The 211179-nt window shown below is 31.8% G+C and overlaps 2 protein-coding genes across 8 annotated transcripts; one reads left to right on the top strand and one right to left on the bottom strand.

The window, feature by feature from the left end:
- Positions 1-12702: 12702 nt before the first annotated feature.
- On the bottom strand, positions 12703-44654 carry LOC127736949 (uncharacterized). The gene is made up of 22 exons (XM_052247512.1): positions 44603-44654; positions 43373-43560; positions 39984-40138; positions 37824-38014; positions 37221-37262; positions 36817-37010; positions 33508-33668; positions 31098-31276; positions 30317-30376; positions 29525-29709; positions 25825-25985; positions 23987-24156; positions 23094-23129; positions 22103-22216; positions 20693-20863; positions 19408-19581; positions 18826-18996; positions 16714-16884; positions 15986-16156; positions 15621-15817; positions 13390-13555; positions 12703-12878 (listed from the first exon to the last, which is right to left on the bottom strand). Exons 1-22 carry the CDS (start codon positions 44652-44654, stop codon positions 12799-12801), a joined length of 3189 nt encoding a protein of 1062 aa, XP_052103472.1. The 3' UTR covers positions 12703-12798.
- A 41160-nt stretch (positions 44655-85814) lies between these two features.
- On the top strand, positions 85815-209837 carry LOC127738170 (sodium channel protein para-like). Of its 7 annotated transcripts, none has more exons than XM_052249311.1 (31): positions 85815-86123; positions 114641-114715; positions 145901-146231; positions 147739-147857; positions 149389-149478; positions 155907-156035; positions 158583-158674; positions 162031-162249; positions 163260-163320; positions 164276-164420; positions 164911-165075; positions 165461-165499; positions 168769-168933; positions 171333-171788; positions 173311-173407; positions 174690-174740; positions 176952-177193; positions 178155-178328; positions 179481-179849; positions 180469-180584; positions 184194-184429; positions 185947-185993; positions 186323-186676; positions 187281-187454; positions 188056-188196; positions 190956-191231; positions 191990-192043; positions 193539-193679; positions 196792-196899; positions 204461-204731; positions 207716-209837. In XM_052249311.1, the coding sequence occupies exons 3-31, from the start codon at positions 145941-145943 to the stop codon at positions 208807-208809; spliced, it is 5916 nt and encodes a 1971-aa protein (XP_052105271.1). In that variant the 5' UTR covers positions 85815-86123; positions 114641-114715; positions 145901-145940; the 3' UTR covers positions 208810-209837. The 7 variants fall into 7 exon arrangements, with proteins under 7 accessions (XP_052105271.1, XP_052105273.1, XP_052105276.1 ...); XM_052249313.1 differs by lacking the exons at positions 85815-86123; positions 165461-165499 and adding exons at positions 107463-107675; positions 165848-165874; XM_052249316.1 differs by lacking the exon at positions 85815-86123 and adding an exon at positions 107463-107675 and having other exon boundaries at positions 171333-171491.
- Positions 209838-211179: the final 1342 nt, after the last annotated feature.

Raw genomic sequence — 211179 nt, 5'->3', positions numbered from 1 at the left:
TTACAGTTATGCATGTATAGATAACCTTATTGTGTGTAGAACTAAAACATTTCTGTTTTCCAGGTTAGCTTAGATCAATAGAGCATAGAGAATCCTTAAAGGTAGCTATAAATGTAAACGAAACAAATACAAAACTTGCATTTTCAATTATTTATTGATGTACTAAATGCATTTGAAAATTTTAATGGATACATTTTCACATGGATTTTAATGGACACATGTTCACATGGATTAGTAAAAAAACATTATCAATATACCTAAGAATCCGTCAGAGATCTCCAATTTAAACTCAATTTTACTTGTACACATGTATAGCTATTTTAAGGATTTGTCTATTTTTTTTATAAAATCAACTCAGATTCCGTACAACTGACATCATTATTTTTGACTCTTTGGTTGACAACATTTTTTAAATTAAAGGGGTTGTAGTGTTCGCGACAATCATAGCACAAATGCATATCCAAATGTCACAAGAGTATGGCCAAACATTGAGAGATCAACTAAAGTTCTTCAATAATAGACAAGTATCTATATATATATAATGCCAAGCTTTAAATCCTCCTCTGTCTACTAAAGTTAAAATAATTGTCACAGAGACTATTAGAGATCATCAATAAATAACATATTAAATGAGAGAAAAATATAACAAAAGACAAATACAGACAATATCCGGACTTGGAGCAATCACATTAGCATGTTGCAGGGTTAACATTTTTTTCATAACAATACCCTGCCCGCTGTATTAAAAACTGGTTTGTAAAACATTCAATAGAAACAAGAGCATGTTAACTCTATAATACCGGTATAACTTTGTATGATCCTGTCCCAAGTCAGGAACCAGTAAGTCAGTGGTTGTTGTTTTTTTGTTGTTTATCATATTTGATTATTCGTTTATTGTTTCGTTAATAAATCAGGGCGATAGTTTTCTCGTTTGAATTATTTTAAATTTGTCATTTCGGAGCCTTTTATTGATCGGTATGGTTTTTGCTCATTCTTGAAGGCCATACGGTGATCTATAGTTGTGAACTTCTACGTCATTTGGTCTTTGATGGAGAGTTGTCTCATTGGTAATCATACAACATCCTCTCATTTGTAGTTAATGGATAACAAAAAAAATCGATCAAAGCAATGTTGTATAAAAGAATATTGACGTAGTAGAAAAATGTTCTAACCTGCTGACATGAAATTATGCCATCATACACTTTGATATCGGTATCTCTACTTCGGAGTAGATTCCATACAACAATGTTAAAGGCAATATAGGAAGTCACGATCTAGTGAAAAGCCCAGAATACTTTTTAATAAAATTTCAATGCAGAAAAAAACACCCGGTAATAGAATTTTGTTTTTGTAATCTTGACTCAAATTGTTTGAGAATAAATGTTTATTCCCAAAATAATACCAAATGAAATGATTAAAATACAACTATGTAATTATAGTCTATTATTAAGTCTGAGTCTATTATGTGTGGTAGACGGGATATTTCAGAACATAAACCTCGGCATTCGCTTGATTTCTTTGGTGTTGTTTTTTTTTGCTTTAGACGAAGACTTCGTGTAGGGGTACTCAAGAAAAAAGTAAGACGCTATGACTGATTCTCCTTTAAAATTCCTCTATCAAGATTTAACGTTATTTATTAGTTACACTTTTTAAAAGATTGTTTAAAAAAGTACGACGATGTATGGTTCGTACGTCACACTCATAAAGATGTCATTCTTTAACTCTAACGTCCGGCTGTAAAGCCCTTGCCAAAGTGTACTGTCCCGTTGGGCTGTGCGGTCCGGTCGGATTTGGGACTATCAAAATCCGATGCCTCATGTGTACGTGTAAGGACCGTGTACAACTCTCTGTTAGGTTTATAGGTAGATTTTTGCAAGACAAAATTACTGGCCCCTATTAAACATTCCAAATGTCATCCCTGGTTCGCCTTCCTTGCAGAAAATAATAAAAACTAGATTTGTAATTGCAAGCAATAACGGATGGCACCCTCGTCCTCAAATTGCCACGGTAACGGCAGCCATTTTGAAAATTCCAAAGTCAAACAGCGCATCTACACATGCCAATGACCATTGTTGTAAAGTTTCATTAAGTTTAGAGATTTTTGCTGTTTCCATGGTAACGGTCACCATTTCCAAAATTCCAAAGACAGATGCCACATTGGTTTATGCCATGTTACATATCCATAAAGTTTTATCAAGTTTGAAGTACCGTATTTTCCCATAGGGTCAATGTTAAACTTTCGCCCTGTTTCCAATGACAATGGCGGCCATTTTGGAATTTCTAAATATTGTCTGCACATGTAGGCATACCAGGTAACATTTCCATAAAGTTTCATCCATGAAAACTGTAGCCATTTTAAAAATGCCATACCCCGATTGCAAATCTGCACAAGCTGGTTATTATTAACGTATAGTTCCATTAACATTGGTACATACAATTCCAAGATATAAGTTGGACAAAAAAAGTGGAAGAAAAATAAAAATAAAAAAAAATAATAGGAAAAAAAGAAACGTAGAATAACGATATGTCACCCCAACTCCGTTGAGAGTGCCATAACAACGCGTAATAAATTTCATGCGTTCGAAGGGCTTTTCTGGATTTACCTTCATCAGGAACGCTCAAAGCCGAATATTTGAAAGCCAAGGATGTATAAGAACCGAAACAGTTGAAGAGGTATATGACCGAAAAAAGGACCTAAAAATAGCCAAATCCACATAAGGTCAACTTTGCCTGAGGGAGTTGAAATCTTGGTTTCTTTATAATTTCAAAATTTATAAACGGACAATTTTAGAAAGTTTTGTTATAAATCATGTCAGTCCGAAGAACTGACTACTGAGCTTATGATACCCTCGGGGACTGATAGTTCACCAGCAGATGTATCGACCCAGTGCTGTAAAAAATGAAAACTACCAATTTTTTAATTTAATGTTTTTTTCTCGTACTAAATATGCATGAAACATTTTCAACTGGACGTTAGACACGCAAATATCCATCTATCAATATTGATGTAAGCAATGATATTGATTGAATAGATACTTAATGGCAAGAAGATTTGTACGTCATTCAACTGTAAAGTTCATATTAAACAATAAAGCCTTATTATGGCCTGAGAACACAGTTATTCCGTAGTACATTGCTTTTAGACAATAAATTCAATTTAAAAAAACGCACCTGCTCTATCCAAAAAGATTTTTACAGTGTAGTTTACTGCATTTGGTACAAATTATATCAAAATTATTGAAAATTTTACCAGCTCTAACTCAAAATATGGACAGTGTATGTTAAGGGAGTCTATAATTCAGTTTGACAGGTTCTGACATACTAATTTTTTCACCTTTTTCAACTGAACCAAATCACTACTTTACCTAAAAAGTCATCACCCAAATTTTAACATGTAATTTCATCCCCCTATAGCTACAAAATATTTCATGCTTGCAATTTAAAGAAATAGTTTTGGAAAGTGTGTGAAAAAGAATTTGCAAGTTATACACTGTCCACACTAGCGACTATATTTGTCTAGAGAATGCATATTTCTAAATCTAAATTGATATAATATTAATGAGCTTCATAATGAGATATCATTTTATATACCGGGTAGGTAATGATTCAAAGGCTGAAATTTGTGTCATGTGGGCATACTCCAGATTATAACCAGCTTATTTTAAAATTATATACTGTAAACAACTATATAACTCAAATTGAAATATCAAGTTAATGACAGACAACGAGCTAGAAGCTTTTTAAAGACACCTTTTCAAATATAATAAAACTACAATAAAGAAAAGGAAGGAACAAAACCTCAGCAAAATGTCCTTGGTTTAAGAAAGGAGTAGGGACATTAAGGTCCGGTTTTGGCCCAAGAAAATAAAATAATGTTTGACAACTATTTCAAATTGGCACATAATGTTTGGAACAATATTTCATAATGTGTACCGTTTTCATGAAAAAGATGAAAAATACAGAATTTATGCAGTTTTCCATCGTTATTTCCTTTAAGGAACATCATGCGCCGCCCAGAACAACAAAATAAGTTAAGAGAAGCTTTTTTTTATAACTATTGACATAATCTCACCAAATATAAAGTTGTTTCTTGAGTGCGGATATACTTTGCCGTTCATTTATATAGTGTAACCCACTTGGTGATTGGCGACATATTACTCTTCATTTTGTTTTTGGTGTTTCTGAGAAAGATAAATCCTGAATGGGAGATGCCTATTTATAAAGTGTCATTTGATTTTCTAGAACTGGGTCGATACCGCTGCTGGTGGTTTTTGCACTGATATGATTTATAATATAGCTTTCTCAAATTCTCCGTTGATAAATTAATAAACTAAGTCTCAACTGTCTCAGGAAAAGAAGTCCTCGGATATTTTTGTCTATCCTTATAAGGTCCCTTAAAGTCAGATAGCTCCTCATATTCAAGAATTAAAATTTTTGGTTTGGTCGTTCCTGATGAAGGTTAATCCAGAAAACCGCTTCGAACGCACTTTTTTCATTGACATAAAATCATTGACTTAAAAGAAATTATCAGTCAAAGGGAAATTACTGTATTTGTAACATGTTTACCAAAAGCATTACACAGAAGATACATATGGATTCTTTCATTTTTCCAAACAACCCATGGGTCTTGTATAGGTATAAAAGCCTTGGTAGAGTTTATTAAATAAATGCATGTATCATTTACGAACAAACCAAAAATTCATTTGCCAAGATTTCACCACATCATTATGGTTATTATAGTTATCTAAAGATAACACTTTGAATTGAAAACCTTGGTAAAGTTTCAGATTATTTAGCTAAAAATAATTGCTTAATTGACCTTGAAAAGTTTATTTTCTTCCAAAGTGACATTATGAATAACATGAACGTGTCAATGTTACTGCGCCAAATGCGCATTTTTACTTCAATGTATCTTCTGTAAACCTTTGACAGGGTGGATGATGGTCGTATCCATACTATATGTATAAGTATCCTACCAATTCATTAAATTATAAACATGCGTATATATACATGTACGCTAGGCTGTCTAATCGCCAAAAATAATTTATTGCAATAACGTAATAACATAAACAATAACGTTTTGGCTGTGTGTGATGTATTATAATTGATGCACAGCCATGTTCGATTGCAAGGTTTACCCAAGATTTATGATTGTTTCGAACTGAAATTACTTTTGAATCTTATCATTTCCCTCAAAAATTGATGCACCAAATGAGATAAATGACATTTAAATCACAAGTTCTTCCTTTATATTGTTTAAAGAGATTGTTTTCTCCGAAGAGTAACCAGTATACTAGTATACGGATTTACTGTTTTTTCTTTTTTTCTTTTTTTTTGGGGGGGGGGGGGGGGGGGTGAACAAAAAAGGAATTCTAGTTTTTCAATTCCTTACAGAAATTCCATGTTAGCACACAATGAGGCTTGTAACACGGAACAAAATTCCATACGTCGCCGAAAGTTGAAGACGGCTAAAAGCATCAGTTTTTTGTAAAAATATTTGCTAGATGAAAATTTTACGAGTATTGCATTAGAGAGGGGGAGTTACTGTATATAAAGTTGTTACTTTCAACTTTAGATTTAAGAGACGAATTTCAATCCAACTTTCCCCGTTAATGATAACAACAAATGAGATGATCAACGGATATTTATTTAATTACCATGAGTAACAAGACTGATGTTGCTATCGGAGCGGGCTACTTCCCCTCCGTAGCATGATACCATTGCTTCGCTTATGATAGCTAGCGATCGTTCACACATGGTTTTGCTCTGCGTTCGTACAACGTTCAGGCATATTCATCTGAATGATTAATGGTTTGGACAGTATTCTGGCAGAACCTATATGATTAATCTGTTATCATGCCTATTCTTAACTTTAACGTTACTTTGACGAATAAACACAGAATTCGATATTGGGCATCCGATACAGGATTTAATTTAGCGCTTCCGTCAGATATTCATAACTAGTACAATTTACAACCAACTAAAAATGAAATTTTGTCAATCTATTCTACCATCAGAAATGGACTAAAAAAATCATTTGAGATACTTTTAAAATAAGAAATTCCTTGATGTTGATTTCGAAATTGTCGGACAACAGAACAGACCAAACCATTTTTCAATACTTGTTGATTGCCATATATAACTGGAAAGTGTAAGTGTTTTCTGGATTTATTTTGAAATGTATACCACTGTGACAAGGATTTATACTTTGCTTTGTATATATATATCAGTCTTTAAAAAAGGGCCAACCAGCAACTTTAATATGTACCAGATCGTCTGGATTAGGCGATACTGCGCAGACAAGGACTTTTTAAAAATTTTATAGAAGTCTTAAGATTTGCGCAACGGTACTAATAAAAGATGTTAATATACGAAGAGGATGATATAAAATCGTGTTGACAAATATTTCGGCTGAACAAACAGCCTTCGTCAGTGTCAATATAGTCTATATAATATACATATAAACAAGTCTAAATTGAAAACAACGTTCAAACCTATGATTGCGTTGAATAAAAACCGCAATTTTTATACGTGTGCATGCAAAACAAATTTCTTGTTAGAGGGGTCTAAATACAGCACAAACAACATTTTCCAAAAGACCAAAAATGTGAAAAGTATATTTTAACAAAACGCATTTGACTAACAGGTCGAACAACAAATGTTCTTAAACCCTGCTGACTGCCATTGGCGATTGCCAAATAAACGGATCACCGATGTAAGAAATGGATCTTAATTATAAATTTAATACTAAACAGAAAACAATAAACTTGCGGAAAAGATGGTATACCGCAAACAAAAGGTGCAAAGGTTTTTGTACACCATATATATATATATATATATATACATACAGAATGAAAAAATAATTCCTTACCGCTAGCATCAAGGTCGGTGTCAAATTCTCTGCTTGTTGTTGATTTTTCATCATCGTCGCTTGCTTCGTCACTTTCGCTGCCATCGTCAGAAATATTACCACTTTCCTTCTGGTTTAAACCTGAGTCGACAAAACTTAATTCTTTCCTCTTAACAGTTTTCTTTTCGTCATGAATTGACTGCTGACGACTAAAGCCTCTTGATTTGTGTATCCTGTTTTCAGATTGTTCTCTGTGTTCAGCATGACAACACGAGTTTGAAGCGGTTGCAACACTGATCTCCGAAATGTTATCATAACTTTGTATAGTGCTTGAGAACGATTTACTGATACTTGTTAGTGTGTCCATATTTCATCTTTAATGCCACATCTTATAATAAAAGACACTAGATAAAGCTATTTTGCCAACAATATATTTGGATATAATACCTTGAAATGTTTTATATTTTGTGTCGATGAAATAACTTGTAAGTCATTAACGAAATTATATATTCTAATGAAATTGTTGCATTTTGTTATACTTTCAAATTTGGCAGTTTAATCATTTGATTTTCGATACAATCAAATGTCTTTATTATTTTTTTAACTGACAACAAATGGAAGTTGATTTTGATACCAATCAATTGAGTAGCCCGTAGATTATATTATATTATATACTTGCTAATTTGTAGGCAACTTCAGAGAACTTTAAATTAAGAATTTCGACATCTTAATTTCAAAATTAAATCATAAGATCAAAAACACAAAAACGTTCAAAATTTAATGAAATTATAACACAGACTTTTTAATTTATAGTGGAGGTCGAAAATCTATATAGTTTTAAGATTTTATTTTTCTCAATTAAACTCGCAAAAAAGCAGAAAACATCTCGGGCTTCATTAATTGTAAGTTTTAAGGTAAAGGTTGAAGTCATTCCTTACGAACGCCATCATGATTAGGTCGGCAGGTATGGAATATAAACACGTATCTATGTCACAAATGACCTCGGATAAGTTTCGTTTGTGGTAGCCACAATCCCGGTTTTTTTCCTCAATTGTGACATATTCGGATTTGTACTTATAACGAGGAACACAACTGGGGCCACATGTGCGGCAGGGTTTGCTCATCTTTCGAGAGCACATGAGATAATCACGGTTTTTATGGGTTCTTGCTGCACAATCTTTCGTTTTCTATGTCGTATTTTGCAGACAGTTGTTTTTCTTTTTGTCGTCTTCGAATTTCTCTTCGACTCATGAATTTGATTGTCAATATAGTATCTTCCGCCTTCCGCGGAACTCCAGGAAAATTTTTAAAAGGAGATAAAATACTAAAGGGGTCAATCAGAAATCACGAATCCAATCAAAACTAACAACATATTAACAAAACAGGCCAAATAGACGAACAACATAAATAAAACACTTTCACAGAAAAATAAAGATAAAACAATTTATTTTCTTTTGAATTTTATTTCTTAAAATAACCCCATCAGTTAACTGCATCCCTAAAATAAGTTACTGAAGAAAAACAAACCTAATATAAGATATATAGTCTTACCTTAGATCAAAACGCTGATGGAATTTAAGTGTGCTCTCGTGTAACCCTTATTTCATATTGATTATTTAATACCTGACTTTTATAAATTAATTACCACTTTTCTATTGTTTTGTCTCTACGAAAAAAGAAGAAATCAAACATTCGATATTCCATATAAATTATTTATTGAATCGCGTTCGTTTATGATTCTCATTTCTTTCGAGATTTGTAGCTTGAGGCTTGTTTTGAGATCAAATTCATGAATAATTTATGCCGTAAAATCATTTGTTTTATATTGCATGAAGATTGATTAATATTTGTTATAGCAATAAAGATAACACAAAAAAGGTGTTTTGCAGGAAAAACTGTTATGAAAAAGCTTATATAATCTGTAAGTTTTTCGGACTTTACTTCAGTTAGGATAGTGCCATTTACCTGAACAAACTTTTGAAATGAAATTTTGTCTTTCAATTATTTACACATTTAAGATCGAAATGGTCATTTTTTCACACACAAAAATCCTATGATAAAAACTACTCGCACATTTGTAAGTCTTGAACCGCCAATTCAGAATACGAATTCTAATTCAGAACGAGATGCATATTTATAACTAAATGACTTTAAATTTACATATGAAAATTGAGTAAATTGAATATAGATGTTAATGATCTATTTTCATGTATGAAGAATGACTAAATTTAACCATTACAGTAAAAGAAATGCATATCAAACAATAAAGATATATACACCTGCTTGATACGATAATGTAATAAATAAGTAAATCAGATGTACATTAGAACAGGAGATGTTATCGCCCTTTGGTTTTCGATGCCTTAGACATGTAGTTTTTTATCCCGTTAAATCGCTCATTTTTCAACTTATAATCCACATAGGAGAATAATAAATAGAAATAATAACATAGTTTGTATCAATAAATCTGTCTAAACGATAGGTTTAAAGCAATATAGAATAATTACATGTTTATGATTGCCAATACGATGACTATCCAGCAGAACCAAAATGAAGCGTATTTAATCAACCATTGGTCAGCCGAGTAAAGTTAAGAAATAAAGTATTAATTTTGAATTTATCGCCATTTTGTGGAACTTCGATATCTAAGGGTCCCCTTTCAGGTTTACGTGTCTGTATTATTGGTGTTAAAATCAGATTTCTGTAAATATCAAGTTTTGTAATACATTGATAATTGTTTAACTTAAGATAGATACCATTGTAAATTCTGCAATACAAATATATTCTGCTGTCGGTATCATCTGGTAATTTTAACAATCGTGCCATTCTTTCAAAGTTAGGATTCGATCAGCTGATTACTATGATTCTTACTCGGTGACGGAATAAAGACTTTTTTTTTAAATTGTCTCCTACTTATATTCTGGTTCGAAGTTATAAAACATATTCATCTAATTCACTGTCCATGAAAGTTCCATGCGGTTCTTTTTTTTTCTTATTCGACTTGTTGAATATGTATGTTATTTTTGTACAGATGTGAATGAAACCGATACAGAGGAAGTGACGTCACAAATATGAGAATAATGGTAGCAGACTTGCGTTTAAAGATTCGTTCGAAGAATGTACGAAAAAGTAATTGCTTCTGCTATTCATTAACCGGTAGTACTGTTTGGATAAGAAATACATTATGAATTCAATATCATTCTAATTTAGTGTCCGTCTCCTTTTAAGACTTTTATAATTGTAAGCTACATTGATGACACAATGCTTTATACATTTCATTCATTATTACGAAAAAGGGGCAGACGATACCAAAGGAGTATTCAAACTCATAAGTCAAATACAAATTGACATCGTAATGAAGACAAGACAAGCACAGCCTACAACACACAACATAGAAACCTAAAGACTGAGCACAAGAACCCAACCAAAACGTGGTGCTCCGAAAGAGTAAGTAGATCCTTCTCCCATTGTCACACCCGTAAGAGTATGTAATAATAAACGCAATAATGTTTTTGTACTCAAACAAAGTTTAGATGATAAATCCACAAAATGTTCATGCACATGTACCAAGTCTAGGATCCTCGTCAGTGGTATTCTTGTGGTGTATATCTTAATGTAATTGACATTTATAATATTTTGGTATTGATAGCAAAAGTTTGATTTTCTCTTTAACATTTATTCACAACTCATCAAGACTTGCAACAGTTTACAACTTGACATATTGTGTCGGCTCTTGTCTATCGAGGAAAATCGTTTCATAACCTTAAGAATATCCCGTTTTCGCATAAACTGGAGAATTATGCTGTGTTTGTCACTCATTAACTAGAAAATCAGTTCAAATAAAGTTTATACTCCTCCCGTGAGCGAGAATACAGTTTTGCTCCAACCAAACTGTTAACCATTTAATGTTTAAAAGTAAGTTTAGCGAAAGCTCCGTGTTGAAGGCAGTACTTTCACCTATAATTGTTAACTTTTTATACATTGTGACTTGGATAGAGAGTTGTCTCATTGGCACTCATACCATATCTTCTTATTAATATTAAAGTCGAAGATACTATATATATTATATTGATAATCCCTAAAATTTATTAAAATAAAAACCTATCGTGTGATATGGAGCATCTCCTTTTTATTGCTCATCAAAATGTTTTGTTACGTTTAACAAATTTTGGCCCCATCACTTTTCATGTCCCGCGTACGCTTATTCGTTTTGAGACGGATGTTTATGTGTCCTCATTCAGTGTAAACTTGAAGCAGGACCAATTTTCCATGAATTTATTTGACACTAGGCATTTTAATCTTTTTTTTAAATTTTACAATATCACATTTATGTTTATTTATTAATGTATGTTACTTTGAAGCTGGAACATCATTATGTCGTATTGTTAAAGATGTAACACAATTATAGATGATTTAAGATGGCTCAAAACTACTATTATGAACAGATTTTGACATATTGTGAGATTTTTTTTCACAAAAAACTAGTATGAGGTTTGTTTTTTTCTTGGACTCAAGTATAGGTTACTTCATATTTTAATCCGTAATCCTACACTTCATCGGCAAAGCAATTGAAAACTTAATACTTCGAAGGCGTAAATGCGTACATGTAGTTAAGACAATGCCAAAATGCCAAGAGGTAGTAGTAGTACATGCATTTATATATACATACATCTAAAATGATAACTGATCAACATATTTAAAAACAGAAATTGCTATTTCTTTCTGTTTAATTGGATGAAACGCATTAGGTTCCTTTATCAAAAATCGTCTACGATCCTCCCGCTGGGTATCGTTGCAATATAAGTGTTCTTTACACTCACTAGAACTTCATGCTGTTAAAGTCATCGATGATGTGGTCCGACTGTTGGCAGTCTATGAAATGTATGATTACAGATTAAGATAAAGGTTACATGTATGAGTAGACCCTTTTAACACATTGTATTATTGCATTTAATTTTGAAATAAAGATTTACACTGACAATGGTCGTGTGTTGTGCCGAAATATTTGATAACGCGATACTAGTATTTTATAGTGTTCGTTTATTATCTTTTGTCAGTATCGCTGAATCAATCTTTAGACTTTTATTATTGTGCCTGTTTGTGCAGTATCGTCAATTTTAAACGATCCGGTACTTATCAAATTTGATGTATTATCTGATGGGAAATGGTTTCAGTTTTTTGTCGTTTGAGTTTCCTTAAAAGTCACAAAGTGTACCTTGTTATATAAATTTTTATCAACATAATATTGAAACCCTTAAACTTGGAGTATTATGATAATCATACCGAAACAGTAAGATTTACACGCATTTGTTTTTAAACGACTGGCATATACTTTAAGTTTTGATTGCTTGTCACTTGTAATATTTTTTTGTTCACTTTGTAGAATTAAATGAACTGAAAATCAAAATAAGTATGTCATTAATATGGATACTTTCAGTTTTAATCGACATGCAGGTTTAGCTTCATCTTGTCAATATATATTTGGGACTGATTTTTCAATATCAATGTTTAACCTTTTTAATATCTCGTTTGAATTGTTTTACATTTGTCATTTAGGGGCCTTTTATAGCTGACTATGCGATATGCATTTAACTCATTGTTGAAGGCCGTACGGTGACCTATAGTTGTTATCTTCTATGTCATTTGGTCACTTGTGGAGAGTCTCATTGGAAATCATACCACATCTTTTATTTTTATATTTATCATATTTTATAAATGAAGTACCGATGAAGTAGATTCAAGATAATTGCCATACAAGATCGCTTTATTAGAAATGAATTAAGATAGTAAATGAATATCACAAAAAAAGGTATTCAACGATATATGTGTAAAACAGTATAAAATGTTAATAAAATAAATAATATAGTTAAATATAAATGTTTCAACATATCATTAGATAAGACATACAAATTCATGAGTTCACATAAAAGAAACGATCATCGTTTTCCTTAATATTTCCTGAGGATGAAAAACGCCATTGAAGTCACCAGGCAGAACAGCAGTATGACAGGGGAGGTCATCATTTGCGCTGAAAATTACAAACACAAGATTCATTTCCACGAATGCAGTTATATGAGCACATTTAAGATTATAACATTCAAACTTTTAAAAAAGTCATTCATCGTTAAATTCAGCTGAAAATATTTAATTACATTTGTATTGTAATGATCTACCTAATTGATAATTGCTTTCAGATAAAAAAAAAAAGATCTAAAATATGAGCTTTCCTTCTAATATTTGACAAGTAAAAATGTTTAGTAGTTCATATCCAGCAAATATTTTACATTTACTTTCTATAACTTGTTTATTGTAAAGAATGATTAGGGGAGGAATAGACTAAACTGGAGTTGAGGAAACGATTAAGAAATATGGAATTATTTTCTTATAGTGTAATTCTCATTCCTAATCAAGCATTAAGACGATTTTATAAATTTCAGGAAGCGCTTTATAAAATTCATTAAACCTTAATCGGAATATGTCTGTTCCTAAAGGATTACTCAAAGTTTGTAAATGATACATTGTGAAACAGTTGGACTTACAAGGTGCAGCACTAGGACATGCAGCTAGAATTAAAGGATCACATCCTGAGTAGCTAGTTGTTTCATCACTTCCATCATCACAGTCATTCTCACAATCGCATACAAAGGATGCATCAATACAAGATGTCCCGCCCTTTTCACAGGTAAACCATCCAGCTGGACAAAGCTAGAAAATAATTTTACACCAATTATTGTTCTAGTTTAGAATTTATGGACAAGATTCTTGTGGTCTGTGAAATGACATACATTTGTATTTCTGTGAGACTTATATAATCTTATCAATCTGGTGTTAAAGATTTACTTTTGTAAGTCAATTATCTGTTATATCTCTCATCATGTTGTCGGTTTACTGTTGTGTGGTTTTTATGGACTGAAATTTTTATGTTTCACACAGCTCATGGGAGAAACAACGAACTTGACACATTTCTCGGGAGCTTTAATCCATTTTCCGTTGAAAAGGTTAGATTAGAATCAAGCAAAGCAAAAATTGTAAGGCTTGAAAATCGCAAATACCTCCATGGACGATTCCAGTGATCTGCATCGTCACATAGGAAATCAAACCCTTGGATGACTGAGATATCCAGGTATTTCATTCTTTCATTTGTTAACTCTACATTTCTTTTTACGTTTAACTTTTCCCATTTGGAAATTATATTATTATAAGTAACGCAGATACTTAACAGGCATTTTTGAAGAAAAATTGAAACACAGAATCATTCACTCAGGGATGATTTCTAGCGGTCATACTCCTCAAACAAGAAATGAAAATGAAAACATTTTATAAAACGCAACAAATCATTTATGGGGAAATCGTTTTGATAGATATACAGATTCAGATGGAATTAAATGGTTGGAAACTTCACCTAAAATATCATGAAACATGAATGGGATCATTAATTTCACTTCAGATTCTAAGAATATCATTGACGACGAACCGTCATTCAATTACCCATATTTCAGTGAGCTCTAGCATTATATATATACCAGTGAACTTGAATTAAGAAATACTATCAGGTCTGCTTCTATCTGGATATTTTGTTCATAAGCTTTGGATTTTCAAATAGTTTGACCTCGAGCATAACTGAAAAGACATTTATTGTCGAAATGCGCAGAATAAAAAAATTGTACTGTGGATGTTATCATTCTTGATATTGACAGAGATTGACGTCTCTGACAAACGTGACGATTTCATAGCCATGCAACTATCTATTTTTGATAACCTTCTTTCTACCCGCCCAGTTGTAAGGTGTTTTCGTATCATCGGCTCAATTAATTCGACACGCGCGTTCCTGTTCACATTATTCAGACTTCATTTACTAATAAACCTTAAAGTTTTATGATCACCATCACGTATCCGTGTCTCAACTCGAAAAACGAGTAGTTTTTGCGATCTAGGGTCTCTAAATTCTATTCGGCATATGATTTGGAAATTTTTAAAAATTGTCCTATTCCCTATATTGTGACATATTGAATGAGTGTGGATTCGCATGGCGGGCTATGCATGCATAGAAGGAGACACTCACGCTGTCGACACACTCGGTCTCACTCCGTTTGGAGTTAATGCTATTTCTTCGGATGTGTTTTTTCTATCTTGATTGCATATGCTAAATGGTTTACTAGATTTGATCATTGGTTAATTACTGTTGCCATAATTCGTCCAGCTTGAGAATAAATTCTTTTTAAATGCCTATCGAGGTTCTTAGCGAATTACATTGTTTTAATAACCCCGATATTACACGAGAAAAACTGAAGATGAAAAGTTAATTTTGCATATTCATTCTGGATATTTAACAGGTCAAGAATATCTTAGCAAGAATGCTTAAAATCCAGCAATGTGAAGACACAAATAAATGTAGACAAAGAAGTGTGAAATCATTTTTCTGGGCCATCGTTGTAAAACAAATGATCATTTAGAAAAAAAAACATATGTGTATGACTCATAGTGTAAACATGGAAGTAAGAAAAGAAAAGAAATACCAAAATAAGATTTGAACGCAATCAAAACTGTACCCTCAAAATATATCTTTTTTTAATTTTTTTTTTATTTTATTGCCAAGTGAATGCATTTCATAATTCTTTTCAATTGTTTGCAAATATTTTTCCAACATTTGGACACATATTATTAATTGTGTTAAGATCCACGTAAATGTAATGATTTTTTTATACGACTGAGGAAATTATCGATTTATAATCTTTTGCGAACAGCCATCGGAAATCTACAATAGATTTACCTGTACGTAAACACCTGCAGCTGCTGTAGGACAGGCCGCCGAATTACAAGAACCATAGTCACTGGAGTCACCGGAACAGTCCAGACCACCGTTAGCCGGAGCTGGGTCAGAACAAGCTCGTGTCTTAGAATACTGTCCTCCACCACAAGTCACAGAACAACTGCCCCAGGCTCCCCATGCAGACCAGTTCCCATCAACTGAAAGATGAAATGTATTTACGGTCATTCATTCCATGTATGTGCATCTTCTGATAAAATTTTCTCTTTGTGTGAAAAAAAATCCAATAATTTCAAAAACTGTAAGATTGATAATGATCTAAAGAAATATATATTAAAAAATAAACTAAAACATTGTCACAAACTTACTTATGCAGGCTTGACTGTTACATTGCTGAGATGCGGATCCAACACCTGCGCAATCAGCACCGCCATACTGTGCTGCTGGATTTGTACACGTTCTCGTCCTGACTTGGCTGCCACCGCCACATGAAACTGTACATGATCCCCAGTTTGACCAACTTGTCCATGCACCGTCAACTGAAAACAAACGTAACCCCATCATAATATAATGTCTGTAAGCCATGATGTTTAATGATAATGTTATACATAACCAAGCATGGTCTTTAAAGAGCATTTGGACACATTAGAGTGTACAAAATTGCCTTGTCGTCTTTGACATCAATTCGAAACCCTTTTTTTATTTAGTTTTGACAATCTAGAATTGTACCAATTGCGTCCTCATAATCTCTTACTACATGTAGTTCAAGAATTGAATTGAAGAATTTGCATTCATGTACCACAGCTTGTTCAAATAACTCAATTAAACTAATTATATATAACCTTCAAATAATTAAACTGTGACTGTCTTATCATTCTTTCATAAAACCACAGGTTAACATTTGATTTTTTTACATTATATTTCAAAATATTTAGTAACATTATCAAAACTTCCAGCACGTTATCAATTTTATTCGCATTCTTTTGCTTAAGTTTCAGTCTTCATTATTTTATTTAACAACTGAAAAAAAATCATGATATGATTGTCATGCATACAATAAGTGTATCTGAACAGATTTTAACGATACTTTACTTACTTGGACACATTGGCAACGTGCAGGTACCGGTTGACCCGCTACTGCCTGAACAATCTGCACCATTATATTGAGGGGCTGGATTTGTGCAAGTCCTCGACCTTGTCCATGTACCAGTTTCACAGGTTACGGAACATGTTCCCCAACTTCCCCAGTTAGCCCATACACCGTCAACTATAAAAAGGAATATTTTATTTGCCATTGAGAATTTTTTATAATAAGAAACAGACATTTACATGTAGGACTCTGAACCACGATGGTACTCCGAACCACGATGGTCACGCTGAAGTGCGATGGTGGCATTGTGACGCTATCTTGTTGATAGCTACGCTGAAGTGCGTTGGTGGGAACGTTGAAGTGCGATGGACTACACAAACTATATTTTCAATGCTTTTCATGTCGATGAAGAAGTCAATTTGTTTGTTAGAAGCAGTTTTCGGGGTTTTAAGTTAATAAGGAGCTTATAAACTTTTAATACTATGGGAAACGGAGAGTGATTGGTGGAGATGGAAAGGTAAACCTTCTGTCGCGGATTTTTTTTCGAAATCTACAAAAGGTTCTATTTTTTATGTACGATAGAGCGAGGCATTCTCTTAATATACACGGATCAGCAGACAGACTCGTATTATAATATTACGGTAAACGAGAAACTCACGAGAGGAACAAAGTGAAGATAAATTATTAACGCAGCATTATGCCCACATGCAAACAAGTCAAAGATTAGTATGCGACTGTAACTAAGGATATACATAGACAACAACGAATGTAAATGTATCTAATAACCATTAAAAAATCTACTTCTCATAATAATTGAACATCTGTAGATTTTAAACTAGCCATTAAGCATAATATAGACCATCGCACTTCAGCGAACGGACCATCGCACTTCAGCGTCCCCATCGCACCTGCGAGTCCTATATTATCAGTTACATGGTGTGTTTGTGACCTAATACGATATACATGGGGTCAGTAAATTCCATATGGGGTGAGAGCGAAGCTCGAATCCCCATATGGAATTTACTAACCCCATATATATCGTATTAGGTCACTAGCACACCGTGTAACGAATTTATCTTACCGACTATCTTCCCATGTGGTATTAAGACTAGCGGCCTATCAAAGTGATTTAAAAGACTTCAATACTTAATTTTAACATGTTTAAGAACCAACTTCCATTTGTCTATACAAAAAAACAAATGCCAACAATAACAACGTGTTAGCTTTTAAATTTGTTTTATGAATGTAGTTCAATCGTTTATTACCAATTTCTTCGTCTGTTTAAAACCTTTCAGATGTCATTTTTGTTATAAAAGGGAAGTAACCCTTTACTAACCCCATATGGTTGCTAACCGTATATGGTAACTAACCTATATGAAATATATATGGTCACCACGTGTAGTCGATTAACCAATCATATCCCCATAAATCTATAGAAGGTAAGATAATTGAAATAACCAGGATTTAGTCCAAAAAAGACATTAAATTATGAAAATGTTGAACAAAATTTAAATTACATGAACGTTGTTTTGTTGTTTTTTTCGGCCTATTAATGATAAATTATGAACATATTATAGATGTGCTACCATTGAAATGAACGTGTAAATATAATAAAAGCTCGAGAGCAAGCACAAAAAAGAATATTCTCTAATGCCCGCAAATATAACGCACCAATCCGTAATACATAAGAAATAATCACCATGCAATGATTTAAGCGAATACAGATATCTACGTCAATGCAATGACGAACAAAGAAAAGTTAATACCGTTTTTACTTACTTTGTGAATCGTAAACGAAGAATATTCAAAAGGTAAAGGAAGTTAATAAATATGGACGTTGTAGTGGAATCTATGGGAAACTCCTTTTTCTATCTAGTGAATAATTGATTTGACTACTGACTAATTTTACAATGCAAATTTTAAAGAGTTGGTGATGGAAAACGGGTTATTTCTTGGTATATCACCGATCTTTGGAAAATTACTCTGAAATGTTCTCCAATATAAAGTAGATTGAGTGCACTGTACCTTTTCTCAAATATAAGGGTCTATCGTTTTTCCTTAATATATATTTAAGTGACCCGTAAAGCACTCGCTGATTTTACATTATTTAACACTTACTTGGGCACATAGGCAGTGTACAGCTGGTTGTCTGTGAAGAAGCACCGGAACAGTCTTGCCCATTGTATTGTGCTGCTGGATTGTTACATGACCTTGATCTTGTCCATGTACCTGTTTCGCATGTAACGGAGCATGTTCCCCATGATGTCCATGATCCCCATGCACCATCAACTAAAAACATACGCATTTGTGTCTACATTCAATGAAATAACAGAACAATATATAAACTGAACAATTTTAAAAGAGAATAAAGTTTAAATAATTTTGTTTATATGTGTTTTAACTTAACATTTTCGCAATGTAAAATAGCAACACATTTCCTTATAAAGAGCTCCATGTTCTCTTGAACAAACTTGACAATCTGAACGAACAAGAACGTGAATTAATCAACGAACACAAAAAAAATGCACATGTATTAGTTCTTTCAAAGACGGTAGGTTGAAATAAAAGAAAAACGCCTTTACCTGAAACCGTACAATTTACAATTTTAAACAGTAAAATCAATTCTACTTGTCCTGTAAATATATAAAATTGAAAATAGGAAAATCAAGGGGAAACAGAAAAGCTTTCTTTTTTTCTTACTTGGACAGTTAGCTATTAAGGTGCAAGATTCGCTGTCCGAACTTGATCCTTGACAATCAAGACCGTTGTGTTGTGCTGCTGGGTTATTACAGGCTCTGGAACGAGTCCTTGACCCTGCTTCACATGTCGTCGAACAAGCACTCCACTGAGCCCATTGACCCCAATTACCATCGACTAAAAATGTGAAGAATGAAAGATAAGGAAATAGTAACTTTACACAATCGTCTTCTGGTTCTGTTCATGCTTTGATTTGCAAGGATTACAAATCAAAATAGTAATTTACCAATATCTTTTAACTTTCAGTTTGGAATTTTAAAATTAACTGTATGCTTCTTTATATGTTTTTTTTTACTAAAATATGACAGTGTTTGGCAAGAATTCTCTTCAATTATTAATTCCACTTAAAATCTTTGCGAAATTTACAAAATCATTCTTCAAATAATTATATTCCGTTTCAACAGTTATCATTTAAAGCCGTTTTAATTATACATAACATAAACTTGGATGTCGACCGATGTCATGTATTGGTCATTATATAACAACGTGAAATAATAATACATTCATACAATACTGATCTATATGAGAGGTTGATTTTAAATAAAATTCTGCGAACTTAAAAATACGTTGATATAAAATGAAAACTCAAATGAAACCGCTTGATATGTGATGTCTTAATTCGTAGTAAATAATGTGAACATGCATAATTATTTCACTTTTCAAAAGAATATTTGTCTTAATGTTTTCGAAATCTTCCATTCGTTTAATTCGAAGTTCCAACCAACAATTTCGTGTATATTTTACTTGAATTAAAGAAATAAAATCGGTTGTTCAAAATTATATGCACGTTTCAGGATTTTTCTTAAGTAAAATATTTGACAAGCCATTGAACAAAATGTAGCAATGTATATGTATAATACATAGGCATTTTCCAGTCTTCTTTTTGTCGTGTTTGAATTGTTTTACTTTTTTCATGTGGGGGGGGGGGGGGTCTTTTATAGCTCGCTATGAAGATTTGGTTTATCTCATTGTTTGTAGACCACATGGTGACTTATGTGGGTTACATTCACGTCATTTTGCCAATGAGATAACTATCCATCAAAGACCAAACGACAAGGGTGTAAAGAACTACAGGTAACTGTATGGCCTTTATTATGAGAAAAAAACCTATACAGTATAGTTAACTATAAAAGATACGGGATAACAAAAGGATAATCAATTCAATTGAAAAGAGAAAACCAACGGCCTGGTTAGAATCGCACCAAGATTGATAACCTTGTATACTTACTTGGACATGTTACTAAGTTGCAGCTACCCGTTTCTGTCGTTGAGCCAGAACACTGAGATCCTGCTCCTACTGGGGCTGGATTGGTACATGACCTTGTTCTTGTCATTGAACCAGCACCACATGTTGTTGAACAACTTCCCCATGATCCCCAGCTAGTTAATCCGCCATTTTCTGAAAAGAAAATACCGTTATTATGGATCGGAATCTTTGTTCACATAAAGAAAATCTCAAATACATTTCCTTAACCCTATTATACCATATTACGTGAACAGAAGGCGTCATTAATGGAACTACTGGGTCCCAAACGAAAATTGAAACAACGTCTTGAACATTTATTTTGTGATAACCGAGACATTCCTTCTTATACTTTTCATGGTGGTTAGATTTTGTCATTTAAGAAATTTTAAGGATCAATTTAAACATTAAAGGCAAAAAAGTAACTCTGAATTTTCGAAATTATACAAAACTTGCAAAACTTGCAAATATTTCGACAAATTACACACTATCGTTACCTCGTCAACGAAAATAAATTTTGAAGCAATGCAAGTTCTGTTAAAATACACTTTCTGATACAATAACTTAAGTTGTAGGTTAACCAGGATATATCTGTATTCAAAAACTGTTTTCAATTTAATGAATAAATCATTAAATTAAATTTTGCCATCAACTACTCTTTGTACACAATTTGAAGTATGAGTGACCTTAATGCACTTGGTATACTACTAGTATCTTAACTAATATTGTATTTGAAGAAACATTTATTAAATTCGTAAATAATATCTCACTGATACATGTTTATACATTTTTAAAGGTAATTGGGCTAAAATTGGGCTAACATGATATTACCATTCCCCAAAACTGAGAACATAGAGTAGTAAAAATATGTGTCCATAAGATAAGTACAATGCCCCGACCTCACTATTACATTTCCATGCTCTGTGTAAAAACCTTAAATTTGACATCAATTTTTAAAAGTTCACATCATGGTGAATATTTGTATTAACTACAACTTTAATGAAAATTTACCGTAACCAAAATTTTAACCAACATTACATTTGAAATCATAACCTGATCGGTAAACCATGACATCCGGGTAAAAACCTGATTTGGTATGATATATTAAAGTTCGCATCATAATGAATGCGTGTCCATAATTTTCAAGCTGATCTCCGCAACTTCATACCAAAATATTAAACTGATATGGGACCGACACATAGACAGCTTATCATAATGCCTGCTAATATAGTAGACAGGGAAAAATATCTACAATGATATTTTTTATAAAAAGGCCATATAAATAAATTATTACAATTGTGTACTATCTTAAACTGCACATTTAATCACGATGAGGTCCCAACATAAATCCAGTAAAAAGTTAATGACTTTATAAAATTGTGTGACTTTACATACTGTCAGAACAAGTGTCTCCAAACCAGTCTCCGGTACAGTCGCAACTAAATGTCAGACCTTCATCTGTACACACACCACCATTGGAACAGGGGTTTGGCAAACAATCTTGCATATCTACAACGTATGAAAAAGTGCAAGTACTGTACATGGGATTCTAGAGGTACGTTTCAGACAATAAAATTAAGAAAAGCTACCAATCTTCTCATTGTACAAATGTCACACTTAAACAAATTTATATTGATATTCTATTCATTTAATACCGAATCTACTGATCCCGTTATTGTATTGTTATAACATTGCGAATACTTTCATTTAAGTTTCTGAATATTAAAAAGTTGGAAATGACATCTCGGGATGTAGTCACCATTTTTCGTTTGACATAATACTAAGAACATGAATCCAAAATTTCAAAAATCTCCTAGATTTTTTATTATCGCAACATTGTGGCATATCAAAATTAAAAAAATAGAAGCCTGTTTTAACCCTTTTTTCTTAATAAAACAGCACATTAAATATCATGTTACTCATTTAACGAGCACAATCATTCAGCAACCTGAGTCTCTATAATCCAAATGACGAACATCTGCCATTTAAAAAATATATCTTAATTTTGCAATAGCAATTCATGGTGTAGGTTAACTTTATAAGAAATTAATATTTCATTATTTATTTTACTGTATTTTTAGACCTTTTTGTTTGCACATACATGTATATCTATGTTACCTGACACCAGTGGACTGCATGTACCTGTACAGTGTAAACCTATGTTTCTTTTTAATGTTTCGGTTACATGACAGGGTTTGTTCATTCCCCAAAAAGATGGCTACTTTTATAACAAAATACTAGGTTCTTATATTTATCATGGTGTTGTGCAAAATCCAGTAAGACACCATTAAGCACTTTCAGTTTAATGTTTAAGAATTATTATTTTGTACTAATTCACATAATATATTCCATGATATCGATTTAGAATGAGAAAAGTTCTACTTACCAACGCTTATGGCAAAAACTTCTGCCATATCCATATCTGAAATATTGTTATGTTTTACTCTGCGCGTGATAGCATAAACGATAAAATGAACATTTTTGTAAGTTACAATACAAAACGTGTTTCTATAAAAGTAAAAAGCCAAACAACAAAAATACCGAACTCCAAGGAAAACCCAAAACGGAAAGTCCCTTATCAAATGGCAAATGAATGTCGAATGCTCATACCGTTTTTAAGCATTGTGTTTTTAAAACTTAAAGGGATTTGTCTGAAATAATTAGTGAATGTGATTGCATATATACACCATACACCGATATATATAAGGCAAATGATATTCAAAACTCGTAAATCCATTTTGTATATACAAATATTTAAGAAGTCAATAGAAATAAGAAGATGTGGTATGAGTGTCAATGAGACAATACTCCATCCAAGTTATAATGTGTAAAAAGTTAATAACTATGGGTCAAAGTACGGCCTTCAACACGGAGCCTTGCCTCACATCGAACAGCAAGCTATAAAGGGCCCCAAAATGACTAGTGTAAAACAATTCAAACAGGAAAACCAACGGTCTAATCTATATAAAAAGCGAGAAAACGAGAAACACTTATAAACCACATCAACAAACGACAACCACTGAACAACATCCTGGCTTAGGAAAGGTGTAAACAAATGCAGCAAGTTTAAACGTTTTAAACACAGATACGTGTATTTTTGTTCTAATAAACGACAGTAATTACAAATAGTTCTCTTCACGTCCTTTGTATATCCTTTTTATGTATTGCAATACTACTTTTTTTTTACTTTCTTTAAAAAAAAATATGTAAACAACGATTAGCAAAATGCATGTATTTTTTTGTTTGTTTAACGTATCCGTATTTCCATATATCACATACCTTCTTCTTTTTCATATGATGAAGCATCACTGTATAAGAAGTAAGGTTTGGTGCCACTTAGTTTCTCCCAGCTACATGCATCGCCTTCCACAACTATAAACCATCCAGCATCGTTGCTACATCCACCATAGTTTCGTTGTAAGAAAAATCTTCTATTGATGCCAGAGTCCCTACACAATAAATCAAATATATTCATACATATACCCTATCAACATTTATAAACACTTTAAAAATGCATGAAAACTAAGCCATATACTTGTTGGATATGTTTTGTAAAAGAATTCCAAATTTTTATCACATTTCACAATTTAGAAGAACAAGGCATTGAGTCACTCACATGAATAAGAGGAATAAAGGGTGAAATCCCTCACTCTTTTAAGAGAAATAAACTTTGAAAAGAGACAATACAATGGTCAAAAAGAATAACGACTATAAGGCAAACAACAGCCTACAAAACACTACACAAAAGTCTGAGAAAAATAAACCCCACAAAAAACCTTATCTCATTAGATCCTGTTTCACTATTGGCACACATCGTGTTGCTAATGACAAGTATAAATATCACTCGGTCATATCACATCTGAGGAAAACAGGATTGTGGCTACGACAATTGGAGCATATCTGTTGTCATCGTAATAAGATATTCAAAATATGTCAACGGAATCATGTTGGCGGCCGTTAAACTTTCGACGGGATGACTTCAACTTTAATGTACTTTAACTTTAAGAAGGGATACCGTAGTAAAGGAACAACCATATGTGGAGCAGGATCTGCATACCCTCCCGGAGCACCTTAGATCACCTCCGGTGTTTGGTGGGATTCGTGTTGCTCAGTATTTATTTGTCTATATTGTGGTTTGTGTACTGTTGTTTGTATTTTGATCGTTTTCGTTTTTTTCCATTGCCTTGTCAGTTTTTGATTTATGAATTTGAATATTCCTTTGGTATCTTTCGCCCCTTTTTTAAGGGACCAACCTCAACAATTTTATCCAGCCCTTGCTACACTTAGCAGGAGTATTACAATTAGAAAGCACTACAATGAAACACAAATACAAATGCATTAGTATTATGACACGACTGGTTGACATTCAATTTCATATTTATTTCAGTACGGTATCAACTTTTAAAGTTTTCATCTTTATTTGTTGTGTAATACTTTACCGTTTTCTTTTAAGTTAAATTATGTTGTTGGAAATATTAAAAAGGGTGCAGATAAGAAGGGGACAATGAAAAGCTATAAGTTTAAGAAAGATAAATGACACAATAACCAAAAGGAAAAGGAAAACAGACAGACAGACAGACAGACAGACAACAATCAATAAATAATTCAAAGAAAAAAGATGGGTAAATGTCAGTGAGATGACATCAAACGCAAACACAAAAACAGGCAATTCAAAGATATTCAGACAGTAGGGTTCAAATTACTAAGGTAAGTAATAACGCACGAGTGTCATTGCAATACGGTTAGCTCTTTACCGCCCCGAGTCTTAAAAAGCTGTGAATGTATCCCAAAACTATGTCAATTGTGGAGATACTATAGGGACGCTTAAAATACTAAGCGTTAACTGTTGATATAGAAATAAAGCATTCTTACACCCTTAATATAGGCTGCTCTACTTTTTAATCGAGTCTATACAGCGAAACGCCATGAAACGGGTAAAACAACTGTACCTTGTGCAATACCAACATATAAATCTGTGTGTAAGTTTTTACATTGTTGTAACACCAATTAACTAAGAACATATTGTTCATCGGAAAACTGTCTGAAGAATACACTTTGTCATTAATTATAATTGGTTCCATGTCATGACGATAAAATGCTAATAAATGTAAATATACCCGTCAATACTAGCGAAGTTAGTTGTAGAATCTGGACTGAGGTCAGTGAAAGAACTGTATAGTATTCTACTTTTGTCAAACCAGCTGTTCTTATCAGCTCCATTGGCATCAAAAACTACGTAAGCCACTTCATTACCACCTTTAAACATGGACATCCTAACCTATAATGTTTTAATATAATATTTGTAGAAGACATACACGAAATCGCTGACGTGTGAAGAAGATTTCGTGTTTGTTTTCAATATTCGCATACTCTACTGATTTACATGTAAGGCTTCAAAATGTAGAAAGTGATCTATTTTTAAGACCATTTTGCAGATGTCACCGCTGTTGGACGTCTCGTCCCCGATTGTATCACAAGCCCAGTAGTCAGCATATTTGTATTGACATGAAATATCTTTGACAGATTCACTTTCTGTACTGTTTATAAAATGTTAAATTTTTCGAAGCACTAAGGTTTTTTTTTTACCCCAGGCGTAATTAACCTAAGCCGTATTTGGATTAAGCCGGATATTTTTTTTGTTTTCAACACTCTTCAAACATCGCATTTGATTTGGCGTTTAAACTGTTTTGATTCGAGCGCCACTGAGGAGTCTCGTGTGCCGACGAAACGCGTGTCTGATGTGCCGAATTATGTGCCTGGTTTTTTTATGAGTTTGTTGTCACTTTTAATTGTTTTATTTCGTCTGTCATGAACACCATTTTATAAGTCTTATATATTTTCTTTTTCACTTTAGAACGTTGTTGTGTTTTTTGTTTTTGTTTTAGTTTTAGTTATTTTATTTTTCTTGTTATTTTGTCCAATCTTGTTTTATTTAGGTTCGTTGTGGTATGTTGTTGTTTCTACATTTGTTTTATTATAAGTCATATATTTCGTACAGTGACTGTGATAGTATGACTGAAAGAGTATTCAGAAATCATTTTCTCTTCCAAACGATACCCAAGATAATTCTAACTTAATAATGAAAAAGTTAGAATAACAAAATGCACTCTCAATGCTAGCTCAGGAAACAGATTCCTACTTATTAATTCAATTTACAAGTTAGAGAAACTAATATATATTCAGTTGATAGTAAGCATACATTGTTTTCAATTATTAAATTATGTACTGTTCTGACCTTTGATGTTAACTTACCTGTACTAATACACGAAAAAATTAAGGGCATATACTTTAATATAAGGCAAGCGTTACCTGATTAGCCCCCATGTGTACTTATTAGTTTTAACAAATGGATTTTGCATGTTTGTTTGCCTTGTCAGTTGCAATGAGGACTTGATTCGTCGGGTAATATCTCCCGATTCAATCCAGTTTTTACGGTTCAATAAATTATTTCGATATAGAGCAGTATGTCTGCACAGAACGAATCATTATATAACTATGTTTTTGGATGTTTCTCGCATCAACACACGAGATCATGTGACAGGAAATTATTTTGGCCAAGAGGATCGGCGAAGAGATATTAATTGTTGAAATGCGCATCTAGTGTAGTAAAGTCGGTACCGTGACTGTATATAGACCCAAATCGACCCTTCTACCATTCCAGCGCTTTTGGTAGCTCAATAAAATTAAATCCAATTTTTTTAATATTCATGTTTTGAAGAATCGGAATTTCTTTATATTTAAACATGGCTCATTTAGAAATGTACTTTTTATAAAGAAAATTGCAAAAAATTACTTTTAATCCATATTTTTGGTCTTAGCAAAATCATGATATGAAGTCAAATTTGTAAGGAGTGTAAATTTTTATTATTATACAAATGTATATGTAATTGATTTTAAACTTATAAGTATATGTTTCATTTAACAAATCAGATTAAAGCGATAAATTTTAAAACATTGAATGGCACAAAATGTATTGATAGTCAGGTGATACAGTCCTAAAATTATAAGAATGTGGAAAAACACATTTTTAGGTCACCGGAGCCCGAAGGGCCCCATGTGAGCTTATGCCATCACTTGGCGTCCGTCGTCGTCTCGTCGTCATCATTTAGAGCAAATCTGACATGGGGTAAAAATGTTCAATAGGTCAAGATCTATCAGCCCTGAAATTTTCAGACGAACCGAACAACCCATTGTTGGGTTGCTGCCACTAAATTGGTTATTTTAAGGAAATTTTGCAGTTTTTGGTTATTATCTTGAATATTATAGAATATAAAGATAAACTGTAAACAGCAAAAATGTTCAGTGAAGTAAGATCTACAAAACAGTTGATATGACCAAAATTGTCAATTGAATCCTTAAGGAGTTATTGCCCTTTAAGGACAAATTTTACACAATTTGTTTATGTTTTCTAACATAGAAATCTTCTCAAATGAATCTAGTATAAATTTTGTATTTTATTTCCTTGTACGTCAAGAAACATAACCACTTTGGCTAAATGGAACATATGGGTATAATGCATTTATTTGCTTTTGAAGAAAATATGACAGATACAAAGAACATTTAAATGGTATTTTTAAGCCACTCATTAATATATATTGAAATGCAAAAATAATCATTGATGAAAGATTTAAGCAAAAAATAACAGGTGAGCGATTCAGGCTCTTGAGAGCCTCTTGTTTAAGTTGTGGGGCAAAAGAAATGTTTTAAACACCCTCCACTCTCTGACATAGTCTTTACTTCATTAAAAAAAACGTAATTTCATGAAAATTGTTCACATTTAAAAAAAAACCTTAAATCCAAAAAAAAAAACCCAGACAGGTCAGCCAAAATCGTCTATAAATCTTGATTGCCTAAGAGTGTAGTAGGCTTACGTTCAGTAGAAATACGTGACTTTTAACTTAACATTTCTCAATAGAATTTTCATCATTACCAAATAACTCCCTCAAAGAATCACAATCAACCAGCAAAAGTTCTGACCTAGTAACAAAAATATAATACAAAATTCCTTAAAAGGTAGTTATGATGCACCATCTTTTTTTATCATTTATTTCTCATCAATTGTACTCGTACCAAAATATTTGAATTCCAAATTATTAAAATCACATTAATTAACCCAAAATATGACCAGAAGATACCAAAGACAGGGAAAATGATACTTCGGCTTTATTATAAATGTGTAAAATAAGTTAATCGGGAAAAAATACCAGTGGTGCTCGACTCAAAATACCAGTGGTGCTCGACTCAAAATAGTTGGAGGGTAAATTAAATACGAAGTTGAAGAGTATTAAAATAACCGAAAATTCCGAAAAGTTGTTCCATTTACGGCTAAGGCAATTTATGACTAGGTGGAGAAAAATCTCTTAGTGTTTCCAATAGTTCAACATTTAATAAACAGAAAATTTACAGAAAATGAACATATCTAAGATATTTCATAAAAAATCTCAATTTGACTAATATCCATTGAAAATGAGAGTTACTTTTCAGTGATAGTATGAGCGATGAACAATATACATGTACAATAAGACCTTTGCGAAATAAAATAAAGTATGCTGCAGTTAATTATGTAAATGATCAATTGGATCCGACATATTTTAGTACATATTCAATGATTGAACTAGCCTGCACACTAAAACATAAACAACATCTACATACATTCTACAGAAAGTTTCTCAAAATATCAACGAAAAAACCTTTGCAACCTTATGAATGAAAAATTCAAAGGGGCAGTAAAATTGATTATTTTAAAAATTACGCCTCTTTTTCAATTATATTATATTAACAAATGTGTGATTATTGACGTCACAACAATGAACTCACCGCTGATATATAGTTGTTACCCCAGTTGTCAATGATAGAGTGTTTCAGTGTTTTCGTTCCAGCATTGAAGGACAAAGCACTAGAATCACCTTCATTCATCGTGTATGTGCCAGTCCATAAATCGTGCACACCACTAGCACCTCCTAAAGATTGGCCGTGAGCAACTTTCATCACCATTTTCCATCCTAGAACGTATTAAGCAGGCAGTTTTATGTGCCAGTATCTGGCATTGAAGGCTTAAACATTGATCCCTAGATGTTAAGGATTTGATAAAATGAATCTGTTGGTTCATTGTTGCTTGAATGAGACATAGTTTAATCCTTTTCTGGCTTTTTATTTTCTTGAACGGCGATATTCAACCAACTTTTTTGGCTACTTTCCTGTATAGTAGCAAGCACTGTGCAGTTTTTTAATGTACTGTAATAAGACATAATCTAGCCAGGCGAGGCCGAGGATGGTTTACGAACGTTAAACTTACTAAGTATTTAACCCCACCAGTTTTTGTCTTTGTTTGACTGTGTTTGTACGTCTATTTTCTCAGTACGAATAATCACTGTTACCCTTTTTTGTGTACGATGTATAATTAAATGAAACCTATTAAATTGTTCCATAACATATCTTGTATGAGCTATAATTATTAGATATTACAAATAACTGTTTACCTGTCAAGTCATACATTGTGAGATATCTTCTTATGGACATTGAAGTAGGAAATCCTGAATTGCTAAAGATATGTATTTGGAGATATAGCTACTTTTAACCTTTAAATTTTCAAACATTTTCACGATGTACCTTTTACAAATACAGCCAACACCTCGGCAGACGGAAACTGGTTTTGATTCCATGCATTATCTACAAAAATAATGTACATGTATGTCATGAAATAATATATAAATATTTACCTTATTGATATTTTCAATATAATTTTAGATGTAAATGCACAGGAACAGCAGCAGATTTAAACAGTTTTATGATGGCTCAATACTATAATTCGACAGATTAAGGCATTTCTAAAAAAAAGTGTAAAAGCAGAACATTCTTAACCAAAACAAAATTCTGTTGAAAGTAAAGCCATCTATTGTCTTTCAAAGATATATATATATATATTTCATTTTGGTTAGAGACGTCCTTTGATGTGAAAATTTACAAAAACATATTAAATTTGCAATTTTTCTTCAAATGCCTTGAACACCAACATTTGACGCTGAAATACAATTTAGTTTGATTGAAATATATAGAACTGTTAAACATTGTAAGGTATACGACAAAGCCTCTATAAAATTAGTAGGATTTGAACAACATTTATATTTTGACCCCGTAAGTGAAACAAATACAGGGAAAATTTGCCTCTTTTAAAGAAACTGCTATATTGTATCTTGTTGGCAGATCTTGGGCAAACACAATAATGTTAACATAATATTGAATACTTATAAATAGTATGAATTCAGTACTGAGAAATACTTTCACATACAATACGATAGAATTAAGGTTAAGGATAGTGACTACTTTCATTTAGTATAGTGAGTTACTTGTTTTAAACCAATACAATAGATAAAAGAATACATTTACTCACTGGCCTGGCATAGGGCCCACTGGCCAGTATTACTATACAAGAAGTATGGTCTGGTTCTCACGTTCTTGTCCCAACTACAATGTTGGGGCCCGTTTGGATCATCTAGAATTTCCATCCAGGCTTTGTCATTCGGACAACCTCCCCATTCCTTATGAAGAGCAAAACTTCGTGTACCATCGCTGTAACAAACAAAAATTTCCACATTAATGAAACGTTTAAAAATACATATTCAAAATATCAAAAACTTTCTAAAAGAGCTAACGGCGTTTAAAATTTGAGATTTTTAAAGTAAATTGTTCAAGCACAGTCAATTGACCAAATTCAACAACAAAAAAAGAAAAAAAAAACCCGATTTTTTGGAAAGCAAATGAGTAATAAATTAGCTCTTTTGAATTGAGACGATTTAGATTTTCAGCATTTTGTGTATGTGTCTTAAACCGGTGCAAGGTTAAGATTGTAGATTTGTAAATAATATGATACACCTTAAAACAAAAACAACAGTGGGTCCCATTTAAAGATAAAAAAGCATTTTTAACGCCAAGCCTAACCTCTTTTGTCTCTGCTTTTTGTTTTGTTTTGTTTGTTTTGGTTTCTGTCTCATTGTTTAATACACGTCATCCCTTTAATTTTTCAAAACTTTCGTTTAGTGATAGAATTATGAAAAAATGATGAAGAAGAAGAAACAGAAACAAAACGTCTACATCCTAGAGTTTAGGACATTAAATTTTGAAAAAGTTGATCCTATCAATTATTTCCAATGTAATTCCTTATTACTTTTTGCGTGTTTGATAGACTTTTTTTTTTTCTTCATTTTTGTATATGTGACTTAACTAATAAACATGATAAAGAATACCCTACAATACTGGATCCCACCACAGTATTGTATGACAGGATATCACTATAACAGGAATGCAGTATGTTACTGATGTCAAACCATAAATAAAGATTACCCTACAATACTGGATCCCACCATAGTATTGTATGACAGGATATCACTATAATACGAATGCAGTATGTTACTGAAGTCAAACCATGAATAAAGAATACCCTACAATACTGGATCCCACCCTGCATTGTATGACAGGATATCACTATAACTGGAATACAGTATGTTACTGATGTCAAACCATAAATAAAGAATACCCTACAATACTGGATCCAATCATAGAATTGTATGACAGGATATCTCTATAACAGGAAAACAGTATGTTACTGGTGTTAAACCATAAATAAAGAATACCCTACAATACTGGATCCCATCCTGTATTGTATGACAGGATATCACTATAACAGGAATACAGTATGTTACTGATGTCAAACCATAAATAAAGAATATCCTACAATACTGGATCCCACCCTGTATTGTATGACAGGATATCACAATAACAGGAATACAGTATGTTACTGATGTCAAACCATGAATAAAGAATACCCTATCATTCTGGAGCCCACAATAGTATTGTATGACAGGATGTCACTATAACACGAATACAGTATGTTACTGATGTCAAACCATGAATAAAGAATACCCTACAATACTGGATCCCACCATAGTATTGTATGACAGGATATCACTATAACACGTATACAGTATGCTACTGATGTCAAACCATAAACAAAGAATACACTACAGTATTGGATTCCAGCATAGCATTGTATGGCAGGATGTCACTATAACAGGAATACAGTATGTTACTGGTGTCAAACCATAAATAAAGAATACCCTACAATACTGGACCCCACCCTGTATTGTATGACAGGATATCACTATAACAGGAATACAGTATGTTACTGATGTCAAACAATACATAAAGAATACCCTAAAATACTGGATCCCATCATAGAATTGTATGACAGGATATCACTATAACACGAATACAGTATGTTACTGATGTCAAACCATAAATAAAGAATACTAAGTACTAGTATCCTACAATACTGGATTCCACCCTGTATTGTATGACAAGATATCACAATAACAGGAATGCAGTATGTTACTGATGTAAAACCATAAATAAAGAATATCCTACAATACTGGATTCCACCCTGTATTGTATGCCAGGATATCACTATAACAGGAATGTAGTATGTTACTGATGTCAAACCATAAATAAAGATTACCCTACAATACTGGACCCCACCCTGCATTGTATGACAAGATATCACAATAACAGGAATGCATTATGTTAATGATGTCAAACCATAAATAAAGAATATCCTACAATACTGGATTCCACCCTGTATTGTATGCCAGGATATCACTATAACAGGAATGCAGTATGTTACTGATATCAAACCATAAATAAAGAATACCCTACAATACTGGATCCCACCATAGTATTGTATGACAGGATATCTCTATAACAGGAATGCAGTATGTTACTGATGTCAAACCATAAATAAAGAATACCCTACAATACTGGATCCCACCATAGTACTGTATGACAGAATATCACTATAACACGAATACAGTATGTTACTGATGTCAAACCATCCGTTCTTGTCGGTATTTCTGGCGTCAAAAACTGTGTAAGCCACTTCTAAACCTGAGGTGTAGTAAGCATATTTTACCTGCAATGATATTTAAAAAAATCATTCTTTCATGTGCAAATTCTTACACGGAGTCTTGTATCTGAAATTTCTACCGTTCTGTTGATCTATACACAATTTTCGAAATGCATATAATTGTTATAGAAGAAACTATCAACAAGGAGAAATAGTTCATCTACCCATCTCATTTCGTTAAAAAAAAAATCACAATTGGTACACCCCCTCCCCCCTCCCCCCCCTAAAAAAACTGAAAAAACAAGTCCATATTTTGGTAAGGGAAACCTTTAAAATGATTCGGAAAATTAAAAAAAATAATGGTTTACAAAAAATGAAGAAAATTTTTTTTCATGAACTGAATAAATTCTTAACATTCTATTAAAGTTCTTAAAAAAATTTACAAAAAAAAAAAAAAAAAAAAAAAACAATTTCGAAAATATCATTCATCATTAAGGTCTTTAAAAAATCTTTAAAACTTACCTCTTTTCAAAATATCTAATAATGAACAGTATATTTCTATATTTATACATAATTTCTAATATTAGAATATGATGCTATATCTATTTTTAACTATGATTCAACTTAAAATTTCTATTAATTGTGCAATACGGCTCTAAATTTAGATTCTGATTAAATACTTGATAAAGCAGTTTTTGACACAGAATGAATGTGGTCTAAGTACTTAAATAATTTAAAATTGGACATTTGCCAATTATGGTCCAATATCCACATTCTAAATACATGGTTGGAATCAGCATATTAAAGAATCCCAAGAATCAATTTTTTGAAGAAATCAAACAAACTTTAATTTTGGACCCTTTGGACCTCAATGTGGACCAATTTGATAACAGGATCCAAAATCCAAAATCTATATACCCACTTAAATTCAGCATATCAAAGAACCTCATATATTCATTTTTGTTAAAATCAAACAAAGTTTAATATTGGACCCCAATTTGAACCAACTTGAAAACTGTGCCTAAAAAATAAAAAAAAAATAATGATATGCTTAGATTCAGCATATCAAAGAACCCCAAGAATTCAACTTTTGTTAAAATCAAAACTAAGTTTAATTTTGGATATTCGGGACACTAATGTGGACCTGTTTAAAAAACGGGCCCATAATAAAAAATCTAAAGCACATGAAAAAACACCAATAATTCAATTTTTGATGAAATCAAACAAAGTTTAGCATAATATTTTGGACCTTAATATGGATCAATTCATAAACAGGGCCCAAAATCCAAATTCTAAATACCCAGTTAGATTCGGCATATTAAAGAACTCCAAGAATTCAAGACTTTGAATTAAACTCCATTGAAATTGGTCAAGAAATAAGCAATTTATACAAAGTATTACAAAAGTATTGTTTTTGGCCCCTTTTAACTAAACTGTTAGGGCCATATCCCCCACAATCAATCCCAACCTTCCTTTTAAGGTATAACATCTTGTGGCACTATAAAATAGCAATCCATAGACTTATACTCAAGTTATTGTCCAGAAACCAGAAAATCCTAGTGTTTTCCCCTAATTCCTACACAGTTTGGGCAATGACCCTCAAAATCAATCCCAACCTTCCTTTTGAAGTATGGAACCTTGTGGTAAAATTTCATAGAGATTCATACACTTATACTCAAGTTATTATCTATGAACCAGAAAAAATAATTGTTTTTGTTGGCCCTCATTACTAAATAGCAATGACAATAACCCCCAAAATAAATCCCAACCTTCCTATAGTGGTATGGAACATTTTGCTAAAATTTCATAGAGATCCATACACTTTTACTCAAGTTAAAGTCTGCGAACCAGAAAAATAATTGTGTTGTCCCCTACTTGGCCCTTTAATTGCAAAACAGCTACAACAATAACCCCCAAAATTAATCCCAACCCTCCTATTGTGGTATGGAACCTTGTGCTAAAATTTCATACAAGTCCATACATTTATACTCAAGTTATTGTCTGCGAACCAATTTTTTTTCTATGAACCAGTAAAAATGCTTGTTTGTGGCCCCTAATTACAAAACGGCTATAACAATACCCCAAAAAATCAATCCCAACCTTCCTTTTGTGATATGGAACCTTGTGCTAAAATTTCATAGAGATCCATACAATTATACTCAAGTTATTGTCTGCAAACCAAAATGTCTTCGTACGCCGACAACGCCATAACATAATAGGAGCGCAAAAAATTTTGCGGTCGTATAAAAATCTAAAACACTGTTGGATTGGGAATATCAAATAGCACCTATAATTCAATTTTTGATGAACTCAAACAAAGTTCAATTTTGGACCCCAATTTGGACCAACTTGAATACTGTGCCCAAAATCAAAAATCTAAATACACGCTTAGATATAGCATATCAAAGAACCCCAACCATTCATATTTTTTTTAAATCAAACAAAGTTTTGGACCTTAATGTGGACCAATTTGAAAACAGGCCCCAAATTTAAAAATCTAAATACATGGTTAGATTCAGCATATCAAAGAACACCAATAATTCAATTTTTGAAGAAATCAAACAAATTTTGGACCCTTTGAACCTTAATATGGATCAATACAGAAACTGAAACGAAATCTAAATAATAAATACCCAATAAGATTCAGCATATTAACGAACCCCAAGAATTCAAGACTTTGAATTAAACCCAATTGAAATTGCTAAAGAAATAAGCAATGCATACAAAGTAATACAAAATAATTATTTTTGGCCCCTTTTAACTAAACTGTTACGGTCATAACCCCTAAAATCAATCCCAAACTTTATTTTATGGTATAACACCTTGTGGCACAATTAAAAATAGCAATAAATAGACTTATACTCAAGTTATTGTCCAGAAACCAGAAAATCCTAGTTTTTTTCCCCTAATTATCAAACGGTTTGGACCATGACCACCAAAACTCCTGTCCTGCCTTTTTTTCAAATTTCATCCTAGCCCCCTCCCCCATAAAAATCAAATGGTAGCTCCCTAAGCACGCTTCCAGTCTGTTTTTCGAGATAATTATTTATACTATTCTAAGTTAAGTATATAATCAATCAAAATAATACAATCAAAAGTTGTATAGTATCTTTTTCTATCATTGTTTAGTTGCTATCTTATTTCTGTATACCACGCTTCTAGTTTTATCAATACTATGACAAAATTTAAAATACAACGAAACAAAATAACATACACTTTCAATAAAGAATCCAGGATAGCTTTCCCAATTCTCTACAACCCGAGATTTGTACACCAATCCTGGAGCCCATGTGAGAGACTGCGCTGCAACATTGCCGTCATTTACTAAGTCTGAACCCGTCCACAGGTTTACAAGAGATCCTTGAGTTGGCAATACACCTTCTGCTCCTTTGAAAACCATATCCCATGCTAGAATACAAGTTCAGAAAATGTTAACAAATTACATTTATCTGTATTTTTATAAGTAAACTTTTCTAGAATATAATTATAATAAAATGGACTTTTAAAAAGTAAAAAACAAACCAAACAATTAAATCAAACATTAACAAAACACGATCTGATGAAGTTCAAAAGGTATTGGGTGTACATACAGTTCTTGATTTTGACCTTAATACTTACCAAGGACAGATACTACAAACGAGTCAGCTTTCTGTCGATTACCTTAAAATAAAAACGACAATAAAAATAAGTCAAAACAAACGCAACGTTTTCTAAGAAAAAATCAAAATATAAATTTTAGTAATAAGGTATAGCTTAATTATTTTTCTTATAAATGATCAAAAAGTTCCTGAAGCAATATGATGTTAATGGACAACTGTTATTTTAACTGACAGAAATCAATAAATTAAGTTTGCGTAATTCCTAGCGTTATGTTTTTCAAGCAGTCCTGACAGAGGGTATAAATCCTGCATCACATATTTGCTATTTTCGATCATAAATTGAAGCCTTTATTCATTCTACAGACTTGACAAAAATTAAACTATGTTAGTTCTCACAAATTACAAATTTGTAAAGGATAGGAATATAATGTGTGCATAACAAGCATTTCTAAACGTTGGTCTATAAGGAATAACATAAAAAATAAGGGATGATTTAAATTCGTCATTGCTTTTCAAATCATTTTCCTTTTTATATAGTCCTGTTTGTTAAAGGAAAAACAGGTTCGGTGTGGTCAATCTTGATTTTCTACCTTATGAGATACAAAGGTTTCCAATAGCATACCACTTTCCCAGTTGATATTTGTTGAATCTCCAGAGAAGTAACAATATGGCGTATCTGTAGTAACATCCCAACTTGAACAGCCCTGTGTAGCGTCATAATCTTTCAATATGAACCATCCTACATCGTCACTGCAGCCATTGTAATATTCATTGATGAATACCTGCCGCTTATAAGTATTACCTGAATTGGGTCTGAAACATGAAATGTAATTTACATATTAAAACTGTGAAACAAAAGAGAAATAACGTTGCTTTCCCAATACCTCAAAATGTGAAAAAAAAACATGTTTCTAAATTGAATATCAAAAAGTTACGTTTTACTCGTACACGAAAAGTGATGTAAATGACTATATAAATAAGAAGATGTGGTATGAATAAACTAGTTTAGTTTAAACACAGATTGAAATAGCTCGATACATTTTATAAATTTGAATCATGCATCAAGTAATGTTCTCATAACATTCAAGTTTTGTCAAAGAATACTTGATATCGATTGAAGTGGTACAAAATGTTTCCTATAATTAATCAAATCAAGGTATTGGTAGGCATCCCAACAGAAAATTGTATCCAAATTTTTTGACCGAATTTCGTGTGTTTGGTAACTTTTGAGGGATTTCCTATGCAGCTCGCAAAAAGAAGCACTGTTCAGGGTAAATGTTGTATCATATTCTAACAGTATTATATAAGTTTTGTAATATGTTGATGTGGGTTGAGGCGATGAAATTCTAAAATTGTTTGATTTTCCATAATCATCAGTTTTAGTCGTTTCAAGTGATATTCGTATTGGTAAAAACAAACTGTATGTGTTTTACATATATGGTTGTTGTTCTCTTTGTTACAGGTACCCAACAGAAATGAACCAACAATGAAAAATTAGAAATATATGTGGAGGAACAGAATGATAGATCTTAAATAGTCGTAATGTATTTTTTGATGCAGAATGCTATTTATTAACACTATTTTGCTATTCCTTTTATAAACTTTTAAAATTTAGTTGGAATACCTATTATAAGCACTTGAACTTTGAATAAGTTAAATTATCTGCAAATAATAACGTATATTCTTCAAAAAAGGAGCCATAAATTTGTAAGACGATTAAAAACTGTTACAAAACAAGGATTCTGAATTTTTTTTTATTGATTATCTTTCTGTCAACTCTTTTGGATAAACAAACGTTATGAAATCAAACTTTTGTATACTTTTGGCTGTGGTGTTTAAAACCGAGATTTTCAAAAATGGATGAAGAATCAGAAAAGAAAAGGTTTAGAGCAATAAAACAAGAAATAATGACTTAAGTTCTACTGTTGTGCGGTACACTACTGTCTAAGGCTAGGAGAAGGTTGACTGATCACAAACATTCTTAATCGAGTCACATTCAGCCAGGAGCCAGAAGTCCAGTTATGGTCCATGAAAATATTTACATGAAAATACAAAGTATTTGCTTTCAATTTATTATATTGCCATCTTAATATGGATTTTTTTTTTTTTGCGGAATTCGGCCATGAAATCGTGCCATGAAATCATGTCATCAATATTTAGTTTTGGAAACTTTACAGCACAAGAACATTGGCGGTTTTTCGTTGCGTGTATACTAGAGCATTTCAGTATTTCGAATGACTGGATCTAACCGATAACGTCGATAAAAGTAGACAAAAATCCCTTTCTTTTTTTTGAGCCTCCTTATGAGTAACACCTGTGGTTATTCTATATATATTTATGATATAAAATACTGCATTCCGTCATTGAAAATTTAAAAAGGATAGCATCCCTGAAAATCCCGAAAATTCAAAGATACCACGCGTTCCTCCTAAAGACATAATTCTGAATTACTATTCTCAGCGAAATTTGCGGGTGGTGAATTGATTCTTGACACTTTTTAATATTCCTAATAATTTTTAACGGCTTTTGAAGCTTACTTATTAAACATTATTTTTCAAATAGCGATTATTTTAATGAATTTAGTAATGCTGAGGCCCAAATTTTGACAACAAAAATATCTCCTACTTGTTATAACAAAAATATGTGTTGAATTCTCCGTGTGTTTTCAGTTGTTCTTAGCATTTAATACTATACTATAACTAACGTTTGCAAAGTCCAAAAGTTATCCTATAGCTGAAATTGTCTATCCGTTAAGAGTATATGTCAAAATGAAAGGACTTACTCGAATGCACAAAAGTTTTTTCCTTTTGATGTTATATCTGTCCAAGATGAATCTAGAATGTTTCCGCAATCCATCCAGTCGTTCTTTCCTTTTCCCATTGCATCAAATACGACGAAGCCCTGTTCTTGGTTGTTTTTATAAGCTGATAATCTAACCTAAACCATAAAACATGTTTATCTTTTGTAAATCTTTGATGCTTACTATGCCTAGTTACTGACAGAGATAATTACATGGTATCAAATTAGAGTGTAATATATACCAAGACAGTTTAGAAAAAAAAACATGAACTTTAAAAACTTGATTTTATCTTCAACATTTTTTTTTATTTGTTAATTTCAAAGTTTGCAAATTGCAGAAAATACCAAAGTTGACCTGTTGTTTTTTTTTTTTGTTTTTTTTTTAAATAAGTAGTAACAACGATTTGTTCCGAAAGACATGTTTGTTTGTTTGCATTATAATTTATACTTTCTAAAGTTTGATATATAATACGATTGATTGAATCTTGTTTACCTAACGTTTAAAGGCGAATATATCATTCATATTCGGTCCGAGAAAAAAATAATATGTTATAGAGTCTCCGAAGTGGTCGGACCAGGATAAAGGGTTGAAAATATAAAATGCCACTGAAAAACGAAGGTAGTTCGTATGGAGCAGAAATAGTGTCTTGGAACAGGGCATCCTTCAAAGAGGTGATCCAAAGTAAAAATAACAAAAATAACGAACTCCAAGGAAAATTCAAAACGGAAAGTCCCTTATCCAATAGAATCCTCTTACACGAGGTCCACAATCAAACAGAAAGTGTCTTTTTATTTAAAATCCCACACAGCCAAACAGAAGCCTTTCTTTAGCACAAGTTTTATCGCCGGATGAGAGACATATATAAATCACTGAAAATTTCGAAGTGAAAAAGGATTTCATCGGCTTATTTTAAACGTTTTAAACTGTTAAAAAGGGATGTGCAATCAAAGACTTAGTTATTTTTCAGTATGATTTAGGATTTGAACCAATTAACAAGGAAGGAACTTGGAAATATTCGAGTCGCGCATGCGCTAAGAATATTTCCATGTCCAGCTGACATGAAAATCAGTCACAAATCTTAAATGATACTGTAAATGATGTGTGTCATACATATATATATATATATTCATCGAAAGATCTGCCCACATTTTAAATAATCTCCAAATATGATGGTCAAGGAGTAAGCCAAACGGATTTGACAAGGTATTGATCGGATGATATGAATATTTTATTATAAAGAGTTTGAGCCTCACACTTTATATATAAATTTTCAAAATTATCTTTAATATCTTTAATATCTATGTTTAGCAATGATCATTGATTTTTTGGGGTCACGAACTTATGAGTAAAGTGTTGCTAAATTATTTAAGTCAAATTAAACTTGGTTTCAACAAGTTTTTGGATTTGCGTAAAACTAATTCAAGGGGAAAATATTCATACACCTTTTCATAGCATAACTGCTTAACAATTTCTAGAATCGCAATCTGAAATTCACTTTTTAAGAGGGGTTTCCAAAAATACATATAACATATGTTAATTTTGGGTATTTCAACGGGCGACTGGGGCACCAGCTGTTTCGAAACAATTACTTGAAATCCGTTCTACCAATACTTTTCAACTTTTTATAAGTTGTTAATGTTGAAGTCAAGTTAGTTTTTTTACATTTAACCGGGTATGCTGTAATTTTACATCTTCTTGTTTTTAAATGAATTGATAAACGACATAATTATGATAAATACCATTGCCAGTTTATGTGAATTGGTAAAGGATGAGAGAATATGGTTCCACACATTTATAAGATTAATATAAAAAAAATGATTTTCTTTGCAGGTGGTTGTTTTTTAAGACGGGGATGAATTTATTAAAATGAAAGATTTTGTTCATATGTCATATTCCTTTATTTTTCCCTCGTTGTCTTTTTTCATGGGAACTTTTTGGGGGAACTATGACGTCACTGAATGGAAGTTGCAGTATAGGCTGGCGGGCGCATTACTTGTGGGGATTTATTACATTAACGGTTGCGCGCATTATGTTATTACATTTGCGCTTTTTCATTTAACAGGTTAGTTTAAACAGTATTTATTAATGAAAAATTATAATAATGAAGTCGTACAAGATTACATAAAATTCAAATATGGGATTCGAAAACAAATTTGGAAAAACTTTTATGAATCCGTCCCCCGAAAGTAAATAAATCTAATCAACAAACAATATGACGTGCCAACAGTATATTCGGTTTAAGGTAACATATAATAAATCTAAATGAATACAAAAAAGAAAAAATAAACAAACAAATAAAAAACATTGAAGCAATTATTTTTTGTTTCTTTGATAGACAGTCACTGGAACCACCATACATGTCCGATTATAGTCGATTACGAACAATCCACTAGATTTGACAACAAAAAATATAACTAATAAAACTTTCAAAACGTTTTGTTTTATTTATATATTTAGAAACTTTATGAAATATTTGCCTATTGTCATCATCAGACTTTAAGCTGTCTCCATATAAGATAATTTTAAGGTTAATACAAAAGACTGTCCCGATACTATCCCTTCGAATTTCATTATATTTTGGACATTTGAGGAAGTAATGAGATGTAGTTTCTTCGTGACCATAGAAACACAGTTCGTTTTCGATCATTTTTTTTTAAATAGATGGTCCCTTAGAACACTACTCTGGAGTCTGAGTCTTGCAAAACATATCTGTTCTCTTCTACAGCCTAGGTGAAAATACAAGGGGATTTATTTATATTTTGAAAGAGATATGTCTTAAAACCAGATTCTGATTGATTTAAACGAATGTCGTCTGGGCTATTATTCCAAAGGTTTACAACGGCTGGTAGAAATGACATCTGGTAATAACTTGTTCTGCATAATATTGTTTGTAAATTTGAAGACCCCCTAGTCCTGTATCCATGTATACCTAGCCTATGATTTGGATCTGATACAGGAAGATAATCAGGACAATCTCTGATTATTCCGAGCAAAATATCATACAGAACGAAGTTATGTGCGCAATCACTGTTTCATTAACTGAGGTTAACCTGTACCTCGACCGATTTAATCTAAAAATGGCGTAACAATTCCATTAAAATGTTTGCGTGAAATAAACCATAATACTGTATTGCACGAGTGCAATATCAATAACGTAAGTAACATTGTATATGTAAACAATAAAATGGCTTATTCAATGAATATTGCGAACAACTATTCCTTTTAGAATTTAAACAGCAGTCGCAGGCTAGCGCAGTATAATTAATATATTAACCCTTCAACCGAATCGTATCACTCATTCTCTATACATTATAATAAAATAGTTCACATGGTATCTTAAACAGAAAAAAAATATACACATAAAAACTTACGGCCGATATACTTTGTAAGGCCCAATCATTCAAAATACTGGATTTGTAGATTTCACTAGAAGACGAGAAATCATTCATTGCATGAACATTGCCATCATTGTATGCTACAGACGATTTCCAGAAATCCATTATACTGTTGTATCCTGTTGGTCGCTTACCAGCTGGGATCTTAAAAACAACTTGCCATGCTGAAATTGTACAATAAATAGATTAGTTTATAAATGATTATACTAATATGTTTAATTGCTTGTTATTTTCCTGCTAACAGCAGGAAAAAATGAATAAAGTTAACATTCGATATTACGTTTCCTTTACATTTTTAGTTAAACACTGAAGAATAGATTGATCTCCATGGTGATATTTGTTTTGCAAATTGAAGATATTTCTTAGTTTTGCCTCTTTCATCTGGACAGCAATATTTGTTTGTCATTATAGTTCATAACTAACGTGTAGATAGATGTAAATTTATAATTTATAATCAGCTTTTCAACGTTTTAAATAAGTTTTGGATATTGAAATATGTTTACCTCGAGCATCACTGAAAAGACACTTATTGTTGAAATGAACATCTGGTGCAGTAAAATTGTTATTTTCCTGAAATTCTGTTTCATTAAGTATATGTGTAATCTTTACAGATTTACGTTTTTAATAAACTGGCTGAAACTATCCAGTTCTCAAGGGATTACAACATACCGTTGTTGCAAATATGACGCGTTTGCGTTTGTCATGTTTTAAAGTAATTTATCTTTTTATATTTTATTTTAGTCTATTTCTTATTCTTTTTTTTTATTTGATAGTTCTCAATTGCACTTTATAATTATCCTTTCTCCACAACTGATTACTACTGCCGAATAAACTCTCACTCTCTATGTTCGGAGAGTGATATAACATTGTATGTAAATGACTTCCAATTTCATTTGCACGTCCTTGTTATTTTCTTCCTCTTTAGCTCCACTGGCCGTAACGGCAAGTAAGCAATTGCCATCACTAAGCATCCGTTGTCGTAAAATTTGTCAAAAACATCTTCAATAAAACTAAACTCGAGGTGCACGATACTAAGGGTATCTAGTATAAAGTTTGTGTTTTAGGCAGTGAAAAACATGGCCGCCATAACTAAAAATAGAACATAACGGTAAATTGCACTAATTGTCTTATATCTGATAAAACCAATATATATATATAGAGATTTCCGATGGGGCAAAAATGTTCAGATCGTGAAAAACTACATACTTTCTATTTCCACCAAAATTATCAGAATAAGTGATGACTGCTTGTTTTTCATGTTTTCGCTTATTATCTCAAAAAACTAAATTAGATAGTTAGAAACTGATACAGGTAAAAGCGATCAGCAATACAAGATCTACACAAATACGACATGACCTAAACCATTGGATTACTCTTCAAGAAATTATTCCCCGTAAATTACGATTTTTGACTGATTTTAGGTGAACAGCGAAACAACATCAACAAGAAAAAAGAAAAATAACAAAAAATACCGAACTCCAAGGAAAATTCAAGACGGAGAGTCCTTTATCAAATGGCAAAATCAAAAGATCAAACACATCAAACGAATGGAAAACAACTGGCATATTCCTGACTTGGTACAGGAATATGTAGAAAATGGTGGATGAAACCTGCCAGTGGTTTTATTTTATTAATGAACTGCATTGTAGTCTAAAATGTTACTGAACGGCCATTGTTGAAGGTTCAAATAGATGCAGGTGAGCGTCATGTGCTCTTTAGAGTATTTATATTTTTGTTTTTTTTTATTTCGACCTCTAGAATCTATTGTACTCGATATTTGTTATTGCCATTTTGTTATTGTTTTTTTCTCCATAATTATTTTTACTGATAAAACAATACTCTTTGCTTTATCAAACAAAAACTGTAAATCTTAACAGAATAATATTGATAAATTGCGTTTTGAATTTTCTAGAAGTAATTCTTACACGAGAATTTCCATGTTTTCGATGACAAGTCCATATCCATGATCTGTGATTTCAATAAGCAGATAAATAGGGTTAAAGTAAATTCTTTTATCATAAAAAACACTGTTTTATTTGAATGAATACTATTACATTGTAATTTTACGTGTTTTACAAGAATACTTACGTCCTCTGTGTTGATTCAGTGATTGAGAAAAAACGGAGACGACTACTAACAATAAAACAAAACCACAAAGTGCTGTGGCCTGAAAAAATAAAACAAAAGTTGGTAGTTGTGGTTGATAATTCTGTCGTTATACTGAAATATGTTAGTACCTATTGAAAAGGTATTTTGCAAGATTTCACTTCAATCTATAACTACGATATAAGAATTAAGCTAACGTTTTTTTTTAACCAATTCTTAACTCTTTTTTTTTTACTTTTCGGGTCACAGTCGTCAAAAGTTCGACATATTTGTACATGTGTAGAACAATTTTTGTTTATTACGAGTATTATAATTTCATATGGCATATCATTTCCTGTTTCATAACAACCGATTATAAGTCCTTAGTTGTTAGAATCTAATTGTTATTGTTACATTCGTTGATCTAAAAAATGCTTTTGATTTCGTAGATCGTGATATATTGCTGTACAAACTGTTGTTGAACAATATTGGTGGGAAAATATACAACTCTTTTAAAAGTTTATATGTGCAAACAACTGCAAGTATTCAATTAAACAATAAAATGTCCGATTGGCTTTTACGTAACTCTGGTGTAAAGCAGGGTGATAATTTATCTCCGACATTATTTTCTATTTTTATTGATTATCTTGTAGATGAAATCAATGAACTTGGGCTTGGTATAGAAATTTGAGAATCAAAATTGTCTTTACTTTTATATGCGGACGATATTGTTTTGATGACCGAGAATGAATGTGATATGCAAACGGGAGGATTGTGCTTGATTTTCATATGATGAAGACATAATCTTTCAATCAGTTTAATTGAGGTCTGGAGCTGGCATGTCTGTTGAGATCTCACAAAACATGTTTAACCCCGCCGCATTTTTCGCCTGTCCCAAGTCAGGAGCCTCTGGCCTTTGTTAGTCTTGTATGTTTTTTAATTTTAGTTCATTTATATGGTTTGGAGTTTATTGTGACGTCCATTTTCATTGAACTAGTACACATTTTTGTTTAGGGGCCAGGTGAAGCCCGCCTCCGGGTGCAGGATTTTCTCGCTGTGTTGAAGACCCATTTGTGGCCTTCGGCTGTTTTCTGCTCTTTCGTCGGGTTGTTGTCTCTTTGACACATTCCCCATTTCCATTCTCAATTTTATTGATAAATTACATGATTGGTGCAAACAATGGAGAGTCTTAATAAATACAGACAAGTCAAAATGTGTATTTCAGAGCTTCTCGTAAAAACGGAGTGAATTTCAGTTCAGAATCGGAGGAAATATTTTGCAAATTACAGACAAATATTAATATCTTGGAGTTATTTTCAGTGAGAAAAAAGACTATACATCAAACGCTGAAAATATTTCTACCGCTGGTGGAAGAGCACTCGGAGCTATTATATCGAAGATACACAGTTTAAAAGAATTTGGCATAAAGACTTATGAAAAACTGTACAGTTCTTGTATTGTGTCTATACCCGACTACTGTTCTTCGGTGTGGGGTTATTAAGACTTTAACTGTGTCGACACTGTTCAAAACAAGGCCATTAGATACTTTTTAGGAGTTCACAAGTTTGCTCCAAAGCTAGCTATCAACGAAGATGTTGGATGGTTACCTTCAAAAGAACGTCTCTGGTGTAATATGGTAAGGTACTGGACCCGAATGATGGATATTGACAATACTAGACTTTGTAAAAAAGTGTTCCTATGAAACAACGAACTATGTACAAACAATTTGCCATCTAGTGTAAGAACAATAATGTCTTTAGTTAGAATGGATGATAACTTTCACCAAATGCTAAAATGTGATGTTAACATTGTCAGAAACAATCTATTGGATATATGTGCAACAAAACGGCACACAAATTTATCTAACTTTCCGAAACTGCGTACATATAGAACCTTTAAATCTACATATTCAACAGAATCGTATATTAAAGTCAATTTAAAACGTATTGAAAGATCGATCAGTACTGGCACAATTTAGATTTGGTTTTCTCCCACTAAGATTGGAAACAGGACGTTTTGTTGGTGAGTCAGAATACCAACGAATTTGCAGAATGTGTGAATTCGGACACGTTGAAAATGAACTACACTTTCTGGTTGAATGCCAATTTTACAGTGGTCTACGCAATCAATTATTCTCTGGACTTAGTGAAACCGTATTGAATTTGAATAACAGTGAAAAGTTAAATTTATTTTTGTCTGAATATCCTCGAAAAACAGCTCGATACTTAGAACAGTTATTAACAAAACACAGAGAACACTTATATTTAAACAATTAACATGTATATAAATTCCCTGATGTCAATCTGAATTAATACTAGTATCTATTTAAAGTGACTTATAGGTCCATTGGGCCGGGTGTAATTTAATTGAAATATTTCAATATTGTACATATTTTTGTCATACACAATGTCACTACAATGAACATATTTGTATTGTATTGTATTGTATTGTATTGTATTGTACAAATGAATTAGGCAATGTGGTAAGATCGTCTTTATTTTCCTAACTTTATTAATTTTGGAAACAGAATACTTTCATACAGAAAGAAGCTGTGATATTTCCATATTAGCAGCACCGTGTATTCGAAAATAAATAAGCTTTTGTAATTCTATCATATAACATTTTCAGATATTTACAATATAAACTGTCTATAAGAATAATAGAATTTAATTTTGTTTCATCGTTTCTGACAAACTTACTTCTTGCATCCCTTTTGATACATATAAACTGCGGATAGTCTTTCATAAAATCTTGTAATTGATAATAAGAAGAAAACACCAGCATTACCAAAAAAAAAAATATTTTGCTAATTTACTACACAAAGTTTTCTCCATAGATGTTTATGTGGGTGAAATAACTTAATTTCTAAAATATGTCAATTTAGATATGTATATGATTAAAGCGACATCACTACAGACATTTCTACACTATCGTTTATAGATTATATCATAATATTCATTTATCAGTAAAATAAGATTACTACGGAGTAGTTAATGTCCCTTGCCGACAATTACAATAAAGACATAAACTTACAGAATACCAGAAATAAATATTGCATGTGGCATTCGTTTAAATAAAGAAATTAAACCACGGACTTTACACGTAATTTGTTTGCAAACAGAAAGGTCTGACTATTTTGATATCGGAAATGAAATTCTTTTGTAATGAGATGAGAACTAGGCATGAGAACACTTTCAGACTAGACGGACGAACCAACATCTGTATTCCATATGCTTCGCTTGGCGTGTTCGGAAAAAACATTTTATGCAGTAACATGAGTATAAACAAAAACTTGACAAACAAAAATATACTTCTGATATTAAAAACGATGTGTACAAGCTTACAGTATCATTATTCTTTAGTTTATGATTATATTGACGATAACAAACTTGTCACATTAAATGATTATGTGCCACTGTTTTAAAATAGTTACCATACTATATATAAAAATATTAATTTTCGCGAACCATTTAGGTCACAGAAATTCCAAAATATGGCATCAGTAAGGAGAGTTGTACAAATAATGTCAATACACAGAACCCCGATCCAATTTATCTTTTGCTAAAAGTATTCATCATTTTCTGTTTTATATGTACTAACAACATTCCATTTTTCTATAATTTCGATTAAAATATTCTAAAACCTGCAGTTAAAATAGGTCACATGCCCCAAATAAACATTCCCCGATTGGTTGAATTACTGTGGCCTCGATGTAAAGCAACGCAAGCCTCGTTACACATACAAAAAATAAACGTGATGGTTAATCGGTCTGTTTTTAGTTGTTAACCCAACGCATGTTTATATTACATGTAGATGATTATTTTTTTTTATCTACGTTCTGTAATTTGAGCAAAGAATATATTTTTTAATTATGTATTTATCATTCAATTTGGAATACATAAAAACATAATATAATTTCCAATTGAAATGTCTCATTTTGATTTTTGTCAGTTGAATTCAGTAAACTAAAATTAAAAAAAACAGTGTACAGTATACATCAGTTGAAATAAGGACACTCAATCAAAAACAGTTTATAAAAATGAAAATAACACTAAATAATTTCATTTGTCCGAAGCGCTTTTCAGGATTTACCTTCACTAGAAACGCTCAAAACCAAATATTTAAAAGACAATAACGTATAAGAATTGAGACAGCTGAGAATCTATATGATAAAAAAGAACCCAGAAATAATAGCCAAATCTATCTAAGGTCAGCTTTGCCTGAGGGCGTTGAAACCTTAGTTTCTAAATAATTTCAGAATTTATAAACGGACAATTTGAGAGGGATTTGATATAAATCCTGTCAGTATCAAAGTAACAGAACTGATGATACCATCGGGGACCGATTGTCCACCAGCAGCGGTATCGGTCCAGTGCTATAAAAAATAACACTTTATAATTTCATGCATCTGAAGCGCCTTTCTGGATTTATCTTCATCAGGAACATTCAAAGCAAAAAAATTGAAACCCAATGATGTATAAAAACCGAGAAATTTGAAGAGCTTTGTGAACAAAAAGGACCTAAAAATAATAGCAAAATCCATCATAGGTCAACTTAAAGTAAAGTATATATTAGAAGTGTATAGCTAATCTTTGTCAAGGATTGCTATCCTACATTTTTTTTTAAATTCCTATTAATAAATTGAATTCAGATTGTGTTAACGAAAACATTATACATACCATTTTGCCAGCCTACTGTTCACTTCACGCCCGCTTTTTGTTTGACCTAATGATCGCAATTATAATTCTTGTGTATTATATTATAATTACTTCATTATTTAGATTCTTATTATTTTAATGCTATTAAATTTAAACATTGTACCATTTCGGTTATTAACTCAATGACAAGGTATAAATCTGTTAATCTACGATTATGTAAACTATTCGTTTGTAATCTTATAACTTAGCAGCATTGTAAAGTGTACATGTGGTTAAAATCAGAGCAAACCAGAGCTTCCAATGAGCGTGGAATGGAATATGGACCTTTTTTATGTACAGTACTATATAGGTGAATGTCAGCTATTTCATCGTATTATGCACCGCTGTATTTTTATAACTGAGCTTATGTCTTTTAAAAGATCTATGACTTTATAAATAATGATGACAACCTGCATGTATGATCAGCCAGAAATTAAAATTCTTTGTCGTAGGTGTTCTTATTTCCTTTACAGTTGAAAATATTTGCCTTGTAGAGTGGTGAGAAAAGGTATATATTTCATAGCAGGGTCATTTACTAAAAACGCTTCAATCTTTACTGAAATTTCAAGCTTCATGTTTGCAGCCTGCGGTACTTGTTTCAGAATATGTAACAAAATAAAAAATGTAGTGCTTACAGAGGGTTAAAACTGCAGGATATATATCAGTTTTTTGCATTTTTCCTTAAAACGAATCAAAAAGACAATGTAATTTAACTTTATACCCGTAATAAGGGTTCAATTTTAGTTCTAGTAAATGTAGTTCGACATCAAAGACTTGCATTCATGTATTTCATGTTTTCCAGAATTAATTGGAAACTGTAAATCTCTCTACTGTAGTTTTTTTTCAGAATACATATGGTCTAATATTTGTTCAATATTTCAAGATGTATGCTTATTATAAATATTCAAAGAAATTTCAAATTCACTAAAAGATAAATTAAAGCGACAGTAGTTTAATAATGTTCAAATCTCGTAAATAAGTTAAGAAGATACAAATATAGTCATAAAATTGAGAATGGAAATGGGGAATGTGTCAAAGAGACAACAACCCGACCACAGAACAGACAACAGCAGAAGGCCACCAACAGGTCTTCAATGCAGCGAGAAATCCCCGCACCCGGAGGCGTCCTTCAGCTGGCCCCTAAACAAATATATATACTAGTTCAGTGATAATGAACGCCATACTAAACTCCAAATTGTACACAAGAAACTAAAATTAAAAATAATACAAGACTAACAAAGGCTAGAGGCTCCTGACTTGGGACAGGCGCAAAAATGCGGCGGGGTTAAACATGTTTATGAGATCTCAACCCTCCCCCTATACCTCTAGCCAATGTAGAAAAGTAAACGCATAACAATACGCACATTAAAATTCAGTTCAAGAGAAGTCCGAGTCTGATGTCAGAAGATGTAACCAAAGAAAATAAACAAAATGACAATAATACATAAATAACAACAGACTACTAGCAGTTAACTGACATGCCAGCTCCAGACTTCAATTAAACTGATTGAAAGATTATGTCTTCATCATATGAATATCAGGCACAATCCTTCCCGTTAGGGGTTTAGTATCATACCATCATAACATATATGAGAAGAACATAACCCGTGTCATGCCAACAACTGGTTTTTAAATAAATGTGTTTAGTGCCGATGCAAAGACCCTATAAGTGAATCAATATTAACGCCAAAATATGCAATCTTTAATGACCTGACAACAGTATCGTAACTATATCCCTTCTTAATAAGTCTATTTAAAGGTTTTGTTAGTTTCAGAGGTGAATACTGACATTTTTGTGCTTTATAAAGAATATTTCCATAAAAAATTGGATGTGAAATACCTGAACGTATAAGAAGTCTGCATGTTGAGCTATATTTACGAATGATGTCCTTATACCGATGATAAAATTTAGTAAATGTTTTGACTAGTTTGTGATATCGAAAACCCTGGTGTAATAATTTTTCAGTAATACATAAATTTCTCTCGTTAAAATCTAAAACATTGTTACATACACGAGCGAATCGTACAAGTTGAGATATATAAACACCGTAAGATGGTGACAAGGGAACGTCACCATCTAAAAATGGATAATTAACGATAGGAAATGAAAAATCATCTCTTTTATCATATATTTTAGTATTAAGCTTTCCGTTAATGATATAGATATCAAGATCGAGGAAAGGGCAGTGGTCATTGTTAGTATTAGCTTTATTTAAAGTAAGTTCAACAGGATAAATTTCTTTAGTATACATACTGAAGTCGTCATTATTGAGAGCCAAAATATCATCCAAATATCTAAAAGTATTATTAAATTTGTGTATCAGATGTTGTTTCGATGGGTCTTTACTGATTTTTGTCATAAATTGTAACTCATAGCAATACAAAAAAAGGTCCGCAATAAGTGGTGCACAGTTAGTCCCCATTGGAATTCCGATAACCTGACGATATACGGAATCTCCAAAGCGAACAAAAATGTTATCTAGTAAAAATTCAAGGGCATATATAGTATCAAAGCATGTCCAATTGACATAGTTTTTTTGTTTATTGCTACTAAAAAATGACCTAAAAGAGTTTGAACATATATATTCACATTCTGACTTTTTAAATGCCCATTTAATTAGGTGTGTGAATTTTTTCTTAATGAGAATGTGAGGCAATGTGGTATATAGGGTAGAAAAATCAAAACTTTGAACAGATTCAAAATCACCAATATATGCATGCAATTTATCAAGTACTTCCAACGAGTTTTTGACACTCCAAAAGTAATTAATTCCACTATTTTCGAAGGCCTTATTTGAACAATTTATTATCAGGTTTTTGATTGTACCAAGTGTACTGGTAAGAAGAATAGACAATTTAGTAGTGGAACAATGGCTTGAAGACGAAATGAATCTATATTTGTAAGGTGTTTTGTGTAGCTTCGGAAGCCAATACATAGTTGGGACTTTCATTGTATTTGGTTCTGCTTGTAAAGCGGTAGCTAAAAGTTTATGTTTGTTACAGATGTCGTTTTCTGAAAATGGAGTCAGTTGGAATGTTGGTGAATTGGTGATTTCTTTTTTCAGAACCTCAATGTAAAATTTACGTCAAACAATAATAATATTATTAGCAGCTTTATCGGCCGGGACAAAAACAAATTCCTTGGCTAGTTCTTTTAGTTTATGTTTGATACGAGAAATAGGTTTATTGTGGTTATTGTTAAGAGTAAAATGTTCTTTAAAATGTTGAATACGTATATCAACTATGTTCATTACTGATTTAAAAAAAGAGTCCAAAGATTTTTTGTCAGCTTTTTCCCGTTTTATCCATTTCAAACAGTAAGTATGGAGTGAGTCGTGGATGATATTACGACACTCATTCCAATTAATAATTGACGGGGGACGATATTTAGGTCCTTTACTAAGGAATGATTTTAACTCTCGGTCTTGAACGATGTTAAGATCTCCTGTTATAACATGGGAAATGGGTCCATAAATGTATTCGGAATTACTGCAATTACATGAAGTAGGTGTATTTTCACTGATATTAACATCTTTACACAATTGGCTATAATTAAACACAAATTTCCGGGTAGATTTCTTGTAAATATAACAAATAAGAGGGAGCTCAGTATTATCAAAATATCCCGGAATTTGTTCTTTAACAGAATGGTCGTTAAAAATACCGGCAATATTTACAAAATCAAAACCTTTATTGACATACTTTATTTTAATAAACTGTTTTTTATGATCTTCAGGGCGATCAATTTTGGGAAACAGTTTAGAATAACAATATGCCATTATAATTTGAACGATTTCATACTTAGGACTGCTATATGAAATTGTGTTGCAATCCTCTAAAATTTTATTTAACTTATTAACCGGTAATGAACAGAGCTTTGTTAACAGATAATGTCTGCCGTTGTTTTTTGAAATAGAAATTAGGTCCGAAATATTGGTATGATTGGTCCGAAATTTTCTTTGATTGCGATTTTTTCTACGACCATGAGAACGGTTTTTACGAACAGTTTTAGAAACTATATCCAAAATGTTAACAGAATCGGTTCTTGATATATTACCAATTCCCATGATATTATCATTAAGACCGAGAGGGTAGACTGTCTGTAATTTTTTAATCCAATTTAATTCAATTATTTTCCGCGATCGTACAAACTTTGAATGAGATTCACCAGGCTGCTTATTTACTACTTCTAAAGGTTGAACTGCTAAATATTTAATAGGATGATTGTGCTTCTTAAGGTGTTGATAAACACACATTTTTTACCAATTAATTTGCTAAACAAAAATATTTACGCTTTCGTGTGTCAATTATGGCAGTTTAGCTCAGCTATACCGATAACATATCTTTCAGTACGTTGGCTTTATCGTTTATCATCTTAAGCATTGTCAAAAATCATCTTTGAACTTCATGATACCTAGCATTAAAGCTGGGATTGTAATTACTCCGCCAAAGATTATGGCAATCTAATAATTAATAACATATAGAAAGTAATGCGAACGTTAAAAAATACTAGGCTTATGATTTTGTATGCCAGACGAGCGTATTATCTACAAAAGAGTCACCAGTGACGCTCGAACCAAAAGAGTTAAAAGGCCAAATAAAATACGAAGCAGAAGAGCATTGAGGGTCAAAAATTTCGTAAGGTTTTGCCAAATGTAGCTACGGTAATCTATTCCTGGGGTAGAAAATCCTTAAAATTTATAACAATTCAAAGTTTTGTAAATAGTTAATTTATAAATATGACAATATCAATGATACGTCATGTCAACATAGAAGTGTTGACTACTGGGCTGGAGATACCCTCGGGGAGGGAACCTCTACCAGGAGTGGCATCGACCAAGTGGTTTTACAAAAGACTGAACAAAAATACAAGGCTAATCATTTTGTACGTCCACAAAAGACTCACCAGTGAAGCTCGAATCAAAAAGGTTAAAAGGCCGAATAAAGTACGAAGTTGAAGATCATTGAAGGCCGAAAATTTCGGAAGTTTTGCCAAAAACAGCTTAGGTAATATATTCCTGGGGTAGAAAATCCTTAATATTTATAACAATTCAAAGTTTTGTAAATAGTTAATTTATAAATATGACAATATCAATGATACGTCATGTCAACATAGAAGTGTTGACTACTGGGCTGGAGATACCCTCGGGGAGGGAACCTCTACCAGGAGTGGCATCGACCAAGTGGTTTTACAAAAGACTGAACAAAAATACAAGGCTAATCATTTTGTACGTCCACAAAAGACTCACCAGTGAAGCTCGAATCAAAAAGGTTAAAAGGCCGAATAAAGTACGAAGTTGAAGATCATTGAAGGCCGAAAATTTCGGAAGTTTTGCCAAAAACAGCTTAGGTAATATATTCCTGGGGTAGAAAATCCTTAATATTTATAACAATTCAAGGTTTTGTAAATAGTTAATTTATAAATATGACAATATCAATGATACGTCATGTCAACATAGAAGTGTTGACTACTGGGCTGGAGATACCCTCGGGGAGGGAACCTCTACCAGGACTGGCATCGACCAAGTGGTTTTACAAAAGACTGAACAAAAATACAAGGCTAATCATTTTGTACGTCCACAATAGACTCACCAGTGAAGCTCGAATCAAAAAGGTTAAAAGGCCGAATAAAGTACGAAGTTGAAGATCATTGAAGGCCGAAAATGTCGGAAGTTTTGCCAAAAACAGCTTAGGTAATATATTCCTGGGGTAGAAAATCCTTAGTATTTCGAACAATTCAAAGTTTTGTAAACAGTTAATTAATAGATATGACAATATTAATGTCAATACAGAAGTGCTGACTACTGGGCTGGTGATTCCCTCAGGGATCAAGCCTCCACCAGCAGTGTCATCGACCCAGTGGTTTAACAAAAGACTGAACAAAGATACCATGCTTATAACTTTGTACGTTTACAAAAGACTAGTTAGTGAAGCTCGAATAAAAAAAGTTAATAAAGTACGAAGTTGAAGAGCACTGAGGGCCAAAACTGTGACGGAGAATTTACATTTAAAAATGGTTTATATAGCAGATTACTAAGATTTGTCAATTGTTGCTTGCTTATATATCTATTGGCAACTATTTCATTATATGTTCGGGACGAGAACAAATTAAAAATCAATACAAAAGTCACAAAATAAAAAAAAGTTTAGTATGAGTTGCAGCTAGTAATTTGCAAAACAAAATATCGAAAAGTCATAATTTCATCCAAATAGAAAGGACCATCAAAAGCAAATGCTCTACCTAAAACATCCAAAAAGGTTTTCAAACTTCAAAAATAGTGAATTTCATTATCTGCATATGCTTTATTACAAAAATTAATAATATTAAGTTATATACCAAAAGTCCGGGAACTGGTTAAAAGAACAGAAAGATTAGTTGTTACAGTAGAACAATTACAAGAAGTTCAGATGAAATTATATTTACGGAGTTTTTAATGCAGTTTAGGATACTTGTCACTTAAATATGCATGCAATAGTCAAGTGCATGTTTGTCAATATGACATTTTGTGTAATTTTGCACAACAATGACCAAACTATTTAACACTATTTAAATATTTATAACATAAACAAACTTTAAAGGATGGAAAATTCTACTTCGACTTGGTGTTAGTAACTTTCTGATTTTGACCTAGTCAGTGAAATAGTTTTTGAGAAAAAATTGGATCTATCTATTCATTGATAGGTGATGGTGTGAGGTCGAGGCTATCGATAGATGAGACCAGAACAAACGTTGTAATTTAGCCACAAGTGAAATAATGTCATGTTTCATTATGAATTTGAAATGTAACTTTTCTTGTTTCCTGTTTGTGTTGTCTTTTGCCCGGAATAAAGAAATCCTTCTGTCCCATTGTCGGTCTCTCTTGTGAGGGTATACAAATTGGTATGCACTGTGTATTCATCTCTTAGACGGTCAGTTCATATCAGTCAATAGTTTTAGTACAATTTTAAAACATTTTTTTCCTAAACGGAGGTAGAGAATGTAGTAGAAGTTCCTTCATAATATAAGTTCCAAATGGATGAAATAATCTGTTATATTTTTATAAATATTACAGAATTTGTTCTATACAGAATAAAGGGTATAAAATATGTGTTCCAACAGGAACAGATATTATGGCATTGTTTATAAGAATTTATCCGACAGGAACTTTTGTAATACGGAACAAATATACGTTGAAAAATCTAGATATATATTAATTCATAAAAAGTGTTAAAGATAGAAAACTTTTTCAAACACATGTAATCCAAAATTTGAAAAAAATGTCGATATTTAATTATAAAATGTGTAAGTTCTGTTTAAAAAATATTTTTATGTTTTATTTGTGATTTATATATTTAAACATGATTAATTATTTTAAATACGTAATGCCCTCCAGCCCCTAAACCTATTTTGGTGTCAAAATTAACTCCAACAATAAAAATTGTGTCAACGATTTTTTTCTTTTCAGTACTTAGATTATTAAATACCAAAATACTTCATCAAAATCCCTTGCATTACTTCAAACAAATCCAATGTTGAATTATTACGTTAAGGAATTCCAATGTTGAATTATTACGTTTAGGAATTGCAATGTTAAAAAATATTCAAGTCAAGTATTATACGAAACGAAAATCATTTTAACCAGTCCCCAGAAATGACGACAACTCTTTATTTATATATAGTATATTTAAATATCTAACATTTTAAATAAAAAGATTGAGGACTACTGATTACGACGTCTCTATAGGCAAAGTCGACGACCTTTGTTAATCAGCTCAAAATATAAGGATAATGTGGGGTATTTTTTTTTTTTATTTGTTTTGTTATAATGATTGATGTTTTTCCTTGTGTAAATAATGTTATTTACAAATCATTCATTTAAAGAAGTTACCGTTAATTTATTATTCTATGATAACTTGTATTTAGGAAAAGAGAAAAATAAATGATACTTACTTTTGTTTAAGGGGGGGGGGGTTAAATAATAGCTCTATAGTTAATTAAGAACTCTCTACTTTTTTTTCATTTTTAACAATAGAATGGTTGTAGATGAATAACAGTATTAGACTACATTGGGTATACTACCTTCGGCCTTTGAATGATTTTCATGATAAATATATAGTTAAAGAAGATGCACAATCAAGACAATGCACAAAAAGGAAATGTGAAAAGGTTTGCTAAGAATATTGTGTATATATAGGAAGATGTGGTAGGTCAGTTTTTAATTGAAACAAGTGTACCGTGTTTTTATGTTAATGATATTATAAATAACTATATAATATTAAATAGAAACATAAAGCGATTATCATTTACGGAAAAGTAGGGATTAGTGCGTTTTAATCTCCAATAAACCAGTTCAAATGAAGCTTAAACGTTCTGCCCTCATTTAATTACTTTGTTTCTCACAAATATGATGCTTTTTCTAAAATCAACATTACTTGTATTATAAATGAGAAATTAATGTCTTACAGTTTTATACAGGTTGACTTTTCGTGTAATTTAAAGTACTAGAGGATATGACTGTTTTCTTCCTCTATTTAAAGTACCAGGTGATGTGACTGTTTTTTCCTCTATTTAAAGTACCAAGCGATGTGACTGTTTTCTTCCTCTATTTAAAGTACAAGAGGATATGACTGTTATGTGACTGTTTTCTCCTTCTATTTAAAGTACCAGGTGATGTGACTGTTTTCTTCCTCTATCTAAAGTACCAAGTGATGTGAATGTTTTCTTCCTCTATCTAAAGTACCAGGTGATGTGACTGTTTTCTTCCTCTATCTAAAGTACCAGGTGATATGATTGTTTTCTTCCTCTATTTAAAATACAAGGTGATTTGACTTTTTACTCCCTTCTATTTAAAGTACCAGGTGTTGTGACTGTTTTATCCCTCTATTAAAAATACCAGATGACGTGACTGTTTTCTCCTTCTATTTGAATTACCAGGTGATGTGACTGTTTTCTCTTTCTATTTCAAGTACCTGGTTCTGTGACTGTTTTCTCGTTCTATTTCAAATACCTGGTTCTGTGACTGTTTTCTCGTTCTATTTCAAGTACCCGGTTCTGTGACTGTTTTCTCCTTCTATGTATACTTACTTGCTGCTTCTCACTCAGTTGGATTATAGAATATATAGATTTACTGCACGAACTGTATTTATTAAGTATATGATCAAAATAGCATCGTAATTTGTTTTGGTAATTATAAAGTGAAAGACCAAGTGTCAGTCCTGTTTAAGACGATCAAAGTAAACTTTTACAATGAATAATTATATGATTAACTTAGCTTGACTTCATTAAACAAACAAACAGCCTGTTGTTCAGTGGTTGTCGTTTGTTGATGTGGTTTATAAGTGTTTCTCGTTTTTTTTTATATAGATTAGACCGTTGGTTTTCCTGTTTAAGTTGTTTTATACTAGTCATTCTGGGGTCCTTTATAGCTTAACTGTTCGGTGTGAGCCAAGGCTCCGTGTTGAAGGCCGTACTTTGACCTATTATTGTTTACCTTTTAAACATTGTGACTTGGATGGAGAGTTGACTCATTGGCACTTCAACCACATCTTCTTATTTATAGACAGTTTGTAAAGGAACTATACACATTTTCAGGTTACGAAAGTGGTACTTATTCACCAGGGGTGGTGTTCTCGAAAGTATCCTAAGATTCGTCCTTAGTCATAGATAAGACCAATTTAAGGATGGACTTAGGATCATCTTAGGACACTCTTAAGTTGTGTCTCGAAGCCATCTCAGACGCATCTTATTTTAGGACGTTCTAAACATATCCTATGTGCGAAATTTTAAATAGTTAAAGTAATTGTTTGATAAAACATACGGAAGCGTATTAGCGCCACACAACTTTTTTTTTAATATCTCTTCCTATGTTTGCGTTATAACGCAAACATTTGCGAAATAACGCAAACCTTTTGCGTTATAACGCAAACATTTGCGAAATAACGCAAACCTTTGCGTTATAACGCAAACCTTTGCGAAATAACGCAAACCTTTGCGTTATAACGCAAACCTTTGCGATATAACGCAAACCTTTGCGTTATAACGCAAACCTTTGCAAAATAACGCAACCATTTTTTTTTTTATCTTATTTCTTATTTAAGATTCAAAGGAAGCAGCAGTTATAAATGGAGGAGACTGCGTACATTGAAATGTATCCTCCTTTGTACTCATAACAAAGAAAAATGCTTGAATATTTAGAACATATCATTGACTAATAATGAGTAGGATAATAGATATAAAAATGGTATGAATGGCAATGAGACAACTCTCAATCCAAGTCACAATTTCTAAAATCAAACCATTTAATATAGGTCAAAGTACGGTCTTCAACACGGAGCCTTGGTTCACACTGAACAGCAAGCTATACAGGGCCACAAAAATTATATACATGATAATACATGTAAATATATATCAAAGAAAATTGAGTAAATTGAAGTTGTATCGAAGAATATAAAATATCCACCCTGCTAATATAGCTATAGCCAAATATAAATATACTTCCAAAGTAAGCTCTCGTTTGAGGATTGTGTAAGGTTGGTTAGATCCAAACAAGCTACCTTTTTGCAATAAAATGAAGATGTTTTATTATTAAAATTATGTTCTCTACATTCAAATTGCTACCCAAGTATCTTAAAGGGTTTACTCCTGGTTTGCCCACTTTTAATTGTATCAATTATCTATTAGTAAAGAAAACAAAAAAGACAAAAGGTTTAATAAGCATACAATTGTATAGTCTGTTCCAACTTAGGTATATAGTTTATCAGTGTTTCTTTCTATATTCAGGTATTTTTTTGCTAAAAAATAATAAATAAATCAAATATTTTTTCTCTCAATAATTTGATATCAATTCAATCTATTCCTTTAACATACATTTACGACTAAAGACGAAACAATGACATTCAGTTATTCAAGTGTCTTTTAACAATTCATTAGTTTCTGAATGATTTTCATGAAATAAATACTCCAATACAAGTTCTCTTTTATTGCAAACATAATTTATATAATAAACTTATATAAATTAAGTTTATTAATTCGTTGCACAAGGAAATAAATAAAGCACTACGGTAAAATAAGTAATATGGGGCACTGTATAAGAAATAGAACATTATATATATATATATTTCAAAAGTCACAAAACATTTTATTTACAAAGTCACAAATTGCAGTATTTCACTAAAATGTTCAATTGAAATGGAGACAAAGTGATGCTATGTGAGAGTAGTGTGTCACGCTGATGAGCCCATGTCAGGATCTGTCTTTCAATAGTTGGAGTCTGGTGACTATGTATCTTCGTCTTTTTGGTGGACAGGCTCATCCTGTTGCATACTGGATAATATAACATTCAGTTAATGTCTTATAAAGTTTGAAGCACGCCTCCACAAGTAGGGATGGACCAAGAGGTAACACTGTTGCTCGTCTTTTTAATCGAGTGATGTCTTCATTTTCTTTATAAAAAGACTGTTGTCCACATTTCTGTGCCTTTCGCCAAATACATTGGGTAAAGTGGAAGAAGCAGCCTTTCACGCTTACCCCTGGGAACACTGTCTGTGCTGCGTTGTTGGTTGCGGTCTCGTAATCAGCAAATACTGTTTCTGTGTGAAGTTGTTACTGAAGTTGTTGAGCGATGTATCGTTATTTAACTTTTTTCAGAATGTAACAACAATTAAAACTATTCGTTGATAAGTTGTAAAAATAATAAATGTTTTTGTACACATTTTTGTCTTTTTTTTTCTATTTGTCAAATTCAATACATTTTCCTACATAAATTATATCAAATAAAAAATATCTTTGCACATATTTCATTGATTTAATAGCAGAATGTAGTATCTTCATAAAAAAATTACAGGTTTGTCAAATTCAATACATATTCCTGCCAAAATCTATATCAAATATAAAATATTTTTGCAAATTTTCCTTGATTTAATAGCAGAATATTGTATCATTTTTAAAATTTTACAGGTAAAATATAGGTGAAAAATATGACTATAATTCAGAAATAAACTATAATTGTTAAAACAACAATCACCCCTATGTTTACATATGCATGTAATTGAAAGTGGGCAAACCAGGATGGCACCATCTTAAAGTTACTTCACTTGATTGAAATAAAAATTCCATGAATTTCTATCAAAGAATCTTGATCATATTCTGAGATTTCAAAAAAATCTTGCATCAAAATTTTAAAAAAATGTTTCTTTATTAATAATTCATTTTAAAGCAGAAAGATCATTTTGTCTATTTGACTTGAAAGTTTCACAAATGTATGACATTAGTTTTGCTCTTTTAATTAAAATATGCCTATACCATATCTACTTTCTTGTTAAATTATATACTTTTCTGATGCACAAATCATTCTTAATTTATGTATAATTGCACTTCAAGTATTCCATTATTCCTATGCAAATTTATTATAATGAGTTGGCCTTGTATTTATGGTTCTTTTCCTATCTACTAGTAAATCACAACCGAAATTAATGACAGACGGACATATATACAAAACTTAATGAATAATTGAAATCAAGATGTTTGCGTTATTTCGCAAAGGTTTGCGTTATAACGCAAAGGTTTGCGTAATAACGCAAAGGTTTGCGTTATATCGCAAATGTTTGCGTTATAACGCAAAAGGTTTGCGTTATTTCGCAAAGGTTTGCGTTATTTTGCAAAGGTTTGCGTTATTTCGGTTTGCGTTATATATATAACGCAAAGGTTATAACGCAAACAGGAAGAAATATTTAAAAAAAGTTGTGTGGCGCTAATACGCTTCCGTAATAACATTTATTAAAGACGAAACCAATTAATAAAATTGTTTACGAAATTTTAAAATTACATGTATTTAATTAAAAGCATGATTTCAAATGTAATTATAAAATAATATCAAAAAGGATTGTGATTTAAACTGGAAAACAATTTGTTTTGAAATGTAAATATTGAATTCGTAGTGTCATCGTATCGTAAAACACGAAGTTCAAAGTTTAAAATCATGCACAAATTCTTTAAACGAGTTAATAACCGATGGTGCGTTTTATTTCATGTTCATCTCCACGTAAAAAATTGAGAAAAAGCATGCACAAAGTTAGGATGAAGATATGATGATCTTAAGACACTTAATTAGTTGTCCTAAAGTTAGGACGAAAAATGTGATATATCCTAAGTTAAGAGAGCTTCGAGAAAACGACTTAGGACAAAGACTTGTCATAAGATGGTCTTAGGACAAGTCCTAATCCTAAGATAGCTTCGAGAACACCACCCCATGCAGTAGATCATATAATTGGTCCATATAACATGATGTTCAAACCTGTAAATGATATCAAACTGATATAGAAAATACAAACAAAATTTTCCGCAATAAGGCAGATCTAAAATTATTGTGCTTAATTTCCGACGAACGGTATGTGTAATTTGTGAAGTTAGCCCTCACTGTATAACTCTTTGTATTCCTATTAAGTCGTAGAAGTTAACATTAACATTAGACTTAAAAGATCTAAACCCATTGATGTGACTTTATGTAATTATCATCTTTAACGGCTGACAAAAATAGTTGATTTGCATAGTAGTCCATCTAGACGAGACCATATATGATGTATAACAACTATAGATAAAATCAACGAAGAAAGATATCAATCGACTTACAAATGCTATACTTTCTAAAATATGTCTAGTTTGCTTGACAAACTGAAGGCGGAATTATCCTGCTGAGGAAAGAACAAAAATTTGATATCGCTATGCAGATCTTCTATTATTGGGCTGAAATTGAGATGAGATTTATGTATCCTGTACTTTTTCCTCTAATTTAACACCATATAGCATAACACAACCGCCGTATCCCGTATTCTTAACTATAGCGGATAAAAATCAGCTTTCGTTTCATGTGAACAAGGACGACTAATCACAATACACAAAGTATTTTAAGTGTACAAAAATGATCATCTACTCATCTCATAAGTTTTAGTTTAAACATATTTTATTGTTCAAGTACAAATTGGATAAGACACAAGTCAAACAGACCTATGAAGTCTTCTCCATTTAACATTTATAGCAATATAATACAAAATATATGTATGAGCATGCACGTATAGAATGGTATGTCTATTGAATATATATATATATATATATATATATATATATATAAGTCTAGAGATTTGCACAACGATACTAATATAAGATGGTATTATACGAAGATGTTGTTAATAAATCGTGTTGACAAATATTTCGGCTTAACAAATAGCCTTCTTCGGTGTCAATTATTTTAACAATACTGATAATATGTATAAAAATAGCTCAATAATACAGGTAAGTTTTGGTCTATTGATTTAATCCAAAATCCTGAACATCATAATATAAAACAAAACTCAATACTCAAATATACGTGACTGTGTATATTTACAACCCAAAATGAGTGAAAAATAAAACTTAGTATTTTTTATTGATGCCGTTTGGATGATGTACATTTAGTTCCTTTATCCAAAAGCTTTCCCGAACCTGTCGCTGGGTATCACTCCAGTGAATGTTCTGTTCAATCACTAGGATCTTCATGCGGTTAAAGTCATCAAGTGTGTGACCAGACTGTCTGAAATGCTGAGAAACTGGGAGAAGTGGCTTCTTAGAGATATCACTCCTATGGCCATTGAGGCGTTTGTGGAAAGGCTGCTTTGACTCACCAACATATTGGAGGCCACAAACCGAACATTCTAGAATGTAAATAACATTCATACTTTTGCAGTTAACATTGCAAAATATCTTATAGTTATTTTCGGTTGCCTTACTGTGAAAAGTTGATGAGTGATGCATCTGTAGGCAGCATTTGCAGCGTTTTTCATCACACGAACGACATTCTCCAGAAGTACTTCTATTATCAGACACTTCAGCCCGCACCAGCAGGTTACGCAGACTATTGGGTTGCCTAAAAGCTATCATGGGAGGCTCGGGAAAAATCTTGGATAGTTTGGAATTCTTTTCAACTGTTTTCCAATGCTCACGAATGACACCGAAGCTGTTTTTGAGAGATGGGTGGTAAGTAAGAACACATGGAGTCCTTTTATCTGTGTCATTTGGAAGCCAGCGCAGACTTTCAAACATTTTATTTCGTATGTCTGAATATAATATACATTTAAAAAAGAAATGATAGGGATCTTCACGATTAACACCACAGCGGCAAGAAGGGTCAGAAATAATATTGACCCTATATAGATCATAGTTTAAGGATGATGCAACACATCGAAGTTGGGTTAGAATAATATTCAGTTTTCGAATTCCAAACTCATATTGCTTCGGTACAAATATGTTACTCTGAGGGTAAAGTTTTTTTAGTTCAGTTTTAAATTTATTTATTGATTCCGCATCACGAGTTGAATCATCAAGATTATTTCAAAGACGTATGGTTGATGGAATAAATGAATCACAGCGGCTAGAAGGGTCAGAAATAATATTGACCCTATATAGATCATAGTTTAAGGATGATGCAACACATCGAAGTTGGGTTAGAATAATATTCAGTTTTCGAATTCCAAACTCATATTGCTTCGGTACAAATATGTTACTCTGAGGGTAAAGTTTTTTTAGTTCAGTTTTAAATTTATTTATTGATTCCGCATCACGAGTTGAATCATCAAGATTATTTCAAAGACGTATGGTTGATGGAATAAATGAATCATTAGTCAATGCTAGTCTGCAGAATGGAATAATGATGTCATTTCCATTGCGTAGAGGATAGACCGTCATACTTTGGATTTTTGGGGGAATTAAATTTGTCAAATATTCTGGAACATTATTTTTACAGCGGATGACCGTGAGGTAACTCCGGTGTATTGCTATCGCCTAAATTTCCATTATGTAAATTAGTTTTGGGTTTTTAACCGATCTATAAACATGATAAATACGCCGACATCATCGAGTGCAAAATAACATTCCTTATCGCTAGCTATATATTCATTTCTTCAAATATTTTTTTTTAGAACATAATTTAATAATATTAAAATTTTTTTTGTATGTATGTAAGTAAAAATTATTAATATCTATGCAGACGTACAGAAAAATTGTGTTAACGCATTCGGAAGAATATCTCAAGAACGATTGCAATCTCCTATAAAGGAGGTGAAGATTATATACAGATACATGCAGGGTTATTGGTCCTTGCTCTCTCGTTTTGCGGGAAAATATGAATGCCTACTCAAATCCAATCTATAAGAAAAATCGAATTATTATAGAAGAGTGTCCACCATGCACTTGCACTGCACTATTAATAATTAGTAGAATAGAATGATATACAAATGGATGAAAATTATATATAAATGTAACTATAATATACAAATATTAATATTAATATAAACCAGAGTATATTGATTTGTATCACTACAATACATATATATATATATATATAATAGTTATTACGGTGATGTTGAATTCCCTTTCATTTATTTATCTTCCACACAAGAACTTGTCTCAGAAAAAAAATACATCTATACATTAACCTCACTTTCAGGTATAAAGATGTGATTTTTTTTCTGAGACAAGTGCTTGTGACATCCACAATAACTTGCGGTCATCCGATGTTCAGTACTTCAGTACTTTGATTTTGAATATTATAAAACATTTGAATTATTCTTCTCTCTCTTCTTTCAGCTAATGTTTCCCATCCAAGTTCTTCATAACTAACCCTTGAGCTTGTGAATATAGGTAACCCCGTAACTATTCTAGCAGCTTTGAGCTGTAATTGCGCCAGTTTATTGATATAACCTACCCAAATATTATCCCAAACTTCACTGGCATACTCAAATAAAGGTCTTATAAAAACCAAATAGAGTTTTTCTAAATTTTTTCTGCTTAGTTTATATTTCAACTTCCTTAGCATATTAATATGTTTAGATGTGCTTAAGATAATATTATCAACGTGGACATTCCATTTAGCATCATTGCTAAATGTAACCCCTAAATGTTTATGAATATTTGTAATAGGTATATTTTTATCATTGAATATGAAGTTCATTTCTGGGATTTCAACATTAGAAAATAACATAATTTCTGTTTTATCTGGATTAAAAGACATTAACCATTTTTTGGACCATTCGTTCAGCTTTTCCAGATCATGGTTTATCACAGTTTCTATCGTATCTCATAAGTATAACTGTAGGATGATTTTTTAGCAACGGGCACTATAAGTTTATATTTATATATGTCTGCCTATGACCATGTGTAGTGACAACTGAAAATGATTCCTTGTACATTGGATTTCCTAAGATTAAGATCCAGACGTCTGAAGTATTATATGAAATATATATAAGCCTAGAAAATCAAACTATCAATGTTAAAGAAGATCTGAATCTTAACTTAGTCCACAACTGGGGGCTGGAACCCTGTGAATAATATACTAACAATATATCATATCTTAAATCAACCTATGCTTTAAACATGTAGTGAACATTTTCAGTCTCTGGGTAATTTGTACCTTTTATGAGCATGCACCAGTAGGTAAGGGAACCAGTTCAATATGTGCCTTCTTCGTGGTCCGCGCTAATGCGGCGTTGCTTTCCATGCAGAACTTATGCCGTAGGGAATCTGTAGGATTTGATTTCATTGAAAAAAATAGATAAATCATATACTACCGGGTATTTGAAGGTACCCTTTGGTAGAAATGAAATGAGACAATAGTTTTCATTTTCTTTTTTTTTTACCTTTGACTTGATCTGATCTGATTTCCTGGAATACAATAATTTTTCTGTCGACATTCCACTTTCGAATAAATCAGACTTTATAACTTACTAATATAACTACAACAGCACCAGTTATATACAAATTGTGCTGAATGGTGCAAAAACTAATTTATTCTGATAACTTATGCTTCTTGTACATCACAATATTGTTTCGCAGAGGAAAACATAGAAAAAATTAGAGAATTCTCACAAAACAGTGAAAATGACATTTGCAGCTATTGAGACTTTTTTTTTAATCTTTTATGAACTATTTTACCAAATCATTTAAATAAATGGTTGTTTTTTAGACTGAGTGTATAAAGTGTTTCATACTGCTACCATCGGGGGATCCAGAAATACGCGTGTCAAAAAGGGGAGGCATCAACTTCCTTGAAATTTTGTTTTATTTAGGCCAAAATATAAAGTTAGGCTGGACTCCTGCAGAACCCGCAAAATTGACCTGAAAATTTGTAGATCCGCGGCGGATATAAAAAAATATAAACATTACGACTCATTATTTGAAGAAAAATAAAGGATTGCATGTTAATGCTATTTGTTGGGTTTTCTTTCACTGATCAATTGATGAGATATCATAATAATTTAATCAAATATATGGAAAGAAGAAAAAACTGCAATATTAAAATAATGGTATTTAATAGGTTACATACTTCAATAAAGACAAAGAGTTATAAAATAAAACATCAGTTTTGACATTAATTCAGCTCCAAAATCCGTTGTTCATTACTCATTTTACTCTGCAGTCATGGCCGAATTTAATCTGCAAATATAGGGATCATATTAGATGCACAATTACTTTCAAACTGATGATACCTACTTAGATTTGTGATTTTGTCTGATTATCTGTTTGTTTGGTTCGTATGTTGTTAGGGTGATGTCTCTGTAATATACACATCTTCTGTCTTTCATATGCCATAGTAAGGACATATGTATATGTAAATGTTCGGAAGAATATAAAACTGACTATAATTAACATATGTGCAGCCACGTGGCTTTTAGCGCATTAAGTTCAAAATATAAACATCAAATAAGGGCCAATGAGTATGAACAGTTTCATTATACGCATTAGGCATTAATGTCTTAAAAGGTAATTTAATCAGAAATCTGCACTGTCACTAGCATATACAATGCAAGTAAAATAAATGCATGTGTTGATATCTATAGCTAGAAAAAGGTGGGGAAAAATTCACCAAAATATATTTCATGTCAGGGTCATCTTCAAAATGCGTTCCAATCTATTCTGAAATTCCCAATAGGACACCTTCTTGTGTCGTTCTTTGAAGTTCAAACAACATTATGGGGTATTTTTTAACATCCAACAATGTCTATGTCTAAATAATATTTTGAATAAATGGATATATGCGCAAAATTATTATTAAATCTTGAAATGTGCATTATTCAGACTTATAAATATTCAAATTCAAGTAGTTTTTACAACTTTCATATTTTGACCTTACGAGTGAAAAGAATTCAGTAATATTCAAAGGGTCAAATATTGTTTTTCAATTTTGAAACGAAATATATTACAATATTAGAATAAAACTGTCCGAGTTGAGATACAAAAAAGGCTTCCACATAAGGGAGGAAAACCAGACGACAAACACTAACTCATCTGTACAATAATCGTTATATATGTTAAACATTAATCATATAAAACCATAAGGTATTGTTAGGTTAACAGACTGATGAATGATTAAGCAATTGTTGTTTTCTGAATGTCCAGTTGCAAGACTTTCGTTCATATAAGAGTAGCATATGCTTATTTCAATAGTCGCAATTTAAACACGGGATTATTAGGATTATTGTCTTGGAATATGTCACAGGTTGACCCATCAAAGAGTTGTTGCAAGTTTCATTTTAAATGCAGACAGCTAGGTTAACACTCTCATAACGGGACATTAACTCTAAAGATGACATATATGTATTTATAAATGTCCATCCCATCAAGAATTTTAAGTGTTACTTTTACTCCTCAGTTCTGTAAAGCTGTATGTTTGAAAGGTTTATATAGTGTTATTTTCATTCTTAAATTTGTTAATGCCAATTGTTCTGATATTTCTGTTCATCTAAAAATGAATACAGGGTTTAATATTTAAAATGATTAATTATTTATGTAGTGTTTTATTTCCTTGTTTCTATTTGAATTATATATAGTATTATTATTCATCAGGGCTTAAAACTTTCCATTACTGAATATCAGTTCCAGGATTAGGGAAAAGTCTTGGTGCAAAATTTGTTATCGTATCGGTTATGACAATCATATATATATCATAAAATTCTTTATTAAATGCCGTCATTATTCCCCTTTTAGTGGTGGTTTAGTTTGTCATTGATTCCGTCCTGTAACAATTAGTAAACTGAGTGTATATATGAATATTGTATGGGAGGTAACTCCAATGATTTTATTAGATAACAAAAATAGGTGTATTTGCTTTCACATTCGTAAACGCTGTATTAAAACAGAATTAAATATTGTCAGAAATCTCTACCTTTTTCAATTGATGTTTTTTTTTATTTCTCATTACAAAAAAAAAGGAAAATGATTTAAACGGTGTTTTAAACAACATATAGACGACATATGTTGTATCTAAGAAGATAGCTGAACACTAAGAAACAAGGAAATCTATAGATATAAGAAGATGTGGTATGAGTGCCAATGAGACAACTCTCCATCCAAGTCACCGTTGTGAATTTGTAAAAGTAAACCATTATAGGTCAAAGTACGGCCTTCAACACGGAGCCTTGGCTCACACAGAACAGCAAGCTATAAAGAGCCCAAAAAATGACTAGTGTAAAACCATTCAAACAGGAAAACCAACGGTCTTATCTATATAAAAAACGAGAAACGAGAAACACTTATGAACCACATCAACAAACGACAACCAACGAACATCAGGTTCCTGACTTAGGACAGGCGCAAACAAATGCAGCGGGTTTAAACGTTTTAATAGGCACCAACCTTCACCCTATCTGAAACAATAGTGAAGCATCACAACATAGAAAGACACACTATACAATATCAATTTAAATGGCTTAACTAATCAAAAGACATATTAACAAAAACAAACGAACATATACTGAACGAATAAATCTGATCTATGACACAATGTAAATACAAAATTAATAAAACAAGGGGGTTAGATGTAAAACAATATCAGAAAGACAACCATAACCTAGGACAAAATGCCGCCAAATAAAATAACGTACACAGGTAAATAAAATTAATTTTGTTGTAAGGCATACATGGAGTACGGAAATAGTTTTTACAAAATAAATAATTTTGTTGTTCCTAGTACAAGAGCAAAAGTGAAAATTTATCGTCATATCAAACACTTATCAAAGGTGGTAATATTAAAAATAGTGAGACTAGATATAACACTGATTAAGTAAACATTAATAACCGAAAGTACGATTTGAGAGTATTCGCAGTTATTGAAAGCTATGTTAATTTAATTACATTTTTAAATAAAATTATATGATTAACCCTAAAAGTAACTAAAAAAGAACAAAACGCAGAGAAATGGAAACATAGATACCAGCACAAAATAAAAAAAAACTCTGTACACCCTCTAAAACAATGACAATTGACACTCTAAAAGGGAATAAGTGCACGTGGCTTCTCTTCAAAAAGGTGAATCACACCTAACACAAAGTCGTTAAACCTCTGAAACAAAGAGACAATAACATTAACGGTACCAATTTTTCTGCACCAGATGCACATTTCGACAATAAATGTCTCTTCAGTTATGCTCGAGGCAATTGACACTTTCCATAATATAAATGTTATAAGGCTTAGAGTATATCATAATAATTGCACATTTTAAGGAATATTGCCTTGTAAGCACACTCACAACTACGTTTTTCGACTTCAACTAATGGTATCGTGTCAATCTCATTACAGGAAAAAAAATTCAGAAGTACAATTCATTTTTGTTTGTTTCATAGTTTTGTACTTTACTTTGCCTGAGGGTCTGTTGGAGCAACGCCTTTACCTGTCATTTTTGATTTGTGCCAAATCGAAATATTATGGCTGATTATAACAGCTTTATCGACTGTTTTTAGAGTGTTGAGGATTCTTTTGATATCACGAATAAGCTACGAGCTATTGGAGGTTAGTTTGTCTCTTTGACAATTGTGACTTCTCTACTTTGTACGTTAAATTACCACGTAGTCTTGTCACATTAATTTTGTTTTATTTCCTAAAATGATCTATCGATGATTTTGTTTTGATGCAATCGTTATGGTTTCTTTTGAAGTAGTAAAACTTGGCAAAAAATATACTGATTGAACATACAAAGAAAAGATCTTTTGGCTTGATTATATTTATGTTTGTCAATGGTGATTTCTCTGTTTCGTTCGATAAATTACCACCTCGTCTTGTCACATAAACTGTTCCTATTTTATAAAATGATTTTTCGATGGGTTTGTTGCAAGTGTAATGGTTTCTTTTGAAGAAATACAACTGAAATAAAAATATACTTATTGGACATACAAGGAAATGAATAAAGCTGTAACTTATTTTGCTTGATTATATATATGTTCAATTTGGTGATAAGGATGTGTCAAGTGGCTAACTCTGTCCCTCTAATCGTTCGTTACTCTGTTATGAATCACAGTTTTCAACTAAAGTTAATAAACCCCAAAGAAGAAAAAACACTTAAATATAGATATTTTCTACATTTCATGCTGACATTTATACGAAAATATTTTTTACTAGCAATCCAGTCTGATTATTTTTCATATATACAAATAAAATTTATCCAAATTTTATAGCTCAATTCAACTTTATTAGTTAGAGTGTTTATTAGTAGTATATTTTAGATTTTTATACAAGGATGTTATATGAACATGTTAGTTTTTTAGTTTTCTCATTTGATAGGTCAGCTGCTTGTTAAGATCATCAAACATAAAAGCCACTGAGAGGTACGGCTTCAGTGAAAACAATTTGTACAATACCACTAGGACAATCGTGACCATAAACATATGGAACAACGAATTAATTTATCATGTTGCTATTTGGGAGAATAGAACAATTAAGAAAGAATGATATCTTGCTTTAGATTAGAACTATTTAAAACTAAGCACACATTTATACACGACAGTTTCGAAAACAAAAAAAAAACTCCCAACGGATTTTTTAAGGAAAAGGGAAGATAGGAAAAAGGAAATACGAGAACCATTACGCTGTAGCCAATAGCAATGTTTATTCAAAATTAGAAATATTGTCACCTAGAATTCCTCAGTCCGATAGAAAGACCTATTCTAAAACTGGTGTCTTTTAGTTGCTATAACACACAGTAGCATCTGATCGGCTTGGAAACATGCATTATATCTCATCTCTGTGCAAGTAAAGAAACCTTGCGATTACTTCTGTAGGCAGTGTCTTACCTTGCCTAATGTGTCCTTTTTCAGTGGCCCTGTCGACTCACACTGTCACATAATACTATTGCTCCGGATTATGATTAAACTTTTTAAAAATCGAGAACTGTTGTCTGGTCTATCCTGTGTTGATCAAATTCATAGTTAAAACTTCACAAACGTTTTCAACTGTATGTTTTCTATGTTGAATTTCCAAAATATTTGTAAGACGTTTATTTACTGGAAGATTCACTTGACTTGTAGCAACGCTTATAATTCTGGAATTAAATCAAGATAAACTATCTCAATTAAACTCTATGTCGTCTTATTTTTATTTGGCAATTCCAGCAAAATATATCGTGTTCCAAAGTCAATTGACACATCACAATAAAATACATTTTTCAACTACCTTTTAAACATTACATTCTATCTGTAATTTCCAATAATTGGTAGTTCTGTACATTTATTTCTTTGCATTGATCAATATTTCTTTGAAGTACTCCATCTATGAAGATATTTATATTTTATACAATGCTGAAGCAGGTCGCTGTTTCATATATGTATTTACATAATTGATATGGTAAAATTGCTGTCTATTGTCAAGAACTCATTCAGTGATCACGGTGAATATTCTGTCCCAAAAGATACCTTATCATGCAGGTTCTACGATAAAAAAAGATATTAAGCTCGATTATACGGAACTATTGATCAGGTTTTAAATGTTTTGGTTCCAGCTCGACTGGAATGGAAGCGGTAGGGGAATTGGAAATACTGTTTACGTATGGAAAATTATATTTAATATGGTAGGTAACAATAATAAAGGAATGTATGAATTATTGATAAAAATCACTTAGTTCTGAAACGACAAGGTCTCAACTTAATACATAAAACATCAATAACGCGATAAGAACATAAATTTGCCTTAATGATAGAGATTTCCAATAAAATGACATACATACGTAACTCGACGTACGGACCTAATGGGACTGGTTATTGCCAACCATTGAATTTGATTAAATACGTCGCTCAAGTTTAAACAAAGTATTCCAAGACTTTTTAAAATCACACACTGGAATTTTCGTCCATATAAAATAATTTATCATGACGGAAAATGATAGAAATCTTGCATTTTTATTTATCACGTGGTTTTCCAGATTCCCGCCTTTATTTTCACTGACATAAGATCACGTATAAATACACGTATCACATACCTACCATACGTACGATTTGAATTATCTTTCATGGTTTTGATTATGACAATTATTTAAATACTTTGCAGATGAACGCCCCATTATACTTTTTTCTGTCTTTCTTTATATTATCTATATTTGTATTATATTTGTTGCGTGGAAAATATTTAGAAGGATTTAGAGTTTGTCATAATCTGTCTCTTTATAAAAGTTGAAAATTGAGATAACACTATCGCTTCCATTTTATTTCTAAACAAAAGTATTTTTCATTTATTATGAAATGTATTGATAAAAAAAATCCCTAAATATGTTATTTTTTAGAATTAAGGTGTGTTCGATTAGGGATTGTGCTGTATTAATTTGTTAAACGGGAATGCTATCGGAGTCCAAATACAAAAGACATTTCCAGGCAATTTTTTTTATATTCCTTGAAGTAAATTAACTTATAGTATTTTATACATTTTATTGATAAACAATTAAAAAGGGGTCACCGAATTCATTTTACTGAATAAATCATTAACGGAAATGTGTAAGGTAAGTAACATTGAACAACATAATAAAATAAGATTTCGTTGCCAGATGCGGATCCAGGTTTTTGAAAAGGGGTGGGTGATATAGACAACGTTAGAAGTGGAACAAACAATAGAAGTATTAATAGGATGTAGGGCCATATATATAAGTGTTCGTTGCATATGCATTTTACATATGCATATTTAGGACGAGAAGATGAATATGATCCAGACTTTGTATTATACCGCAGGAAGACATGTCATCCTACCCGAACAGATGATTTTGACCCCGGACCGACCAATTTTTGCTCTAACTCCTAAATATTGCGTGCTTGGTAGAGAGGCAGCCAATCTTCGATTTGAAACGGGCGAGGATCGAGCCCAAGACTTCCTGCACTCGAGCGGTGTTGTAGCTTTCATTGACGCAATGAGGCAACCGCCTCACCAAATGTTTTACCATTAAAAAAGAGAGATCAAGAGAAATATATATCATGTACGTCATAGTATAAAGTATACTGAGTGACGACGGTTCAAAACGTTGACTGCTTGACTCTTTACTCACTCATTCCTCATTATTAACGTCTTGAAAACTTTCTTTCATAAAATAACAAGGTAGATGCAAATATCTTTTTTAATTACCTCGCAAAAAACTGATTCAAACAAGAGGTCATAACTGTGAAACTGATATGATGCTTGATTTTTTTTTACAACGAACTTGTTACTTTTGGTGGACAAAGTTTTCAACAGACACTTGGCATACCTACATTTTATGTAGTACTCTTCTACCTTGGTAAATATAAGCAAGACTTCATAGTTCACCCAGGTATTATCATCTATACATTTTGACAAAAGTTTAACGTATAAAGTTGAAAGACATAGTGGATCTTAAACTTAATATCACCAAATCTATACAAAAGCATTTAGAGGAGGTCATACATATTATTTTGTCAATTATTTTTGTTTTGATCAGGACCTGTCTGTAACTGAATACTGAGAATTAAACCTTTAACCAGCAGTTTCATTGAAATATATTGATTTAATGCGCACTAGAAATATTATTTCATGATAAAATTTCCCAAATCTGGATTTTTTTTCATAGACAGGATCTATTTGCCACTGTGTGACCTATCAAGAGTATGATCACCTTCACCTATTTTGCGATTCATATTTTCAATTAACCGTCCACTCCCTATTTGCATTGACGTCTTTTAACCAAGGTGCCTAGATTCAAATCATTTGCCTCACAAGAAATAAAATTCAAGTTGCGCTACTGTCGATTGATTGATAGTTAGTTGCTTAACGTCCAGTGTCAAATATTTCATGCATAATTAACGTGTAGAGAGCGTGGCATTCTCTCTACAAGAGGCATCGGATTTAACGTCCCCACTCTGACCAGACGGGACTGCGTACTTGTACATCCCGCACCACCAAACGGACTCCCCACTTTGGCAATGATTTATCTGCCGATCGGAACAAGACCAATAGTGACCATATTTCTATTCCCCCGATCACCTTTGAGGGGTTACTGTCGAGGTCACACCAAAGAGACAGTTATGAATATGGAAGATACATATACATGTACGTGTATTGATCAAAACATTTGCAACAAGAATATGTGGCCTTCAGACACCGTGCCCCTTCTCATGATCATATTTCCATGTTCAGTGCACCACTTAATCCAGGTCAAACTCTAATTTGGTATATAATTTCAAACGTTTTATATTTTGAACAGAACGGAAGAACGGACGGATGCACAAACCAGTAAATATAATATCCCCTTGCTATCACTGACCTTTGACAAAAGTATCTTGAAATAAATTATAGAAGTACTCTACAAAAAAAAGAAGAAGCAAGTCGTGTACACCTTTTACATTCCGACGTGTTTGGAACTCTTGTTTTAAAAACTTTTAAATAAAAAATGAGAATATGATCTCGCTTCAGATTCCATTATTTTTATTTTTTCAAGCTTAATTTTGATTTAGTAACGTTAAGAATTCATCGTTTGAGAGATACATTTTTGTAAATATATGGGTCAAGTGAAATGACGAAGTAATGATCGGTGCATTTGATTACCGGTAACTGAATTAATTATTCCCTTTAAAGGTTGTTGTCAATAAAATCATCCCAAATTTCATAACAAAATATGTAAAGAATTAAAATAGTAGTTTGTGCTCATTTTTAAATAGCATCTTATCCAACAAAGTATGTGTATTCAACGAGTCAAAAATTCATGCAGTCTATGCTCCCCTCCGTCATCCTTCAATGCAATAGGCCGAGATACGGTCAGATAGATTGGTTATGTCGATTAATGTCATTTTATTGGAAATCTCTAGTAGGTGTTTAATTTTTGCATGCATATAACCATAAATGTGTGTGTGTGTGTGTGTTGAAGATCAACGTAACAATGTTAGTGTAGATCTAATTCTTTACATCCTCCCCAACCGGGGCTAGAACCTATACGTTTCCCTCTCACTTCTACAACATTCACCACCTAGCATTGTGCAGTTACCTTTTTTCCTATATATATATATATATATATATGTAAATAAACTCATCATAGGTACCAGGATTAAAATTTAGTACGCAAGACGAGCGTTTCGTCTTCGTCTACTAAAATACAACTAAGATAATCTATTCCTGTGGTAGAACATCCTCAGTATCTTTAGTAAGAGTCATGTCTATGTCCAGCCTCAAATCTATGTCCTTTTATCAAATCTATGTCCTACCCAATATTACGTCATAAGCGTCACACATATATGTCCCGTTTTTTCAAACCTTTGCTCTATTCACCAAGTCATGGAATGTCTTGTATTGCGTTACAAATGTCATAAATATTTGGTATGAACCTTTTGTTACCATTTCTATGTCCACTTCCAAATGAATGGTTCTCTTGGTCATATTTATGATAAACAACACAGATTGGGGGCTGTACACGCGTAAACTGTAAGTCTTTTACTTTGGCCAGACTGTAAAATTGAATGAAAGGGTCCGAATCCACAAGGAACATATAAAGCATCTGCAATACGTGCACATTCCATTGAGTGGATACATTGATACATGTAGCAATGGAAAAATTGATATATTTCCATTTTCAAGTGCAACAGGGGGTGCGAAATGTGCCCTAGACCACTCGGTCAACTATTTTATATAAAAATACAGCTTTCGGTAGTCGAGTAATGCATATCTTCGTAGGCGTTATCTATGTTTGCAAATCATTACGTGAAACATAGTGACAAATAGATGGTATACCTTGCAGTTTAGCGGATTTTTTTTTGTCTGTCGTAAATGATGATAACTTTTACTTACCATGGTCACATCGAAACTTAAATAATAATATACGTCTAAATAGAGGCAATCCCGTAACAGCGTGGACGACACCAAAACTTATGTTGTTAATAATAGCGAATCATTTACCTTTTAATAACTTGTTTGTCATCGGCTATCGATAACAATGACTTTACGCATACACAGTCTGTCAGAGGCTTTCCAGTGGGGATGTCAATAATCACTAAGTCTTGTTTCATATTTCGATACATAAAATAAAGCTGAACAACGGCAAGATAGATTGGATGTTGGTTGTTGTTATTTATAGAACCCCATATATAGTTACTAGTATTACAGACAACACGCATTACACATCCCAGTTTGCGTAATCCATTCATATACTAGTATATTTCCTCGTAAAATGATGGAAAACAGAACATATTTCAACAAATTGAGAAGTTTAACCAAAAAGGAAAATACAACTTGAACATTGTGCTCTAAATCTTAAATCGTATCTATAACAACACAATACCAAAAGATTTAAATATTATACTGACACCACCGCTGGGACGCTATTTTATTCAACTGTTCTTCCTAACTTCTTCAACTTTAACTCTCCTCCTCTCTCGTCTCGTCCTTTTAAAAAAAAAAAAAGTTCATCGGAAGATACCAAGATCTTGTTGATAAATATTCCGTATCAACTTCACAATTGATACATGATGGTCTTAATGTATAGATTCTAGGTACTGACGTTGTTTATCCTCTTAATAATTACGTTTTATAGTGTTCTTATATTTGTCTATGTAAATTATTAACTTTACTGTTTAGTCTATTTTTGGTAATATCCTTTTGGCGTCGCTCGGTACTTATACATCCCGCCATTGTGTTATTGTTATATGGTCATTTTTTGTATTCTTGTCTTTCATTTTTGGCTATGTGCTTTGTCTATATGCCATTTTGTTTTGTTTTTTTAACATATTTGTTTGTTTTATAGTGATTAAATATTATAACACAATGTTGACTGCTGTACCCATATTTTTGACATTTTTTCCTATTATATCTGTTTGTTTTGTTCACAAATTGTTGTCAATATAATGGAATTGTATGTGACTGTCATACAAGTGAGAGGTATAGCTAGCTATAAAACCAGGTTTAATCCACCATTTTTACATAAGGAAATGCCTGTACCAAGTCAGGAATATGACAGCTGTTTACAATTCGTTTGATGTGTTTGAGCTTTTGATTTTGACGTTCGATAAGGGACTTTCCGTTTTGAATTTTTTCATGAAGTTCGTTTTTTTGTTATTTTACTTTTTTCTATCTAGGGCTCCAGATAATTTAATTCTGAAGTAAATGAAACGGTTTTATGTAAGCAGCAATGTGTGTTTCTTTCTAAAGACATGAAAATAATCCAGAAAAGACTATCCGATACCGACACAATAGGAAAACAAAATTACAAAGCCAAAATAGAAGAAAAATTCACACGAGAACGTTTGAAACAACTGAGTTCGGTTTTGGTTGAAAAATGTTAAGAGAGAGAGAGTAAATTAAAACTGCCGAGAAAAAAAACCGAAACGCCCAGTTGTAGATAATTAAGTTGCTATTTGTAAGAAATAGCCCTACTGAAAAAGTGTACAAATAATACCAATATTAAAATAAGGAAACAATGAATGTAAGTATCTAGAAATATTTCGGATAAAAGATATCTTCCATCAGTGATTATGACGATGTAACATTAATCATATCGATCTATTCTGATTTAACTAAAACAATCTTTATAATCTTTACAAATAAAAACCGGAGAACGCTTGTATAATTCTAAAATTTCAAAAATGTATTTACAACAGAGAATGCGTAGATATGTATATAAAAACAAAAAAAGGAAAGTGCGATATGAACTGGTACAATTCCAAAATTTCACAGGTGATGAAAGTTAAGTTATTATAACAGAGCCTACGTAGAATACATTCCCAATGAATAGTACTCATCGATTTAAACTGGTTTAATATTGACAAAGATTAAGTAATAACAACAGAGGCTGCGTATTTATACATCCCAAATGAACACACTGTTCGATTTGAACTGTTATAATTTTTAAATTTCAAATTTTGGCGGAAGGTTTAGTAATTACACAGAGTGCTTATTTATACGTCAAATACTAGAATTTCAGAGTTGACGAAGGTAAAAGAATTATAACAGAGACTGCGAAGTTATACAACCCAAATGAAAGCTCTGTGCGATTAGAACTACACCTTTTCATTAATCCCATTTGGTGCCAACGTTTGTAATTTTCTTATCCAAAGTCTTTCCCAAGTGAGTCTCTCCTCCCTAGACCAAGAAGTGTTGTGGTCTATGATGGTCATAGTCAGTCGATTGAGATCTGCCTTAGTGTGGCCGGGTGATCTCAAATGTCGACTGAGAGGAAGGCCTGGCTTGTATTTATATTGGTGTTGTTTTGTACACTTTTTCCTGCGTATTTATGATTTATTTCTTGTGTACATAATCGTTTCAAGGCTCATAACGACCCAGCGCCCATTTAACTAATATCTATTATATAAAACGTCTAGATATTATTTATATATAAAAAATCAGTTCTAAGAAAATACAGTTTTTTATTCCAAAATTTAAAAAACAATGCAATACTCATTTATCATTTGACGTTTACAATTTAATGACCTTTTCATTTATTTAATACTAACCCATTATACACTGCCGCAACGTTGCCTTCATTCAAATAGTGTTCGATCATGTTTTTTCTCTAGTTAGGTCTTGATATAGGGTAATGATAATGTAATAACAGTGATGTCATATGTAGAGGTAAGAATTGGGGTTGTTTCGCTCGATTATCTATTAGCATACTCTCTTTTCCTCATTTATAACACATTCAACAAATGCGGCTTTTTCCATCAGAACTGCTTACCTCAGTTCTGGAGCACATGAGCTAGTGGGTTTCGTGTTGTTCAATCTTCAGTTTTCTTTGTAGTGTTTTGTGAACTGTTGAAACCACCAACACCCCCTAAAACTGTTTGTAGTCACATGACTGTTTTCAATATCAATTAAATGATTTAATCAAAGAAACATACAATAATCAAATTGTTGAATAAAAAAGAACATTTTGAAGACACAAATTTGATAACAAATCGTTTCACAAATAGCAACAGTATTTTATAAATAAATATAACTTTGGAATATAAGTATTATTTTGAACCAACTGTTTACGCTAGAGATAGCTGTGATACAAATATGTTAGTTTTTGTTTATTCGTCAGTCCAATTATCTCCACACAAATTACTGAATAAACTCATCATAGATACCAGGATTAAAACTGTGTACGCCAGACGCTCGTTTCGTCTACTAAAGACTCCTATCACGTGAGAAGTTGAAGAGCATGAAGATCTTAGACTAACTGACTGTAAAAAATAGTGTTAAAACTTTAGAAACAGTAACAAAAGTAGTTGTTCTTAATTTCCCGTCTGTGCCTTTTAATTAGTGTTTAAACGAGGAACAGGAAGATGCGAACAAAATAAACTGTAACGTATAGTCTTTCGAAGTTGTGTATAAATTCAACACAAACAGAAATGTCAATAAAATCTATAACTTTCTGTATACACCACTATTTGTATACTTAAATGGTTGATTGTATGATAAATAGAAGTGTACCGCCTTTGCCTAGATATAATTTCTCAATTGTAATTTGTATATACTTTCAAATTACCAATAATATTGAACATTATGAAATGTCTTCCAAGTAAAAACATACCATTTCTAATGTAAGTTCCAATTACAAAAGGTAGGGTTGCAATTATTATATATGGTGTTTGGACATCATTATTTTCATTTACAAAAGAGAGGCGAAAGATGCCGAACGGACAAATATCAAAATGTTTTATCTCATAGCGCCGCGCTAATTTAACTTTCAAGTCGAGTCTTCTCATTTTGTAGTTAAATTTTCTAAAAAACGTGATCTTACAAACCATATGAAAATTAACTGAACTTTTAGTGTGTTTTGGTTTTGTGTCGTTGGGTTGCTGTCACATAACAGTTTAATATTCAAAAAAGAAAGTGTTAACTGGTACCAGATTTTATTCTTGAATCAATAAGTTGACATGATGTACTTTTTTATATGGAAATTGGTCAAGAGGTCACAAGATCAATAGGTTAAATGCGACTCATTCTGTACACAAGCAGGGAACAGATTACTCTACAATCTAGTAGGTCGGTTTTTTGGTATTTGGTGGTAAACTCTGAAATGCTTATGATCATTTGTTTTGCCTCAAGTTATTTGTGGTTCCCATCTGAATATTTAGCAATACATAACATGTATTTTGATTTTTATTAAGTTTGTAAATTTGTATTGTTTACCGTAGTTTTTCCAAGGTGTCAATATTTGTTTTCAGTCGAAAGAAATATCAATGTATAATCAATCTCATCTATGATAGAGTTAGCAATCCCTTTAAAAATTTTGTATTAAAACATTAATTGGTAATTGCTTCATTCTAGCTGTTGAATTTAATCTGAATACAGTAGACATAAATCGTAATGTCAAAACTCAATAAACTCTGCGTATGGTGACATACTTTACAATTTCTGTTGTCTTTTCTGAATGTAATATAAACATGTTTATGTCCGTTTTGAAGTGTAAAGTCGCTTTTAGAATAACGACGTTTGTGTCATTTATCCGTTTATCTGTATAAATTATTTAGACTTGTTTGTTGTTAATTTGATTAGATAGTGTTTTCAGCCCGTAAATCAAACTGCTGAATGTTCCTAGCCATAAAAACCATAACCATTTACACACTTCTACAATTGTCTTGGTGACTTTTGAATTTGATATTTCAGTAAAATGGTGGCGTATATATCAAAATAAACCGAAATGACGTCACAAAACTACGGGTTATCATTCAAATTATTGCTATTGCATACATTATTTTAATATTATATTACGCATCAGCATTATTCGGAGTCAAATGACATTAAATTATACCTTCTTATATGTCAGTAAAGCGGCAGTTAAATATTCATATTTATAATTCCCTAATTATAAACTAACTATGGAGTCCCTATTTATAAACAATAACTATGGAGTCTATTTATAAACAGTACCTATGGAGTCCCTATTTATAAACAGTAACTATGGAGTCCCTATTTATAAACAGTAACCATGGAGTCCCTATTTATAAACAGTAACTATGGAGTCTCATTTTATAAACAGTAACTATGGAGTCTCTATTTATAAACAGTAACTATGGGGTCCCGTTTGTATTTGTCTAGACTAAGCTGAGTAAATAAGAAATATAAAAATATTAAGAAAAGGTTAAATACAGTCCAAAAAGTATATGTTTCAACTACAAACAGTTATTGATGGTCAAATAATGAGAACGGATATTTTATCAGGAGCAGGCAACTTGTGATATTGTCAGGTTCAGGCCAGCCGTTTATTTGCCGAGCATAGGCCAGGGGAGGATCCAGGATTTTAGGTTAGGGGGGCGCAATCTTAATTTTTTTTGGAGGTAAAATGATCGAAATATTCTTTATTAAGCTGAGGACAAACCATGCTTTGCAAATTTTAGTTTGTGAGCAACAGCCAACCTTGGTTTTTATAAGGCATAAGCCATCCAGTTATTTTCCAGGCACATGTCAATCGGGTGTTTTGTATTAATTAGCTAGTTATCTCTAACCATTATCAAAATAATCTTCATCAGGATCATTGATTTATCTTGCATGCCTTGAAGCTTTCTTATCTATCATAAATTGATATGCCTATGTATAAAAGAAGATGAGAGGTATATACTACTTAGACAGCAACCCAACGACACAAACAATCAAAGGGCATTTAGAAGGGAACACAACAGACAAGTGTCTATTATACAATAAGTCAAGCTCTTAATCTTGACATGTTTATCGGGTTGAAGTAGTTCACATGTAAATTTATTACAATATTTGTATATATTTCTACTTGTTTCTAATAAATGTATTCGCATGTGGAAATCATTATAGAAAATACTACACTGTTCCAGTTAAGGGGATTACAAATACACAGTGAGCCCACTCCATTCTTTATTGTACACGTCCCAAGCCATGATTATGTAGGCTAGTGGTTATTGTTGTTCTTTGCCATAATTGTCTTTTGTTTCATGTTTCATTTGTCGTCTGTTTGCGCTTTTGAATCGTTTCGCTATATATGGACTTTTTATTGCTTAATTACATACTTAATAGGGTATCTTTATCACTGTAGGTCGTACGGTTATGTTTATAGTTATTACAATAAACAGTCATTCTCTTTCAACGTTCTATATGTATGATGGAAAGTCGTTTCATTGGCAATTACAGCATTGTTTTATATTGTATTATGTATGTCCAATGTAGAGAATTTTGTAGCACAAACCATGGATGAAAAACTTTCTGATTAACCTTAGTTTTTAATTATACTTATAAAGGTCAGGATAGGGTTTACAGACTAGAAAAATAATTGTAAAAAATTGAAGAATAAAGGGTAAAACATAAAGAATAGAAGAAAAATAGTCAAAAAGTAAAGAGAAGAGAATTAAGGGGTGTTTAAATAAAAAGAAAAGAGAATAATGAGCAAAATCATAGATAAAGAATATAGAAAAAAAATGTCTAAAAAATTAAAAGAATAAAGAAATGAAGGACCCCCATTCAGACCCTCATTTATTGAATGTTGCATTGTTTATTATTAACTATAACAATTTTTAAAATATTATATTAAAGCTCTTTGTTGAAGATATTAACACTAGTTTGTTTTGGAAAAGCATCCAAAGATATTTAATAACAATATTGGATTAACAAAATTATCAATAAAGCTTAATATCATTATGGTCCTATGTTTCCATCGATTTGTTTTTAAAACGATTGCCTCCCCTTCTATCTATAAACTTGTTAATTATACATTATACAGACAAAAGAAAGAAAGAATGAAAACAAGCTTAGTAGGGTGTAAAATAATTCGACTTAAACTATAATAATATACCAGAATATATTTTATCGTTTCGGACAATGAATATCTCAGTTATAAATAATAAATACTAAAGTATAATAAAGGGCGTTCTACAAAATGTATTACGAATCCGTCATTCAATTAATACTGTTGCAAATACAAAATTAAAACCGATTTTCATCAGTCCGTATCTATGTCATGACATTGTTTAAATATTGATAATCTCTTAAAAAAATTTAGAACATCCAGATTGGATGATGATATTGCAATCTTTTATTTTTTAAGAAGCGCTAATAAACACGTGATCGTTTTGACGATGCTGCAAGTGTAGAAAAGACTTCGGTGACAAGGTACAATTTTTTTTAGTCATGATTAAATAATGAAATGTATGGAAAATATGCATACAACAAAAGTAATCATTATATGATCCTGATTTCAGAGAATGTAGGTATTATTTTTCCATACATTTTTCATTATATTTTTATTTTTAATTCTACATACAGAATGGAATGCATAGATATTCCTAATTTATTTAATGATAATGGCTGATGTTATTTATTTGATCGCCGGACCGGAGTCGTTGGCAATATTTATACAATTTGTTGCATTCTATCCACCTTACAACAACAGAGTAGAAATCGATCAATAGATAGCTCATTTAGTATGCTGAATAAACCTAATACAGTCCTAGAAAATTCTGAGTACAAGCATGCGTTCAAAGGAATCATACAACCTCTCGTGTGTCAACATTTTTAAAAGGTGTACACTATAGGTCCTATTTTTGACAGAATACGAAACTCATTTATAAATTCTTATTGTGTCCATATAAGCAATTATTAGGATGTAGTCGATTTGTTTAATTCCATATCGAAGCTGGTGAAAATCAATATGGCTGCCGAAGGCTTAAGATCGACGGAATAAATGATACTGTGTGTTAAATTGAATATTTTCTGTACAATTACGAATAAATGTTGGAAAACACATATTAAGGTAAGATTTTGTTTGTCTGTATGATTGTATAAAATTCTCAAGAGGAAAACGGCATTTAACAGAAAAAGTTTTAATTACCGTTCATGTTTTACATTAAAGTCCACATGTGTATTTACAGGAAAGGAAAAGGGTTCATCATGCCTCAAATATAATACATGGTAAATATGGACGTCGATGTTGATGTTCAGTTGTTCACGTCACCATTTTCATTAGAATATAGAAAACGCTTGGTCGTATTTAGATTACTTATCTCAACAATAGAACATCGTAGTATCTAATAATATCCAAGTTACGTTTGAAATGTACCAGTAAAGTGTTTCTTTTTACTTTTTAAATAATAAGTTTTAAAAAAAGCTTTATAAAATGATAAAAATAATCATTGTTCTTACTCAGAAGCAACCGTTCAAAAAATTACTTCTATGTTTTTTCCAGACGTTTTTGTGGTGCCTTGAAGACAATTTAAATTGTTAAATTTGAATTTAGGTTTATTCCATTCGAAAATCAACTGGTACGATTTAAAAAAAGAATGTATTCCGAGTATTTATTTAAGTTAATTATTACTTTGAAGTACAGAAGGAGTAAATGAATAACATTTTCACTCATTTAGATAATATGTGTTTCACGTTTTAAAATGTGTAAGTGAATTATAATAGTTGATCGTTTTGCGAATACACGTAGTTGCATATCCTGGAACCTTTTAATTTCATGAATGCTTTATATTTGCTTCCATTAATTATTGAATTTGTTCTTTTAATACCAAACACAATGATTCATATAGTTTCCCTTAATATCATTTGTGACACGAACGGCACTTAATACTAAATATTTAATTTGCTATTGGAAATTTATTTCATAGGCTTATTCTATCAGTAATTAATCTGTGACTTTACCCTTTCAATAATATATGTAGTCAGCAATCAATTGATATAACCTGTACTATTGACGGACCAATATTTCGTTATTTTTTCATGATCAGGAACATTCTGTCGCATTTATACAAACATCCAACCAAAATTCAGTTGGTATCAACCCACGTGGTACAGATCCCATGGGTTTCATATTTCTAATGTATATTATACAATACAGTAACAATAATTTACACATACATATATATTGGAGTCAAATTAGAGATATTCGATTTTTGTTGACGTAAAAATCGATGCATCTCATATGACATAATTCAATGTTCGTAGCTTGTACTTAATATGATTGCCTATTGGCAAAACCAACAATGATGCCAATTTTGAAATTACTATAATAATTCAAAACTTAGACATGTTCGCAGCTGCGGTGTAGGTGTAATTATTCTAGGAACTAACAAAAAATTCCGGATTTCAGTCACGTACTCATTATTAGATTTCATTTATCACTTTGTTGTACATCCCATCATTCAGGATCTTTAAGTTTTCATCTGTTTGAAAAGGAGATATTAACTTATTTTTCCTACAAATCCGAGAACTTTTTTTTTGATAAATCAATATGGACAAAATCTTGCTTAAATCCTTTTAGGTGTAATACCACCATTGATTTTCCCCTATTAGTCTTTGTTAAATTTGCACTTTTCAAAAAATTGTACAGAATTTATCTTTGTTTCAAATAAAGAAATACTTGGCATGAGTAAAGTTTGATCCTGTCCAGTACTATAGAAAAAATTTCACATAACATTTCATTGCATATAAGAAAATAACCATCACTGGAAGTTAACCAATCAAATTTTCCCCCTTTTTTAACCTGTATACAAGCTTTAGTAACCATGTAACCTCAAGTTTCCAAAATATTCTATAGAAACCCCAAATAAAAAAATAATGGTGCTTTGAAATACCCAAGATATATGTTTATGACCCAGAAATGTTTTACTGCAATGAAATGTAGGATCAATTACCTACAACTGTCAAATTCAAGGGAATATTTTTTTTCGACCTATTTTCGTATGCAACCGGATGTGACCGGATGTGACGTACTATGATTTGGTGGTATTACACCTTTATATATAAATCATCCCTCACGGCACTGCTGTTGGTAAAAGTAAACCTCTATAAGGACATGCGTCTGTTATCTGAGTGTAAGATATAAATCATTCCTTACTCGACGGCTGTTGGTAAAAGTAAAGCTATATAAATCATCCCTCATGGCACGGCTATTGGTAGAAGTAAAGCTCTATAAGAACAATCGTCTGTCTACTGTGTGTTAACTATAAATCATCCCTTACTGCACGACTGTTCGTAGAAATAAAGCTCTATAAGGTAAATCGTCTGTCAACTGTGTGCATGATCTAAATAATCCCCTACTGCACCACTGTTGATAGAAGTAAAGCTCTATAAGTCCAATCGTCTGTTTACTGAGTGTATGATATAAATCCTCCCCCGATGTACGACTGTTGATAGAAGTAAAGCTCTATAAGGCCAATCGTCTTTTTACTGAGTGCATGATATAAATCCTCCCCTGATGTACGACTGTTGATAGAAGTAAAGCTCTATAAGGCCAATCATCCCATGACTGAGTGTATGATATAAATCTTCCCCTGATGTACGACTGTTGATAGAAGTAAGCTATATAAGGACAACCATCTGTTTACTAATCATCCCCTTCTGCACGACTGTTGATAGAAGTAAAGCTCTATAAGGACTATCGTCTGTTTACTGAGTGTATGATATAAATCCTTCCCTACTGCACGACTGTTGATAGAAGTAAAGCTCTATAAGGACTATCGTCTGTTTACTGAGTGTATGATATAAATCCTTCCCTACTGCACGACTGTTGATAGAGGTAAAACTCTATAAGGCCAATCGTCTGTTTACTGAGTGTATGATATAAATCCTCCCCTACTGCACAACTGTTGATAGAAGTAAAGCTCTATAAGGCCAATCGTCTGTTTACTGAGTGTATGATATAAATCCTCCCCTGATGTACGACTGTTGATAGAAGTAAAGCTCTATAAGGCCAATCGTCTGTTTACTAAGTGTATGATATAAATCCCCCCTGATGTACGACTGTTGATAGAAGTAAAGCTCTATAAGGCCAATCGTCTGTTTACTGAGTGTATGATATAAATCCTCCCCTGATGTACGACTGTTGATAGAAGTAAGCTATATAAGGACAATCATCTGTTTACTAACCACCCCCTTCTGCACGACTGTTGATAGAAGTAAAGCTGTATAAGAACTATCGTCTGTTTACTGAGTGTATGATATAAATCCTCCCCATATGTACGACTGTTGATAGAAGTAAAGCTCTATAAGGAGAATCATCTGTTAACTAATCATCCCCTTCTGCACGACTGTTGATAGAAGTAAAGCTCTATAAGGCCAATCGTCTGTTTTCTGAGTGTATGATATAAATCCTCCCCTGATGTACGATTGTTGATAGAAGTAAGCTATATAAGGACAATCATCTGTTTACTAATCATCCCCTTCTGCACGACTGTTGATAGAAGTAAAGCTCTATGAGGACTATCGTCTGTTTACTGAGTGTATTATATAAATCATCCCCTACTGCACGACTGTTGATAGAAGTAAAGCTCTATAAGGACAATCATCTGTTTACTAATCATCCCCTTCTGCACGACTGTTGATAGAAGTAAAGCTCTATAAGGCCAATCGTCTGTTTACTGAGTGTATGATATAAATCATCCTCTGATGCACGACTGTTGATAGAAGTAAGCTATATAAGGACATTCATTTGTTTACTAATCATCCCCTTCTACACGACTGTTGATAGAAGTAAAGCTCTATAAGGACAATAATCTGTTTACAAATCATCCCCTTCTGCACGACTGTTGGTAGAAGTAAAGCTCTATAAAGAAAATCGTCTGTTTACTGAGTGTTTGATATAAGTCATCCCCTTCTGCACGACTGTTGGTAGAAGTAAAGCTCTATAAGGACAATCGTCTGTTTTCTGAGTTTATGATATAAATCATCCCCTAATGCACGACTGTTGGTAGAAGTAAAGCTCTATAAGGACTATCATCTGTCTATTAATCATCCCATGACTGCACCACTGTTGGTAGAAGTAAAGCTCTACAAGGACAATCGTATGTTTACGAAATGTATGATATAAATCATTCCTACTTGCACAACTGTTATCATGAGTTAAGCTCTATCAGGATAATCGTCTATCCACTTTCGAATTAGAGCTTGTCATATTGAATACATACTTGTTAAATGTTGCCCTTTGATATCGTTGTGAAGTAACTGGATATAATAATACTATTGAAACGTAAACGTTAGTAGCAACAACATACAATTTATTTTTAAGGTTCGACGGAGGAAATTCGAGAAGTTGCTATTTAATGTGATAATACTCCTTTTTTCGCCCATTTTTTCTCGTAAATTTTATACATTTATAGATCTAATTCAAAAAGTTTTAATTGATCGAAAGTATAAATGCTACAAATAACAATTTTTCTTTTTTTAGTTCAACGAGTTCTAAAACATCGGAATAAAATTGATTTGAAACAAAATACATCCACTACAATCCGGTATCAAACAAACTGGAGTTTTCAGTAATATCATAAATTCTACCAAAAATAGCACAATCCAAAATCCTTTTACTACAAATACAAAAATACCAACTTCTAGCAGATATTGCTATTCTGATTTGTACTAAATTGAAATTCGTCTAAGCATTATCAAAATTCAAATATCTACAGTAAACTACCGGTAGCCGAAATTTGAATTCTAATTTGTACTTGGAGGATATTGGAACCTACAGAGTTTCAATTCGTACTGTTACATATTAGCCATGACCAAGATAAAAAAAAGACGGCATGTGATAATCTTTAACGGTAATAAGCATTATGCTCAAATAAACGATTATGGCGACAGTAAAACTTTCCAAGTGATGACTTCACCTTTTCAAAAAGAAACCCTTTGTTCGGTGATTTCGTATTGGTAAGCAAAAATGTATCAGGGCACCTTACAGTTAAAGCTGTAGAAGTAAGGTCATTGTTAACAGCTTTAGTGCAAAAAATATATTATCAAGTGTTAAAAAAAGTAAATATGTAAAGCACACTAATATAATGTTAACATGACAGAAGATAAGCAATCTTTTTAAAGTTTTGTGCTATTATTGTTTTTCAGTCTAGTGTCAACGTATATATTAACCCGATAGGTATTTATGATATAAACCATTATTTGTCTAGTACGTTGTTTTATGTTTCTCATCCTAGATGATTTTAAAATATGGCCAAAAATTGTAAAACTATAACTGAGTTGTAACTCCATGGTATTCCATTTATCATCGTTTCCAATTGATTACGTGGGAGAAGCATAGTAAGCTGCACCCATGAAACTAACAGTAGTGTCTTGTCTACTGATGAAGACCATATATTGACCTCTACAGATGTCGTTTGGATTTTTGTGTCGTAGAATTGCTGTTTAAAGGACACATACCCCAAATTTTCCTATTCAAATGCATGGTGACTTTAAAAAATGTTTTACAGAATCTGGTGATTAATTGCTTAACGTCCAGTGGCAAATATTTCATGCATATTCAGGACAACAGAACCTGGTGAAGTTAAATAAAAAAAGGCTTTGTTCTAAATGTATTTACATGTGATTATCTTTCAAGACTGTTGCTTAATAAAAATCCAGTGTTAAATAACAAATTAACAAGTAATACAATAGGTAGGATTTGAGAGGTAGGTCGACCGGGATTAAGGCCGGGAAATTTGGACTGCCAATGAAAAATAGGTAATAATGGATAGGTCAGAAATCTTGTTTTGCAAAACAGGTCAAATTGGGCACACGGAGAGCTGCTGATTGTTTACGCCATATAATTCAAACGACCAGATTTATAACAAATAACTAACTGCATTAGATTTTTATCATTGTCGACGTCAGTCATTGATTTTACTGTCAAAAATTGAGCTTTCCAGCGAAGCTTTAGCGGATCTTAAAAACATACATTTTCTTCTATAAAATCTTAAATTGACGTCGCCACAAATAGTAAAATATACAGGCCTGTTATTGATATTAAAACCTTGACTGTTAAATGCGTTTTTGAATAAACCCAAATGTCATCTGCGATTGCACAGAGCTTTTAAACGGGTAAACGTGGATTTTCACCTATCAAAATTATGATTGTTGTTTCTAATGCATTATGATATATGACGCCTGATATCTGTCTACTCAATCTTATTTAAAGTTAACGGTCGGGATCATTAGCAACAAGCGCATTCGATGTTTTCGGGATATTTCAACTGTTTTATTTAAATTTGATCATTTTACGATAATTGCGTTAGAAAAGGAATAACAGAACTGTTACTGAAGAGTTCGGTCGCCAGTTCTTCAAATACAATATAAACTGTTATCCCCTAATTATATTGCCTTTGTTTGAAGGCTCTTTAAAATAATAACATTTTATTGGTAGCATCTTGAAATTTAGCATTCTGAAATAGTTTGCTTAATGTCAAATAGCAAATATTTATTGTAAATTCAATACGTTTTTTTTTTCATAGCAAAAAACTTCAAAAAAGAGCGTGTGCCTTTTAATATTGATAATAGAATTTATTTTACTGCATGATTTTAATGACTAGAGTTTATGAAAAGATCTGTAAAATGTTATAATGTCATGTTTAATAAGAGTTATGGATAAAAGCAAACATGCATACAATTATAAATGTTTGCAATATACCCAAACAGCATAACTTTAATGTTTCAATGTAATTACAAACATGTACTTATTAATGAAACAGAGAAAGGAATATGTTAATTAATCATAATGGTTTATTTATTTCATATTTTTATTTTAGTTTCATGTCACTGGTTTTGTATACATTGTAATTTTTAATATACCAATCTTTTCATATCAAAAACACTAAGTAAGTTCGTACTGTGGTGTAGAAAATAAAAGCAAATGAATTTTAATTCATTTTGTTCACTCATATGCAGGTATTAAAAAAATTGTCGTACAGTTATAGATATTGATTGCTAAAAAAAACTACCATAAAAAAGCTGATAAATATATCTCCATTCATTTTATGTGACTGTCATATAAGTGAGAGGTTTTATTAGCTAGCTATGAAACCAGGTTTAATCAACTATTTTCTACATAAGGAAATGCCCGTACCAAGTCAGGAATATAATAATTTTCTATTCGTTTGATGTGTTTAAGCCTTTGATTTTGCCATTTGTTGTGGGACTTTCCGTTTTGAATTTTCCTTAAAGTTCGAAAATTTTGTTATTTTACTTTTTTCTGTGAGTTGGACTATTATTATATATTGCCTTCACAGGTACTACTGAAGAGAATTATTTCAATTTGATCAGCAACTTAGTGATAATTTCTAACGTTTAAGCGCTTTTCGAATATGCCAGGCACCTTCTTTCTAATGTTTTCTTATAATCTGGGGTATGCAAGAAAAACACTTTTTTGTCAGGTTTATTTTGGTGTAAGTGTGAAAACAAGATTAAAATCTTAGATGGTTACATTTATTTATATTTCATTTAAGTGAAACGTAGGGACGGCAACTAAATCAAACGAAACCCAAATTTGCTTGTGTTTATTTTCTCTTAAGGTAAATTAATGTTAATTTAAACAGGTGTTACGATTATCTTAAATAAAATTATTTTGGTTAAATATTTTTCACGTGTGATTTTTTTCAAAATTGTTTTAAAATTTGGCACTTTATTTAAGCTAAAACCATTAATACGCATATGAAATTGGGAGATTTTTTTTATTTAAAGCGCCACAAAATTGTTGAGGGATATAACAAGAAATGTAGTTTTGTATAGCACTTTTTATGAGAGAAGATGTACAAATCATTGTTGTGTTGTTTCTTTGTTCATTTTTTTCATAAAACCACTAAAAGTTTTATATATATGTTATTTGTATACTAAAAGATTTTTTTTTAAACTAAAAAAGAACAAACTCAGGGATACATTATGCTGGAAAAGAATTGAAATTTTAACATTTGCATGAGACCTTCATAAGGCGAGAGATACGTTTATAGTCATTTAGCATATTTAACATTTCAGTTGATAGAAACGTAACTTTTCTGTTTATTCATGATTGACATTTTTAAAAAAAAATTTTTGGGGGGGGGGGGAGGGGGGGTTGCAAAAAAAAAGAGGGAGGATACCAAGGATACCAAGGGGACATTGAAAACTGACAACGCCATGACAAAAAATGGAACACAACGATAAGAATAACAAGTACACAAAACACTTCATTTAAAATAAAAGACTGAGCCACACGAATTCCACCAAAAACTGGGGATAATATCAGGTGTCTGGAAGGGTAGGCAGACCCTGATCTTCTAGTGGCAACGACATTTTTGCTCATGGGAAGTAAACATTTGGTTATAAGTCTCATTTGGTAATGTCCCAGTCAAAGAAAAGAGGACATGGATGACTTCAAATTTGCCACTTGGATCCCTTGGTTCAATAGCTTCCTTGTTAGCAGCAATCCTCTATCAAGGATACATGAACGTAAACACAAGCTCTGAGACATCGTTTCAACTGGGATATATATACTCCATATGCATTAGCTGCTTGAATGTTGCTACATAGAAATGGAAACTTCACAACTGGGAAGCTGAATTAATCCCATTGTCGTAATACTCGTTCTCAACCTACCCTCGTTGTCAACCTTTAGATGTAAGTCAAGATATGAGGCAGACTCAACTGTATATTTGATACGTATGTCAAGTTCGATGAGATAGATGCGTTCAACGTAGTCACCAAACTTTTCGTTCTTCCTTAGAAACTCCTAAGTATATATGAAGTATGTTTCATATGAATAAAGGAACAGGTCGGCAAAGAAAAAGAACAGTTCGTTGAACTTTCAATAATACTTTTAAATGAGAAATAAAGTTGTTAATATTCTCCTTGACAACATCTTTGTATGTTTAGGCAATACAGTTTATCCACAGGTTGTAGGTATTTCTATGGGTACCAATTGCACCTCTTTAATAGCAGACTTGTTCCTGTATTGCTATAAATCAGTTTATGGCCAAACTCAATTAAGATCCGTCTAAATATTCCATTTAACTGATAAATATAATAACGCTTAACGTTTCCTGATGATATCGTTGCTTTAAATAATCAAGAATTCTTTTATTACCCGGTATACGGCGGAAATTGGTATTTTTTCGTTGGAATTGTTTCACATTTTGTCATCTCGGGACTATACGATGTGGGTATTGCTCAATATTGAAAATAGTTAGGTGACCTATAATTGTTTAAATTTACGTTATTTGGATTATTGGTGGATAGTTGTCTAATTGGCAGCATACCACATCACATTATTTTGTAGTACCAGTTAAATGACTTAGGTGTTCAGCTTCATTGCATGAACTAAAACTGAATGTAGTGAAGTCATAAAATGAAATTTTTTTATGATGTTTTTTTGGGGGGAAATTGCAGTAAATCCCGGGTAAACTATTTCTTATGAAAGCTTCTAGAAGGTCGTTACTGGGATGTTTATATATGTTTTTATATACTCTTGTCGATTTTACCGTATACGGACCGACTTGATCATGTTGGTTCATAAGAAAAAAATATTGTCTTTCCAACGGCAATGTCAAATTTGAAACTGGTAGCTACGAGCCTTTATGACCTTTGTTATTGATAAGACGTTAAAATGATATTTAGTCATTTACTGTAAGCACTTGTAAAGCAAAAAAAGACATTTGTTCTTGTAACGACAGAGTTGTAAAACAATCAATGTTTACATCTTTATTATAAGTGATATGCAATCTCTGTCGTTGACACCAGCATGTTAATTCTGAAAAGTCAAACTTGTCCACATTTTTACTCTTTTTAGTACACATATGGTTGTTACGTGTATGTGTGTTTAAGTCGTCGTAATTTTTCTTATTGTTTTGGATTTTTGCAGATACTTGTTGGAGTTTTTATTATTTATGTTTTTGTTTTCTTCATTTTTTTTCTATAGTTGCATGACAATGTTGGTGGGTTATGTTGTCTGTTGTACTGTCCAGTATTTTCCATTGTTGCATGACAATGTTGGTGGGTTATGTTGTCTGTTGTACTGTCCAGTATTTTCCATTGTTGCATGACAATGTTGGTGGGTTATGTTGTCTGTTGTACTATCCAGTACTTTTCCATTGTTGCATGACCATGTTGGTGGGTTGTGTTGTCTGTTGTACTGTCCAGTATTTTTCCATTGTTGCATGACAATGTTGTTTGGTTATGTTGTCTGTTTTATTCTCCAGTATTTCCGATTCTTGTTATCCTGATTATGTATTGCTATAAAATTGATTTACCTGTATTGTAATCCATTCCAATCAACAATTATATTATTATTAATACGGGAGACTAAAAACAAATTTACAATACTTGTATAGCTTTGCCTTTGAAACAACAAAAACATTAAGGATTGCTCACATGTCTAAAACGTTGGCAAAGGACATGCAATGTCATTTGTGTTTACAGAGAAAAGTCAGAATCGATCATACCTATTGATGAGCATCATTTAGTCACGAATTTCAAATTGATTGTCGTGCAAAGTAGTGTATGCAGATATTAGCTCGTGTTGAATTCTTGGAAATGGAGAAATATATCTATAGAATTGTAAAATGTTTAACATGTAAACAGAAATTTATATTGAAAAAGTCATGTTTATTTTATATTGATTATATAAGTAGCAGGTACAACTATACACCATCTCGGTGAATGTAGAAAAATGTCGGTTGAATCGGATCCGGCCCTTTCACTAATTCACATGAATCTCATGGGTAATTGATTATAAGTAAAAACCATCTGACAAATTTATTTTAGTTAATCTTATTATTAAAATTCTTTCATCGCTTACTTCTTTTTAAACAGAGATTACGCATAGCCTAAGAAGTGAATACACGAACCACTGTTGTTTGTAGTTAGTAATTATCAGGATTGCTTAGCTATTATATTCATGGACACCATATTATGTCAAGACCAGACTCATAGTTATGTCAAGACATGATATATTTCATTTCAGTTTTGGAAAATTTTAATAAATACTCTTATTCATCTTCCCCCCACATTTTTACTCGGTTGGTCGTATTCTTTTATATATTTATCACATTATCTCACATCATGAATTTCAGTTGGATTAGTTTACGCATTTTTAAGCATTTCATGTTGTAAACATTCCATATAAAATGGGATTGATTGGAGTTTATTCGATAATTGTTTTCTGCTTCTCACAAAATAGTCGACATTAATCCTAGGCTATTTCATCTACTTCGATGGCTTATCTGCTGAAAGAATTCCATCGAAGCATTACGTATTGGCTCGTTTTTGTATATAATATGCAGGTAGGCGTGCAATCAATAGACAAAAACACAGGTTTATGAACACCCAAGGAAATTGTTTAGCTCGCTTTTTACAATGACTAATGCCTGGAAAAGTTTCACCTTTGACTTACAGTAATTTCTGTAACCAATAAAATTCTTATTGATCAGTCTGCGAAGAACATGACGCAATGGAAACAACAGGTTCGCCATAACTGTTGAAACTGATATTTAATTAAATAGTCAATGGAAATCAACACAGATACGCAACAGAAAACTATGTTGACAAAGATAAGGGAAAACCAATTGCTTATAGTTTTATACCCATGTCATCTATTTCCTGGTCCTAGGTAACTTAATCTTTCAATCTAGAAACAGCAATTAATCCTTTAAATCTAACTGGATCACGCGAACAAAGTAGTTGTAGTAAGTGGAGCGACCGGAACGACATAACATATCAAACTTAAAACACTTAGAAAAATAATAAATTTGTAAATAACATGGACGATATAGTCAATGATTACATGTCTTCAATTTTTTGTTTCTAATAGACGTCTTTTTTTTCGAATTCTGTGTCGTACGATCTTTTTCTTTAAATACCATACATGTATTTTTTTTAATTATATATCGCATTAATACATCCTATCCAGATATTAAAATAAACACAATTAAAATGACATTTTTGATAGAATTTATTAAGAAATAAGATTATGTTCATATATTTATTGCAATATCGGTCTGTTTGATTAGGATTGCGCTTACAGTCAGTGCCTCATTTAAAAATAACATCCAAAGAATTGAAAACGTCATCTCTTCGACAACAACTACTGTATAAGGAACATATTGATTACATATCGTTCAACAATACCGAGCATTTCACTTTACAATAACATTGACGTGACATTGGAGATTATTATCTCTTCTCATCTGACGTACAACTTTTGTCTGATTTATTACAGAAATGTCCACAAAAATCTTCGATCTTTGCAACAGTATCCATTATTGTCCAAAACTCAAAATACAATTGTGTGTGTTTAGGAACAATCAATAACGTACGTTGATATGTTTATCATTAATACATCAGAATACAGATATTAATTAATTAATCTATGTTCAGCGATGAACGTTTTAAACATATTTATTTGTTTTATAATAGTTAGAAAAATATCAAAGACAAATTGAAAATCAATACACCTGTATCAAATTAAACGGTAAATATAATAGAATACCTGGCCTGTTATTGTATTCTGTGTTCTGACCAGTTAAATTGGTCTTAATAGTCAACTAGGATTACTTCAACAAGTGTGTCATTAAAACTTCCAAATATAAAAAAAATGTTTATTATTAATTAAATGTCTCGTATTGTTTACCACAGACGTCGGCGATGTTTTGTTGGTTCGAGATGTTTTTGTCTAGTACAATACATTTATCACCACTTACAGTTTTTGGTTCCATTCCACTTCATTGTCCTTCATTATGTTATTAGTTTGATTCTTACTCTTGGCTTCTACATTGTTTTTTTGTTGTTCAGAATTTCACCTCAGCCCAGGCTTCCCTTCAACAAATATTCAATATTGTCAATTTATCACTAATACGTATTAAAGTATTATTTCATGATGGTTAAAGGCACGGTAGGTATAGTGTCCGGCGGAGATCGTGTTTTTTCGAGAGAATCGGTCCACTTTTTTCGAGTGTAGATCGGGTTTTTTCAAGTGATTTCAGGTCAATTAACTGCTATTTCGCAATTTTAATAGTTTTATTCATGACTGTCCATCTTATTTTGAATACTATACATGTTTTGAGCACAATTTCGTTGTATTTAACCTAAATTTCAGTGTTTTGCATTGTCCGTGTTTTTTTCGAGAGCAACAGTTGAAACGTCCGGGTTTTTAAACTAATGGTCCGGGTTTTTTAACTAATGGTCCGGGTTTTTGAAGAAAATGTGAATAAGAAATAAGGCATTATTGGCCTTAAAAACTGTTATTAAGTGAAGGACAATATTATATATTCCCAATACTTCACAAAAAAACATATTACAATGTTGATGAAATTTAACCTTTTTCAATTCAATGACAACTTTCTGTTCTGAAAACATTTTACCATAACCTAGCAGTATTACGATATATAAGAAATCAATGGGTGACGTCCGTTTTAAAACGGTAACCGAGTACAGGGACTCATATTTTTTTTTTAATTTCATTGCATGCTACCTTTATTTTTACAGTCGATAATATTTTATGATTCATTTTGATACACTGACGAAAAAACATAGGAGCAAGAAAACTAAGGAAAAAGAGTAAACAATCGGAAAAATTAAATATAAACTCAAATATTCTACTAAAAGAGGACCCCCTCCCAATTATTAATTAATTAATTACAATAACATTTGAATAAAACGACACTTTATAATGTTATGCTGTATGACCAAAAGAACCGAAAACAAATAGCCAAATCCATTTAAGGTCAACTTTGTCTGATGGAGTTGGAACCATATACTCTTTATGATTTTTAAATTTATAAACGGACAATTCTAAATGATTCACTGTTGGTTGCTTAACATCCAGTGGCAAATGTGTCGTGCATGTTCAGGACGAGAACAAATTAACAATAAATCCAATAAGTAGGTCCTGTAACAGAGGACGTTCGGGATAAAGGTCAGGAAATTTAGACTGCCTCTGAAAATGAGAGTATATTGGATATGGACAGAAATTTTGCATTTCAACAGGCCACCTACGGACCCTTCAAAGAGCTGTTACAAGGGTTCTCAACGTGCAATGAGCGTAGCGTCTCTCTATACGCCCCATTCTGACCGGATGTTGCTGCGTACTTGAACATCCAATACAGTCAAACGGACGTCCCACTTTGGCAAGGGTCGGTCGGAAGAGGACTTAAGTGACCATATTTCGATTCCCCTGTCCCACTTGGAGGTAAATAATTTGAGAAAGGTTTGTTATAAATCATGTCAATACCGAAGTACTGACTACTGAGCTGATGATAAACTCTGGAACTTGTCCAATGTATTCAGTAAACAACGATAAATGATCTGTAAGCTTCAATACGATCCTTTTGATATATTAATAAAAAAAAAGAATAAATGTGTATATAATATGCGTTCACCTCATAAATAAACATTGTCAATTCTTTAGCTAAGCTGGTGCTTTATTACTGAGAGACCAAGCATAGCATACGCTTGATCAGACTCCTCTTCACAGTAGGAGCAATTGAACATTGTTCTTGATTTCCATTTCTAGAACGATAAAACATCATTTCTTATGAAGCTAGAATTTTGCAATCTGATTGGTTAATTACCCGGTTGTAAATAACACCCCACCCTAGTTTTTTTTCAATTTTATTCCCAGGAATAAAAAAAGTAAACGAACGCTAAATAAGATATATATTCTTTATCTCGGTGCAGTCAGTGGTGTACGGAATTTTACACCGGTGTTGAAAATGCATACGACCTTCGGCCTCAGGATGTATATAATTTCAACACTTTTAAGGATACATTTTTTTGTAAAAAAACACATTTACCCGCTTTACACACTATGTATACGTACGTCTCAGTCCAACATGTCTGAGCTCACATAAAGATTGTTTACATCACTAAATATTTACTGTATGAAATCCATATCGTTACACTAACATGAAGATTTCTGAATGCAAATGAAGGATGACTTTTCATGAAATGTACGTGTTAATACAACATTATCAAACTGGTTTAATGCATTGTTTCGTGCTTTGAAAAGTACTTATTTGAACCTTTTCATTGTTTTTTTAAACGTAAATGCACTGACATATTACATTTTAAGCCATAGGAATTTAGTTTTTTTCACTCCATAAAACAAGGACACACTAAAAAAAACACGGACTGCTCTCGAAAAAACACGAACATATAAAAATTAATTTACTCTTCAAAATGTCCTTTTCAATGCAAAAAAAGAAATTTTGTAAAGGGTGTGTACATCTAAGTATACATAGATTCCGTGTGTATGTTCCGGACCATATGAGTATTTGGACCATACGCGTATGGTCATGACCATATGCCTATACTCCTATGGTCTGACCATACGCGTATGGTCGGACCATATGAGAATACTCTGGTTTGGTTATTAATGGGCCAAACCATATGAGTATTTAGACCATATAGGTATTTTTCGAATAAATTCTAGCTTTCGCAGGAACACACAGCTCATTCTCCAAACCAAAAACGACACACGATACTAATTGAATTTCTTTATCTTTTTCATATATTGTCTGAATTTAGGTGTATTTATTATTTTATCTTCGCTAGCATCAATTTACATCGCCCTTCTCCTGGCTGTCGACCTTTTCGTCCGTAAATGAAACCACGGGCGTTTGAGACATGTACCTATTTTGAGACATGTTCTTTTTCTTGGTGTTTAAATTGTTATTCCAGAAACAAAATTTCTTCTAATTTCTATATTTGTTTACCTAATTGATGTCTTCTTGTACCTTATTATATACGAACTTAATGTTATTGTAAGATCATATGAGTAGGAACACATCTTAAAAATAACTAAAAACAAGTTGAAATATTTAAGAAATTCTAATTTAACAAACATAATAATTCTTACTTGTAAGTAAAATTCGCATTGTTTCATGTAACATTACCATATGATTGAATATGTCAAATATTCATTTTAAGAAACTCTTACTTATGCGACACCTTTTTCGACACCCTTTTCAACGTTAATCATCAGTTAGTTACCGGACCATACGCATATGGTCGGACCACATGAGTATATACACATATGGTCATGACACCAAATACTCATATGGTCCGGAACATGTACATTTCCGTTGACATTTGCATCGACGTGTGTATAAAAATGGTTTGATCCATATTTTGGAATAAAGCATTGTAAGGCTATATTAAACGTTTTTAGAACAAAATAATTTAGGATTGATAATATCTTTTCATCAAAAATACTAATTTACCTTCTATGATCTTGTATATAAGGTTCTATTATCTTTTTTTTCACGTTTTACCAGAAAGGAAGTCTGTTTGTTTATATTTTTGATCATATTCAATCGAAAAAAGGTGGTCACACTCGAAAAAACCTGATGAAATCACTCGAAAAACCACGATCCCAGCCGGACACTATACCAACCGCGAAAGGGATATTAGCTGCAAAAGTTAGGCCAATCGAATTATTCAAACTGTCAAATCCAATTACAAAAGTACAAAATATAAAAATAAGAAGATGTCGATAGGTATAATTGCCAATGAGACAACTCTCCACCAGAGACCAAATTACATAGAAGTTTACAACTATAGGTCACCGTACGGCCTTCAACAATGAGCAAAACCCATAAAACTTATTAATAAGAACTACAGAAGTTCCATAGAAAACAATAAATGTCTGGAATCGTTATAAAGTATCAACATGTGTATTCCTGACTGGACGCCATCTGATCCACCAAAACAGTCGATGGGCATGGGACCCCATTACCGTTAAACATAAAATCCAAATAGATAGGTAGATACGTGCAACGATATAAGGGCGAATTTCTTAGTTCTATTTGATCTCATTTCATAGATATGAACGCCTCCGTTGAACAAAATGTTCTGACCATTTCAAACGTATTTGAATTTTTAGCAATAATTAATCCATAATGGTTGTGGGTGTGCAAATAAAATGTATAAATACGTTTATTGTTAGTATGTAATTATATGTCTGAATTACCAATTTTAACATCGTATTCCATAATTTATGTGGCAATTCTCTTTATAGTTCTTTTTTGGATTGTTCTAAACTTTTTATACTATATATATCATTTTGTTGACGTATTCATTCACCCTATCCACTGATCCGTCAGCATATTGATTTTTTATCTAGATTATTGATGCGTTTGGAAGGATATTATTTTTATGTTATTCATCAATGTCAATAAGTACTTATTTGTGATGACGAGAAATTCAGGGACGATACAAGTTGTTCCATTTTCATTATATTGTCAGACGAAACAACAATTTGGACATTAGTGAAATTACAGTATAATTTTGGTCATTTTTATGTCCAGAACACATTAATATCCATTAGGCCAAAAGTCAATCTAACTGACGTTACGAGATCTCTAAACTAATATTGATTGAAACTATAAAATACACTTTATAATGGTGTTTGCACATATATTTTTTTCCGAAGTACGTCTCTTTGCGATGAAAAGTAAGAAATCTATTAATCGTTTATTACAACAACCAATCAGTTGCCGTTCTTGTATTACATGTTAGTGTATTTTTATTTAATTCTGCTTTTGTGGACCAATAGTTCCAAAAGAATTTTGAATTCCTGTATATATACGTCTGATTAAGGGGAAGCGTGATCTGAAATAATTTCAAACCACTTATCAATTCGATGAAAATGTCTCATTTATTAGATTCTTTCGGCAGATATATAATGTTTTAATGTTTTGTGTGTTAACATGTTAATGCATTATTATAAGATCATCTATAAGTTTAATTGTAATTAAACAAAGGGTTGACTTTTCCATAGAAATACGGTCACTCCTTGATTGAGGGTTATGTGATCCGGGCTGACATCTCTCATATATGTTGATTTGTTGCTTAGTCTAATATTGTGTTCTCTGTACCATTCTACTGTAAATGGTTTGTTGAGAAATAAAGATATATATATTTACCCCCCCCCCCCCCCTAAGTAAAGCTATTGTGACGGTTTAGCTGTGAAGGATGTATAAATACTCAGCCACGTCCAATCTGAATGGACAGGTTGTCCAATGTACCATGATGGATGAGTGTGACGCTGTGTACGTTTGAGAAAACTTGCGAAAACTCTCTGAGGATTACTTAAGTAGCCTGTTGAAAATAAGCCAAAATGTCTGCCTTATCCAACATATTCTCATCTAACAAAGGCAGACCATATTTCCTGTATTTCATTTCGGTCAATCTATCTATCTGTTGTATTAATCGTAATACGATGGAGTTATAATTGTTAATGTGTTTGTGTTTGGAATATGCATGATATATTTGCAACTGGAAGTTTAGCATTCAAAAACCGATCAATCATATAGTTTTATATTCTGATATAAGCAAAAACAACCTTTGTATTTTTTTGTAAGCAAAAGAAAGTTGACGATTGCCACATGTGGAGCAGGATCTGCTTACCCTTCCGGAGCACCTGAGATCACCCCAATTTTTGGTGGGGTTCGTGCTGCTCAGTCATTGGTTTCCTATGGTGTGTTTTGTGTACTGTTGTTTGTTTGTCTTTTTCTTTTTTTTTTAACCATGGCGTTGTCAGTTTATTTTAGACTTGTGAGTTTGAATGTTCCTTAGGTATCCTTCGCTTCTCCCTTTTGCTCATGTAGAATTCAAATCACATGCTGTATATATGATAAGTGATATTTTCATTTTATCTAAAAGACAAATCCATCATTCTAATCTCTACGCCTAGTATACTTATTTACCATAAGATTGGATTATTCTTGAACGTAATACTTATGTAAGACTTGTATTGATTTCACTCACCAATCGGTTTACCACACGTCTATTTCAACCAGTCAATGATATATATTATCTCATTATAGTCTAATCAATATCACACGATTACAGAGAAACAAATAAAATATTTGCTTTTGTAGTAATTACCGAAAAATGTTTGGAAAAGTGAGTATGTTCCGGAACATATGAGTATTTGGAACATATGCGTATGGTAATGTCGAAATGCGTATTTACTCAAATGATCCGACCATACGCGAATGGTATGGCTTGAAAAATTTCCTTTAATACTGTAAATTTCATTAGAGTTCGAGTTGTCATCTTAAAGAGTATATAAAAAAAACTAAGTGATTTATTTATTTGGCCATTATTGTTACATGATTAGTTAAAAAAAGTTACGATAAATGATTCATAGAATTTTACTTGCAAGTTAAAATAATAGTAAACACATTAATACATTGTCATAATCAGTTTATCCTTACGAATGACACATATTTCGACTTGAGACGATAACTCCAAGGAATATCTAAATGAACTGCCAAACAAGAAGTCAAATGTTTTACTAACAGACGAAAAGTCGACGGGATAAAGACGCTTTTAATTTACACTAACGAAGGCAAGAACACTCAGATTCACTGAATGTTAAAGATAAAGGGTTTTAGTTAGTAACTCTTTTTGGTTTTGAGTTTGGAGAACGAGCTGTCAGGTGTTCCCAAGAAAGATACGAGAATCTCACACATTTATCCATGCTTAACATTTCCATAATATCTATATGGCCTAAACACTCATATGGTCCGACCATACGCCTATGATCGGACGAATATGGTCATGACCATACGCGTTTGGTCCAAAAACACTTATGTCTGGAACAAGTCTAGTATATACTTACGATGACATCACTAAATGTTCGTAGTAAAACTGCAAAATATTCCTTTTTTTAATAACTTTTGATAAATATTCTCTGAATCTGATTAATACTCCTCGTGTGTTCAGCTTTGATGAGCTCATATGAAATTCAACAATTTTTTTTACATGTTCCGATAATTAAGTCTCCCCTTCGACGAGGCAGACGTATTAGTGTTTGTCTTTCTGTGACGAAAGGGGGCGTATTGTTTTTTATCTCGCATTTGAAGGAGAAAAAAGTTTATAAGTGTTTCTTTGTAGTATTTTTTCCGTTCGACTTCTCTTCTTCTCATACAATCAGTCGGAGCTTTTTTAATCTTTTTACATTGGATTATTTTAAGATGTATTGCCATAAGATGGTGTGTCGCGTATCGGAATGACTATGACCGTTTCTCACTAGATAAGAACAATAATTTAATGGACATATTTTTATCCAGGTCATTAATATCTTCTTTCACATAGGCTTTTGATATGTTGCATCACTTCTGCACAGTATGTTGCGCTCTATTAAAGGTGACTTTGATCTTAAGATGAAATAATTGATTTTTTAGGGACGTGTTATTGTCAACTTTTAAACCATGTATATTTATGTGAGCCACGGTGTCTCCGGATTTCACGACCTCCCTCTAACAATAAACTAAATAATACCTAAAATACATCAAATCCCCACTTCTAAGCCATATATATTCGTAATTCCCATGATAACTTCTTTCTGATGCACTGTGTACTTTGTCACAATGATTATACACCGCCTCTTGTGTCATAAAATAGCGGCGAAAGATACCAAAGGGCCTGACATTCAACTTGTTGAATATATCGATAACCTACATGTAATTCCTACTTGCACCAGTTCCAGAATGTGTATAATGTGCCTTTCTTTTATTGGTTCGATTTTTATGAATGAAGGGTAGACGAATGTGTATGGTTTAGTCCACTAAAAGAGTTCATCCTAGTTTATGGACTGTAATTTTAAAGACGTGACCTTTCGTATTTAAATCTGGCCAGAGGAAACAACTCAATTCAGTAAGATATAGATTCGGGCAATACAAGACATATTATCGGTAATAACGATGGACAGTCTAAATGTTCTAAGAAAAAATGTATGGGTCAATCGTAAGGCACACAACCAGTGACACCCCGATATGGTTTTTTTTTATGGGGGGCGCTTTTCATTTGCCCCACGTATTGGGCTAAACCTTAGTGTCTTTTTTTTTTATAAAAGAAAATTAAAAATAAAAATATGTATATCATATATTTTTATTTCAGTCTCATTATTGTTATAAAAAAGAGAAAAAAAGTCTCCTATGTATTTATTAACCAATTCTTGATTGAATGCAAACCATTTTAGTATAAAGTTAAATTAATTATCCTAACGTTAACTTAACCCTTTATTTATAAAGTTATATAAGGTCGGATATCTGTTTTATCAATTGTCAATGAAATCAATCGTCTTTTTGTTAAATTTTGTTCATTCGTTAAAAGGATATTAAGTATATGCTTTGTTATAAAAGGCATTGGATATCAAAGTTTAGTGTACAATTTCATACTTTAACATATTCTTTTTCGTTCTATTTGTTCCAAAAAATGTATGGACAAAAGGGTTTTTTTTATGATAAAATGCTCTGAATCGTATCTGAGCCACGACCTATTCTCTTCTTGCACAATCATTTAACTTATCATTTATGAGTAATTAACCGTTATGTGTTGATTAACTACTCCAAATTATAAAACACCAAAGAATGTTTTATTTCATATGTACAATAATTACTTAAATGGCTTACCCTTTCACAAAATAGGTTCAAACAACAGATGACTGCATACTGATATTAGTATTGTTGGTGTACAATAAGTGAAAACTTGTGAAAATAACTTGGAATACTCATTCTTTTAAATTTCTTGCAACACGGAAAAAAATAAATGGTATAAAATTGCGTTTTGACAGGTATGTAAATACGTATGCATCAATACATAAATAGTGGTGCAAAGAACATTTTTGACAGAAGTTACAATCAATATTTCTTTGTTAGCTTTTGCATGTGAAATCAACACGCCTCATGTAATTATGACTGCCTTATAGATATCTATAGAGATTTTCGGTCAATTGACCAATAGAGAGAATCGATCAAATAGGATTCTTCCGGTTCCTGTCGTTCCGTGCAGAACCATTTTATTCTAAAAGACTATGTGGTTTTTTCCAATTTCTATTTGAAAATGTCTTGTTCAATTGTGAACAGGACAAAATTTATAAATTTCGATTTAAACAGCAGAAAACACAAAAATTAGGCATCGGATGGCAAATTAGAAAACACACCAATTGACACCGACACGAACGCCATGAGAACCAGTAAGTTATACTGCATGATGAATTTGGTTCATGTACAAACACTTTGCTAAAATATTTTTTTAACGCATTGTAATAAAAATGCTTATTTGTCCGACCAACGTATTAATATATGTCGAAAGTTTTTTGTTTTCTTTTTGTATCAGAGACACATTCTTTTTAAGTATTTTGGTCGACTTTTAAAAAAAAAATGGCAATTCTGGATGGTAATTAAGTAAAGGATATTGGAAACTTTACGAGATGATTTCAGCTTCCCAATTGTGAACTTTCCATTTCTATGTAGCAACATTCCAGTAGCGCCTGCATACGGAGTATGTATTTCCCAGTTGCAATTGATACGATATTCCAGATCTTGTTGTTTTTCCTATCTTGATTTTCTTGATAAAGGGTTGCTGTTCACAAGGAAGCTATTAAAGCAAGAGTTACAAGTAGGGAGGTTGAAATAGTCCCCTCCGTACGTAAGTTATACGGACGCCATCACGAGTTGCTTGATCGTTATGGAAAATATATATTTCACAGATTCCAACGGATATGTTCCAATTTTCGTAACTACAATCCCATCCCCTTTTCCCCGAATGTGACCTACCGAATTAGACTTATCACAGGGTGTGTACTAACGTGAGCAACACGACGGGTGCCACATGTTGAGCAGGAACTGCTTACCCTTCCGGAGCACAGGTTTTTTGTGGGGTTCGCGTTGCTCAGTCTTTGGTGTTCTATGTTGTGTTTTGCGTACTATTGTTTGTGTGTTGGTCTTTTTTTTTTAGCCTTGGCGTTGTCAATTTATTTTCGACTTATGAGTTTGAATGTCCCTTTGGTGTCTTTCGTTTCTCTTTTTGAAACAAATAATTCTTAAAATTAATCGAGAGCAATAGCGTCAGTATGTTAAAATCGGCAAACTATTATTCGTGAATTACTTCATTTTCAACACAGTCCCTATATATTTGTTTTACTTTTTCCAAAAACACAGACTCACGATAACTATATGAATTAACTTGTACATGTAAGCATACAGTCATTTAATCTGATTGAATAAAACGATCAATGTAATCTCATTTAAAACGACAATTGTTTTGTAATTCTATTTGCATATAATATACAATTTGTAAATGTAAAGTTTTGGAATAGTATATTTATATATCTATATAAAGAGCTACCTGTTGTATAATCTGACACAGAACCCATCCAGTGTACTTTAGGCAGACTCAATATCATGTTCTGCTGTTCCCTCGCACAATATCATTAAATATCGTTTAGGAGTATATCAGCAATCAATTATTGTAAAGTCGGAATTCGTTGTCAGTTTATTCTCAGGAGGGATCAATGACAATTTCGAGAGAGAAAAAACTAGGCAAAACGAAATCTGCCTTTGTCTGAAATATACCACCATACGTTACATACAATACTTTGATATATACCACCATACGTTACATACAATACTTTGATATATACCACCATACGTTACATACAATACTTTGATATATACCACCATACGTTACATACAATACTTTGATATATACCACCATACGTTACATACAATACTTTGATATATACCACCATACGTTACATACAATACTCTGATATATACCACCATACGTTACATACGATACTTTGATATATTATTAATCGAATATTTTTAAGGATGTGTGATTCGTTAAAACTTGATCACATTTACATTTGTATTTGCTCAGTTTGCACGCCAATACTGTGTGTTTAGCTTTTCGTAGGTCAAAAACAGCATATTGCACAGGGTATACAGCATGTTCCTAAAAATAGATTCTAGAAATCCCCAATTTTACATTGTTCATGCAATAGTTGTTGATTAATAATATAACAATTGTAGTCTTTGGTTGAGGTCAATACGATGTTATATCGACCCAGAGAAGCATATCGACCTCGGACTTCGTCCTCAGTCAATATGCTTCTCTTAGGTCGATATAACCTCGTATCGACCTCATACAAAGGCTATAATTGTATATTATACCACCATACGTTACATACAATACTTTGATATATACCACCATACGTTACATACAATACTTTGATATATACCACCATACGTTACATACAATACTTTGATATCGAAATACGATTTTTTAAGCAGTTTTATAATATTTTGTTATACCATTTCCATAATATTTAAGTTCGTGAAAATGACTTTATTTTATCTTTTTTGAGAAAATATAGTTATGTTTTGCTGTTCCTTTTACGGTGCAACTAAATACAATTAATTTTATTTTATCTTAAAAACTATGTCACAACATGCTTTTTGCAGAATACTTGAATGTTTGTTAGAACTGAACTAGAGTTAACAAAACATTGTGAATAAACAATTCAATCAATATGTATTGATTTTTTCCTTATTTTCCAAATCCGAGGGTGGATGACCTTTTCTTCATCTATATCCCAAGAGGAGTTCATCTTTTCAGAACCTTCGGTAGCAGTGGCAATCGATATTGACAGATAAAGTATTTTCACCACAGAAAAGGATTATTTGGCTGTTTGGAATCTATTTATTCTTCAGAGATTTCACGAACTATATGATATAGATACAAATTGAGGGAGATACGTTAATGAAACAGCAACATAATGACCCACAACGGCAAATCTAGCGGTCAACTATCGGTCTTCAAAAATTCACTAATGTTTATACAATTTAATAGTCCTGAGTCAATAAAAGATGAAAATAAATCTAACCGAAAATATCACAAAAATACCGTCACCATCCATCAAATTTCTCAAAAGATATAACTACAGACAATCTTCGAACGAAATCGCTGGCTTGTGGAGGACACGTAAACAAGTTTTGGCGTGGTTAGATTCGTTTTTTGAGACCCCAACTCTCCTGTTTTAATCTATAATATCATTAACAAAATATAGGCACAAAATATAAAAAAAGCAAAAAATAGTTAATACATTCAGAGATTGCTAGCAGCTAATTGAAGTTAGCTCAAAGTACCTAACCTCCACGTGAAATCATGCCGTCATACACTCTTATGTGGCGACAGTATTTCGGTCCAAGGTAATTTAAAAATTGCAGCAATTCAGTTTTACTGGCTAAAACAGTATTAGTAGGCGCAAGAGCTTCTATGATATAAATGATACTACCCTTACCATTTTATTACGTTAAGTTTTGAATAACATTAACTGGTAAGTTATCAAATTTTTATAATTGATAAATGACTTGTTTCTTCCTTTTACTGTACACATTGTATTATGTAAGATTGTGAATATTTTTAGCTTATTTTAACCAAGGTTTCTGTATAAATTTTTAAAGTGGGAAATAAAATACAAAATAAGGCTGCGTTCAAAGTGATTGTGTACCTGAATGTGCCAAATTATAAAGCCTGTCTGACCATCAATGATCTGTTGACAACTTATTTCCATGCAAAGTTCGCTTATGATGTCTCTTTTAAAAAAAAAGTTACGAAAGAACAGTTAATATAGTTTTTTGAAAGACCAAACGGTTACACGAATGCAGCACGATCTCAAATAACTGCACACTAGCTAATTATTATGTGGATGTAAAAACTAAGAGTAATAATGTCTTATTTATGTATAGCATTGTTTAACTGACAATTTGTTTATGAATTTAAAAAACAAGAAAGTCGAGTTCTTTTGAATTGAAATATTTACAAAATTTTATAGTTCAAGCATATCATAAAAGCACTTTAAAACGTTCGTTATAGACAATAATACAATCAAAGCTAATTAATTAATTTATCCCAGGAACGTGAAGCCCTAGTTTTATTCCAATCATTTTCTAGAAGTAAAATGTAGTTTATGTTGTTGAATGCATAATTATATTCAAAAAGTATAACTATATTAGTACGACGTTCCAAAGGTCTAAACGTATTTTAGTCAAATAGATGGACTTCTGGCTATCAAACTACATGTACAATCTAATAAATTTTGTGTGTTTCATCCCAGAAGTAGCAAATCAATAGACTTTTGTGTTTGATGTTATATATCATTTATGTTTCAATGTCAGTTCGCAGCTTTTGAAGCTGATTGCGTTGAATTATAACAACTAATGACCCGGATCCTTTGGCAGATAACAATTTATATTATTTATTAGTATAAGAAAACAATTTTGCTAATAGGTAATTATTGCTTTGTCTCGTTCCGAGATGTCATTATCAATATCTTTACACTTACAATCCTGTAAACCGACAAAGATATTCAGTTTTAATATGGAGGTAATAATGCTTCATTAACTGTTGGCTTAGATCATATCACATATTCTCGATTCTATAGTTACAGACAGCCATTGTAGATGGAATATTGATCGGAAAATACAATGCAATGTGTGTGTAAAACTTTTTTTAATCAGCATACAGTTATTAAGATTGATCAAATGTGCACCATAGAGGCTGCATGGACGGCAACAATGAGTATGTTAAATGCATGTTCGCAGAAATGAATAGGTCAGCATTGTTTTCTTTCTTTTTGATCATATGTCAAAAAGTGTTAAAATCAAGTATTTTGCTGTCATTGTTACTTTTCAATTAAGCCATTTAATGTTTTGTAGCGAAAACTTAAGATTAATGGGGGTACACAGTGTAATGTGAAAAGAGATGCATTCTGTTTGTTTTCTTCGTGTTGTATATGTGTGTGTTTTCTTTAAGTTTAGATTTTGTTCATTGACCATGTCATTGAGAAAATCAATTACATTAAAGTATGTAATCGCATTTTTCCTGCAATCGACCAACTATTGTACAAATAACAGATATTTTTTTGTTTTATTTGTACTTGTAAAATTGAAATCACCTGTTACTCCGCTTCCTTATTGAGCAAACGGTAATGTGAATATTTCTTTTTGTGTGACAGTTCATTTTCGGGTCCTCCTCGCTGTCCGCGTTTAATCTATGTCGATTTCTTTGAAAAATCAGAGACAACTATTTGGATTTATACAACTAAACAGTAAAGTGTCGGGTGCAAAATTACAGAATAAATATTAAAATATGTACATTGTCTAAAATATAAAACTTATTTGTACTCCCTACGAAACAGGAGAAAGGTCGGCGAGCCTCGTTTTTTGTCCTGTTTCTACAGCTCTTACAAATAAATTATATATTTATCGACAATGTACATATATCTTATATTTATATATTTGTGCGATTTAAACATCATTATCTACTCAGTTACTGATAATTCAGATAGCCAAGTGTGGTCTACAGCTTTGCAGATTTTGCGATTCAGTAGTATTCTGTGACATGAATGCGTACAAATAAAGGACTAGTTGTCAAGTATCTTTCAATACAAACTTCGGATACGTCATTCATCGCGATGCTATCAATAATATTAAATCATTAATGTTCGAATTAAAACCTTACATTAATATGTCAGGCCAACTTATTCGGAGCAAATCTAGCTTCAAAGAGTTATTTGTTTCGAGTTACCTGTATTGAATGGTAAACTATTGTCACCTGATAATACCGATTATACAAAAAAGATAATGAAATTATTTATATAGTCTTCTCATTAATTTTGCAAGATATGAATCAATACCACTACTAACTGATTATAGTCTCTTTCTACCTGGATTAATAGTATATTTTTTTCTCTCTCTTTCTACCTGGATTCATAGTATATTTTGCCGGAAAAATCTTGTACAGCTAAATAAATATTTGGAATTCAAAAAGGAAAAGCAAATATGTAAGTTAATCTTTGTGTTATTGAAGTATAACTTTTATATAAACGGCTGCAGACATAACTATGTTAGGAATTTTTCGTGTTACGAGTACATCGCATACTAGGCGTGGTCAGCGTTGTTGAGATGAAGAAGACGTTACAAATCCTTTCCATAGACAATTCCTTTTTATATGTAAAGTTATATTTGCCAAGGCAATATATCTCAATGGGTGATATGCCCAAATCCAGTTTAATAAGATAAAAGAAGAATATATTGGAGAAGCAGTTAAATGCAAACTTAATCTCTTTATTCTTATAGTGAATCCGCGACCCAAGTCACGATACAAATATTATATACATTTTTATGTTGTTTTTTTTTTTATTTCGGCGTTCAAAATTAAATTCATTTTTGATATAAGAATTGACATATATGAAGATTTCCGAATGACTTGCATTAGCCTCAAGGTTATGCAGACTGGTGTTTACTAACACCAATAAGAATCTATAAGTGAATGGGCATCATCACTTTATCTTTTAACTGAAAAGACCAAAGGTTTCGGTCGCTAAGTGGAAAAAAAGTTTGAATGCATCAAAAGTATGGATCCATCAAAACTAAACACACCAAATTATCCTAGTGCCTTAGAGAGTTGACTGTTATCTGGTTAAGGTACATTTTTTTTACCGTTAGAGGTGCACGAAATGACAGGACATTACATGAATAAACAAACCCCAGCAAGAAAAATAAAACATTAACTTTGGTGCTCCGCAGGATAAATGTTGTTGCTTCACTAATAATACCCGTCGTGTTAGTAATGTCAGAATCCGAGAATGAAATAAGTACATGTTCAATTTTCCGAATTAAAAATGAAATATATTCGTGAATTGCTGGTGGACATTATTTCAAATCTTTTCTCTTTTTTTCTTATTTTTAGATTATACCATGGGATTTATTATGTTATTGGAATACTTTTCATCGAAATGTTAGTACAGAGCAATAGAGAAAGAAGGTAAGCACGCTCAATGAAATTAAGTTATAGAATAAATAATTCATTCTTTATATTGCAACTACTTTTATGTCATGCTAAATAAAAGCATGTACACCGAATACAGAGTATATATATGTGATGTCTATTGGGACATGGCTTGTATTGATTGTTTTTCACCTACATTTTTTGTTTCAGACCAATACATAACCATCACGAATCAAGTTCAAACTGAAACGTGTGTTAAATAAAAGTAAAAATAACAATTAAAAATTTGATCATGGTGATTTTAATCAGTAGCTCCTCACAGACGCGTCCATATTTTTTTTATTGTACTCATAGTAAAAATCATGTTGCTGGTCTCATGCTCGCCTCGAGTTCCGAATTGGTATATCACGTTTCTGTGCCAATTAAGCGTCGAGAAGAAGAGCAAACAATGTGTGGCTCGAAGTCAGTATAATGTGTCCTAAAAGGGAGATATATCTCAATATGGACTATTACATTGGGGACTTGCATGATAACAAACCTGACTCAACGTGTCAGTCTAGTACAAAGCAAGGCTCATATTCATATCCTATTTACATGGCATTATCCTGAACAAATATGTAATAGTTATCACAGGACATTTAACAGCCATTCATCATTCAATCTCATGAAAGCAAACGGGTTTTTTTATTCCACATTTCAAGGTTTCTGAAAAATCAATAATCTACTTAAACGGGAAAAAAAACCATTTTTTTCTAAATTACTGAAAAAATTTGAAATAATTTTAAACGATGCTGTATGCAATGGAAAATTATCAACATTTGAGAGAGTCCGATATTAAAGAGTTAGGAACGTAATCATAATAAATATAATGTACAAAAGCTAAATCCTTTAAGGTACTAGCTTTTCTTGCAAAGAATTATTAAATGAACAAATAAAATGTTTTGGGTTTTTCCTACAATTAATTCATCTGAAATGATCAAATTAGCGCCCTGCTGATGCCTTGTACTTAAATGTACTTTAAGAATTTGTCTAGTATTTACAAATGTATAAAATATCACATTTTAAATAAAAAATGCAATAAAGAATGATGTTCATTGGTGTGTGGTGTTGGTCTTATCAAGCATGCATCAGTCTACATTTCCATTGTAAGCAGTGTCATGTTAGTATAAATCTTTCTCTCAACTATACATTACTAAAAGCATGCTTGACTTAAAGAAATAGATTCGTACCGTAAGCTTATCGTATTAATAGTTGTCCATATTTGTACTGTACTGTAGAAGTACAGTAGGGTTCAACTACTGCGTCTCGTGACCTTATATCGTTGTCACGTTCGTTGGTTATAAGATCATACTTTTTTTCGAAACAGCTGATTGCTTGTTTTATCAGGTTTCACATGTAGTACCTGCATGAGATGGTACAAAGCAGACGATAAAGTCTAAAGACAGACTTCAAATTACAAATATGTGAAAGAATCTTATATTTTTATAAAAATGTGCAATCATACAGAAATATATATCTTTTGAATCAGCGCAGAACCTGTAATTACATAAGCAGTACATTTTTTTCTCAAAACATACACAAAGAAATACAATACATAATAATACATTAAATTTTTAGAAAAGACAATAAACGTATTTAATTAATTTATAATGACAAATCATTTGAATAAGCGAATGGAAACTTAAGTTTTAAATATCCTCGTTTGTAGCAGAAACCGTTTTTATTATATATTAAATATAGGTGGTCAAAGTAATCTTCTACTGTAATGTTACTTTGGGTCGAAACACGTTGGAATTCGATCACTGAATATTGTTGGAAACTTCGCACGATGATATTTGCCCAAATATAATAAATATATTAACTTTTCAATAAATTTTTAAATTGAATTCCAACAACCTTTGCCTTTATTTCGGAAATGAATAACAACATCCCTTTATCCTTTTCAGTTTATTGACATATTTGACAAATTTTTAAATGCATTCTTTAAATAAAGTAGTATGTCATAACCTCTGCCATTGTGCAGTGTGTATACGTTTACATGTCATTTACTCAATGATTAGCATACGCATTGTATGTTTTATTGCACAGACTTGGAATAAGTACATCTTTTATCTTTTAAGACGTTTAGTGACAATATATATTCATGTAATCGTTGCATTATTTTTGGAAGAATATTGAGTCAGTCGTGAGAACTTGGTAAGTGTTTCCATCATGCAAACTTCCCATCATATTGCCACAGATCGAATTGACAAATGATGTCTTGTAGACGCAACGATATCTTATTTGCATTTCAAACAGACATATTCTAAATAATTGAGTGCTCCGAGAAACATGCCAGCAAACGCGACGCAAAAAGACGGGAAAACTGTCATTGGTATTTCCCGATCCATTTAAACATTATAAACAACATGTAATGCCACAATCGTTATAGAGATGTAATTAGTTTTTAACGTTCTGTGTCGGTCGCGGTTTGACCTGCTTGATAAACTGTTCCTTTAACTTGCTCTAAAATATAACAATAAACATATAGACCAACCTTACAATGAATGGTAGATCTGATTCTTTACTTCCTCCCTATAGGACTGGACTCTATACATCTTTTTTTATACTGCAACTAGATGTGTTTATTTCCTAAATATAGTAACAAAGCCATATTTTGTGCTATGTCAATTTTATCATTGATCACTTTTTCCACAATCAGGGGTTCATTTAGGGATGAAAATAAGTTTGAAATTTGTGTTGCTAACTAAACAGCTATTAATGTATTAATTTAAGTTGTAGTATAAAAACAGTATTAGGTCAATGTCAGAAAAAATATAAAGTTTTTTGTATTCGGTACAAAACTGGAGAAGGGCTCGGTAAAACCTCGCCCTTCCCCAGTTTTTCAGCCTCATACAAAAAAGTTTATATTTTTCGGACATTGACCTAATATTGTATATATATAAACATTACATATATATTTTTTGTAAATATACAATAATAAGCATTAATTTGCCTTCAGTATGTTTTCTGGGTAAGGTCATTCACATATCAGATCTTTAACTTAGGCGCATCTAAAATAAATTGGAATATAAAGGAATTTAAATAATTTTTGTGTCTCTTGTCAAACTATTGATAAGTTTGATTTTGACTAGCTTATGTTTGATCTCGACATAACTATAGTGTTGTGACTCGGGAAGTTTTTGCTTCAAGTTAACTGTTACACTAATGAATTACAAAATATACATAATGAGTTTTATTATTGAAATTCAAAAATGAATGCTAAAACGTACCACTGAGAATTGTTTTACCTATAGCAGAATTAACACCATTTAGTTTTTGATAAAAAATCATAAATGACGCATAAAAAATGATAACAGATTACCCCCCCCCCCCCCCCCACCCCCACCCCCCCCCCCCCCCCCCCCACCAAACTAAAAATGTAGACGTGAGTTCCCGACTTCTTCGAAGTAGATGTACACACAAAGACAAACATGACATCACATGATCCGGATCAACAATTTTTGAAATATATTTCCAATAGTGTTAAACCTGCTTTACAATTAAGGTGATAGTCTGCACTTAAACTAAAGTCGGAGACAATTACCAATGAATTTTAAATGATTTACTGACTCACGACAATGTTTCCAATTAATAATAAATATATTGTAGACATGATTTTGATTGACTCCAGATGGGGCTGTTAAAAATACATGAAAAGCAATGTTACGTTAGTGTTATCTAAGAAACTCAAATAATTAAGAAATTCTCCTTTTATTTGAAATAGTTTTTAAAATGCATTTCCAATTATATTTTTATTTAGCTTCTTTCAGAGGTTCATGTTGCTTAGTCTTTAGTTTTCTATATAGTTTATTGTGAAAAATGTGTGGAAAATTTCGTCGTTTTGCGACTGCGTTATCTGTTCCTTTTCGACTCGTAAGTTCTTGATGTATCGTTTGTATCTTCCACCTATTTTATAACATTATAATGTCAAATGTAAACTGATTATTTCTATTCTGTGAATGCTAGAATCCCGTAGCACAACAGTATAATATAGAGTTCCCCTTTACATACAAGTAGTTTCATGCCCTTCTTGAAGTAAGTATAGAGTGTTGACGCTAAGGCTACAGACGTACATCTATCGTCATTTAAAATGTAAGCCTGTTGGTCTCCTTTCAAAGATGAATGACAAGATTGCCAATAATAAAATTGTTCACTAAAGAATAAAATGACGAGAAACGTCATATACTTACACACGTACGGGTAGGATCGTCAACCATCAACAATTGACAAAGATCCATGTCGTCAGATTAGCTTCAAAGGGCTCCTCCTCAAAACTGAATGTAAAAAAATTCAACATCGACAAATAGTGTATAAATATGTAAAGCATTTCATTAGTTTCAGTAAAATATAGTGTTTTTAAACGAAGAAAAAATAGTAAAATAAATTAATCAATTGAATCACAAAAATCCTGGAAAATAATTACATTTTTTTTTAATGTAAATAGATATAAGAAGATGTGGTATGAGTGCCAATGAGACAACTCTCCATCCAAGTCACAATTTGTAAAAGTAAACCATTATAGGTCAAAGTACGGCCTTCAACACGGATCCTTGGCTCACACCGAACAGCAAGCTATAAAGGGCCCCAAAAATGACTAGTGTACAACCAATCAAACAGGAAAACCAATGGTCTAATCTTTATAAAAACGAGAAACGAGAAACACTCATGAACCACATCAACAAACGACAACCACTGAACATCAGGTTCCTGACTTAGGACAGGTACAAACAAATGCAGCGTTAGTACTAAGAAGACTTGCGGCTGATTGATGTCTAAACTGATGAACTTGGACGACCTGTGTGTTTTAATATAAAACAAACTATATGAACGTTGCGATAATGCATTAAGCTTTAACGAAGTCATACATTTAACAAAAACGTTTACAATGAATTTGCAGTAATGAAACAAATTAATAGGATCATAATTCACTCTATTTGATGTGTTTCAATAAATGTGTTGCATTCCATGTTCAGCTGGGTGGAAAACAAAAATATGGCATCCGTCTTAATTTTAAAAAACATGCACATCAGCTAGATACTACAGGTAAAGTCCTCCAAACACAATTTTTTTGTCAATTTTGTATAATGTAACAACTAATTCAGAATTAAATTAAAAGAAACAATTGATGTAAGGATAGTTTTTAGACAATTTTCTTGGTTTACAATCATTCTATATAGATACAATTACGTCGCCATTTTAACTATATTCATACCATATTTATGTACCATGTTTGTTCCATTTTCGGTTCAAGTTCAGCATGTCACATCTGTATGTTAATCTTATTTAAAAGTCTGTGGCATAACCCATTTAATGTTGCGAATTTTATAAAAATGTTTTAATTGTTACGCATTGGGGAGAGTACATATATCACGTATCTTGAAATTTTAAAACGCAACGTTGGATTGTGTAAGAAGAAAAAGTGTAATCATTCGGCTTTCTAAACTCCTTGATTCCCAGTTACATTCTGAAGACTTCTGTTAATAAAAATATACCTCAAAGTCCTAAAAAACATCAAACAACAAAACAACAAAACAACAAATCTTTGGTCAAAGATATGCTTCATTATGATTATAGAAAATAGCGAATAATAATTCACTTATATGTAAACAATTTATGTGAAAAAGTTGCCACTAAGATAAATTAGCAAACTCAGTAGAAACAGGTAGATTAAGTCTATGCATGATGAAGAATGTCACAGTTTTTCAATATTTAATGTTGTACGGTTGTTATCTGTATGTTTACAACTTTTGAAAATTTAAAAAAATGAGTAAATCAATTCGAATGGAATTTCGATCGATTGATGTCATCATTATATTCTGGTTTGTTGATCTATATTCTATAAATAACTTGATTTGTTTTGTTTAAATGTTAATATTTATTAATTTTTAGTTATATATTAATATGAAACATGAAAAATACTAGTCAGCGTTTGTTGGTTAATTATGACATATGTCTCGCATATTCTGGAAATTTTTGGTATTTTGTTATATTAAAGTTTCGACAACAAATGAGATTATTAAAGCTAGCCAAAATATGATTAATTGTCACTGATTTAGCTAACAGTATTAGTTCAAATTTTTATTTAGATACAAGAATTTGGTGTCCTAAGAATATATACCGGGGTCAATTTCAATTTTCGCATTTTCTTCAGCATAAAAAGGTTGTAAAATTGGATTGCCCAATTGGATACGGCGTGGCGGTGAGATCAATTGTATGGTGTGAAATTATACGAACATTTTTTAAATAATTGAATGATACACGCAATTTAAATTTATTCTTTTGTCTATTGTCCTTCGAACATCCTCTAAACCTTGCCAGGCTATTAGTTTTCAACTTTACATGAACAAATTTTGTTGAAATAAATACATTGTATTCTTGTTTGATATGTATTACCTATCATATACGACATTCTCCATTTGGTTTGGTCCGGATGTCCTTGGCATTCCTCTGCAAAATTTAAAATAACATGTAAACGGAAAATGTATAATAATTAAACTTGTTTTTTGCTCCTGAATTCCAAAATCAAAACAGTACAGTTAATCTATTAAATAACTCCTGCAGACTCTTACATTATTCTATTAGATATCATTATTTATATATCATTTTGATTTTTTGACGCTTACTTGCTTCAGGCATTCAGATGTCTTGCATTTAAGGAAGAACAACAAAAACTGCAGAGCAAATATCATTTTTATTATCTTTTTATGAAAGATATTTTCACTAAAGTCTTATGGACATCTGAGAAGGATGTTATTTCAGATATTTTAAAGTATTCAAAGAGCTAAAAAGTGGCATTATATTACTCGCTAATCATGACTCCTGCTGTGCCGATATATATAACACTTTCTTAAAAAGCATTTATTGGTGCTAAACAATATTTCTGTTTAAATGATATAAGCTAATTTGTTTAAAAAGTTTCGTTTTAAGATATTCGCTCTAATATTTCATATATAATTAGGTTTCATAAAACTTTCCGTTTCGAGTAAATCAGGGGGGGGGGGGGGGGGGTGGTGACGAACCAACACAATATTAGCTAAGTGACAATAGGTAGTTTTTCGGTGGCCAAGTGGTCTAAGTAGTTCATCTACTCTTACATGTATCACAAGCCTGTCAACACTGAGAGTTTAGTTCGAATTCCGCTCGTTGGAAATCGATCTAAATTGACTAAGATTTTCAGTTCTCTGTCGGAGGTATTTGGTTCTTTCCAAGTACTTCGGTTTCCCCCACCTACGACAACTGACCGCTTTGATATAGCCAAGATGCTACAAGTGGCATTAAACATCAACAATCAATCGATCTGTGTTTGAGTTTGCTTTCACTGTTGGCAAGCATTTGTTTGATGCGGTATGTTCTAGTTACCAAATGTCAAACGTTTGGTTATGTGTAAATACACGATAGGAGGGACTAAATTGCACTCTAAAGCATTGTTTAGTATTGATTTAATTGTATCTGGACTTTGTTGTCTCTTAAATCAAATATCTTTAAATTATCAGCTTCTTTATGAACTGCGTTTTATTGATTTGTTCTTGTGATTAACTTTATTCTTTCACTAATAGAGTTTAAAATGGATAGGGTTGGGAACTTGTAAACTAGATTAACCTCGTCACTTGTTCATGAGCCTGTTCGAAATCAGGAACTTCATCAGTGGTAATCTTTATACCATTTCGCCCTTAAGGTAATTTAGTGTAAACTGATGATCTTCGAAAGTATCCGTTGAATTTGTTCTCGTTTTTCTAAACTTTAAGATCTGATATCCAGATGTGTCTTGACTTATGCGTGTTTGTGTCTTTGGCCTTTTGCGTAAATGAGTCGTTTTAGTTGCTGCCTTTTTGGTGTTTATCCAACATTTCATTTTATTCATACAGAAAAAGTTTAGAAGTTACTCAGAACTATATACGAGTAGTTAAGACAAGGTTTTTTATGATTTACTGACAGAACATGTGAACAACTGTGTGCAGCTTTTGTACACATAATTTATGGCGGCTAATATGATTACTTGTACCAATATATCGCTTACAAGATTTGGCATGGCCAAAATACATACATTCTACTCACTGTACCTTTAAAGCATTAAGTAAATCTAACTTCCATTCACACCACTGTAAATTAAGTTGGAAAGATTTAATTACTTAAATAGTCCCATATCATTTATTACTATTGAAATGTTCTGCAATTATATTTCGTAACAGCTATACGTTTTTTACTAAATCTCAAACTAATTTATCGCAGATTCCAATAGGACACGAATGATATAACAACAATAACAAATTCGTTTAAATCTTTCCCAGCCTATAAAGGTATAATCGATTGTTAATTGTACAGATGTATCTTTTTTTTTTAAACCGAAGTAGTTTAAGTAACTGTGATAGTAACACAAAGACACATACATCAAAATACATCTAGAGGCCAACATACAACTATGTTTTGTGAACTTTTTTTAATAGACAGTTGGCATACCTCTGAGAAACAATGGTGCTCCTCTTTTTTTTCGGCCTCGTTATTCATTTGTATGACACTGCCTCCATACATGATCTGTCCACGAATCACTAAAACAAGCCAGTATTTTTCCATTAACTTCACGTCATCTAGATATCGATAGTGTGAGTCGCTTAAAAACTAATATTTATGACAAACGGTGGCTTCAATTTTTTTTTATTACCCTTCAATTTTAATGTGTTTATATATTTATGCAGCATTACATATGAAGTATATATCACCCATATCATTCAATTTTCTAGAGCTTGTGTTTTCTAACAGGATTTCCCCGTTAGTAAGAAACTGCTGAATCCAGGGTTCCTAATGGTAAATTTTACAATTGCCATCATTATTTTGTTGACCGCTATCGGGAATATTTGTGTTTCAGTTGAAGATAGATATCTTAAATTTGTCGTAGCCACCTTCCCATAGCTTTTGATCGAAAGCCACTTATTACCAAATTTGCACTTGCCATGAATTACTCTGTACACTATCGGAAGATCTAAGTTTGGGTCTCCTTGTGCTAAATTTAAAATTTTCTGTGTGTGCTTTTGGTTGTTCATTATCTCTTCGTCTTTTCGTGGAAAATGGAATGACCACAGTCCCATACATGTAACACCTACAATAGTTGTCAAATCAAAATGATTGTATAGTATTGTCAACTACACTTGACGAAAAAAAAATCCCAACAAGTATGAAAGCTTTCTGACGAAAGGTTCTCAAAGGAGTGACGTTCACAAGATATTATTGCGTTAAAATAGTCAAAAACGTATTTTAAGTCCATAACTCACACACAAATTGTCAACTCGATATAACGGTACAGTATAGCCATGAAGATATGATGACAAATGATCCTACCAAGTATGAAAGCTTTCTATCAAAAGGTGTCAGAGTATTGTTGTGATTCGGACGGATGGATGGACGAAGAGTATAACTATGTCCCCCGCGGCGAGCGGCACGGAGAACAAAATTATACTGTCGAACATGATATTACAATATATTCAGGGAACTTTTATTAAATTCATTTTTTTTCAGTAACCCTTGTTCCGTTTTGTAACCAAATTTATGATAAACTGGACATCTTAATTCTCTTGAAAGACTCAGTTGAACGGAGAATATTTCTCAGATAATTCGATATGCACATGTTTGCAGTAGAGTTTCGAGTTTTGAGAAAAAAAATAACAAAAGTTTTTTATTAGGGAACAAATACCAAGAAACAACGAATTGCGTAATTATGAATTGATCGCAACTTTCACTAAATTATAAAATAGATAAAGGGACTTAATATGGAAATTTAATTCCGCCTATATGAATTTGATATAAAAAAGGATAGTTTTCATCTAGTACTTTCGGTAATGTTTCCATCTGTCCTTTTGTTCTTTCTTTGTTGATCTCATGGTAACTACATGTTTGTCTTGGTTATCTTGTGAAGTTAGGTTGCTTTCTGATGGGAATTTACCACAAATCTACCTTTATTCATGTAGTTAGATTGCTCGCTAGTGGTAATATACCCCAAATCTACCTTTATTCATGATGTTACCAATATAGGTTGCTCACTAGTGGTAATATACCCCAAATATACCTTTATTCATGATGTTACAAGTAAAGGTTGCACCCTAGTGGTAATATACCCCAAATCTCTCCTTATTCATGATGTTACTAGTAGGTTGCTCCCTAGTGGTGATATACCCCAAATCATTCTTTATTCATGATGTTACAAGTATAGGTTGCTCCCTAGTGGTAATATACCCCAAATATACCTTTATTCATGATGTTACAAGTAAAGGTTGCTCCCTTGTGGTAATATACCCCAAATATACCTTTATTCATGATGTTACAAGTATAGGTTGCTCCCTATTGGTAATAAACCCCAAATATCTCCTTATTCATGATGTTACAAGTATAGGTTGCTCCCTAGTGGTAATATACCCCAAATCTCTCCTTATTCATGTTGTTACTAGTAGGTTGCTCCCTAGTGGTGATATACCCCAAATCTCTCCTTATTCATGTTGTTACTAGTATGTTGCTCCCTAGTGGTAATATACCCCAAATCTCTCCTTATTCATGTTGTTACTAGTAGGTTGCTCCCTAGTGGTAATATACCCCAAATCTCTCCTTATTCATGTTGTTACTAGTAGGTTGCTCCCTAGTGGTAATATACCCCAAATCTCTCCTTATTCATGTTGTTACTAGTAGGTTGCTCCCTAGTGGTAATATACCTCAAATCTCTCCTTATTCATTTTGTTACTAGTAGGTTGCTCCCTAGTGGTAATATACCCCAAATCTCTCCTTATTCATGTTGTTACTAGTAGGTTGCTCCCTAGTGGTAATATACCCCAAATCTCTCCTTATTCATTTTGTTACTAGTAGGTTGCTCCCTAGTGGTAATATACCCCAAATCTCTCCTTATTCATGTTGTTACTAGTAGGTTGCTCCCTAGTGGTAATATACCCCAAATCTCTCCTTATTCATGTTGTTACTAGTAGGTTGCTCCCTATTGGTAATATACCCCAAATCATTCTTTATTCGTGTAGTTATGGTGCCCCCAAATCTTTCTTTATTAATGTTGTTTGGTTGCTCCCTTATGGCAATGTATCCCAAATCCCCCTTTGTTCATTAATGATTGAAACAAAATGGACAGGAGAGAAAGAGGATTTAGAAGAAAACAATGCAAAGTCTGGTGGTATATTTGTTTTTCATCTGTTGGATGCATTACATTAATGAGATATGTTTTGGTTTAGCAGTATTATTTATTACTTCTCGCATTTGTACAAATAACAATAATATAATAAATACGGAGATTTGGTATGATTGCCAATGAAACTAGAAGTACAGCGAACAAAGCTAACAAAATGATACCTTGCCTCCAAATAAAACAATGGCAAAGTCAATGATATATGTAAAGAAATCCCCAAACAATTCAGAAAAACGAAATAAGACTGAGGTGCACAATAACAGTATATGTAAAAGAATCTATATATTCTAATAAGTCGTTTAGGAGGAGTTGTGGATACATAATGGGTACCCAAAGGATAAAGCAATATCAAAAAGTCCATGTAATGCCCAGAAAAATCTAAAAATTATCGGGATGAACAAATGGAATAACAAATGCAAAAAAAAAACAACTATAAAAGTGGGATTGAAGGACGAACCGACCTCTCCGCCCCTTTAAACTCCCTTTCGGAGGGTCGGTTAATTCAGTTATCTATCAAACATCACATTGGTGAGCAAAACCCATACTGCATAGTAAGCTACAAAATGTGAAACTATTTAAAATAGAAAACCAACGGCCTAATTTAAGCTAAAAACGTGAAAGGAAAAAGCATACTGACATATATACACTACAGTAACAAACGAATACCTCTCTACAGGCTCCTTAATTGGAAAAGCACAACATTAATTTGGCGGGGTTAATAGATATAAGAAGATGTGGTATGAGTGCCAATGAGACAACTCTCCATCCAAGTCAAAATTTATAAAAGTAAACCATTATAGGTCAAATTACGGTCCTCAACACGGAGCCTTGGCTCACACCGAACAGTAAGCTATAAAGGGCCCCAAAAATTACTAGTGTAAAACCATTCAAACAGGAAAACAAACGGTCTAATCTATATAGAAAAAACGAGAAACGAGAAACACTTATGAACCACATCAACAAACGACAACTACTGCACATCAGATTCCTGACATAGGACAGGTGCAAAAAAATGCAGCGGGTTTAAACGTTTTAATGGTACCAAACCTTCACCCTTATCTGAAACAATAGTGTAACATCACAACATAGAAAGACACACTTTAAGTTAAACATGTTTTTGAGCGCTCAATCTTTCTTTTTTTTATTAACTAAATATTTCTATTTATATACCTGTATTGCGAGTTGAACAATTCAGATTTTCCCTACATGTTTTTTATTCGTTTCAGTGTTTACTTACTAGCTGCAAAAATATGTGCTTTAGAAGATTTCTAGTTATCGATTAAAGTGCTGTAGTGTCTAACAACCACTCGTTTTGGTTTAATATCCCGACATGCATATAACGACAATTCCACGTGATGTCCTCGCTAAGTGGATACATATAGTTACGTATTACTAGATAAATTAATATTGGAACTCTAAATATAATAAGATGATAGTTTGTGTTTATCTTATTGGGCTTTCTGTCTATTATTTTCTAAAATCCATTTTAGTGGATTTTTCCTATTAAGTTTGGTAAGTCACAAGAGGCAACCTGCACATACTAATTAGAAACAGTGGTTGCACAAGAGAGCATCAGCAGACATACCAATCCAATATTATATTAATGATAATGGATTATCGAATACATTTGTGGAGTTCATCAGTGAGACGATTTAATGATTTTGTAAGCAAATTACCGTTCCAGTAATGACCAGTGTTGACATATTATGACACTTATTTGACTTCATGAAACAGTTGGTTCAAAAATTGATTTCGGATTAATTCGGGATTATGAAAGACACGATCTAATGAAATATGAAATAATTAAATTATTCCAAATTCTCAGATTCGGCCTTGCTCGGTTTTTGTTATTTTATACGAGTTGTCTGATGTTAAACACAGTGTAAGTACTTGCATGTTTTATAGCTTTTAAAGTTTCACACGTTTCCTTCAGCGTTATACAATCTTAATAACAAAAGTGATTAATCTTTAGATATGAACATGAAATATGTTTCATTGTTTTGCAGATATTAATGCAATTGTATATGTAAAAGTGGCAAAATTGTTGAATTATCAAACCAAGAGGTATTTCTCAAGAAAAGAGACAGGACGATAAAGTGATATGACGTATTTAATATTTTTGAAACTCATATATTTTATATAGTTTAGATACTGAAGCGTTTTAATATGCGGTGTATGCAATTGTATCCATTTTCTCAAGTCCGCTCTTAAAATATGAATGGAATTCAAGTATAACTTTCTAAAACTTACGACAAAAGAGGCAGTTGTTTGTTCCCTATTGTTAATTTCCTTTTTGAACGGTGATGTTCCGTTGACACCTTATTAAGGTGTGTTACATCATTTTCGCTATGCCCGTGTCTGTATATTGATTTTTTTAAATAGATTTCAACATAAATTATAAAGTTTGGGATTTCGTTACCACGGATTACTTAAAACCTTTACTACAATGTAAATTCTTCATAGATACAGAGATTTAATTTAGATGTTTTGTGTACCTGACATCTGATTACAAACGGGACATTACTTCCTAATCTTTATGGTGAAGTTGTTTATGAGAAATTCATATGAACCACTTTAATACATAATTAAACATCTTTTACTGTCCAGTTTTCGTCCCGCGTCCTTCAATGTTTATATATTGGCATTGCACAAGGTCAGGAGTCGGTTTCACAAAAAAACTTACGACTAATATTGATCGTAAGTGTACTGAATTGTTCATGACTTACGATCAATCTTAGTCGTAAGTTTTTTTGTGAAACCGACTCCAGGCTTTTTCAGACAGCCTACGACGTTTTGATACCAAATAATTTCTACGTGTACTGATTGATATTTTAGTCGAGGAAAACATGGTTTATTCATAAGTTGAAATAAGGCTTTAAACTATCTTTCAGCAACAGCGACTAATTTATGATCGGCACTTTGTGTCTTTTGTCATTCATTGGTTGTTTTTGCCTGGTGCCGATCTGATAAGGCAAGCCCTTTCCAAATGATTTTTTTTTAGTTAATTTTTATGGTGTACTGTTATAGAAGGTTAAAAAGGATTGAGCGCAAATAAAAACATGTCAAATCCCTGTACATGCTTTATGCTCCTCTCAAGCCGGGCATCTGTAAACAAGATGGTATCATTCGTTGCGTTATTCATGATTGTTTTTCGTTTAATATTTTAGCATACATCAGACCGTTGGTTAACTTTTTTGAAGTATATCACATTACGTCGGTCCTACTTAATGGTACTTTTGACATCAAATGTTTTTCATCAATTTTCTTAAACAAGTTTGTCATTTGTTTTGCATGTGCAGAAAATCATTAAGGATTGCCTTTAACAGAATAAAACAGTTTCCCATATAAGTTTTACGATTCCAATACCTAGCCTTTTCGAATTCATTGTTAAAGCATTGGGTTTGAGCTTTCCTGGTACAAGCAAGAACGGAAAAGCGGTTCGGACGATCCAGATTTATAAAGCGTTATTTTCATTATTCATTAGCTTTTTGATTGTATACATTTATAAAAGCCATAATAAAATGGTTAATCAATCAATTGATAAATTTTAAAACCGTACAATAAGTGATAATGCATTGAAAATGTCATTTCAATTATTATTTGTCAACCACCTTTCAAGTGATTTTCATCTTCTGTTTATATCTCGTATAGGAGCATATATGTTTTCAAAGATAGCTGAGTTCCAGTAAAGGAGTGCCATGTGTTCTCATTGATAAGAGTATGTATGACACACATGCAGATAAATCATCCTTAATTGAGTGATAATTGGATACTAATTGCGGGAAATGTGTTATTAATTTATCCTACACATTCGTTCATGGAATTTTCATAACTCAATCTATCTTCTGACAGGTTAATAATATATCATGTTTCTGTAGTAAATGGACAGCTACAAGTGTACTGTTAGTGTAATGATATTCAATTAACACATTAAATAACCTGATGGCTCACGATTGTGCGCATGATATTTTACGTTAAAGTAAACCAACTACTTCCATATCTAAAGTGTCTGGCTACGACCAACTATGATTGTTTGAAGATATTCAATAGGAACACAATTTCGTTTTTGCAGTAGAATCTATCTCGAAACTATTACATATATCCCCAGTACTTTCATTTCAGGTCCAACAAAACAATAAACTTGTAATGAGAAATAATAGATAAAAGATTATTTGTATCTTAATTTAGATCTCTTTGCTATAAATTATCACTAATTTATTGAAGTCCGACTCGGTCCTTCTTTGGTTTTATACTTGAGGATAGTTGAACACGATAAACTATGATTATTGTAACAGTTTCCGTTCTGAGAAGAATAGTCTTTCATAGTTATGTCTATATTTCACAGTTAATGGTTTTTGTCTAATGCTGTGACATCCGTGATCTATAAAGCCTACTTGCTTCAGAAGGAACCACTCGTTCATCAATGCAAATGTTTAATGGTCTTCATTTTAACTTAGTCGACTCTTAAGTGGTGATTGTCTCCAAGTTAAGCATATTAGATTTGTAGGTTTTTTACATGTATATATCAAGCAGCAGCCACAACTATAATGCTTTTTCATTTAATGAGGTAAACAAAATGACAAAGGCGCCGCAGGGAAATCGTATGAAATATCCTTGTTTATTATATCAATGACTGTGAAAATGTACTAGTGTCATTAGTGTCTTTTTTATTGTTTGTTTGTTTGTTTGGGTTTTTTTTATTTATTTATTGAAATATATTTATTCTACCTAAAACAAATACTATTTGTACTTCCAAAATAAAAAAAAAATATTCGTCTTTCGTTCACATTTTCAATTTTCCTCTACATTTCAAAAGTGCTCACTAAATCAGACAATCACTCCCTGATGCTCAAATTATGTTGAAAGATCAAGACTGCTTTTACCAACATTGAATACAAAATTAACCTTATTTTCATATCTACTAATACAGCTTGAGGATCATGACTTTATGTAATAATAATATTTGGTAACATGCTAGCCAACACGGTTTCTTTCCACAGGAAGACAAGTCTCCATGCTTGGACACCTTATATTGTTTCAAGTCTAAAATTCTTTGATTTAACCTGGCTTGGGATCAAACATTACGACCTTCCGTACGTGAGGCACGTGAGGCACGCATCCTACATATACGCCAATACCACGGAGAGGGGGATTCGATGATAAAAGAAATTTAAAGTCATTATCATTTGACATTTATTATAAAATAAAGAGAACCGGTGTTGTTTCCGTCTTGCATTAATATTAATTCCTTATTGATTATGTTGTTGAATCGAACAAATTATTTCATGTAGATTTTTTTTAATTGTCTTGCGATCTCAAATTTATAGGAACTTTTCACCACTAACCTTATAGTAAATGGATGTTACATTTATTAATTCCTTATTGATTATGTTGTTGAATCGAACAAATTATTTCATGTAGATTTTTTTAATTGTCTTGCGATCTCAAATTTATAGGAACTTTTCACCACTAACCTTATAGTAAATGGATGTTACATGTATCAATATTTTGAATGATAACTGTCATATATTTTACAATATAATAGTTCATAAACAGAAATAAGGTAATACTAAATATATCCTATTCTTTTGAATATTTCACATATCATGACAACTTTTAATACTGACAACATAAGACAATACAGATATTTTTTTATTGCAAATACAGCACAGGTTAAGAGATTCAACAACCGTTTCGACTCTAATGTTACTTTTGATTTGTATAGTCGCTGTGTTTAATACAGTGTAAAACCGGTTAATGTTACAAGGTTATTTCCTAACGATTTATATTAAGGAAATCTCGAAACCACCGAGAGATTTAATATTGTAGTGACCCTAGTGCCTGCTCAAAACAGATAGTCAGTATTCAATCCAAAATATATTGACAATGCAACATTAAAAAAATCTCGAAACCACCGAGAGATTTAATATTGTAGTGACCCTAGTGCCTGCTCAAAACAGATAGTCAGTATTCAATCCAAAATATATTGACAATGCAAAATTAAAAATAGTAATTAAATATATAGAACACATCTTAACAAACCGTAGAATGAGTTAAGATTCTTTTCAATATATGATTACAATGTAAAAATCGTCAAAAGTATAGTATAATAGGCAACACTTCTGTGTCGAGATGAATTGTCATTGATATGGTCATAATATAGATTAAACTGATTAAAAAACTTTGAATTTTTCGAAATACTAAGAATTTTCCACCCCAGGAATAAATATCCTTAGCCGTATTTGATAAAACCTATCGGAATTTCGGGTCCTCAATGCTCTTCAACTTCGTACTATATTTGGTCTTTTGAACTTTCTTTTATTCGAGCGTCACTGCTGAGTCTTTTGTAGACGAAACGAGCGTCTGACGTACAAAATTGTAATCCTAGTATCTATGATGAGTTTATAAATAACGTTTAGTATAATAGGTAAACAAGAATAACCCAAAGTTAATGATTATTATCGAAATCAATGTAATACACTCGTGCACGTCCAACTTACTGGTTATGTTAAAACATTAAAACAAAGAGAATTAGAAGCAATTCAAAGAAAAGACTCTACATGTTTGACTTATCTTACCTCATGATGCGATTTTAAACGAAGACACTTACTGCATCTATGGTGTTGACAACTTGTACTGTGCAAATAAAAAATAAAATATGGCGAATACACATTTTTGTAACTAGAAATTAATTCTTTCGCATTCACTTTGCTTTCCTACATTTTGACCTAACAGACTGACTAACAGACTCATTTCTGTAAAACATTTGATACCTGTTTGTATCATCATAATGAAAAAAAAAATCTGTATCGATGCATTTTGCTTTAGCTGCTATGTAGTCTTGGTTGCGATATAGGTTTTACAATATCTTCACACGGTACCAATGCCTACCAAGTACCTACTGTATGAATGAAGTATTTGTAATTGATGCCATATTCTTATAGCGAGTATAGTTATACTCTGTCGCTCCTTGATTATATAATTGATAGCAATGGTCTTCAGAACATTTGATCAGAAGAGCGTGAAAAAAATCGTTATATTTCAATAAATCTGTATGAATTACTCCCACATGAATTTTATGATATTGTTGAAGTTTTATTTACATCATTTACAAATCTATATCGAAACAAAATGATATGGGCGGTAAACTTCAATAAAATAGCAACCCAATCGGACACAAAATCGAAACCCTTCAAGCGGTTGACATAAGATCTTCAAAAATAGAAAAGTCTTTATCATATGACGTGCTCGTAATCGCCCGACTCTTGACAAAAATGAAGAAGAAGAAATAACAGACACTATAATATAAACGATATTATGACATTAACACCAATTTTCTTAGAGGAGAAACAGCTTTAAGATGGAACTAAAGGGTCAGCCGGATTTGCAAAGGGATGGTATTAAACTAGTTTCTATTTATTACCCAGTCCTCCTTTAATTTTGTTCATTGGAATTATAACAAACGCGACATTGTTGAACATTAAGTAAAAGTCAGTTAATAAACAATTGTAAAAACTTTGGGCTTGCTTTCAGTAACTGCGAGCATTCGTTGATACAATATCTTTAAGTATTGTTTTACATATAATTGTGTTTTGATGTCCATAATACCAGCATTTAGAGATAATATTGTATCAACGAATGCTCGCAGTTACTGAAAGCAAGCCCAAAGTTTTTACATTGATATATCAAAGTTTATGCCGTTCTGTCCTCTAATAAGCTTTTTATATATTTATAGAACAGCGTTATGAACAGTGCAGGAGAACAAAGTCATAATCTTGTGAAATGCCCAGAAAACACAAAGAAACAACTTAGTCTTTTATCAAACTATAAGCAAGAGAATTGATAGTAAAATGAAGCCATTATTAATCAATAAGTATATTGGTATGATTTGAAGGACACTAGTAATTCATTTACATTTCAGCTAAGTATCAACGATATAAGCTTTAAAAGTTGGACGTGAACTATCATTTTACTGAATTCCTGCAAGATAAATCGAATACCACAACAAGACTTTCTATTTCAAATAAAGTTTCTTAAAGTTTTGACCAATTCACGATATCCGTACATATGTCTGTTGTAAAGGTTTTTTTTTTTCAGTAATTAAAATATAACATTCAAAAAAATCTCCGACGTCACTGAAAAATAATCGCCTATCGAATCAACTGTGGAATATAAACTCTTTGTCTATCAAATAGTCTATAATTCTGTTAACTTTTATTCACTTCGATCCTATGTTGATGGTTTGTAAATGTTACACTCTGTACTTGATTCAAACTTTTTTGTAACTGAGAGTAAATTAGTCGACATATATTCTCTGACGTCTTTTTGGTGGTTGATTACTTAACACTTGCACTTTTTTGTGTAGTGGTTGCTTAAAGCCTTCCTTTGGGGGAGGGGGTATTTGTTTAAAAGCTTTAGCGTTTTATGGGAATTATTTATTTACTTAACACTTTTCACAAATTCGCCATTTCATCTTTTAGATTTCTTTCTATTTTACTTGTTCAAGATGGGGTTAAATAACAGAATATTCTCCGAAACAATGTCGTACATTTGCACAAACATAATTGATAACTTCGGTTATTGGAATTTCTACCCCGCAGGAATGAATAACCTTAGCTATATTTGGGAAAACTTTTCGGAAATTTGGGTTCTCAATGTTCTTCTATTTCGTAATTTAATTGGCTCTTTTAACATTTTTTATTCGAGCGTCACTGATGAGTATTTTATAAAAAGAGCGTCTGAAGTACAGAATGTTAAGCCTTCTTTTGTATCTATGATGAATGTATTAACTGGTATAGTCTGAAAATACTAGTAATTACATTGCAGTACATATCTTAGGCAGAAACGTTATCTTCTATTATTTAAAATGACTTTCCAATAACGTCCTAAAAAGCAAACTAATCATTATGATGAACGTTTGCAAATCTTTGTTCCTGAATATATTTTGCTCATTTTTGTTATATGTCATGCACATTAAATGTAATGTGTCATGCACATGTATTTCTTTATAATTGATTGAAATTTTCTATGGAAAATTGAACATGAAAACCATGAAACAATAAAAATAAGAATATGTTTTTGTGGGCTGAGTAATATAAGAAGAAACAGCTCTTAAAAATATTGTAATTGAAGGTTATTTTTATGAAAAATGAGTTTTGATTAAATATTTTTTAGATATTATCTCTGTTCTCTGAATACGATACCAGCCAATGGTTTAATACAATGACTTTGGCGAGTCCGACTTTTTCAATACAAAAATAAAAACAGACATAGTAAATTAGGCCGTTAGTTTTCTCGTTTGAATTGTTTTAAATTGTCTTTTCGGGGCCTTTTATAGCTGACTGTGCGGTATGGGCTTTGCTCATTGTTGAAGGCCGTACGGTGACCTTTAGTTGTTAATTTCTGTGTCAGGCATTTGGTCTCTTGTGGAGAGTTGTCTATTGGCAATCATACCACATCTTCTTTTATATATATAGTAAACATTTTCACGGGAAATACAATTTCAAAGTGAAGAACATAATACATATACTTTTTTATACATTATTTCAAACTAACTGAGAGCTTTATCGTCAAAAATTAAAATGCGCATTAATTTGTTATACCATTTTGACTGAAAGAAAAACTTGGAATCGTAACTTTATGATAATGATAGGAAAAATTACTCTGAATTTCGGGACACATATGAATTTGGTTTGTTAATATTACTGGATATATTATTCTCAAGGCTATAAAGCTATGTAACTATGCAATAGATCTGGTTCGGAGTTTTTACAGTCAAGCCAGTGTCGTTTGTCTCCAGGTATTTTTATGTGTTCTATCACTACCCTGTTATGTTTCGGAATAACGTTATATCGTTAGTTATATAACAGTATGGATCTAAATACATACGCACATCTAGAGATATCTATGTATTCACATTATTGTCAAATTTCTGTTTTATTGGCGTATATATTATACTTTTTATTCATTTGCCATAGGAAATATTTATTTCAGAAGTTCAATCTAATCTCTAGAAGAAATTTTACAAAATAAGATTTAGTCAAGTGAAGTTGGTTGGAAAGCCTACAACACGAACCGTGTTGCATTTATGAACAAGATTGTGTCCATAGTACACGGATGCCCCACTCGCACTATCATTTTCTATGTTCAGTGGACCGTGAAATTTGGGTGAAAACTCTAATTTGGCATTAAAATTAGAAAGATCATGTCATAGGGAACATGTGTACTAAGTTTCAAGTTGGTTGGACTTCAACTTCATCAACAACAAAAAAACGAAAAACATAATGCCCCTCTACTATCGTAGGTGGGGCATAAAAAGGTCATAATTAAATCATATCATCAACAATCTTAAAGTATAAGTCCAAAATGCTTTTCTGACTGAAATTAACTTTCATAGGAATCGTCGTCTGTGAAAAGGACTACGCTAGGAAAATATGCGAATGCAAGTCATTACAATCAGACACTCTGTCGAAATAGATAACGATTGTTCTGTCACATCAAAGAGGTTCTATCAGCAACAGCGCTTCCAACATTTGAAATATCCCAGATCTGGAGGGACTGCCAGCATGATCAATATGTTGCTTTTCTAGCAAATAGAGAATCTAACAATATTATTATGCAAAAATCATATGTTGAATGTATCATGAAAGAGCATTGTGTTAACCGTACACGTGTTAATGTAATTCAACAAATAATACTTTTTATAGGAGAAGGTACGTGTCGACCACATTTTTGTCCAACATTACCAAAAACAAATAAGATAAATATATTTAATTATTTTAATAACATCTATCACATGGCCAAAAGACATTACTCTGATAAATGGCATCAATATCATATGTGCGTTTATTTTGTAAAGTTTAAATATGTCACTATAAGTGCTGTGTTGATCGCATGAGTGATAAAGATATTTCGCACTGTGTACAAAATAATTCCATTTTCAGAGATAATAGAAAAAACAATGGATATGAGTTATCCATCCATGACACAAAATATGTACATGCACAGCAAAAAAACACAAAAAGCAAAGGAACAGCGCTTTTATTGCTGTTTTTCATCTCAAAGTCACAGTGAGTCACAACACGGAGTAAAATCTCTCACCTCACTGCAAGTTTAAGACGGCCCTTAGCACCGGCTTGAGCGGACTTCTTTGAAAAAATAATTTGGATAGACTTTGTAAGATGTAACACCACCAAATCGGGCCCGGCCAAAAAGAACATACTGGAAAGTAGTACTAGTACATATGTAAAACAAAATAGTTCCTACGCATAGGTGTAAATATAAAACTATGTAGAATATATTTTAGTAATTAAGGTATCAGATGAAAGGAGAAGGACTGGTGATCCTTGTAGAACACATATTGACTGATAATTTTGAATAATACAAACATGTATGAATGAATTCTAAAATTGAGGTCATATATTGCCTGTTTCTCAGTTATGAAGTACTATATTTGGGGACGCTTCATTAAATTGCAACTATACGTGAGCCCTTCGTCAGATTTTCTATACCTTCTAAGTTTGCAATATTATCAGATTGTTTTATTGATTTACTTAACATCAACTGTTTTCACTTATAATTTCTTACTATGTTTAGATTACATTTTAGTAACGCTTTCTATCCAAGTGTATATAACTTATCACCACGACCAAGATGCTAATAGATGATGTAAAAACTTCTTTTTTTACACAAAACAGCTATAGCTCAGCTACATAATTTATTTTATGACTGTTGGAATGTCGTGTTTGATCGACCGATGCTGTGTTTTATGTATTGAATATTGGTAAATTGTGTAACAAGTGACTGTGATGTATAGAGGAAGAATTTCCTACGGCTAAATCAATAAATGAGTCAGATAACATTGCTATTAGGGTATTCTCAATAGATTAGGGAGGCACCGGCATACACATGTATCTGTCGATGTATACAGCAATGGATCGATACGACGTGTATTTCTGTCTGTTGAGCAAGGACAATGTGATCTAGACTTTGCCATGTGTTTGCAAGCATGGGTTGTATTTTGGTCTCGCAATACTCGTACACTTACCAATATGCTATATTGTGTAAAATATCATAATTGGATTCTGTAGTTTCCTTTCCAGAATGAGAGTTTATTTTCTTGTTTTTTCAACGCCAAATGACTAATTGTTTTGTTGTCGTATTTCTTTCAATCTATTCATTCTCTGACACCAAGATCTACTGACCGATTTCAATAACGTAACGCTTTATCTGAAGACATCTCAAATATTAAAAAAATTGCATTGATTTTTTGCTAATAATCTTAAGAAATCTTTGTTAATATGTCATGATTGGAGAAATCTTTAAATGTAATCAAGTTGAATTATGGCGAAATTTAACCTTGATTAAATGGACACTACTAAAAGAGAAAGAGAAAGTAACAATGTTGAAATCATAAATCAAAGTCCAATAAATACAGAAAACACAATGACTTAAAAGAAAAAACGACGAAAACATAAACAATAATAACAAAACCCTACACAGAAAAATATAGATTGAGCAACAGCAACGCCACCACCAACTGGTGTGAACTCAGGTGCTCAAGAATGGTAAAGAATTCCTGTTGCACTAATAACACCCGTCGTGTTCGGTAAAGTCACAATCGAGAAAGGTAACGGGATTGGGACTACGACAAACGGAATATTTTCATGGTCCTGTAACACAGATATTTCATACCGGTCAACAAAATTAAGATGATGTGAAATTTTCGAAAGGATGACATAAACTTTACCATTTGGAAACTTTGGTGCAATAGCTTTCAAGTTAGCAGCAACCCCTACCAAGAAATCATGATAGGAATCGCAAACCCTGGAATATTGTATCAAATCAATATGTTGAATTTCTTGTTAGTTAATTTAAAATCAAAATAACTTTCTAAATTAAATGTTGAATTAAAATCATTAGAATATATTAGATTCATAAAACGTCATGAACTAAAGTTTTATAGTCAATTTTTCGAAAAATTTCATCGATTATTATATTAACAGAAAATCTAGAATATCTTTATTTCTATGCTATTATTAAATTATCAGGACTATATTGAACATTAAAGCCATGTTCATTATTCAGAATATTTGATTTCGCAAAAATCTGAGTTTCCACACTGGTCTCCATAACAGAAAATGGACCAAGTTAGCTCAATCTGTTAACAGTTCTTGCAGCTAATCTGTCGATGTGGATAGTATATTCCCATCAAAGATACCATGCTAATAATTGTGTACGCCAGATGCGCGTTTCGTCTACATCGATGACCTTCGAATCAAAACAGTTTGGAGACCACATCAAAAAAAGAAGTTGAAGACATGAAAAACCGAAAATTCCAAAAAAATATTATGCCAAATAAGGCTCAGGCAATATGTACCTGGAGATAGAAAAACTATAATGTCTGGAAGAATTTATTTTTTATAGATTATAAATTGCAGGAAAATGAACTAAAATGTGTTGACTACTAGACCGATGATACCCTCGGGAATTCACTATCCAAAACTCAATTTTTTGCGAAATTAAATATTCTGAATAATGAACATGGCTTTGATGTTCATTATAGTCATGATTTCACAAGCAGTGGCATCGACCATATGTATGAACATAAATAAAAATTCAAATGTGATCTCTACTAGGATTTTTGTCATGAAACTGCTTATTTGCACCAATAATCGTTCTAAATATTGACACTAGACACTTTAAACTTTGTCAATCGATACAATTATTTTTGGCATTGCACTAGTCATGTCTTCTTTGACTGTCCATGACGTTAAAATACTAAATCCCTGGGATGTGTTTTAGTTGATTTTAGTCTCTGATGCATGGTTTTTTATTATTAATTGTTTTGGCTTTTAACTAGCTGTCAGTAACTGCGAGTACTCTCAAATCGTACTTTCTTGTTTATTTGACCTGTTGATACTAATTGTATTGCTTTTTTGTTATTTAATGTTATTCAGGGTTATATCTGGTCTATATACCAGCTTTGATAAGTGTTTTGTATTACTATAAATTTTCACTTCGTACTATGAACATCAAAATTATTTATTTTGTAAAAATATTTCCTTTCTCTATTGGTACTGTACACGTATACCTAACAACAAAATTATTTCCATTTACCTGTGTTTAAAGTTATTGCAAATGGCTGATATTTTTGTTCGAGCATATTGTTTTTCTTTAATTGTTTAACATTTCTTACCGATATAACATGTTACTTTTATTATTCTTCCCTTAGTTTATTTATTTTGTATTTACATTGTATCATAGGTCAAATTTATTTGTTCAGTGTATGTTCAATGGTGTTAATATGTCCTTTGATTGAGTTAAGCTATTTCAGTTGATATTTTATAGTGTGTCTTTCTATGTTGTGATGTTACACTATTGTTTCAGAAAAAGGGTGAAGGTTTGGTACCATTAAAACGTTTAAACCCGCTGCATTTGTTTGCACCTGTCCTAAGTCAGGAATCTCATGTTCAGTAGTTGTCGTTTGTTGATGTGGTTCATAAGTGTTTCTCGTTTCTCGTTTTTTATATAGATTAGACCGTTGGTTTTTCCCGTTTGAATGGTTTTGCACTAGTAATTTTTGGGGCCCTTTATAGCTTACGGTTCGGTGTGAGCCAAGGCTCCGTGTTGAAGACCGTACTGTGACCTATAATGGTTTACTTTTATAAATTTTGACTTGGATGGAGAGTTGTCTCATTGGCACTCATACCACATCTTCTTATATCTAATTAAGACTTGTTGGCACTGCCTAAGATATGATTTAAGGAAAACATACACATTCACAGGTTTGGTACAGTTTCAACCTTTTAAACAGAATTGAAATTTGCAATCCTCTTTTAATTACATTTGTCTTTATTTGCCTATAAGTGAATGGTAGAGCGACTTCTTGTTCGTAAAAAAATATTAATTCTATTTTATTGGTTCACTATTCCAAGTATTGCTTAGCAACTGTATTTTGCTTTTATTTGTGTTCATGTTTTGTGGATTTAGGTGCAGTTACAGCAGCATCAGATAATGATGTCTGCAAACAGTTACAACAGCATCAGATTATGATGTCTGCAAACAGTTTTTCCCTGGCGGATTATCTGCTTAAAGTAATCAATTTACTCTAAACATTGTAAATGACCATTGAGAATTTCTCCATTACGTAATTTTATTGTGCAGAAAATCAATTTTATGGAGTTAATGGTTGAAATAATGATACTTTGATACACTTTAAATGTCTTTTTCCTGGTTCATTTATGTTCAGTTTCATTACATTTTATGTTATTATCTTGTCAATGTTACGAGTGATTACATATATATGCATTGTTTTAATTGGTGGTAATCCTCCGAGTATATTCAGTTTATTAGATAACCTTTAGTCTTCTATGGGTTAACTTGTTATTAGTTCTTTATGTTTCTGTCTGGTACTTAAAATTGCTTAAAACATCAAAAATACATACACGTATTAGTATATTGGTGTCTAAATGTTTTTCAACTATTGTCATTAAAGGTTGTAACAATAAGATAATAAAAGGCATTACATAGGATCCACTGCGGGCTACCACTACATTGAAACTGTCTGTTTTTTCCCCTCATAATATTCTTTTATCATATTTTAAAGGCAGGTGTAAGTTAAGTCCTGTTGTGACTATCAAGGTGTTCCATCAAAAACTTGGCCATAGCAAACTTTGAACAAGAAATCTTGATCAAAGTCATCTACTGTTACTATCAAAGATTTTCATTAAACTTCGTCAAACAAAAGGAGGGAGTTCAATGTTTACAAAGAAAATTGATATAATTGTCCCACAGAATGACTGCATTGGACTTTCACTGTGCATTCTGTGCATTACCACAGGGAGAAAGCAGATTAGAAATCGTACATGAGTGGGAAGAATAGGGACAAAAACTGGTTGCTAAAAAGAAAACAAAGAAGTACATTCCGCTCCTAAGCCCGGCCGAATTCAGGCATTGTTTTAAAATGGACAAAGCAACATTCAATCTTCTTGGTTAATTGAACCACTAATCGAAAAAATTTTTAATAAATCATCTATAATTTCATTTACTCCTAGCAATTTTCCTTAACTCTAACTGGAACTCATCCTTCTTTCCCACCTTTTGCTTTTTTTAAGTAAACAACAATGGTTTCATTCCTCTACTGCACTAAAAAATGAGATTATATTCCATCGAAGTCCGTCAAAGATTTTGATGAAAGCTTTTATTGACGGTTGTCACTATAAAAAAATCCTTTAAAAACTTTGACAAAGTTTTCTTGTTTAAAGAAAACTTTGATAGTATCAACGGGTCTTTCAATATAAAGAAAATAATAAACAGAAATAATTGACTATATACCTTGTTTTAAATCTAGATGTCTTTAAATTAATATTATCTATGATTAAATGAAACGGACAACAAGCAAGGGGAGTGGTAACCTTGATTTGCAATCAGTACATCCTTTTTCCAAAACGCTTGTTTCAAGAAGCGCTTGAGTTAACTATCACGATACTAGTTTTGTTGCTTATTAAGAAATTACTTGCAAATAGCGATAACACTTACGGAATACTATACTAAGTTAAAATCTTTCGAGAATTGTTATGAAAATAAATTCATTTAACCTCTATTATTTTCAAATCATACAGGACTGTTTGCTCATGAGTAAAACAGAATATTCCGTACAATTTTGAGTCTTTTCCGAAAAACATTTCATGCACCTTGCCTCTAGTCACGCCTTCCTGGAACTCTTCACAAACTTCAAAATGAAACCCAGTCATGCCCGATAACAAGACAACTCGGACAAGAGACAACACTTACCGTCTATAGAGACATTTTGGACCGTCTATCAGAGAGACAACTTGGACGGTCATACAGACGATGGCTGGTGTATTAGTTGGTCGATTTAAGAAATATATTGAATACATCTTGTCTATAGACACAACTAGTACTGCCAATAGAGACAATTCAGTCCGTTCAGTCTTTAACAATGAGAAAAACCCAGAGCCACGGCATGAAAAAATGTGAACCAATTCAAACGAAAAAACCAGAGAACTGATTTATGCTACAATAATAGTCTAAAATCAAATATTTACATGCAGCAATCAACGAGAACCGCTAAATTACAGGTTCCTGACTTGGGGGCAGATGCATTAAAAATGTGACAGGGTTAATAATTTTCTTAGCGTATAACCTCCCCTTGACCAGAGACAATGGTGTAACAGCATTATAGACTGTAAAAATCAGTTGGAAAGGGCTTGACTCATCTGATCGTCACGAAGTATAAATGCAACTTACAAAAAGACTAAGAGACTAACAGTTACAGAACACTTTAGTTCAAATATTACTACAACTAACAAATAAATCATATAGCTAGACTTAAATATCAATCAGTAATCATCCAAAGTAATTAGTGTAAAGACATTATAAAAAGCCTGAGAAAAGCATGACCTTGTTCAATGTCAAAATTTAAGTATCGACACGATATAGGCAAACAAGTGTTCATAGCTGTATAGCAATACATACAAACTAATGCTTTAATTTATTGAAAACAAAATCGATGTTAGTAAGTAAAGCACTTGCTTCTTATATAAAATATAATCGATCACTTTTATCTGAAACTACTACATATTTCTTACCAAAGATTGTTTCCATTACAACATGATGAAACAAATTTGGAAGTTTGTGTTAATGTTGGTTAGGATACGCACAAGATGAGATGTGGGAATTTGTATTTTGTCATAATAGACATAAAGACATCTAAATCATATTATTTCTAATGCAGCAAAAATACTGCAATCTGATTGGTTAATTACCCCGGTGTAAATAACACCCCACCCTTGTTCACCCCGGGATAAATAAAATTTTGCCAAAAAATTGAAAAAAAATAAAAGTTTGCCAAAATAAAGAAAAATTAAATTAAATTAAAAAAAAAAAAAAATATAATAAAATGTCAAAAAAAAAAAAAAAAAAATATTTGAGGACAAAAATTTAAATTTTTTTTTTTTAAATATTTAAAAAAAAATTTTCCCCGAAAACTCAAAAGAACACAAAAATTTTCTGAATTTTCCCAAAAATAAAGAAAAAAAGTATTTAATAATGCGCATCAACATCGACGTTGAAAAAATGTTACACTGGAAATTTTTCATTACCATTTTTCAATTTTACATCCTGGTTTAAAAATGAGTAAAGGAATTGTTCATAAGAAATAAATTCGTTATCTTGGTGTAATCAGGGGTGTACGGAATTTTACACCGTTGTTGAAAATTCATACACCCATTCGGCTGCGCCTCAGGGTGTATGAATTTTCAACAACGGTGTAAAATTCTGTACACCCCTGATTACACCAAGATAACTAATATTATGACTGTGACATATTTGACTTTTACTACCTGCACTACTCCATTGGAAGTTTCATTTACAATATACTGCGTCTTACGTCGTACTGGAACAATATGTATGAATGAAATAATATACATGTATGTGAATAAATCAACGAGAGTCAGACAGCAAACAAACAACACAAAGATTTAAAAGACATTTATTTAAATTTTTTACGATGTTTATACATTTTCTCTCTTTACTATTTGCTTAGTATTTTTGCAAACACGTTTCATTCTTGAATGTTTTTTGAAGTATATGCACAAATTTTTGTAGAAAAGTTGTATTGGCTAGCTTCTAAAAGAAACACAAAATCCAAATTCAACTGGAGTGGCGGGAATTTCTTCTTGGTTAACACCCACTCGCCAATACAAATAGGTGTTAGTTTATTTTAATTTTCATATAAGCCTTTTTTATACAATGTATTTGTCATTTCAATTAAGTTATAATTAAAAATGTTCATTTACATAGCTCGGTCGAAGGACAGCTTTAATTGACACCCATGGATTCACGACGGGTGTGTTCGGCGCTATTAATTTGACCTCTTACAAAAAGCAAAAGCTAGAACAGGTTATGTATTTAAACAGTTGTGTAATATTTTATTTTTTATGAAATTCATTGACAAATTTTTTTTTATATGAAAAGTACCATAAACAACATGAATATTTTTCAACAATTTAGGTGACATTCACCAATGCTTGTATATTAAGCTTTTGTTATACTTATTGAATGATAATAATGTCTTTTAGTACTTGAACAGTCTACGCGTGTGTCATGTGAATCTTTACACGGTATCGGAGGAGCAGTATTGCTTACTCGCAAATTGAATGATTATATTATTCCATAATGCATGATTGCCGACGATGTTTATAGTTTCATCTATCCAATTGAAATTCAATTAAAGCATACCTTATACAGAGTTAGGACGGCTTCGTATCTTGACTTACACCTATATACTCGGAATATAATTTCACAGTGAAGGTCTGTTTAAAAAACATAACTGAACGACAAAAGCGTTGGCTTAAATTGTTCAATATTGCTTCATTTTGATGTACCATTTTTTAGAAGTTGCTGAACATGTATTAAGATTATATAATTATATTCCAATTGATACTTTACCCCTTGAATTGGTATCTTCATATTTTTACATCATTTGAACACATATCCTAATTTATAAGTATTGACTATTTTGTAGAACATAGGTTTTCATATGTTGTACTTGGTTCTTGTGGGTAATTTTCAGACCATAAAAATGGTAATTCCTCGTTTTTAGAAAGTTATTGTTATAAGTGAAAACTTCATTCTATTTTTCTATGATATTACGTATTTTAATATGGGGAATAAACAAGCAGATTCATCATGCCAAGTACAAATATGAATTGTAGAGATTGTATTACTTTAGTAAAATGTTTTTCAGACAAATTTGTTTTGTTGAATCTAAATTATGAAATAAATGAACAGAAACTGTTTATCAATCATAATTAGTAGACAAACGAAAGATTTTCAAGTAAAGAAAAGATATTAAATACGAAAAATCTCAAATCTATTTTTTTGGTATTTAAAGTGTTGCCATTTACATTTAAATTTATTGAAGTAAATTAACGAAGAAGCAAAAATAATGTTCATTCGATTGTATTCCTTTTCGTATTTTACAGAAAATGGTGTAGATAACAGTAGGTCAAACTGACATTCATCATGGATATGCTGGAGGAAGAAGAAGATACATCCCCTTTCGTCCTCTTCACCCCAGAATCTCTGGCTACCATTCACGCCAATATTAATGATCTAAAGGCTATTAAAAAGGCTGATAAACAGGCGGCTGAAGAGGGAGAGGAGGAGGAATTACCTCACCATGAAGAAGAACCCAAACCAGAACCTAAATTTGAGGCTGGTAAGAAACTACCTAGAGAATTGATTGATGACTTTCCTCCAGAATTTGTCGGTAAACCAATAGAAGACCTTGATGAGTATTATGATCCACATATGGTAAGGAATATATATTTTGAATAACATTATATGACACTTATATATACATATGAAAGTAAGACGAAATGGTATTACTGCCAATAAGACAACAATCCATCAGAGACCAAGGAAGTCGATTTAAACAACTATAGGTCAATAATGCCTTCAACAATGAGCAAAACCCATACTATATAGTAAGCGACAAAAGACACCGGTATGTTAAAATGCGAGACAATTCAAACGAAAAAAAAAAAACAAACGGCCTAACATATGCTAAAACAATAAGCATAGAACACACATGCAGGCAGAAAACAAACGGTAGCAACAAAATAACATGTTCCTGATTTAGGATCCACACATAAAGAATTCGGCGGAATTAAACATGTGTTTTTAACGCTAAATCCTCCAACTGACCAGGGACAGTGGTATAACAGCACATGTCAACATACGAACAAACTGTAAAAATCAGATTGTAAGGGATTGGCTCGTCGGATTAGCTTGAAGCACAAAACACAATAAACAAAAAGACAGCGGACACAAAGTATAGATCAGAGTACTCACAGATACTGAAAAAGAGGTAGGAGAAACCAAAGGGATATACTAATTCATAAGTCGAAGACAAACTAACAACGCCATGGAAAAAAACGAAAAAAATACGACTAAAAGAAAATGAGTAAGAGAACTAATTTCAACACACAAAAAAATCGCAGTCATTGTCTAGAACTTTATGCCTTAATATGTCATTGTGAAATATATTCTGAAAACAAAATATTTTACAAATGGAATAGGAAGACGAATGTTTCCTGTCCTTTACCCGAACCTTCCGAACTAGAATTATAAAATCAAATTACTAAAATACTTAGACTACGTTGATCAAAATTTTGATGGTTACAGAATGTAAGAATCCAGCTTAAACTAACTTTACTGAGAACATCTCATACAAATTCAATGAACAAATATTAATAAAGAATATCAAATGAATAAATCAATATACACATATCAGTTTCACAAGTTTAGGACAGTTGCCTCCTATCACCTCAGATATAAAGAAACATGGTTAAATCTTTCTTACTGTCTGCAAAACCAAGTACATTTTAATAAACGCACAAAGCAAGGACAAAACGGTAGAAATTGCTGATTTAAAACCTATTCGATATACTTCGTTGATAGTGTTCTAAATCCGCGTTTTAAGAAATGAGAGACGTGTTAACCTAAAAAATAATGAAAATGAACGAATGTTAAAAAAGATTGATTTAAGATTTGAATCCTGAAGTTATATGAAAAAAGAAATGTGGGGTAAACGTCAAATAATTAGCAAAACGTGTGCCTCTGTTTTCCTTGTTTCTCGAAGAATTAACTGGAGTATTTGAGTTGTAGCGCTTAATTTTTTCTGGATGAACTTCTACGTATTTTTTATTAAAATCAAGGTAAATCTATGCATTTGAGATGCAACACTAGAACGACTCATTTATTACTATCTTCACTTGGACGTCTCATTTCATTAAATTATCATTTTTTTCTATTTCAGACATTTTGTGTTATAGGAAAAGACAAAACCATATACCGATTTAGTGCTACAAATGCCCTGTTTCTCCTGAGTCCTTTCAACCCTTTCCGAAGAGGAGCTTTATATTTATTAGTTCATCCATATCCTTTTTAAGATTGCATGAATAACGGTATAACAAAAAAAATATAGCCATAAACATTTTAATACATTACAATTGTATCTTATTCAAACCTAGATTTCTGAAGTAAATAGCCGTCTTTTCACAAGGTTGCAACAATTCGATTTAATATCGATGAAATGTTTAACAGAATTCAGGATCGATATGATTTCTCTTAAAAAACGTAAAAATAAAAAAGTATAGTCTCAATATTAATCACTGTAACTCACTGTTAAAATTTCAAACAAAAGTTTCTGAACTATTATATGCAACGGATACATCAGCTAAATTAGCATTCCAATGCTTTATATGATGATTTAAAATACAGTACATTTTGAAAGATTTCTAGCGCATATAAAGCGTTAGTAACGAGGTGATCTAATAATATTGTATATGTTGTATCATATCACTTCGATCAATGCATATTTACACAGTCGTACGATATTTGAGTTGACATTTAACGGAGTGAGACGCATTCTTAGCTAATATAGTTTATCATATTTGGAATCAAGTCTACCAATATCGATTTCCTGTAGGATGAAGCTATAAATAAACCAGTCGTTAACTTTAAATAGAGGTTGCGTCAAGGAAACCGATATCATCTTAATAATGCCTGAACGACCTAGCAAATAAAAAATACAATTTTAATCTATTTTTCCAATAAATTTTATCACAAATTCCTGGGGATGAATGCAGTTGTAATTTTGATATTAATTACAAAGCGCAACTTGGTATTACCTAGATGAAAACAAGGGTTAAAAATAATTTTATTCACTTTCATATGTCAAAAAGGAATCAAAATTTTAAAAATCCACAGTCTCAAACTTTATCTGCTAAACAAAGCTAAGTGAAAAAGAGAAACTACTAATATCAGAAATGAAATGTTTATAGTTTTTATTGACTTTTTGTATTTTGATTCGGTTTTCATATTTTACCGTTGGTCATATTTCTCTGGGAGAGTGCTTTTTTGCCACTATGACACTTTTCAAGAACAACTCAAAACCTGGTATTTATATGTATTTGTGCCACAACTCCTACAATCATATTCCTTTTTTTAATTATAATTGTTCTGTATAATTCCGTATATGTTTGCATACTTTATACAAAATTTGAGGTGCATGATGACAGATTTTTATTATAAATGTACACATGTATGCTGAAACTTAGTTGTACAATAAAAACTGTAAAGAAACGTACATCACGTATCGTCTAACCTACTTATTAAACTATGTATTAATTATTGAATTGTATATCATATAAAAAAATTTATTGATAAAATCATTATTTCTCCTGGAATATTTTAATTTTATTAGGGTTTTCTTTTTTTTCCTGAAAATTTCGCATGTTTTTTTGAGGCATTCAACATGCGTTGATATGATATTATGTAAATATGCCTAAAGTTCTTTTTAAAAGAGTACATCATGAAACATTTACTGTACTCAAACATAATTTTAAATTAAAAACTATAAATTAATGTATGTCTATCTATTCAATGTTTCCTTAACTTTTTTGACTCTGTTTAATGCCCTTGTGATTATAACAATTATTGTCAACTGTGTCTTCATGGCCATGCCGGAGGATAAAAATCACGGAGAGTATATTGAGTAAGTATTGTGTTTTTCTATACAGTCGCACTACCTAAAAAAGAACCTCGGGATGCCAAGGGGACATTTAAACAGTCGCACTATCTGTACAGTTGCACACAAACAAAATCATTTTTAGCATATACATATACAGACCATAAGATAGTAATTGATTTTGACCAGATATTAAGCTTTAATTGGGGGAAGGGGAGCGAAAACTTTAAAAACGTCTGAAATGGGATATTTCGTCTAATTTTGTGATGTGATATTAAAAAAAAAACATTAACATCCGCGATGATTATTTATGTTGTATCGCATCGTGTGATAACACGTGGTAAGACCTACAGTAGTCTAACCCCATAGGCGATAGATGAAACAAAATACACTAAGAGAAATGTATGTATTTGCGGAGACAAAGGTATTTGTCGTGTCTTTATGTCCGTCTGTCAAAAATACTGTCAACCCCTATCGTTAATGTTTAAAAGAAAAAGCAACCTTACAAATAAGGTGCTGGTTCGCCATCTTTACTATACATGGGGAATCTTATGACGCAACATCTTTCACTATTTACTTTGTATTTGTTATTGTCCATGTGGCTTATGGCTACATGGGGGTCATGTATTTTGAGTGAAAAATGTCTATATAGGGCAACTGTAAAACAAAAAAGTGTGCATGACGAACTAGATTCAGCAATGTTTCCAATGGACACAATGTTACCTACTGTTAATATTGACAATGATAGTATACGATCATTAGCTGATACTGAAATCAGATGGTTATTACATATTAAAATAGTAATAAAGCATCTAGTGTTGTTCAGAAAGATTTTAATAATATATATCTGATACAAAAACTTATTTAATGATTATTTGATGATTGTTTTCCTTGATATATAATAGGTAATATAGCGTTTAATAACTGTCACATGGGTCAGCTTTGCAGTCATACACAACGTAAATCTGATATTGTTTGCCAAAGATAAATACTATTTGAATACCAAAGAAATGATATTAGTGATGATATTAATAAGTGATTGTCTGGTTTTTAATGTTTGCAGACATACAATCTGTGGTATGATTGCCAGTAAGTCAAGTATCTATAAAGACAAAGATATGAACAATAACAAGTTTCCGTAGAGACATTTTGGTTTTAAAAATAAAAATAAAAACAAAGAGGGTTGGATATTAACACACCGACCATGCATCTTTTGGGGTGAATGAGGAAATTTGTTAAAAATAAAATAAAAACTGCATTGATATTTAAAAAATTTCGCTGAAAAAGTTTTTTGTTTATTACACACATAGACACGAATATACAATGAATGGTCAGTGCCTACTATAATTAAAAAAAATAATTTTGGCTTTCCAAACTTTGGTCTCTAGTGAACCTGTGAATCAGAAACACGTGATTTATGCTGGAAAACCATTAGTATAAATATTTTTCAGGGAGATAGGTTGTTTGAACTTCACCACATGATTGTATACCTGTGCTAAGTCAGGAATCTGGTCTGTGTCGGTTTTGTCTCTGTACTTCATGGAGAATTCGCTGTTGGTGTTAGACGTCTAGATTCCCTGTTGTACTTAATCACAACTAGTCTTGTCTAGTGTCCCTGTTGTGTTTAATCACAACTAGTCAAGGCTCGGTGAGATATAGAGCTAGTATTGTCTAGTGCCCCTGGTGAATTTAATCATAACTAGTCTAGGCTCGGTGAGATATAAAGCAGCCCTTGGTGTGTTTAATCGCAACTAGTCTAGACTCGGTGAAATATAGAGCTATTCTTGTCTAGTGTCCCTGTTGTGTTTAATCACAACTAGTCTAGGCTCGGTGAGATAAAGAGCTATTCTTGTCTAGTGCTCCTGGTGTGTTTAATCACAACTAATCTAGGCTCGGTGAGATTTAGAGATAGTCTTGTTTAGTGCTCCTAGAGTGTTTAATCACAGCTAGACTAGACTAGGTGAAATATAGAACTATTCTTGTCTAGTGTCCCTGTTGTGTTTAATCACATCCAGTCTAAGCTCGGTGAAGGATAGAGCTATTCTTGTCTAGTCTCCCTGCTGTGTTTAATCACAACTAGTCTAGGCTCGGTGAAATATAGAGCTATTCTTGTCTAGTGTCCCTGTTGTGTTTAATCACCTAGTCTAGGCTCGGTGAGATATAGAGCTAGTCATGTCTAGTGCCCTTGGAGTGTTTAATCACAACTAGTCTAGATTCGGTGAAATATAGAACTATTCTTGTCTTGTGTCTCTGTTGTGTTTAATCACATCCATTCTATGCTCGTTGAAATGTAGAGCTATTCTTGTCTAGTGTCCCTGCTGTGTTTAATCACAACCAGTCCAGGCTCGGTGAAATATAGGGGTATTCTTGTCTAGTGCCCCTGGTGTGTTTAATCACAACAAGTCTAGGCTCGGTGAGATTTAGAGTTAGTCTTGTCTTGTGCCCCTGTTGTGTTTAATCACAACTAGTATAGACTAGGTGAAATATAGAGCTAGTCTTGTCTAGTGTTCCTGTTGTGCTTAATCACAACTAGTCTAGGCTCGGTGAGATTTAGAGCTAGTCTTGTCTAGTGCCCCTGTTGCGTTTAATCACATTTAGTATAGACTAGGTGAAATATATAGCTATTCTTGTCTAGTGCCTCTGGTGTGTTTAATCACAACTAGACTAGGCTCGGTGAGATTTAGAGTTAGTCTTGTCTAGTGCCCCTGTTATCTTTAATCACAACAAGTATAGTCTAGGTGAAATATAGAGCTAGTCTTGTCTAGTGTTCCTGTTGTGTTTAATCACAACTAGTCTAGGCTCGGTGAGATATAGAGCTAGTCTTGTCTATTGCCCCTGTTGCGTTTAATCACATCTAGTATAGACTAGGTGAAATATATAGCTATTCTTGTCTGGTGCCCCTGGTGTGTTTGATCACAACTAGACTAGGCTCGGTGAGATTTAGAGTTAGTCTTGTCTAGTGCCCCTGTTGTGTTTAATCACAACAAGTATAGTCTAGGTGAAATATAGAGCTAGTCTTGTCTAGTGTTCCTGTTGTGTTTAATCACAACTAGCCTAGGCTCGGTGAGATATAGAGCTAGTCTTGTCTATTGCCCCTGTTGTGTTTAATCACAACTAGTCTAGACTCGGTGAAATATAGAACTATTCTTGTCTAGTGTCCCTGTTGTGTTTAATCACATCCAGTCTATGCTCGGTGAAATATAGTATCGTTTTCATAACAGTGTGGACGAGACCACATTTTGGCGCGCTCAAGTCTCCCATTGACTGGGTTAAATTGGGTGAACGTTCGTCTGTAACGCCCTCTTATCACGTCGTATTTATTATAGACATTTAAACTGTGGGGTCACCAAAGGTTTTCAACGCCTACATCAAATACCTAGTACAGGAATAACCTTCGTGTTTCGATTAATATTGAATACTTCTACATTCTTTACTTGCGTTTTTGTTATGTTTTGATAACAATTTTTATGATATCGCACTTTCTTTAAACATTAAAATTGATTAAACTAGCTTTAAAAGTTACAATATGAATAAGAAGATGTGGTATGTGTGCCAATGAGACAACTATCCTTCCAAGTCACAATGAGTAAAAAGTAAACAATTATAGGTCAAAGTACGGCCTTCAACACGGAGCCTTGGCTCACACCGAACAGCAAGCTATAAAGCCGGGCCCCAAAAATATATGTATGTGTTGGCTATTATCTTTTTCGGACGTCAAAGCGATTAACCCATTGCGGTTGTCTAATTTTTTCACTCAGTATCTTTTATCTTGTGTAAAATTTTATTTTAGAACGAATGCATGATCAACTTTCAATAGTTGTGCAATTACAAAATATAGTCAAAATATACTTTCGTACGGTCTTTTTCGTACTTGCAAGATATTGGACAGTAAAAAGCTATTTGGACCAAGCCTTATGAAATTTGCATTAATTTACGAAATACTAGTAGGTAAAATGTATAGTTTGGTACATTTTTGGAAACTGGAACTTTTCTACTAACTACTATACTTGTGAAAAACCCTTCTTAGCAGAATGATTATGCACCGACTATTCTTCTTTTCTGAGTGTGTGTGTGTGTGTGTGTGTTGTTGTTGTTTTTGGTGAAAAGGGGGGGGGGGGGGGGTTCTCATGCACATACATGAACATTCCTTTTTTAAACTTAGTGTCGTATTTTTTTTTCGTTCGTAATTTTGAATGTAAATCAATTAGTTTTTTTCCTCTTTTTTCTAAAACAAAGTATTTGTTTCCTTTCCAATTTTTTCTTAGAATCAATTCATTTTTTTAAAAACGGCCCAACTTACGCAAACACAATAATTGACGGCAGTTTAGAGATCAACTTCGTCCTTTTTAAGATCGCAATGAAAATGTGCATAACATGCAGGAAATTAATCTTTAAAATGTGGTCAAAATTTGCTCAAAGCGGAAAAAAACAACAGCTTAATATGGATTGAAATTGAAATAATTGTTATAATTTACACATCCAATATAAACATTCAAATTTTTTTTTTTTATTTGCAACATTTTTTTCAAAGACCACATTGTAACTTCGAGATTAAGTACAACCATGAAAGCGCTTTTCCTTTTCTTTCTTCTGCTGTTAGTTTAACTCAGTTATTTGTGTCATGAATTGGTATTGATGTCATCTCGTATGTTTTTAAATATGAAGAAAAGGGGACCCGGTTGTATGTCAATGAGACACAAACAAACGACAAAAACATTAAAAAAAACGGGCAACATTCATTCGTCAACAATAAAATACGTTACAAGAAAATAAGTTTTGTAAGTAAAAGACCCGCATTCGTGAGATACAAGAATGATATATCGACGAGTACTGCAATTTAGTTTATGACTAACTATCTTTGGTCAAAGAGACAAAAAGGATCACACACACGCGTAACAGTTTCCCCTTTACATAAAAGCGATACAAACAGAAAAGTCTTTTAATTAATTAGATATACATATAGATATATACATAAATAGAGGCAATTGAGTTGTGTAGTACTGGAATATACAAGGCAAACTAATCATATACTAGTTCTCTGTATGACTGAATGATTCAAACGATGATCCATGTGATAAATATCCAGTTAAACAAATGATTTTTTTTTATCGTCCGGAACTCTTTTCACAAACAAATCCTATGCATTGAATAAATGGTAGGTTACTTTTAAATGATCACAACGTGGGAGTATTTTTTATCTAAAGATATTTTATGAATTAACCCCATCGACTTGAAGTTTTTACAATGAAAATCCAAATGTATTTTTCGATTATTTAATGATATTAGCTCTGAACATTTATTATTCTCTAAAATGAAACTGTTGTGTGTGCTGATATAAAGAATATTTCAAACAAATTTTTTAATGTATTGTGAAAAGAGTTTCATTTTATGTATCGAAATGTGTAACAAGTGATTATTTAAATCCCCACTGGAAGGCCTCTGACAGACTGAGTGAGCGTAAAATCGTTGTTATCGATAGCCGATGACAAACAAGTTATAGGTAAATGATTCAGTATTTTAAACAACAAAAGTACTATGGTTGTCCACACTGTTACGGGATTACCTCTATAGCTATTCTTTCACAACTAGTCTAGGCTCGGTGAAATATAGAGCTATTCTTGTCTAGTGTCCCTGTTGTGTTTAATCACAACTAGTCAAGGCTCGGTAAAATGTAGACCTATTCTTGTCTAGTGCCCCTGGTGTGTTTAATCACAACTAGTCTAGACTCGGTGAAATAACGAGCTATTCTTGTCTAGTGTCCCTGATGTGTTTAATCACAACTAGTCTAGACTCGTTGCGATATATAGCTAGTCTTGTTTAGTGTCCCTGTTGTGTTTAATCACAACTAGTCAAGGCTCGGTGAGATATAGAGCTATTCTTGTCTAGTGTCCCTGATGTGTTTAATCACAACTAGTCTAGACTCGTTGCGATATATAGCTAGTCTTGTCTAGTGTCCCTGTTGTGTTTAATCACAACTAGTCAAGGCTCGGTGAGATATAGAGCTAGTCTTGTCTAGTGTCCCTGTTGTTTTTAATCACAACTAGTCAAGGCTCGGTGAGATATAGAGCTTTTAATACTGTGAGACTGTTTGTCTATACAGTGTTGAATATTGTTTGTCAATCTTTTGATATCTTTTTTGTTAACTGTCATATTGACGTTGATCCTATATCTCTCGTTCATAACTGTTTCATTTTTCTGGATTTGAAAAAAAGGCCGTATTAATATTATATATAAGGCGTGCAAAGTGGCAGTCTGAGTTGCAGAATGCGTCCACATTCCGAAACAAGGAATATCTAACGCAGAAGTTTAGCACATTGCTAGTCAGAAGATATGTATATACATTGTACTATTACTACAATCAGATCGCAGAATTCTGACTGTTTCTAAATATTGCCATGTCGAAGATTACGGTTACAAGAATAAGCATAAGAACGTGTTGTTTCTTCTCATTTCAGATATGTGTTTACGGGAATTTATACAATAGAAGCAGTTGTTAAAATTACAGCAAGAGGTTTTATTCTTAAACCTTACACCTACCTTAGAGATTTGTGGAATTGGTTGGATTTTACTGTTATATCTTTAGCGTAAGTAAGATAATATATTTGTATACATATATAAATGAAGGTCTTATTCAGTAGATGAACGTAAAACTTACTCTTCTTAAATAGAATATCAAAAAAGGTCTCTTACACGTTTTTTCAAGTATTCTTTAAATTTTGGAAATGTGTGAGCCTTTAACAGAGCAAATTATAATAATTTCAGTTATTTTTATACAGATATTTTACAGTGACCAAATAAGCAATTTAAATATTTTTTTTCTCCATTTTGCTTAAATTCATGTTTTATTTATAATAATTCTAGATATACTTTTCTTTGAGTTATAACTATTCAATAAGATATTTTAGTTCAAACTTTTCGATATAATATTTAAAGTTTAACTGTTTACTAAAATATTTTATGAAAGCTATTTAATAAAATCTTTTAGTTATAACAATTCGAATATTTTTTTCATGAAATAATTTTTTATGATATAAAGAACATTTTAGTGAAAGTATTTATACATTAAAACGTGTTTTGAATGTTTATAGACACACCATAAGCATTCGCTTTCTCTCACTTCTTTGCAAGTACATGTATCCCACACCAGTTTTAACTCTGTATACTAGTTACTGTAGCTAAGTTAACTTTATGATGCAAATGAATTTTACTTATCGCGTGTAATTATCAGAGTATTTAAAAAAAACAACATTATACATCGTGTTATTCATATGGTATGTATATATGAGTTGTTGATAGATTGTATATCCTAATAACAGTGTATCTTGGGCTTAGATCGTTATTTGATCTGTATCTGTATATGCAGCTATTTACGTGCATGTGTATATAATGGTCAAATTTGTTTTATTGTCATATTTATCATTATTATTTTTAATATTATGCTTAATTAAAATATGTTTGAATTGATTGTTGATATATTTTGCCTCTTCTTTACACTTCTGATGCAATATATTTCACCCATATTATAAATGTTAAATGGAAAGAGTAAACTAAGTTAAGTTAAATACGGAAAGTTTTATACTTTCATACATGAACTGAACTTTGTCTATTCACGATAGTCAGTACGTAAAATAAGGACAACAGATTTGAAGCTTTTGTTCAAATATTCACCGTTAAACATTTTATATATTGTGCCATCAAAAACTAGATGTGAACTCATGTGGTCGTTATGTTAACAGTTTCTGCTCTACTCGATTCTGACATGTAACATTAGTTGAAATATTCTGACATGCAACATAAGTTGAAATACTCTGACATGTAACATTAGTTGAAATACTCTAGGCGAATATGATTTTAATACATGTGTATCTTTGATTAAAGAAGTATATTGGCATGTTTTCTGTCAATCTGCAATTTTTGTAGTCTATTTCTACAGTGTCTGTTAAAAACCTTTAAAGAATATTACTTCTATCAATCTAGTAATCCTGAATGAAACAAATTACTCAAAAATATTGGCAATATATACAACTGGTTTGTCGCTGTTGAGATTTCAGAATATAGTGTTGACTGTTTCCAGTCGACCTTTTCATTGTGAAGTATAAAAAGTTACGCATGTTTTTCTTTCTATATTTTGTAGTCTATTTGTTATGTTTGGATTTTTATTATAAGCAATGAAAATTCATTTATAAAATCACTGGCTGTTTATTCAATTGGTAAAATCCCTAAAATCTGTATTAAATGTGACGTTACTGAATATGTCGCCAGCGATTTTGCAAATACCTTGACTTGTTTACCATGTCACGTTTGTATTTTCGTTTAGTTAAGGGAAATTCTGTGATATTGTTACTGCTATTTCAAAACTATTCTACCAGTCAAATAAATCTTAACGTACATGCACAAATAACAAAATTTGTCGATAAAACTAAATTTGTTCGAATATTCTTTTTTCTGCTTTTTCGTCACTTTCTCCAGTTTTCAATGTTTCTTTATTGAATGTTTCTTTGTCACCCAAAAGAACTCTGAACCAAAAGCTGTGCTTGTGGACTGTGGACTGTGCCATGTGCAATAGATGTTGTGTACATTTTTTTTCAAATAAAACATTTTCTTTAGATACAATTTATATATGGCTTTGATACAAGCTCCAAAAATTACAGAAATCACGTGTCTTCTTATTATAAATGTTCATTTTACAGCTGTTAAATCACACATAGTTGAATCATAGTCATATTTATTAGTTTTATATTGAATCAAGTGTAATATAGAATTTAGATTTCAGTCAATTTGTAAAATTCTTGATTCTTGATAAAAATAGGAGAGTTGACAAAATCATTTAACAAATTTTATAAACATTTTATAATCAAAAACTTGGATTTTACAAAATACATTATTTTTCGTATTTGATGTAGCACATACACACAGATGGTTTAGTTATTTATGTTCTTCATTTCCTTATTAGCACAACCTAATTTTGTTTCAGATATGTTACCATGTTGCTTCCGAAGGACCTAATAGGTAACCTTGCCGCCATTAGAACATTTCGTGTACTTAGAGCTCTTAAAACAGTGGCTGTAGTACCAGGTATTTGTTTTGTGTCTGACAAAATATTTAAATATGAAGAATAATCGTTATTTCAGATATATAACCATGGGTGTTGACCTAGGTAACCTTTCAGCACTTCGAACATTTCGAGTTCTTCGGGCTCTTAAGACTGTTGCCGTGATACCAGGTATGAAAAGAGTATCTGCATCTTAAAATGTGCAAAACACATCAAACTATTTTTTTAGAAATGACTTTTTTCGTAAGAAAAAATGTTTGAGAAAAACTGATTTATAGTGGCTGATGTGGACGTTGTACATTTTATGACTCAGATGTGTGATTGCACCAAGTTAGCGTATGCAAATTCATATTCTAATAAAAATGCCTAATTTGTAGAACAGCACCTGAATTAGATTTATATTATTTACTACATAACCACGACATGCATGCAATTTCTTTCAATAACAGTTTGCTTAACAGATTAACAGAAAAATTAATCACTAGAAATACTTATTTTGGCCTTTTTAACTGTTTGTTTTTAAACACAATATACACAATTTCACATTTTTATTTTTTTGCTGTTTTCATTTGAAATTCATATCTTATGAAAAGTAGTTTAAGGCAAATTTTACTTCATTTGATTGAACTGTTAAAGAAGAAGTGGTGTCCCTTTAATAGTATTGTACACTTTGTTCCGTTGTAGTTTATAACATGTTCCTTTAAATAATTTGATATTATATTAATGCGTAAACCGAATAATAGAAATCTGTCAAATTAATGCAAGTCCATAGGATAATATACATTTTTTTATAAATCCAATAACATAAAAATTAGTGAAAAAATGATAATTTTCCTGTTCTTACGGTGAGTTTATGGAGCATGTGCAGTTACATTTGAAATTTTACATACAAATATTAATGCAAGAAAATCAACGAAACGAGTTCCACTTACATTTTTGATTCTGAGATTGATATTGTTGTCACTTTACTCTCGTGGAAACTGAAGTGAAAAATTAATGTAGAAACCAACAAATCCGGTTGGCTCCACTGTGGTCCGTTAACAGGAATGGGAAATAAATGAAATAAATGCACAATCGAATTATATTTGAAATATGAAGATATTTAAACTAACCGCTAAAAAAAATATCAATGAACTGGAATATAACTTGCAACAGATACCCAAGTTTATTGACCAAATATACGTTTTGTTGTTTCAAATGATCTTGATTTCTGTAAGATTACTTCATGTCAGTGGCACAGTGGATTTTTTTTTCGTGGGTACCAATTAACGTGGATTGAGAAAAAGTTATTTTCGTGGATATTTGATTCCGTGGTTATGACAAAGGCAGCATACAAGCCTACAGAAAATGTGTACTTCGTTGAACATTTAAGTTCGTTGTTTACCTATATCCACGGAAAAAGGTACCCAACGAATAATAATGAATCCACAGTAAGTCATCTTAAAGCATTATGTTTTGATTTTTACAATCTTTCAAAGGAATGTTTCTGTCATTACACGACGTTGTCGCTGTTTAGATACGGCATCATTGTGCTCTGTGTGAAGGTTCAGAGATTTGATATGTGTTCTCTTGGAAATCCTCACTAACTCTTATAGTCATTTGTGTTGTATACACTTATTAATCTCTTCTTTTTTAATATTTGAAATATTCACATAGATTATATTAATTTATTTTAACGTGCAGTATATGATGGTACCCACAAATACACAATTATATATACTGTATAAAAACATTAGCAATAAATATTTATGATTCATATTTCAAAAGTAAAATATACTTCTAAATATATTGTAACAACAATCAATAGGCTTAAGATATTTATTTTTATATTTTTAACCTGATTCCATATATATCGACCTACCCTCGTCTCACCAAGAGGCAAATATTAACATGTCCAAGCAAAGAGTATATGTATGGTAAATAATCACATTACTTAATACCCGTCCAAGGAAATATGTTAGAATGTGACGAAACAGTTTGCTGATTATATATTCTAAACAAGGAGATGTGGTATAATTGCCAATGAAACAACTATCTGCCCGAGTCCAAATGCCGTGAATGTACGCTACTAAATATCACCGTACGGCCTTCAACAATGAGCAAAAGCCATACCGTATAGCCAGCTATAAAAGGCCGCGACATGTTTCTTTAACCCAGTATGACAACACATATATTAGCTTCATCATCATACTATTTGTCCTCCAATAGGAGATTGACAAAAGACAACATGCATATAATATGTACATGTATAAAGTTTTGAAATCATAAAATTAGAAATGTCACTTAATATTTTGGATGGAACCGTCTACAGTATTTTAGAAAGAAAAATCATTCGTTAAGGACTTGAAAACAATGCTCTGGTGTCATAGTAAAATGTTCCAGAGATCTTCCTGATTACCAAGCAGAAAACATGTTGAAATGTTTTATTTTCGGCAAACCCATTTTGACGAGTTTGCATTTTTATATAAAACTTTTCTGAAAATATGCCGGATTTCTAACGAGATCTTAGGAATCGTGGCTAAATGCAACATTTTCTAGTAAAATTGGTATTAATGAATATTCCCTTTTTCCTCAATAAAATTAAATGCGTAGTACTTAACAATCTTTAGAGGCAGTTGATATAAAAGTACAAAATGTAGTAATTGTAATTTTACATGCCAGACAATGTTCGGGTAAAAAGCAATGATAAATGAAATATGAATAAAGGTAAAATTATCATATATAATCACCTTTTTTTTCTAAACAGCAGGTTATAATTTATTTGTTTAAATATGTTTAGAATGGTGTTATGCGATCACATTGCTATGTACCATACTAGGCATATTTGTTACTGACAGCATATATGTCTGAGTAACGCATCGATACTCCGTTCACTACAATGCTTGATCATAGAATGTTGTGAAGAAAATACCAATAAAAAGAAACGGTATGCATCAAAGATTAATTGTTTTAAAGATTTTGTCACAAAGTAAATTTAGTGCTGTTTAGACATCCACATTTAATCCCAATCAATCGGGGACACGGTACAAATGGGCAGAAATTGAGACGACCACACAAAACCGTTTCATCAAAACGGAGTCTATTGAAAAAAAATATATATAATATGAATAATAGAACCCTCGAAAGTTGAAATAACGATTTAAAATCATTTCTGAAGCTTTTATGGAAACAGATACTTCTATAATTCCTAGAATATTTTAAGTCAAGTGACCAGTAATATCGAGAATTAACTTTTTTAAGCTAAAACAATATATATAATTATTATGTTATGTACAGATGAATTAGTTTTTTATATAATTATGATACTATTGATAAACGATTCACAGCGCTTGGAGAATGGACCCCCTTTTTTCAATAAGTCAGGACATATTTTTTGTGTTTAATATTGGGGTCCATTCTTTCATGCGCCTGTGAAACGATTTGAATGAATTGGTAAATAATTGTTCATGCCCAGCTGTAGAAAAATAATATATTTTTCATTTTTTAATCACAACACCACTAGATTTATTGAGTAAATCTTTTTACAGGGCTGAAAACCATTGTGGGTGCCTTACTTGAGGCCGTTAGACGGCTACGTGATGTCATAATACTTTCAATCTTTATGTTATCCATTTTTGCCTTGATTGGAATGCAACTTTATATGGGAGCGTTACGTCATAAATGTGTAAAATTGGCTCTTAACGAAAGCGGTGCACAAAACACGAACATGAGTGAAACTGAATGGTTTGAATGGATAATGGACGAAGGTATGTTTGTTCTCTCTCTTTACTGATTTATTGTTTAAAAAGAAACTTTGTGCAAAATGTTTCAATATGTTATAAATATCGTAACTCCTTTTATACAATTAAAGAATTTCTCAGTGGTCGTTAAATTTGTTTGGTAAATGAAACTGAAGTTGGAAAAAAGCACAAACAGCAGGTTTTTTCCCATTTTCACGTTTATCTGCAGGTTTGACATATTTGTTCCCTTTCTATTTTAAAATAACTACTAATTTGCAACTGTAATCAGTTCAATAGTTTATTTGAATTTCTAAATAGGTAGATGACTGATCCTTTTGGTTATGCTATGTCTTTCTATGATCGGCTGTACCTTATTAATTCTTAACACTTCACGACAGTAGGGGTTTATTACTTCAAAATAATAACTCCACTGTGAAATATTTGTATCTTAAAATAAATGTATGTGTTTGAAATTTGTGTCACTAAAGCATTTAATTGTCGCTCTAAGAACTGTAACTCAGTAAAACTTGGACTAGATTGGATATAGGTTGTTCGTTAAAAAAACTGTTCATACTTTTTCATGTTGTAGTAAGCATTTATAATATGCAATTAAAATTTTGAGTCCATTCAATATTTCATATTCTAACAATGTACATTTGTAATTATACAGATGTAATGCTGCGTTCACACGTAATTCGAATTCGATTCGCCTTAACTAATTCGAATTAGTTTAATTCGCATTCGAAACGTTTAACGTCCAAACGTAAATTCTAATTCTAATTGCAATGCGCCTCAAATTCGCTTTACTGTCCTAACGACGTTAACTTTTAATTCGTATTAACAAAAACACATTTCTAATGCGAATTGGATAATGCGATTTAGCCAATTCGAATCAATTCGAATTAAAAAAGAAGAGTGTGTGAACGCGATTAGCGAATTCGATTCGCATTCGATTCGAATTCAATTCGAATTAAATGTACGTGTGAACGAGGCATTAGTTTCAATTCTTTTAAAAATTTTAATGATTTTATTTTTAGAAAACTGGGAGGTTAAAGGCGGTGACGAGTTTACTATGTGCGGAAATGCCACCGGGGCTGGGTAGGTGATATTCGATTACATGTATTTTCTTTAATATCACTAATACATTTAACGAGTACTAAAATACTAATTTAGAGAAAATGCTCATTTCAAAATAAATCTTTACAAAGAAGGAGATTTGATAAGATTGTCATTTTACGCACTGTTTTTTTTTATTCGTTTTGGCAAAAAAGATATTTTACTCGAATAAACGTCAAGTAAAAGACATCTTGTAGGAAAATATCGTTCACGGTAAGGCTGGCCCTGACTCAAATCTAATAATCAAGCCATCTTGTAGCTAAATATCGTTTACGGTACGGCCGGCCCTGACTCAAATCTAAAGATCTAGAAATTATAATATTTTTGGCACTCTTGGCAGTTTGCATTAAAAAAGAGAACTTTGAAGATCTAACACAAAGATATTATAGAATTGAAATATAAATACTGATGATATCTTGTGAACATTTGAAGGATATTTTTTTTCCATAGATTTATAATACTTTCCCTTAATTCAATGAGCATACATTTATAGACTTATCATATCTTCTACAATGCAAAGAAATCTTTCAAACTTTAGTCTTTTTTTTCAAATGTTAAACTAAAATTTTCTACTTAGTTTAACTTTTACTTAAACAAAATGATCAACATTTAAATCAAAAATGTTTTAAATTTAAATTTTATCATAATACACAGAAAATTTCCCTTTAGAAACTTACTATATCAAATAATGATACATCTTTTGCATTGTGTCAGTAAATAAAATGCCACAGTGGTTCTGTAAATAGTTGTAAAGATGACATTTCTACGAAGTCGTTTTTGTCTCAATAATCCTGTTTATTGCAAAGTTCAACGCGGAAATTTTGTTTTACGTAAGAATGCAAATATAAAAAAAAATTATAAACAACAGTCATACTAGGAAAATATTTATTCTAAAATCAGTAAAATAATTTAGGCGTGTATCTTTTATTGTCTTTAGAAAATGTCAAGACGGATATAGATGTATTAATGGCACACATTCGAATCCGAACTACAATTACACTCACTATGACAATTTTGGAGTGTCTCTGCTGTTATCCTTTAGACTAATGACGCAAGATTACTGGGAAAATTTATACCAACTGGTAAGTTTCGTTCATTGATCTGCCTTAATGAATTCAATAATTAATTTATTGAGAAACTAAGGTTTCAACTTCCTCAGGCAAAGTTGACCTTAGGTATATTTGGTTATTATTTTTAGGTCCTTTTTGGTTATATAGCTTTTCAACTGATTAGGTTCTTCATCCTTTCCTTTTCAACTGTTTTCTTTTCTACATCCTTGGCTTTGAAATATTCGGCTTTGAGCGTTATACTGATGTAGGTAAATCAAGAAAAGCACTTCCAGAACACTAGCAATTTATAAAGAGTTGTTTTCATGTTTGAATTTCTTTCAGCTTATCATTATTATTGTTAGTCGTTATCAAATATATAGTAGCAAACTTATCTATAATCAGAACAATACAAAAAGTGGTTTTGAGTATGATATTGACCAAGTATGGTGATCAGAAAGTCTCGCTTTTCATGATATGTATGTATTGACGACAATTAACCTATTTTTTTTAATGTTTATTGTAGATTTTGCGAGCAGTAGGTCCTTGGTATTGTTTATATTTCATGATAGTGATATTCCTAGGATCGTTTTATCTCGTAAACTTGATTTTAGCTATAGTTGCTATGTCGTACGACGAAACCCAGAAACAAGACCAAGCTGATGCCGAAGAAGAAGAAGAAGGGAAAAGGGTATATTTTTACGATTTTTCCTTCTTAGAATTCATATGCACTTTTAAAACAGTTTCCATGCGGTAGTCGACGAATTACATCACACAACTAAATAAAATGGGAGAAGGTTTAGATAGTGACTGAAATAGGGCGTTGGTCGCTATCGGAATATAATTGAACTCTTTGTCATAAAACAGAAATTCTGTTAGTTTTTGTTTGTTTGTTTGTTTGTTTGTTGTTTTTTTTGTTTTTTGTTTTTTTGTTTTTTATATACAATGCTTGTTGTATAAAACGAAGGTAAAACAGTTGTAAGAAAAAATGCAATGGAAAGAAACAGTTGAGACATTTCTATAATTTAAGGAAACAAGGATAAAAAAATATTATGAAATTTGTTCACATTTCTCAGAAATACCAAGCTTCACAAAGACAGAAAAAGATGGAACAGGTATCTTATTCTTTTAAACAAATAACACACAATTGAGATTAATAAGCTCGTCAATTAACTGGTTTAATATTATCATGGTTTGCAGGTTTAAGTAATTTAATGCTATACTGACATATTGCTTTAAAACTGTATTGCTGAAATCTTCAATTCGCGGCTATGTTTTAATGAGAGGTTTGCAATAGGTTGTTTTACAGTTCCGGGTTTTTTCGTAAGGATGCGGAAGGCTCTGTTTAATTTTTATTGTACATAGTCATTGGAAATTATAATGATGGTTAGCAGTTGTTTTTCCTTTAATTTAGAACAATTCTTTTGTCTTATATTTAATGTTTTAATCATTTGAAATTAAAGGATGTTTATACCAGTTTAGTGAATACGGTAAGTTGTGGGTAAGGCAGATTGTTTGAACCCCTCTTTCCATTCACTAGCTTATATACCTTTCACGTGATATACCACGTGGTATGTATCTTGAACCAGTTCCCACAACATGGTTTGCTTCTTCAGTTCTAACAAATGAATAATTCACTACTAACAGTTTACTTTGAAATAATGTATGATAAGATATTTTTATTGTTTTGCTCACATGGGCTTTTGTTCTTGCTTGATATTAGCTTCAAGTATAATCTATTGTTTTAGAAAATGTTCAAACATCTTTAGCAATTTATGTAAAAAGGATTCATTTAAACTGACAAAAAACATCATATGACTTTAAAAGTTGATTAAACTGCAACTGGTTTTTCAAACAAATATGATTATGTATCAAGAATTAGACCTTTTTGTAGTCTATGGTTGTATTTTTGGTTGTTGTCTCATTGACATATAGCCATCTTGGTTGTTGTCTCATTGACATATAGCCATCTTGGTTGTTGTCTCATTGACATATAGCCAACTTGGTTGTTGTCTCATTGATATATAGCCAACTTGATTGTTGTCTCAATGACATATAGCCAACTTGGTTGTTGTCTCATTGACATATAGCCATCTTGGTTGTTGTCTCATTGATATATAGCCATCTTGGTTGTTGTCTCATTGGCATATAGCCAACTTGGTTGTTGTCTCAATGATATATAGCCAACTTGATCAAATTTTCTCATTGACATATAGCCATCTTGGTTGTTGTCTCATTGACATATAGCCAACCTGATCGAATTGTCTCATAGACATATAGCCAACTTGGTTATTGTCTCATTGACATATAGCCAACTTGATCGTTGTCTCATTGACATATAGCCAACTTGGTTGTTATCTCATTGACATATAGCCAACCTGATCGAATTGTCTCATTGACATATAGCCAACTTGGTTGTTGTCTCATTGACATATAGCCAACTTGATCGTTGTCTCATTGACATATAGCCAACTTGATCGTTGTCTCATTGACATATAGCCAACTTGGTTGTTGTCTCATTGACATATAGCCAACTTGATCGTTGTCTCATTGACATATAGCCAACTTGGTTGTTATCTCATTGACATATAGCCAACCTGATCGAATTGTCTCATTGACATATAGCCAACTTGGTTGTTGTCTCATTGACATATAGCCAACTTGATCGTTGTCTCATTGACATATAGCCAACTTGATCGTTGTCTCATTGACATATAGCCAACTTGGTTGTTGTCTCATTGACATATAGCCAACTTGATCGAATTGTCTCATTAACATATAGCCAACTTGGTTGTTGTCTCATTGACATATAGCCAACTCCTATTTTAACAGAAAACTAACAAAACATATTTATTTCTTAAAAAAATACACCTAATTTAAATACGGGCCAACTGTGTCACTGTTTTTACACAGTTTATCATAACGTAACCTTAGCTATATTTTATATTTATTTCCAAGTAAAAGAGAGTGGTATCATTGCCATTATGGAACAACTATCCACCAATAACTTTTAGTATTTAGCGAAATACTATATAAAGAAAGTGGACATAACAAAACCATTCTTCTACGCTGTTATTAGTTAGCTGTTCCAAAAGTTAATTTTTAACATATAGGTTTGTTTATACCGGGGAATCAATTCTTTTGTTACGATCTTTTTAGGTATTATAATTCTGTTTTTTTGTTAGAATTGAACGCTGATTTTTTAAAAATTTAAATGAATTGAAAGCAAGGATCACATTTTGTACGAAGCATGGAAGTAAAACTTTAAACACAAGATAATATTGTCATTTTTTTTAAATCAATTACATATGCGATTTTTTAAAAGCATAACCTTTTGCACGAAGTACACGAACAATGCGAAAAAATAGTATTGATTAATAAGGTGGGCGGAGCTAATAATTCTTGGGTTGCTTTCACACGGTTTGTGCTGCTTTCATTCGGCATATGTTGCTATTATACAGTTTGTGTTGCGTTCATTAGACATGTGTTGTTTCATACACTACAAAAGCATATGATGGAATCAAATGATTCGTCTTTCGGGTTAATAAAAGATCAGCATTTGTATGTATTAAACACCTACTGTAAATTTTTACGATGAAATATGACGTCCTTAAGGATTATATATGTGCATATATGGTCATGTTTCTACCTTTATTCCTGAAGTTTCTTTTATGGGTCAGTCCAGAAGATGGCCGCCATCTTGGGCCATTTGGCTCTACCAATTTACGTTTCAATTTAAAAAGCTCACACTTTACTACTTATTTGTCCATTTTCAGGCGTTTATAATTTGGTTATATGTTTTGAATATAAGCCATATGACTGAGATACTGTAAATTTAAGATTGATATTGATATACATTTTGAAATTTGTCCTACCTCTTTTCAAAATTCACCAAACGTATTTATAAAAATTATTATGTAAATATTTTAAGAATATTAACTTCCAATCTCTATTTCTCTCCTTGATTCTACTGATGTCAGTACCAGTACATTTTAAAAAAAAATATTCTAAAATACAAAAATGATTAAATTGTCATTATTTATTAAAATGTTGTCAATGTCTTTTATAATTTAATACTGATTTCATACCAGAGTTCTCGATAAGTGGTGGTCCTAGGGATTTGACCACCACATTTTTGGGAAGGACCAACACAATTTTGGTAATTTGCAATAGAAATGATAGTGAGAACCTTCATATTTTCTTCAAGGACCACCAGGCAAAAAAAGATTTCGAGAACTCTGTCATGCATAAAAATTAAAGAATAAATAAGTTAGAAAGTTATATTTTAATGTTATTTTATCTTAACTAAGTATTTATATTTAATGAGATAAACGTACAATTAATTAATTTGGTTATCAAACATGTATTCCTCTACTGTATTTAGCTTGAACAAGAAAGACACGAACATGACAAGAGAGAGCTCATCGAGATGCTTACAAAGGAGCCATCAGATATTACAGGCAGTTTACATGATATAAATGACGACGAAAGAGAGTCTATCAAGTCAGAAAAGCCGACTGCAGTCGAAAATCATTTAAGCGTATCGAAGGTAACTGCTATATGTGTTTTATTACGTAACGTTGACGTTGAGACTTATGTAAATGTGTGTTCTGTTATAGCCTACATGTAAATTCAATATTTTGCATTCATAATTTTGGAATTACACGCTTCGCGATACTGTAAATTGGATTGCAGAACTTTTTATATGTTGCTGTACTTGCATACAGCGATAAGTATTGCCTTTGCTTAATTTATATCCTTATAGACTCGTTAATTTCTAGGTGACTCAGTAGTAATGATGTAAACATTTATTGCATATCAACATAATAAACAAAAATTTACTGTGTGGATTGATCTATTCGCAAAGATGTCATTTTTGCTTATGGTGGCTTTTTGTTGCAAGAGAGCTTGCTTCAAATGCAGAATGTTAATTGTTGCTTTTGATTTTGTAGACATTACTATTTGATACAAACATGCAAAATCTGTCAAAGATATTTGAGAGATGAAGCTTCATTCCATCTTTATGTCTATATAATTGTCCTTTTATTAAGTGTCCTTTAATAAGTCGTTTCACTTTTTAGCATAAACTCATTTGAGAGTCTAACATTTCATAGTCCTATTAATTATGTTACACAGTTATGATTATTATTATTGTGAATGAAGAAAATGGTGTTTATGAAAATCACAAGTTTCTCTATATAAATATTTTCTTTGCTTAAAAATGGATATATATTGATTCCTGTTGTTTCTTCTTCTTCTAATCTCTAACCAATTTCAACTTTCCCCGACCTGCTATTTCCTTTTTTGATATTTAAAGTGTGTACCTCCTTCTATATTCATCAAAATTCAATAATCGCATCCAATTTTTCGTGCTCTGAGTTTTTCGGAGTTTCATGACATCTTATGGAAAGCACACATTTTTGTAGGTTAATTAAAAGGAACGTTAGCGTTTGCATTTTCGGTGGGGGTAGGGGAGGAGGGGTGTATCTTCCTATATAAAGGTATACACAGACGTGCTGCTGGTATGGGTCACTTTTTTGGAATGTAAAATATATCAATGGGGTGCAATTTCACGGAGGCAATATATCAATGGGTAGGAATTTATATGCCAATGGGTCATACATGTTCATTTTCTGTTAAGATGCGTGTAAAACAATGTGTATTGATCTTTTTATCTAATAATATGAATGCTCCCCTGTGGTAAACATTTGAATAAGATATCACATATTTTATGTTTGATAGCTATGAAATATATAAATGGGTTTCAATTTTTCCTATGAAATAAATGCTAGAATCAGTATATGATTTGGGGGGGGGGGGGGGAAATCTCAGCCGTATGTCTGTACCCAAACTTGTATGTTGAGACCCCACCATGGTTTGCCTACAGATCGTCTAAATTTTATAACAGAAAGTACATAATTATACAGTTTTACCAAGAACATTTGGTGGTTTTGTAATTAAACTAAAAATAAATATAGTCGCATTTTTATAACTCCACATCAATATTGCATAGAGTTTTATGTAACAATTTTATTGTCTTCGAAATAAGTATAGGTGTGAAACATGTATAACATTAAAGGGAAGTAGGGGTAGCTCGTCAGTTGCTTCTTAAACACCAATTTCAATGATAATGTTTTTTTTATATACCGGTAATATAATATTACCTATCTCAGCATCCCACAGATTTAACAAAAAGATAAAAAAAAACTTGCCACCAAGAGTTAGGCACAAGGTTTACCAATACATGTATGTGGAAATAAAAATGATATTACGTTTGAAATAGAATGAAATGGTCTGCATATGATATTACAACGGAATTGAAAACTAAGTAACAAAACGTTCAATCAGCTTTTCATTTGACTGTCTCTGCTCTGTAGAGTTATATACATTTCTTTTATTGGAATTATTATTACAAAACGACACGTTCAGATAATATCTACCAATCTATATGTGTGCATTTATTAATATAACAGTCGTAAAAGACGAAAACAAATACCTTAGTATCATTTTTTCTCCATTTTTTATAATATCATACATAAAAATATCCTTTAATAAGATGAATAATATATATGCTTCGCGTGTTTAACTTTGTAAACATGAAAGATTGAGAACAATTATTTGCATGTTCAGAAGCAATATACCTATAGTTCATCCATGATATAAAGATTTAGACTAGTTTAGGTTAGTTGTCATTTATGTAGCTTACAGTTTATCCCTATCTAAAGTTACACACAAAATAATGTTATGGTTAGTAAAACAGTTCTTAATATATTTTAAAATGTGCATATGAGCATAGTTCAAAAAGAATAACTACTGGTTTTTTTTTTTAACAAATTGGGAATAAAATAAAGCAGTTTACTCCTCTCCTTCTTTCAGCAAGTAAAAAACTATTTTCTGTGTAACTTTGTCAACGACCCACAGTTTTATGAGTTGTCAATTTCATTTCAGCCATGTTCAAGCCTTCCTAGTTCTCCATTTTCTCGTCGCAGCAGCTGGAGGATGAAATATGCCAAGCACTTACCACCTTCACACCCAGACCATCAACCCCTAGTGCCACCATTTTTAGATATTCGGAACAACCTACCTTACGCAGATGATTCAAATGCAGTTACGCCAAACTCTGATGATCTATGCACATTACCTATTAATAAACAGTTTTTAACTGCACGAAGAAGTAGTTTTGCTTCAATAGGTCGCCGTTCACATGGTGGTGACGGGCGGGCGTCCTCGAGACGCAGCAGTTATGCTTCACTAATAAGTAGGGCTTCAAGAGCAAGCATACGTTCACGTGAACACCCAAGATCCCCAAAAGATAAAACAGCAAAATTGTTAGAACGTTGGGCCAAGAAACATCCACATCTGTTACCTGAGGTAATTGTGGATAAAACTAAATCTGATGAAAATGTAAGTTCACCAACCAGATTTCAAATTGAAAAGTTAAATAAGATTTTGTTAATTCCTTTTTACTTTCAAAATTACGCTCTCGAAAATAAAATGATATAAATTTGTCAAATAAACTGTAGAAAAATATTTTAAACAGAAGTTTCCAATGTGTATAAGGTTGGACTTTTTGTACAGTTTAATGCATCTTTATAGTTAAAATTCAGTAGATAATTTTTAGAACCGGCATTTTTGTAGAGCACAGTTGTATCATTTAAATTCCAGCATGTTAAAATCTGATAGATAAGATGCATGTTTGATTCAATTTTGGTAAATAATATCATTGTCATATTCTACCCATAACAAATGTTTGCGTCAATGTTTGATAAACATTGTTTGGAAAATTTTTTATTTTTCATTCACATAGTTTTGGACACTATTTATTTTTTGTATGCTCGTTCAGAAGCCAATTAATAATGTGCTAACAATGATTTGAGACAATTATAACATGTGAAAAGATTCATGTATATTTAGAACTCTCAATTTTGAGTACATGTTGTAGTGTGTTTTAAGATGAAATAGCTTTAAAATTATTTAAACCTGAGGGAAAAGGTACACGGAATTCGTTGTGCAAGTTTGAACATCATAATTTCTTAATATATATGGTGTATAGACCGTCAGATTTCCCATTAATTGAAAGTTAATTATTTTAATATAAATTTCAGTGGATAAGAATTGAATCAAATCATTCATTATACATACAATAATCTTTTCACAAAGAATCGGAAACTATCTTTACACAAGGGTGGTAGCTTGCTTAAAGCTTAGCATACTAGTTGTGTTACATATAATTTGCTGTGTTAACGGAGCTTCAGTTTGCACCCTCTAATATCAATTTGTATAGACGTTCTTCTGTATAAAACTTGTGATAACAACTTATATGACAAGATATATTAACAACAATAACTAATAAAATAATAACAATGATTATCGTGATTATTATATAACAATCAGTAAAGTTACTTGTCTACTATATAACAAGAAGTAAAGTTACTTGTTTATTATAACAAGCTGTCAAGTTATTTGCTTGTCAGGAAGTGGTTTTGTGTTCTTATTTTTTTTAAACTTGACAACAGTTTTTGATAACCCTGTAATATTATTTTACCAATATAATCAATTAAAACAACAGGAAAAGGTCGTAAATAATGTTTTTTGATCAAATAACCGAATCTTAAATGCTAAAATATTATTATATAGCGAATCTTAAATTCTTTTTATATTTTTCTGATTCTATTATGTTGGTGTTTAAACGTGAGGCACTGATATATATGAAATTTTATAGTCACAGGCATTTATTCATATAGAGACAGTTGGGAAATCGTATTTTTTTAATTTATATACCGACATTATAAGGATTGTATCACAAGCATCTTTGCTTTAGAAATACATTAAAATATGTTTTGATTTTCAAACTAGATCTGAATTGATTTTTGTTCAGGAGGTAAAGGTTTTCTTTTAACGCTATAACTAAAACAATTGTTTGTAGGATTCGACTGCAGGATCAGAATTTGACGGAGAAAAAAAGAAGGCAGACCACAACACTGTTTGTAGAACTTCTAGTGGAAGGACTGTTGATGTACAAGGTATTATTATTTTTTAGCTCTGAATCCAATAGGAAACATATTTATTTAGCTTGAAAAGTTAAGTATTAAATATGATATGTTCATTAAGTTCTTTTCGGTACTACTGACATGATCTATAACACACCTTTCATAATTTCTCTGTTGATAAATGTCGAAGTTACTTTTTTTTAACTAAGGTTCCAACTCCCTCAGGTGAATTTTACTATTATTTTATGTCTCTTTTTGGTCATAAAGCTCCCCATATATTCAAGTTGTCATACATCCAAGGCTATAAAAAATTTGGATTTGAGAGCTCCTGGTGAAGGTGTATCTAGAAAAGTGCTTCGGACGCTCATAATTTATGAAGTGTTATTTTCATTTTACACGTAAAATGATAAGGATTATTAAGGCCCTACACACCGAGGTAAATATAGGTGTTGAACCATTTAAAATCCTATGAGAGTGTCAAACTTCTGTTATGCAATACCCAGAACGATCCAATTATTTGTTACGAAATACATTGGAATTTCTTTTATCATTTTGAATAAAGTCTTACAACTTTGACCAGCATGATACACATAAATGTAGGATAAATTTATTACAAACATTATTTAGTATATAATCATCACTATCAAAACACTACCAAATTGATAAGCGACTGAATATACATTGTTGTTATTCTCTGTTTGGCAAATACTTGTTGAATCCACAATTGTTCTATAGAAAGAGACCCAGAGTTTTGATAAAAGTAGAGTGATCCCTTATGCTATATTTATGGTCTGATTGTATGCTTCTGTAGTCCTTACAGAGATAGGAACAATGATTAAAATCGCTTTTACGCAAGTGTTTGATATAGTTGTGTACAGATAATTACAATCGTAAAATGTTTGAATAGTAAATGCAGCCTGGTGCTTCTAAGATTTTAGTTGTTCACACAATGTCTGGTTCGAGTTTATTCCACTGATATAAATGGAAAACTACTAGCATTCTGAATGCGAAATCACTGCAACATTTGACCAAAAGTTATATTGACGATATGGTCTGAATCCTTTGACTAAATTAAAAAATCAGTCATAAATTGAAAACTCCTAAGATAACTGAAGTTAGATTATTTAAACGAAAATTTCTGATTTGATAACAATGGTTTGTAATTGTTTATATCTTTGTCCTATTTTTATGAATATTCGTTCCATTGGCAATCATACCACATCTATTTTTTTTCTATGCTCGGCTCGAATTATCAAACCGTTTGAACAAGATAACAGATGACTAATATATCTTTCTGCAATTTATTTCTTTTTAGATGTAATGGTATTGAAGGAACTTCTAGAGCATGCATCAAGTCACAGACCAAGTAAGTACAGATATTTCTTTCCCATTATCTGTTCGTATAAATCAGTCAAGTTTGTCTAAAATTTTTCCTAATTGAAAACTAAGTTTGTTCCAAGAAGTATTGCTAAATTACTTGTCATAAAAAACACTACGGGTACGTACCAAGAAGCGAAACATAAATTGCACATTTTGAGATTTTGGTTTGGTTATGGTACTTGATGAAGTTTTCTTTTTTGTCTTTAGTGGAATATTTTTTGTCTCTTTTTTCTTGGGGGGGTGGGGGGGAGGAGGGGGGATGATGCAGTCTGTCCTCTGATATTTTATTTCTGAAAATATTTATAATTTTATTTGTTGCAACTACAATTTTAAACTAAAATACGAGTTGCATGACACCTTAACATTGACGACTTCAAGTATGCATATGGAAGTTCCCCATTCACTTATAGACCTACTCAGATTATCATAGCAACTTACATTGAAACGTTACTTACAAATTTGCAATTATGCTTTGGATTAAATCGAATTGACAATGGAAAATATTAAAGCGAAGACGTCTATCTGAATCTCTATGGATTAAATGTTTGAGATCGTTGATGGGAATAGAAATTTAAAAAAATGGAACGACTCATACTACATGTATCAAAAGAATCAAATAATTCAAGACATACTTATAGTCTTCATGAAAAATATGTTATTGTCTTTGTATGCAAATCATGTTACACAAATTAATTGATAAAGATCAATTCTAATCGTAAGATTTTTTGTAAATAGAGTCTCTGATATTTTTGATGAGATTTGTTAACATGATTTTGATTTTTTCTGCTTATTATCAGTTCGCTCATTGCGTTTGCATTCAGTAAACCAAATTTTTTTCTCAGATAAAATATATATCAGCTAGGTCAATTTATATTGAAAAAAGGGTCCCAAATGGTGAATATTTTCGGATACTATCATGATTAGGTTGACCGTTCTTGAATAAATGTCACAAATCACCAAATCTATTCCACTATCGTAGCTGCAATCATGAATGACATCACTGAAATCAACTTATCACCGAATTTTTACTTGCCATGTGTGCAACAACATGGGTGCCTCTGGTGGAGCAGAAACTGCTTACCTTTCTGAAGCACCTGTATTAACCCCCGGTTTTTGGAGGGGTTCCTGTTACTCAATCTTTAGTTTTCTGTGTAGTTTTGTAGACTATTGGTTGTCTTTTCGTCTTCTCTTTTTTTTGGCCATTGTGTTGTCCATTTTTATTCGACTTACAGGTTTAATTGCCCTTGGTGTTTTCACTCGTTTTAAATATGATTTCATCAACTTTAAATAAGTTTTCTCAAACACGGAGATAAATCCAAAAATGTAGTTCTTTTAGTGAATTTTGATGAAATTATTGAACATCTCTGTTGTTTATGACCTACAATTTTTTCCTGTATAAGTACCTTCTTATGAGCATGTACATGTATGTTACATATAAGGAATAATGAATAAGCTTTAAGACAATCTTGTAGAGAAAATTATTAAAGTGGACCGGTTTGCTTAAACCTTAGACTTCAAATAGTGGATAAATACTTTAGATTTATGTAATCAAGGATATATGATATGATTGCTGATGAGGTAGATTTATGTAATCAAGGATATATGATATGATTGCCGATGAGGCAACCATCCACACAAGACCAAAGGACGAGGATTTAAACAAATATTAGTCATCATACGGCTTTCAATAATGAGCATGATATCTACCCTATAGTAATATAGAAAAGGTCCCAGCATGACAAAATGTGAAACAGTTCAAAAAAGAAAACTAACGACTAATTTATAGTAAAACAATAAAGGGAAAATAAATATGGCAGACACCAACCGACTACATCCACTGAATTACATTCTCCTGACTTGGCGGACAGGCACATAAATAGTGTGACGGAGTTCAACATGTTTGTGAGCGCTCAGCCCTCCCCCTCACCTGGCACAGTGGTGTCACTGCACAACATAAGAACACACTGTAAACATAACTTTTTACGCAATTATGATATTGGTACTTATTTGTTTGTTTAATTAATCATTTTATTCCAATGAATACAAAACAATTTGGTATTCCCTTATAACCTTTTTCTATTTGATACCTGTTTTTTTTCTAATATTCATATATTATTTAGAAATGTAATTAATCATGTTTAGAGGAATAAGAAATTAATTTAGTGTTGCCTGAGCCAATTCTATTTGATTTTTACAGGTATATTCAGTGAAGGCAGTTTTGAAGAAGAGAAAATGATAAAGAAATTACAACGTATTTTCTGTAGTTGGACATGCTGTCCTGCATACCTAACGTTCCAGAAGATTGTTGCACTTTTTATCTTAGACGCCTTCATTGATTTGTTTATTACGATATGCATCTTAGTGAATACAGGATTTATGGCTGCGGATCACTATGGAATGACGAGAGAAATGAAAATGTTTTTGGAAGCCGGAAATTTGGTGATTTGCTATTTATTTATTTATTTAAGTTGTTGTTGTTTCTAATTACAATTGACGCTTTGCTTACCATAGGGGTAATAATAAAAATAATAGTTTTCGAAATGCATATAAGTTTAATTTTGTCCCCTTGGTCTGGTTGAATGAAGTAAATCCCAATTATTGTCATGTTTACAAATTAATTATATGTCTATTTGGGTTGCTCACCCAATTTTGTCAATAAAACAGAACAATAAACAACAATCATACAAGCGGGAGGTTTAGCTAGCTATAAAACAAGGTTTAATCCATCATTTTCGCCTGTGTCAAGTCAGAAATATGACAGTTGTTTTCCATTCGTTCCGTTAGTTAATATAGTCGAGCATTTGATTTTGTCAAATTTATGGACTTCCCCCTTTTTTAATTTACCTTGGAGCTCAGTACTTTAGTTTTAAATACTTTTTAGTACTCTAGAAAACTCGTACTAAATTGCGGTTCCTAGTCTCAATAAAAGGTAACGGACAGTTACTTTAAGTCCACTGACATCGTTCATTCGTCTGTAAAATTCTTATGTTTTTAACCATTGTCCTATTTGAAAAAAACATCCCTTACAAATGTGTTCGACATATTTTTTCAAGGAACTTTTTATTTTTATTCATCTGGGAATGGGAGGGTGGTCATTTTGAAAGTACGACCTGCATACAACAGGATTTAATATTATGCAAATATTTGAATTTACACTTTTACGCCCAACAATTTTATATCCTTTTCTACTTTGTTAAAATTAACAAAATCTTGCAGAAAATTGTCCTTAGTTTTCTTTTAACCTAGTGACGTTTCGCATATGATTTTATAAAATAAGAAGTAAGAACTGTGATAAATATTTTTGTATTATTTTTAATCTATTGAAAATATAGTAATCTTTTTAAAACTTTGAGATTTTAATTCACCAATGGTTTCTCTTAATCATTATATTCTTATTCAGGTATTTACTGGAATATTTGCTGCTGAAGCCTTCCTGAAAATAATAGCCCTAAACCCCATGGAATATCTTAAAGATCGCTGGAATTGCTTTGATATAGTAATTGTTATTTTGAGTTTCGTGGAGTTGGCACTAGAAGGTGTTAAAGGCTTATCTGTACTGAGAAGTTTTAGATTGGTATGTTTTTATATGTTTTGAATGGTAAATCTGGTAGATAAAAGCCTGAAATAACACTTAGTCTAAATGCCGTCCAATGATTGACCCACAAAACTCTCGTGCCATAATTTATAATCAAATCAAATCAAATATTTTATTGTCGTATAAACTTTACAGTTTGTGACCAACATGTATTAACACAATAAACAAATATAATGATATCTTACAATGTTGATAAAATATCACGACGGCGAAGATTCGTTTGGAATACTTAATTTTATGAGATTACTGAAACCTTTTACCTGAATTTCGACAGTTTGGGATAAATATGCCGATAATGCAAAGTTATTTTGAGAAATTCCTTAAATGAGGCCAAATTGGTTTATTTTAAGTAATCAAATCTACATATTTAAAAGAAAGTTGTATGTTTTAATTGCTAGTTTTATTACACTAAAATGTCTATTATACTTATTTTTCAATACCCCGCCTCAGGGAGTATAAAGTTTTTCACATGATCGTCACTTTTGCACTATTATGGTTTCACGATGATAATTAAAGTATGGCTTGGCCAAACCTTTTGAAATATGAACACAATATCATATTTGATGTTGAGGGTCTTAACATTTACTGTATAAGAGTAATGCCCTTTAGTTATCTTAATATTTGGGATTACTGCATGACTAAATCTTTTAAAATGTCAACACAAAGTAATTGACTATGATATACAAGTGAAATTTGATTTCGATTGTCTTGACAGTAACCAGGAACTTTCTATACTAACATAGTATAGACCGTCCCTGCAGTAACCATTCAAGGCTTATTCAGATAAAGTGTCTTAAAAATTGGTTACTTATTTTACAGGTCATGATTTAAAAATCCATTTGACAATTCTTCTTTAGATTTTATGCCTTCAAGTAATATAGTGTGATGTCTTTTCTCAGCCATGACTCGTCAATTTCCTGTTAACCGAATACTCTTAGAGTATTGTTAGTAACCATTAGCTTGTATACAGTTCAACTTGTTTAAGAATGTTTTTGTGTAAACGTTTCTTATGTATCTAGATGGTATAAGTTTTTTTTTCATTTTTAGATTTAAATGAAATATTATAATTTTTACAAAACAATTTTAGAATTTGAACGGTAGATACTTTTTTTCTCTTTTTACACTTTTCAGCTTCGTGTATTTAAACTAGCGAAATCCTGGCCTACTCTTAATATGTTAATAAGTGTAGTAGCAAGAACTATGGGCGCTTTAGGAAATCTTGTATTTGTATTGGGAATAGTGATATTTATATTTGCTGTAATGGGCCAGCAGCTGTTTGGTGCAAGCTATGAAAGGTATGGAAATCCAAATGAAACCATTGCTAGTTTAAGAGACTCAGAGAGACCTAGATGGCATTTTATGGACTTTTTGCATTCCTTTATGATAGTTTTCCGTGTGTTATGTGGAGAATGGATTGAATCAATGTGGGGGTGTCAACGTGTTTCAGGATGGCCTTGTATTCCCTTTTTCCTACTGACGTTTACCATCGGCAATCTTGTGGTGAGTATTTGATTGTAGTTGTAGTTGATATTGCATAAAAGAGAGGCGAAAGATACCAAAGTGATATTCAAACTCATAAGTCGAAAACAAACTGACAATGCCATGGCTAAAAACGGAAAATGATCAATAAGACACACAACAGTACACAAAACACAACATACAAAAATTAAAGACTTGAGTAACAAGAACCCACCAAAAACAGGGGTGGTCACATGTGCTCTGGAAGGGTAAGTCTGCATTTCATTAGCTAGAGATTAAATATACTTAATTGGTCTATGATATCAAAGTTTATGTAATCAATCTGTATTCAATCCTACCAACATCACATATCTATTATGAATTATCGGATCTACATTAAAGTTTAATAAAGAAACACCACAAATTCAAAATGTGATAAACTGTTTACTTTACCTGTGAAACTTGCACAGAAATAACAAATTTCCATATATGTTGCCTTTTTGAGTAATAATTCATAAAATTTTAAAGTATGACCTAAAGATTTAAACAAAAACTTTTAATGTATTTTAATATCCTCAAATTCTATGTATCCTAGAACTGCCAATTATTTCTCATTTTACGAAAAATCTATGTAAAACATTTAATGATTCATTTTTTCTAGGTTTTGAATTTGTTTCTTGCTTTGCTGTTGAGCTCATTTAGTAACGATAATGTAGACCCAAGCCCAGCAGATGCAGAACCCAATAAATTGGCAGAAGCAATAAGTCGTTTTGATAGGTATGTACCAGTGTGGAGAAAACATAATTCATTTTTTCAACAAAAATGTGTATCTACAGAGAAACAGATATTTTTTCCCCTCCATATGCAACAATACTAACATCTTCTAAATTTACCACTTTTTATAATCAAAAACTGAACAAAACATTTATGTGTGATATAATTAACTTATTATTCTGTTTTAGAGATTGATTTCAAATAACCGATTCATGACCGATTCTTGTTTATAACATCCATGGCCACCGTCATTTTACATCAAATTTTTGAAAATTTGAAAGCCTTTACGATAATTCTCAACAAAATATTTCCCTTTTTTTCGAAATGTATTTTGTAAATATACATACTGCATTTATTGATAAATAAATAAAAAAATATATTTACCCTTACATCCAATCATTATTTAATGATCCATAGTTGACATCCTTCACCTGGGTACACAAAAGGCCAACCTAAAGCTGGGAAAATGAAATGCTGCTTTTTCCCTACAACTTTTAGCTCTGCTGTTTTTATACGCCCGTCAAATTTTTGATGGGACGTATTATGGTATACAAATGTCCGGCGTCCATCCGTCTGTCTGTCTGTCCGTCTGTCTGTCCACCGTAAACATGTCGCACCGTAACTTGAGAATGACTTATCCAAATTTCATGAAACTTAATATAGTTGTTTCTTATGATGGTCAAATGATCTGTATACTTTTTGGAAACAATAAGATTAAAACTTTTTGAGTTACGGGACTTAGTAACTAAAACAGGTGGGTGTTTTTTTTCACATGTCGCGCCGTATCTCAAAAACAATTTATGATTATTGCTTAAAACTTTACACACTTCTTAGTTATATTAATCTTAAGATCTGTATACTTTTTGGTGATGATTCAAAATTTTATTTTAGAGATATTGAGTATTTTGTTAAAAAAGGGGGAGGGGTTTTTCACATGTCGCGCCGTATCTTAAAAACAGTTTATGATTATTGCTTAAAACTTTACACACTTTTTAGTTATATTAACCTTAAGATCTGTATACTTTTTGGTGATGATTCAAAATTTTATTTTTGAGTTATTGAGTATTTTGTAAAAAAAGGGGGAGGGGTTTTTCACATTTGGCGCCGTATCTCAAAAACGATTTATGATTATTGCTTAAAATTTTACACACTTCTTAGTTATATTAATCTAAAGATCTGTATACTTTTTGGTTTTGATTCAAAATTTCAAATTTCGAGATATTGATTTTTTTTTTTTTAAAAGGGGGGGTTTTCACATGTCACGCCATATCTCAAAACTGATTTATGATTATTGCTTAATATTTTTACATACCTCTTAGTTATATTAATCTAAAGATCTGTATACTTTTTGGTTTTGATTCAAAATTTTATTTTAGAGATATTGAGTTTTTTGTAAAAAAAAAAGGGGGGTTTTCGCATGTCACACCGTATGTCAGAAACTATTTATGCTTATTGCATAAAAATTCACACACAAGACGACGGGCGTATCATGCGCTCAGGGCGCAGCTGTTTATTATAAATATAATGTAATTCAGGAATCATATATCAAAGGTGCTCCAATGCCTCCCTTTCATCTATAATAAAACATGCTGTTGTGTTTATTTTAATTGAATAGAATATTGGGATGTTTGAAGATTCGAGTCTTTCATATATCTTTCTTGCCCAGAGTTGATTGTATTCAAGGATAATTTGAATATGTCGTTTTCTTTTCCAACCAATCCTTATAAATCAAAAGGTTGTTGTAAGATCAACTGTAGAATGATATGTCGCTTTCATTTTACATGCACGGTTTTTGTCACTGTTATTATCTTATTTACATTTGGTTATTTTTATATTTAAAAAAATAATCAGTTATTATTTACATATGTAAAAAACTTGATTTAGCTAACTCTGTAAAAAAAAATTACTAAGAGTCAACATCATACCAAAGTAACAATGGGTTCAGAAAACACTAGTCACAACATCATACTTAGACGATAAAATTTGTACGATACACGAACATAGAAACGAGGGTGAACTCATGTGCTTCAGAAGGGTAAGCAGTGCTTGCCTCACTTATGAAATAACAACAAATATGATTGATTTCACATTGAAGATATTTATAAAAAATGCAATTATCTCAGATTTTTTCTGAACTTATTATAGAAAGGGGCAATTGTGTTAGATAATTTGAAATTTTGATTATAAATTCAAAGTTTAAAGTAACAAATATAGAGATAAGAAGAAGAATATAACCAATGGGACCAAATGACAAATATTTGAATAATTACTGGTCTCCTTGTAAAGACAACAACGGCTTCATTTATACTTCAACAATGGTGAAAAAAGTATGACAGACAGCAGCCAATGACAACCACTAAATAACAGGTTTTAATGCTGAGAAGTTACCACTTTTATGATTCGTAACCAGATTCATTGTGAATATATATTCATCCTGCGCATTATCCGCATTTTTTTAGCTCACCTGGCCCAAAGGATCAAGTGAGCTTTTCTCATCACTTGGTGTCCGTCGTCCGTCGTCGTCTGTTAACTGTTACAATAATCTTCTCCTCTGAAACTACTACAAATTTAACCAAACTTGGCCACAATCATCATTGGGATATCTAGTTTAAAAAATGTGTCCAATGATCCCGCCTGCCAACCAAGATGGCCGACATGGCTAAAAATAGAACAAAGGGGTAAAATGCAAGTTTTGTCTATTATTTTGAAACCCATTATAAATAGAGAAAATCTGACAGTAGCAAAAATGTTAGAGAATGTTGAATTCTACCAATTGTTCATGTACGTCAAAACTGTCTGACGACTTCTAGTAGGAGTAATTGCCCCTAAATGACAAATTTTACCATTTTTTTCATTTTGCATACTATCTTGAAAACTATAATAGATAAAGAGAAATTTTAAATTGAAAACATGATCAGAAGACAAGTTCTACAAATAAGTCTGCATGGTCGAAATCGTCAGTCGACTCCTTATTAGAGTTATTGCCCTTTGATGACGATTTTTACTAATTTTTTGTGTTTTTGCCTAATTTCTTAAAAATTATATAGATAGATTGAAACTTAAATAAGCAAAAATTATTAGCAAGACAAGATCTACAATAAAGACAATATGGAGGAAGTCGTGTGACAACTCCTTGTTAGAGTTATTGCCCTTTATTGACGATTTTCACTATTTTTTGCGTTTTGTCATATAGGATAAAAATTATAATAGATAAATAATCTAAAAATGTAAATCACAAAAATGATCAGCAAGTCAAGCTCTACTAACAAGTCAAATTTTGCTGATATAGATAGTAGACTGTCAATCTTTATAGGAGTGATTGCCCTTAAATGAGGATTTTTTTTACCCTCTTTTGTATTTTGAGATTAAACTAAATAGGATAGAGAGACACTAAACAGACTTAATGATCAGCAATACAAGATCAACAAAACAGAGATTTTTGTCATGAATTCTATACTCGTCTTTAATGTTGAAGAGTGTCATTTGTTGAATATGCACATAGACCAAGGTGAGCGACACAGGCCTCTAGTTACACGTAAAAGAGCTGTGTTGAATATTTGATCAGTAGTAGCTTACATTTTTTAGACTTAAAGTTGTTTCTTTTTGCTTCAGGTTTTTTAGATGGATTAAAGTGAAAACTATAGTGATTGCAAAAAGTATCAAAGGTCGGTTAGTGACAAAACCAAAACCTCCAGCCTTACCACCATCATCACCGGAAGTATCCCGTTTTGATATGAACGGAAAAGACAGCATGGTTGATGGTCATCAAGTCATTGGTATTAATGGTTCCATAGATCCCCAGAACTTTGATGACCATCCCAAACTAACAAAAACAGACACAGCGACAGGTCATTCTCTAACACACTTCCTTAAGTCACTTCCGTTGTATCTATCCTTTGTAGCTTTCTTTTTGCAAGCTTTCTCTCTTAATATATAATTGCATCTTCGAATTGACCTATGTGGTTGGACTAATCAGTTTTAATATTTGTATAAGCGTATAAAGATTTTTTCTTCCTAAAATTTTAAATCTGTTGACACTAACAAAGATATATTTCAATAAGATCTTGAGAAAAAAAAATTGGAGAAGACTTTTTCATATCCATTTGTACCCACTTCTCTTCCTTTAACCATAATATTTGACAGCAATCCATTACCATTATAATCTTAATTCCAAATTTAATGAAACTTTCTCAGTACCTTCACCATCAATTTTATGTCATTGTGAACCCCTGTTTTGTCTTTTATCCAAATTAGTTTCAGGGTTTCCCCTAGCATATCATGGATTTTGCCATCGCTTTATATGGAGTTACCCATTTTTGTAAGAAACTCCATTTAAATGCATAATTAAAAATTATTGAAAATATGTCAGCATCTTAACCATAAATAGCCCTTATTCCTCCTATAATGTTTTGAATTACCGGTTGTGTTTCTCTGAGAAATTATACCTGAGACATTCTTAAATGTTGTGTTGGGTATCATTATGTATTACTTCTGATAAGTAAAGTAATACTCACTGATACAGTTAATGTGACAAATACAGTGACTACCATTCGTACATAAACATCATTTGTCTGAAACTTTCATTTTTTTTTTTGTGATTTGAGAAAGAAAATTCAAAACATTTAACATGATGTCTTTAGGTCAGCTTTTGATCTTATCCCTACATTTATTATTCTTATTTACTACATAACTCCTTATTTAATAGCATACATCTCTTTACGCTTGTTCTTTTAATACATGTGTTTTTATTAAGATTTGATATCTATATTTCAATTGAACATCGGTTAAATATCGTTGCCTTTACGTACACCATAAAAAGGCATGTATGCCAGGATTGGACAAAAGTAGATTTCAGTTTTATCATAAACAACATTGACTATATGAAAAGATAATAAGGGTACCATAGTGTCTTTGTGACATTGGTGTCTGAGATAATAAATATAAGTACAAATGCTAACACATACTAGTGCACTTACAAACATCAGACAGGATTGCAACTACATATTTGGTAATATTAACTGTTAAAACAGTGTTTAACTATTTGAGATATAAGTGTTAAGAGACTAAATTTAACTAAAAAAAGTTGTCTGATCTTCTCAATCATAACATTTGTTTTTTACAGAGTCTCAATTTCCATGATAGGAGACTTTTACTATGTCCTTACATTAGGCTTCACTCTGGTCCGATTTGATGCGATGGTTTTATTTTCTTTGTTTGTCAATTCAAAATGTATTTATCAGTTTTTGGCATTGGATAACTGTTTTGATTCCTTATACGAATATGATATGCCTGTTCTTTGATGTTTGTTTCTTATATAATTGACTATTTCACGAGTAATATAGCCATTTCTTTTTTAATTTTTTAGTTGAAATAATTCCTGATGGAATGCCTGATACCATTGAAGGTGATAATGTAAGTATACATTATCCAAAATGATGATGTTAATACAAATCAATTAAAATAAAATAGGAATATGTCATGTTAAAAAGATCAATTGCATTTAATGCAATTAATAGAATATTTTTTTTTCTCTTATTTTCATCGTTTGTAATTTCAAAAATGAATAAGAAACCTAAAAGTACGTCTTTAAATTGTTGACCAAGAGGCAAATTGTATGAAGGTTTACAATTTTATACCATGATAGACATACTTTTTCATTAATAGTATTTCGGCTTTCACATGCGAAATTTAATTTGCACAAGAAAATGCAATTGCTCTCCTTTGTATTTTGCATACCATAGGCTTCAACAAAATCTGCCAGTCGAGCCTCTTCCATCAAAAGTAAACATTCAGATGATTCTAAAAGTATTAGTAGTAGCTCAACATCAGATGATGAAGACTCTAAAATAAGCTTAAAGAAAGTAGATGCAACAGGTGAACCAGAGATTAACGATGTTGAGGCTGTTTTTGCTAACCAGCCAGATGAATGTTTCTGTAGTATCTTTAGAAAGAACTGTCCGTGTTGTATTCGCGTAGAACACACAGCAATTGGGAAAAAATGGTGGTCCCTTAGATGTAAAGCTTACGCTATGGTGGAACATAAGTATTTTGAAACATTCATTATAACAATGATCCTTGCAAGTAGTTTAGCCTTGGTAAGTAAAAATTTGATTCTTTTAATTTATTCATTTTTATTCCATATGCTTGATTTTTAAAAAAATAATGAAATAAATGTCAAGAAATTTAAATTTTTATGAGTAAAAGACAGATAAAACTCTTTATGAGTAAAAGACGAATGAAATTTCATATTTATTTTACCACGCTCTACATGTTCTGAGCAATTGTAAAAAAGAATGAGGATATAAATTTTAATTAATTCACAGGACTTAATTAATTCATGTAACATTAGATAATTTCCTTGTTAAACTTTAAACTATGTAAAATAGAATATTATGTTAAAGCTTGTTATTTTTCTGGTGTATCATTTTATAAAAATGTACACCAATGAAGACAATTCTACAATATTACAATCACTGTCATTGCAGTACATGTCAATATGGTATGAAGTGCTTTGCAATCAAAGTGAACAATTTTAGCTCACTTGACGATAACAACTTGGAATGGTAGACTGGCATTCAGTTTTTACACGTATACTTTTCCGGTTTTGAAAGTTTATAAAGTATGCATTCATTAAGGTAACCTCATGTTCTAGATACACGTACTTTATAAGAAAAATAATTTATTAATACATTATTTTAGGCACTTGAAGATGTGTATCTGCGTGAACGTCCGGTGCTGAGGGAAGTTTTGAATTACTTTGACAAATTTTTCACAGTCATCTTTATATTAGAGATGTTGCTAAAATGGGTTGCATTTGGGTATAAAAAATACTTTACAGATGCTTGGTGTTGGCTGGATTTTGTAATTGTTTCTGTAAGTATGCACTATTTTTTTTACAAAATTGTATTCACTTTTTATACAAATATGTTCTACTTCTTGTAAAAAGAAGCAATACATCGCATGCTTTAATCACACTTATTCGTATTGGTCCATCCATTTAACTGTTGAAATTAGGTTCATACTGACGCAAGTGGGGGCATATATTCATATTTAAAAAAGTAACAGATCAATTTTGAATTTGTTTTGCAATTTTCTTGAAGATATTGATTAGATTTTTTTAGTTTGATAGTATAAAGTGGAAATAAAACATGGATTCTTATCTTGTGTTTTTTCCTCTCGTCGATTGTTTTTGTGGACATGGTGTTGTCTTTTAATTTTTAATTTTTGGTTTTAGATTAACCCCTTGTTATATTCTCTCTGTTTTTACGGAGAACGTAGTAGTCAATTTAGGAAATATTGAAACAACATTGACGGTACCAATTTTACTGCACCAGATGCGCATTTCGACAATAAATGTCTCTTTAGTGATGCTCGAGGCCAACATATTTGAAAATCTTAAAAGGCCCCTATTATCTCGATGTTTTGTGTAGTTTGTTACTTATATGATTAACTTACAACTTATACTTCTTTATAGATATCTATCATAATGTTAGTTATTGAAAACTTGCCACAAGAGGAGGGACAAAAAGGTGACGGTGTAGGTTCTTTAAAGGCACTGAGAACATTACGAGCGTTGCGACCACTGCGTGCTGTGTCCAGATGGGAAGGAATGCGGGTATGTTTAAAGCTTTCTTTTGAATTTGATATGGTATTATTATGAATTCTATGCAAAGTATTTACATGTTTTATCATATTTTCATTGGTATATACAGAAAACTATATGTTTATGTAAGATCTTGGTGCTTATAATAAATGTAAGTTAAAATATGTAACACATAAATACAATTCAAGAGCTTATTTGTTTATAAATTTGAACTTTTTCCATATGGCTCTACTTTCACATTAATATATATGATGTAACGCAGGTTTTCATTCCATACTTTAACAGTTGTGCGACTTTGTTTTGGTAAGCTTGTAGATATGGAACTAATGTTTGGTTAAGGGTCTGATAGTATTATGTCCACAGTTTAAAAAAAAGTATCCCGTTACAAAGCGTTGAGACAAATTAATTAAACCCTATTCATCCTTCCTTCACTACGTCCAACATACGAAACATTGTTTGTCCGTCTACATCCTGTGACTGTTTTCAAGCCAGACATTCTTATTTTACACAGAGCGTTAGTTGAAATAAAAAAGTTTTGAATATTATCATGTTTCTGATTTTTGTCTTATTTTCTACAAAGCTATAATATTAAACCTCATTTGAAAAAAAAATTCAAGGTACCTGGTTTGAGGACCTCACCCCCCCCCCCCCATTTTTCCATATGAATTTAATATTATACAGTTTGTGTATGTAAATATGGTTAGGGTTAGCATATCATGATGATTCTAGATTTCTGTAAATTTTTCATAAATGACAGGATGTTGAACTTTTAATGTTACTTGTGAAATAATCAAGGGTTGGTACCTTGTTTTTTCCGGTTACCTCATATACTGTTAAAGCTTAACTTTTATATAATATAGACTATTTGTACATAAATTAAAGGTTTGCATATTATCATTACATCAATGTTTTTTTTAATTTTCTAAACATATGACCAAGAGTTGAACTTCGGCATGTTTCCCTCTGTGATGAAAAATCAAGTGATTTACCTTAGCCATTACACATTGAAATAAATGTAAATATTTCTGATCTATTTTGATATGATAAAGAGAATTTCAGATATAAATGTATCTGTCCTACATTCACTAATAACAGTATGTTAGTTGATATGATATTTACCATATGCACGTTAACATTTTTTTTCCATCTGTAAAACTTAAAGGGAAATTAGCTGCCATTTAGACAAAAAAATAAAATACGAGTTTTCTTTTCTTTCAAACAGTTATAACTTGACCTTTGGCTGAAAATTGGTTACACTTGCCCTAAACGTGTTCAGTTTATTAAAAAGAAAAGAATGTCAACATTGAAAAGCGAAACAAGATAGACACAATAAAAAAAACATTTCTTTCAACGATTCGGCCTACAAAAGAGGGACGAAAGATACCAGAGGGACAGTCAAACTCATAGATCAAAAACAAACTGATAACGCCATGGCCAAAAATAAAAAGACAAACAGACAAATAATAGTACAGATGACACAACATAGAAAACTAAAGACTAAGCAACACGAACCCCACCAAAAACTGGGGGTGATCTCAGGTGCTCCTGAAGGGTAAGCAGATCCTGCTCCACATGTGGTACCCGTTGTGTTGCTTATGTTATTACAAATCCGGTAAATAGTCTAATTCGGTAGGTCACATTCGTGAAAAGGGAAGGGTATTGTAGTTACGACATAAGGAACATATCCGATATCATCTGTGAAACGGTTATTCCATAACAGTCAACCAACTCGTGATGGCATCCGTAAAATTTATGAAGGGATGATTTCAACTTCACCATTTGGAACTCTTGGTTTAATAGCTTCCTTGTGAGCAGCAATCCTCTATCAAGGAAATCATGATAGGAAATAAAAGCCCGGGAATATCGTATCAATTGGGAGATATATACCATGTATATTTTTAAAATTTATGACATGAAATCAAACAGATCTGGATAAATCTTAATTACACAACTACACATGCTTCTAAGTCTATTTTTATTTCTAGTTATGATTATATCGGGTTGAATGACTATCGACAGTCTTCCGAGGTAATCTCGATGGTTACTGTAAATTCAGAAATTATTGCGATGTTTTTATTATTGCGAAAAATGCGACAGGGTTATAATCGCAATAATTTAAACTCGCATTTTGAAATTTTTTATATGAATTAAACAAGATTTTTCTCAATATCGCAAAAATTAAAATCGCATTTTAGTCTAAAATGACAAAATCGCAATAATAAATGCACGCAATAATTTCTGAATTTACAGTAATTAGATTGTGTCTAGTCTAAAATACGCAGGAAATGCTGATACATTATAACGAGTCCATGCATTGCTATTTGTTTCTTTTGGACCTGTTGTAATTTGGATTTACGTTTTAGTATGTTATTAATCAAATATGAGAATTTAAGTCAAATCGGTGATCATAAATTTGACAGCTAATGTTCCTTTAAAGTATGAAGTATGAAAAATCAACCATAAATTGTCCCACATAATGGAACTAATCATACCTATCGCGGAAACAATTTCCAGACCTAGAGTTCTTAATATACGCTTATTGTTGTTTTTTGTATTAATATGGTCGTCTTCTGAAATCGAAATAAACGAATCAATATACATATTATTAGAAGACCAAACACACACCAATACACATAAAAAAAGGTACGCATGTATCTGAGTATTTTTTTACTCTAGTGGGAACATGATTGGTTACAAATTACCTATTTTTATCGTATGCATATCTTTTTTGTATCTCTAAAACCATCTTGTATTATTTTGTTTTGTTTCAGGTGGTTGTGAATGCATTGATAAAAGCTATTCCATCTATTGCAAATGTGTTGTTGGTGTGTCTTGTCTTCTGGCTGATCTTTGGAATTGTTGGAGTCCAATTCTTTAACGGAAAATTTCACAGATGTGTTGATTCAGACAATATCAGACTACCACGGAACATAGTAGCTCATTATAATGATTGTATCCTAAATCAAAATGAAACCGGCTATAAGTGGGTCAATCCAGATGTCAATTTTGATACTGTCTTTAATGCATATCTGGCCTTGTTTCAAGTGGTAAGTTTTCTTCTTTTTTTTTAATCTTTTTTTCTTCTCATTTTTCTTCTTCTTCTTCTTCTTCTTCTATTGGAGTTTTCATTACAAAAATTAAAAACAATGATATATATTCAAAGGAAACCTAGGAGAGGAAAGTCTGTCATGTCACAAAGTGTTTTGAAAACTTGTGTTACCAGACTATTTGAACATTTGTCTCTCTCATGTCAAGTTAAGTATACATTTAGTTTTAAAAACACTCTCCTTAAAAAAATATCCAATGAAAAAGATTTTTTCTATGTATTATGCACATATAAATTTGGTGGGGTGTAACTAGCATCTTAGCATAAAACATGGTGAACTCAAGTGCTTCCAAAGAATATGAAGATCATTCTCCACTAAAGGCATCGATCAGGATGCTCATATGAATTATGTAATGAGTCGTATTTAATGATAGTTTGAAGGATGATAAAGTAATGAAATGTGACTACGACAAATCATCAGATAAAGAACGAGTCAGATTATCAGGGGGGGAGGGGGGATTAAGGGCAGGAATCAGTATTGATCAAAATTGTAGACAGATTTTTCTAATGTAATATTATTTTCCATTCCCCCTCGTTTAAGCAACTTTAATTCTTACGATTGAAATTTGAGTGAAGGCTATGTAAATGAACTTTGATGAGTTCAATTATTCAAATGTGATGGAGGACTTTCTATCTTTTTATTAATGTTTAGCATGTGGTATTGTAAACTACTCTGTATGATTCTTTCATTTTTGACAGGCAACATATAAAGGATGGACCCTTATTATGGATGATGCCATAGATACTCCAACAGTAAGTTGATATTTTTTAACAATATACAATATTTTTTGAATATCTTACATTCTCCGAAATCACTTGCCCAATTCAAAATCTAAAAAATATCATTTCAAGGTTATTCCAAGGTTATTGAGTTTTAAAACGAACCTGTATACAAGGATGTTACCGACTGCAATCAGTATGTGTTTCAAAATTATCGTAAGATGACCTTCTTAGTCAACTTTTGTTTTACCTGCTTTAAAGGGTGATTGACGATTCACTCTGTCATCCATCTTAACTTTAATTTGAGTTATGCCATGTTTCCGCTTCCGATGTCTTTTTGTGTCTTTGTTTTTTTTTTTAAATAACCAGCAAACGGTACATTAATATTTGTTAGGAATACGGAATAAGATGGTCGATTCATTCTTATATCTCATGGTAAAAGCCAGCAGGAATTCAAAATTTAACCGAAAAATACACTTTGAATGATCATCTCTGAAACTACAATTGCATGAAAGATGACCAGAAGATATCATACCGGAGTTTTGGGTGTATTTGGAACTATGTCTCAAAAACTTTCACCAAAATCACTTTTAATTGACAAATGATATTAAATATCAAAATTAATTATATTACATAAGTTGATGATGGAGCTTGGTCAAGTACTCAAAGATTTATTTGTAAATAGTTAAATCAGTTTACTAATCTTCCATTTTGATTAATCTTGACATTTTATGGGATGCACTGTAGAATTGCAACAGCATAGAAAAGTTTGTGAAAATATAAAGTAAACATAAAGCAAGGTTTGATATAAAATAATTATAAACAGATGTTAATACATATAGAAGGTTTTCATGGGAAAGTTGAGACTAGTCAGTTTCAATATGGAGGTAGAGCTATGCACACATATAAGTTTTAACTAAGATATTAACTTGTGAAACACGCACTGTATTAATTTTGTGATCCCTCATTGTATATTATAAGCAGTTTATGGATATTAAATATGTGAACATTAAACAGACTTTACATTTAATAACTAGTGGAATACGATGGATAAATATTATAGCTGGTTCCCTATGTTGATGGGTTAATGTCTCATGAGACAGACTGGATTATGGATAACACAATTCCGGACGAATAGTTCAGACACGAAAAATAAATAGTTTGAACAAGACCTGTTAAATCTACTGGAGGACCCGGGCAACAGTTTAAACAAGACCTGTTACAATACAACCACCTGTCAGTGAAAATAGTAGAACTTTATATTACTGGTTTTCGAAAGTATAACACATAGATGCAGGTGTTCAAAGCAGGCTCTTTGTGTCCATACGATATTTTATTGAACAGGACTAGGAGAAAGTACATCTAACAAAAGCAGGAGAAAGATATAATAAAAAGGATAATAATTTGTCGAGCGTTTGTTTTTGTCAGATTTGCATTGGTATTTTTTGTATTGCATTTTTGGGGGGGGTTTGCAGCCTCCTTGAAATAAACATTTTTTTATAATAGATGAAACATGTTTATTTTTCAGGAAATTGGTTTTCAACCTGGTGATGAGATCAATGTCTATATGTACCTTTATTTTGTCCTGTTTATAATTTTTGGGTCATTCTTCACATTGAATCTCTTTATTGGTGTCATCATTGAGAATTTCAATCAGCAAAAGAAAAAGGTATGGAATAAAAATATTGTCAATTGTTAACAAATATTTGTAAATATATAACCATTGCCGAAATATTTCATTGTCTAAAAAACAAGTAAAACAATTGGTTCTAATTTTTTTTCTAGATGACAAAATGTATTTCATTAACATTCAATATATTTCCAAAATAATTTGAGTAAAATGAAACCAAACTATGACATAAAATTAATTGAAAAGTTTTCAAAATGTGTTTCACTAAACAGTCTCAGTTACATTTATTTGCAATGGTTTTATACTTATTCATAATGTTCTTTTCGGCAATCGACATTTATGATTGTCAATTCTGAATAGTCCTATGACGATATATCCTTTCACAAATTTTGAGGAAGCCAGGAATTTTTTCTGATGTTTTTATTTGTCTCTTTTTTTGTATTTTGCGATCACAATAATAACCTTTTATTTAAATTAACTATATGCTAACTGGAATTATACATTTAAAGATTTAAAACATTTTTTTTTAAAGTGATGATTTGTTGTTGAATTGTACGGCTAGCTATTTGTAGGAACAAGAATGGATGCACACGAAACAACAATATCGTAAAATTGCATAAAATAACCAATGAAACAAAGGGCTACTAATCTGGGCTAAGCATGGCCTATATGCAAAATGAAATGATTAAAATATCTTCATGCCTGTTGATATGAAATAGAAAGGTTGAACTCTCATCACAATTATTTTTTAATTGTTGTAATAATTTTTCATGAGATTTTCATATTTAACTTTCAATATTTTTGTTTTAAAAATCATTGTCTTATAGGAGAAGGTACCAGTATTGTTTTATCATATTTTCTTTTACATTTGCACCATATTTGAAAATGTTTATATCCCCAAATCGGTTGTTCGAAATACAACGAAATTATGGGTTAATATGAAAAAAAATGTATTTTAAAATTTGAAGATAGTTGTTACACAAATATAATTAAACAATGAAATATTCTGTAAAAAAATTAAAATAAGGGAAAGATCAGTGGTTCAGATACAATAGAAATATTTCTAAAATGAATTATTCAAAACAGTCGATTGTTCTAAAAATGTCAACTGGTCTTAACATCACTGTACAAATCGTTGATTTTGAAATACTTCTTTGAAAAAAGAATATTTTTGTGTCCTTTTGTAACTTTTCTATATATATGAAAAAAAAAAAAAAACATCGGTAAAAAAATATTGTTTTTATCTTAATATAAGCAGAACCTCAACTGTATGAGTTACTCATTGCAAATTTGATTTTATTTTTGTAGGAACTAAACAAATAAAACTGTTATAAATTATAAGTGGCAAAAGCTGTTAAAACTACTAGATTGATATTATTCCATCTTTAGAAGAAATAAAAGTAGATAAATATGAGTTTCAAGCAAAAAACAATAAACGGACAGAAAAAGAAGTGTTATTGTCCCTAAAACATTAACATATAACCTGGGGAAGGCAATTTTAGCTTATATATTTAATTTGAATACTTTATGACCAGTTTTAATTTCCTGTTTTATTTAGTTACAGGTACGTAAATTGGTTGTGGAAGCATGTTCATATCTATATAATAAAGTGAATTCTGATCTGTTAAAATAAAAATTTACAATTAACCTCAACCAACTATAATAATCTATGTGACATCTTTAATTCACTGTGATATGCCAATATAGTTATAGGTAGTTATATGAAGATTAAGAAGTGCCATGCAAGAGACCATTTAACACTGACAGTTAAATAATCACAAAAATAACATAGCGAACAGTCATACACACATCTATGTTGCAACATGGTCCTGGTTCTTCTTACAATTAAAGTTTGAGACAACGTATGCAAGTTATAGTGCTGTAAAATGCATAGTATATCTTGCTGTGACAGTTTATTTTTACCTGCACGAAAGGGAAAAATAATTAATGTAAAAATGTATTCTTTGGATGTCAGATCTAGATCATAACTATATTTTTTAGTATTTGATCTGTTTTTGTACCAGCTTTAAAAAAAAATGTAATTTTTGTAACTAAATTATTCCAGACAATGATATAATTTCAAGTTTCACCAAAACATAAATAAGGGCCAAAATAAGACATTATACAAGGTCTCCTTTCATATAGCATTAGTGATCAGTTTCAAAATATAAAAACTTTGTTCTAAATGGCTTGGTCCGTATACAATGCATCATAAGATTTGTATGAAATTTGACAGCGTTTCAGATGAGATGAGATTAGTGATGGACTGTGCAGAAACAGTACAGATATAGATGATTTAAAGTGTAAATTAACCAAAGGGCAATTAATCCAATTCATTTTGATTAAATTAAGTGCTTCTCTCAGGATAATCTCACATAGAGTTAACGCAACCTTTATTGGAAAGGAATTTATACCTGAAGTTAATATAATTGACGTCACATATTAACATATATTTAAAAAAAAATCCAATAGATATTCACTTTATTGAACCATGGTATGGGATTGCAGTTTTAGAAATAACCCTCCATTGAAGTAAAAGTGTAGTTGGTGCACACAAATGTACACATATTTAGAAGATGCAATGCAGTCTGTTTAAATGATTTGTTTTTATAAATATTGGTGCTTAGAGTAAAGCTTTGATGGACGGTAAAAGAAAAGTAATATCACAAATATTTGCTCAATGCATGAACTATTTTGACATTTACTGATTGTATCCCAATCAGGCATCAGGGAATAAAAAACACTATTTTCATACTGTTGTCATTCACTACAAAGGTCTTCAGGTTATAGTTGTCACCTTACATAGTCGTTATTAATAAACAAAGCAAAAAACTTCTGTGTGTTGTACATTTTGGTTAACAATTTTAAATTGTATTGATTGGTGTTTGATAACTCCTTGTCATAAGTCAAATCAAAATAAGCATACCAAAGATAAAGTTGAATTAATATCATTTTAAATGATCAATTTTCTATTTATTTTATTCCATCTGAATATTTTACTTTCTTTCATTTCATCAAAAGTTTATTACAAAAATCATTATATCATTTACTTTAAAATTAAGTTACGTTATGAAATATGTTATTTTTACATTCAGTCGTATTTCATTTTTTGTTCATTTTCAATTGTATGTATATTGCATGTTGTTAATAGGCTGGAGGCTCGTTAGAAATGTTTATGACAGAAGACCAGAAGAAGTATTACAAAGCAATGAAGAGAATGGCCAGCAAGTCACCACAGAAATCTATTCCTAGACCTGATGTCAGTGTAAAAATAGTGTCGCCCTCTATTAGTGCTTTCTCGGCTTATCTACTTAGTTTTTCGTCTTTCATCAGTTGATTGCTTAGAATGCACATTGCAAAATTTCTTTCAAATATCGTTTTGATTTTTATATGGAAATTCATAGATTCATTGATTGTTTAAGGCTTAAAGTTGAAAGCGGAATAACTGAGTAGATAATTGCTTCTAACCCTGTGGCTTCAGTCTTTGTAAAGCTCATTGGGGTCATTCTTTGTGTGCTGGACCATTTACTGATTAAAGAAAGTACAGCATCAGATGAAATTGTTTTTTTAATAAAAAATATCTTAGGGAAAGACTATTGCAATTTCATATTTGATAAATGAATATGATTTTTTTCATAGACCAAGATGAGTTTAAACTGCCTAGATCTATACTTAAATCAGTGAATGGTCCAATAATTAGTAAGCTGGTTTGTGGTTTGGTACTATAATCATCACATATTATCCAATGTTAACTTCTTTACTTCAGGCTGGAGGTTCTCTAGAGATGTTTATGACTGATGACCAGAAAAAGTATTACATGGCAATGAAGAGAATGTCATCAAAGGCACCCCAGAAATCAATTCCTCGACCAACCGTTAGTTTTCTCACTGTTGAATCACCAGAACTTGGAATGATTTTTTAGAGAAAAAATTTGTATCTCCCATTTTCAACCCGCACTAACAGCTGAATGATAATATAAAAATAATAACCAGAATGAATGAAACCGGCATGCAAACCATTCTTTAACGGGAATTGGAATTTATATTAATAAACTAATTGATATTTTTTTTTTATCTCTTCAAAGAATGCATCCAATTTCACATTTAAATTAGTATAATAGATTAATTAAAGAAATAAGTTCAAATTCATTTTTGCCCAAAGTATTGAATTGATTACATATTTATGTCTAAAAGCTAGAAATTGTTTAATAAATATCAAAGTTAAGTTACTTTTAATAATTGTTAAAGTTTAAATGAAAATCGAAAATCATCTGTTCTCATCTTTCTACAAATGTTAGAGCTTTTCCTTTATAATTGAATTAATCTATAATCCATCCTGTTTGATAACCAAGTCTGGTTGTTTTCAATAGATTTTTCCTTATTATTAGCACCAAGCACTTTTATATGGTTATGACCACCTTATTAACACTTTAGCTTAGTTTCCAGATGGCGCAGATCTCCGATAGTTTAGTATCTGGACGTTGCCTGCTATCCATCCAAATACATTTGATATTCTTCACTCTCAATAGAATTTTTGTCGTACAGGTTCCAAGCTTTTTAAATATTTTATGCCCCACCTAGGGGCATTAAGTTTTCCGTGCTGTGTGTCCGTTCGTTCTTCTGTCCCGCTTCAGTTGAAAGTTTTGTAGTTTTTGATGAAGTTGAAGTCCAATCAACTTGAAGCTTAGTACACATGTTCCCTATGATATGATCTTTCTAATTTTAATGCCAAATTAGAGTTTTGACCCCAATATCACGGTCCACTGAACATAGAAAAATTGATACTGCAAGTGGGGCATCCGTGTACTATGGACACATTCTTGTTTATCTTTGCTTCAAGTGGTAAACATGTATAATTGATATTAGATTGTACAAACAGAAGCCATACCTCCTTCTAAACAATTGAATGGGTTTTAATAATATTTTTATGACCTTTGATATTTTGTGAATTTAACCTCATATTTGCTTTTTCATTCGAAAACTTTAGCGATTTCCATTCCAAACAAGAACATTATCAAATCTTCGAAAAGGAATACGCACCTTGCATTTGAAATCCAAGCTTAAAAACTGGTTGGTTTTTAATGACACATTCGTTGAATCTGGCAAATATCAATGCAGCCTACACCTCATATGGTATATGTTGATATGAATAATTATTGACCATATTATAAAATATGGCCTCTGTTACATTAATCAATACACGGACACAAAGGGGGATCCTCGGCTAAGTTATAGAATATTTAATGTCTTTCCTTTCACTATATGTATTTCTGATTATTATTATTAGGTCTTTCCACTTTCGTGGAAAGACCTTTTGCTTTTGTTCTGATTATGTTTTTTTTTTTTTTTTCTTCTGCCGTCTGAGATGCTTTTTTGTTTTAAGACATATTGAAAGGATATTTAGCCAATGATGTTGTACAGTGATGTGGATTTCCCCATTCACCCATTGTAACCGAACAGTTATTCTTATAGGAGTTATCTCCCAGAGTCCCCTTTTTCTTGTTATCTTTATTTCTCTAAAACCATAAAAGATATCAACAAACTTTTTTCACCTAATTGTTCGTCTACACTTAAGAATGTTTTGGTTAAGTTTAACCGAAGTGATCCGATCACATCTTATAGGAGTTATTTCCCTTTGAAAATTTAACATAAGTGATATGTTGAATAAATTCATACATCATAAGTCATAGAGGCCTAAAGTCTTTTGATATAAAGTCCTTAGTCCATTTGGAGGAAATTGAGGTCAAGGTCAAAGGTCAAGGTCATGTTATTAATTTTGAATTTTGCTTGTTATCTTTATTAAAAAGAAACCTTCACAGTTAATGATAAAATGTGTTTGCCAAATAATTGTTCACAACATGGCGCAACTTCAATCTGTTAGGTCAAAGTGTTTCGGTCACCCTTTATAGGAGTTTTCTCCTCTTATGTATTTGAAATAAGTATTACTGCTCAAGCATACAAGTGAATGACCTGGGATCTTTCGATTTGGGGTTACTGAACTATGACTTTGAAATTGAGGTCAAGGTCATAGGTCAATCTGATGTTCTAGATTTTGACCTTTGCTAAAAAATCATACTGGTTCATTATAAAACCATTAGTCTTTTAAGCATTCGGTTGGTAAACATATTACCTCTTTAAAAGGTCAACCAGAAGTGACATTGTTTTAACTGAAGTAGCCTTTTTCTTACTTATTCAATGAAAAAGTACCTAGAAATCTATATTTGTATAATCAGTTTAAAGTAACGAATTATATGAACCAGAAATGACATCTTCTTACACCATTCTTTAAATTTCATTCCTTATTATAGAAGTTGAGGTGGAAAGACCTTCAATTGTTCTCTGAACAATTGGTTTTTAATTAAGGTCTTTCCTTTTCCAAAAGGGAAAGACTTCTGATTATTAATTTTTTTCCGCCAAACTTTGACGAAGTTAGCAGCCTTAATCGTAAGACGTGTCGCTTTCATGTTCACACTTTGTATAGGTGTCATAAATACCTATCTGAAACTCACCCTGTGAGTCGAAAAATTATGTCGGTTCAGAGTAATCCCTCTGAAACCTAAAAACCTTGTTATCATTCAAATACCGTAACTGTTATAGGTAGAAAAAAGGCGAAGGGTGAAATTTGTTTAGGACCAGACACTGGTTCTTCGTTACATTTGGATCGAAAAGATTTAACGACTCATTGGTAGGGTTATGCCCCTTTGAAAATAAACCACAGTCTGTTTGCCACCAAAACTCAGAAACCGTAAGTTGTAGACACCTAGGATCTTCACCAATCATCATCAATTCATGTGACTTTGAAAAATTCCTTAAGGTCAAATGTGTATGTTGACCTTGACCTTTGACCTAACACCTTGTTATGGGATATTCTCAACAACCTTAATACTTACAGAAGTGTTGAATAGTGGAAAATGTTTAGGTCATTAATGCGCAACTTTGTTACATTTTGACCGAAGAGATTTGACCTTTCTGTAAGGGGCATAACCCTTGTTTTAGGTTTTTGAAAAGACAAAATCAGCTTTTACTATATAACCAAATGTCCTAGACCCATGCGGTCTTCAAGAATGGTATTAAGGACTAATGACCTTGACAAAGGTCACAAGGTCAAAGGTCAAGGTCATGTCCCAGAAGGCGAATTATGTGTTTTTGACCTTAACTTAAGGATTTAAAGTGTGTATTAAAGGTTTTTAAGGTTAACCTTGACCTTTGACCCCACAACTTTTTATTGGATATCTCAAAAACGATAATACTTACAGAAAAAGTAAATAGTGAAAAATGTTTGGGTCATTGCGGGGCAACTTTTTTACATTTTGACTGAAGAGATTTGACCTATCCTTAAGGGGCATAACCCCGATAACTGTTTTTGAAAAGACAAAACTAGCTTTAACTCTTGATCCAAAGGTCCTAGACCCATGGGGTCTTTTTTTAATAACATTATTTACCAATGACCTTCACAAAGGTCAAAAGTCAAGGTCATGTCCTAAATAGCGAATTTGTTGTTTTTTGTCATATTTTAACAGTTTTATGTGTGTTTGAGAACTTTTCAATGCATTCTATGCCTATTGGAACATGTATTTTACATTTCGAAAAGGAAAGACCTCTCAATTGTTCAAGAACAATTGACATTTTAATTATTTTTATTATTCTTTCCGCCAAACTTTAACGACATTTCTCAAAAAAAGTACGCAACATGTTGAAATGATATTAGGTATTAAGTATGGGTTGACCAAAAGCTATCTTGTAGTTAGGGCACCACTCTGTAACATTTCCTTTTTAGCGGTTATCTCCCCTAACACCAAAAACCTTGTTATCATTCAAACACCATAACCATAATGGGTAATTTGTTCAGGACCAACCCTTGGTTCTTCATTACATTTGGATCGAAAAGATTCAACGACTTATTGGTAGGGTTATGTCCCTTTGAAAATTAACCGATGTCGGATGGCCACTAAAACTCAGAAACCGTAGTGGAGTGTAACATGATTTAAGTGTTAGTCATAGATATACCACTAAATTCCTCCTATCAAGAGGTAACACCAGTATGTTGGTTCGACAAGTGTATGACAGTATATTTTAAGAAAAAATATGAAAGGAAAGACCTTTCAATTGTTTGTGAACAATTGACTTTAATTATTACTATCATTGGTTATAAAAAAAAATCTTTTAAGAATTTGATAACAAAAGAATAGACGATGGGAGTTATCCAGCATTTGTTCTAATATACTTTCAATTCTAGTTCTTGTATATTCCAAATACGACATATGAAGGCTAACATAAAAACAAACAACAACTAAAAGATTCTAAGGCTTGACAATAAAACGAAAGTATAGAGATTGATTAAGCACCATATGATCTCTTTTACTTTTTTTTGCAGTTTGACTACGTGGATTCTTAACAATGATGTATTGTGTATCATTACATTCCTTCAAATGTTTTTTTAGTTTATGACAAAATAAATTGACATTTTTGTACAAAACATGGAAGGCTAGGTGGTTGACTCGTTTACAAAACCTATTGCGTTAAATGTTTTCTATTGAATAATAAAATGTTAATTTGGTTTAGCAGATTTAGCTTGGAACATCTACGACAAATATTCTATGGAGCATGCTTTGTAGTCATTGTAATGTCACTTTTTCTTAAGTGGGATACAAAACTTATGAAATACGAAAGTTTAATTTCCCTTAATGTTGTCGGGTTAAAGTGAAATGAGCTTTAAAACCTTCATACATCTATAATATAGTATTTCATTTGATCATGATACATGTACTTCATTACTGTTTGTTTGAAACTATTATATCACAAGTGCGGGTTTTATCATTCGTACTTGTATTTGTGTTGTATGTTGCATGTTTACAAGTTCCTCTAATGCCTTTTTTTACATTTTATACAAAAACATTTGGCGAATTTGAATTTATTTTAATTTAATGAATGTTTTTGTATATTATTTTTAAATTTCACTTTTAACTTTATGATATATAGCCTTTTCCACCTACTATTTATACATTGTGTCTCACATTATTTGTATTTATTAATATTGTATCGTATATTACTTATGATTCTGTGTATATTTAATATTATTATTCGAATTTTATATTATTAACTTTGGAATATTACTTCCACTTTGCTGTATGTTATATTGAAAAGCATCAAAACAAAACATTTAATCCGACACTCATTTTAACAATAAATATTTTGTATCATTCAAAATAAGGATGAGAGGAGTCAATATGAAACAGCAGCACACATTAAAGAACACATCCCAAAACCGTCAAACGTACTCTACGATGAAAAAAATATATATACATAATGTCAACCTTAGTTAATCATCCCGGTTTATGTGATAATTTTGAACAAGAATATCACTACTATTTGCTGTTTGTTATATCCAAGGTTATCAAGTCAAAATATAAAACCTGATGCACAGTTTAACACTACATATTTTGTATCATATCAGAGAGAGGAGAAGATGACTCGATGAGTGAGCAACACAACAACACAAATAAAAGAACCACAATAAGAATCACAATAAAAAATCTGCTATCAAAGCCAAAACCAATTATACTAAGATATAAACAAAGAAAATCATTGACAAGATTAACTCATTAAGATGTGACGTACATGTTATACTCAACTCACCTCTTTTTATCTTCATTAGTGGTAAAATAAAGGGACAAAGAAGAATCACCATAAAAATTACTCAACTCTATAATAATGATATTATATTACAGAACAAATATGTTTTGGTATTGTATTAAGAATGTGTGTTTCTTAATAATTTTCAGCTAATATATTTTGTAAAGTCTATATTAAGATTTTACTCTCTTTGAGTAAATTTACTTTAGACTGTTTTCTTCTTTAACATTCCTGGAACAAGTTAAACAAATAATATTTGACCTTTCGACACCATGGAAGCTTCTGTTTTCAATAAATGAATTGTGTGATGTTTCACTTATCTAAGTAAATTTCGTCGTATTAGACGAAAATAACACGTGATTAATTCCATGCGTCCGAAGCTCTTTTCTCGTGGCATCAGGAATGATCAAACCCAAACATTTGAAAGTAAGGGTGTATAATACCTATATATAATACCTAAACACGTGAAGAGACCAAAAGGAATGTACTCACCTCAGGTCAACTTTGCTTGAGAGAGTTAGAACTTTTATTTGTTTTCATTATTTATTACTTTATGAACAGAGAATTTGTGAAAAGTTTGTTAAAAATTAATTTTATTTATTCATAATTAAGTTGAAATTAAGTACGGATGTGAGACTAGCACCGCATTAGACAATACATGTATATGTAATAGCTTCAATCTATGAGAACAGTGTTATTGATAATGTTGTCACTTGAAGCTGTTAAGTGTAATGTTAATAGCTTCAGTGTGATGAAATTTCAATATTTGATTTAATAAATGTCTATAGTTTGATTAAAAAAATCCAAAATACTATGGTAGATAATGTTTTTAGCAATCTAATTTCATTTCACGTCGGCGTCTTATGATCCTTTCTTAGAACTTGAAAGAAAGTCAGATTAAAAAATTAAAAGATCAAATCTTTTATTGCAACATCCAAGTTATAACTCTAGAAAATTCAAAAAACTTACCGGATCTAAACAAATATACAGTAAATTATTATTTTTTCCAGACTGTTGCAGATGCTTCATGGTTGTTTTTAAAGCAAAGATTTGTTCAATCAATTTAAATTCTGATTCAAAGTGCATACTATTTCTGTAATACTAATAATCTAGTCCTTTTTAATAAGAATCTTATTATTATCATGTGTATATCTGTCTCTTCACTCATTGTTATATGTACTTTTTCAGTTTTGGCCAATGGGAAAGATGTATGATCTGGTTACTAATCAAGCGTTTGATATTGGAATCATGATTGTGATAATGTTAAACATGCTTACAATGACACTAGAACACCACAACATGACTGAAACGTTTTCAACCGTTTTACAATATATAAATATGTCATTCATCGTTGTTTTTACCGTAGAATGTGTGCTCAAACTTTTAGCTCTTCGCTGGTTTTACTTCAAGATTCCTTGGAATGTGTTTGATTTTGTTGTAGTTGTTTTATCTATATTAGGTGAGTACTTTTCTAAAATTATTTTTTTGACATTTTCATTTACATCATATGTACTGTTGCTTTCGTTTGCTGGTTTAACGATCGTTTAAACGATTGCTGTGAAAGTAAAATAACAACAAAACCGAACTCCCAAGGAAAATTCAAAACGAAAAATCCCTTGTAAAATATCAAAACCAAAAGCTCAAACACATCAAACGAATGGAAAGCAACTGTGGTACAGACATTTCCTTATGTGGAACCTGGTTATAAAGCTAGCTTAACCTCTCACTTGTATGACAGTCTCATAGAATTCCATTATATTGACAACAACTTGTGACCAAAACAAACAGACATAATAGGTAAAAATGTCAAAAATTATGGTACAGCAGTCGACATTGTGTTATCATCTTAATCACTATAAAAACAAACAACTATGTCAACAAAGAAAAACAAAGTGGCACATTGACAATCTATAAACAAAGCAAAGAAGCAAAAATGAAATACAATAATATAAACAAGAGTGCATACACTGAAATGTCTCACCTTCTTTACTAACCATTGATTTTATGTTGATAGTCCTAAATATAAAGCTTTACTACAAGTAACACATAAACTTAACATGATCCAAGAAAATGAGGTCAAGGTCAGATAAACCAAACGAGAAATACATGTACACCTTACAATCATTCAATAAACCAAACATAGTTGACCTATTGCTTATAGTTTCTAAGAAACAGTATTAACCAAGAAAACTTAACATTGACCAATGAACCATGAAAATGAGATCAAGGTCAGATGATACCTGCCAGGCAGACATGTACACCTTACAATCAATTTATGCATTAAATATAGTTGACCTATTGCTTAAGGTATCTAAAAACAAACTTAACCATGAAAACTTAATATTGACCAATGAACCATGAAAATGAGGTCAAGGTCAAATGATACCTGCCAGACAGACATATACACCTTACAATCCTTCCATATAACAAATATAGTTGATCTATAGCTTATAGTTGAAGAAATACAGACCAAAACACAAAAACTTAACACTGAGAAATGAACCGTGAAAATGAGGTCAAGGTCAAATAAAACCTGCGAGACTGACATGTACATCATAAAATATTTCCATACACCAAATATAGTTGACCTATTGCATATAAGACCAAAACTCAAAAACTTAACTTTGACCACTGAACCATGAAAATGAGGTCAAGGTCAGATGACACCTACCAGTTGGACATGTACACCTTACAATCATTCCATATACCAAATACAGTATACCTACTGCTTATAGTATCTGATATATGGACTTGACCACGAAAACTTAACCTCCATGAAATGAGGTCGGGGTCAAATGAAAATTGTCTGACGGGCATGAGGACCTTGCAAGGTACGCACATACTAAATATAGTTATCCTATTACTCATAATAAGAAAGAAATTAACAATACAAAAAATGTTGACTTTTTTTTCAAGTAGTCACTGAACCTTGAAAATGAGGTCAAGGACAATGGACATATGACAGACGGAAACTTCGTAACATAAGGCATCTATATACAAAGTATGAAGCATCCAGGTCTTCTAGCTTCTAAAATATAAAGCTTTTAAGAAGTTAGCTAACGCCGCCGCCGCCGGATCACTATCCCTATGTCGAGCTTTCTGCGACAAAAGTCGCAGGCTCGACAAAAATGACCACACAATAACACAATGGCGGGATGTATAAATACCAAGCCACGCCAAAAGGATATTACCGAAAATGGACTGAACAGTAGAGGTTAAAAATATACAGAGACAAATAAAAAGAACATTATAACACATCATTAAGATGATAATTCAGTTACACTTCCATATGTGATAATTTGTTAGGAAAAAGGTAATCGATAATTGATAATAGGTCCAATCTCTCTCCCTATAGAAAATCGAGTGATAAAGTTATGAATTAGATTTCAAATGTATACATAACTTATAAAAACAATATTGACATTTGATATCAAGAATTCTCGTACACAACTTCGAACCTTACAAGCAGTTATCTCAATGAATCAAATGTAAGCCTTATAAATACCGCTGCTGGTGGACTATTAGTCCCCGAGGGTATAATCAGCTCAGTACTCAGTACTTCGGTACTGACATGTTTTATAGCAAACCTTTCTTAAATTGTCCGTTTGTGAATTATTAAGAAACGAAGATTCCAACTCCCTCAGGCAAAATTGACCTTAGATGGATTTGGCTATTATTTGTAGTTCCTTTTGGTTGTATCATAAGCTCTTCAAATATTTCGGTTCTTTTACATAATTGGCTTTCAAATATTCGACTTTGAGCTTTCCTGCTGAAAGTCAATCCAAAAAAGAGCGTTAGATGCATGAAATTTATAAAGTGTTCTAATTTCATCTTAAATGAAGAGGATTTCATTTGGTACAGTTCTGCCTACTTTGTGTCATTTTTCTCAATTATTTGGCAGAGGTGAATTCTTAAAGAGGAAAGATCAATTTCCCCTTTATTTGCATCACGCATTTTTTTTGAAATCAGGAAAATGTCAAATTATACTGAAATTACAATATCAAAAAGTATATATGATATGTTAAACAAATTTCTTAACAATTCACATATTGCAATAAATCACACTATATTAATCTACAAATTGCTTCTGTAGTCAATTTTGACACAATATTCATTTACATTTTTTGTAAAATTTTGCATTGAAAGACATCTTTAACAAAATGAATGATTTTGTATCTGAAAGACAAAATCTGATATACTCATAATTTGCAAAAAATCTATCAAAATTGCACTTTAGAGCTTTCTTTGGGCGTTTATAATTCCACGACAGGCACAAGGAACATTGATACTGAGAATATTGATAAAGTTTGAAAGTATCTCTGGTGTGAATTTAATTCAGGGAAAATAAAAGTATTATTTGAATAAACCTTTATGATAGATTTCTCTTTTACAGTAAATATATTGTATATACTTGTAAAATCTAATATTTGCTGTTTTTAATAGGTGTTGCAATCAAGGATGCTATGGAGGCTTTACTTGTACCGCCGACTTTACTTCGTGTAGTAAGAGTCTTCCGTGTTGGTAGAGTTTTACGATTAGTTAAATCTGCCAAGGGTATTCGAACATTATTGTTTTCATTGGCCGTTTCTTTGCCTGCACTTTTCAATATCGGCTTATTGCTATTTTTAGTGATGTTTATTTATGCAACGTTTGGAATGAGCTTTTTCATGAATGTAAAACATACTTATGGCCTAGATGATACATTCAACTTTGAAACATTCGGGCGTAGTATCATTATGCTTTTTCAAATGTGTACATCTGCAGGGTGGAGCGATACCCTAGCAGGTTTAATAAATGAAAATGTAGGGAATAAAACTAATGATTGTAATCCAAATGCTGATCCACCAAACTGTGGTTCTTACGGTATTGCTGTTGCTTATTTAGTATCTTATCTCATTATTAGCTTTTTAGTGGTTGTTAACATGTATATTGCCGTCATATTGGAAAACTTCAGCCAGGCAACTGAAGACGTACAACACGGATTAACTCCTGACGACTTTGATATGTATTATGAAAAATGGGAGCATTATGATCCGAATGCAACTCAATTTATTGATTTGGATAAATTGTCGGATTTTGTTGACTATTTGGAGGAACCTCTACGACTTCCTAAACCAAACCATTTCATGTTAGTTAAACTTGATATTCCAATTTGTGATGATGATAAAATGTATTGTAGAGATATATTAGACGCATTGACTAAAAACTTCTTAGGTTCGGATAACTTAGATAATACAGACATGGGAGTTAATCCGTTACAACAAGATAAAGCAAAAGTGGAATATAATGTTGTCAGTTCTACCATGAAAAGACAAGTAATGAATTATGCAGCAAGGGTCATTCAAAGAAGATGGCGGAAATATCAACACGTACGAGGGGATTTACCGCCTCCACCACCATCCTACAACGAGGCGACTCAAAATGTTTCTCAGGAAGAACAAAAGGATGAACAAGCAGAAAATGATATAGAAATAGTAATATCACCATCAGAAAACAGAACAGTAGAATTAGGACCTGACAGTGACGTGGTTGCATGATGAGAAATTTTATTTCTTTTTTACAAGTCAGTTAACTTTCACTTCATACGTGAAATAAAATAGGAATGCTGGAATTTTTTTCACCATGCGGTGATTGTGCTTTATGCAGTTTAGATAGTAAATTTACCAAAATACGTGAAATGTTTGTCAGAGCAATTGATTGGCATAAATTATACTCATACACTGAACGTCTTTCCATTAGCCTGGTACTGGGATGCAATTTATAAATTGTTATGTACATATTTTTTTTCAAATATTATCTCTTATTAGCAACTAAATAACGTTAAATCTTAATATTCTCAGAACTGATTTCTGTTACTACACCCAAAGTAAGTCACAATATATATATATATATATATATGAGCCATTTCCCTCAAAGTCTTGTTTTTAAAACTTAAAATATGTCTTTTAACAACAAAAAATACATGTTGCTAGGTACTGCAAGTTGTTCTTGGTGATATAGAATAAGTCAAAATACTATATACCGTGTAGCCGATAAATACTTTCACCGCTTTCTTGATTGGAAAGGATGACATTTTGGATAAATATACCGGAGACAGAACAGAACCTCTTTATTATAAATTTACTGCAAAACCTTTTTAATTAAGATAACGGAATATTAATAGTGTTCTTATAAAAATAAGAAGATGTGGTATGATTGCCAATGAGACAACTCTATACCAGAGACCAAACGATGCAGAAGTAAGCTTGTTATATTTGTGATAGCGATTTAACTACGCAATCCGTAATATTATGGAATCCTAAATTAATCTTCATTATCTGGGCTACTGCATATTCTTAATAACATTTGTTTCCTTTCATAAAGCTTTAAGCAATAAGCAGAGTTTGATTTGTGACTTTTAAATTTTTTTTATTCGTTTATAGAAACCAGTTCTGTGAATTTCTATAATAAAGTTGGTTGTTATTTAAATGATTATTGACGTTTCAGTCATCATCGAATGTATGTCATGAATTTTTTTTAGCTGTTATCATTTCATAACTAATGAAATTGTTGTTTGACTGAAATCAATATAATATATATATGAATATTGTTGTCGTTCTTTTTTTTAATCTTTTTGTTCTTTTTTTCTTCTTCTTTGTTTTGAAAATAAAACCATTTAGCTTGGAATGGTGAGAAATCTTTTGAGGCCATCTTTAAAAGTACGTGCTCTTTGCCAAGATTTCAATTTGACAAGATGTCGTTTTTACCGTGACCGCTTTCTTTGTATGAATTTTCTTGCAAGTGGTAAGAATGTACATAACAGTGATATTAATAGTTTGTGATGAAAATGCTCATATACAGATGCTCAATCTATGTTTCAACTACCGACGTCTTTAAAAGTTTAAGCAACATGATCCGCCGATAAAATAAAGAAATAAAGGTAGGGGATAGGAAAAACCTTTTTTTTTTCAAAATTAGTATATTGATTCGTGAAGAAACACTTACAAAATTGTTTTCAATTTTCGCTATCCTTTGAAATTGTATCTATTCAATATTGATTTATTCTTCAGAATATGTTTATAAAGTACTCATCAAAGATATAAGGTTTGTATTTATTTTTACTCCACACGCCCGTTTCGTCTCCAATGTTAGAAGGAAATGAAGTTTTCTTAAATACATAAGCGCCCGTTTATGTGCCTTTAACCTTAAATATTAATAATGGTCAGTATAATTAAGTACTATGTAAAAGGGTAATTTCAACATCAAGAAGAATTATTTAAGTAATGTAATGGTTGAATAAAAATAAGTTATCATTCAAATTAAGCTTTAGAAGCAGGAAAATTATCTAACACCATTGTCTTTTATTTTTGGTATGTTAAAAATTGCTGATTGATAACCGTACGGAAACAAAACTGACACAAATATGTATTAAATTGCGTTGCACATTAACTGCAATAATATTTTTTCCATTCCGATCGTCTGCTTAATTTGCTTATCTAATTGGTGGTTGACCATATTTTTTCTTGTCTTTCTTGTTTTGACTGATTTAAAGCATTCCTGCAAGAGATTAAAAAGGGAAATAACTGTGGGTTTTACAAATTGTATTAGTCATGTATTAGGAATTCTTGGATGCGCTTGCAAGAAAATTTGTCCAATGTCAACTGGAAGGTCGTGGTACTCGTACAAAAAAAATATTCAAATGAATTGTACTCCTAGAGAAATTGTCTTTCTTTTTTCAATTCTTGACTTTTAATATTAATATATTTATTAATCAAAATATCTAGAAAACATGTTTCTTTCTATTTTCCGTCCATGTTTTATGGTATTAATAAGAAAAATCAAGTAAATATAGAGGCATGTTTACCAAAAAATGTCGTTTGTTATAGTGTTATTGATAGATTAGGTGTTTAGATTTCATCACGTACGTC

The sequence above is a fragment of the Mytilus californianus genome, unplaced genomic scaffold (genome assembly GCF_021869535.1).
Source record: "Mytilus californianus isolate M0D057914Y unplaced genomic scaffold, xbMytCali1.0.p SCAF_4, whole genome shotgun sequence".
In the NCBI taxonomy this organism is placed as follows: Eukaryota; Metazoa; Mollusca; class Bivalvia; order Mytilida; family Mytilidae; genus Mytilus; species Mytilus californianus.
Note: the sequence above shows the minus strand (reverse complement) of the source record. Positions and strands in the feature narration are given on the sequence as shown.

Excerpts from the sequence above, each read along its gene's own strand:
- LOC127736949 (XM_052247512.1), bottom strand. The coding sequence starts at position 44,654 with ATGAAAAACAAGCAGTCATCACTTATTCTGATAATTTTGGTGGAAATA. Across the intron at positions 37,011-37,220 it reads GTTTGTAGTATCTGTCCTTG|CATGGGATATGGTTTTCAAA; the intron begins GTAAGTATTAAG and ends CTTGTATTCTAG. Across the intron at positions 13,556-15,620 it reads CTGCAGGTGTTTACGTACAG|CTTTGTCCAGCTGGATGGTT; the intron begins GTAAATCTATTG and ends ATTATTTTCTAG.
- LOC127738170 (XM_052249311.1), top strand. The coding sequence starts at position 145,941 with ATGGATATGCTGGAGGAAGAAGAAGATACATCCCCTTTCGTCCTCTTC. Across the intron at positions 174,741-176,951 it reads TGCATCAAGTCACAGACCAA|GTATATTCAGTGAAGGCAGT; the intron begins GTAAGTACAGAT and ends TGATTTTTACAG. Across the intron at positions 188,197-190,955 it reads CCAGATGGGAAGGAATGCGG|GTGGTTGTGAATGCATTGAT; the intron begins GTATGTTTAAAG and ends GTTTTGTTTCAG.